The sequence below is a fragment of the Episyrphus balteatus genome, chromosome 1, assembly GCF_945859705.1.
Source record: "Episyrphus balteatus chromosome 1, idEpiBalt1.1, whole genome shotgun sequence".
Taxonomy (NCBI): domain Eukaryota; kingdom Metazoa; phylum Arthropoda; class Insecta; order Diptera; family Syrphidae; genus Episyrphus; species Episyrphus balteatus.
In genome coordinates, this window is record NC_079134.1 from 129185369 (window position 1) to 129473726 (window position 288358).

General features: G+C 29.9%; 1 protein-coding gene across 2 annotated transcripts; it reads left to right on the forward strand.

The window, feature by feature from the left end:
• Window positions 1–51283: 51283 nt before the first annotated feature.
• Window positions 51284–214588, forward strand: LOC129907248 (BMP-binding endothelial regulator protein). 2 transcript variants are annotated; one of them, XM_055983362.1, is made up of 7 exons: window positions 51284–51434; window positions 123131–123447; window positions 146430–146515; window positions 185429–185528; window positions 189090–189272; window positions 212321–212533; window positions 212613–214588. In XM_055983362.1, the coding sequence occupies exons 2-7, from the start codon at window positions 123303–123305 to the stop codon at window positions 214073–214075; spliced, it is 2190 nt and encodes a 729-aa protein (XP_055839337.1). In that variant the 5' UTR covers window positions 51284–51434; window positions 123131–123302; the 3' UTR covers window positions 214076–214588. The 2 variants fall into 2 exon arrangements, with proteins under 2 accessions (XP_055839337.1, XP_055839338.1); XM_055983363.1 differs by lacking the exon at window positions 51284–51434 and adding an exon at window positions 78408–78882.
• The last annotated feature ends 73770 nt before the right edge of the window (window positions 214589–288358 follow it).

The window sequence follows — 288358 nt, forward strand, 5'->3', positions numbered from 1 at the left end:
GTTTTAAGTTTTTGAATGCGATTTGTTGATAAATAAATTAGGTAAATAATAGTGTTCTAATAATTGTAATCATTTAACGTGAATATCAATGTGTAAATTTTCTAAATAAATTTATTAATTGTCTTGTGTTGAAGGAGGTTTCGGCATGTTTTGCGTAGGAGGTTTAGTCAAAATGTAGGAACATCCTTATTTTATTCTTAAAGTACGTTTTAGCTTTTTTTCATATTAAAACCTGTATAATTTTTCAGTGAAAATAACACAAAAATAAAAAAGTAGGTATCCTTATCCTGAGAAGACATTTGATAAGTTAGCCATGCTAGAAGCAGAGGCTACGTTTAGCTGCTGGGGTCCCGGAGCAAAACTAAATTGTGGCCCCTTTGCTCTTTATTTTTCTTTGTAAGAAAATGTAAGTTTCCTTTTATTTTTGTTTACCTTAGGTATTCAACATTTTGTACCTTGTTTCGGCCAGTTTTTATTTCAATTTAAAGTTTAATAAGTGCACTTCTGGTTCGATTTACCAATGAAGAAAGATTTAAAACTGACTTTGTGGAGCGTTTTTTTCACCGCCCCTTTTTTTACTTGAATATTTTAAAAAACGTTCAAATGACAAAGCAAATTCGTCGATAAGTAATTTTTCGAACTGACGGAACCTCCTATGGCATGATGAAACCTCCTACTTAAAAGTCGGAACCTCCTACAAGGTAGGATGTTTCGTCACTTTTTCTTTATTTACTAATTTACAATAAACTTTGATATGGGTAGTAATTTACTTACTAAAATTTGTTTTTGAATGAGCTTAAACCTTAATAAAAAGCATTTTATGTAAAAAGATGGCTATTTATAAAAGGAAGTTCTTAATTTTTAACAATATCCGTTCACGTGTCAAAACCTCCTCGCCCTACTTTACAGATGATTTTGACGTTATTCCCTAGACCAGATTTTTTTATTTTTCATTTCATTTTATACTGCGGATTCTCCTCTGCCACTTCAAAACTTACTTCATATTAGGACCGATTAGTCTCTTTCAATGAGTCTCTAACAATGCCAAAATCAGTGGTTTACAACGTATATTGAGTTGGTGTACAATTGAGAAAAAAATAAACCTTGGGTGTGGGAAACTACCTGCTTCATCCAAGACCATGACTTCAACAAGTAGATTCTTACAAAACTTTCCCAAGCAAATTCCACTATCACTCTCATTAGAGTTTCCTTCTTCGTCGCATTCAGCCCAACACGCAACAATACACAGGATGCCATTCAAATGAGAAACAGAAAATATTAGTCAAATAAGTACACAAGTCTAAGCTATACCAATAAACGTCCCCAGAGAGCGTCCTAAGATGTCCCAGTCTTTAGCCTGCACCGCTGTGCACCATCATTTATCTCAATTTAAATGACCAGACTCAACTAGTGATCATATTTCTTGAATCGACTCTGGCACCTTTATGTATAATAGTAGTTACACCGCCTCGAGGCCGATTCCCAATAGTGCGAAATAGTATAAAACGAATAGGCCAGGCCAGGCCATAGTCAGCCTCTTCAGCCGGCTGTCATTATTCACCACCATCCTCAGCATGACAAGTTAATCGGATTGTTGCTCCAGTGACGCATTACGCGATCCATTATCCTCCCATTCAGAGTGTGCAACGCGTTAGTTATAAAAGCGTCGCGTTACGTCGCATCGTTCGTCGGAAGTCGATCGACAGACATTTGTCGGCATTTATGTCTTTTCTGATAACGAAATAACCGTTTGGGATTAGGTAATTTTCCATCAAATCGCACCTACTTGGGACTACCGGAGGACATTGGCAACATTGGCCGTACAGTGGGGTGCTAACTTATAAGTGCGCATTAATAAATTAATCGTCCGCAACAAACGCAAATACTTTTTTTTTTTTGCTTTGCTTCTTACGCCATTTTGTTTATTTATTTATGGCTCATCGCGGCAAGGAACATATTCGAGGAAGGCGATCAATTATATAGAAACGAACTTAATGATAGTAATTAATTATTTTTGGTGTCAGTACCATAATTTGCCGCTAGAGGGGTGGTTCACTCACTATAGACGAAGGCTGTAGTAAATATTTCATATTGCTGGGATATAGTATGTTGACGCAAACGCCTTTGGTGTTTGACAGAGCGTCCAGTTCCAGCATCAAGCAGCACAGCCGTTAAATCCCAGGTGTACAGAGTAGCTTGGTGTGGTGGTGGTGTAACTCTAGCTACAACGCGTTAATTGCGATCTTTTGATGAATCGATGGAAAGAAAATTTGACTATTGCAAAGTTAATCGTATGGGGGCTTAAAATGGTAACAAAGACAAATGACAGGGATTAGTCAATTTGATTGGTAAATTGAATCAAATGAATGTTTTCAATATTATTTTTGGTCAAATTAATTTTTGTTGTTGTTGTTGGTTCGTTGGTTGGTTAGAGTAGATAGGCCAATACCAGTGCTATCATAGACAGCCAAATCTTGCCTCATACTCATAAGGAGCTTATACATCTGAACTGCATGTCTGCTGGCCAGGTGTATGCAAATTGAAAGAAAGGACAATGGTAATTTTTGTATGGGAGCTGGCCCTGAGACCAATAACGATGAGTCATATGTCATTGGAAAGGTATTTTTGCGTAGATCAATTGTTTATATGGCGCCAAGACTCAATTTGCTGTGGGGAAAAAGTTATAGCTATAAATGTAGAACATAGTAAAAATAGGTAATAGACGGAGAGACGACCGCCGAATTACTGAGATTATACGGATAAGGGATAAAATTGGTGTCAAATGAAAGATAAGTTGATAGAGAAAATGAAAAAAATAGGGTTACCGCTTTTAAAATGGTAACTTCTATGTGGCAACCCTATTTTAAAAGAAATAATGGTATATTACATATCTTTGTAGTATGATCAAAAACGAAAACTTAGATGGTGAAAAAATTAACAAAATAATATAAGAAATGTTGGCCTTCAAATATGGCAACCCTATTAACGTTAAAAAAAAAAAAAAAAAAAAAAAAAAAAAAACAAATCAAAAAATATTTTTTGAACAACAGATTACAATTTTGTATCCACTGAAAGGCTCAACTCTATACCAATCTTTAGCTGACAAAACGACGAGCAACCTTACGCAAATGTTAAGAAACACAGAAAAACTATTACAAAAAGTATGGAATTTGAAAGAGTTGAAGGTAAGAAGATAACGTATGATATCAAACATTTTGGCTGTAAAGTATTTCTTAGGATTTCCGTAAGGTTCCCGAGTACTTGATCGTCTTTTTGTCAGCTAAAGATTGGTATAGAGTTGAGCCTTTCAGTGGATACAAAATTGTAATCTGTTGTTCAAAAAATATTTTTTGATTTGTTTTTTTTTTTTTTTTTTTTTTTTTTTTTTTTTAACGTTAATAGGGTTGCCATATTTGAAGGCCAACATTTCTTATATTATTTTGTTAATTTTTTCACCATCTAAGTTTTCGTTTTTGATCATACTACAAAGATATGTAATATACCATTATTTCTTTTAAAATAGGGTTGCCACATAGAAGTTACCATTTTAAAAGCGGTAACCTTATTTTTTTCATTTTCTCTATCAACTTATCTTTCATTTGACACCAATTTTATCCCTTATCCGTATAATCTCAGTAATTCGGCGGTCGTCTCTCCGTCTATTACCTATTTTTACTATGTTCTACATTTATAGCTATAACTTTTTCCCCACAGCAAATTGAGTCTTGGCGCCATATAAACAATTGATCTACGCAAAAATACCTTTCCAATGACATATGACTCATCGTTATTGGTCTCAGGGCCAAAATTACCATTCTCCTTTATATGGAATTTTAATACCTTTTGGTAGAAGGCAGATTTGCAGTCAAATTATGATTTTGGCAAGTTAGGTCTCCAGTATTGATTAAGAGCCCTAGGTAAAGAAAATTTGGAACTTGGAAATTAAACTGAATTATTTGAAAAGATTTCATGAACTGATTTCAGGAGGCTTACACATATTTAAGGTAAAAGTTAATAGTATTTAATAGTTTAACTGCAAATATGTAGTCACTTATTTTTGCAGTATTTTATACAAAATTATTGCATACTGACTTAAATACATTTAAAAACTTGAGTCATATCGAAAATTAAGCATATTTTTACTGATAAAAGCAATCCACTTATGTATGTCAATTCGGTAATTACCGAAACCCATATGAGAAGCATGATACACAAATGAAATTTGGGATGGATGAAGCAGAGATTATTTATCCATTATTTTTATTAACCCTCTGTAGGCACACCTCTTTTTTGCGAATTTGATTTATACTTTTTCATGGCGCTAGAACTTTTTTCGGTCTCACTATTTTATGGAGAATCATATAGGTATGAAATTGATGTAGAATTTTTCGAGGAATTCGAATACTGTATTCACTATTCCAAAAAAATATATTTTCACCCTTATAAAGACACTTTTCTATGACCAAATTTTTGTCCTGCCAAATTTGCACCCGTGTGCCAACAGAGGGTTAAACAATGGTGTTTTCTTTAGAGAAAAGGACATCACAACAGTTGACATAAATTTTGTTTAGTTTTTAAACTTGGTGAGCAAAATGTAGGGCTGTAAAAGTAACGACAAAATGAGTACCCGCATGTACACGTACACGTTAGTTTTGATACTAGTACCCGCATCAATAATATCGTTACTCGTTACTTTCGTATGTTTCGCATTTTTCGTATATTTCGTATGTTTCGCATGCTTCGTATGTTTCGTTACTTTCGCATGCTTCGTACGTTTCGTACATTTCGTTATTTCATTTAACACACGAAGTGTGTTCTAATTTCGACAAAACTTTGGTAATTTTTTGTTTATATTCGTTCAGTAATCTTATCACAATTCTTTAGAAACCTACAATATTTCAAAAGTACATCGGGCAGATCTCGGAATATTAACACTTCAACACAACCATGTCGAACAATTTTTCTTTTTTTTTCTATTGAGAGTGATTTTCAAACCTCGTTTTCTCTGCTTTTTTTAGTTGAAAATTTTGCCCTGAAAATTAACAAATTTTTTCAAAAACCAAAACACTTTTGTACGTTCTTAAGATACATTTCAAGACCATTAACAAAAAGGTCATAAACACATTGGTTGCGACATGGGTATATTTCGGCCACATAGAGAAAATACTAAAACGTCTCTTTTGATATTTCTGTATAAATTATTATCGATAACACAACTATACCTTGGCACTACTGTTTTTAACGAGACAAAAGTAAACTGCAGATAATTATCTGGAGTTAGCATTCCGACTACGGTAACGATATCGATACAACATGCTAAATGCGACAAATTGAGTGTATCACTTCGTTTCGTATCTCATATATCGGATGATTTAGTATTATAGTGTTTCGTTACTTCAGTACCCAGTAACGAAACATGCGAGTAACGAAACTGTTTAGAAAGTAACGTTTCGTTACTCGTTACTGAAGCAAATACCCGCATTTTAGTAACGAATACATACGATTTGCTACAGCTCTAGCAAAATGGAAACGGGTCGTTATTCTGAATTCCTAAAATTCTGTATGACCAAAATTCTGTATTTGAATAAAAAATTCTGTATGAACATAATTCTGTATTCCATTATTCTGCTTTTCTATTATTCTGTATTTCAAAATTCTGTAAATCCAAAATTCTGTTATCAAAATTCTGCAAATCCATTATTTTGCTTTTTGGAATTCTGTATATTCCAAACTTATACATTTTTATCTTGCTTGTTGAACAATTTATATACAATTAACAAATTAAGTATAACAGTGTATAATAGCCGTTTGCTAGAACGAAAAAAAGTGCGCACTTTTTTTTCATTTATCAAAACAATTTTTCTTTTATCATTTACAGAATTTTGGAATACAGAATTTTGAAATCCAGAATTTTGTGTTTACAGAATTTTAGAATACAGAATTTTGAATTTACAGAATTTTGGAATACAGAATTTTGAATTTACAGAATTTTGGAATACAGAATTTCGACCCAAACCCGAGCAAAATCATCCACATTCATGTTGTGCGGCTGAAGAACAAATCTCTTTACTTTACTGTACGTTGGAAATTGGGGCATTTGTGGAATCGTGAGTATTATGGTTAAAATATTTTAGGGTTGGAATCTGGGAGTTATTGTACTGCAGCTTAGGATGAATAAATGTTTTGTAGATAGTTGCCAGATCAGGATAGACGAAAATTTCTTGCAAGGATTTCTTACAAGGATTAAATGCTTACCAGTTTTTTGTTGAGCTCTAAAAGTGTGCCAAATATTTTCAAAATTGGTTTTGGATGGGTGATAAAAAAATCAGAAAAATCAGGTTTTTCGAAACAAAGGTTCATAGTAATACAGCAGATAGCAGCTACAGAAAAAGTTTTAGTACCAAATGAAAGATCAGAATAGGTACTATTTGACTGATTTTAGTTTCTTTTTACTTGCTCTATAGATCAAAAAAGTGGTTTCGTGTAAAAAAAAAATCGAGGTTTTAATCAAAACCAACATTACGATGATGGAGAAGATCAAAAAAGTGGTTTTCGTCATGCCGTTCGTCGGTCTGTGCGACTGTGCGTCCATGCGTGTGTGCGTCTGTGCGTCTTTTTTTAATTTTTTTTAATATCGCATTTTTAACGCATATCTCCCATATAACGTTTTCGAGGTATTGCAACTTTCTCGAAAACGGCTCTAATGATTTTAATCAAATTTATTATACGTAATAGACTTATTGATTCTAACACAACTGCGTTTTTAGTTTTTCTCAAAAAATGCGGAGATCGGAAATATGGCGTTGCCATTTTGCAAAATTGACATATTTTTTAGGTTCATATATTCAATCGAAGCATAAGCTAATTTTATTCAAAATTTACAGACAACTAATTCTTTTCATTTTGAAATGTAAAATACAAATTTTTTTTTTAAGTTTTAAAAAATTGAAAAATTTAATTTTCTTAATATTCGATTTAAAAAAAAAATTTTTTCGAAACTTAACAAAATCTTAAATTTACAATAGATATTTAAGATAAAGACACTTTGAACTACAAGAGCAAGTACGTGCGACCCAGTCGTGCATTTTATTTTTAAAGCTATGCTATACCTACTCAATTGTTAACCTTCTATATTTCATGTAGGTATATATATAAAACTTACATTTCCTTAAATCTTTTAAGAAAAAGAACTGTTTAACCAAAAAATATAATATTCCTTTTTTTAAATTTATTTAAGACTTTAATATACTAGCCCAAAAAAATTAAGGGAACAAAAAAAAAAATTGTGATTTTATCATAACAAAACAAAAAGCATGTGAAAGCTACATTTTTCTAGTTTTTTTCAAAACTAATGGTAAAATAGCAAAATCGTTAGAATTGTTCAAAAACAAAAAAAATTTCCAAATTTGTTTTGTTTTTACTTTCTCTTAAAAAAGTGGGAACATTTTTTGTGATAAAATGATTATTATTTTGAGAAAGGCTATTTAACTAGGCTCAAAATTCTTTTTGTTTCAAACTTCTACTATTTTTTTTTTTTTAGATTGCAATATCAGTCATCAAACCAAAAAACCATACTTTTAATTTTGACTTTCAATATCTCAACAACGGATACAAAGGATACATTTGAAAACTTCATTTAATGTTCTACAAAGAAATTAAGTTAACTTTGTTCAAAAAATGTTTTCTTTCATTTGAGATCAATTTAGAAAAGCTATCAAAATAGGCCTTTTTAACGTTTTTTTTTTTTAGAAAATGTGCCGCTATTTTATAATACTACATTTTTGCAGCTGTAAATGACTTACTTAATCATTTTTTATGAGCAAAGTCAAATTCTTTTAAATTTATTTGAACATTTTATCAATAAATTACAGTTTAAATTTTAGATAAACCAAAGAAAAATTAAAAATTTTCAAAAAAAAAGGAAAAATATCCAAAAACGGTATAATTTTTTTTTCAAAATCTAACTTTTTTTGAAAACTAAAATACATGGAAACTAAAAATATTTGAAAAATATATAAAATAATAAATATACGTTTTGGTCTGGTGTTTTAAATTTTTTTAATTTTGTTTTTCATTGAATATGAACAGTTCTAAGCAAATCCAATAGCGAACATCTTTTTGTCATCAATTTAGCTAAATTTCTAGCTTATATTCAGTTTTGTAAAAGAAAATTCTATAAACGCTTATTCTGTCCGCCATTTTGGAACCACCATTTTGAAAAAAATAAAAGTTGGAAGATTTTTCGTATTTCTCATATACTAATATGCTTCAGTGTCCCAAATTTCATGACTTTTCGTCAAGAAATGGCCGTGTAAATGATTTTTGACGCCATTAAGCACCACTGTGCGACCGACGCACACAGGTAAATTTTCCCAAATTCATGGCCAAAACTACAAAAAAAAAATTTGCGATTTGTTGTTTTTTTTTAATGCCAAGTTGTTTACAAATAACATAAGCTTAGAACCTGATTGATCATGCGATGCAAATTGTAACTGTTTAATCAGTAGATGCTTTCAAAGTAGAACATTTTAATTAACGAGTGCAGTTGCAAGGTTGGTTTCTTATAAGAAGTAGTTTGCTTTATTTTTTATTTAATTTTTTTTGGCGATTTTTAAAATAATTAACATGGATTCTGTTGCTAGTGGTATGTTAAAAAAAGATAATGACAAAGATAATGCAAAATTTTAAGTCTAAAATAAATTTTAAAGCTTTTTAAGATAATGTGTTTGAGCAGTAAAAACAAACAATTTTTTTTTCTTTGATAATGAAAAAGTTAAGTTGATTTGCGTTTTTCTGTACTGAAAATAGTGTTGAAAAATAGTTAAATGTTTCCTTTATAGGAAACAATCCTAAAACATTGCGGTTTTTTGCGACTTTTTATAATATTGGCTTCAAAAGGTGTTGGGGACGGTGATTTTTTTTTTTTTTTTTTTTTAATTAGATTTCTCTTTTTTACACAGGATCGTAATTAACTTTCATTTTTCTTTCAAGAAATAAGCTTTCTGAATTTTTAAAAAGCTGTTCGTCACGTGACATTACAGAAAAAACTAATTTTTTTGGTACCAAAGGTTGAAATATTGAAATTTCGGAGCAAATAGAGAAAAATTTAACGGATTTTGATTTTGCATATATGAACATAGAAAAAGATGGCTGAGTGCCTCCAGAAATAACAACACCTTCTTAAAACAAAATATAAATTGGTTGCAATATGAAATATCGTTTCCATGCTGAGCCCATGGCTTTGTTCGACGGCCTCAAATGGATTTTTCAGACCTAAGCGAAAGGTCAAAGAGACGTAAAACAGAAGATTTACGTTCTAACTATAATGCCGAAGAATTAAGCTATGCTGTGCCATGCAACTGCGAGAAAAAGGGAAACTTGTTCATCAAATGTAATGAAAAATATAATATTTTCAACTCCTTCACGTGCTGAAAAATATCAAAAGCTTTGAAAAAAATTGACCAGAAAATTATTCCATATACAGCAGAAGAAGCACTTTCAATAGTTGTTGAAGGAAAATTAACTTAGTTTCATAATAACCATATGTATCCAAACTTAAGCCTCAATAAAATTTATTCATTCATTGGACAGCTCGGCGAAGAAGCCCAAGAATCACGAAACAAAGATATAAAGCGTTTCGAGAAAGTTTCCCAAGAAAATTTTCGAGGCAGCAAAATATGGAAGATGTGTTTTATAATCTCTTGGTCTCTTCTGACCCATTAATAAGTGGTTTGAGAAAACTAAATCCTAAAACAAAAAATGCGTTTCCCTCTGAAATACTTCAGTTTCTAATAGAACCAGAGATCGAGCAAGCAGACTTATAGTAACAGTTTCACAACTCACAAGTCATTGAATGATATACACACATACAAACTCACACTCATGTTTATTTATGTATATAGTTGTTATCTATGCCTGCATTATTTATTTATTTATAATAACGACTGTTCAACTGTTTTTTTTTTTTCAATCTATTGAATACATTCAATATACATTCAAATATTGTATTATTAAATGTCAAATGAAAGAAACCCTATGGCGTAAAGTAAAAAAAAAACGACTTTTTTCATTTTTTGCTTCTTTTTTGTGAATTTTCGTGTAAATTTACTTAAAAATGGTGAATTTTATGGAAATTATCTTATTTTGATATAATCATGCAATAATAAATTGAATAAACACAAAAAATAATTTTGGCCATGTTTTTGGGAAAATTTACCTGTGTGCGACGAGGAGAATGATACATAATCAAATCCTTCTTGACCAACAGATTTTCAAATCTTTAACGAGTTCATAGCATTCACTGATTGTGTCAACTTCATTTTTACTTTCAAATTTGGTAAAGATAATAGCACGGTGTTACAAAAATGAGGTTTCAAAATATACGCGGGCGGAGACCTATCAGATTTTGTAGAGCTAGTCGCACTGATTACGAAACGGTATTTGAAAATCCCCTAACACCCCCAAAATCTGGAGTTACGGGCAAAAAACGGTTTTTTGGACCTTCACCCATTGAAAAAATTCTAGCTTCGACAATTTTTTACCCATTTTCGATTTTTGTATAGTTTCTGATAGAAGATAAATATACCTTTTTAACAATGTATAAAACATGTAACTCGGTTAAACCACTTAGAATTTATAAGATGTCAAAGTTCAAAAATTCAATTTTTTTTTGTCATTTGCCCAACTTCGGCATCAATTTAAAGTATATGTTTTCAAAACAATATGCTATTTAAAAAATATATTCAAAAACTATATTTATTTGTCAATCAATCGAGGTATTTTTTATGAAAATCACTTCAAAATTGGCTTAGAAAAAAAAAATTTTTTTCGATTTCAACCCAGATACAGAAATTCGAACTTTTAGGTAGGTATAGAACAAAAATGTTGTTTCGGCACGTAGTAGGATAACTTGGGCGCCAGGATTTGATAACGGGTTTTTGTATAGGAGCTCAATACAAACATTTTTTTCTTTGAGTGTTACACCGTGTCGTTTACCAAATAGTGTAAACCATTAAAAAAAATTCGTAAAAATATGAATTTTGCCATATTTCGACAACTTTCAAAACGCATGTGCGACCGGAAGTCCTTACCCAATTTGAACAACTTTTTTTTTTCTACTAATATTAAGGTTTTCTAAAGCTATTTTATTAAAAAAAAAAGATGTTAGGGTGTTTAAATTTTTTTTGTAAAAATACCATTTTTTAAATATTTTTTCAAGCTTTAACCGATTTTGATTATTTTTTAACCCCTTCTTAGTCTTCACCATTCACAACTTTTCTTCGCTATTACGATTTGAAATTCGAAAAAAAACCCAAAAACGACCCACCTTAGTATGTATTTATTATTTCTTCTTTTTATCGAAATAAAATTTGAATTCTAGTCTCAAAGGACCGACAAAAACCTATCTCTAATCGTGTCCTAGTTTAAAAAGTCATTTAGTTGCATCCACTCTAACAAACTCAAAAGCCCCAATAAACACAAACATACCCTTAAATTTATGACACTCCAAGTCTATCAACAACTTTTTGAAAGTCAATAATTCCCCATCGTGCTCAGATAACCCCAAAACAATACCCATCATGTCGATATCGATAGTTTGCCTCCAAACCAAAATAAACAATAAAAAACAGCAATGTGGACCAATTTTCAAAACAAAATAAACAAATACTTGTAAACTGCTCCACTATGGTCATCATCATAATCATGGAAAAACAATAAAACAATGGAACTAGCCAACCGTTTATACACTCTGATCATCGGAATCCCCAACGACACTATATCCCATAAACAACAACTTGACACCACTTTGTGCGCGACGACAGATGGCCTCCAATTCGATGATATGACAGCTTATATAACCGCGTGCCGCAATTTTGACATGACAAAACCTGCAAATGGTTTCCCCATCATAATTTTCTGTGTATGATGATGCCCTCTTTGTCCGGTAGTAGTCGAGTGCTAATACCCGGCCGGCTAACCGCCAACAACGGTTCGTCGGTTTGTTTATTTATTTTGCATCTCCAATTCCAAAACACTTGCCCTTGCAATTTTCTGCTGCGCTGGCTAAAATGACGATGATGCTTCAATTTCGAATGGCTTCCAGAGATCCCCCATAAACAGGGCCAGATCAAGGTTAATTGAGGCCTATCGATACTAAAAGTCAAAGACTTTCTTTATATCTGGCTAAAAGGGGCCCTTGACACTGAAGAAGACAATAACGAAGCTCACTAAGCAAGAAAGTTAAAAAGTCCAACACTGTCCACTGGGAACAGTGTGGCACGAGGCTATTAAGGAAATATGAAGCAAGTGAGGGTGTCTCACATGGCTTCGAGAGTGTTGTATTGTGCGGTGGGTCCGCGACCAAGAAGTTGTCTTTTGTTTGTCCTCAACCAAAAAAGTGAGAGTCTTTTCTGTTTGGATTTGAACGAGCACGACTTTTATGACCCACAGAGACCGGGTGTCAACATTGGTTGACATAATGTCGCTTCATTCGAATTCGATTGAAGTGCAAATGATGTCAGAGAGAGAGCCTTCATTTATAAGGAAGTGTCGTCGATTTGTTTGTAGTTCGTTTTTATTTTGTGTGGGGAAGCTCTATAAAAACGGTTGACAACTTAGGTACTAAAAATAAGAAAACCCGGCGATATGTTGATTCGCTAGAATTGTAAACAAATCTAGTCGCGTAACGAGCGCGATAGATTTGTAGCTAGAATCACATCATTTTCGAGATAAGCCAACTGTAAATAGATCTTGAACTAGAGGCTTCTATAGCTGGTGTTTTTTGTATGCGGTTGGTCTAGGTTAGTGTGAACTTAAAAAAAAAAAAAAGTGTCATTTTGCCTTTATAATTTTTTTTTTGTATAGACTCAGAGGCGATTATGCATAAATAGAAGCCGACAAAAAATAAAATTGCTTTTTGTCATATAGCGAGGAAGCAATAGGTCGAGATAGATAGGATTTATACTTTGTAGTTGGAAATGCAGTGGAAATTGAAAGTTAATCTTTTGTAATTAGATTTTTATTAAATCATGTGGTGTGTTTATTATAAAACATTATCGCTACGAAAAACAATCTTTTATTTAGCACCTTTATGATCTTTTAGCGTCATTATCTGATTTGAAGATTGTTTGTCGTCCCTGACCTAAGCCAACATGTATACCTAAAATTGTATTATTGAAACTTGATTTAAAAACAGAATCTAGTAATACAGGGTGTCCCAAAAGTCAACGTGTCAAAACGAAAACGGTAGATAGAGTAGCCCAACAAACAATATCCCTTCTATAAAGCTTTACAGGAGCTACATTTCCACCTGTAAAGCTTTATAGAAGCAAATTTGTTAGTCGGGAGGTGGTGACAGTTATCAGAAAAATAATTTAAAAAATCGCAGAAATAAAATTTTATGGAAAAATTACCTAATAAAAAAGTCGGATTTCTTAAGAAAACAAATTTTATCTCGGTCATCGGTTATTTATGGAATATTCTCAACAATGTTATACCATTTTAAAAAGAGAATTGAGCACACCAACTTTTAAGGTAACTTGCCCAAAACATCGTAGTGCATTTTTTCTACACTACGGTTCATTGAATTAGAGTCATGTAAAATTTTTTAGTACTTAATTGGGCAAAAAAGTAATATTTACTTTAAAACTGATGCAGCTGAGTTAAAATTTTTAAATGCATTTGGTAGCAGGTTCCGTAACAAAAGAAATAAATTGCACGACTGGGGTCGCACGTACTTGCTCTTATGCTTAAAGTAACTATAATGTTAAAGCTTTTTATTCAAGAAATTTAAAATGCGATATTTTGAAGAAATTTCATAAGTAGTATAAAAAAATTAAATCTGTTTTTAGAATTAATAAAACTCCGTATTAAAATATCTTAAAAAAAAAAAACAAATATGCCATTTTATTTCTCGTATAAAAAGGTATTTTTAGAAAAAAAATTTTGAAAATTGTAGGAGCCGTTTTTTAAAAAAATAATTTTTTATATATAAAATTTTTTTAACATTTTTCAAAAAAAAAAGTTGGTATGCCATTTTGAAGAAATAATTAATTTACACATAAAAACTAAATTTCAAAATTTTTCATTGATCCGTTTTCAAAAAATTGATTTTTCAAAAAAAAATTTTGAAATATTTTTTAAAAAACCAAAAATGCGTTTTTTGAAAATTTTCTAAAATTTTAATATTATCTTTACTTACACACTTTTGTAAAAAAATTTTCATTTAAATCGGGTTAATTTTGTACGAGATATTCAGAAACGAAAAAAACCGTTCTATGACAGGTACCGTTAATAACGGTACAAAAAATATTTTTTTTATTTAAAAAGTTGGCCCTTATGTGTAGTATTACACACAAAAATTTTAATCAAAATCGTTAGAGGCGTTTTTGAAAAAAATTAACTTTTCTATTTCCGTTATATGGCAGGTACCGTTAGTTTTGGTCATAAAAAAAAATTTAAATTTCCCCTCTAGGAAATCACCAAAAACTGCTAACTACCAAGTTTGAAGAAAATCACTTCACTCGTTTAGGCTGCAGCTCCAGATAGAGACAGACGGACAGACAGACAGACAGACAGACAGACAGAATTGCCGGACCCACTTTTTTGGCATTCTCCATCATCGTAATGTCATGTAAAATTGTTATCTCGAGTTCGATTTTTTTTACGAATCCTAAACTTGCCCTATAGTACCTATATCGCAAGTAAAAAATGAGTGCGTAATACCTCAACTTAAGACTGGACGAAACCCCAGTGGGAAAAAGTGTTTCCACTAAGGCACTTCTTCTTTCAACCAATCGATAGTGGTGGATGAATTTCCTAGATGAATTTAACTGCGGTGTTTAGTGCCAGTTAGTATAAAATACTTAGTGAATATGGTACTTTGGGGAAACCGACGAAGTTATGAATACCAGAGTTATGCGCGACAGAGTTACGCGCCTCAAAGTTACGAAAAACCGAAGGTACGAATAACCGAAGTTATGAAACACCGAAGTTATGAAAAACAAAAGTTATGAACAACAAAGCTATGAAACGTGGTTTTTGGGTTGGAAACCATTGAGAGAAACGATATACGGGAGGAACGTATCAAAAAGCTAGAGCGTATAGGTTGAGTCAAGGCAAGAAAAAAATTGTATGGGACGGTGTGTCTATTTCCCTCCTTTTAGCCGGGAGGGGGAATTTCCAAAAAAAAAAATGACTTCATTTGGAAAAAAAATTATTTAAAATCAATGGTTACACCAAAAATAACGTACTGTACGTTTTTGCTTTGGTTTTTGCCTGCCTTTCCTAGAGGGACTTCAACAATTTTGATAAAAAAAAAAAGGAAAATTAGGTTGTACCTACTTTTGAATGGTACTCTTGTCACCGGTAGGTACTTGCCATAGAAATGTTTTTTGTATGTCTGACTTTTTCGTAAACCACTTGACCGATTTCAATAAACTAAAACGTTTCTAATTATACGTAATAGTGCTCTGAAAATCTAGTCTTTACAGATCTTCTTGTCTGAACAATGTATCTACACTTCATCACAATTTTGACAAATAACCGAATATATTTTGATCTTTCAATTGTTTCTATTTTATCTTTAACAACTGTTCCAAACAAGAATTTTTACTTGCGATATAGGTACTATATATCAAGTTATGCATTCTTACAACAAAAAAAAAAAACGTGTGTGTACACATGTACACGCGACTGAAGTTTTACTTCTCACTTTTTTTTTTGCAAAACTACAAATTTTATTTCTAATAACATTCATTAATTTCTAATAACATAGGGTAGAGTTGCCTATTTTCTGCCGTCTCCAGTTTCCGGCCACCTTTCGAAAAATCGTTATAACTAGTGATTTCGAAGGCGTTTATTCCAAATTTTCCCTCGTATGCTGTTCTAACAAATAAGAAAACAGCATAAGAACAAAATTTTGGAATAAACCCTATGAAATCCCTAGCTATAACGATTTTCCAAAAGGTGGCCGGAAACTGGAGACGGCCGAAAATAGGCAACTCTACCCTACCTAATAAGTTCAGGACTAATGATATTGCAATAGAAAACAATACCATTCTGATTAAAGAAAGCCGACTAGGCTCTTCAAAAATTTCACATCTTATTTCACATAATTATGTAGATTAAAAAAGAATCGATTTTTTGTTTAGTACAACAGACTTCGCGAATTATTTACGACAAGTAAAACGCAATGAGATCGATTTTAATTCGATTTTAGAAGAAGTTTGTGTATGGGCAATTCCATGGTAACTCACGTTACATTCACAAAAATTTCCAACACATAAATAATTTTTTTTTCAATTTTAATGTAAATTGATACGAAATTACTATCCATGAATGGAGCATAACTATTACTTTCATAATTCACTAAAAAAATTGTCTTTATTTTTAACATTTACTTGGGAAAAATAAAAGTTTGATGGTAACTCACGTTACAAAAATCGGACACGAATTTTAAGGGTCCGACAGTATGAAGTTTTTATGTGAAATTAAGTATCTTAATTTGTTTTCAATGAAGATTCCATACATACAAAATTACAAGCTTTTAATATGAGTGACAAAACCAAACATTTTTTCAATATTTCAAGGAAACATTTTTAAATATTTAGGTAACTCACGTTACATTATTTTGGTAACTCATGTTACCTGCGATTTGTGGTTCCAAAAGTAAAAAAAAGATGCATTTTCACTCAAGTTTTGTTTTAATCGAATAGTGTGTAACGAAGCTTGCTTAAATGTTAACTTATTTTAGCACTCACCAGGGGATATTGTCATCGTCACTATTAGACTCATCATATTTTCAGTTTGCTTGTTTTTCCGTCATTTTCATGTGAAATTCTTCTGTTGCTGGCAAGCTTATGCTATAAAAATGCTTTAAGATTATTAAACTCCCTGAATTTTTATGTTGCTATTTATAAATAGTAATTTTCTAATAAAAAAAGTAAAAATGACTGCATAATTTGTTCAAAATTCGTGTCCACTTTTTCATGGAATTACCCGTATGGCTTTTCATTCTTGCAGGGAAGCTGCCTATGTAATCAATTTATATTGAAGGTTTTGAGTGAACAACAACAACTTGTGTGTACTTTCAAATAAACTACAAGAAACAAGAATCTTATGTCAAAATTCAAATAAAAAAAAACACTACTGGAAAAGTCAAAATGACATTTTCCTATAGCGTAGATAACTCAGCAGCTACATGTGCATTATTTTTGTGTGCATTATTGTGCCTGTTCACACGTGAAGAACGTCTAGGGTTATCATACGTGAAGAATTACTTCTGCGTATTTTGTTTTTCATTGTATGTTTAAAGAAAAATATAAAAATGGTTTTGAAACCAAATTTATGTTTTTTGCATCTTTGTTTAAAATTTTGTCACAAAATGACTTTGTAAATTTGCACTTTTCTCTTTTGGCAAATAGTAGTAATGGAATGACGACACCAGAAAGAGATGCGTACCTACGGGAACGGGTAGTTGTATGAAAAAATTCCAAACCAGAAAGTCAAAGTTCACGTGTGGAAAAGTTTCTCATGTAAACGTCGGTCGTCGCCGTTCCAGCTTGGAATTTTTCCACACGTGAACGTTGACGTAAATCACCGGTTTGGAATTTTTTTTCATACAATTTCCCGTGTGGAACTGTTCCGGCTTGGAATTTTTCCCTACCGTAGTGCCACCGTATTCACTTTTTCGATTTTGGTTTACAGCTGTGGTGAGTTAAAAAATTTATTTTTCCGAAAAAATCTTAAAAAATTGGGTAATTTGCCTACGGCCTCTAATGGCCCTATTCTGGCAAACCTCACAAGTTATGAGGACCTCACAAGGTGAGCTGATTTTGATTTTGTGAGGTTTTCGCGTCACAAAAACTTTCGAATTTGTGATCTGCTCTGAAGGAGGTCACAACTCACAAGTTGGATTTTTGCTAGTAAGAAGTTTGTGAGAAATAAATTCTTACAAAATCGAGTTATGATCACCTTGTGAGGTTTTAGTGACTTGTGAGGTTTGCCAGAATAGGGGGGTAAATCACTTGATTTACCATACAAATATAAAGGCTTGGCCACACCGGAGGGTACATGCGGTAGCGGTACGGGTATTTGTATGAACAAAATTCCAAACTGACACATCAACGTTCAGATGTGGAATTTCTTTCATACAAATACCCGTACCGCTACCGCATGTACCCTTCGGTGTGGCCAAGCCTTAAAGGCTTGGCCACACTGGAGGGTATGCGGTAGCGGTACGGGTAGCGGTGAGGGTACTTGTATGAAAAAATTTCCAAACTGACACATCAACGTTCAGGTGTGGAATTTTTTTAGTACAAATATCGTTACAGCTATACCGCATACCCTCCGGTGTGGCCAAGCCTTTAAATCTCCCCAAAACAAGATTTAGGCCGTTTTTGAATTGGGTAAATACTTAACCTCTGTTAAATTTTTGACACTATTGTGGTGAATAAAAATGTTAAGTTGTTAAAAATTTAATGGGCTCTGGGACCAGGTTAAATTTTGTTGGCAGATGTTTTTTTTTTTATTGAAAAGGAGTAGTATCATGGTAGAAAGAGGCAGAGAAAAATATTAAACAATAAGCTATACAACTGAAAATTTTTTTATTCACCTCAATAGTGTCAAAAATTTAACAGAGTTTAAATATTTAACCCAATTCACACACGGCCTTATAATCGAAATCGAAAATGAGAAAATCAAACATACCCATACACACAGATTTTGATGTGCTGAACGCACTCATTTTCTTTTTTGACAACTTATGAAAAAAATGTCATAATAGGGGGGTTCACATTGACCAACTTACCGGACAGACTAGCTGCCATTTGGTCTGATCAGATAGTATTTTGATAATGGGAACACACATCCGACGGCCACCCAACTAACTATTTCGATGTTATAACGATGGTGAGAAGCTTCTCGTCATGACTAATTTCACACCTAAAAGACTCATATAACCCTGTTTATCATCAAAAAGGCCCCCTTTTTCACTCCGATTAAACTTATGAGAAGTGCAATGAAATACTCCTGTAAAGTTTCTCATCAGTAGCCGAAAGTGATCCTATAAGTGTGGGAAGAAGTACACTGTAAGACTACTGTAAAGTTTGTCATCAACAAACGCAAGTGGAGGAGAAATAAAAGGTGAGTGAGGATATAAAAGGAGTGGAAATAAAACGAGGAGAAATAAAAAGAAATTAAATTGTGTTGCATTTATGTTGATTTTTATTTAAGTATTAATTTATTTTTATAAAGTTTATCTGAGGAGCTAGGCCCAACTAGCACAACAGCTTCTATAAATTGAGATCTCTACTACTAATACTACTTTTTATACAGCTTGTATTGAGCTTGCTTCAGAATTTAATTTCTTATAGAAGTTCGAACTTGTTTAACAACTTCTAATAAGTTGTTTAAATACTGTTAAAGAAACTTAAACGAAAAAAAAAATTGTTGTCGGAAAAGCCTGCTTAATGAACTTATACAAGCTTTACAGAAATTACCAAGTTTAGTAATTGATTTTTGGTTTTGATATTGAATAATCTAGCTCGGACACTTTTTGGTTTTGACATTGAATAACTTAGCTCAGACATTTTTTTTTGACATTTCTGATATTTGAAGTGATTAAGTTTTTGATTTCATTAATGAATATACTAGGATGGCCGAAAGTAAAAAAGAATTCTTTTTTGTTTTTGTAGTTGTTTTTTTTTTTTTTTTAATTTCGATAAGACATGTATTAAAGAGTTATACAAGTTCTTCCGAAGCTATCTGTCAAATCTCACAGCTTCGGTAAAGCTTCATTTAAACTTCTTAAAGAGTTTCAAACTTGTATAACGTTCTCCTTTTTCCATGCCCAACAACCTTACTAAAGTTTAAAAGAAGCTGAAATGTAGCTTTTGTAATATCTTAACCGAAGCTGAAATTTTAGTTGGGTATTGTGTAACAAAAAATAAAGTATCTTGGCACTACTGTTTTCATCGAGATAATAGTAAAATCTGGATAATGATCTGGATTTTTCAAATATTTATACAATTAAAGTTGTTGTTGTTGTTGTTTTTAATGCGTAAATTGTCTTGATTTCAAATGTCTCGATTTCGTTTTTTTGAGCAAAACTCTATATAGAGAAACAAAAAAGCACACCAAATAGCACAAACTTAAACAAATTTTGAATTCATTTAAAAAATAAAGAAATATCTAATTGTTAAATATAATTGAGAAAATTGAACGAAATTATCATCTTTAAATTGTTTGCATTTCCGATTTACAATTGTAGAGATAAAATTTAGTAAAGCGCGATTTGTATATTGGACTTTTGGCCAGAAATTCACTTTCTACCGTGTGAACATTAATTTATTATAATGTGCGCAATAATTATGCCCATGTAGCTGCTAAGTTATTTAAGATTGGTACTTGTAATAGAGCTAGTTGGCGCTACTTGCTAATCCTTTTGACAGTTCTTGTCAAAAAGTAAATTTTCACAGTCCACCGCCGGAAAAGAAGTAAAACTTCAAAAAAAGTTGAGATAACATTTTTCCATGACATTAAGATCATAGAGAATGCCAAAAAAGTGGGTCCTGGAAGTCCGTGTGTCTGTCTGTGTGTCTGTCTGTGTGTCTGTCAGTCTGAAGCTACAGGTTTATGTAAAACTTGGTATGTAGTGCTTTTTTGGCGACTCTCCAGAGGGGTTTTTGGAACAGTACCTGTCATATATCAATTTTAGTAAAGTTGAATTTGCTCGAAAATGGCTCCAAAGATTTTGTTAAAAAAAATTCAAATGTTAGTTTTAAGAAAAGGTCTATCATTTAATGAAAAAAAAAACTTTTTTTTGGAAATCATTATTATTGGGACTATGGTAGAACCGTTTTTTTTTTTTTTTTTTAATCCGATTTACTCCGAAACTACTTATTTGATTTCAACGAAACTTTTTGGAAAAAAGCATTCATATAATTTCAATATAAGCCAAAAATAAAAATTTTTGCAAAATAAATTTTTGGATAAAAAAAAAATATTGAAATTTATTTTTTTGAAAAATCATATTTTCAAACCGGACATTGAATTTTTTTGAAATTTCGGTTTTAGACAGAGATCAGAAATAAATCTCAACATTTTGAAAGGTTCATTAATAACTTTTATTTTTCGCCATTTTCAATAAAGGTCATAAAATAACCTTTATTTTTAAAAAAGAAAAATTTCAGTCAAGGTCTGAGAGAAACCTTTATTTTGTATTTTTATATGTTTCGGTCAGAAAAAAGTTTCGCTGAGAGAAAAAAAAATAAATCTCATCTGCAAATGTATCAATTCCTAGAGACATGGGAGTGGTGCCATATGAAAACTTATATTCTCAGCTACTCGATAGTATTATAATCGGGTTTTTGGATTTTTTTTTCAAAATTCCGAGAAAATCGCCTTTGAAAGTTGGGGTACAATTTTTTTTCGAAAAATCCTCGAATCTTTGAACGCTCCTGGAAGCTAAACCGTCTGAGAGCAATTTTTGGGAGTGATGCCAAATGATTGCTTGTGTCATGGGCCTACGCTTTGCACATTGTCAGATTTTTAAGAAATCATATTCCATGTTAAACCGCCACATCATGCCTATTTTTTCAGAATCGGGCTTAACTTTTTTTGAACTTTAAGTTCTCCCGGTTTGAGAACGCGTGCATCTACAAGTATGGGAGTTGTACCCAAATGTAGGTTAAAATTAAAAAAAAAATTAAAAAATTTTTTTTTTTCAAAATTCCGAGATATAGCCGTTTGAAAATCTCAACCATTGAGAGATATTTAAAAAAATAAAAAATAAATCTCAAACCTTAACCGAAACTATTTAAAGTAATGTGGTAACTCTCAGAGAGAAACCGATTGAAAATAAAGGTTGACTGTTATTTCTGGTCTCTGGTTTTAGATGTTAATTAGTGATTTCTATATTTTACAACCTTTTTTCCTAAAAATCATTTATAAAAAATTTGTTTTTTAAAAACCGGCTCTAACAATTTTGAATTTTTTTTTCTAAAAATGCATCTTAACCCTCTGTCGGCACACGGGTGCGAATTTGACAGGACAAAAATAGAAAAATTACGATTTTTCAAAAAAGTAGTCACAAAAAAGTCTCTACAATATTCGAAGTCCTCGAAAAATTCTACATCAATTCCATATTTGATTCTCTATAAAATATTGAGACCGAAAAAAGTTCTAGCGACATGATAAAGTATAAACCAAATTCGCACCCTCTAATATCACGTCACAAAAAAGAGGTGTGCTTCAAGTTCGTGCGACTTAGTCGTGCATTTTATTTACTCTATTCCTTGATGTTTTGGAGCCAATTTAATAAAATACCTATTTTTTGAATATTTTTCCTCAAGTATAAGTTAAGTTCCTTAAGTTTAAGTTAACGAAATCAAGATAAAGGAATTAAAATCTTAAAGAACCATGTTTTTTCTTTAAAATTTACGAAGTCAATACGACTGAGTACCTACTTCATTTTTCCTGGAGAGATATTTTGAAAGCTTTGTTTTTAGACTGTCAAACCAAAAAGGTCTTCCTTTTCAATTATATGTCTTCCCATTGAGTTGCTAGCAAAATCATTTTGTTTCTCCGTGGAGATATTGAAAAATACAAAAAGATTTTTGTATTAAAAATACTCAAAAAATATGTTTCAAACAAATGATATGATATGTACATTTTTGACAAATCTAAAAGGAATTAAGACTTTATTTTTTGTTTGTTTAAAAAAAAAAAAAATAGTTTTGTCGTAGTGATGGGAACTATCGAATGATTCCAACTATCGATAGTTAGTAACTGAATGATTTGAACTATCGAGTAGTTCATTCATTTATTCATTCGAACAAAAACTATCGAATAAAACTATCGAATAAAAACTATTGAATAAACTATCGAATAAAATATCGGATAAAAACTATTCGAATGAAAAAACTATCGAATAAAAATACTATTCAAATGAAAAAACTATTCGAATGAAAATAGTAACTAAATGAATAATTTAAAACTATCGAATGAATGAATATTTTACAACTATCGATAGTTTGATAGTTTTAATTCGATAGTTTCCATCACTAGTTTGTGTTTTCATAAACACTTTCATTTACCTATATTTAGATCATTTGCTTAAGATATAGTTATGTTAATTGCATTTATAGTTTTTCATAAAGGATGAATACTATACAAACTTCTATAGTTTTCTGTTTATTTAACTTCCCATTTGACGTACACTGGATGGCTACGTTGACAGATATAAGAACCTAATACAATTTCATAGACAACCATTTCGTCTGACATATTGCCAAATAAATGTTTCCATCACCTTTAGAGACATCAAAAGGATTTTTCACGCGCACTCGATGCGCGATCTCAAGACTTCATATTATAACTCCAGTTCCAATGAGATGTAAAATGATGTGCAACAGGTTCAGATTGTTGAGCTGAATATCTTCTATTTGCATTCAGCAGCGGATATACATTTAAAAAAACACATGACGACGACGATGCTGGCTGATGATGATGATATGTACGTTTTGTAAAAAGAGTTGAAGCAGTGTAATTAATTGACGTGTAAAGTGATCAAAACTATTAACATATTCGACAGAGCGTTTCCAGTCTAATAAATTTCAACGATCTGGGTTTCAATTCTGGGGGAAGTTTTGTGAGTGTGTGAGTGTGTTTATTTATTTAGTCGAATTGTTGTTTTTTGTTTGTTGGCGCTAAAAAATTAGATGATTTTTTGAAGTGGAACTGCATCGATGATTGATGGTTAATTGGAAACGTTTACTGTGGATGACTTTTGATGCTTCCGTTAAAAGATTTCCAGTCTCCTAGCTTTAAATTATAATTTTTACAGCTCAGAATGGCCATTTTTTCAAATTAAAAAAATCTTGTCTTTACAAAATCCCACCTGATTAAAAAAAAAGAATGAAATAAATCTATTAAAGTGTCAACCCTTGCACAGGTGTTAATTTATGTTTTTTTAGCTATAAAAAACAAAGATGAAGACAAAACGCTTTTTGAAGCTTCTCAATACACCTTGGTCAGCTGAGTGCTAATACAAGGTACACGGAGAAAAATGATCGGTTAAAAACAACGTAAAACTCGTGTAAAATTAACAGACAAGATTGTTAATATAGCACCTGCAAACTAACCCCATTAAAAATTACACGAGTCGACTCGGTTATTACAAATTGTTTAATCTTACCCACTTTCTCGGTAAAATTTTAATAAAATCTCAAATTTTAACCGAGTTTCTTGATGAATATAAACAAGCTTATTGGTTAAAATAACCTTCTAATATGGTAATTTTAAACAATTTAACTTAACCGAGGTGACTAAGTTGATTTTAGCAACGAGAACTACACTGAGGGAAAAATAATAATTGAAGTTGAAACGTCTTTGTTTCAAAGATCAACTACTTTGATTTATGTGACTTTAAGATACGAACCGATCAAAAATTAACATTTTTTCCACGTTGATTTTAAAATGTTCATCTTTAACGCAAAATCATTCCGAATAATAGTTAAATCGATGTGATTTTCATTGTTTTTTTGTTGTTTTATAGTGGATTTTCCCTCAGTGTAGGTAGTTTTTAATCAAGACTAAGTTATTTTTAACACATTTTATTTAATCCACTTCTCGGTAGGTCCATTATTTTTCTGCGTGTATTTGATGGTCTTTTTGCCGGTCTTACGATCGTCATGTTTGCGACCACCACATTCATACATTCGAATGGAATTCCTAAGACAATTTGTATTCATTTGCATAATTAACCAATCAATTTGATTTTTGCAATGTGCCCACGTGGTGTCGTTGTTTATAGCCAGGTAAATTATTTGCAAGAAAAATGGTATTAACAGATTTGATGTTAATAGAAGAAATTGAATAAATGCAGATGTCTTCCGATCTGTTTGATGCATAGCAGCAGAAGGTTTTGGTGGAAGCCTTCTCCACAAAAAAAAATAATTTTTTTTATTCAATGTAAAAACTGTTGGTTTTGCACTGTGGTTCGTTTGCCCAAGGTAAGTCCAGGATAGCCAAACTTTTATTTTCGCTATCCTACGCTTAGTTTAAAAATTATAGAATCTTTAGTTTTTATTCATCTCATAAAAAAAAATAGTACGTATACACCACAGTGACCTTTTTTTATTATAATTTAGAAAAAGGAAATGCACTGGTGTGGGCATTATAATTTAAAGGTCACTGTGGTGTATGTGTACTATTTTTTTTTGTGAGGTGAATAAAAACTAATGCTTCTATATAATTTTAAAACTAAGCGTAGGATAGCGAAAATATAAGTTAAGCTGTCCTGGGCTAACCTTGGGCAAACAAACCACGGTTTTAAACTTACGATTTTGTCACAGGAAAAAAATCACAATTTTTCTCATAGAAAAAAATGTTTTATTGTTGTATCTTTTGAAAAAAAAAAAAAAAATAGTGGAATAAAGAAAAAAAAAGTTGGGCTATCCTATGCTAATGTTGGGTAATTGAACCAGGCAGGTTTGAAAAAAAAATAGCATTTGGGGGTGCCAACTTCACATAGCCCACCAACACCGTATCTACAAATGAATGGTTTTTCAAAAAAAAAGTAAGTTTTTCACTTAGTTTGACAAAATTTCTATGTGCCAACTTATTTGTATTTTTTTATTTACCGTTATAGCGAAGTACCGGTAAAAACAACAATCATTTTTATCAAAAAAACAAAACCGACTTCCATGGATCAAGACTGGGTTTTATGGTTTGTTCCATAGTTTCTCAAATTGAAAAGGGACCACAAAAAGAATTATCAAAATTGGTTCACTCAGTCCAAAGTTATGAGGTTACAAACATTAAAAAAAAAAAATTGAGTTGAATACCTACCTCCTCATTTTTGGAAGTCGGTAAAATAAAATGTCATCTGAAACTTGAAATTTTTTCAACGCCCGCAGTGGCTGCAAATCTGAACCGATTTTTAAAAGGCATAATAGTACAGGTAAAATAGTACATAAAATCAAGAAATAAAAAAAAAATTGTTCAACTCATGAAACTTGGCAAAAAGTTTGCTTTTGGGATAAGAACCAAGTACAAAAAAAGTCTATAAAAAAAAGTTGGGTGGAAGGGTGTTTTTTCGCGGACAAGAGGGAGGGGCTGAAGGTCAAAAATATATTGAAAAAAATTGTTCGTCGAATATCATCATATGACACATGTTTTCAAGGTATTTTTTAATGTTGAATCCAATGACATAAAAATAAAGTCAATACGATTGCTCTAAGAAAAGTTATTGCCGATTAAAAACAAGGGTGCTTGTTTTTTGACTTCAACAAGTAAAATATAACCGAAACCCATGTGAAAAACACGCTACACTAATAAAATTCGGGTTGAAGGTTTTAGATAAAGCAGGGACAAAGGATTCATAAAGTTCTTAAAATTATTTTTGGTGAAAGGGTGTTTTTTTGATAGGATAAGTTGTGTGTGAGGAAGGTATCATAACAGCTGACTTAAATTTTATTAATTTTTAAAACTTGGTGTAAATGTTTTGGTTAGTATAAGAATTAATAATCTAAAAAGTGTACAAAATTATCTTGAGTGAAAGGGTGTTTTTTTTTAAGAAATGATGAAATTCGGAATTAGATTCGCGTAAAACGGGTGAGAACTTATTTATAAATGTTTAATTTGTCATCAAAACCATAAATAAAATGAATCATTGGCTTTTTGGGACCAAATGTAGATTTTACTGTCTCTTCAAAAAAAAACCCTTTTCACCAAATTTTTTTTTTATGAAAACTCTTTATTCTTGCTTTCTATCCCAAAATCAATGTTCTTACCAAATTTCATTAGGGTGACCATCATTTTTGTTTTCACTCAAAAAAAACACCCTGTTAACCATGATATTTTTATAGACACATAAGATTCTTGTTTCTTATCTTAAAAGTAACATAATTGCTAAATTTCAATAGGGTACCACCAATATTAATCTAGTATTACACACTTTTTCAAATATACCCATATTTTTTTTACTTCTAAAGAAAACACCCTTTCACATAAAAAAATTTATAGACTTACATTATTCGTGATTTCCATTGGAAAGAGAACATATTTAATGAATTTCGTAAGGGTACCATTTATACCATTGATTTTATCGGACTTATCGCGGATTTTTCCCTATTTCCCAAAAAAACACCCTTTAACCTAAAATATTTGTATAGACTTTTTGAGTTCCAACTTTCTGTTATAAATGAAACATTTTTACCAATTTTCATTGGTGTAACAATTTTTTCCCAGTTTTTGTGGTACTAATTCCGAATTTCATCATTTCTTGAAAATAAACACCCTTTCACTCAAAATAATTTTTTACTTTTTATAGATTCTTAATTCTTATACCAAATAAAACTATTTCACCAAGTTTTAAAAATTAATAAAATATAAGTTAGCTGTTATGATACCTTTCTCACACACAACTTAACCTATCAAAAAACACCCTTTCACCCAAAATATTTTTAAAAACTTTATGAATCCTTTGTCCCTGTTTTATCTTAAACCTTCATCCCAAATTTTGTCAGTGTAGCATGTTTTTCACATGGGTTTCGTTTATATTTTACCTGCTGAGGTCAAAAAACAAGCACCCTGATTTTTAATCTACAATAACTTTTCTTAGAGCAATCGTATTGACTTTATTTTTATGTCATTAGATTCAGCATCAAAAAATACCTTGAAAACATGTGTCATATGATGATATTCAACAAACAATTTTTTTCAGTATATTTTTGACCTTCACCCCCTCCCTCTTGTCCGCGAAAAAACACCCTTCCACCCAACTTTTTTTTTATAGACTTTTTTTGTACTTGGTTCTTATCCCAAAAGCAAACTTTTTGCCAAGTTTCATGAGTGGAACAATTTTTTTTCTTTTAAATGCCTATTTTACCTGTACTATAAGGCGATCGTTTCACCTCCTCAAAATCTCAAAACATAATTTGTATGTTTGTTGTTATTTACAGTTATAACGGAGTTTCCGCTAAAAACTATCAGATATATTTGTGGTCTGAAATTTTGCACTTCTGTCAGAGCCATAACTATTGACCCTTTTTCCTTTTCATTTTTGTAATGAGAACAGTGAAAAGCTTTGATTGTTTTGCCCAAAATCCCTTATAATAATAAATAAAATAAAAAAAAAATAAATAAATAAAATGGAGTTTAAACATTTTGTCGAAACAAAGCGATCACCATACTTTTTTTTTGGAAATTGGTTCAGTTTTACGGCAAAGGTAGAAGTTAAAAGTTTTTTTTGGTCAAACCTTCACTAAGGGAAATAAAATAAAACTTAAAACGAAACGATTGCCAACCTTTTTTAAAACATAAAAATCGAGCTCGCAAGGATACAAACCTCAAACTAAAGTCTTAATGGAGTCGTCCAGCAATGTAAAAAATCATTTCTGCAATCTGGAAAATTGTACCATATTCCTTTGCACGCAAAGGCAAGGCATTTTTGGTTAGTGATAGCTTCTGTTGTACCCTTTTTTTTAGGAGTAAGACTTTTATAAGGAAGCATTTTTCTATAAGCCTTCAACCTACATCCTGAGGTTTGGGTAATACTTCCAAAATAAATTAAGCAGTTGGCTCCAAATTATAGAGTGAGCCTTGAAGTTTCACTTCATGCATAAACAACGTTGACATTGACTTCCGCAATTTGTTCAATATGGTGTAGGAGGTATATCAGTTTCATACACGCTCTGTACTCGTTGGTTCATATACTTATTTTCTTGTCGACAACAACCAAATACGATAACTTTACAGTTATTCAAACTAAAAAGGTCAAAATCCCGCCAAACCAAAGGCCTACATAACGACTAAAACTATGAAGGACAATATATTGCAAGATTTGTATGAAATTCAAATTGACTCATCCAACAAAAAACATATCATATTTTATCTTTTGCACAAATAAATACATAAAAAGAATCTCAAAGAAGCCAAAATGGTGGTGATTATGACTTTTTGAATTTACTTATTTAATAAGTCGCATCGTTTATTCATCCATTGGCAAGCTCTCTGGTTTGAATGTTTTCCATGGATTTCACTACGTTTGACCTGAGTTTGACCTAAATTTCCTTATTTTGACTTTTAAAAGGAATGACGCGAAGCACTATTAAGACTTGCGCTATAGAGTCTTCTATAAACACTGGATAAAGAAGCAGCTGTGAATATGAAGTTTTTTCGATTTATTTATTACACGTTTATTATGGGGGGACGCGACGACGACAGCGAAAATAAAGCGACGAAATGATGTGCGCTTCGAAGTTCACACAGTCGCGCGCCAGCACCGCCGCCGCGCCGCTGTACAGTTTAATGCGAAGGATGGCGTCGGTCGTCGCGCGATTTAGGCAGACCACCTCGTGATGTGAACTTCATGCATACAATGGCGAATAAATCATCTTCGTGATTGGCTATGACGCAAAAAACCATATTATATTCCATAAAACTATATGGCTTTGGCTTAAATGTTTGTTGCTGTTTTTTTTTTTTCTTCTGACGGATAAGCTCTGAGATTTTAGATGCGGTTTTTTGTTTGGTTTTAAGTTAAGTTTTGATGGGTTTGAATAATCTTGTTGAAAATGCAGCATTAACGTGAGAGTTAAGTTCATTAAATGTCAAAATATTATTATGACCATTTATGGGAATTCTATTAAACAAAGTGTTAAAAAGCTTTGATTAGCCTGGGAAAATATTTCTAAAGAAACTATAACTATACAAAAAGTTGATCTAATGGCATATTATTTTTCGCTTATTGTGCTTTTAAGAATAAAAAACTTAAGCATACTCATTGTCATAGAATTTATGCTCAATCGCTCGTAAATTTGTCAGAGTCTACTAAGAAAAGCATTCGTTGTGCGTTAACCGTTAACCCTCCATAAGATTCCAATACCTCGATTCTTCAAGAAAGTAACCGAAACTCATTTACTAAAGCATATTAACAAAGCTCAAGGCTGTCGAAAAAATATCTTTAAAGAAGGCGACAGTATTGTAATGGACCTTTAAATGAACTGTATTCCAGGATATACTTTTTTGCTAAGTCTACCTCCAACGACGAATTCATACCCAAATAAACGATATTGACGGTAGCAGTTATATGCTGTGGTTCTTAAGCTTTCTTTTGCGTGACATTCACATCGCTCTTCTGATCTGAACTTCTTGAATGGTATAGTTATTTATATATCTGTCTTATAGCAGTAGAAGGCTTCCACTAATTGTTCTGTTGCAAGTGGTCTATTAAACATTGCACGCAAAGATCTGAACTTCGTTGTGCTGTTGGGCATTTTGGCTAACCTCTGAAACCTCTGAACCGTGGACTTCAAAGTTACCAAATTTCTAAATGTGAATTCTGTGAATTTGGCACCCCTAAATGCTAATTTTTTTTTCAAACCTGCCTGGTTCGACTGCCCAAGGTTAGCCCAGGATAGTCCGAGATTTTAGTTCTAAAAATTATAACGGAATTATTTTTTTTTTTCACCTCAAAAATCACAAAAAATAATTTTTTTTATCCAGTGTAAAAAATTTTGGTTTTGCATGTTTGCCCAGCGTTACCTCAGGATAGCCCAACAAAAACAACAAAAACATTTTTTCATATCAGAAACCGAAAAAATTGTTAGTTTAAAACCGTGATATGTTTGCCCAAGGTTAGCCCAGGATAGCCCAACTTTTATTTTCGCTATCCTACTCTTAGTTTAAAAATTATAGAAGAATTAGTCTTTATTCACCACACCAACAAAAAAAAGTAAGCATACACCACAGTGACCTTTTTTGAACTCATAATTAAGAACAATTAAATCCACTGGTGTTTGCATTGCGCCTCAAATTTTATTTATTTGACTTAAAATTTTAACTTGATTGAATGTAGTCCATATAACATTCCTGTTAAGAAGCTTAAGTTAACATTTCACCTTAAAAACCACAACATACAAATATTTTTTCAAGTGTAAAAATCATTGATTTTTTTGGTTTACCATATTACAAGCTTCTAGAAAAGCTACATGCTTAGTAAAATATATCCAAACATTTTTCAAAAGTAACAATAAATATAAAATGGTGTGAAGTGATTTCTTTTCAGTACACGAAAAAAAAAGCTTTTTTCAAATTACCAACCTCTCTTAAAAATCGAAATATGTTTTTTTTTTTCAGGGTAAAAATTGACCTTTTTACACTTTTTCTCAATTAACCATGCTATCCTTTGAAAAAATAGTGGAATAAAGAAAAAAAAAAGTTGGGCTATCCTGGGCTAACTTTGGGCAAACGAACCACAGTGCAAAAACCAAAATTTTTTACACTGCATAAAAAAAAATTATTTTTTGTGATTTTGAAAAAAAAAAAAACAAATCCGTTATAATTTTAGTGGAATTAAAAAAAAAAAAGTTGGGCTATCCTGGGCTAACTTTGGGCAAACGAACCACAGTGCAAAAACCAAAATTTTTTACACTGCATAAAAAAAAATTATTTTTTGTGATTTTGAAAAAAAAAAAAAAAAACAAATCCGTTATAATTTTAGAACTAAGGGTGGGCTAGCGAAAAAAATCTTGGGATATCCTGGGCTAGCCTTGGACAATCGAACCAGGCATTTTTGAAAACAAAATTTGCATTTAGAACAATACCAATTAACTACCAATTGATTCTATTTTTACTTTGTTTATCCTGTAGAAGAGCATCTTCTATGCCCTTTACTTTAAAATTGATGAATTTCTGAAAGTCTTGTCCAATACTAAAGTGTTCGAAATCAATATATTTCTGATTTGATAATTTTTAAACGATTCCACTATTACCACCATACAAAGGAGTGGGACTGCATAACTGCTGAAACTTTAAAAAAGAACAAAATTTCGGGAAGTTTGCCGCCCTCTATCTTCTCAATCAGAAACTAAAAACTATCAAATCAATGACATCAAATGTTCAAATTGAGGAGGTGAACATTTTTACCGACCTCCAAAAAGGAGGCGGTGTTCAATTCGTCTGTATTTTTTTTATTATGTTTTTTTTTTTTGTGTTTGTTACCTCATAACTTTGGACCTGCTGAACCAATTTTGATAATTACACTGTGTGTTACAAAATGAAAATCATGTTAATTACTTTGGAAGTGACCTAGCAGAGGTTGTAGGTACTACTGAGTAAATCATATTTCGGCACTTGAAATTTTTTATAGACCCTCAAAATTTCAAGTTATTGCCAAAAAAACCGTTTTTAAATGTTTTCACATTTCAACGTCATTTTGCGGCCAATTTCAGATTATTAGATTATTATAGTTCTAAACAAAGGAGTACAGAGGAAAAAATGAACAGTATTTAAAATTTATGTCTGAGCATCCAAAAAGGATTTCAACAATTTTCCAACGTACTTACAATGAGTAACATTTTTTCTAAAAGTTAAGACCATTATACAAACTTTCTACAATTAGTGTAAACAGAGAAGTTAGTTTTTCATTTCTTCGATTGTCCCAAAAAATTGAAATTTCTTTCTCGAGTAAAAAAAATCATAACTTCTACAATTTCTAACTGATTATGATGAATAAAATTTATTTGATTTAGTAGAGTAACTAAAGCAAATTATTAGGGAACCCGGCCGAACAGCTCTGATTTTGACGATTTTTTTTTCAAACGTAGGTAATTAAAAATACTTTAAAGTCTATAGATTAAAAATTGCCGGTGTTGCCGTATTGTTTTTTAAAAATTAAAATTAATTTTTTTTTTAACTAAACCATTTTTTTTCTTAAATTTCATAAAACAAATGATAGCAAAAGATTCTCTAGGTAATTTAAGGAAAATATATAAAAGGCAGCAAAGGACAATCTTCCATCGTTTAAGCGATAAATGCAATTTTCTAACATTCTGACCTCAAACACAAAAAAAAATATTTTGAAAACAACGGCAACACCTACAATATTTTAAAATACATTTTTAAAAAGCCAGAAGCTCATTCATATCTCTTAAATTTAAATCCACTAAATTTAAGCAAGACTTTTTGAAAAAATGGTCCTCAAACTCAGAATTAAAAAAAAAAATGTTATTAGAAAAATTTAAAATGACTTTTTTCCAAACTTTTTCTAATAAAATATGAATTTATTTAAAAAAAATTTTTGGCCATAAATATTATCAGTTCAATTTCGAAGCAAAAAAGGTAAAATATATCACACTTTTGAAAAAAAAATGAAAAATTACTTCAATTTCAAGGTTTTTTTTTTATTAAAACTGAATGTTTGCATTGAAATAATTAATTTTCTCAAAGACTGTGGTAAATAGGAACTTTAAATTTTTGCTCTTTACCAAGTAAGGGTTATTAAATGAATAAAAAATAATTTTATGTTTAGATGTTGAACTTTAAAAAAAAATAAGTTACATTTTTTTTCAAAACTTTTATTAAAAAAAGTTCTTCGAAAATGAAATACTTCTTAATTTTTTTCATAAACCGTAATACATATTGACATTTCCTTTTATAATTTGAAATCATAATAAATGCGGCCAAAAAAATTTGAAAATAAATGCATTTTATATTACGACCAAGTTTAAAAAACGACATGTTAAAATTTTTTCAATAATTTTTTTTTCAAAAATCTGAGTTCAATTACCATTCTTTCAAAAGCCGTTCATTCAATTAACTTATTTTTAATTTTACATATATGACTAAGCTTCTAGCTTTTAAAAAATATATATTTGAATATTGTAGGTGTTGCCGTTGTGTTCAAATATTTTTGTTTGTGTTTGAAGTCAATTAATAAGAAAATTGCATCTATCGCTTGAACTATGGAAGATTGTCCCTCACTTCCATATATTTTTTTTCCTTGAATTTCCTAAACAATCTTTTGGCATCAATCAATTTATGAAATTTAAGAAAAATTTTTGAAAAAAATTTGTTTTTGTTCACAAAAATCTTCAATTAAATTTAAAAAATCAAAACGGCAACACCAGCAATTTTTAATCTATAGACTTTAAAGTATTTTTAATTATCGAAGTTTGAAAAAAAAGATCATCAAAATCTAAGCTGTTCGGCCGGGTTCCCTAATATTGCCAATTTTTGAGCTTTAGTTACTCTACTAATTCAGCATAAATAGAACAACAAAACTGTTTATAAAAACAATTTTCAAAAAAAAAAAAAAAAAAAAAAATTATGTGTGCAATTCACACGTGGTAGAAGTGAAACCTTAAAAAATCATAACTTTTTTGTCTTTTATCACCTTTAAATCCATTTTTGACAACTTATAATGAATTTTAAATCATCTGAAAGCTTATGTTTCAGTTCAAAATATTTATATGGCTTGTCTATACAACATCATACAACATCTACAAAAGGAGCTAGAATTTTTTGAACCCAATCTGTTTTCATCAAAAAAGCAACAAAATCAATCTTTTTTCTCTTCTAACACCATTAAATCCATTTTTTTAAATGACACCAATAAAGCTTATTATTTCACTTTTTTTAAGACGCTTCAATCGTATTCCTACGATGCGATGCCTGCAAAAAAAGCAAGAATTTCTTAAAGCCAACTATGTCGAAATATAAAACTTAGATTACGGTACTGTCTACATTGGTGGCTGGTCATCGGCAACAGATCTCCACAGGTGTTTTGAGGTATTTTTCAATTTTTTAAATTTAAGATTGTGTAACTTGTAGAGCACGTACCGTTATGTGTTATATATAAAATAAAAGGTTATGTTATCAGCATGCGTATTAAAGTTAAATCAAGTTTGTATGTGCACTAGATCAAAAGATATGACGTGTGTCAAAAAAGAATATCTTTTTAAAGTTATCTCAGAATTTTGATTATGAAATTTATTTAAATGTTGTACATTTATAGTTTATTTAATTACCTATTTACAGTACAAATTTCATTCATCTATCTTTTAAAACAAAAAAGTTATAACAAGTTGAAGTCGTGTCGCGTTTTCGTTTCATCTTGTTTCAAAGCACTACGATACTCAAGAAGTTTTCACTTCAAAAAACAAAATGTAGCTTACAACGGTCTCCGAATTCTAAAAAACGGGGAAAAAATGTTGTACTTTGAGATTCATTCAATCAAATCTACACCCAATTTGGTGCAAGTACTCTTCTTCTGTTTAGAACTGTAAAAAATCTGAAAAAAATCTGACTGATAAATGACTGAGCAAAAAATCGTTGAAATGTGAAACATTTAACAATGGTTTTTTGGCGATTAGCTACTTGAAATTTTGAGGGTCTATAAAAAATTTCAATTGCCGAAATATGATGTCCAAAGTAATTAACATGATTTTCATTTTGTAACACAGTGCGTGTTATTTTTGTATTGGAAAGCTGGTGGCTACAGTGTGATCCCATTTCAATTCATTTCGTTCAGTTCTGGCCATAGAAACTATTAGAAAAACCATTAAACACAGTTTTGATCCATGGAAGTCGGTTTTTTTTTTTTTTAATAAAAATGATTATTTTTTTTCGCATATACTTTTGATAAGCATTTAATAGCCTTAAATGAAAAACACTTTTTTCGGTGGATATCAGTATATAGAAAACAACACAGATTTCACAAGAAATACATATAGATATGAATAATAAAAAAATTCGAATTCAGATTCACATATAAAAATCTTTAATGTCTTTGATCATTGATTCCATTGTTTTCAAAAGTTTGCTTTTTAGTAGAAATTTGAAGTATCTACCTTAACATAACCCCTAAATCAACAAGTTTACAGAAGGTACCTATAACGCTTTTATATGAAATTCACACCAAAAAAATAAACAATACAACTATAGTTTCCCTCCATTCTACAGTAAGTGGATGTAAATATTTGCAAAATCTATTTACCCAAGTTCAACCGGTGGTTGTGATGATGTTTTGGTAAAATATTCCACTTGACGTCATAAGAATTGCTATAGCTTAGTCATGGATTCATACCACTTTACCGTTTTTCAGAAAAAAAAAAAAAACAAATAAGTACTTTAAAACACTCCAAAGTCCTTAAATATACTCCCACGGTACAATAAAACCTCTATAAGCCTAATATCAATAACTGATAAATCCTCCCTTACGTCAACCATCTGTTTCCGGTTTAGATGCTCCGTATAATATACCCACGTCTTTTCATTCACGTCACACCGAAATTCTATTGTCATCGTTATCATCGGTTCGCAGCAGACCGGAATGCAATAACCAATATAACACTTCCTATATCAACCAGCCCAGTACCTAGTACCCTTGTATTATTGTTGTCATCGCAGGAATCAACACCGCAACGAACGACTTAATATTGTTTAAAATTCCAACGAAGCCCACAAGCTTCTCCAATCATTAGCCCTAATCAAATAATTAACGAGGCGCCAAAATATCGCTGTGTCACGTTTTCGCACCATGTGTATTATTACGTCGTTTCGTGTCGTGGTGTGGGGTTTGTCCGTCGTCGTTCGGTCGGTCAGACACACTACAAAGTCAAATTCCCTCAAGCCTATACAAAATGACGCAGAGATTCCCTATTCCATTTCCCAATCCTTACCTCCTCCTTCTCCATCAAAGACTTCGAGCTCCAACTCATATATCACCCACCATATTGAATGAGTGTGAATGAGGAAGGCTTCTTCATTGCGTTACCGGGCTGGGCTGGGCTGGGGTCGTCGTTCCGTTTGCGCGGTGTGGTATATCTATTTTTATGTTCCTATCCACGAATGGTATGTTGTATAGTCGCGTATTACTCCGGCACTCAAGGCACTTTGGCAAATCGGAAATGCCGATGTGCTGAAATGGCACCCATGATAAAGACATCTGTGAATACCTCTACAATATGGATACGTGCGGTGGAGAATTAAGAAGCGGGACAAGGTGGCCGTTGACAATTGCATTGTAATTGAGTCATCATCATCGATATATATGGTGGCTGCTAGGCTGCACTACTGACATAGGAATTTGCATTTCTTTGGAATGTCGCTGAGTAGGTATATCACCGACACGACGACTGTTTTAAAGCGTTTTATTGTCGATTTAGTAAATATAACGTCATTTTCAGTATATGATATGTCGAATTCAAGGAAACGACCTTGTGCTTAAATGAGAGCAATTGATCTTTGTAAAATGAGTCAATTCGATTATTTTGTGTATGACAAAGAATAATGAAATGATTATAACGGAATGCGAATGAAGTTGTTATGTTGTATTTCTTAAAACTGGGAAGATATTTTAATTGAATTTTTAAATTTTGTAGGGAAAGCATAGCTTTCAGTCGCTTTAGATCATTATTCATCATTTGTGTTTACCAACTTACTATCTAGAGTCAAGACGACTTCGACTGTTGATTATACCTACTTCATATTAGTAAATTGGGTTGGTTTAATAGATCCTGCAGTCGTTTTTTTCCACATTGGATACCTGTCAGTTTTTAGAGTTTTCATTCAAATGGAGGCTATAATACCTAAGCATTATACAATTTTTTTTTTCCAAACATTTTTATGATTTTTTTCCTAACTAATATCTCTCTGTTAACCAAATTTAATCACTTTTCGTCAAGAAATGGTCATTCGAATGATTTTGAACCCCAAAAAAACTGAAAGGCAACACTGCTTCCGTAGGCACAGGGCATGTTTGAATGTCTTCTAACTGATCCAGTCCGTGGCTGAGTTTATTTTCAAGCTCTTAAGCTGGTAGTATAAGACATCCGGGTATACTCGTAGATATTTCGGGGACAGAAACTTGTAATGTAATGTATAAAAGTCATAGCTCATAGGCAAACAAAAGGATTTTAGTTTTCTCGGGACGGGTTTTTTTTTTATGTTAAAGATAATATTGTTCTCTGCGGTGATTTTAATTGTAACCTTTTGAAACCAAATATCCTTTCTCATAACATGCAAACTTTGAACTTGAGACCAGTTAATGCTAATGTTCCAACACATTTTTCGCTTACTGATTCAACACTATTAGACTTGTTCTTTGTCTCCAACAAAAGTGACGTAGCTTTGTATGACCAGCTTTCTGCACCTGTTTTTTCTCAACATGACCTAATTTTTTTAACTTTGAAATTCAATTTTGATTACTCTTTTAAAAAAGTCACATATCGTGATTTTAATAATATAAATATTCAGCGTTTGGAAGAGGATACTAGAGCGAAAAATTGGGATCGTATATTTTATATGTCTTCATCAAATGAACAGTTAAACTTCTTAAACGACAACATTAAAACTTTATTTGATACTCATATACCTTTAATTACCAAGCTCTTTAAACCCTGCGAAAAACCATGGTTCACCAACAATATACGAATTTTAATGCAGAAACGGGATGATGCCTATAAAGATTGGAAACGGTAGACTAAATGAGTTAAGGCGTATATATTGCTCCCTTAGAAATAGAGTTATAATGGAAATACGATCGGCCAAAAAATTAATGTACACTGACAAGCTTAGTACTTCCTTAAACGGACGTCAGTTGTGGACCAACCTTAAAAAAATTGGCATTGGAAAGTCAAAAGGCTGCACAGTTGAAGATGCGGATGGTAATGTTCTCAACAAAACTTTCGTCTCTTTACCTTCACAACACTTACCTTTAAGCATAAATCCATTTGCTAATGTTGTAGAATCAAATGAATTTGGCTTCGGTTTTCATTCAGTAGATAGTCTTGATGTTGTCGAGAGTATACTCTCTATCAAGTCAAATGCAGTTGGGTTGGATGAAATTCACCCTAAGTTTTTAAAAATAATCTTGCCAAGTGTCCTACCTTTTCTAACGTGCATTTTCAACAACATTCTTATGTCTGGTGTGTATCCGAGTCTCTGGAAGTTAGCTAAAATCATCCCTCTTCCCAAAAATGCCAAAGGTTATGAATTTAGGCCTATCGCAGTATTACCATTCCTGTCAAAGGCCTTCGAAAGAATTCTGCAAAAACAAATTAGTTCTTTTCTTACAGACAATACGTTGCTTACTCCAAAACAATCGGGTTTTCGCGAAAAGCACAGCTGTATCACGGCACTCCTAAGCGTCACAGAAGATATAAGGCAAAAGTTGGATAAGGATGAAGTCACGTTTTTGGTGCTCCTAGATTTTTCAAAGGCTTTTGACTCAGTCAATCACGTTAATTTGTGTTGGAAGCTTTTGCAAAATTTCAATTTTTCATTAAGTGCTACTAGACTCATCTATTCCTATCTGTGTGACAGAAAACAAGCTGTCCAAATTAGAGATAGATTATCTGATTTCTTGCCTAACGTTTCCGGTGTCCCTCAGGGATCAATACTTGGTCCTCTACTTTTTTCTATGTATGTGAATGAACTTCCATCCATCATTAAAAACTGCTCCATCCATATGTATGCTGATGACGTCCAAATGTATATAAGCTGTACCCTTGGGTTAATTGAACACGCAGTTCTTTGTGTTAATGAAGATATTGAGAAAATTGTAAATTGGTCCAAGTTGAATTGCCTTGTTTTAAACCCAACAAAATCTAAGAGTCTGGTAATATCAAGAAAAAATCTTGATGTTAACTATTTTCCTTCGATTGTTCTGGACACTGTGCCCATTACTTACGTAGAAACTGCAAAAAATCTCGGCGTTACATTTAATCGTTACTTAACTTGGGATAACCATATTAATTCACTCGTGGGTAAAGTGTATGGGGCTCTGCGTACTTTATGGGTAACTCAGTCGTTTACACCTGTTAAAACACGTCTTTTTCTTGTGAAGACTTTGATAATACCAATTTTAGTCTATGGGGTGCGAAATTTATTGTAATTGCAACTATGTAAGTAAACGTAAGCTGAATGTCGCGTTCAATAGTGCAGTACGTTATGTTTATGGACTTCGTAAATATGATAGGTTGGCCGGTCTCGTATCACGATTGTTGGATATGTCTTTTGAAAATTACTTAAAGTTTCGCTCTTTGATCTTGCTCTCCAATATATTGTTAACACACAAACCTCATTACTGTTTTGAAAAAATAAGATTTGCAGCCTCAAATCGATCTCATCATTTAATTCATCCTCGATATTCATTTTTAACATCGGAGCGCCAATTTTTCGTAAACTCGGTACGCCTTTGGAACTCTTTACCTCGATGTATTAAAGAAATACAAGACACAAACAGAATGCGAAAGGATTTAAGAAAATATTATTCAGCAGGAAATGTTTAGATTTAATAGTTTTTGAAGAATTATATATTAAATTATCCTTTTTGAAGTATTTTAATTTTAAATTATGCTTGCTCTAATAGTAAAATTAACTTATAACTAAATTATAAGATATTGTATCTTACTGTTATTAAGCAATAACGAAATAAATAAATAAAAATAAAAAATAAATAAAATAAACAGTTCTAGTTTGAATTCTATTGTAAGGTAACTCCAGCTCACATGGTCCTGGTTGATGTTTGGTCTTTTCCGATTTAGAATCAAAAATACATGAAATAAAAGAAATTGTAAATTGTTTTGATTTTATTATTACAAAATTAAAATATATAAAAACCAGTCATTTTGTATCTTAACACTGCCAAGTGCCTTTGAGATTTTCAAAAAGAATCTAATAGTGTCTTGAAAGTCAATGATAAAACCGCATCATGCTAAAGGAGTAGAAGATCTTCCAATATTTTGGTGAGGAGGAAAATCCAAAGACTTGAAAGTATTTGTGAATCTAGCACTCGCTGAATGAATATACATACCTACTTTATCCGTGGTCCGCTGGAATACATCCGGTGCAGTTTCTTTAAAATGCTCTTCAAAACAGTTGTTTGTAAAGGCTTTTTCGCTTGTAGTTGTTGGCACAAAAGGTCTATTCTCTGCGTTTCTGGTATTGGACGTCATTAATTCAGAATTTTTGAACACAGTGTTCACAGCTCACTTAGCACCACCTGGTAGTTATTAGGTATTTATATTGTTAAATTCTGTTCAGTAAATCCTTTCAATTAGCTACTTTCACCTCTGTCTAGGGTGGTATACCTTCTGAATGTACTTTGGAAGATGTATTACTTTTCCAATGAAATCTTCGGTTGTTTCTGAGACAGATAATTCTGAATCCAAAATAGCGGTGTCAATTTCCTAATTTAGAAAATTTCTTGTGTAATATGTGACGATATACGATATCTCTTTAGTTTCGAGCATTCAGTTTTATATATGTAAATGTAGGTATTCTTCAAGTTGGTTGTTGTCGAAATTTTGGTTTATGCACAGCATTGAAGCTTTGGTCCAAGACACTGTTTAGGATCGTTGCGTTCATACGTAGCTCCGTAGTTGTGCATGGGTACCTACTAGAAAAAATCCAGTGCAGATGGAGACGGGATTTTTGAGAAGCTTTCACTTGGTTTGAATATGATGCCTACAGAATATTGATCACTGTTGCCATTCAGCCAGTTAAAAATAGCGCTTTTATCGTTATGGATTTTTGGAAATGAAGATACCGCCAATTATTTCATAGTTTTACAGACGGTCAACTGTTTGGCTAAAGATTTGGTTGTCACGCCTTATTTCGTAAGACCTTGACCAGGATTTTATGTTTGATGGTAATTCGTTTAATCCGATCATTTTTTAACTTTTCCTATGTTTCATAGTGTTGTTTGTTTCGCTGATGGACACAATGTCCGGTTTGTTTTTCTTCACTTTATACGTAGTTTTTATAGGTACATTACTATATAGTATAGCTAGTTAGAATTTTAGTTTAGTTTTTCAAAAGAAAACATCAGTTTGATACCTTTCTAATAGGAGCGATGATTGGTACAATGGACTGTCACCTAAGAGGTTCTAAGTTCAAATCCAGCCTCCAGCTCCCAGAATTTCTTTTGTTTAGGGTACTGCTTTTTAGAGAAATTGACTCAGAATAAAATTTAAGGTCCACACAGGACCCTTCATGACATGACACGATCGTCGCTGTCGGGCCAAAAGTTCACTACCTAAATAACCTTCTCCACTTCTTGATACATATTTATTTATAGTACTTTTTGGAAACTTTCCGGCTATACCCAAAAGTATGAAGCTCTTATTGATGATTATCAATTTTAGTATCTTTATTAAAAAGATACTTGTAGCTTAGTAGACTCAGGAGCAAAAAAACCGAATCAAATAAATTCTTATTTTAAAAACAAAAATTGCAATGGATAAAATATTTTTTTCAAAGTCTCATGGTCTTATTTTAAAGCTTGAATTTTTTACTTTGGATTGTTAGGAAAAACATAAAAATTCGTAGATACGATAGTATTAGCGCTATCTTAAAATAAATTGCACTTCATTTTTTTAATGTTAAATTTTCCAGAGGAGGTACACTCTGTTTCAATTTCAGTCCTTTTTCTTTACATACTTCATTTATGTTGATTATCTCTTTATAAAGTGAACAGATTTTTAAGTTCATTTACTTAAAGCTTTTATTTCAAGCTTTTCAATGGTACCATTAACATTCATGTATGTCAATTACATCCTGATCAATTATCGTTTTTACAAAACGCAGTTTGATTCCATTTTTTTGCTCCCAAGTGTAGATGCATTCTTAATAAAAATTAATAAAACTCAAAAAATTTAAAAATATATCATACTGGTATATAACACTGGTTTACAAGGGTTTTGTTGCCGAAACAAAAATATACTTTTCTGAAGGTTTTCGGTTTGCTGAGCAAAAAACGTTTTTATGAGTTCTTCGGATATTAATCTTTTGTATAAGGAAAATTGTTTGAGCATAGTTAGTTATGGTTTCTATAAGTAAGTACTGTTTTCCATCTTTCGATACCTGTTTAAATCTTTTCAATATCTTTTGTATTGCCCGAGATATCTTAAACTGAAGTCAGCGGGTTTGGCTTCATATATCATAAAGAAGATAATGACGTTATAAAATTTATAAAAATACCAAACAACTGAGGATATCTCGGGCAGTAAAAAAGATATCGGAAAGATTTAAACAGATTTAAAAAGGTGGTAAATAGTTCTTATAAAAACCGTTACTAAATACGCTCAAACGATTTTCCGTATATAAAAGAATAAGGTCAGAAGTGCTGCATTTTTTAACGGTAATATTTCAAAAACGGGAGCTGATTAGTTTTTTTTGACTTCGGATTCGAATTCAGCACACCGAAAACCTTCAGAAAAGTATATTTTTGTTTCAGCAACAAAAAAAAAGTTTAATTTTGTTAACCAGTGTAATTAATCATACTTCTTGATCTTAGGAAAGCTTAAATATAAAATTAACTATACCTACTTGAATCTTGTATCTTATCATTTTTAAAAAAATACAAACTATTTACATAATTTTATTTGAATTCATATCTCATTATTTATCTACGAAATCAAAATCAATTTCAACATTCACTGCTTAATTATATCATCAATGACAACCCTTATCTTAAAAATATATCATGCTACTTTTCTCTCACAAAACAAAAAACAAATTAATTTTAATCAAATTTAAGAGAGAATTCCTATTTCACCAAAGTAAATTGAAATACTCAAGCAGACATAGCGCCGTCATGACTAACACTAACCATTTTCTATACAAATTAGTATATTTCGCAAAATGAGCAAACAAAAATAAACTCTTTTGTTAACAGTTCTGTATTAGTTCTGTTAATTAACATTCACCCCACTTAGTGAGCAATTTTTTTTTTATCTAATTTTTAAGAGAAAAATCTTCTCTTTGTAAGAGAGAACTTGCACTTGACCAAAACAACCACTTTTTTTTTTATACCTTTGTGTTTGTAAACACTTTGTGCACTTGCACAGTAAAACAAACAGCAAACATTTTTTATATGTAATTATAAAATTGTGCACACCTTAGATTCATTTTCATTCTCATATAAAAGTACAGAGAGAGAGAGAGAGAGTTCCCCTTCCTTCCGCCAGGTATAGCAAAATGTAAGGAAGACGAAACTTATAAACACCGACTTGGTATGTTGTCGATCGAGTCGACTTGAATTTATAATAATTTATTAATTTGCTAGTATTGGTTTCTAAAAAAAAAAAACAATCCATTGTTATTGTTTCAATTCACTGTTATATAAAAAAAAAAAAAAAAAAAAACCATCTTTATAAGTCTCTTATAAAATGCAGGTACTCGTACTAACTACGTGCAATTGAGGATTGGAATTATATATTTAGTGTGAATAAATCAAATACCGCCATATAGAACGGTGTATAGTAATTAACGTTCAATTAGAATGCAAATTACCTTTGTTATGCTATACTACTTGATTGTTGGAGAGAGATATTGGATCTGGTTTTTTAAAGATACACACATAAATCAATGGCAGCATAATTCACATTTGCATTTAATTAACAAGTTAGTCTTTTGGATGTGGCGATGGCGAGTAAATAGGTGCGGATTTTTTAAGGAAAAAGTGGTGGTGGTGGAGGGAGGATGTGTGGGATCTACCTACTTGCTTATTATATGGATGCGAGGAATTTATTAATTATACATTTTTAAGCATTTTTTTTTTTAAATGAGAATTATCTTTACTCGTGTGCACCAGCAGAGAACAAATTTTTGTGCGAATTTGTTATTGATTTGATATGATATAGAGGAAATGTGGGATGGATTGTGAATGTTTTATTAATTTAGAGGAAAAACTTGCAAATTTGGTAGAAGATTGGGAAAATATCATAAATGGATTAAGTTAACGCCCGCTATAAGAAAGCCACTTTGGTCTTTGGTGGTACTTTTAAGCTAGCCTTATTATATCCTTCAATACCTTATTGTCCCGTTAATCACCAAAGGTTCATATTTTTTGACTGTTTTGTCATTCAATAAAAGTGTTGGGCAAAAGCGCCTTACGTTACGCACAGAAGATTAGATTTAGATTAGATTAGAAAAGATTTTATTTAGTTTTCTTTTTACAATTAATAGGTATAACAAGAGTAATAAAAATCTTAATGTAATAATACAATATTTTGACATAACATGTTTTTGTTGTCTGTCAGATTGGCGTTATAAATTCAAATTTAAATATACTATAGGTAACGTAAGTTGCTAATAGTTTTCTTTAACTTATACATTTGTAGATATTTTAACTTAATATTTTTATAAATTTAAAATGAGATTTGTAATATTTATATTAACAATAGGTACAATAATAAATATGGAATGTAATATTTAAATAATTTACTTAAATTTATTATCACAAATTTTTCATCAGTTCATACTTAATATGTTTTAAAAATGTTTTTCATTGCTTTAAGCAAATTAATTTATTAACAAAGATCTATATTTTAGAGAGTACGATAAAAAGTTGTAAAGGGAAGAGAAGTTACTACCATTTAACACATTATAAAATTCTTCAATGGACAAAGATTCTTTTCCAAAACAGGCTAGTCTCGAATTTTTATAAATCGGGCATCTACCAATTAGATGATATGTGTTTTCTACTTCATCCATATTACATATTGAACAGATTCCTAGTGTATCTTTTTTAAATGCTCTAGCATTAATATTTAATAAACCACCTCTAGCTTTAAGAATTAAGCTCACCAGGTAGGGAGAGTTTTCATCTATAAAGTAAGGTGTAATATTATAGTTCAAATGAGCATAAACATCATGAAACTGAGAGCCCTTAGCATCTGCAATGTGATTTTCATGTTCTCTAGCTTCTAGTGCTATCAATAAAATACTATGAAGGTTATTGAAAGATGAGGTAGAAAGGTCTATTTCAATGTTAAGCATTTCACCTAAGTTTATCCAGTCTGAAACCCAAAACGTTTTCTGTACAATTGTTTCTTGTGCAAGGATTCGAGGTAATCTTCTACTAGGGTATTGAAGTACTTTATTGACATAGTCGAAATGCAGAGAGAGCGTTCGGAGAAATTGAGTTTTCAAGCCAGTTTCCAAGTGTAACATGTAGTTGGGGGTGTTGTTGGGTAGCTTTAACATTTGTTTCATGAAGAACCTGAACAGTTTTTCCACTTGGTCAAATTGTTTAGATCCCCAAATTTGAGCGCCGTATAGCATAATGGAACGGGCTGCGGTGTCAAAAATTTTGAGCTTATTCGAGAAACAGATATTTGGGTTATGAATATATTTTGACCAAGTTGAGATGATTGTGCTTTTGGACATTGTAAGCCTTAAGTCTAAGTGTTTATTGCAGGATAGGTTATAATTCAGAGTTACCCCTAGATACTTGTAATCATTCACGATTTCAATCCGATCCGAACCATATTTCCAGCTGAGATTGCTAGAAATTCTAGTACCTGTTCTAAACACCAATATTTTAGATTTGTTGATGTTCATTTTTAAACCCCACAACGTACAGTAACTGAATAAAGAATCAATCATATTTTGAAGTTCGATAGGGGAATCAGAGATGATAACGAGGTCATCGGCATATAATAATACTTTCACAACTATATCTTCGACACGTATACCTCCTGGTAAATGTAAATGCAAGTCATTCAAGTAGAGGCTAAATAACATTGGACTGAGTAAACATCCTTGCTTTACACCAACTTTAACTTCAAAGAAGTCAGAAAGAGAGATTCCATCCCAAACCTATCAAATTGTTTCTTTATAAAGTAATTGTAGAATAGTTATAATTTTTGTTGACAAACCTAAACAAGACAGCTTATAAAAAAGTGAATTACTTGGTATCAGATCAAACGCACATGAAAAATCAACAAAAAAAGCATATGTATTTTTCTTCCTTTTTTTTATTTAAATGGACGATGCTTGTTAAATTAAAAATGTTGTCGATTGTTGAGTAGCCAGATCTAAAGCCAGCTTGGAACTCACATAAAATATCATTCTCATCTATCCAGCCGTTTATTCTATTTAGGATAAGCCCCGTGAAAATTTTGTATAATGTATCCAAAAGGGAAAGCCCTCTATAATTTTCACAATTATTAGGATCACCTTTTTTGAATAAAGGCGTTATTATTGAACTCCGAAAAGAGATTGGAATTTCACCGGTGAGAAATATTTTGTTAAGCAAGGCAAGTGAACGCACAGAAGAAATGCCTGTTTTTATTTAGTAGATCAATAGAACTAATTTAAAAAAAAACTTAACACCAAATTTGCGGAATTCAACCATTTTTTGCACTAAAATGAATTTTCAAAGATAACCGGGCGTTTGATAAATCAATAGAGATAAATCGGTGCATTGACCTACAAAATAATGATATCCACGACTGGGTCGCACTTAATGGCTTTTATGGTAAGAGTAGCTTTTTACCGACTTCCAAAAAGGAGGAGGTATTCAATTCACCTGTATTTTTTTAATTTTGGTACCGCGTAACGTTGGACTGAGTGAACCAATTTTGATAATTCTTTTTGTATTGGAAAGCTGGTGGCTGCAATGTGGTCTTATTTTAATTTTGTTCAGTTATGGCCATAGGAACTATTAGAAAAACCATAAAACCCAGTTTTGATCCATGGAAGTCGGTTTTGTTTTTTGATAAAAAAGATTATTTGCATGTATTATTATGTAAAATTTGTTCTTATACCTGATGAGCCCACTGTCGTACCTGGGCGAAACGGAGTTCAGGTCACTTGAACTTTAAAATTGAATTATATTCAATCGCTCCACTTAAATTAAAAATAATTTTAATAATTGTTTATTATTTTTGTTATTTTTTCTTCGTTACCTAAGTACAAAATAAATGCTTTAAATTATTTTGAACGAAAATCGAAGCAAACAAATTTTTAGATACCTACATATATGTATTTTTTTTTGAAAATCGTTAATGCTATTTAGAAAAAAAATTATAGGTAACCTAAAATTTTTCTTTTGAATTTATAAAAACAAAATCTGGTCGGTATACCATTTCTAAGAAAATTTTAAAATTTCAAAAAACTTCATCGAACCCGTTTTCAAAAATTTCGTATTTCAAAAGTAGGTAGGTATGAATCCAAAAAAAATGTTTCTTTGAAAATTTTGTTAAATTTTAATACAACACTTTTTAATGAATATTTTAATTGAAATCGGGAAATCGTTAAGGAAAAATTCATAAAAAAAATAATGCGATTAAATGGGTAAAGAAATTCTGTCCTATTATCCTATCTATCTCTCTGTCTTTGTCTCCATTCCGAGATACAAAAAAAACCAATTAAGGCGATTTTGTTCCAGCTTTTCTAGTGAAAATAATGTCCTACTTTATAAATAAAATTTTTATCGTTTTCTTGTTTACTGACTCGCAACGAAAACTTTATTTAAAAACCTTTTGCTGCAAGAACGGCTTAATTATTTGTGGCATTCTCTTACTACATTATTGATTTGCAGTTCTGAGCTTGCAATTATATAGCCACTCAGAAGATTTTTCAAAAGTTTTTATAAGGTTTTTTTGTAACTTTGTGAAATTCATGCCCGCAAAATTATCAATATTCATTTTTTTCAGTTAGGAACCACTTGGTTAGATGACACTTTCAGTTTTATGACCAGAATAAATTTAGTCTCTAAGCCTTATAACAAAATTCCAAATTCGTGGAATCAATACGTTTTCAAGGTCAAATCTGTTGTCCAAACTATATGTATATTGAAGAATTTTAGAATTGAGTTCAACCAATTAGGGTACGTTATTCCAAAATAGCACATACCCAATGATAGGTCATTTACCAAATTTGATAAAAATTTTTCTTCATTGCAAACTTTTGTTTAACGAAAAGTATTCATTTTCTGTGTGACGTTTTTGGTGACTGCAAAATTTGAAAAAAATTTTAAAATTCAAAATTTTATCTTGAATTTATTTTTACGAAAATAAATACGTTTGATATTTAAACTTCATCTTTTGTCTCATTGGGTTAAAAGAGTGCTGAAGAACCTATGTTTAAATAGAAAAAAATCTATATTTAATCAGGTTTTTTTAATAGTGTCACACCCGTTACTTAACTAAATGTTTTTATTGAAACTAGATCAATTATATTTTCTCATAATTATAAAAAAAAAATACCATACATTTCACTTATTGCTCTAGTTGAATTCTATGAATATTATATAGTGTCACACCCGAAACACAACTAATTTGGATATTAAAGAAAATATAATTTCAATTTTTATACGAGTAAAATTACTGAATTACTCATAAAAACTAGTAAAAGTGTCATATTCGTAGTTATGTCAACACAAAACTGCAAATTATAATTTTTAGAATTGCAAGCTTTTACCTACTAATCGTACGATTTTGGTGACAATATTGTTTTTATGTTTTTTAAGCTATACCTAGTATCTGTACAAAATCACAATTCAATATTATTTATAAAGAAAAAATACCTATTTATAACCACAAAGCAAACAAAAAATTCTCGACATCCTCCACTTCATTATAAATTACAACAAACAAACTACCTACTTACTAACTTACTCTCTGTCACAAATTGACTTATCATTTGCATGCAACAAAAAAAAATATTAAAAAAAAGTTATTAACAAAATATTTATTCTCTTACTCATCCGAATAAGTAATCATAATTTAAAAAAGTTCTTTAACTTATAATTACACAAAAAAACACTCAATTTACTTTATCATCATAGAAAAAAAAAACAAAAATTGCGAAATTATACAACTTGGTACGTAAAGTCAGTACACTCATCACATTACATTCTAAAAAAAAAGGAAATACCAAACCAATTTCCATTCCGACAAACATCAAATCATCCCCTTTGATAGCCAGAGCTATTAATAATAATCAACAAAAATTATTCACCACACAATATAGGTCATTTATTTTCACCTCTGTTTTTTTTTTTGTTCTTAAAGAGAAAATAAATCTTAAAGAGAAATCCACTTGCTGTTAAAAATAAAAATTCGACTCACCCCTAAATCATAACAGAATCAAAAAAAAAAAAAAAAAACAAAAAAGTATCTAAAAAATCAACTTCTCTGTTATTAACAGAACTTCACGCATCCACACCACACCATAATAACCAACTGAATCACTGTTGTCATCGTCGTTTTTTGTCGTGGTCGTCACAGTCACCAATATTGTTGTGTATCTAACAACAAAACCACCCCACCACCACTCGCTGTTTAAATAGTTCAGATTCAGATACTATAGAACACTCGTGCGGATAGATACACTGTTCAATAACAGAAAAGATACTTAGTAAATCCATGGGATTTAGAGAAGAAAAGTATCTAGCACCATAGTCACACTCCGGAGCACCAGCATCGTTCGGTATGTGGTTCTCATTGTCGTATAATAATCGTCATAGGTAGTCGTTGTCGTCGTCGTCGATGTTGTCGTCAACTCTTGTCACACCAGCTCTTGCGCTCTCCACACTCAATTCAACATCAACAGAGCCAAAAGCCAGAGCTACATCCAGCCAGCTGACGACGCTGAGTGTGGTTGTCTCCTAGGCCCCATGAGTCCCCAGAGTCAGAGTCTCGTAGTCAGAGTCAGAGGCACAGAGCAGCAGCGCGATTTTACTATACTGACTGCTGCCATCACACTGGTACACGACGCGTTTGCCTCGACTGTTGTGCGCCACTGTAATGTATCTTCAGTATGCCATCAACCGCGCTGCCGATCGGTTTGAAATTGAAAATTGCGAATCAAAGTTTTTCTACCTTCTCTATAAATATTCCGACAACGAATTCAAAGTACAGAATCACTTGTGGCATCGGTAGCCAAACAACATTCACTCAGTTGTTTTTTGCTCCATCAAAGTTTTCATCGTGAAATTTTTTTTCTTCTGCTTCTTCTTTACCACTTTTTCAGCATATCCGTGGTATATCCTCTCTTTTTGTATAAAAGTCGAAATTCCAAGTCATTTTCAATACAAGAAAAAAAGTATCTCAACTGAATTATTGTTGAAAAAGTGAATGAGAATTTGGGTTATCTGGCTGCAGAAAGCTATATAACACACGTCAAGTTTGTAGAAAAAAAAAAAAAAAAGTTACACGCGTGCTGCTGCTGGCTACAACTCCTGTGTTTTGTGGTACATCGGGCGTATACGCGACATTTTTAGTTGATTTTTGTCGCAGGCTTTCATTTTTTTTTTTCCTCACAACACAATTTCCAATCAAATAAATTTTTATGAATTAAAATTTAATCAAAATCGAAAAAAATTCATTGAAAGTGTTCATCTGAGAAAAAATAACAAAAAAAAGATATTCTACCTTTTTACGATATATATAAAAAGTCATTGTAGCGCGTTTTGCCGTCGCTAGATTGCATCTCTCGTTGAATCTCGTTTATATCGGCGAGTTCGCATGCCAAACGTAATTAATTATTATTATTTTTTGTATAGTTGCTCTTGTTGTTGTTATTTTCCTCTTCTTTTCTCTCGCGCTCTCTTCATCAAATTGTTCAATTAATTTTATTAATTATTGATGCCAGTCTTCCGCTTTTGTTCCTATTAAAAAAAAAAAAAAAAAAGTTGGCAATTTTTTTTTTTTTTCGTTTTGTGAGATTTATTGTGAATTGTGAGAAATAAAATTTAAAAAAAATATATATAAAAGAAATTCAAATAAATTTGAAAATTATACAAAAAAAAAAAAAAAAATAAAGTTGAAAAAACGTTATTTCCGCGTGTTAAAAATGTGGAACAAACATAGCACCTGATAATAATGGCGATATGATCAATCATGCTAAATGTAAGTCAAAGCATTCTTTTTATTTTTATTATTTTTTTTTTTCTTTTCTTTAAATAAGTTTTAATTATTTATTTATTTTTTTGTTTGTATTTGGAATTTACAGTTAGAAATTTATTCAAAATAAGAGATATTGTTTAGGGAATCCAGAAAGAAAGGGGGAAAAATTGTTAGATATTTTGGGTATCTTGAATTTTGAAGTTAAGAATGAATAATGTCTTGAAATATTTTGATATCAAAAACCCAATAGTTTAGTTATTTTTCTCCTAGTTTTACACTGGCAACATAGACACTAAACATCGTTAAAATTAAGTTGACACATTGGTTTATTTAATATAAAAACTGTGATATTTTTTATTCGATCATCTCTTAAAAATCTTGGTTTTACTTAAAGTTATGTATAAGCATTGAAATAAATGTTTTTTTTTTTTTTTGTCAGAAAAATCATAAAAAAATTAAATTTATGTTTCAAAGCAATAAAATGTTATTGCTTTTTTAGCTTAAATGATACAAGACCTTGAAAAAAAAATTCTTCCTTAAATCATAAAAAATGTCTACATAACCGATTTTATATTCATGTTCTTTTATTTCCAATAAAAATTGCAATAAACATTAATGGAGAGTTAAATCTTACAACTTAAAAATATTCTATAAGTCAAAGTGCAAATTTTGATATTTTTGTTTTATATTTTTCTAAAAATTCTGTTTGCTATTTAAACTCCCAATGATGTTCAAAAAATTATATGATTTGGCCAGAAATTTACAGTTGAGATTTAAAGATGTTTTTCATTAATTTTTTTTAATTACAAAATTTGTATTAAAAAAAAAAAAAACAGTAAATCGGCCAAATTCAACGCATGCATATCAATTTTCAAAATAAAAGTTACACAATTTTAACTATCCTTAAAGAAAATCCAAATATTCGATTTTTGTATTTCAACTTTACTCCTGTAAAGTAGGTATAAATTAATACTGTTCATAATAAAATCAGTGCAGCTCAAAAGTTCTTTAAATTTATTCGGCAGAACGATAAAAAACTTTAAAAGTTTTTATTTAATCGATTTCGAACTTCACGGAAGTGCCTATCTATAAACTTTAAAAATTTATCTACCTAGTAATAAAAATTAAAGTATAAACAAAATCAAATGTTAAACGATTTTTTCTCCGTTAATTACACTGGTCTGCAAAATTTAACTTTTTTTTTCTCCTTCAAATAATTTTTTGATATTATGAAAGATTAGACTTTCCTGAACCTACAACTGGTTTCAGAAAAATTTTATCAGGTACCATTTTTGTAAAAATGATTTTTGAAAAATGTGAGTAGTTTCTAAAAAATCACCCTTTTAGATTCATTTGAACTGGTATAAAATAAAAACTATTTGTCGCATTGAGCTCAAATTTGGAGGATTTATTTTTCATAATATGACCTATCGATTGACACTAAATATGTTCTTTTACATTCATGTTTACTCATTTTTAAAAATACTGATTGACAAAAAAAGCAGATATTTCGAAATCCTTCACTTTTTAGTAAATCCTACATGAACAAAAGCACCTTAATTAAGGAAAATGTAAAATATCAATGCCCATTATATTTTAAAAGTCAAATATGTAAAGAAAACCAAAATAAAATCCATTAAACAAAATTTTTACGTGTTTTGTAATTTTATATATTTTTTCTATTTAGAAATATCTTATTTGTAATAAACCATTCGATAAACTGCCTTGTAAAGCTTCAGATTTGTTTCTCCTAGAAACAATAGTACACTTTTCTCATAGTTTTTGATGTGCTGAGTTAGAATCGGAAGTCAAAAAAATTCTATTACGTCAGGACTTTAAGATATTCGCATTAAAGTATCACAAAATCAAGTTTTTTTTTAGAAAATCTCAAAAAAACTACTATATCTCAAAAACCAGAGCTGACCGAAGTTTTTTGAGTTCGGATTCAAAATCAGCACACTAAAGTCCATTAGAAAAGTATACTTTTGTTCTAGGGAGAAAGATTTATTAATTTTTAGAGATCAGTTTCTTTATGGTAAGATATGGCAAACCTACTAAACTTACTTAAATTAAGATATCTCGGAGAAGAAAAGAGATATTTAGAAGATTGAAATTTAATTTGAAAGAAAACAATAAGTTCTTTCATAAACTGTATCAATTTTAATTGAAAAAGATTACATTATGCCAAAATATTTCTTTGAAAACAGCCAAAAAATGGGTTTTTGAGATTTTCTAACGGGAATATCTGAAAAACGTGACGTGTTAGGTCAATTCTGACAGATTCGGAATCAGCATACAAAAATCCTTTAGAAAAATATAGTTTTATTTAAAGGAGGATTTCCTTGCAGACCAGTGTTATTGTAGTGTTTGGTAAATGACAATTTTAATCTTAAAGTCTTCTATGAAGATGAAGCGTTTTTCAAATTGATGTTCATGAAACAATTCTATTGAATATCGTTAAAAAAATAGTTTTGGTCTTGAAAAATTAACTCGTCTTAAAAAAAAATATTTTAACTCAATAGAACTCAATAGTTCCGTTATTTTTGTAGTAGATCTCCTACAAGACTGTCACAAAAAGGTGTCTGGTGTTGAGCACTATATCTCTGGACCAAATTATTTAAAAGAAAAAAATCCAAAAGGGCAAAAGATTAGTTTTTATAAGGAAGGAAAAGTCAAAATTTTGATTTTTGACAAAATGGCGGCATCCCAAAGTAAAAAATTGCTTTTTACCAGGAAAATTTTCACTTTAAAGTGAATTAAAAAATCGAATTATTGTCAGAAAAATTATTCCTTTGGTCATTATCTGGCAAAAGTATTTAATAAGATCGTGTAAAAATTTCAAGCGGATCGATTCAGCCGTTTAGGAGAAATTTTGGTCACCGGCTTTGAAAACATCGTTTTGAGAAAAACGAAAAATTGTGGGAACTATGTGAACTAAGTTAAAACATATTCACAAATACGCTAATTGTCGTATAAATGTGCAATTTACGGACAATATTCTTAAATAGATATGCATTCAAAATTTGCAAGAAAAAATATTTGATTTTTTTCAAAATTACAACTAGATATAACCCCTTTAAGACCTTATTTCGACTTCTTATTGTGAAATCGAATTTTGAATTGAAAATAATAGTTTTGTCTTTGATCATCGATATCTAAGCATTCAATGATCACACAACAAATTAAGGCAAGTTTTTTGAACTTAATTATCTATTAGGATTGGCTAACGTTCTTTTCGAAATAAATTTTATTTTGGATTTTTCTTATGAATTTGAAAAACCAAAAAAATCAAACACTCAATCACTAATTATATAAAAATGACTTTAAGACAAAATTGTGTTTGCCTGACGGTTGACACTGTGGACTGGACACTAATTTTGCTTTAAAAATAATGAGTGTCAAAAGATTGATAGAATCAGTTACACACTTACACAAGTGTTTTCAAGCTTTAAATGATTATCATGTCAAGTGATATAAGGATTTGTTCAATTTACAATTTTTTTTATAAAAAAAAAATCCATTTATGTTATAAAAAAAATTGGGCTCCTTTATTATATTTTTGTCGATTTTACTTACAAAAAAAGCAATAATGGTTCCTAAAGGGCTGAAAAAGCATGAAGAAATTTGAATAAATATTTCATTATAATAAGTAATAATAATGTTGAGAGAGCTTATTGCAAAAATGCTCATATAAGTCAATTCTTTCAGCTTAAGAAAAGAATTCTTCTAAAAATAATTATATTTGTTACTAAGAAATAACTACACTACAAAATTTGAAATTAAATTTCCTTAACTAACTAAAACGATTGTTAAAAAAATATTAGTAAAATGATATTAATTTCATCATTTGTTTTAATAGGTATTAAATGATTAGACTAAAATACAAACCAAAAATAATAGTTCTTGCTTTTCTTATCTGTATTTAAGCCCAATTTCCGTTTCAAAGCATTATGTCAACTTTTTGGTTAATTAGCAGTGAAGTGGCTAATTAATTCAATGTAACCAAAAATTTACTTTTGATATCGTTGGAGAGTATATTCACCTTAGTGATCGACAGTATAATTTGATAAATTTCATTTATCTAGAAATGAAATTATTACACGTAGAGATAGAATATAGGTATTATATGTTTTTATGAATTAAATTACATACTACATTAACACAAACATACACATTTTTAAATTTGATTTATTAGCGATTGCTTTTATTCTTCATTCAAAAAAATACCTAAAACATAAGGTTTTTTGATTTATCGATGATTTTTACAAGAATCAAACAACTTATACTTACCTATACAAGGCTTATAATTTTAATTTTTAAGCTTTTTTTTTTTATGTCTGTTTTTCAAAATTAATTAAGTATTATTTCATCCATTAGTTTTTGTGCAACTCCTTATCGACTTTATTTCGACATTCAAAAATTTAAAAATATCAAAATTAAACAAATCAAGGGGCACGGTAGTGCCCAGCCAAGTTCTCTAGCAACTTTGGCACTACACCCTTATTTACACTAAACAACTCAGGCCATTTTCGACCCCCCTCTAACTTCCACACCAAATTTCGCTACATTTATTGAGCTTGTCAAAACCAAACTCCTCAAAAAGTTTCAGCCTTTTACGATGAGTAGTTTCTGAGATATAGGGCTTCAAAAATCGCAAAAACCGTAACTGACTGACTGACTGACTGACTGACTGACTCACTCACTCACTCACTGACAGATCATCAAAATTATGGAGAACTTCCCGTTAACGTAGAAACTTGAAATTTTACACGGTGATAGGGCTTGTGGTGTATACAAAGGGAAAAATTTGAGATTTTCAATTCAGGGGGCGTGGCATCCGCCCATTTCCGCTGAATTATCATCAAATATAGAGATTTTCAATTCTACAGCCATATCTTGCAAAAAGTGGTGAAATCACAACAAAAACATTACTGTTAAAAAAGGAGCCAAGTTCTCCTATGTTGAAATTATGCTGGCACAAAAAGTACTGAGATGTAAAAGTCTACCAAGTTCTAAAGTTTAGGTTCAAATTCTTATCAATAAAATTTTGATTGTTTTCTTGGCAAATTTTTGAAATAACTTTAAAAATCGGTAATTAAAAGAAAAATTGTCAAAATTTTATTGATACGAATTTGAACCCAAACTTTAGAACTTGGTACACTTTTACATCTCAGTACTTTTTGTGCCAGCATAATTTTAACATAGAAGAACTTGGCTCCTTTTTTAACAGTAATGTTTTTGTTGTGATCTAAGAATTACAAAAATTAGAAGAACCAAAAATTGGAAAATTAACTCTACTAAAAAAAAGCTATTTCAAGAGTTTAAAATTATAATAAATAGGATTCCAAAATTTCAAAAATCCCGAATTAAAAAATACTATTCTGCTACCTGATCAGTGTTCGGACTTTACTTCGATCGAAGTAGATTTATTTCGATTGTGGGAAAAAAATAAAATCATTGAAAAATATTTTTCAAATAATAAATTTAGAGAAATTAGAGAAAGGGATTCAACTTCAATTTTGAATTTTGGCGAGGCATTGAGAAATAAAGCTGAACTGAAATCTCAAAAGATTAATGGAGGTCAATTATTATTCGAATTCAAGATATAAAAATAAAGTGTATCAAAGTAATTTTGACTGATTTTGAAGAATTTCTGATCAAAAATTTGTTAGAATATGCTGAATTAACCGTTTTTCCCCCACAGCACCGTTGCAACCACTAGATGAGAAAGGTTTTTTTTTGGAAAAGAACATAATAAAAAAAGTTAAGAAAAATAATAATTTTGTTGAAAAATAATTTTTTTAGAATGAATTTTTAAAAATAAATGCTCTGAAAGTTTAATTTTTAAATCTACAGTAGCGAGCAAAAAAAATGCAAACAATAAAATCATTTGCATTTTTTCGCTCGTCTAAGAACGCATATTAAGGTAGACTTTTGACCAAATAATGTTTTTGGAGTAAAATATTGAACAAATTGACTCTGTTTAATACAAATAATAAAGTTTCTATATGCCAAATCTGGTGACTTAGTTCTTGTTCAAAACTCTTTAAAACTTTTTCGTTTGCATTTTTATTGCTCGCTACTGTACTTCCCAAATTTTGGATCTACCTACTTCACTTTTTTTTTTTTTTAAGTTTTTTCGAAATTTTGAAACTGAAGTCTGAACCCTGTACCTGATTCATGTGAAGATCTAAAATAAGAGTCACATGACTTTTCAAACCCAAAAGACTGTTTTCTCACAATTTTTCAGTAGAGCGTTCTTAAATAATCCCAAAAAAGTTTTCAATCAAAAAAATTACCAATTATATCCAAAACACACAAGAATTTATGTTTTTGGGAACCACTTTTAAACTTTAAAATTTTTCCAAATCAATTTCCCAATCACAATCATAATTAGAAATATAAGTTTTGGTTTTCAGTTTTCGGTCTCTTATCAGAATCAATGCCTAGAACTTTTTGATACAAATCTCTAAAAGTTCCCACAAACTGTATAAAATATGAGGAATTTTATCACTCATAAATATCAAATCAAAAAAAAAAAAAAAAAACAAAAAATTTAATCGATTGGGAAGCCCCCAAAAATGTCAACAAGTTCATTAAAACAAGTCTGTACATAAATTGTAGCCCGATTAAAAAGTCTGTAGTGTATTTTTACTTGCTGCAAAGGCTTCGAATTTAAGATACTTTCAATCTAAATGCAACATAACTTAGAATTTAAAAATTTTCAAAAAAAAAAAACTTAAACCCTCTATTTCATAAATTTATATTATAATCTTGTATCTAAGGCAAGCTCAACATCATCACATCGATGAAATTTGACCTCCATGGCAGCATTACACAAATCTATGTAAGCTGTCTTTTCAAACATTTAAATTCGATGCGTTTTTTTTTTTTTTTCCTTCTCCAAAATATCTCTACACACGAACCATGACAGCTTTAAAGATTATTATATTATTTAATGAAAGCTACAAAATTTAATGTCAATAGATATTTTTTTTTGTTGTTAATTTATAAAGAATAAAAAAAAAATAAATAAATATCTCTCAGATGCGATGTTATGTGGTTGAAATCACATTGACAATAACATGAATCGAACTTCTGCCTTCTGTAGAAAAAAAATTTTTTTTTCTGTCTCAGCAACGAACTTGAGAGGGGTCTTTTTATTTATTTATTATATATATATTTTTTTTTTATTCTCTCAGCGCTTATCATCTCATCACTTATAATTTAATTATAAATTAGTGAAGAACTACACTTTAATCAAATTGAATTTGCTAATGTTGTTGTTGTTTTTTTTTTTTTTTTTTTTTTTTTTTTTTTTACTGAAATGTGGTTTTATATATAATTTTTTTTATTTGATTTGATTTTGATTTTATTTTTATTTAATGTTGTGATAATTCAAACAAGAATTTTTGCACCCTGATGTTGATGTTATATTTTTTGTTTTTAGTTCAAAAAAAAAAAAAATATTATTTGTTTTATTTTTATTTATTTTTTTTATTCTTATAGAAATAAATTTAAACAAAAATAATAATTCTATCTATCGACTCATTCTTATTTAATTTATTTATAATTTATTGTTGTTGTTTTTTTGAGACTTTCTATATCTCTGTAGAATTGAAAAATGGAAAAAAAATATAATAATAATAAAAAAAAAAACATTCACAATGATGAGAGAAGTGTGAGAGAGTGCATAAAAGGTTATTGCACTTGTATTGTTATTGTTATATTTTAAAATAACAATATCAAGTGAATGAAATAAATAAATAGTGTGGAATTGTTGATGATGACACAGAGGATGACGGCGGGTGAGAGAATTCTCTTGAATAAAAAAAAATAACAATAATAACAAGATGAAAAATAAAATAAATACACAAACATTTAGATAGCAACATTGTATTTGGTTCCACAATGTTTGCTAAATATATGTGAATTTGTGTTAATTTTTTTTTTTTTCATTTTTTTGTTGCCTATTAATTTGCAGATGGTATTTTATTTTTATTTAAAGTTAGTTCCGAATTTGTTGATATAAAATATTTGTATTGAATTGGTAAGATATTTTGATTGTATTGGTGATTTGTTAAGAGTCTCTCATAGGTTGGGATTTTTCCATTTCTGATAATGCTGACGTATTTTGACTGTTGATATAGATTCAAAATAGTAATTTTGTTGTTTTGGCATTTGGATCAGACATTATGGCTTTTGTGAGTTTTTAAAAAGCAAATGTTTAATAGATTTTGTTGTTGTTTTTTTTTTATAATTTGAAAAGAATAAGATTTTTGAGTCATTAAAAGTTAAAAGATTTCTGGTATCAAAAAAGAATGTGCCTGCAAAATGTATCTTTTTTTCTCCTTCAAATAATTTTTTAAAATTATGAAAGATTTGACTTTCCCGAATCTAAATCTGGTTTCAGAAAAATTTTAGCACTTACCATTTTTTTTTTTAAATGATTTTTGAAAAATATGAGTAGTTTGTAGAAAATAACCTTTTTAGATTCGGTTGACCTAGTACAAAAATGAAACTAATATTCGTATTGAGCTCAAATTTGGGGACTTATTTTTCATAACATGATTTTAATTAATTAAAGTTTACACACATTTTAAGATACTAATTGACAAAAACAGTAAAAAATATTGAAATCCTGCATTTTTTAGTAAATCCCAGATGAACAAAAACACCTTAATTTAGGAAAATGTAAAATCTCAACACCCATTATAAATAAAAATGTCAAATATGTAAAGAAAACTATAATAAAATATATTATTGTAATTTTATTTACATAATATTTTTTTATTTAGAAATATCTTATCTGTGATAAACCATTCTATACACTGCCTTCTAAATCTTAAAATTCTCTATTAGGAACAAAAGTATGCTTTTCCTATGGTTTTTGATGTGCTGAGTTCGAATCCGAAGTCAAAAAGAATCTAGCACGTCAGGATTTTGAGATATACGCGTTAGAGTATCATAAAATCAAGTTTTTTGTTAAAAAATCTCAAAAGAAAACTACTATATCTCAAAAACAGGAGCTGGTCGAAATTTTCTGAATTCAGAATTCCAAATCAGCATACTAAAATCTATTAGAAAAATATACTTTTGTTCTTGGAAGAAAGAAATATGAATTTTTAATGAACAGTTTCTTTATGGTAAGATACGCCAAACCTGCTTAACTTACTTAAATTTAGATATCTCGAATAAGAAAAGAGATTTTAAGTAGATTGAAACTGAATTTGAAAGAAAAAAATAAGTTCTTTTATAAACCGTGACTTTATAAGTTTACATTACGGCAAAATATTGCTTCGAAAACAGCCAAAAAAAAAAATGGGTTTTCGACATTTTCTAACGGGAATATTTTAAAAACGTGACGTGCTAGACCAATTTTGACTTCGTATTTGGAATCAGCACACAAAATATCCTTTAGAAAAATTATAGTCATAAAAGTTTTTTGGGATTTGTTCAGTCTTTTAACCAAAGTCCGTGACCAAACTTCATTTTGAGTTCCTTTTGTCTTTTTTTTTTTTTTTTTTGATAAAATGGTTCTTTTAGGCTTTAAGGTTCTGATACATAAAAATGTTTTTTAAAGACATTTATCTTGCAAGGTTAGGTTGATTTAGAACTTTTAAAAAACAACCTTTTTCCACTCAAACCTGCCAATTACAAGTGTATGAAAAACGTTTGTGTCGTTAAGAATCTAAGATGTAAAATTCAAAATAAAATCAAATAGTCAAAGTTGTTATAAGCAATTCAACGAATATTAAAAAAAAAAATATTTGCTGCGCACATTTTGCATTATTTTTGTATTAATAACATTGTTTTTAATGCAAAATATCTTTATTTTCAATAAAAATTTTTTTTTAGTGCAAATATTTTTTCAGTTGAAATACAAAAAAAATTTTTAATGCAAATGTTTTTCAGTAGTAAAAAGTTTTTTTAATGCATTTTTTTTTTCAGTTGCAATAAATACTGATTTTTCACTGCATTTTTGAAGTGAAAACTTCTTTAGTATCGTAGTGATTTGAAACAAGATGAAACGAAAACGCGACACGATTTCAACTTGTTATAACTTTTTTGTTTTAATAGATAGATGAATGAAATTTGTACTGTAGATAGGTAATTAAATAAATTATAATAGTACAAAATTTCAATGAATTTCATATTTAAAATTCGGAGATAACGGTAAAAAGATGTTCTTTTCCGACACACGTTATATCTTTTGATCTAGTGCACATACAAATTTGATTTAACTTTAATACGCATGCTGATAACATAACCTTTTATTTTATATATCACACATAACGGTACGTGCTCTACAAGTTACACAATCTTAAATTGAAAAAAATTGAAACATACCACAAAACACCTGTGGAGATCTTTTGGCGATGACCAGCTACCAGTGTAGGAAGTACCGTAATCTCAGTCTGAAAATTCTACATGGTTGACTTTAAAAAATTCTAACTTCTCTTGTAGACATCTTTGAAATAAGATTTATGCATCATTAAACAAGGTGAAACAATAAGCTTTCACATGGAATACAATTTTTTATAGGTTGTCAAACAAAAAAATTGAATTAATAGCATGAGAACATAAAAATAAGCTTTCAAATGGTATAAAATTTATATAGGTTGTCATATAAAAAACATGGATTTGAAGGTGATAGAATAAAAATAGGTAGATTTTTTCTATTTTTTTTTTTCAAGAAAAATGATTTTTTAAGGTTTCACTTCTACCACGTGTGAATTGCACACATGATTTTTTTTTTTTTATTTGCAAGAAGTACCTATTTATAATTTCAAATAAATTTTTTTCTGAATTGATATTTTAACATCCTTAAAGGAAATATGAAAATTTGAAATAATGACCAAAGGTTCTACTTGTACTAATTGTATCCACAAATCCCTGGAATTTTTTTTTTGGTTTACATTCAGATGCAACCAAACTCCAGTTAAAAGTAATAACTTTTTGACAATAGTTAATATTTATAGTAGATTTCTTTTCTAAGCAAAAAAGGTTCACAGTACTTCTATAATGTTAATCACGTGCTTTATGGTAAGCCATGAATTTACTTTCAATATAACAATGAAAAATGACTCCAATTAATCAATGCAATCACCATTATTAAAACTCTAAAATTTGTCATCTTTATATTTCTCTCGATTTGCAAAATTTAAAGATTTATCTCATAATGTTTTGATTGAATTCTTCATCAATTCTTTTAAAATTCACAAACACAAAATCTAACTTTCACTTTAATGGGTTTTACCATTTTTTTATTTATTTATTTATATTTTTTGATAAATATCCGTGTGCCTCTTGCAATTTATCTTTACACAAGTATTTTATTTTTTTTTTACTTATTTACATTTTTTGATTAAATTATTATGTGTTTGTATACAAATAAAAAATTTATTTTGGCATCTTCAGGTTTGTACTAACAAAAACAATAACTTTAACTTGGCAACTTAAAAAAAATCAAAAAAAAAAAAAACAATTGCAAGTTTTGTGGTAGGTATAAATTCCCGATTGCATGTGAGAGATATTCATCGAAATGTTTATTTATATTTTTTTATTGATAAAGGAATAATAAATTTTCAAAAGAAAAAAAACATTATGTGGTTTTGCGTGCAAGGTTTATGTTTTTTTTCTTTTTCTTCAATTAATATGACGAGCTTTTTATACGTTTGTTATATGTTTTTAACTGCAAATGTGCATTTTTGTCGTTTGGAAAAAAAAAAAATTCAAATACCTATCAAGGATAAGGATTGCGTGTTTAGGATGTTTTGTATGTTTTTTAGTAAAAGAGTGGAATTCTTAAAGTTTTTTATGTTTAAAGCATTTATAATTTTATTTGGATTGATTGAGGATATTTATTATTTCAATAAAGATTAATTTATTATTTGAAGCTTATGACTGATTTTTTTTTTTGGGGACAGGAAATCGAAAAACACCGAGAAAAGTTTAAAAAAACGATATTTTTGAGATATTCAATTTCAAAAATTATAGCCATTACAAAAAAAGGCTTTATAACCGAACTAATATTGGAATCGGAAAACTAAAATACATAAGTAAACTATTCATCAAAAAAATTTAATCACATGCACAAAGCCTATTCTATAATGAATCACAATTTCAACCAAAAAGTATGAAAGAAATCTCGAAACAAAAGCCTTTTGTTCTTTTTAGAATTTAGTTTTAACACAGATCCAAGCAGATTTTAGTCCCGTCATCCAATTAGCACCATGATTCTTTGTTTTATATTTTCGATGCAATCGAAGGTGATAATCAGTGGAAATTCCCAAAGACAGACGGATTGTTATTGAGGAGTCAATCAGTCTGTATGTTATATCATTATGACTGAATTATTTCTATGAAATTTTGTGTTTTTTCTTACAGTTTCTATAGCCAGAACTTAACGAAATAGATATGGGACCACACTGCAGGCACCAGCTTTCCAATATCTACAAAAAGAACTATTAAAATTGGTTTACTCAGTCCAAAGTTATGAGGTAACAAACATAAAAAAAAATACAGACGAATTGAATGAGCTGGGGGTCAAAATCCCGAAAACCGAAATCCCGTAAACCCAAAATCCTGAAATCGAAAATCCCCAAAACCGAGAATCCTGAAAACCAAATCCAAAATCTCGAAAACCCAAGAATCCCGAAAATCCAAAAACCCGAAAACTCAGAATCCCGAAAACCCAAAATCATGAATGGGATCCCGAAATCCCGAAAAATTATATAAAATGAAAAATTTGCTCCAATTTTTCTTTTTACCTATATAATTTTTCGAGATTTGGATTTCGAATACAATCCTAAGTTTGAAATTAAGGTGTTAACACGTAAAAAACAATATAAGTGTCTGATTCCATTACATGATTTCAAGTTCTTATTGTGCTTTCAGCAGTATTTTGCTGTGATTGAGTTAAGTTGGAAAAATCGTTGAACTAAAATCAATAGAATTATGAGTTAAGTATTTAACTTATAACACTGGTCAACAAAATTTAACTTTTTTTTTTGCCACAAGAACCAAAATATACTTTTCTAGTAGTTTTTGGGGTGCTGAATCCAAATCTGAAGTCAGAAAAATTTGATTGGCCTTCGTTTTGAAATATTACAGTTATAAAATGCTAAAAAACGTCATTTTGGCTGTTTTCGAGGTTCTGCTTTTATGTGGGGTAATTCATAATAAACAAATTTGTAACGGTTATTATAAGAACAGATATTTTTATTTCAAAAACTGTTTAAATTTTCCCGATATCTCTTTTATTGCTCGAGATATCTTAAGTTTCAGTTAATAAGCCAAAGAGAAACTAAACTTAATCTTAAGTTTAAGTCACTGGTCACAGAATTTTTGCCACAAGAACCAAAAAATACTTTTCTGAAGGTTTTCGAGTTGGTGAACTCAAATCCGCAATCGAAAAATTTCTATTATCCTCCGTTCTTGAAATATAACCATTTTAAAAAAAAAACTTTTTTATTGCATTTTATAACGGTAATATTTCAAGAACGAAGGCTAATAGAATTTTTCTGATTGTGGATTCGAGTTCAGCAACCCAAAAACCTTCAGAAAAGTATATTTTGGTTCTTGTGGCAAAAAAAGTTTAATTTGGTTGGCCAGTGTTGTTTCTGATTCAAAGACCGCTATTTAAATTTTAAATATCTCGGGTAGTAAAAAAGATATCGGAAAGATCTAAAAATTTTTTGAAAGAATAAAATCAGTTCTTATAGGCACCGTTACAAATTTATTCATAATGAATTACCCCACATAAAAACATAACCTCGAAAACATCCAAAATGACGTTTATTGACAGTTTCTAACGGTAATATTTCAAAAACGGAGGCCAACCAAATTTTTCTGACTTCAGATTCGGATTCAGCACCCCAAAAACTACTAGAAAAGTATATTTTGGTTCTTGTGGCAAAAACTTTGTCGACCAGTGTAATTATTGTAGGTATGTTTAAATTGTTATTTAATTGGTTTTTATTTGATGTTTCAGTTAAAATTTTAGTGAAACACAATTTTGAAGAGTTTTTTTTACTTTTTCTGTTTTATTTTCGAGATTTTGGCCTTTCTGGATTTTTGGTTTTCGGGATTTTGGTTTTTCGTGATTCTAAATTTTCGGGATTCTGGGTTTCTGGATTCAAAATTTCGGGATTGTGTCCATCTCCCGAATCGAATACCTCCTACTTTTTAGAAATCAGTAAAAAGACGTTTTTATTCGAGATGGTTGTATAATAAAAATATTTTAGGAGAAAGGGGTTTTTTTGGGAAATAAGGAAAATCCACTTTAAGTCCGATAAAATCAATTATATAAAAGGTACCCTTACGAAATTTATTAAATACGTTTTAACTGCCATGAGAATTATGAATAAAATAAGTCTATAAATTTTGTTCATGTAAGAGGGTGTTTTTTTAGGTGTAGAGAAAATGTGGGTTTATTGGAAAAAATAAGTAATAATAATGATAAGTTTTGAAGATAAGAAACAAGGGTCTATAAGAATATCATGGTTAAAAGGGTGCTTTTTTGATTAAAAAAAATTACGGGTTACCCTAATGAAATTTGGTAAAATGGTTGCATTTGGGATTTAGAAAGTTTTCATTATTGCCTTTTTTTAGGTTCAATTACCTACATAATTTACTGTCTATTCAAAAAAACACCCTTCCTCCCAATTTTTTTTTTTTGATCCTTGGTTCTTATTCCAAAAACCAAACTTTTTGCCAAATTTCATGAGAGTAACAAATTTTTTGAAATGCCTATTTTACCTATATGAATATTTTTATAATAATTTAATTTTTTTTAATATACTTAAATATTTCTAATATTTTAAAAATGTATAATTTTTACAATGGAGTAAGATTTTTTTCGCTTCACTTTATATAAGGTTATTAAGAAAAATGTTCATTTTGTTTCAACCATATCAAACCGGAAGAAAAAGAAATATTGCATTTTTACATTTATATTTATTTTTCATTTAATTTTGAAGGACAAAATTTAAATAGCTTTCCAACATTGCACAATTTATTTATCCGCAATATTCAAAACAATCTCATTCACATTTTTTTTATTTTTATCTGTTTTTATTACCGAGAAGCCGTTTTTCAAAACATTGACACACAACAGTTGTCATGTCCATTTTGGGAGTTTGTGAACATAATGTTAATAAATTAACTCAACTCAAGAAAAATGAGTAATCGACAATAAAACTAATTGATGGAGTTCGAAACATTTTTCTGTTTATTATTATTTTTTTTTTTTGTTTCTTTCTTTTTCTTTATAAAAATAATATAAATAGTTGCTTGCTATTCGGATACAAGATACTTAAAAGTAAACTTACTTTAATGGTGATTGAGTTAAAGACTTGATTATATCTATATAATATTTTAGATATATATATTAGATTGTGTGTGCACTAATTTCTATAATATCCATGGTCGCGATTCTCTTTATATATCTTGGGGGATATTATTAAGGCACATTTTTATATAGAGACAATAATAAAATAACAATAATTCAATTCCAAGAATGTATAATTGGCAAAATGTCTATACAATAATTAATAAATTGAGGTCAACATTGATTCTTTTATATACTCTCAAGTTGAGTAATAGGTACACCTCTGCACTCATTTATGTACTCTTTTCATTTTTTTTTTTTTTTATAAAATGTGAGTTTTAATTTAATTTACTGTTTATATTGACTTTTTTTTTTTCTTCTGTGTTTCCTTGTAGATTGGTGGTATATTAGGTTCGTATAAATGGACTTTGAAAGAAATCAATAAAATTCGTATCAAATGAATTTTTTGATATAAATTTAAGATTGTGAATCATAATTTGGATCAAGTGTTTTACTGAGAATTTGTTGTTTTGAACTTCAATGACGGTATTAATTGAGGCGTACGCAGAGTCAGAATGATAAGGAAAATCTGATAAAATGACTTCATGCAAATCGCTAATTGAATGGTTCAATACGAACGAAGATTACTTAATTTACTTAGGTTCAAATTCTATATAACTACCACTGTACAAAGTACATACAATTCTTTATTGAGAACTTTAAAATTTGTTGTCGGTAAAAATCTGTAATCAGTACAAAACAGTTTGTACTGAATTCATCAAGTTCTTTATTGAGTACATACAAGTTTGTACTCAGTTCATTAAGTACTGTAATCAATTAATCAGTGCATACAAATCTGCATTATGTACAGTACAAACTAGGCTAAAACCATTAGAGAAATGTCTTTATTTGCTACCAAAAAATGTATTATTTGTACTGAATACTGTACAGTACACAATATATTGCCCTGTATAATAAATGTATAATTAATATAGTTGAATATAATATATTAATAGCCATTGTAGACATAACGTGGCTGCTTAATTTATCGTTGAAAATAATGTTAATGTGTTAAATGTACACGTTCCCAACCACACCACTAGTCAGTACAAAGTACAAAATATATTTCGAGGTAATTATGTTTCAAACTGAATGGTGAAGGATTTTGTTCTGAACGTAAGTTAAAATATATCACCTATAGAGTACAATGAACATTACATCCAGTACAACGGTAAATGTTGTTATAAAGGAGTTTTTCCTCAGTGTATTCAACTTATAACTATGGCTTAAGGCATTATAATTTCAATAATCGTCAAAAATCAGTAAAAACTGATTTCAGAATCCGCAATGAAAATTTATATTAGCAAGTGGAACCATGTTTATAAGCCAATTAAGAGTTGTTGATAAGCCAATCAATAACCTTAAAGCCCCAACAGAAAAGTTAAAAGTTGTTTAAATCTTTTCCAGAACAGAATTTCTTCGTGCAGTTGACACCTCCTCCAACATTATTATAAAGTTCATAATTTGTTTAATTACATTATTCTTTACAAAAATTCTATTAATTGATTACTTTATTGAAATTGACACAATAGAACACCTGAACAAGGTTTTGTTGTCGCAACTCACCAGGGCAGATTATAAAAAGTGTCATTTTTATTAATGTAAGTAATTTTTTTTTTTTTTTTCATTTCAATGGTATTGCGTGATATGAAGCTTATATGAAATCGGGACTGGATTATAGATTTCAATATGACAATAATATTCAATTGTACATATGAATCAGATTTATAATCCTAAATTGAATTCATTCATCTTTTTTTTTTTTTTGATAAATTTTAATGAATTACTTTTAAGCTTTGCACAATAATCATATTACAGAATAAGCCAAAAAAAGTGATTACTTTAAGAGAAAAAAGGGATCATTAGGGTGGAAAAATTAATCCAAATTACACAATAGTTATACAATCAAAGAGAAGATTAAAATTATTATTACATAATATTCAAAACCCTATAGACACATTCAACACGTTTTTTTTTTTGTTTTTAATAGGAGGTAATAGGGTTGGGTGATATTGATTAAATATTTTTGTTGTCAGCTTAAAGTTTAGGTAAGAAAGAATAGATTCAGGATGTAAAGATAAGGATCCGAGAGTAAATTCTAATTATCAAGTTCCTGCTTTATAAATTTCGAGTTTTCTGAAAAAAAATTTATCCAAAATTAAGACTAACTTTAAGCCTCAGTAAATTTTCTAAAATTAACTTTAAAATTAATTTCTTTGCAAAACATTATACCTATATACAAATGTTTAATGGTCATAAATATAAATTGTCACCTGAAACTCTATTTTGAATTTAAATTTCTTACTTTTATTCGAAAAAAAAATCTATAGTGACAATTTAATCAAACATTTATATTTAAATATTTAAAATTTGAAGCTTGCATTTTTTTTTGTGTTTTTTTTAATTAGTTTCCAATCAGGAAAAAGTGAAAAAAAAATCTTTGGATATACAATTTTTTTTTTTTCAATTTTCATAAAAATAACTCACATAAATAGCTACTAATTCAAAACTTATAAACTAACTTAAAAACTTACTAACCTTAATCTAAGAGCAGATTAAGACCTCAATCACTCTTACCAATTCATAGTGTACATTAGGTACTCTACTCATGATCATGCCATATTTAAATTAAATAAATCTCCTTGTTTGTTAAAAAATCCCAACAAAAATTGTCTAAATTAAATTAAGTTTTAAGAACCACATTTTTCTATGATGTCTAGAAAGAAGATTTTGTATTCATGTATTTTATCTGACTAGTTTTTACTATTTTAACTGAGATAAATACAAGTAAAATTCATTAAAAAATTACAATTTTTTTAAACAAAAAATTAAATTGGTCTTACGAAAAGAGTGTACCTATGTATTCAACGTCTCTATCACTGAAATGGTTTGCTTCAAAATTGATAAAATTAAGAGTTTTTGACAAATCCCTATAGAGTAAATTGTACTTGCAAAACTGTAACTTGATTTTTATTACTTTCTCAAAACACTACACAGCTCATTTTTCACAGAAAAGTTTGAGGAATCACTATATTAAAATTAGCAATAGCTATTTTCTAAAAATACATTTATTTTAAAACGGTTTTTTGTTTTTTCCCAAAATCAGTTGTTCTTAAAATTTATTTTTGTATTTTAAAAATAAATGGCATACCAATATTTTAGAAATTTTGATCATTAAAAATTTTACGATTACTTAAATGTTGCTTCTAAAATTTGTTTCTAGTTTATAATATTTCTTTAAAAAATATGTTATAAGATTAAATTAAAATTATTGGTTAATATACATTTTTAAATATAAAGCTTTAACATCCTACGCAACGTGTCTCCTGAGTCATGCATTTTTTTTTATAGTTCTCTTTATTGAATATTTGCAACGTTACTTTTTTTTGTTATATTATTGAAAAACAACTAAAATGTAATTATTTTTGAAATTTAAGTTCCAAAATACTTTCAACTTACCGTCAAGGTAATTATCATAAAGAACACTTATTGATAGTGACAATAAATAATCTAATTTTTTTTTAAACCAACAAAATTGAAAAAAAAATACATAGTAATACATTATTTTAAGATGCATTGATATATAAAATTGTAAAATTATTACCTAACAATCATCAAACCACCTGTTGTGAGTAACTCTTTTTCCAACTTACAAACAAACCCTTCCGGATGTTTTTTTTTATTTTCCTAACTTCTTCTCAAACTTTATGTTTGTGTCAAAAATTTAAAATTATGAATAAATAATGTATGTGTCATAATTAAAATTATGAATTTATGTAAATCTATACATAATCAGCGTTTAAAAATTCCATACAGTAGCTATCTTTAACGCATACCTACCTTATATGCAGGTATGTTAAAAAGACCTCAAAACAAAATTACATATATTTCTAACCCATGTTGATGACAACGACAAACTATGTATATAAACATATTTTTTTTTTATTTTTTCTGAATTTAAAAGGTACACAACATAAGCATAATTATTTAATTTGAATCTAAATGAGTAGTATGAGTGTTAATTTATAATAGATTCAAAAAACATTTAAATTTGTAGAAAAAAAAAAAAATAATAATAAAAAACAAATATGTATTCAAAAAAGATACACGCACAAAATGTGAAGGTAATTTTGATAGTAAAAAAAAATTAATGCTATAAAGAAAACAAAAAACTGTTGTGTTAAAGTTTAGGCTTTAAAAGACAACCCAGAATTAATTATTAAAATAATCTTTTGTTAAATTGTAGATTTTAAGTTTTTTTTTTCTATGAAAAAAAAATCTGTTTTAGGCCTTTAAAAAGTTGATGATGGGTTGTTTATTTTTATTTTTTCCAAGAAACAAGTTTAAAATACACACACAGGTTTTAATGTTGTTGAATATTAAAAAGTTTTTGGTTTGTATTTTTATAGTAACTTTCATTATACTGCTTAAATAGTAAAGCGGATTTACAAATTTTACAGCTAACCATGCCATGTGTGCAAAGGTTACTTGTTCAGCAACTTATAATTGGTAAACAATTTTAGTTAAAGGTTTAAAGAAAACTTGACAAAAAAAAACACAACAAAAAAGATTGGATATGACTTTAAACCATTGTTTAACCTTCTTTTAACCAATCGAACTCTAAAAAAAAACTATAAATTGAATAAAACCTTCTTCAGCATTTAACAAATTAAGTGTATTGCTTTTGAGAAAGTTTGAAAAACAACATAAAAGATACATAGAATATGACTTTAAACCATTGTTTAACCCTCTTCTAACCAAGCAAACTCTAAAAAAAAAAACTGTAAATTTCTTCAAGTAAATTGCATTAAAACTTCATTTCACCATTCTTTCGTGTCTCACTTATTTTTTCACTTAATCACACTTTAACACATCATGTTGGTATGTTTACTTCGCAGCAATTTTAATTTGACCCTCAATTTAATCACCCATCAAGCTTTCTCATTTTTTGTACTTCCTTGCAACTTCTTCTTAGTGGCATTAATATTTCTACACATTCATCACAAAACATCACAATGATTCATTTCTTTTAAATACTTTAGTGTACGACAAATCATCGATCTTGACAGGCTTGAAAAAAAAAATGAAGAAGAATTCTTCAGCAAATCAAACAACCCATTAAGTCTTATACTCCAAACAAAACACAATGATATCTTGGCAAAGCATATACAAGAGGTGTCACTAAGAGTTCCCTGGCAAAAACTTTGTTGCAAAATCTTTAGAAAACACATCAACAACAACAATAAAAAAAAACTTAGTCAATCCAAGAAATTAAAGAAAATTTCCTACAATTCAGTCCCTCCATCAATCCATCTGGTACCACTTAAATTTTCTTTTGTAACCTAGCGACACGACGACCGACGACAGAAGATGGAAGCTGGACGATGAACATAGCTAACATACAGAAGGACGACCCCATCACCATTTGAGACGGGCTTCGTCTTCTTCCCTATTTGACAGACAGATATGTGATGTTCGTACGCCACCGACATAAAAACATGCATCTCTTTGTGTTGCATCGTCAAGCTCATAATCAAGGAAATAGCACAGGAGCGCGCGCGCGTTCCCTATTCGTACTTAAGTTGCGTTCCTTTCTTTTTTTTTTTTTTTTTTTTTTTTTTTGTTTTCTCTCAAAGAACAAAGCCGCCCTTAAGTGTATCGCTGTTCTACAAACAATTTTCATCATCATCAACATCAACATCATCGTCGTCGTCAAGTCTTATGTACCTTTGCAACCTCTACTTTAGACTTTAGAAGGTTTTTCTGTATTTTCTTCTTTTTGTTTAATGAGCGCAAATTGCTATTCAATTACCGCCACTAAAGACGCTCTACACACACGTCACCCAAGCGTCAGATCAGAGCTATCAAAGTTGCATGCCAAACTGAAAAAATAAAAATCTCATCTTAGCAACATGATGCTGCAACATTATAGAGGAAAAAAAAAAACACCTGATCTTCCTTAATTTCTTGTGTTTGTACAGATTTGTTCAAGCGTTTTTGTTGTCAAACAAAAATGACAGAAGAGTAAGAGAATGGGTGGAGGGGGGATCGACTTCAAATTGACATCGATCTCTTGAAAGAAACAGAAGCTTAAGCCACTTAATGGTCGACCGTAACATGTTTACCCAAAAGCCAAAGAGTGTGTCCATTATGTGTGTGTAATCTTCAAAAATGTCAACAATAAAAAAACCGCAAGAAGAAAGGAAAGTCCTCTTTTCTAAAAAGATCAAGATGCCGCTATTGACATACACAGAACAGAAAAAAAAAACTTTACCCGCACGTGTCATTTGATGAGTTTTGACACACGTAAGTGTCTGTCAATTTTTCTTCTGTCAGATTTTTTTTCTTCTTTTTTTTTTATAAATCCTTTTTTTTTGTATTCTTATTATTGTCTTCTTCATTGTGTCGGTATAGTTTTTTTTTTTTGTTGCTAAAATTCACGGATCCCGCGAGTGAGGGTGTTAATTGAAATCATTGGACCGGGAGTGTGATTGATTGATGGATCGATTTGTGAAAAATAGTGCATCACCAAATATCGTGGTGGTCATGTGTATACGTACTTACATATATGTGGAAAGAGCCAGCATTTTATTGCCAATTTTTTTTTTTGTCATCATTGTTGACGATGGTGTACAGTGGGGGCTATATCTAATTTTGCAATAGCTTTTACTCAAAAACTTATTTTTCACGAAAATTACATAAATTAAGCATTTTTTTTGTGTATGTTCATCTGTTCCATCATAACTTCTTAACCACTCATCATAATTTGACTTATGAAGTATCGTTGGAAGCGTCTTGATCTTCAGTTTGTTATAAAGTGTTTGTCTTAATTGAATATGGTGTGCTTTGGAAAAAATTTAGCCCTAAATCCTGACTAAATATTGACTGTCAAATGACAGGAAAGGGTCATGATAGCTGGAAAATACCTGACGATCGAAAAATGATCAATTTGGTCGACTAGTCTTTGACCGGAGACCATCAATTTGTCTTGCGAATATTAAGGCGCAGAAATTGAGAACTGAGATTTGGTCCACCGAAAAATGTAAGCTTTTGAATCCGTTTTTGTACCATAATCGGGAAAGCAGTTTTGTCTGATTTTCAAACCAGAGGTAATCTTTATTCTTTGATAAAGATTACAAAATCTGAGATACTTGCAACACTAACTTGTGATATTTATTGGAATAATCTGTGATTTCTAGCAGAGCCTGTGATAAATAATTCAGTAATCTGTAAATAAAATGCATTATGTATGTATGCTAAGCAAACAACGATATTTAGAACAGTAAAATGTGATACTTATAGGGCTTTTCCATGATACTTGTGAAGGAAATGTGTGATACTTATTGAAGGAACTCCTAACCTATATAAGACCATTACGTGAAATACATCAGATTTGTCTGTGATACTGACGTGTACTTCAGAGCGAAACGTGATACGTGTACTTCAACGAAACGTGATACCTGTCAAAATTATCTGTGATACTTACGAAAATCGTCCATGATTAAATTAGGATAACCCATAATACAAAGGAGTGTTGTCTATGAATCTCACCACACTCTTCCGTAACTATAGCTTACGTGTCATAATAATCTGTGATACCACGGAATAATTCATAATGTATTGAAGGCAAATCTGTGATATTTATTTGTATAAAAAGCGACTTGACAGCAAAACCCATGACAGGTATCATCTGTCATCTGTGATATTTCCTAAAGTATGCTCACCAGCACAACCCATGATCAAGGACTTATCCGTTACTATACCTTGAGATTGTATGCCCGAGCAACCCGTGACACTTGCAACAGTAATCTGTGATTCATACTGAAATAATACATGATATTTAGTTGGCAACTCGTGATTACTGCCGGACTAGTCTCAAACTATTCATGGAAATCCCATGACACTATCGAGAAAAATCTGTGATACTTATCGAAGTAAATAATGACTAATCACAACAAAAACATTACTGTTAAAAAAGGAGCCAAGTTCTCCTATGTTGAAATTATGCTGGCACAAAAAGTACTGAGATGTAAAAGTGTACCAAGTTCTAAAGTTTGGGTTCAAATTCGTATCAATAAAATTTTGATTGTTCTCTTGACAATTTTTCTTTTAATTACCGATTTTTAAAGTTATTTCAAAAATTGCCAAGTAAACAATCAAAATTTTATTGATACGAATTTGAACCCAAACTTTAGAACTTGGTACACTTTTACATCTCAGTACTTTTTGTGCCAGCATAATTTCAACATAGGAGAACTTGGCTCCTTTTTTAACAGTAATGTTTTTGTTGTGATTTCACTACTTTTTGCAAGGTATGGCTGTAGAATTGAAAATCTCTATATTTGATAAAAATTCAGTGAAAATGGGCGGTTGTCACGCCCCCTGGCTGAAATTCTCAAACTTTAAATTTTTTTCTTTGTATAAACTACCATCTCTACCATTCTACCAAATTTCAAGATTCTACGATAATCAGAAGTGCTCTATTATATTTAATGAAAATTCAGCGGAAATGGGCGGTTGCCACGCTCCCTGGTTGAAATTTTCAAATTTAAAATTTTTTCCTTTGTATAAACTACCATCTCTACCATTCTACCAAATTTCAAGATTCTACGATAATCAGAAGTGCTCTATTATATTTAATGAAAATTCAGCGGAAATGGGCGGTTGCCACGCTCCCTGGTTGAAATTTTCAAATTTAAAATTTTTTCCTTTGTATAAACTACCATCTCTACCATTCTACCAAATTTCAAGATTCTACGATAATAAGAAGTGCTCTATTATATTTAATGAAAATTCAGCGGAAATGGGCGGATGCCACGCCCCCTGGCTGAAATTCTCAAATTTAAAATTTTTTCCTTTGTATAAACTACCATCTCTACCATTCTACCAAATTTCAAGATTCTACGATAGTCAGAAGTGCTCTATAATATTTGATGATAATTCAGCGGAAATGGGCGGTTGCCACGCCCCCTGAATTGAAAATCTCAAATTTTCGATTTTTCCCTTTGTATACACCACAAGCCTTATCACCGTGTAAAATTTCAAGTTTCTACGTTAACGGGAAGTTCTCCATAATTTTGATGATCTGTCAGTGAGTGAGTGAGTGAGTCAGTCAGTCAGTTACGGTTTTTGCGATTTTTGAAGCCCTATATCTCAGAAACTACTCATCGTAAAAGGCTTAAATTTTGTGAGGAGTTTTGTTTTGACAAGCTCAATAAATGTAGCGAGTTTGAAATTTCTAGCATCTTTGGTGTGGAAGTTAGAGGGGGGTCGAAAATGGCCTGAGTTGTTTCCTGTAAATAAGGGTGTAGTGCCAAAGTTGCTAGAGAACTTGGCTGGGCACTACCGTGCCCCTTGATACCTTCGTGATACTTGTGAGTTATTCATGACATATCCGTGATAAATGTCAGAGTAATCCGTGATAATTGTCACTGTAATCAGTGGTATTCTAGGGTAATAACAAATGTTTACCAGAGCAATCGGCGACATTTAACATACAAATTTGTGATACCTTTCAAAGTTGTCTATAATATTTACAATAGAAATCTGTGATATTTACAAAATTATTCCATGATATATAAATGGACAACCCGCGTTATTTACCAGACTAGTGAGTATTAAGAAAAACCCATGATACTTACAAGGGTGATCTCTGAAATTTATAGGATTAAGAAATGACTAATGTCGGTAAAGTCGTGATACTTGTTACAGTAATCTTGGATACTTCCTATAGAGTAAACCATGATGATTATTCGGACAACTCCGGGAAATCCATAATAAATACAGTGCAATCCGTGATATTTATTACAAAACGGTGTGATACATCCAAAACAGAGGAAAGCCTTGATTATTATTGGGAAAATCTGTGATACTTTGCCGACTATAGTCAATGTTATCGTTGATGTAGAATTGAAGAGTAATTCAAGATGTATTCCAGGCTACTTATTATAATAAATTTGTGATACTAACTAGAGTTGTCCATGAAACTTTGTGATATTTACAAGAGCAATGATGTATTTTGAGGCCACTTGTGATACCTTTCTTCTTCAATGAAAAATCACATCCGTATTCCTTTTCATTATAATGGAAATCACAGTAATAACAACATGATATTAAATTATTTCTCAAAGCTAGGTCTTAGTTCAAAATGGCGCCCAAGTAAGGTTTCGATAATACCTATAAATAAATGGATACAAAGACCCTTAATCATCAACTATTATATTTTTGAGTAATACCATTTTCCCCAATTTTTTCGAACTTTAACATTTTCTACAGTTTATGGTATGTATTTTTACTTGCTCTATAGGGCAAGTATTGGTTTCGTGTAGAAAAAAAAAAATCGAGGTTTTAATCAAAACCAACATTACGATGATGGAGAAGATCAAAAAAGTGGTTTTCGTCATGCCGTCCGTCAGTCTGTGCGTCTGTGCGTGTGTGCGTCTGTGCGTCCATCTGTACATCGAGCTAGGGCCTAAACGGATGGATGGATTTGCTTGAAACTTGGTACAGATGATTTTTACGTAATTCCCTAGACCCGTTTTTTTTATTTTTTTAATATCTCCATTTTAACGCATACCTCCCATATAACGTTTTCGAGGTATTGCAAATTTCTCGAAAACGGCTCTAACGATTTTGATCAAATTTGGTGTGCGGAATACTCTTATTGATTCCAACAAAACTGCGTTTTTAGTTTTTCTCAAAAAATGCGGAGAATGGAAATATGGCGTTGCCGTTTTTCGAAAATTGACATATTTTTTAAGTTCATATATTTTATCAAAGCATTAGTTATTTTATTTAAAATTTACAGAGATCATTAGGTATAAAATGATTAAAAAAAAATATTTTTAAAAACATTTTTGAAAAAAAAAATGTTCAATTTAATTTTTAAACTTTTGATTTTTTTTTTTTTTTTTATTTTTTTTTTCTACAAAATCTTAAATTTCCAATAGATATTTAAGATAAAGATACTGTGAACTACAAGAGCAAGTACGTGCGACCCAGTCGTGCATTTTATTTAAAAGTACCTCCCAAACTCTCAAAGACGATTAAAAAAATTCTCTAACACCCTGTGTTTCTACAAATTTACCTTTTCTTATTGTTGATTTCTGTGTTGTTTATTTTTTTTTTTAATTTATTCCATGTTTTTATTAAAGACTGCCCCACTGTGCGTCATCGACGACAGACATTGGCTGATCGTTAAAGTTCTATGCAACACCTGTAGTAGCCTATACCGTCGACACCACGACAAACGTTTTGTTGAAGATCTCTTGTTTTTGTGTTTTCTTCTCTTTTCATTGCTTTTGTTGTTTTTGTTGTTTGTGTTTTCGTAGATGGCGATGTCTCAAATCAGCTGATTGACACTCTTAGTGGCAGTGGTTTTTGATTTCTGATTTTTTTGTTTTTTTTTTTTTTGGTCTTGGTCTTCACTTGGTGGTTCATTGGCGCGGTTAAGCATCTTTTAGAGATTAATCATCCATTGGAATATATATTTTTATAATTAATTTTTATAATTTTATTTTTGTTTTGTGTTTTTTTTTTTTAATAATTTCTTGTCATTTGTATTTTTGTTTATAAAATTTTTGAGCGAGAAGAATCTAAAAATATCACCAAAAAAATGTCACTTAATTGGTTCTAATTTTAGAGACATAAATGCGCGCGATGTGTGTGAAAAATGTTTTCTGCATAAATGAATTTACATTTCGTGTTGCTGGCTCATGTTGTTGTTATTATTTTTTGTTGTTGTTGTTGTTTTTGTTGTTGATTTATCTGTCATCAAATGGTTTTTTGAGAATTAATTTAGATTATCACGCGTTTTGGGTGTTTTACTTTTTATTTTTTTTCGTTCTCATTTTTGTGTGATTTGCAAAGTGCAATTTATTTTGTTGCGGGTGAATAAGAAAATGTGATTTATCATTTTATTTAAGTGGTTTGTTATACGATTTTTTTTTTCTTAATTTTTTTTTTGTTTTGAAATTAATCGTTAGTGCTGGGTGATGGTGATTTTTTGTTTGCTTAAATTTAATTGGAAAAGCAAAACAATTAATAGATTTGACTAAGGTAAGTCAATATTTTTTGGTTCTTCGAACACATGTTTTTAAGAGGATTTCCCATTAAGATTGATATTTTTGCAGTTATTGTTATTGTTTATTCATGAATTATTGCGTAATTGAGGTTCGAACTTCGATTATACTTTTTTCTCGAAAAAGATTTCTAACAACTTCGTCTAAATTTTTTCTTGATAAAATGTTGTTTAAATTAAAGCATTTTTTCAATTGAATTTTGAGAAACTCTCAAAAACTTTTTCTAAGATTTTTGAAGAGAATTGATTTGTTTATACATACTCAGAATATTCTTCAAAAGATTTCAATAATTATATATTTTATAATCAAAAACATATTTTCTGGAATTGTTTATGTTTACAAAATAACAATATTAATCTGTGCGATTAAACAAATTGGTTTACCTGGAAATTTCATGAAACTTTTTAAGGAAATTTAAGCGCAACAATTCTCATAATTTCAAGGAAATTTGTTTATTGTGGATTGACTTGAACATTTTCGAATGATTCATTACACAGGTCGACAAAAATAAAAATATTTTTTGTGCTTGGGTTTAATTTGCACTTTTTGGGTTCATTGTAAACCAAAACAATAGATAATCACCCTTTCCCTCCTAAGATTTACTTTTGTAGTGCTGGGAACAAAAATACAATTTTCATACCGTGTGAGTCTAACTCGAGTTTAATGAGCTATAGTGCAAGAAACGTGCATTGTACAAAAAAAACTGTAAGGTAATAAAATGTAGATAATTGAAAGATCTACATTTTTGCTAAAGCACCTTATTCGAATTAAATTATAACAAAAAAGTTTTGATGAATACAAGGTTTTTTTGCTCTGAAAAACCCTGTTTTTTGAGTTCAAACTGTAATATTTTTTTTATCTAACTTCAACTTTGGAAACTTTTATACTTTTTTAAAAACTGCAATACCGGGATAAGTTTTAAAAATAATAAACCAGAGTTACACAATACAAATTTTTTTTCGTCTTGTTGCTCTGAAATAAAAGCAAGAAATTGAGTTTTTACGAAACTTGGAACTGTTTATTAATTTGCAGAAAAATGGCGTATGAAATAAAAAATATTTTTATTAATTAATTGTTTCTTATTGTTAAGCAATGTTTTATTGAAAGAATTGTAAAAAACAAAAATCAATTATGCCCAGAGGAAGCAAAATACTGATGCAAAGTAGGGAAATTTCAAAAGAACTGCATATTTAATCGAAAACCGTAAGGATTTGGGCTGAACAAGTTACCAAATTCTGAGATATCTTAAGTTTCGTTTGATAGATTACTTTCTAGACACCCTGTATATGCAACAAAAAAATAAAAATACTAAGCAAACAAATTAATTTTAATGTTTCAATAAATAAAAAAATTTCAATGTGAACTAGTTTGGCTACAGTTTGGATACAGTTATTTTTGTAGATTAAAAATACCATCAGAGTGAATTACTTTTACCATAAATATTGAAAATAGAAGGTATCAAATAATGCCTCAAGCTCCCATTTGACAAAAATTCGAACAAAACGAAAATTTCGATTTAATTTTTCTTTTGTCTTCTTAATTTTCTTATTTTTTTTATTTTCCTGAATATGAAAACAGCATTAAAATGAAGAAAACAAAACAAATATCAGCCAAATCGGTTAAGACGTTCTCGAGTTTTTGCCAAAGTTACATCCGACAATTTTTGTAAAAGACAGATTTTCTTGAATACTGGAAATTGCTCTGCTGACTTCAAAAGCAAATTAAAACCCAAGCACAAATTTCGTGTTGATCTGTGTTATTATTATTTTTTTAAACTGGTCATTTTAAAGGGATTTTTTCTGTGATAGATAGTTAAGAGGATCCCGACGAACTTGCCTACACGGATAAAAAAAAAAATACCAAAAAACAAGCAGATTCCACATTAAATTAAGCAGATTTCTATGCGGTTTTTTGTCAAGCAGATTTCCGTCTTAAATTAATCAAATCTTCTAAATTTCTTGAATACGCAAAATTTAAAAGAAATCCACTTTATTTAGGCGGAAGATCATTTTATTTTTATGGGGAAACATTTTAATTTAAAAAAAGCTGGCAGTTGATGAGAGACAAAAGTTTAGATTATCCCGCCGAACTTGCCTACATATAGAAAAAAGACCACCTAAAAAAAGCGGATTCCACATTAAATTAAGCGAATTTCTGCTTGGTTTTTGCCAAGCTGACTTCCGTCTTAAATTAAGCGGACAAATTTTCTAAATTTTTTGAATGCGAAAATTTGAAAGAAATGTACTTAATTTAAGCGGAAAATTATTTTATTTTTATGGGGAAACATTTTAATTAAAGAAAAATCTGGCAGCCATTGAGGATCAAACCAACCAACAACTTTTGGGTCATCAGACGAGTGTTTTACCATAAGCCTATCTCAATGTTGGAAATAAGTATGATAAATTGTTACTAAAGCTGAAGTCTTACTTTAATTTTAAAATTGATTTTTAAGATGAAAGTTACCATTAAAATGGAAAGAAGTTCAAATTAAAATTAACAGAATTTAAGCGGATTCCACTTGTTTTAAGCGGAAATGGTATTGTTTTAAGAGGCTGTGATTTAAGGTGGCCTCCATTTTATTTTAAGGTGTCCTTTTTTTTCTTCGTGGACTTCTTTCTTGATTTGGGAAAGGAGGAACATTTATTGGTCGGAACCTTATAAATAAAAGTTTTTACATCGTTAAGCTTATCCGTAAAAATGTTGAAATAATTTTTAAGCCTCGTTACGATTTAAACCTAATTGGTGATAAGAGATGGCAGCCTTGATATTTGATATTTAGTTTATTCCTATACTAGGCTTTTTTTTCTTGGATTTTGCATCCAATATTTGAACGGTTATTCTGCTATTCTGAGGGCAAGAAAGCAACTATTTCAAAATAAGCTTGATCAATTTTGCTTTTTTTTTTACTTTTTATAAAAAAAGTTCACCATAAATTAAAAATTCTAAATAATTTTTCAATTAATTTGACATTTAAAATTGAAAAAAATTTTATTCGTCATAAATCACAGTTTTTTTTTTTTAAATAAACCTCCGTTTTATCAACCACTGAATCATTTTTGCAAATAAATTTAAATTTATAGAACAATGCGTCGCAATAATTAAAAAACAAAAAAAAAAAAAAAACAATCTGAACCACAATAATTATTATAAATCACCACATTACCAGTTTACCACTTCCCCACTTTAATTATATCGAGAGCAAAAATAAATAAAAACCAAAAAAAAAAAAAAACGAAAAATAAAGTAAAATAAAACTTGAAAAAACCTCAAAATAAAAAAAAAAACAAATGATGGGTTGATATGACTATTATTCATGTTGGTGACATTTTTTGCACTGCATTTTGCACCAATCATCATCAACGTCAACATCATCATCGTTTTATTATGTGTCGCAATTTGCAAATTATTGTCATAAATTTTATCTAAAATTTGATAGCATTTTTATATGCGTTTTTTTGTTCATTATAAAAAAAAAATAAACAAAAACAAAAATACCGCCCGCCAAAAAAAAACTCTTCAAACACACATCAATCTGTGACGCAATGCACACGTAAACATAATTTAAACGCAATGACACCTATTAAAAGACGATCAAAACGATAATCTTTGAAGATCAACGCGCGGGATAAAATATTTTTTTTTTTTATTTCGTTTTTTTTTTTGATAAATCTTATCTCGTGCGGTATCTTTTATTGCAATAAAATAAAATTAAAAAAAAAAGAACTATGCCGCTTGATGTGTCAATTTGAATGTGTCATCGTGTGTCATTTTTGATTATTCGAATGTTTTGTAGAGTATAAGAGTTTGGTGGGGTAGTGTACAAAATTCTTCAGATTCAAAATATTGTGACTGCACCTTGGTTTAATTTTGTTGTCATTTTTGATTTCTTTGAATTAAATTTTACAACCTTCTAAATGTGGTTGATAGATATATGAAAAGAATATCATACAGTTTGAGAGGTAGAGTTGATTTTTTAGAGTACATTTTCACACCATCATTATTTGATTTGATGCTGAGAAAAGCTTTGGCTATTTTCCATATTGACAATAATTTTTCGATACAAATTCAAATTTTTATACAAATTTTACAGAACCCAATTGGAAAGTTCTCAGAAGTTCAATATGTTTCAATATAGTTCAGTTTAAAATCAGTATTTTCAGTACTTTAATTTGTACTTTATATAGTTAAATATGATATTAACATTCAATACAAACTTCGATTGAATCTATCCACTTAAACACATACAATCTGTCTGAATTGATGATCTTGATAGAATTTTTTTTTTTTGTTAGAGTACTTTTTAGAGTACTATTTCAATAGTTCTAAGTCTTATCCCCTACTTCTTTTGCAGTGTCATAAATAGTTTTCGTAAAGTACCATTAGTTCTTCACAATTAGTGCCGGATGTACTTCATACAAATCCCGCGAAAAAAAAGAACCAATGGAAGTTTTCAAAAACTACTAAAAAAAAGTCCCATGTGTACTTCTTTTAAATCATTATACTTGCTATTTCTGAAGGACCGTAACTAATTGGCCTAATGTATCCTTAACACACTTATAAAAAAGTACTGTAAGAACTTTGCATGAAACATTTTAGATACTTTACACGAAGAACTGAAGGTACGGTATAGGCACTAATCCTGAAACCAAAGAACGTACGTTTGTACTGTATTTGAAGTTCTATATTTCAGTGTTTTCGTCTAAAGTATTAATTGACTCTCCAAGAACCATGAACTAAACGTACTTAATTTAAAGAACCATAGTTATTGTATTTGTATCTTTAAGTACGAAGTATCCTAATCGTATATATTTTTACAGAACATGTACCATGAGTTGTGTACTTTCACAAAGTTCACTAAGTATGTTCTCCGAATTTCCATGAATAGAATCCAATACTACTATGATAATAGTCTATTCTAATTTAATTTGCGTTCGTAAACAAATTTTTTTCAGTACATACAGTACTTTTGAACTGCAAAAAGAACTTTTCCAGTGGTGCTTTTCCTGAAATACTAATACTTCATCTTTATTATCATGAGTATTTCTTTTACAATGGTTATTTTCGCATAATTTTATGAGAACTTCTCAGACTATAAGTTCTTTTTTTGTGTTACAATGAGTACATTTCCCGGTGTACTTAAGATTTCTATTTCCGTATTACAATATGCGATCTTCTACCTTATTACCAAAAAGATCGGTTGATACCATTCAAATTGAAGCATAATGTTAGACTTTGACTATGTCCAGTCCATATGTACTATTTGCAACATTATCATTCGAACTTCCTTAACAGTTCAGGTTTTTTGGACTTTGGCACCAATATTTGTGGTTTTCTATTTTTTTTTTTTTTTTTTTTTCAAATTAAATTCCATGTGATTTCCGAGTGTGTGTTTCTGATAACAATAACAACGAAAAGTATTAATTCTTTATTGTGTTGGATAAGTTCCTACGTTTTTTTTTTTTTTGTACATTTTTAATCAAAAAAAAAAAAAAAAAAACAAAATTTTATCGTTAAAGTACCTACATCCTACATCTTCCGGTGAAATTCCATTCCATCGTTTTCAAAATCAAATTGACGACATTTGTAATTTCTGCAAAAAAAAAACTCAAAAACAAACAAATGATTGTTTAAAGCATATTCACACACTATTATAGAACTTTAGAATACTTTTGAGTGTCACTGTGTTTTTTGCGCCTAACAAGTCACATCGTGTCAATGGTTGATAATAATAATAATAATTTACGTCGACTCATTGACTTTGTTTTGACGTCATTGCCAAGCGAGAGATTCTCATCGGGTTTTATCTATATCGGGTAGACTTTGAAGCAAGTAGTACGACAAATCAACTTGTTGTACCTTACATAGCTTTTGTTAGGTATAAAAGATAACTTCTTACCTATTTGTTTGAGTTTGATTAAAAAAAAAAAGTACAATATTCCGCCGAGTAATAGTTTTGCTATGGATTTATCATTTAATTCATTGAGAAATTATTACAAAAAAAAAAAGTTTTTTTTTAATATTTACTGAAAACGATGACTCGGATTTGTGTATTTTTTCAACTTCTGTCTGATACTGATTGGTGCAATCTACACACATTGTATGAGACTTGTTATTGCGTGTTAATAGTATATTTCTTTTCTTGTAAAAAAGAAAAGTGATTTCGCAATGTATTGCAAAAGTGACGCATATCAAAAGCAAAAGATTAGTAAGCAAGCACCAACCGACGATGATGGCGTCTCATTGAAGATGGCAGACGATATTGGCTTATTTGATTTTGCTTTGTTTGTAATGGCATTTATTTTTTATATATTTTGTTTATTCTTTTGCAGATAAATACAGTTTTGGAATATTAATTTTGCATGTCTAAGAAAGAATTATATTTGAGAGTTTCCATCAAAAAGTTTAAGTTTGATCTTTTACACAAAAACAAGAATGTCATTTGATTTCTTCCTTAAAAAAAAGAATTTCTAGAAAAAAATTTCGAAAATCGTTAGGTAAAAAAAATCGTTTAAAAAAAAAAAAATATTTTTTAAATAAAAATTTTCTAACATTGAAAATTTTCACCAATCCTTTTAAAAAAAAAATTATTTTTCAAAAAAAAAAAAAAAATGAAATATATTTATAAATCCAAAAATGTAGTTTTTGAAAATTTTGTAAAATTTTAATATTAATTTTACCTAAACGCTTTTGTATTAAATTTTCGTTGAAATAGGGTTAATCTTGTGCAAGATATTTAGAAACTGAAAAAATCGTTCTATGGAAGGTACAAAAAAAAATCATGTGTGCAATTCGCACGTGGTTGAAGTGAAAACTTAAAAATCATTTAAAAAAAATGGAAAAAATATAACTTTTTTTTATTCCATCACTTTTTTATATGACAATCTACAATAAATTTTATACCATCTGAAAGCTTATTGTTTCAGCTCAAAATATTTATATCGATCATGTCTAAACAACATCTACAAAAAGAGCTAGATTTTTTTTTTAACAAAATTAGTTTTCAAAAAAAAAAGCAAAACAATCAATCTCTTTTCTCTTCTAACGCCATTAAATCCATTTTTTAAAAGACAACCTATAATAAATTTTATATCATTATTATTTCACCTTTTATATGACGCTTCAATCATATTTCTATCATGCCTACAAAAAAAGTAAGAATTTTTTAATGCCAACCATGTCGAAATTTCAAACTGGTCATCGGCAACAAATTTTCACAGTTGTTTTGAGGTATTTTTCAAGTTTTTCAATTAAAGATTACACAAGTCAACAAAGTTTTTGGTGCCGAGACTAAGATATACTTTTCTAAAGGTTTTTGGTGTGCTGAACTCGAATCTGAAGTCAAAAACATCCTATCAGCTCCCGTTTTTGAAATATTACCGTTAGAAGATGCAAACATAACTACTTTTGAGGTTATGCTTTTAAGTGAAGAAATTTTTTTTAAATACAATTTATTACGGTTTCTGTAAGAACTGTTTTCCTTCTTTCAAGAATTTTTTAAATCTTTTCGACATCTTTTTTATTGTTCAAGATATCGTCAGTTTTATGGCTTATTGTAATCTATCGTAATTTCATCTCCTTTTTTGATAAATTCAGCCAAACACACTTACTTCATTTTAAGATATTTCGCGCAATAAAAAAGATATGGCAGAGATTTAAACGGGTCTTGAAAGAACGAAAATAGTTATGATTTGTATTTAAAAAAAAATTCTTCAAATTAAGGCATAGCACCAAAAGTAGTAAAAAAATGTTTTTTTTTGCATTTTCTAACAAAAATATTTCAAAAACGTGAACTGCTAGGATATTTTTGACTTTGGATTCGAGTTCAACACAGCGGAAACCTTCAGAAAAGTATATTTTGCTAAATGTTGTTAACTTCAAAATAAGTCAAAACATGATTTTTTTTAACTTTCAAACGGTAATATTTCAAAAACGGGAGCTGATAGGATATTTCTGACTTCAGATTCGAGTTCAGCACATCAAAAACCTATAGAAAAGTATATTTAAGTGCCCGCACCAAAAAAAAAATTAAATTTTGTAGACCAGTGTTATATAACTTATAGAGCACGTACCGTTATGTGTGATATATTAAATGAAAGATAATATTATCAGCATGCTTATTAAAGTTGAATAAATTTTGTATGTGCTCTAGATCAAAAGATATAACGTGTTTAAAAAAAAAGAACATCTTTTCAGCGTTATCTCAGAATTTTGAATATGAAATTAATTGAAATTTTGTACAATCATAATTTATTTAATTACCTATCTAAATTTCATTCATCTATCTATTAAAACAAAAAAGTTATGATCAATTGATTTTTCGTATCGCTTTTTCGTTTCATCTTGTTTTAAATCACTACGATACTACTTCAAAAATATTTTTTTTTAATTTCAAAAGTTGGCTATTATTAAAATCGTTAGAGCCGTTTTCGAAAAAAAAAATTAACTTTTTTACTTCCGTTATATGGCAGGTACCGTTAGTTTTGGTCATACAAACAAATTTCAATTTCCTCTCTAAGGAATGACCCGAAACTGCTAACTACCAAGTTTGAAGAAAATCACTTCACTCGTTTAGCTCGAGGTATGTATGTATGTATAATACTATTTAATGCCTAAAAAGTTGTCCCTTTTGTTAAATTTCATTTTTCTTGAAGAAAAAGTATACAAATTAGTAGACAAATTATATTGAGTTATAAAATTAACATTATTTACATTTACAAGTTTGAGACCCAAATTTTAATTGAATTGTTTGCAAATCACGGTAACATTGTATTTTATCTTGGTAACGCAGTGGTGTTTTTAAAAAATTTAAAGTTTTAAAGCTGATTTTTGGTAACACAATTAAATAAACTATTAAGAATATTTTATTGAAATTAATTTTTCTATGATTTAACTTCATAGGAGACTTGCATTGTTTATAGTTTCAAATAGGAATATCAGAGAGCTTAATTATATAGATTTACAAATAAAACTGAAATTTGCAGTAAAGTAACGCAGTTATTAAACTGTCATAAATATAGAAATATCATTAAAAAAATGGGTGCATATGTTATTTTATAATAGATTAAAGTATGTATAACCATTCTACACTGAGAACAAAAAATAGATTAAAGTTGAAATGTCTTTATTTCAAAGTTGAACTACTTTGATTTATGTGACTTTAAGATACGGAACCATCAAAAATTTACGTTTTTTCCACGTTGATTTTAAAATGTTCCTCTTCAACGTAAAATTATTCCGAATAATAGTTAAATCAATGTGGTTTTCATTGATTTTACGTTGTTTTATGGTGGCTCTTCCCTCAGTGTATGTCAACTAAAATATATGAAAATAATATATTGATATAAATTTCCATATTTTTTTTTTTCAAAATTCATTGCCCTACCTAGGCCCTATAGCCTATATAGATAGTAGATACCTATATCGCAAATAAAACTTTCAACTGGAAATAATAAAATTAAAGCCTGTTGAAATTCTAAACTGTTTGGCCTTAAAAAAATAAAAACGTTTTTCCGAAATTTATAAGAGTGCCAATTTGGGTTCTACTCTTGTTCTCTCTACTTTAAATTATTTCTTAAAAGAGAACCCCTCTATTAATGATTTTTTTTTAGAAAAAAAGTGACTGTGAACTGAGAGAATTGAAACGTAAAATTCTATGGAAATATTTAATCATCTCTCTTGAATGAAAAGAGAGTTCAACAAAGACCTAGTGACTTACGCTCTCCAACTTTTTCTGTTTTTGGAACAAACTACATAGTTTGTTAAAAATTGAAGAAACCAACAACTTTCTTCAAGAAATTATTATTTTCCAATTCATTTAAATTAAATTGCTTCAAAATATATTAAAATCTTTTTTTATACTCGATGTAATAAACCTAATAAAACTTAATAGTAACTAGCTATGAACTTCATTAAAAATCAATTGTTATGTATTTCTTTTAATTTTTGTTTTGAATTGAAATGGCTGTCCCTTTGTAGACCTTAACAATTTTTTTTTTTCAACCAACAAAGTCTATACAAAATTCCTTAAAGAAAAAGGTTCCGGTCAAATTATTTCAAAAGGAAAACAAAAATTCGTCCGGAACTTAAATCTAATGAAAAACATTATTATGTCAATAATCATCGTTAATGAAAAGTCTAAAATAGAAGGAAAAGAAAAACAAACAACTAAACAAAGATGTTAAAACGGCTGGCAGTTATAATCCTGCATAAATTAGCATTTGACCTTATTATTTTTTTTATTTTTATAATTTTCCATTAACTTTTGTGATTATTGGAATTTTTTTCACTCAATATTACAGGTCCGTAATCAGAACTTTTTGCTCAAAGGGGTTTTTGTACTAAACCAGTTCAGAAAAAAAATTTTAATGGCTCTCCTTTTTGGTAAAATTAACCCTCTGTAGGCACACCTCTTTTTTGTGACGTGATAGGCACACGGGTGCGAGTTTGGCTTCTACTTTTTCATGTCGCTAGAACTTTTTTATGGGAAACCGACGAAGTTACGAATACCAGAGTTACGGGTGACAGAGTTACGAGCGTCAAAGTTACGCGAAACCGAAGCTACGAAAAACTAGAGTTACGAATTCTAAAGTTATGTTAAGCTATGACAATTGCGAGGAACGATATGGAATTATGGAAATACAAACAAGAGATTAACATTTTTCTCATTGGTCAGAACTAAATGAGTAAAGCGAAAATGGGTGTTATTTAATCTTGTAAAATTTTGATTGGATAGGTATAGATATACATACATATATGGTTTTGTTTTTGTGAGAAGATCGCAAAAACGTTGAAATAGAAAAAAAAAAAAAAACAAAAGTATACTTATGTAAGTTTGGGGGACATAATTGAATTTAACTTCTTATTTGTCCAACTAATATTGTAAATACGTATTTTTTTTTCTATTAACTAATATAATTATTCATAGCGTATTTTGTAAAACCCACTTTGTTATTATTTATCTTAAAATAATAACCAAACCACCCCTTTTTTTTACAGACGTTATTTTGGTGTGGTGAACTGTTGTTGCAATTGTCGCCAACCCAAAAATCACATGTCATAGCTTAAGATAACTTTAGAATTCGTAACTCTAGTTTTTCGTAACTTCGGTTTCGCGTAACTTTGACCGCCGTAACTCTGTCGCGCGTAACTCTGTTATTCGTAACTCCGTTACCATTTCCTTTTTTATGTCTCATATTTTATAGAGAAAACGTATATGAAATTGATGTAGAATTTTTCGAGGAATTCGAATATTGTTTTCACAATTAAAAAAAATGTATTTACACCATTATAAAGAGACTTTTTTGTACCCACTTTTTAAAAAATTTGCACCCGTGGCCGTGTGCCGACAGAGGGTTAATAAAAAAGATAATATTAGAAAATACACTCAAGGATTTTAGTCTATGGTCAGAATTTTTTGTTTTTGATCCTTCTCGAATAAAGTACGGCCCTGAACATAAAAAAAATAGAAATTCTCAATTTACCCGCCAAAATAGAAGAAAAGAACAGTCTGGCGTCCAAACACTAATGTCCCATGAATTATGCAAATATTCTACCATAACCGTGGTGTGATATATTATTTCGCACTCATCTCAAGGCTTTTTTGGGGCCTTAAATTCAGTAAAGAAACCAATGTTACTGTCTGTTTACACTCTTGAAGACACTTCCATACATAACGTGTCAAATAACTTTGACAAGAATCATACAGAATTCTCAAAATCCACAAATGGTAAACTACATCTAACAAATATGGGGGTAAGCAACACCCCTTTTCTGTCATCAGTCTTTGAAACAATTTATAGCTTAGTTCCAAGAGAGGCAAAAATAAATTTATACGTGTCTTCGATCGACGACAAAAATTCTTAAATTAAGATTCAACATTCCATCGCCATCGGATTCAGACCGGCCACCGAACCGCACCGCGCACGATTTGGCAGAGTGCTGCTGCTGTGGTGCCTGTAGTTGTGGCACTCGACATCAGCAGCAGCTATAGTGATAGAGTTCGTTTTATGGTTATTTAATAGTCCCCTAATCTCGTGATTATGTAGAAATTAATTAAAAGAAAAAAAAAAAAAATTTATAAAAAATAAAAAAAATATACGAAATCAAGTTTGGTTAGATTTTATGGGTATTTCCGTACACACAAAACGGCCGAAGAAAACCACCTGTCACGTGGTTGTGTTTTTTTTTTTTTTTTGGTAGGTATTATTCACATTCGTGAGTGGAAATTGAATCTGCTCTCTCTCAGATGCCCGGAAGTTATATTCTCTCGTCGCAGGATGTTGTTTTCACAGTCTTTCTTTTACCTGATGTTTTTTTGTTTGTTTTTTATGAGTTTTTGGGTCCTATTCAAAAAGGCTTTTGTTTGAACCTCTTGTTTTTTTTTTTTTTGGAGTTTTACCTAAACAAAAACACTCTTTGGTGGAAGACAAAGGACCCGACCAGACGGCGTTTGAGGCTAATCACTTTATTACGAGAATGAGATGAATGGTGACGACGGACGACAACGAGTAGTGTTGGTGATACATGTTGTTATGAGAGTTGTTGTGAGATGTCAAAAAAAAAAAAACTGAGTGAAAGGTGTTGTGCCGTATGCAAACAAAACAATACGCAGCGTCACTGTCGGCATAATGTCATATCGGGCGGCGGCTATTGAAAAAGATGACATACAGTTGGCAATGATGTGGTGGCGTCAGAAGAAGCAGAATCACGCAGAAACGCGCCTACCTGTGTGGTGCCACTGGCGCTGACTTGCATTTTGTGTGTGAAAATGTGAATCTTGGTTTGAGATTATATACCTGATGCAGTTTTTATTGCCTTTTTGGGTAAAAGATTTTATTGCATATGGATGCTAAAAGGAGGTGTTGGTTTAATTTTGAAGAAGACATCAAACTGAAAGAGGATTTGCTTTTGTTTTTTGTTTTTGTGTGACAGCAAATTATCGCATGAATGGCAAATTATATTGCATGGCGCCAGTAGTTTATGAGTTACAAATAATTCACTTTATTGCAGTCTGTTGCATGAAAGAATTAAATTTTGTGAGAATATTAGAAAATTTGGTGTCATTGTGATATAAAGTCCAGGGAAATAAAATACCAATTCAAAATTGGAACGGCTTTAAGGTTGACATCCCATAAGATGGATTCTAGAAATATCCCAGTCGGGATGTACAAAAAAATAAAGCTGAAATGGATATTATTTAATCGTTTAATTTTTTTTTCACAGATGGGAAGAGGGAGCGCTGTTAGCTTAAAACCAGTTTTTTCGAGAAAATCGAACTTGAGCCAAAGCCGCCATCTTGAATTTAAGGAAAAACAAATTTTAGTGAATTACTCGGTCTATTTCGATTTTTGACAAAAATTGTTTAGTCAAAATTTGTGGATTTTTGTCAAAAGTCGAAAATGAGCGAGTTATTAACTAAAACTTGTTTTTTCTTCAATCCAAGATGGCGGCTTTGACTCAAGCTCGATTTTCGCAAAAAATTAGTTTTAAACTTCTTGTGGCCCCTTCTACCATTTTATGAAAAAAAAATTCGCGATTAAATTTTTTTTATTATTTATTCCGACTGGGACAAAGTGAAATCTCCTGGAATGCAATATCTACTTCATTTAAAATAAAGAAGTTTTTTTTGGTTCAATTTTTCACTTTGTTTCTTTAATTAAAGAATTAATTGAAAAAAATTACTTTCTGGTTTTTATATAAATGTTTTTTGATGAATAGTTTTTGAAACAAAAAATTTCAAACACAAAATTTAAAAAAAAAATTCAAAAAAAGTTCAAACAGTTTTTATTCCAAAAAATCTACCCAATTAAGTACAGATATGAAACGAGGAGATGGACGGAAATATTATGTTGTTGCATTTAACTTTTTAGCAAAATTTCTTAGTTATTGTTTGTGTGTCTCATTTTCTCCTAAAAGCATACATTAAGATAGTTTTCTGAAGAAAATTTGGAAACCGTGTAAAAACAAAACACTGTAATTTTGACGTGTCGGTGAAAAATTAGATGATTTTGTAATTTTCAGTTTTCTCAAAAAGTAAAAGAGATTTTGACTTCTAGTTTTCGGTGTTTGACTCAAAATATATAAGTGAAATAAGAATTGGAAAAAAAGTTAGTACTTAATTGGGTAGATTTTTTGGAATAAAAACTGTTTGAACTTTTTTTGAATTTTTTTTCAAAATTTTGTGTTTGAAATTTTTTGTTTAAAAAACTATTCATCAAAAAACATTTATATAAAAACCAGAAAGTAGTACAACTTTTTACCTTTAAAAAAAGGTATCGTTTAGTTTTGTAAGTGTTGCCGTTCTCTTTAAATATTTTTTTTTTTTGATTTAAGGTCGAGTTCTTAAATTAAAATTTTTTTCACATTCAAGTGCTTGGCAGACGGCTGACGAGACTTTTTTTTTGCAGTAACATGCCTGGGGATGTCCTTAAACATATTTCATAGGGCTGAATACTAAGCAATTACCTGCAAACTTTAGGTTGCTGGCTCTCGGTCTAATAGATCATTTGGATAACCATGAATTAAGCGAAGCGTTCCAAGCAAATCAAATTTTCAATATTTTGTTGCTAATTAGTCAGCATTGTCTTCCCAATTCTTAAGAAAAGAGACATACTGCGTGAACTATATAGAGTCATCAGCAGAGGCGTACGTTGAGTTGACGGGGCCTCGGGGCAAGACTAAATGTTGGGGCCCCTTTGATATAGAAAATAAGAACAAAAAAAAAAAAAAAAATATCATTTGTTGGTCGCTAAGATTTTTCAAGTAACATTTTTGGGGCCCTATGATAATATACCTATAATTTTTCTTTCAAAAAACCGTTTTTTTTTGGGCCCCTGAAGTGATTCATGTCAAATATCTTATCTTTTTAATTTGATACTTTTATAATAAGTTTTCGACTGGAGAATCGGGGCCCTGTCATGTCGGGGGCCCTGGTGCACCGCCCCGCTTGCCCCAATGGGGTGTACGCCCCTGGCTCATCAGTCTTCTTAACATCGCCTTTAATTTAATTTACGCTGTCAATTCATCAATTTTTTTTAGGTTCTTTCTTACTTCTTGCGATCAGGTTTATAAACACATTAGTCAAAAAATGAATTTGAAATAAAAAAAAAAATATTTATTGCAAATAATAAAAATTTCGCATTAAACAAAAATATGTATTTATTGCAACTGAAAAAAATTAACATTAAAACAAAAAAACAAATGTCTACTGCAACTAAAAAATATTTGCATATAAAAAAATGAATCGTTAATTTCAGAAACAGCATAAGTCCATTTTTCCCAAAAATTTTTTTTTTGAAATTTCTCATTTATAATTTATATATAGTTATTCATCTTCTGGAAAAAAAATTCAGCATGTCAGAACCCCCAAAATACGAAAATTGAAAGGAAAGTTTTCAAAATATATGGAAATTCTTCACCCGGTGACAACATTTTTGACTGTTAAATACATGACTTTTTGCCAGTTTAAAATTATTTTGGTAGGAATCTTAACACGCACACCCTTTTGTTATACATCTTTAAGGTAGGGAATTACTCTATCTATATCTATTAAATTCATTAAAATTGAACATAGGGTTCAAAAGTTATAGCCAGATTTCTAGCGGTGGCAGCTTTTTTAAATGCGTCTTTAGCTAGATTATAACTCGGCTTACTCTAAATTTGAAGTGTTGTGGAGTTTTAATATAAAAAACAGTTTTTTGTTGCTCCTGAAAAGTTAGTGCTCATGGACTTATGCTGTTTCTGAAATAAACGATTCAAATAAAAAATTTGGTGGATTGAAAAACAAAAAAAATATTCAATGCAAAATTGCGCATTAAATATTTTATTGTTATTTGCATTTAAAATTTTATTTTCAATGCAAATACTTTTCGATTGCAATGTCATTTTTTTTAATGCAAAGTATTTTTTATTTGCAATAAATATTTTTTTTTTTAATGCAAATATTTTTCTCTTCCAATACAAATTTTTTTTAATGTGTTTTTTTTTTCAATTGCATTAAATATTATTTTTTTAATGCATTTTTTTTTTATTTGCAATAAAATATTTTTTTAGATTTGTACCAAATGGAAAATAAACAAAAAAATATTTTTTTCAACTATGCTAGTAATTTATTTAGGACTCGTTAAAAAAAAAATCAAACTTCAGAGGCATGGCATAGAACAATATTCTTCATGTGATTGGCTCTCTCGTAAACGACTAAATAGATTTGAAAAAATTGGATTAAAAAAAAAAAGAATTAATTTTAAAATAGAATTGATGAATTTTCTTGTTTGTCTTTTCAAGTTATTGAAAATTTTTGTGTACAGAAAATTACTTTTTTTTAAAGTCTTCTACAATTTTCACGGGAAAAAAATTTCAAAAGATCTTTGTTGTACCTTTTGTAACCTTTTAAATAAGTATTTTCGTAAATTAAAAAAACTACTTAAAAAATGTATTTTGTGTTTCATTCCACTTTTTCTAGAATTTTCCCATATACAAATTTTGTATCCTTACATTCCTTAGTGATTCCCTTAATTCAGTTCCCTCTCTCAGCTTCACAATTTTTCCATAATCATCCTGTCAATATATATTTTTTTTTTTTTTTCTGTTTGTTACTGAAAATGCTGTTGCTCTTGAGAGTTAATAATACGATAATTGTTTTTATTTATACAAAAAAAAAAGGAAAAAAATAAAAAAAAAACTTATTCCAGTCGATAGGTTGATAGGTGCACCATAACAATAATAAACAGTGGCACTTGTAGAGTAGCAGTATGTAGCAGCTGGCTGGCTACTTGATGATAATACAAAACACTTGCTCTTGTGGCCACTGGCCAGTGACCATATGCTCCCGGACGACGACGGCAATATATAGTATATAGTTGCAGTTACAATTTGCAATACAAAATATTTATTATCCAATACCTATAGTCTTGGGTTATATAGAGTGCAACAGCAGCAGCAGCAATAGCAGTCAGGGCAGAGTGTTGTGCCCCATTTGCCTTCTGTTACACTTTACACTCATTGCACTCTCACATAATTTTTTTTGTTATGGGTGTATCTCTCTGTGGTGTTTGCAGTGCCGTGACACTTGATATCTGTCACATTATCGCAATTTGCATGTGGCGATAGATCTCACTATACTGCGGCTGCAATTAATTATGAATTCTATTTTTTTTTTTTTTTTTTTGTATACATTTTGTATATATAAAATATTTTTTTTTTTTATTTTTCGCTTCAGCTGATTAATCTGCTATTGGAGTTGTTTTCATTTTTAATACAAAAGACTTTGACCTACGAACAAAAACACGACAGTCGTCGCAACAAGCAGCGGCGCACGGTGATTAAATTAAAAAAATTTGCGCGAGAGATATGCTAAACTTACATAGATAAGCGCAGGGTGTATATTTTTTTTTTCATGTTGAAAGTCTAGTTTGTTTCTAGTTGACACTCGAGTTCTTGCATAAGTTCATGTTTTTTTTTTTTTTTTATTTTTTTTATATTTTGTATTTTTATTATATTGAAGTATTTCATGCAAGAATGTGACAGCAGTATCATGCTGTAGGTTTAAGGAATGTTTTTAAACATAAAATTTACAAGGAAATTGTAACATGCAAACTATATTAAAAAAAAAAATTGAACAATCAAAGAGATTTATTGATTTGGACATGGTTAACGGATATTGAACATAATGGAAATAAAATTTTTTCTTTGGCGGAATGTATACTACAATTTTCAAATTTGTGTTTTTTGGGTGAAATTTTGTGACTCGATCGTTCAAATGTCTGAGCCAATCGCTTTTCCTTTCTTGGAGTTTTTCACTGCTACATTAACTTCTTCGACTGTCCGATTGGATACTTCATCAAAATTAGGTTCGGCTGAAGCCTGTAGGAAAGTATAATGATGAGAAACTGCTCATTTAAAAAGCCCGCTACAAGATTACTATCGTCTTCGTGAATTATTTTGTCGTCATCCAAGAGTTTGATCTTGAGCATCGTCAATATAATTTTTCTTTCTTTGAGCTGCAATTCAACGAAAATCTTCCTTGAGAGTCTTCATAAAAAAATTAAATAGCAAATGTATTGTATTAATCGTTAACAAATTTGCAAAAAAAAAGTTACGCATACACCACAGTGACCCTTGAAAATATATTTTCTACTGCGAAGCAATAAATAAACTTCATTATTTTTTTTTTTTATTTTTATTAAATAAATATTCATTTAAACATATATATTTTCATTAAATAAGTAACTTATAGCCTAAATGGTTTGACATTATGCCGTTTACCAGATGGACGTTTATTCATATACCTACAAAAAAAAAAAAAATTCAACTAACATTTTTAAAAGTTGTAGCTTAATGAAATAACGATGAATTTTTAAAGCAGATCCCATCCACAGTCACCATTCAAAGCATTAAACTTCATTATTGAAGTGAATATTTTGGCTTTTGACGTATGGAATGATATTCTTCCATTCTTTCTTTGTCAAAAAAAAAAAAAAAATTAAATGCACGGCTTTGGTCGCACGACTTGCTCTTATGGTAAAAGTTACTCTTATATTAAAGATTTGTATTGAACAAAATTAGGGAAAATTTGATATTTTTAAGGAATTTCCTAAGTTGTGAAAAAAAAATAAAAGCTGTTCTTAAGGGAAACCGACGAAGTTACGAATACCAGAGTTACGGGCGACAGAATTACGAGCTTCAAAGTTACGCGAAACCGAAGTTACGAAAAACTAGAGTTACGAATTCTAAAGTTATGTTAAGCTATGACATGTGATTTTTGGGTTGGAAACAATTGCGAGGAACGATATGGAATTATGGAAATACAAACAAGAGATTAACATTTTTCTCATTGGTCAGAACTAAATGAGTTAAGCGAAAATGGGTGTTATTTAATCTTGTAAAATTTTGATTGGATAGGTATAGATATACATATATGGTTTTGTTTTTGTGAGAAGATCGCAAAAACGTTGAAAAGAAAATAAAACATAAGTATACTTATGTAAGTTTGGGGGACATAATTGAAATTAACTTCTTATTTGTCCAACTAATATTGCACCTACGTATTTTTTTTTTTTTCTATTGATTAATATAATTGTTCATAGCGTATTTTGTAATACCCACTTTGTATATCTATACCTATCCAATCAAAATTTTACAAGATTAAATAACACCCATTTTCGCTTAACTCATTTAGTTCTGACCAATGAGAAAAATGTTAATCTCTTGTTTGTATTTGTATTTCCTCGCAATTGTTGCCAACCCAAAAATCACATGTCATAGCTTAACATAACTTTAGAATTCGTAACTCTAGTTTTTCGTAACTTCGGTTTCGCGTAACTTTGACGGCCGTAACTCTGTCGCGCGTAACTCTGTTATTCGTAACTCCGTTACCATTTCCTACATAAGAAATTTTTCAAAAAAAAAAAATTGTTATTCCATTTTGAAGAAACAATTAATTTACACATTAATATGAAATTTCAAAATTTTTCACCAACCCCTTTAGTCTAAGAGCCCACAGCAAATTTTGGGAGTGGAGGTATAACCAAAATGTGAGTATGCAGTTTTATAGCCTTATGCATTCTAATAACGAATCCAAAAGGCTGGCAGCTTTAAATCGCGGCTTTATATGGTTTCCGAGGGGTTAAATTTCGCGAGTTTTCCAATTAATGTGAGTTGGCTAACCCTGAAGACATCAATCTTGGCGATGCGATGAATAGAACTCAAGATATGAGCTTTTTAAACGGCTATGTTTTGGAGACTTTCCTGTTTAATTTTTTGTTTGTTATTTTGAATTCAGAACTCGCCAAAAATAGAGCCCTTATGGTTAGTTTAAAAAGCTTATATCTTGAGTTCTGGAAAACTCGCGAAATTTAACCCCTCGGAAACCATATAAAGCCGCGATTTAAAGCTGCCAGACTTTTGGATTCGTTATAAGAAATCATAAGGCTATAAAACTGCATACTCATATTTTGGTTATACCTCCACTCCCAAAATTTGCTGTGGGCTCTCGGTCTACTTTCAAAAAATTGATTTTTCAAAAAAAAAATTTGAAATATTTATAAAAAATCCATAAAAATATGTTTTTTTAAAATTCTAAAATTTTAATATTACCTTTTCCATAACTACGAGATATTCAGAAACCAAAAAAAAAACCTTTTATGGCATTTACCTTTAATCACGGTACAAAAAATATTTTTCTTATTTCAAGAGTTGGCTTTTATGTGTAAAACTACACAACAAAAATTTTAATCAAAATCGTTAGAGCGGTTTTTTAAAAAATGACAAGTACCTAAAAAAAATCAATTTGTCCTCTAGGGAATCACCCAGAACTATTAACTTCCAAGTTTGAAATCACTCCACTAGTTAAGGCTCTAGGTCGAGGTACATACAGACAGACAGAATTATTGCCGGACCCATTTTTTTGGCATTCTCCATCATCATAATGTCATGTTAAATTGTTATCTCGAGTTCAATTTTTTTGAATCCTAAACTTGCCTATAGTAGGTACCTATGTATATAGCAAGTAGAAAAATATAATTCTTTAATAAAGTTTCTTCCTATAAAATATTTTTAAGAACAAATTTCCAGATTGGAAATTCTAGATTATCAAATTGTATTAAACAAAATGAAAGGTGAAGGCTGGAAAGAAAAAATAGGAATTTTCTCACAGAGAAAAAGAAGTTGATAAAGTCGTTTAGATCACAGCATTTGACGTATTTTCCCCCTTTTTTTTTAACAAATCCGTGTACTTTATTTGTCCTTAAATATTTATTTAACTTTCTTTGTGACATTTTGTAATAACACACAAAAACCTCTTATATTAACAACCTCCCACTATTAATGTCCCCTCATAATTCTTTCACAAAAATTCATAAAAATCTTAAATGAATTGCATTGCAAATTAAACAATTAACAGGTAAATACAATAAAATCTCTCTTAAAAATCCTTTTGCACATCCAAAAATAACAAAAGAACAACTACTATTGTTTATTTTAACAAATAATTATTTTCAAATTTTATTTGCCAAAAGAATAAGAATAATATTATTTTAACAATCCTAATATACTCAAAACATTCGTAGAAAACTACCACAAAAATACAAAAAAAAATTGTTGATTTTCCACTAAAAATTTAAGACCAATATAATTCGTAGTATAATTGACATGATTGTTTATTTTTCTTTTATATAGAAAACCATGCAAGTTCTCTATAAATATTATATTTTATTTGTCTATCTTTAGAAAATAAAATAAGAAGAAAAAAAAAATCCAGCAGATGAGGGAAATTTATGCAAACTAAATTGCTAGAAACTTGATTTTTATATTAAAAAAAAAAAACGAAAAAAAGAAGATTTTCCCTTAACTCGATGCCTATTCGTGTGATTTAAGCAAAGATTAGTGACACATAAATCTAAGCTCTAGTAGAAGATACTATGGCATTTTCTGTGACAAGTCATTGGAATTTAGAAATGAATAAATGTCGGTATGTAAATCGATTAAGATAACTCTTGAGATTTGCTATTTGGACATGTTTCTATAATTTACAGAGATTCTTCAGATTTACAGATAAATAGATACACATAATAATGCAGAGAGGTAGGTTATAAAGATATAAGATTGATAGATATAGATAACCACATCTTTGCGATGTATTTGTATCTTTTGCATTTGAATTTGATGCGTGGGCATTAAATGAAAATTTCTGCTGATGTTTGCTCTTGATTCGAACGAGTGTATCTCTAAGTTATATTTGATTTGACAGTTATCGGAGATTTCAATCTTGAATGAATTTACTTTTTTTTTCAATTTCATCTTATTTAGATGCACAATCTGCTGAGTCTTATTTCGCATAAACATAATAAATTATTATTATTTTTCAAGGAAATTTGTTGGATTAGATTAAACAGATTTCGATTTTTTGTGAAGTGTTAATGGACAGAAGGTGTACTATGATGCAATTTTTTGAATAAAGAAAATATAACTCGATCAATCTGAAAATAACGATGAGAGAAAAGTCGAAAGAATTGGGTCAGACTCGTTTAAATTTGAATTTAATGAAATTCATTTTTGAAGATCTGAAGACTTTTCTACAACTTTTTTTAACCAAAACTTAACATTTGAAAAAGTTCTCATAGTTCTCCTTTTAGCTTCCATATATTATTCAAATTTGTAAATCGCAAATCCTTAAAAATAACACAACTAAATAAACATACTTCTTTACCCTGAAGTATACTTATATTCAATGTTGCATGTGTGTTAACACAAATTTTATAACTTAGGTTTCTACCTCTCCAGACAAACTCCTTCACTTTTTTCTTTTACCTGCACTCAAGTTCACTCAAAAAAATCTTTTATCAGAACAAATTACTTGAGTTATAACGCGTGAACAAATCTCTTTTCTTTGGTTTCCACTTTGGTCCATTGAAAAACATCACAAAAAAAAACTCCTACAGAAGTCCCAACTTCAAAAGAGATCACTCTTCAAAGCTGAATAAAAGAACCCATACAGGCAGCCAACAACAACAATAAAATATAATGGCTCTTGAATTAGTGCCACTTTAATTAATTCAATTTGAAGACTTTATTCATGAAAGTCCTTTTATATATGCTATTTGGAATATTAATTAAGTGACCCATTGAATGAATTTGTATTATATATGGTTACATGCGCTGTGGTAGACTGACCGTGGACACAATCACACAACAGCACTTGATTTTTCCCACACACACTTGTCGTTATACAATATAACAAGAATAACTAACAACAAGAAAAAAAAAATAAAAGAATGAATCAATATGGTTATGGAGGACAAATTGAGTGGGATTTGGCCCAAAAAAAATTATCGACAGAGTCTTAAAGTTTATTTATTTTTTTTTTTGGTTTTTATTCATTATTTTCAATAACAAATTCGTGACTATTTAAGAAAAACATTAAAATTGGTATTGGATTTAGAGTATCTAAAGTGTACCTATAGTCACTTTTTTGTAGGTATAAAGTAATTACTATCAATTTAATGCTCATTAATGAAATTTTTTTCAAAAAGTTTAAGAAAGGTGTTTGGCATGGTTTGGAAATTAAAAAAAAATAGGGATTGGGGTCAAAATTCTGCCGGGGTCAAAATTCTGTTTTTCAAAATTCTGCTTTCCATAATTCTGTTTTTCAAAATTCTGCAGAAAATTAAAAAAGGGTTAGGAAAATGTTAAAAAGCGCGCGCTTTTTAACATTTTCCAAACCCTTTTTTAATTTTTTGCAAAATTCAGTAAAATCATCTTCTTGAAAAATTATCTGCTTATTTGATTACTTACTTAAATAATTTGTCATTCTTTGAATGCATATTAATTTTTGTTTTATAAATGAATAGATTTCAAAATATTAAGAAAAGGTTTTTAATACTAAACATTTCCGAAAATAATTTAAAATTTTTAAATTTAACAAATAAAGATGAATATTCAAAAATTTTAATAAGAAAAGGAACATCTTGTGTCAAACAACATCAGTTCCAATAAGTTCTTCTTCTTCCTTTTTCTCGGCGCTGTTATGATCTCGATGTTGAGGGGGTCATAACTATCCCACGTAACTGCTTCACACTAGTGATCCGCCTGTGGGGTTCGCCGGGTTGACCTCAGAAATCGGCGGCAAGCCTCCCGGTTTTGTATTGTTCCATTTCTAAGGCCAACTGAATGCTGGTGGTTTTGCATTTGCTTGTACCAGGAGTTTTTAGGCCTACCTTTCTTTCTATTTCGTGTTGGAACGTTGTATGATATTGCTTTTTTGACGGGGTTCTCAGGATCTCTCCTTTGAACATGGCAATACCAACTGAGTCGGTCGTGTTCAATTTTTTGGGAGATGGTGTTTTTAACATGAAGGCTTCCTCGGATCTTCGTACTTCTAATTCTATCAAGCTTTATTACTCCTGCTGTCATACGAAGCATCTTCATCTCAGCTGCCGTTAACTTACTCTCATACTTTTTGTACATTGTCCAACATTGTGAACCGTATGTGAGTGCTGGACGCACAACTGCGGTGTAGAGTCTTCCTTTCAGCTTAGGGGGCATTTTTCGATCACAGAAGATGGCAGAATTTTCCCGCCACTTCATCCACCCTACGCTTACGCGATGATTGATATCGTCATCACAAGTACCTTCGTTATTTATCATAGACCCCAGATATTTAAACTTTTCACACTTGGGAAGCACTACACCATTCAAATAAATGTCAGGAATAGACCTGTGTGGATCAGAAAATGGGCAGCATAGGTATTCTGTCTTTTTCGCGCTTATGCGGTACCCACTACCTTCTAGAACATCCACCCATACATCAAGTGCTCGTTGCAGGGATATCGGGTCTTCACTTATGATGGCTCCATCGTCAGCAAAGAATATCAGTTCCAATAAGTTATAGATTTTATTTGAAAGAAAGTCAGTCTATGCATTTTAAATAAATTGCACGACTGGGGTCGCACGTACTTGCTCTTATGCTTAAAGTAACTATAATGTTAAAGCTTTTTATTCAAGAAATTTAAAATTTGATATTTTGAAGAAATTTCATAAGTAGTATAAAAAAAATTAAATCTGTTTTTTATAATTAATTAAATTCCGTTTTAAATTATCTTAAAAAAAAAAAACAAATATGCCATTTTATTTCTTGTATAAAAAGGTATTTTTAGAAAAAAAAATTTCGAAAATTGTAGGAGCCGTTTTTTAAAAAAAAAATTTTTATATATAAAATTTTTTAACATTTTTCAAAAAAAAAGTTGGTATGCCATTTTGAAGAAATAATTAATTTACACATAAAAACTAAATTTCAAAATTTTTCATTGATCCGTTTTCAAAAAATTGATTTTTCAAAAAAAAAATTTGAAATATTTTTTAAAAAACCAAAAATGCGTTTTTTGAAAATTTTCTAAAATTTTAATATTATCTTTACTTACACACTTTTGTATAAAAATTTTCATTTAAATCGGGTTAATTTTGTACGAGATATTCAGAAACGAAAAAAACCGTTCTATGACAGGTACCGTTAATAACGGTACAAAAAATATTTTTTTTATTTAAAAAGTTGGCCCTTATGTGTAGTATTATACACAAAAATTTTAATCAAAATCGTTAGAGCCGTTTTTGAAAAAAATTAACTTTTCTATTTCCGTTATATGGTAGATACCGTTAGTTTTGGTCATAAAAAAAAAATTTCAATTTCCCCTCTAGGGAATCACCAAAAACTGCTAACTACCAAGTTTGAAGAAAATCACTTCACTCGTTTAGGCTGCAGCTCCAGATAGAGACAGACGGACAGACAGACAGACAGACAGACAGACAGACAGAATTGCCGGACCCACTTTTTTGGCATTCTCCATCATCGTAATGTCATGTAAAATTGTTATCTCGAGTTCGATTTTTTTTACGAATCCTAAACTTGCCCTATAGTACCTATATCGCAAGTAAAAATATTTGCGACACTTAAACAAAAAAATTTAGGAGAGTATCAATGTTGAATTACATTGATGAGATGTATTTTTCTTTAGTCAGCGCATATGCTATAAAAAAAAAACAGAATTGGCAGAATTTTTTTGTTCAAGTATAATGCTGGCAGAATTTTGAAGCCAGAATTTTGACCCGATCCCAAAAAATAGCCCATGTTCGTCCCTTAAACAATATACATTAATCCACCAAGGTGTAAAAAATCATTTTTTTAATGCATTTGCTTCTCAAGTAGCACACTGGTGTATAAATTGGTGTAAATTCATTAATTTTGGTGTAAAATTGAGGAAATTGAAAAAATATGGTGTATTTCTCAAAAATTATTGGTATAAAAATTATACCTCTGTCTTTTCTGTAAAAAATTTAAACATTTTTTTAAGATTCAGTGCCATTTATAAAAAGAAGGCATCGATTAATTATTTTACTACAATAGTATATTTATCGACCTAATTATCCCGCATTCTTGGTTTTTTTGATTCGGTATATTATATTATAAAAGAACTCTTCTATAAAAAATGTAAAAACAACAAAAAAATTATAATTTTTGAAAAACTGATGTTTAAAATCGAAAAAAAAAATCATTAATTCACTGACATTTTTGAGGCGCTCGATTTTTAGAGGGGGTAGTATCTGAAATTAGTAGACAGAATGTGTTTCGTTTTAAAATTTGGCAAACAAATTCATATTTAACCATAATTTTCTTATGGCAATATTATGAAAGTGAATAAAAATTCATTTTCATTTATTTCATAAGAAATGGTGTGAATTAGAATTCATCAAACTGTTTGGGGTAAAAAATAAACTTTGGCTCAAATTTTAAATCAGAATAATTTAAATGGTGTATTTTATGCATAGATTTATTGTGTATTTTTCAATTTCAAAGGGGTAATTTTCACCAAAAACCAGATCATTTAATATACCACTAGCGCCATTTATACACCAAAAATCGGTATATTTTTTTAACCACCCTAGTTTATTATATACGAGAAAATGGTGTATTTTTTATATTAAAAATGTATATCACGAAAGTGCAAAAAATACACCAAATATTTTGGTGTATTTTAGACTTTTGTGCTACTTGAGTTCCTTTAATAAAAATATTTATTGCAAATAAAAAAAATTTGCATTAAAAAGAAAATTTTAATTGTAACTGAAAATATTTATTGCAGTTAATTAAAAATGTTTTGCATTAAAAAAAAAGTTATTGCAAATAAAAAATTTTTTTATTGAAAATGAAAAAAAAAAAAAATCTTAAAAAAATGTATTATAACTGAAAAAAATGTAATATTTGCATTAAACAAAAATATTTCTTACAAATAGAAATATTTTGCATAAAAAAAAAAATAATACATATTACAACTGGATTGAAAATACATTTTTTATTGCTTTGCATTAAAAAAAACTATTTTGCAATAAAAAATGTCTGCATTAAAAAAATTAATGTAAAGTATGTGCATTAAATATTTTTTTTAATATTCATCGAATTTCTTAGAATTTTGGTTTTTTGACCAATTTCAACTATAATATTGAACCTAACGTAAGGTCATTAGTCAAAATTGTAAAAAAATTTGACGAACATAAAAAATTACTCAATGCACATATTTTGCATTGGTTTTTTTTTTCAATCCTCAACATTTTTTATTTGCAATAGCAATTTTTTTTTAATGCAAAATATTTTTATTTACAATAAAAATTATTTTTTTAGGGCAAATATTTTTCAGTTGCAATGAATTTTTTTAAAGCAATATAGTTTTAGCTGCAATAAATATTTTTTTTTAATGCAAATTTTTTTATTTGCAATAAATATTTTTTTTTTAATTTTTAAAATGCATTTTTTACTTACCTTTTTACAATCCTGGTATTAAAAAAAAAATAACAAATATTATTTAAGTATTGTCGGCTTCAATATGTCACAAACGGACAAACTAACCAATTTTCAATAAACTTATACAAAAAAAAAAAAAATATGCTTCTATTAGCACGTAGGCCCAAATACCCGATCACGTGTCTCACGTTCTTTCACTATTATTTTTTTTCTTTTAATCTATCATGATATAAAAATATCATCCAAAAAAAGTGTTAAATATTTTCATTTAATTATCCCCCACTGTTCAATATCTATCTCCCGCTACATATTCCATATTCGTAGTATGTAATTCCACAGCAACTTACCATCTCTAGCATCAAAACAACGCTATAAATGGGTGTTAAACATTTTTGTTTTTTACAAACTACCTATATCTGTCATTAACAATTAAATGTTGTCATTTATGGTATCACAAGCGGCTATGACTTTACAAATAAACTTTAAGGCGTGTGCGCACTTGGGAAATTATATATGTATCTAAAATAGGAACATAAAAAATTACTAATAACAATATTACAAACGTTTAGTTAATTAATATTAATTAAATTTTTCAATTTAACCAATAAAAGTCAATGCAACAACAACAAGTCTATAATAACAACAAAATAAATAATATTAATGAAACCAGAAACATGGCGGGGGATTAAAACAAAAATATTTTTAGGCGACACAAAAAAAAAACTGTTACAGTGAAATGTCACAATGTCGAAGAATTGATCCAGTTTTTTTTTTTTTTTTTTTTTAATTTGCTCAAATTAAATTATCGCGTTTTTATTTAATTGTTCAAGTTCAAGTTGAAAGAGTTTTTTTTTTTTTTTATATTATTTTTTTTTGCTTATATATTTTTATTTATCAAGACAAAAAAAAAATGATAAGAAACTTTTTTTGTTCAACAAGAAAAACAAATACAAAAAAAAAATTATAGCACTCAGACAAATGTGTCGAAATGAAACAGATCTTTTTTTTTGTTTGATTTTTTTGTATTATTTTGATTGATCGGAATTGACCCGAACATGAACAATGAATCAGTAACTAAATTTGTTCTGTGTGCATCCGCACCGCAGCACATCAAGGCAGCGAGAGACATCAAGCATAGAATTTTAGGAACCTCTGGCTGGCTACACTTAAAAAGATAAAAGTGCTGCCAATTTTTTTTTATTATTATTCTTTTTTTTTCTGGTATTGTTTTATTTTTGCTTTTTTTTTTTGTAAACTTGGCTAAGGATCAAATGGACGTCGAACTAAGTGACAAAAACTTACTGTCAAGTCAATACTTTTACACAGATGTTCGACAACGAAGAAGACGACGACGACGCTTATTTTAAAGGTATAAACAAATTGAGTGCTAAAATGTTGGTGCAGCCAAAACAGATGGTTAATTGAGGTTTTGTGTGGCATTAAAGAAACAAAAAAAAAAAAAAAAAAAAAACAATGAAGGTGGAAATTTGGTTCAAATTTATATGGTTTTTTTGTTTGTTTATTTTCAATTGAAAGGAGCCACTTACGTTTGGCAAAAAGTTCGACTCTTCTCTTCAATATGGTTACCATATGGACAATTGTTATGTTTTTTATGTATTTTCAATTAACTCGTTTTATTACTATGTCAGCGATATATATTTTTTATTAATTTCTAGAAATTAATTTTGCACCGGTCACTATGGCGTATGTGTAACATTTTTTTTTTATTTTGTTTTTTATTTTCTTCTCAAAAAAATTAAATGTTTAAAAAAATGTTTCTACTTTCAAACGTAAATAATTTGTTTATATTGTGTACTCTGCGAGTACTGCAACCAGTTTTAAGACTCTTTAAAAAATGGGCTTTAAAAGTCTTAAAACTTCGCAGGCAACTTCTCATAATTTTCTTCAAGGCGGTATCTCTTTGTATTTATATTGAACAATTAATTTGCTTTTAAGAAGCCGCTAAATTATATTTTCTGATGACTTTGCAAGCTTTCACTATCGATTAATTATAAATATTTCAAAAACTTATAAAACAATCAGCGCATTTAATGTAATTAACATATGTTCGATATATATGATTTTTTTTTTAACAAATTTATTCATTATAATTGACTTATAATTACAAGTGGTAATATATTTAATTTTTTATTAGTACATTAATAAAATTTAATATTAATTATTAAAATGTGTCAATTTTGTATTTTATTTTAGAAATAATCTGTTAAAGAACTAAAATTGACAGCTACATATGTAAAAATTGTCATTTAAGTTGTAATGTCTGCCAATAAAATTATTATCTTGTTTTTTTGAATGTTTATTACTTTTTTTTAAATTTAAATAATATTTCTTGTTAAAGTCTTGTTAAAGTAAAACTTTGACAAATCATTTATCAATCATTAAATCGGTCATAATATTCAACAAATATACATAAATTTATTATTTTTAATTATAAGTAAAACAAATTATTGGCTATTTGATCAGTTCTTTCTTATCATTCATTTGAGATTGAAGAAAATCCTCTTGTTTTCCGTTGTAACTTTGTGTTTAAGAATTAAAAAATTATATATTTTTTTTTTTATATTCTTACAACTAAAGAAATTATTATTTTTTTTTTTTAAGTTAAAGTTAAAATAAAATATATATTTTAAAATTGGTAAGTTAAAAAAAAAAGTCAATCTTTGAATCAAGGCTGTCAAAAATCATTTTATTGCAAATAAAAAATGTTTACATTAAAAAAGTATGTATTGCAACTGAAAAATATTTGCATTACAAAAAAATTTATTGCAAATAAAAAAATTTTGCGTTGAAAAAAAATGTTATTTCAACTGAAAAATAGTTGCATTAAAAATAAAATTTTTATTGCAAGTAAAAATATTATGCATAAAAAAAATTATTGCAAAAAATAATTTCTATATTGAAAAAAAAATTTTGACAATTTGGCCTTGCATTAGGTTCAATTGTATAGATGAAATTGCTAATGGCAAATATTCAAAATTGTAAGAATTTCGACAAAAATTTAAAAAAAAATTTATTTAACGCGCACATTTTTCATTGAATTTTTTTTCAATGCATACAATTTTTGTATTTGCAATAAAACTTTTTTTTAATGCAAAATATTATTATTTTAAATAAGAATTTTATTTTCAATGCAAATATTTTTCAGCTGCAATAACATTTTTTTAATGCAAAATTTTTATTTGTAGCAAATATTTTCTTTTTTATTTTTATTATAATATTTTTCAGTTGCAATCATTTTTTTTTATTGCAAATGTTTTTAGTTGTAATGAATGTTTTTTTTTTTTAATTTCAAATTCATTGTTTTTTAATTTTTTGATAAAATAGTTGTCATTTTACAACTTTTAAGTCATAAATATTTTTTTGACTGAAATTTTTACTTAATTTCACAAATGACAAACATTAATTATTGCTAAAATTTTCACTAATCATCAGTTTTCGAGTATAAATTACTCCACATTTTCCAAATTCTTCGGAAAAAAAAAACTTCACCAAAATTTGATATGTTACTAATTTTCAGACAGCAAATAAACTTTCGTTTTTGTCACATAAAATTCTTTTGTTTAAAACGATACCAAAATAATAAATTCCTTTAGAGTCGTGTCAATTCGGCTAATTCTTTTTGTTATCCGCATCCACCAGGTACCCTGTGTTTGGTCTCGAAATCAATTCAAATATAATTGCCTATCTGAGTAGAATATTTAATTTTTGTATAGCAAATTTATTTTACAATATTTATCACAGTTCAATCCTTACTTCTTTTTCTTCTTCAAGTCCCACAATGCATAAATGATTCATTCAGATTCAACTCAATTCAGATCCAATCATCACTCTTCTTTCGAATCGAGCCTCTTTTTTGAGGAATTATTCGGTTCTTTTTTTGTGGTTCTTTACCTTTACAAAAAAAAATTAAAATCACTTAGGTAGTGGGTTGGAACTAAAATATTTTGTTTTTATTTTTAAGTTTTTGTTTGACTTAAATTTAATAACAAACCGCGTGCGTTTTTGTTATAATGACTTTGTGTTTTTTGTTTTTTTTTTTTTTTTCGGCTCAATGTTGTGATCCGCATATCAAATAGAGATCAATCAAATTTTTCAAAGCCTCATAAATACGAGCGAGTATGTAATTAAATTCAAAACGAATCGAAAAGAACACAAATTCCATGAGATCCATCAAGTTGTCGATGTTTACCTACATAAAAGGTTCAAGTAACATAACATACCTATACTCTTGAAGAATTTCTATAACTTTTGTCGGTAAATTTTTAATATGTATGAGATCCCTGACCACATCAAAACATAGGTAATGGGTTAATTATCTGAATGATAAGTTACTTAAATTCTTTTTTTTTTTTCAAAAATATTTTTATCGGCATCTATGCGCCTACTTAAGTTTTTTGAGGGATATCGGACAATCAGACAAAAAAAAAAAGTCAGTAGGTACTTACATTTTATGTTTAACCAATTTTGGTAAGAAAAAAGGTGGGCCATAAATTCTTGACCACACGCGTAAGAGATAACTTTAAGATTTAAGAACTTTGAATAATGAATTAAATAGGTTGGTCGTTAGTAAGATGTTCAATCATTTATGAGCAATGTAGCTATCTGCATTTTTTAACCATTAACTTTGAAATTAAGGATTAAAATTAATCCTTAAATAGCATATTTTACTAAATCCATATTTATTTATGGGTTAAATTAAAATCACTATTTAAGAAAAAAACCACGATGCCATAAAGATAACACAGCCACACAAAAAAAATTCTATTCTGCCCCATCACGTCAGGTTTTCGAGATAACCTCAAAAAATGCCACATACCTACAACACAATTTTTTTTTGTTTGATCTGAGGGTGCGACTATGTTAACTATATGTTGCTAAAATCAGATTCGAAGTTTATTTTGCCCTATTTTTTTGTCTGTGACCTCTTTTTGAGTTTATCTAGAAAACCTGACGTGATCGAGTTAAAGGGACTTCGGATTCAGTTTCAGTGACCAAAAACACATATTATAAATATATTCGCATCATCAGGTTAGCCCGTAATTGCATGAATTTTAAAATTTTGACAAAAAAAATTACTCAAATAATTAATCTTGGCTCCAACAATACGCAAAATTTCTTATAAAAATAAGAAAATAAGCCCTTTTTATGACCTTGAATAATTCTCTTGCATATTAATATTTAACATTTTTTTTTCCATATTGAATAGCTTATATATTTACGACTCTTTTTCATATTTTTCAATTACAAATTTACGGCTTAAATAACTCTTTTTCTAATTTACAAAAGAAGTTTGGGTTCTCAAAATCAAAACGGTTTTAGACAAAAAATCGGTTTAGGTTCTATTTTTAAAAATTAATAAAGTATTTGAAAAAAAAATTGATAAATTTTTTGCAACTATGAAATTATAATTTTTTTAACATGCAAATTTCGAAAAACTTTTACAAAAAAAAAAAAAAAAATAATATGCCGGTAAAAACTAAGTTTTAATTGACATAGGTATATAATTTGTAAAAACAACTTAAAACAAATTCAAAAATTTATTTTTCAAAAAAAAAAAAAATATATATTTTTTAAATCTCAAAACAATTTTTTTTTTTTTTGAAAATTTTTCATAATTTTGACATTGAGGCTGCCACAGCCTAACAATTTTTTAGGCGAGGTTTTAAATTCGACTGTATTTTTTTTTTCTAAGCTGGTGCTTTCAATTTCAATGTGGTCTAATTTTCATTTAGTCCAATTCTGACTATGACATCCATAAAAAAGAAGTCGGTTTTGTTTTTGTTGAAAATATATTATTTTTTATTAAAAAAGTAGAAAGCAATTTGTCACAATAAGTACACATATTTTTAGTAATCAAAATCGTTAAACAAGATCCATTTTTAGAAAAAAACAACCTTTTTCATATTGATCGTAAGGCAAATACCATTAACTTTGATTATAAAAAAAAAATTCAATTTCTCCTCTTTAAAATTACCAAACTACAAAGTTTGAAGTTAATCTGACTTCGAAGAATTCCAAAGTAAACGTGTTCCTTATTCATGATATTTTATCCCTTTATTTATTGTATTTTAAACTTGCTATCTTTCACTGATTAGGGAATTTTTACCATTCACAAAATATTTCCTAACAATTTTATTCATAAACAAAAAACCAAAAAAACAAAAAACAACGTTTAAATAATTTTATTATGAACAAAAAATTAATTATGAACTTTTTAAGTGTGTTTAAATAAACAAAAAAACATTATCCGGTAGCTGATAGCAAACATGTGCCTGCCTTAAAGTTTCGCAACACAAACAAACTTTTGTATTTTTTTTTTTTTTTTACATATCAAACGTTTAAGACATAAAAGTTTACCACATGCGAAGCTATATACTTCCTTAAAACGCACACATACAAATATTTGCCCACTTTATAAATAAGATTCTTTTCTAACTAAAGTATAAATCAGTGTTTGTTTCTATACTGAATTTTCTGTTTGTTGTAAATCAAGAAAAAAATAAAAAAAAAAAAAATAATAAACTTTATCAACTTTTGCGTATTTCGCGACAGCATGGTCAAGTTTACTACGAAAAAAAAAAAACAAAAAAGGAAATACTGATATCGGAACTAAAAGTATAATATCTGACATTGAATATAGTTCTTACACAATCAGTAACTATAGAACTATATACATTTTGTATTTATATGCATAGTAAATGTATCTTTATCCATAACAAAAAAGAAAATCAAATTTTAACGCACACCGCACACACATGTTTTTTTTTTTTTTTTTTTTTTTTTTTTAGTTAGGTATGTTGAAAAAACCATACTTACCGCAGAAATTATATTGTTGTATAACTTAAAATAAAAAAAAAATTAAATCTATGTGGTTAATAAAAACATTTTTTTTTTGCTTGAAAAAAAAAATAAAATAATTAGTTCAGAATCTTGATTTATATTGTTTATAAAGTTTATTAGTGATTCTAGCTTCTAGACAGGTTGGCCTTCGTTTCAATTGATTGCTTATAGAGAGAGAGTGTAATCAATAAAATAAAAAAAAAAAAAATGAGGAGGATAGAAACACACTGTTGCTGTTGTGTGATTTATATTGTACAGTAAAAGAATTATTAACTCACTGCTTGTTTGAAAAGTAGGTACTATTTTTAACAATATAAAGGTAATACCAACATTTTAATTCTTAAAAATCCGCAGAAATCTACAAAATGGCGAAAAATAATAAGAAACTGTCTATTAAAGGTTTTGTGGAAAACTATATTTAAGATGATTTCCCTAAAATTTCAAAAAAACCTTAGTGCTTAAAGCTAAATAAACAATAACTGAAAACTAAATTGATTTAACTATGAATGATTTTTCGTTCAAGATATACATTTTAAAATCAACGTGGAAAAAAGGTTAATTTTTGGTGGTTTCGTGTCTTAAATTCAATTGATCATTCTAAATGGCTTAAATGATCTTATATAGTCCCATGATGGTCGGGAGAGGGTTAAAAACGAATTAATTCCATTAATCTTTCTGAAGAGTCCCAAAAAAAAAAAACGTTTTACCAAGTTTGAAGTCAATTTTGGAAGTTTGGTTTCAATAACCGGTAATGAATTCATTAGAATGGTACTTTCTCTGTACAATGCTATATTTATTATTCGAGATAACTCCTAAAAACTGGCCAGTTAATAATATCAATCTCTTTATCTTAGATATCTTTATTTCGAACTGATAAAATGATTTACCCAATCACGTTTCCATTGAGTCAAATAACGTTCGATTTCAAAATGCTCATATAGAAATAATCTTATGGTGCAGCAATTCCGATTTTGAGCCAATTTTTTTGCATTGATAGTTTTTTTTTTTTTGAAATCGAAGTTTGCTTTTAGTGAATGTGAACTATAAAACAAAATATTGGATTTTTCTTAAAAAGTGTTGAAAGTTACATAAAATGTATTGTCTATTAATCGACTAATTCAATAAAAGGTAAGCAATTTTACCAACCCCAAAACTAATACATATGGATGGTTTTTTGCAGGAAGTTAAAAAAGAAAACGAAAACGAAAAAGTTTTAATGTTTGAAAGAAATTTGTTCAGTTGGAACAATCTTCTGCTTTCATTTTAGGCATATCTATAAAAAAATCTTATATATGTTCCCTAACTTTCAAAATAATTCTAACCCCTTTAAAATTCAAATCAACCCCATCTGTATATTGCTCTGTGAAAACAAAAACAAAAGTAATTAATATAAATTACTAACTAATTAGCTTCATATCGGCGGCAATCTTGTTGTATCTTCCAACACCACACACAACTTTTATAACGCTCAAAACCTATTTAACTTATAATATAGCAAAAGATATCAGATAAGCAGCCCAGCCAGCTAGCAAGTTCTGCTACATTTATCTTTTTACCTACGAATACTAAGTATCTGCATTTACATGTGTAATTATTGTTAACGTACGACTGAAACATGTTGTTAAATGCTCTTGACAAAAAAAAAAAAAATAAATTAAAAAAAAAAAAAAAAAGTAATAAAAATACATAAAACCTCTAATCTGCTCATTTACTAGCAAAACGTACTCCCAACAATCGCCAATTGAAGTAGAGAATAAAACAAAATCATAAAAAAAAAACAAATTCAAATGCAAATGTTAAACTCTTAGATACTTTGCATAATGTTGTCGTAAAATAAAAAAAAATTTTTTTTTTTTTTTTTTTTCTGATTTAGTCAAGTGTTGCACTACTGTAGTGGTTCACCCCCATCATCATATAGATGTCATGCAAGAATCCACCTGACACGCTCACTTACCTTTACTTTGTGTCTTGGCCCAAACAACAAAACAACACACAAAACCCCAGCAACAAAGTTATTATAAACAAATAAAAAAAAAAAAAAAATAATAAAAAAAAAAAAAAAAATGGTGGTGCTGGTGGAGAAGGTGGCAATTGTTAAGCGCTTAACACGCGACATTTGCATGTAGAGTGCGCGCAAACAGTGTGTGCGCGCCACCCGATCGGACCAACGATTGGATTGGTAATTAAATTAATTCGACTCTTCATAATGTGCCATAGATGGTCGGCAAAGTGGTGGCTTCCCTATAAGAGCTAGAGTTAGCGACGCCAAGGCGACAGGTTATAGGTACCTTTTTGCACGCGTGTGAGTACTATACATGGGCCATGGGTCTTTATACCTATCTCTACTCAGGTATTTAAGTGTCCCCCGCATTTTGGGGGGGCGGTTAATGGCCACGAAGAAGGCGCGATGTATACACAGCCTTAAGCCAGGTGCTTTTGGTAGAGCGCGCGCCTTCCATTCGTAGAATCACAGGTAAAACGCGCTGCGCCACAGCACAGAGCGTATATAATAGGGGTTCACTTCACTTCGATATGTGCGTAATTGTTGCGCTGCGTGTTTTTGATTTTATCGAAATGCATTGCAATATAATTGGCAGCACCTGGTTATGTTTTTTTTTTGTTTCGTTTCGAGGAAACACTATCGCAGCGCACGATGATGTTGTTGTCAGCCATATTGGGTGGATATACTACGAGTGGATTTCTTTGCAACATTGTGTTTCGAATGATGTGCGGTCACCCTGAATTTATTGTTAAAATGTGTCATAACTCAGAAACATGCGATGACACATATAAAACGATTCAGGTGGCCATCTTTGATCACTATCGGGGATATATGGATATACACTAATCCAGTGGGAAAAGTGATTTAATGACTTGCAAGGGATAGTTCTGGATGAAATAAGCCTTATTCGTCTTCTGTGGAATGCTTTTCTTTCTTTGATATCAATGCAAGTAGCAAGTATTTCAATAGAAATTTTAAAGGAATGACAGTTAAATGACAGCTGGTAGAGGTGAATAAGATGTTAATGTACCTTGGAGCGTTAGAAGAATTGGGATCTAGTTGACAGCATTTAAAGGTGGATGAATCTGTTTCCAATAATTAAGATGATTAAGATGGTATTTAATTTTTGCCAGAACTGGATGTGAACTATAAAACTAAATCAATTTTTCTTCTAAGCTTCTAAAAGAAAATCTTTCTATAAACTAATGTTGGTCTCTCCAGAACTTTACCCCTAGGCTGATTTTTTTTTTTTTTAAGTTTCTCTTAGATTTACTTCTTTTGAGATTAAACAGATTCATTTTTGACTATACAATTAAGCAGGTTTATCTGAGACCTATTAGTTGCGACTAAGTTTTCACAGGTTTTGACTGAGATTAACTGCAGTTTCGACTAAAAGTTTCCAATTCTGGCTGATATTTATAGGTTTTTAACCATAATTTTCTAATTTTTTTATTTTTCAAGAATTTATTAAAACTTTGGAAAAAATGTATCATTTATTCTGGCAAAGATAAAACGACTCATATGTTCAATATTTGTCAATAATTTACCGCCACTTTTTGGATAAAATCTATCAATTTTAACTAAAATTCATCAATTTTGACAATGATTTTCCAGATTCGCTTTAAGATGTATCGCATTTTTGACTAAAATTTTCCATTACGGACTGAGGTTTATTAGTTTTGACTAAGATTTTTCAAATTAGCTTTAAAATTTATTGCTGTTTCGACTAAGACTGTTCACTTCTAGCTTATCTATCAGTTTAGACAGAAAATTTCCGTAATTTGACTGATATTTAATTCAGTTTTGGCTAAATTTAAAAAATTCTGGGCAAGACAATTATATCAAAGCTTTCCTGAGAATAATAGGTAACTGATATTTTTGTCTGCTTTGATTTTTTGGTTTGCAGAGATTTACAGTCAAATTTGAATAGATTCATTAGACGGTGCAGTATTTTTTTCAACCTCTCTTATATTTCATTTATTTTTTTTTTTTTTCTAATCAAGCCATCTGCGGAATTGAATCATTCAGTTTCAGAAGTGGAATATTTCTCAAAGCCAAGATATTTTTGAATTTTAGATAAACCAATTATCTGACTTTGTTAAGTGGGCCGAAATACTATTAAGTGCCTAAAAAGTAGTCCCTTTGGACAGTGAAGAGGGAGGGGGTGAAGGTCAAAAATATACTGAAAAAAATTGTTTGTTAAATATCATCATATGACACATGTTTTCAAGGTATTTTTTGATGCTGAATCTAATGACATAAAAACAACGTCAATACGATTGCTCTAAGAAAAAGTTATTTCCGATTAAAAACCAGGGTGCTTGTTTTTTGACCTCAACAGGTAAAATATAACTGAAACCCATGTGAAAAACATGCTACACTGACAAAATTTGGGATGAAGGTTTAAGATAAACCAGGGACAAAGGATTCATAAAGTTTTTAAAAATATTTTGGGTGAAAGGGTGTTTTTTTGATAGGTTAAGTTGTGTGTGAGAAAGGTATCATAACAGCTAACTTATATTTTATTAATTTTTAAAACTTGATGAAATAGTTTTTTTTCAAGAAATGATGAAATTCGGAATTAGTACCACAAAAACTGGGAAAAAATTGTTACACCAATGAAAATTTTTAAAAATGTTTCATTTATAACAGAAAGCAAAAACTCAAAAAGTCTATACAAATATTTTAGGTTAAAGGGTGTTTTTTTTGGGAAATAGGGAAAAATCCGCGATAAGTCCGATAAAATCAATGGTATAAATGGTACCCTTACGAAATTCATTAAGTATGTTCTCTTTCCCATGGGAACTACGAATAATCTAAGTCTATAAATTTTTTGTATGTGAAAGGGTGTTTTTTTTTAGAAGTAAAGAAAATATGGGTTTATTTGAAAAAGTGTGAAATACTAGAGTAATATTAGTGGTACCCTATTGAAATATAGCAATTATGTTACTTTTAAGATAAGAAACAAGAATCTTATGTGTCTATAAAAATATCATGGTTAACATGGTGTTTTTTTGAGTGAGAACAAAAATGATGGGTCACCCTAATGAAATTTGGTGAAAACATTGAATTTGGGATAGAAAGCAAGAATAAAGAGTTTTCATAAAAAAAATTTTGGTGAAAGGGTGTTTTTTTTTCGAAGAGACAGTAAAATCTGAAATTGGTCCCAAAAAGCCAATGATTCATTTTATTCATGGTTTTGATGACAAATTAAACATTTATAAATAAGTTCTTACACGTTTTACGCGATTCATTGGCTTTTTGGGACCAATTACACATTTTATTGTCTCTTCGAAAAAAACACCCTTCCACCCAACTTTTTTTTATAGACTTTTTTGTACTTGGTTCTAATACCAAAAGCAAACTTTTTGCCAAGTTTCATGAGTGGAACAATTTTTTTTTTATAAATGCCTATTTTACCTGTACTACAAGTATATAAAACAAAAATATTAGTTACTACCTACCAACTGTTGACTACTTATTAGGGTGTGTCACTTTTGTTAATTGGAAAAGAAGTACTCTAATTTTGCAATTTAATAGTGCTCAAAAGTTTTATAAGGGTCTTAGGTTTCTTAAATATGTAAAAAAAAATTATAATATCGTTCGTCTTTTATATGAAAAAATGATTTTTTTTCTTCGCTTATTATTTCGCAGCTTCTTTACTGAGTGTTCAATTTTAACAAAAATAAGCTTAAAAGTTTTTTCTTGGAATATTCTTTCACGAAAAAGCCTTAAAATATTTAACATATTTTTTTTGTATCCAAACGATGCAATAAAAATATATATATATATCAAAAAATCTCTAAAAATTCAAATTTCTTCCTATATTTTGAGTGACCCAAGGTATTAATAAAAATTGTAAACGCAGAATTTAATTTTGATAAGCAATGCAACTTTTAAAAGCTATTACATTTGAAAACTCCATAGTTGCACACTTTGACACATCCTTCTACTTATTCAATAGTTACAGTACTTAAGTCACAGTTTAGACTTGCAGTCAAACACTTTTCTAATTAATTAACTGCAATATTATAAGTACATGCAAATCTAAGATATACAAGCTTTCTTGCAGTCATTTTCTTGTGGGTATGTAAAATTGTATCCAAGAGAAAAATCAAAATTTCCTCATTTATTCTTAACACCAGACATATCAAATTAAAAAAAAAAAACATACGTACTTTCGGAATCAAACACAAAAAATAAAATCCATGTCTATCAACACACCTGAAAATCAAACTTTCCATAAAAACTTATACTGCCAATTGCCAAATCGCACAAATTCAAATATATACTCGCACAATCTATCTGGCTGTCTTTAATATCTGCACGTTTTTAAATCACAAGGTAATAAATCGTTTTCGACTTCTTTTTTTTATTTCTTTTTCCAACAAAACCAAAAAAAAAAAAAAATCCTAGGAAAACCTCAAAATCAAAATTTTCCGTGTTACCGCTTATATTGACCGCGTGAACACATTATGTGTATTTTTCCAGCCACAAAATAATGATGAGTATAACTCTCCTATAGAACATGTAAACAAAATCAAAAGGCGAAATATTGAAAATAAAAAAAAGATACAAAATTTAACAAATTGCGCGAAAATTACCCCACAACTCGAGATGTATCTTATCCATATCCACCATTCCTTCGCAGATAAAACATAGGTAATCGTAGGTATAGAAAATATATATCGCACAAAAAGATACTTGTTCTATTTTTCCTATACACAACTGCGCTAGAGGGAACATTCGCACGCTCCTCTTCTGTTGTTCATAAAATATTTATTCTATAGATACATCTGTTTATATATCTCAAAAAAAAAAAAAAAAAAAAAAATACGTAGACTTGTACAAGAAATAAAGTATCTATGGATCTATGTAAAGATTATAAAATGATACGCGATTGTGTATTTATTTAAGGTGCTTTGAAGAAGTGCGCACACCGTCTGGATATGTAAATATTGCAGTGTACTTTGGACTGTTTTTTTTTTAATTTTTATTTGTTTAAACAAAAAAAATTAAAAACAAAACTAGACACTTGGAAGTATTTTTTTTTTTTTAATTTTATAATAAATTGTCTGTACTCAAAAAAGAGTATATATGAACTTACCTCCAACTGTTATCAATATAATATTATTATTATTTTTTTTTTTTTCTAATAAATTTTCTAACGTGATCTATTATTAAATTTTTATATAGTATTTATCTCGTATAAATTGTCTTCGATAAAATTGTGTACAAAGTTGTTTAATTGCTAAGCGATCTTCAATATTTATCTATAATTTATTATTTTTCAATGTATCTATTATCTATTATTATAATTGGAATCTTTTGACTGACGTGCGAGTGTTATTGTTTGCATACTCACAATATGTGTCTGCAGCAATTTGCTCATCATATTTGAACATTTTTTTCTGTATTTTTTTTTTTTTTGCAAATTAAATAAAAACAAAATTTATATATATTTTTTGTAATTGTATAGAAAAATATAATTATAGGTTTCGAGTGATATTTTTTTTTTGTTTTGTTTTGTTTTATCAGTAACTTAGAAATCTAAAGCAATAATAATAATACTTTGGTGTGGTTTTTGGTTAGGTATATAAAGAAAATTGAGGCATTATAGACAGGTGCAGCTTTGTTTTGTTAACCGCACAAAATTGTGGTAAATTGTTGATGAAACTGTCATCGGTACTAACAATTTCCAATCAAAAGTATTTATCGCGCAGTGTGTTAATTTGATTCGTTTATTTTTTTGTTTAGAAAGAAAAAAATGTTGTAATTTAGAAAATACGCCTTAGATTATGACACAAAAACAATTTAATGAATCAAATTTTCTAGTTCTTATTACACATAATTGGAAAATATAATTTTCGTCAATTATGTCAACACATAAAATTTTATAGACAAAAAAAAAAGTCATAAATTTTCGACTAAAAAGTAAAGTATCTTAAGTCGACTTAAGATGTTTCGCGTTTTTTGTGTTGAACCTCAGTGCCATTTTAAAGGCCTACAGTTCTGTCTTATCCTCATCTTTCTATCTCACCCCTTTGTTTATGTATGCACAAAAACAATTTCATCTTATGTTCAAAAGACACATAATTCAAAACTTTAAGTAGACTTAAGATTATATTGGGTTAAGACTTTTTTTTATTATTGTGAAATCTTAAATTATCTTATGTTGACTTAAGATATTTTCGAGCGCGCGCAAGCAGAAACAAAACTCATCCTTAAGTTGACATAAGATAATATTTTTAAAAATTCCGAAAGAGTATGAAAAGGCAAATCATGTTATGTCAACTTAAGATTTTGGAAATTAATATAAAATACAATTTATAGAAAAGCTAATCTATCTTGAGTCATATTTTTCCTTATAACGGGAAAAATATTAAAAATATCTTTTTTGAAATAAATTTAATAAAATTTGACATCTAAATGTTTTATACAATTAAATCTACACTTGAAAGAATTTTTGGGAGGCAGCTTTGAAGTGTTTTTTTGCTTTACCTTTACCTTTTCAATCGAGAATTATGTTTTTTTTTTTGGTAAGAGATAGCAACATAAAATTAAACTTTTCTAGTCCAGTGCATTTATAATTTGACCCAGCAGTTTGTACCACCCTCAAATTTTGTTTACTCATTCGATAGAGAATTGGATGAATATCATAACCCTGATTTTTCGCACTCGTGAAATTCACCTTTTGGCCGCCATCTTGGATTTTAGTTTTTATTAAATATTTTGACTTCTGTTGTTCATCCTTGATAAAAGTTGGTAATACAACAAACGTAATTATATAATATTATTATAAAAATTAAAAAATTAAAAATTTTAAGTTTTGAGCACTTTTTATCAAAATTATCGCTATAAACACAAAAGTTGTTGATGCTTTTTTTGAAAAAAAAAAAAAAAATACTTATTTATTTTTACTTTTTTATTATTTTTTTTTTTTCAACCAAAGAATTATTAAAGAAATTTATAAGATTCATTAATTTGTGGTTGTGGTATAAATGAAAACGTAAGATGATGAAATTTAAAATACAATGAACGAAAAAAGCTAGGTATTATTTTCTAAATTGGTTGCGATAAACACCTTTTCTATTTGGTTTTGAACAGTCATAAGTGTAGTTATCAGCCATTTCAGGCTTATCCATTCTTTACCGGACACCCTGTAGAAAACTGCATTGTAAAATTTATTTTTAACTCTTTTTGATTTTTTTTTGAAAATTTCAGCCATTTACAATGACTAGTTTTTGAGATAGAGGTTTTAAAAAATTACAAAAACCGTTTTGGTATTTTCCACTCAGGGGCTTGGTAACCACTCATTTTCTCTGCTTACCATCAAATATTATAGACCACTATTGATTTTATCGTAAAATCATGAATCGTGAAGCTGGTATAGTTTATACATAAGAACGATTTTAAAATTTGAGAATCCGTTCATTTTGTACTAAGTTCTAAGAGGTATTAACTCCTGTATTGTGGGACTTTCTATTTCCTAAGTTCAGACAACCATTGATTGCAAACCGGATTTAGAGTTTGTGATTAAATCGTCAGCATAGACTAGGTTTGTCAGAGGTCAGAATGCTGTAATAAAAGGGTCCAAGTTTTGGGTCTTGAGGAACTCTAGCTTTTACGAACTTCCTTGTAGACTTATAATAATAATCTTTCAATTGAACAAAGATTTTTTTGAAGAAAAAAGAAAATATAATTTGGTCATATGCCTTACCGATATCCAGAAGCAACAATTTTTTTTATTTTTTGATCAGAGGGGAAAAGTGTGCGAGTGAAAAATATTCACGAACAATTTCTGAACAAAGATCCCAAAATTCCTTTTTTTTTTCTTCTTTATAATTTTACATTTTGAGATGTATGAACTTACAAGCTTTTGATGTTTACATCAATCATTTTCCGTTTTTTCTTCCATTTTAAACCATTTCAGTTGGAGCTGGTAGGAGAAAAAATATTTGTTGACAGCATATTTGTTAATGTGCAAATTTTTTTTTTCAACTTCTTCATGTCTTAAAATTAAAAAAAAAATAACATATCTATTTGCTAAAATAATAATGAATTTTTTTATCTTTTCAGATTTTCTCACCAACCCATGAAAGAAGTGTGAAATATTTTTTTAATAAAAATATTAAGCACTTTTATTAAAAAAAAAAAAAATTAAAAAAAAAAAAACAACCACTCAACATTCACTGAAATAATTGCCTAAAAATAAAATAAAAATTTCAAAAATTCAAAAGTTTAGAAAATCATGCTACAATTGAATAAATGTAACGCGACAAGAAGTCGGACGCTTCAAAAATTAGATGCCATCAGTTGGATTGTGATTGCAACAATATTTTTAATGGCCATCAATAGCAACATTGTGACGATAGAAGCTGCAGATACATTGTTGGGTAAGTTATTTATTATTTTTTTTTTTTAAATTGCATTTTGTTGATAAATTTAAAATTATGTATATAAACAAATTCTTAACGTTATGTTATGGAAAGTTTCAACCGACGAAAATACTCTCTATCCTTTAGATCTTGTACCTTTAAGCATAAAATTAATACATTTTTTATGATGTTGGTTAGTATTTAATTTTTTGTGTTTTTTTTTTTTTTTGTTATCAAACCACAAACTGCGTTAGTCAAAATATATGTTTTTTTTTTTAAATTTACTATCCAATAAATCTTGAATAACTTGACATAGTCAATAGTAATTATGTTGAAAATATTTTAAAATTCATGCCCATTAACCGACAGGTTTTATATATTTTTCAACAGAATTATTTTCTAAAAAATAAAACAACATAAAACATGCATGTAAATAAATTTAAAAAAAAAATAGAAATTCATGTAATATTTCAAATAGAAATTTCATATCAATTTAAAATAATCAAAATGAAAAATAAAAAAAAATAAAAAGAAAAATATCAATAAATTAAAAATTAAAATAAACAACTGCTGGTTTTCTATGAATATGATAATTTTATTTTTTTTTTTTTTCAACCAAAATTAATAGATCATGTTTGGGCATAGTTAATCAATTTATTTATTTATTTAAAATGCACACACAAATTTTTTGATGAAATATTTATTTTGTATACTGACATAATTTTAAGTTTTTTATTTAACTTTTTTTTATTCTGATGAATTTTTATATATAAATAAATAAATTAGGTATTCCGATAAAAATTACAAAAAATGTAAAATACAATTTTTATGTACTTTTTATTGCTTCATAATGCACAATGGGGACTAATGAGAGGCAATAGCTACTGTTTTATGGTGAATTTACAAATCACGAATATTTCTATTTAATGTAGCACAAAATGAGAATATTTTTTTTACTTTTTAGGAATTTTTTTAACTTGTCCAAAGTTTTTCATTGCTTAATTAAAATAAAACCCAAATTTATGAACTCACGGAATTTAATTTTGTATTATATGCCAATGCTTCAGTTTATTAGGGTTTGGCTTAAGCATACAAAATTACTTTTTCAATTAAATGTTTTTTTTTATCGTTTAGAACGGTCCATGATCTTGACGACTTTCCATGTCCCAGTCCAGTACCTACACGAACAAATCTTTGAAAAATATAATCTTTTCGTGCTGCCATATGCAAAGCTACTTCCGAAGATTTGAAATCAATGAAAATGATAGCTTACATGTTGTTGAATAAATAGTAACGCGTCAAAATTGTTTCTGAAAATAAAAACATTTCAAAAAACTGTTTTGAGGCTATTGGTTTTCTATTTTTAATTTTGTCATCAAATATTCATGTCTACACCAAAGCTAAATTTGTTAAAGTTTTTTTTTTAAATCAATTAAGCTTAATTTCTTACTCAGGGTTGTACAAATTACAATTAAAAAAAAAAAAAAACATTTGAAATAAAAAAAAAAAATTGTAACTGAAAAAAATTGCATTAAAAAAATGTATTGCAACTGAAAAACATTTTAGCATTAAAATATGGTTAGCATTAAAAAAAATGTTGGCATTGAAAGTAAAACTTTCATTGCAAATAAAAATATTTTGCTTAAAAAAAAAAATTCATTGCAAATAAAAAAAACTGCATTTTAAAAAAATGTAATTCAAAATGTGCGCATTGAAAATTTTGTCCTTACTATTCGTCTAATTCCAGACAATTTTGTCTATTTTGTCGTTCAATATAACTATATTTGAAAAATCTACCTTATGTATGACCAAATAGTAAGAAATTGTTTAAAATTCGACAAATATTAAAAAAAAATATTTCATGCTCAAATTTTGCATTGATTTTTTTGTTCAACACAGAAAACTTTTTAATTGCAAAATAACATTTTTTTCTTAGGTAATGCAAAATATTTTTATTTTATTTTTTCAATTTCAGTTATTTTCTTTAAAGCAATTTTTTTCCATTTGCAATAAATAATAGGGGAGAGGTGCCGACAGTGAGACACCCTTTTTTTAAATTGGTATATCTTAGAATGTTTTCAACATAGCTTAACGAAACTTTGAAGTCAGTTTAAGACATATTTTATCTTAATGTTGCAAAAAAAACTTGTTGTTAAAGAATGAATGAGAGCATTACATTGGACAAAAATGTAGAAAAAGTCAAAACGTATCACTGTTTGCAAGGGGTGCGATCAGTGAGACATTCTTAGGTGAAAAAAAAATTAACGAAAACGTCAAATAATTAGGTAATTGACAAGTATATAATTAATTAATTTATGTTACTTTAACCCATTTTTTCAAAAAAAAAAAATAACAAAAAGCCACAAAAAAAAAACGAAAGAAAAAACATTACGAAATCATATTGAAGAAAGAACATATAAATATAATACATATGTATGTAAAAAAAGTTCTGTCCATTAACCAGATTTTTTTGTGTTATACACTCTTTTTATAACATTCCAAAAACTACTTTCACCTGATTTTGTGTGATATTTTACGGTGTAATAAAATGGACAGCTTTAATTTGGTCGGGACAAAATTAAAAGACGCAGACGGATAAATAAACGTTTTGACCCAAACTAGCGTTACTGTGCTTATTTTCAGAAAAGAGAAAAATGGATTGTCTCACTGTTCGCACTGTTCCCCTAAATGACTTTACAACCCTTATTACATTTTTATATACCTAACTCATTAAGCTTTCAAAAAAGTTTTGTTTGGGTAGTCTTGTACCTACGAGTAATCTAGGAATTTGAAAATATAATTTTTCACATATAACTACTAAAAAAAAATCACTAAAAACTGTTACAGACCGTATTTTTTACAATCCTTTTTTATTGCTCAGCACTCGCATTATTTTTTTTATTTAATTTTTGTCAAGGTCAATAATTCTTCAAAATTAAGATTTTTGTAAAACATTTTCAGTGAGCTCTGTAGACTATTATTTTTTTCTAAAAAAATGTTTGCGGGAAATCTTTTCGATTCGAAGATTCGTTAAAAAGATATTATATTTCTAAGAAAATTTTCAATATCGTTATAAATAGGTTTTATTGTTTTGTTTATTGTTCTACTCATTTTGAGCTTTATTAATTCTTTTACAAGTATTTCTTAGAATAACTTCTTGACTTGTTAGTTGCTATAACTATTTGTTAAAACAATTATTGTTAATAGTCAATGTGTCAATTTCATTGATTTTACGTACTGGCAGAAAGTCATTATTGTGCACTTAAAAAACCAAAACAAATATTATCTTTTCTCAGAAATTTCAGCAGATAAAAACATCTCAAAGAACATTTCCCTGAAAATTTCCACAAAATTCCGAAGAAGATATCCATTCCTGATAACAGATTGTGCAGAATTCTTCACGCCCATTTCATTTTTTTCACCTGTGTAGGTAAACCTACATACACTTTACCAGCTGTTACAACATAATAATTCTCTCGAAGTGAAAAAAATATTTCGAAACCTCTAGCGCCATTCCAATCAACCACAGAAAAAAAAATTCTTTTTCTCAAAAAAAAAAAAAAAAAAAAAAAATTATAAAAAAAAAACAAAAACCATGATAATAAAAATAGACTCATCACCACATGTCGTCTTTCCCATTGATTGCTTGAAGTTGACCAAAATGTATTTTTTTTTTTCGTCGTCATCATTACCCAACCTCAACAAATTGCCGTCAATTACATTATTTAATAGCCTCGACCTTGCATTTTGACTTGAAACTCCTCGTCGTTCGTCGGATATCTGTTTTTTTTTTTTTTTTTCATTGCATCTTTCATCATCATAACACAAAATTCCTCATAAATTTCTTTCAAAAAAAAAAAAAGATACAAAATGTATGATGAGCTGAGATACCTTTGTTCGCTCACATCTTCTTCGTTAGCGCCACTATCATAAAGAATTTTTTTTCTTTCTTCTTTTTTTTTTGGAAAATATTGCTTCCCTTATCCCGTGTAGGAAAAAAAAAATGCTTCTTCCTGATTCTGACTCACCATCACTGCACTCACAAGTATATCTTTCGGTTTTCAACGGGGCCACCATAGAAGAAACGCAACCCATTGAAATAACATAAATTCGAGTAAATTTATTTACCGCCAGTAAATTTGATCTCGAACAGACAATAAAAATTAGTAAAAAGAAAATGTATCTCGAGTGGATATCCTATCCCAGCAGGTAGTTTATGGTTTTTTTTTTCTTCTCAATTTTCCCTCAATCCTATTAGGCGGTCTTCCAGGTTACATTTTCATTCTTCAACACTTCTTCGATTTTCGATTCATTTACCAGAGTCATTAAGTCAACACAAACAACTAACAAATTTTCGTGTAGGATATTCAATGCACAATAATAATAACAACAACAACAAACAGCTGCTTCTGGCTGATGAAGATGATCTCTAAAATGTGATCCTATCCCAAAAAAAAAATCCATATACACAAACAAAACATTAGTTTTTCAAGTTAAATAGATGGCGCTTGTCGGCACGAACTCCTGTCACAAAAGACAATACCAATGAGACAACAATACAAACCAATTCAATCCACCTACTGAGATACACCTTACCATTCATACAACATTTATTATCTTATAAGGCGAGCCTTTTTCTTTCTATACACGACCCATGTCAAAAGCCGCTCACTGAACTATCTTTAAACAATCTCGTATGGGCAACTCGGAAGAAAATTAGAGGAATTTCACCGTGAAATAAGTTGTATAACTATTCGGAATAAAAAAGTTTTAAATGAATGTGATATATTAACTAAAACGTATAGGTTGGGTCGAGACAAAAATAATTGTATGGGAGAGGGGTTCTGTTTTCTAAAAAAAAAAATAAAACCAAAAACAGAAAATTAGATGCAAAATTGTTTTTCCGTTTTTTGCGAAATTATAAAAAAACAAAACTACTTTCTTCTCAAAAACGCTCTATTTTTTGTTTGTCCGTGGTAGGACTTGTTGGAAAATTAATTTCCAAACTTGTTAAGGTTTTCCAAGTGCTCGAACTTTCTAGTTCTCAATATTGATGAATACGAAAAAAAAAAAAATTTTTTGAAAATTTTCAGGTTCTTTTTTTGGTCTAAAAACTTAAAAAAAATTGGAAAACTTGTTCATTCAGCTTACATTTTTTAAGTTCGATACAAACACTTCTACGCTGTGTTATCGATCTTTGTCCGGAAAGGATCTTTTTGTCTTTTACCACCAATATCTCAGGAACCGCTTATTGCATGGGATTAAGGAGTGTTTTGAAATCTTGAATAAATTTCCCACAAATATCAAGTAGATATGTATGGGTTTTTGAAAAAAAAAAAATTATTTTTTGCATAAGGTACCTAAATTGAAAAATCAAGAAAAAAATGCTCTTGGGATAGTCAATTACTTAGATGGAAATATCGATAAGACCAGTAATGCTGATTATGCATTTTAACAGTTTAATATGCTCAAACAAATCCTAATAAGTTTCGATGCAATCCATTAAAATTAATAGATTATGATTTTGACTTTAACAAAAAAACAATGCTTTTCCTCTTTTTTATGCATTTTCCTTGATAAATATGTCACAAATTCAAAAATTTTTTGTAAGTGACATAAAAAACAAAACAAAAAAAAAACAATCATGATGGTCATCAAAGTCATTTCCGCTAACATTTCTGGTATTTTGAACAAAATTAGATCTGAAGAACTATCGTAGCAATAGACCCCAACTTCTAATATTCAACATCTACAAGTTTAAAGTTTTATTCGAAAAGAAACGGTTTTTTTTTCGCCTATTGAAAAAAATCTATCTTCGTCAAATATGTACCCCATTTTCGATTTCTTAAATAAAATATAAAAAAAAAATAATTTGAAAAAAAAAAAATTTTAAAAACTAGTTTGAAAAAAGAAAAATCTGATAAAAAAGGAGTTTTCTTATTTTTCAATTTTTTCAAAACCGATTCGATAAAGAATCAATTGAGGCAGATTTCTGTATGATTCAATGTTATATTAAAATTCACAGTCTGAAAAAAATAGTATTCAATTAGTTTTGTTTTTAATGTTTTTTCGCCTATTTTTAACTTTGAAATCGATTATTTCAAAAACAATTGGTTAAAATAAAATGTAGGTATTGATTTAAAAATTAGAATTAAAAGTACAATTCTGCCTTTCGGAAATGTTATCATTTATAATTTTTTTTTTTATTTTATTTATCCAATCGCATAATAAAAAGAGATTGTATTGAACTCCTATACAAAAAAATACCGTATTTATCAAATCCTGGCGCCCAAGTTAACCTACTACGTGCCCAAAACAACATTTTTGTTCGGTCGAATTTTTATATTTGGGTATTTGATATAAATAAAAAATATAAAATATAAAATATTTTTAAAACAGCATGTTGTTTTGATGTAGAAGTTGGGTAAATGACGAAAAAAATGGAATTTTTTAACTTTGTCAGCTTATAAATTCTAGATGAATTAACCAAACCACATGTTTTATGCAATGGGCGAAGGTCCCAAAAAAACCGTTTTTTGCCCCTTAATCTAGATTTTAGGGGTGTTACGGAGTTTTTAAACATTGTTTCGTAAACAGTGCAAAGCTTTACAAAACGTGATTGGTCTAGGAAATAGACCAGACTTCAATAATGTAGATATTTTACATACTGAAACACGCTATAATAAGAGAATGTTAATAGAAATGCTACATATTTTAGATACCAACAATACTGTTAATAGAAGGTCAGATTGTGAAGGGCTAAGCAATATTTATTCTGTAGGCAAATTTGATAAGAAATTTTGAATTTCTCATCAAATAATAAAATAAAATTTCTTATTTTTTGAAATTTCGAAAGTTTAAAACATCTTTTTCAAGACTTTGAATTTTTGAATTTTGAAATATTGAAAAATAAAAAAGCATCCAAAACCAACAAAATAAATTTTAAGAAACCTTTTAAAATCTAAACAGATTTTGTATATTGTAAGTATATTAGATTTTTTCTATTTATTAGATCTTTTTGAAATTTTTTTATCCAACTATGTATTATAGTCCTGAAGAAGAACGTAGACACGTTCAAAACGTCGATAAAGATTGTAGATTCAATAAAGACCTAAAGCCGGCTTAGGATTCAATATTATAAGAAAAAGGTCACGAAGATAGAAATTATTTTTAAATTTTGTTTCAAATTTTGGTTTAAGATGTTGATTAGTTTTAATTGCTAATAAATGAAACATTTTTTACCAAAATATTATTGAAAAAAAAATTTTATTTAATAAAATCAAATCGCATACATTTTTGGACTCAAATTCATTTAAGATGTTCTTTCTATCCACCCAATACAGAGTTGGTGAAATTCACCTTGCTTAAATCATTTCACTCAGCTAAAAACAAATATTTGACAAGAATGCCCCCTTCGAGTGGGTGATTAGTGCGGGAATTTGTCTTCTGTCTTTATCTCATCGTTCTTAAAAAAAAAAAAAAAAACTGTGTGGAAAGGCATACAAACATAATATAGGCATCTAATCTATAGGGGCTTTTTATGAGTAAGTATACCTACGAAAACGACATGGAGGTAAATTTAGAAACATGAAAAATATTAAATCATATTAATTGCTTATCAGATTTTAAAAGACATTTAAGTCGATGATGGTTGTGGTCTTTTGCTGGGAAATTCCAACTCCAGGTGGAATCTCTCTGGAATCAGCTGCATTCAAATCCTTATAGAATATTATTGCCCGCGTGGATGTGATTATAAAAATGAAAAACAGCCTGCGGTGTTTGTAGTTGTTTTTTTTTGGGATGTCGTTTCTGTCGGTACCCCATGTCGACATCTTCATTTGTTGTTTGTGTTTCTTATCCATGTTTTTTGTCTAGAATATTTTATTTGTCTTAAAGAATTTTTTTTTTTTTAAACTCAGATAAAAATGATAATTACCTACAGAGTGGTTGTTTTTTCTTCTTCTTTTCTAGAAGATTGTTGATGGGTTAAAATGATGGTGGTTAAAATGATGATGGATGTGTACCTTTGATTAGGACATACACCGAAGGTCATTAATTTTTTTTTCCTTTTTTTTTAAACAAGGTTCCTAATGAGCGAATAGAGATTTCACTTAAGGCCAGACAAATTTTAAGTCCTTACAAATTTTGAATTTTTTTCTAAAAAAAAAGTAGTGTTCCCAAAAATGTTTGTCAACTTTCTTCAAAATTTTATTCCTTCATAACTTTTCATCAAGTCTCAGAATGTTTTTTTTTTAAATAATAACAACATTTATGTGCAAAGTCTTAACTTTGCTTTGCTAATTACTTAATTCAAATTCTCAAGCATAATAAGCTCTTTCTTAATCTCTGAAGGAATTTCGCAGCATTTTATGGCTTTAAACATAAAAATTCCTATGTTTTTTTTTTTTGGGAATGTTTTTGTGTTTTTTAAATTTTTTGTTTTTAATGGGAAAAGATTGTTAAAAGAAAGACTTAACATTTAGAATTCTCTTTTTTCATTATAAATTGTGTTTTTTTTATTAAGAAAACCAACATTTACATTTTAATTATTATACAAGCAAGCAAGCAAACAAAAAAAAGCTGTTAATTTTTTTAGCACAAAATAAACCTATTCTCGCAGAAATCATCTCCTCCGGTATGTTTATTTAAAAATTCTTCAAATACTTTTTCAAGGTTAACAACAGCTTGAATTGCACATTCCAAAAAGTTTCTTATTAAAAAAAAAAGTGGAATGGAATAACAAACAAAGTTTTTTTTTCTTTTTTGTATAAAAATCAATGGATGAAGATTTTTTGACAAAATAATTTATATATAATTTCTTATTTGGTTGGGAATTCCCAACCGGAATTGGAATTGCAAATTCGATGGGGGTGTTTAATTATTTTTATTTATATGCTTATATTTTATGGGACTTTCATTTTTAAGGAAAATTGAAGATTAAATAATCAAAAGCAAATTTTTGTTGAAAATTTTGATCTAAAACTTGGGAACTGTCAATATTTTTGTGATGATCAATGAGGTTTATTGCTTTAAGAGAATATTGAACTTTAGTCGATTAAAGTTATGCTAATAGTCAATTTAAATAACCACACAAATTTTTTATGCAAATATTCGAAATTAATGAATATCAATTTTTTTTTAAGAATCGGTGAATATCCGATTAATGTAAGTTTTTCGTTTGAAAAACGTGCTTAAATATTTTAGGACATTTTTTTAAAGATATCATCGTTAGGTAAAACAATTAATGGGATTGTCATGATTGTTTAGAAAAAAGATAAAAATTATATCAGATAATGGCCTCCTCCATCGTGGGCAACTCCAAACGCGAACTTATTTAAGCCAAGCTAAGTAATGTCCAAATTTCTTTATCCTTCCCTTTTTCAAAAAAAAAAAAATCAAATTAAAAAGTGCAAACAAAACTTGCGGCTGGGTCGCACAAACTTACCCTTATAATAAAGCTTTTTATAAAAAATTTAAAGAATTTATCATAATTTGATTTTTAACCCTTTCGGACCCAGCGTTACTCTCATGTAACATATTTCTAAAAATTCGTAAAAAATATTCCATTAAATATTTTTTTAGGTTTCAATGGCTTAATTGAAAGATAATAATGCCTAGTTACTGGATTATTACAAAAAGTTAGTCAAATATTATACCTTTAATTTTTGTTTATCGAAAAAGGGACTGAAATTCACATTTTTTTTTTTTTTGCAAAAAAATTTTTTTTTATATATGGTCATAATTTTGAAAAACAAATATAAAAAATGTTAATCCAGAAAGTGTTTTGTTTTTTGGCTTAGAAGAAGCAGCATACATTATTGTTCTATAAAAAATTATTTTCCCAGTTGTCCGACTTTTTTTGTTGGTCGTAGGCAGTGCATGTTACTTACATGCAACAAGAGAGTAACACATTATTTTAGCTATTTATTATTATTTAGACTTCAAGTTAGATTCTTTAAATTTAATTTTAGTAATAAATAACAAAACAAATATATGTACATTGTGGAAAAGTGCAAACAAAATATGAGGCTTTCGGAGTAATAAATAGGTGAAGTCGACTTGAAATTTATGCAATATACTGAACTTTGAGAAGCTTTTTCTCAGAAACTAAAGGAAATAAATGTCTTTCTTTTATTTTATTTGATATAAAACGAAACCCTTAATTTTTAAGACCTTAAAACATCCAACCCAAAGAGAAGTGGACTTGACCCATTATAATTCTAAACGCCTTATATATGAATAAAAATGGAAGTACCTAGGTACATTCACAATTGCGATTTTCAGCAAGACGTCAGATTCTACTTCGAAGAAGTTTAATTCTACTTCGAAGACTTTTAAGGCGTGATCATAATAATCAAGTTCTTTTATTAGAAAAGTTTTTAATTTTGAATTAGCCAAAAATCGCCAAATTGAAAACTTAAGCGGACAAATTTTGATAAATCGGAAATCAGAATTTGAAGGAGCCGAAGAAAACTTGAAGGAGCCGGTTTGGCTATAAATAGCTGGTCCTGGCAACACTGTGTAAAGAAGGAAATTTTTGGAAAAAAAGTTAAAATCTTTGGAGCAATTTTTTTCCAAATTTCGATATTAACTGTTGATTAATATTTTCTTAAAAACAAAATTTCGAAAAAATTCAATGATCTATTCTCAAAAAAATTATCTTTTCATCAGGAAAGTTGAACATGTTTAAAAAGTCCAAAAATGTGATTTGGAAAATTTTATAAAATGTTAATATTTATTTTTGAACGGCTTCTGTGGTTTGAATTTTTATTGAAATTGGCTTAGTCACTTACGATAAATTTTGGAAAACTAACTAACTTTAACAGTAACTAAAGTTTAAAAAAATTGTTTTTATTTAAAAAAAAAAGTCTTATTTGCAACAAATATTTTTATTTTTATTTTGGTTTTCTTTATGGCAGGTTCCGTCAGTTTTGGTCCAAATATGAAATTCTATTTCCTCACAAGGAAATTATCCTGTTCATTAATTAACTTTAAAATGTTCTGTCTGATTCCATCCAAAGAACTGTTTCCCATTATCCTCCCACTGATATTTTAATTACGGGTTATTTTAATGTTCATAATAATTCAACTTGTCTTCGCTTTTCTGGCCAAAATGTGATAAATCTTCACTTCACCAAAATAACTGCTGGTATGCCTCAGGGCTCCGTTTTGTCTCCAACTCTCTTCTTAATATTTTTAAATAACCTCTTGCCTGAAACTTCTAACCCATTAAATTGTTTTACTGAAATTCTTGTTCTGCAGATTCTTGTTCTTCGCATAAAGATCTTCTTGACATCATTGTTCAATGGGGAATAAGAAATAGTGTAGAATTTTGATAAATCGGAAATCAGAATTCTTCGGAAACTGAATGCTAAAGTTGATAAGAAAATTCAATAATCTTCCTAACTATCAGTAACAATAAAAAACGACTTTAATCCATTTTGAAAACATATAAGTACAAAAAAAAAAAAAAAAAAAACAGATACCATCATGATGATCGTTTGTTAAAATTCAATCAATTTCCTCCTCATTGACGAACGGAAGTCGATTCCAAATCTGGATTTGTCCGCACACACAATAATCTTTCAACCATCTGGTTGTACCACAACGGTGGACGATGATGATGATGCGAATGCAAGGATTCCACAACTATTATATAGAATGCAATATTTGTCCAAAGAAAAAAAAAAACAAAATAAAATAGACAAAGAACTTCCTAGCTCTTCAAAATATTTTTAACCATCGTCGTTCGTCTTTGCCGTGGTCGTATATAAATATCTCGAGTACACGTCTGATTCCTTTTGCACTGCATTCCCCCATCAACTGAATTAGAGCTGCTGCCTGCTAGCAAAAGGGACACCAACAACAGACCATTCCACACACTAAACCACGTTGATGTTTAATTGAACACCCGATGAATTCCCTTCGGGCGATAAACCTGCTGCATATTGGCGGATAGCTCTCTGGCTAGAGACAAGTTTGTTTTTTCTTTAATTTTGTCCACTTTTCCAGAGCTTAGTTCACTTCGTCCTTCATGAACCAAACATACATTTCCTCACCACACATTCCTTGCCGCGTGTTACATTTTACTAGATTTTTTTTTGTTTCTCCATCGTTGTTGTTGTTTAATTTTTTTTTAAGTTTGTTGTTTTATGTTTTTATATATTCTCTGAAAACATTTACTCTCGATCACATAAAAATCGTGGAACTTAGGATTTATTTTTTACCAGTGCTGTCGAAATGATACTTTTTTTTAAATAATTTTATTTCTAGTTATACAAAAATACTTCTAAGTATCTAAAACTTTCAATTTTGGATCCGTTTTCGAGTTTCCGATACTTTTTCAATATCAAAAGCCATTAGTGTGACCATTCTTTCAAACCAAAAAACATAAGTTATAAGTTTAGTACTTTTTTTTGTTTAAAATCTGAGACCCTTGATTGCATTTTTTTGTATGTCATACTTTAATTTGTATTAATAAACATAACGATAACAATACTTAAAAAAAAAAACAATATTTTTTTTCAAAACATTACCTAAACCACATCCCTGTTCAATACTACGTCTCTGAACTGTAACCAAAACACTAATTCACCCAACGCTCTGTTAAGCTGCAATTTTAACAACAAACAAGTCACAGAGAGCGGGCGACCAAGCCAGCTACACTACATACCTACCTACGTACACACACAGAGTTCAGAAAATACCAAATGCGATAAATTATTTCCGAACAGGTGTTTCGCGCGACAACATCTCGGAAAAGACCGGAAAAAAGGAGTTTTTCTTTTTCTTCAGTCTTCAATCTTTATACACATATTGTTTGGTTTTGGTCCACCATCATACATATATGCCATTGAGAGTAGGTTTCCCTCCATACTATAGGAAAAGATATCAAAGCATAGCCCAGAGAATATGGAATCCAGCGGACAGGGAACAACCATCGAGAAAAGTACCACACAGTCTCTCCTCGCTAGCAGCACTCCTCAAGAGCGCGCACATTGCACTCTTGACGCGTTTTCATAGTCTCAGTGTACTCGATATAAAAGAACAAAAAAAAAATGTGAAAAGTAAATACAATATACCTACATACACTTTATATACGTACACCAACCTTCGTACGAGTCTTTCGTATAAGATGCAACAAGTTGCTGAGATTTTCCTCTCGTTGTTGTCGAAACTTACGGCCAGGCCGTATGCCGCCATTAATACCTATACTCTACCCAGGCATTACTATAAAAAAAAATCTAAGAATGAAAACAATTTCCATAAACAAAGTCAAAACACATACAGGAAACTATGTTATGTCAAGGCAAAATGTCTTGTGTGTACTATTTTTTAACGATTCCAAATAGACATACAAAAATTTGGTGTGCTTGTCTATATGAAACTTTCAAATAAATTTTCTTTTCTTTTGTAGATTTTCGAATTTTACTTCGAATGCCAATGGACATAGGTAATATCGGGATTGGTATAAATATTACCTCCCTAATACTTACTCATGTACAGACAAATTACGTCACGTTTCCGAAAATGTTATGAGAAAGGTTACTGTGGTGTATGAGTAACATTTTTTTTTTAACGAAATAAAAATTCCCAATAAAGAGCAGCATCGATTGAAATAAGACATAAAAGGATATTGATAAGTTATGAAATGTTAAAAAAGGGTATTTGAGGGTTTGGTTTTAGTTCATAGGACCTATTACGAAAAATACCCCAAAATCATGCTTCAAAGCAATAATTTTTTTTTTTTTTTTGAATAACGGTATTTTCTTTTGTTTTGTTTAATAATGCTCATTGAATGCAATTATATCACAATCAGGAATAGCCCTAAATGATTGGTATCTTTGGATAGGTCTTAGTACCGATTCTAGCATAGCGTAGTACTTCCAAATCAAAATGCACAAACATCTGTTTAAATAACGATGAAACAAAACAAAACATAATCATCAAAAATTATGAAGAGCATAGGCATGTAAGATATTTTCCGCAATTTGGGTATCCACAAATTTTAAGTAAATACTCGGTTAAAAAAAAATAATGTTGCGTATACACCTCAGTGAACCGACAAAAATCTGATCGTGCTGGATTTCGATTTTGTGGCACACGTTAAAAATGGTGTTTGCTACGTATTAAAAAAAAAAAATCATGTGTGCAATTCACACGTGGTTGAAGTGAAACCTTAAAAATCATTTAAAAAAAATCGAAAAAATATATTATTCCATCACTTTTTTTATATGACAACCTACAATAAATTTTATACCATGTTTCAGGTCAAAATATTTATATCGACCATGTCTATACAACATCTACAAAAAGAGCTAGAATTTTTTTAACCCAATTAGTTTTCATAAAAAAAAGCAAAACAATCAATCTCTTTTCTCTTCTAACCCCATTAAATCCATTTTTAAAAAGACAACCTATAAAAAATTTTATATCATTATTATTTCACCTTTTATATGACGCTTCAATAATATTTCTACCATGCCTACAAAAAAAGTAAGAATTTTTTAAAGGCAACCATGTCGAAATTTCAAACTGAGAAAAGAACATCTTTTCACCGTTATCTCAGAATTTTGAATATGAAATTAATTAAAATTTTGCACAATCATAATTTATTTTAATTACCTATTTACTGTATAAATTTCATTCATCTATCTATTAAAACAAAAAAGTTATGATCAATTGATTTTTCGTGTCGCTTTTTCGTTTCATCTTGTTTCAAATCACTATGATACTAAAGAAGTTTTCACTTCAAAAAATGGCATACAATTCACTGTTTAGAAATTTTTTAAACATTTTCTTTCTTTTTATTAAATAGGCAGGATTTTAGTTGAATGATCTTCTCTTATAGGTCTCTTATATACTGATGAGAAATATCTATACATATTTAGATTAAGTTCGTGAATCACAATTGTCAGACTTAATTTGGCGAATTCGATCCTTGATTCGATTTCGTATATAGAATTTGTCACACATATTTTTTCAATAAACGTTGTCATAAGTGCGTTAAATTGTCTGCTCTGAACACTCAATACCCCTGTTTTGGAACATGGGAGATAGCTAACCATAAACCTTTATTTTTATACAAACCGACTTGACATAAATTTTAAACAAAATTGGTTTAACCATTAGCGATTTAGTTGACTACACTAGTTTAAAAAAAAAATAAAAAATTTTTGGACACCAAATGCCGTTATACTTTTCGTATAGATTTGAGCCCAGAAAACTCGAAAATCTTATTTAAAAAAATATTTATGGATATTTTTTCGAGATAAGATTTTTTAAAGTTTTTTTTTTGTTGTTTTTTTTTAAAGCTGAGTAAATAAGCAACAAACACTGGAACAACTTTTCTGGGTCACTCCAGATGTTTAAGTGCAATGTATTAAAACATTTTTAAAAAAATCGATTTTTAAAGGAAATTTTTGCAAAAAAAAACTTTATTACTGAAAGAAAAAATCAAAATCTTTCGAAGAAAAATGGTTCAAAAAGACCATACGAAATTTTTAAAGTCCATATTTTACCCAATTTTAGCCGTATTCGAATTTTGTCACCATTATGTTGAAAGATAAAGTATTTTCTTTTCTCCTTTACATGTTCAATATCAATAAATGCTCAAATGATAAAAACAGACCATTTAGTAAAAACATCAAAAATTTCGTTTTTTTTTTCTCTTTTTTTGAATAGTTTTTCCTAAGTTTTTACAATATTTCAATTTTTTTAAAAGGATACATAACGATAGGAAATTTAATTATCTAAAAAACATTAACTAATACAAAATTTTCAAATTCAGCTAGCTTTTCAAGTAATAGACGAAAACTCATAAAGTAACAGAAAAAGTCGAAAATATTTATCGTTACAAAAATGGTCATATCTTTTTAATTTATGCATAGATTTTGACGAAAATTATATTTTTATCTTTGCCAGAGTGAACTTTTTTTAATTCAAAATGGCGGCTCCAAATAGCGGCCAGAATAAGCCTTTAAATAGAATTTTCTTTTTCAAAATAGTTTATAAGCTAGAAACTTTGCTAAACTTATATGTCAAAAAGGTGTTGGATCTTAGATTTAGGATTTATATATTCATATATGTACAAGTACATATATCATATTCCATAAAAAAAATTAAAAATTTTGAAAACAAAGTCCAAAAATTGCCAAATTAGTAAAACACACTTTTAGACCTCTTATTACGCCATATCATGGATTTATTTTTTAATTTAGCAAAATATTTATGTTTCATAGGAAAATTGAATAATTCCAACTATGTTTTCAAGTAAATATGAAAAATTTCATTGTTCAATAAAACTGAGAATCAAGGGGCACGGTAGTGCCCAGCCAAGTTCTCTAGAAACTTTAGCACTACACCCTTATTTACAGGAAACAACTCAGGCCATTTTCGACCCCCCTCTAACTTCCACACCAAACATGCTAGAAATTTCAACTCGCTACATTTGTTGAGCTGGTCAAAACCAAACACCTCACAAAATTTCAGCCTCCTACGATGAGTAGTTTCTGAGATATAGGGCTTCAAAAATAGCAAAAACCGTAACTGACTCACTGATTCACTCACTCACTGACTCACTGACAGATCTTCAAAATTATGGAGAACTTCCCGATATCGTAGAAACTTGAAATTTTACATGGTGATAGGACTTGTGGTGTATACAAAGGAAAAAATTTGAGATTTTCAATTCAGGGGGCGTGGCATCCGCCCATTTCCGCTGAATTTTAATCAAATATTATAGAGCATTTCTGATTATCGTAGAATCTTGAAATTTGGTAGAATGGTAGAGATGGTAGTTTATACAAAGGAAAAAATTTAAAATTTGAGAATTTCAGCCAGGGGGCGTGGTAACCGCCCCCATTTTCACTGAATTTTCATCAAATATAGAGATTTTCAATTCTACAGCCATACCTTGCAAAAAGTAGTGAAATCACAACAAAAACATACTGTTAAAAAAAGAGCCAAGTTCTCCTATGTTGAAATCATGCTGGCACAAAAAGTACTGAGATGTAAAAGTGTACCAAGTTCTAAAGTTTGGGTTCAAATTCGTATCAATAAAATTTTGATTGTTTACTTGGCAATTTTTGAAATAACTTTAAAAATCGATAATTAAAAGAAAAATTGTCAAGAGAACAATCAAAATTTTATTGATACGAATTTGAACCCAAACTTTAGAACTTGGTACACTTTTAAATCTCAGTACCTACTTTTTGTGCCAGCATAATTTCAACATAGGAGAACTTTTTAACAGTATGTTTTTGTTGTGATTAATTTTTTCGGTAAACCAAAATATACTTTTCTAATAAATTTTAATATATTAAATTCAAATCCGAAGTCGAAAAAAGTCTATGACGTGACATTTCGTATAGATACAAATTCATTTTGAACTTCTTATATCTCAAAAACGTGACGCCACAGAAACCGTTATTTCACCGACCTTTAGAGTGATAGAAGTTTTTCAGCAGCTCTAGCTTATAAGTTGTTTGGATTGAGCGAGAAAATTGTTTGAGTAAACACCATTTTTGGTGTTTTGTTTTTGGGGATTCTGGGTTTTCGGGATTTTGGATTTTCGGTATTCGGGGTTTCAAAATATCACCATACGCATGTTCTTCACAATTTTTCAATAGTTATTAATTTTTTTCAACAAGTCCAAAACTTAATAGCTTTACCCTATATCCACATACCAATGACAATCTGAATGAATTCTAAAAAAAAAAAAGTAGTTATGAGTACAGAGGTCTTTCAAAATCGATCAGCTATAGCGTATAGTGCAAATATTTCTCTGCTCTATAACTATTACCAAACAAAAACAACAACAACAAACAGCATGTGGAAATCACAAAAGAGACATTTGCAATTCCAGTCAAGAATCACACAGCCTACCTATACTTCCTCAGCTCAGCCTTTTTACATTCTCGTATACCTACCTCTCAAACAATCCAAACAAAACGAAAACCTAAATTTAACTTGCAACAATCCGTGAATGAGTGCCACCAGAGAACCACAACACGTTATCTGGTCTAGAGTATCATTTAAATGGGTCTTGAAGTCTTGGGGGCCTTCTCTTTACATATATATTGTTTTTTTTTTTTTATTTAGTTGCATTCTATACTTTGTGTGACCAGAAGAGAAGTGATATTGTTGTTTGCAGTCGGCCAACAACTATAGCATACCGGTTACCGGTTATTATATTTTTTTTTTTTTAACAAGTGTGGATTGGATGTTACCCTCCAATAAAACAACTACAACAACAAAAATCGAAAAAAAAAATTATACCAAACGACAAAATTAATAAATAAATATAATCAAGGGAAAGCGTGTTTTGCATTTTTATGTATTTTATTCATGTTTTTCCTCTCTCGGCTTCGACTCGAACTCGCGGCGGCTCTTCGTCATCCAGACTTCAAAACACAGTATAGACTCTGACTGCATCTTCAAGGTGTGCTTCATCAATAGCAGCTAGCTTTTAAGTGAAGACCGTCGCTCTGTCGTCATCAAGAGTATCTAATATAGATTCACGTTGGGCGATATCAATACTGTGAGATACGAGCATATATTGATGTTTTATGATCCAACGATTTTTCAATATATCCAATTGACATCCACAGAAGAAGTAAAAAAAATGAAATGAAGAAAAAGAAGAAGTGAAAAATCAATGAGTAATAAGGTCAGCACGTATAGAGTGTGGCGCACAGTGTCGTAAATTGTCGTGATACCCTAAATGGTTTAAGGTTAAAAAAAAAAAAAAAAAATCAAACAAACAAATAAACATAAATAAATAAACACTTCAAAAGTCCGTAAAAAGTTCTGTTTATATTATTATTGAATCAAATTATACTGTAATCAAATAATGCATCTGATTTGTTACCAAATAAGGTGTCAATTGGTAACGCATATAAGGTTTTGACATAATTGAAAACAAGCGTAACGCAGTGGCATATTAATGTTGTCACTGACACTTTTTTTTGTATTTTTGGTCTTTGGTTGGTAAAATTGTTATCCTTCTTGGAGAAGCTAATTAACATAAACTAAAGAGGAAACTGACTTGAAATGGCGCCCAAGTCATTATTACATTTTATGAATGCGAGGAAATTACAATGTTCATTAGTAAAGTACGAAAGTTCTTGTACTTGACAAATTCTTTTTTTTTTAATAGTAGTAGTATTTGACTATAAAACATTCATACTGAACCATAAGAGTTGACTTAGTAAACCTAATCTATTGATAGAATTCGGTTTTCGACATGCAGCTTCAACTTTCGTCTTAACAGGTGACAAAGCTTTTGTTAACGATTATTAATTGAACAGTTATTGAATCTTATTTATGGCCGCTTTAGTACGTGTCTACACGGATAACTTTCCAAGTACCTTTTCTGTTAATCTTATAGGTTGACGGGGAATTCGAAGAGTCTGTGCAACAGTGCTTTTAACTACAATATACATTGATGAGGCGTAAGTGAGGATATCAACGAATTTAACTGGTATCGGTTGGTTTGGTGACTTCAAAATTTTACCAGACTAAATTAAACTCTGCTAATAAAACTTTAAGCCTAGTGCATACTTGGTGAAGTAAGTCGTGAAGTGAATCCATACATTTTTTTTTTTTGGTCACATGTGAACGTTCCTGTGAACTTTCGTGTTGATAAAAAAAAAAATTGGAGAGTTTTGCTTCACGGTGGGTCAAAGCTTCTAGAATCGAACAAAGATTTAATGCAACAAACGAAAATTGGCTCAATACCTCAATACCTCAATTGTTTTTAAAAAGGCAGAAGAATCTGCAAAGAAACGTGCTCGTCCAAAAAAATTGCAGTCTTATCCCCCAGAAGCACCTGCGCTATTGAAACCTCCAAGTTTTCCCGAAGCAAACATTTTTGTTGAAACTAACGTATCTGATGACGAAAATGATGAATAAACTTATTTTATAATTTTGTTTTAGTTTTTTTTTAATTAAATTTAAAAAAGTCGATGAAAATAAAAACTTAAAATTAAAAAAAAAAAGATTTTTTTTTTTTTAATCAGATTTTCTTTACAATAAGTTTAAAGTTGGATAAAAGCATGGATAAAAGTTATGTCAGATAAGAAATTAATGTATTATTAAGTATCTTGAGCCTTAAAATAAACGTTCAATCTGAAAAATACTAACATTTTTATTAGATCCCAAATAAGTGGGGGTTTTAGTGGGCGTGGCAATTATAGCATTAGATATGGCCTAGTAAGGGTCTCAGAAGCATATATACAAAATTTCAGGTTCCTAGCTCTTACGGTTGATTTAATACCACATTTTAAGGCATTCTGCCCCACTGTGCGACGTAAAGTAGTTCACATGCAAAATGTACGGGTATCTCTTTCACCCTATATATTTTTCGAAAAAAATTAATTTGAAAATTGAAAACAAAACAAAATTGTATGAATTCACTTCACGACTTGCTTCACAAGTATGTAATAGGCTTTAATCTGAAAAAGGGTGGCTTCAAAATAGGCAATAACAATCACAGTCATTTGAAAAAAAAAAAAATACAGAATACATAAAGTTAGAAACTTTTTTCCTGGCAATCTGTTTATTTATTTTTTGACGTGATAACGTCTTATAAATCGATGAACCATGGCAGCCACCACAAAAAAGTGACGCCATTTTCTCCCGTTCCACTCTCGCACTTTCGCAGTGCGGCAAAAATTTCAATTCAAAATTAAAAATAAACTATTAGAGATACAAAAATCTTCTATGAATTATTTGAAAGATAATAAACTAAAGCTTAATCCAAATAAAGGATTTTTCAAAATTCCGTCATTTAATAGGGTCAACAGGGGTAAAACGGAAAGATGAAGTTTGGGCTATAATCTAAACGCGAAATCGCAGTGAGTTGATTTTTTTTGCTATAGATAGATGAGACTAATTTAAGAATAACTGCATTTAAGAAAAAATTCTAAAAAATTTTTAAACTAAGCTATAACGTTTTGTTTGAACGTTGTACACGTGTTGGGGCTATGACAAAATGATGATTTTGGGTAGGGACATGTAGGTTTTTGCCTTATGTGCATACATGTGCAAAAAATTTGAATCGTTTAGTGAGTTTTGACTGAATAACGGTAGAAACAAGAGAGGTTGATCCGTCATATAAAAGGTGAAATAATAAGCTTTCACATTGTATACAATTTTGTATAGGTTGTCAAACTAAAAAATTGATTCCATAGCGTGAGAACATAAAAATAAATGTTTTTTTTTTTTTTGCTTTTTTTAATGATATTTGATCGAGTCAAAAAATTTTAGCCTTTTTTGTAGATGTCTCATAGACCTGATCGATATATATATGTATTTTGAGCTTAGACAATAAGCTTTCAGATGGTATAAAATTTTGTATAGGTTGTTAGGGAAAAAAATGGAGTTAATGACGTGAGAAGATAAAAATTCATGTTTTTTTTGCTTTTTTTGATGAAAATGATTGTTTTCAATAAGTTATTTTTATACTTTTTGCGCATTGCAAAAAATGTTTTTATTCTTAAGATGAAATACTTGGCTTTTAAATTGCATAATTTTTTTTGTAAGCTTTTAAAATAAAAATATTAATATAATGAGAAAATAAAATAGGTATTTTTTTTTAGCTTTTTCTTGTAAATTATGATTGTTTAAAATAAGTAAACGCTTCAATTGACTCATTTTAAACAAAAGCACACAACCTTTTTTCTGACGACGTTATCACGTAAAATCATCGTCCGTAAATCGGCCTTTTTTTATTTTCTTTTTTATCTTCTTATGTTTTTAGGTTATTTTCAAGGTAGTCAGGCCATCTTCATCCATTTTTAGCTGTAGGATTTCTTTTTGACTAAATAGATGCATCTTAAAAGCCAGACGAGAAGAGTCCCAAAAACTTAGGTATTTGGATGTCTTGGGCTGCTGATTATTCTTTTTTCTAGTGGATTTGGATGGTTTTCTATAGTATTCTCTAGACATCTTTTGAATTGGAAGAAATATTTGTCAATTGTAAAATTTTTACTTCGTTCTATAGCCTCTTGTTGCTAGGTCGTATTTTTCAAGATTTGCAAGATATTTTTGTCGATGACTACCAACTTTTGCGTGTGTATGTGCTCGAAGCCGTCAACCAAATTTTGAAGTGATGATGGGAGTTATAAGAGTCTTGTTAAGTTAGAGCTTAAGCCTCAAGCTGAGTTTCAAAAAAACTCAAAAACACCAAATTAAACTTTTTTTTGACACAAGAACCAACTAATACTTTTCTGCAGTTTTAAGGGTTCCTGGAACTTGAATCGAAAGCAAAAATTTGAAATATTACCATTTAAAAATGCAAAAAAAGGTTTTTTTATAACGGTAATATTTCAAAAACAGTGCCAGTCAATTTTTTTTACTTCGGATTCGATTCAACACTTAAAAAACCTCTCAAAAAGTTTATTTTCGTTCTTTTGGCAAAAAGAAATTTGGGTTTCAGAAAGACAATCAACCTTTTTAGACTTGAAAGGGAACAATCGATTTTCTAGTTTGACGTAATGAACCTGTATAGGAATTTTTTTTATATTTATCATTTTTATTTGCAATAGATGTTATTCATCTTTAATAGTTTCTAAGAAATAAAACCCCATAAATTTGTTATTAACATATATTTTTGTTTTGTAAATAATTTTATAATGCAAATTTATTCTTTTCCGAAAGAAAAAAAAAAAATCATTTTAATACAAAAATCAAATTAAAGGGCTTCTTTTGCTTTCATCAATTCACTCAACTTGTTTTTTTTTTACATTTTATTCATGTTAAAATGTATGACGTCAAAACAAATATATGCGTTAGAAAATTTGAAGGACAGATTTTGATTAAAAAAACTATAAAATCGATCTAGTAAATCTAACTGATTTGATTGGTAAAAAGTTTTGTCTTCACCAAATTAGAAATTTACTTAAAATTAAACCTTTTTTCTATTATTACAAAACAGAAAACTATAAATTAATTTTCTCTTTCTAAATTAATTTTTCTTTCATTATTTATATTTCCAGGGAATCTCCAATCGTGTTCCAACGAAGGCGAAGAAGTTCAAATTCAAGGAATACAAAATTCAAATTGCTTCAAATGTGCCTGCCAGGTGAGTTAAATTTTAATCAAATCAGTTTTACATCTAGTTTTATAGGCTTCCCTAAAGGAATAAAAAAACACAAATATAGTGAATTTTGAAAATTGTTTATGTTGTATTTGTTTTGTAACGTCATAGGCTTAAAGACCAAAATTTTTGGTCTGACCCTTGCAAATTCTAAGCTGTCATTTTTTTTAAATTATGATGTTTATTTTTTCATTGTCTCACTCACTGACCTTTGTTTTTAAGTTTAGAACTTTAGCTCTTTAAATATCACCTTCCTTCATTTTGTTTAACTTAAATTATGATTCAATTTGAAACTTAAAACAAAAAAAAAAAAAAAAACTAAAACAGTGGCAACCTTGCAGCCATCATATTAAAATATTTTAATTTTATTTTTTCATTTCGTGTCTCTCTTCTTTCCCGTCATTATAATCGTCATTAAAAATGAAATAGACAGCATTCCATTTGTTCGCACTGGCTACGATCTACGACTTACGCAAATAAATCTGACATATAAATAAAAAATAAAAAAAAAAAAAAATCTCTCTAACGCGTATCTAATAAAAATACGCATAGGATTAGATTTTTTTTTTTTTTATTTTTTTGTATTATAAAAATATAGGTTTATATGTGAGTGAATTTGTGTGTATATTTGTTATAGACATGTCGATAGACGTCAAGTTCAAGTTTATTGCAGATGTGGTGATGAATTTATAATTTTTTATATTTTATTATACATTTTTTTTTTATCCTATTTAGTCTTTTTAGTTTTATTTTGATCTTCTTCTTTGATTTTTTTTTTTTAATTTTGTGTTCATCACATTTCTGGGGAATACCAAAAGTTGTATAACTGGCTTTTAGCAGAACTTTCACGTCACTCATTTTTTGTTTATTTTGAATAAATTTTCTTTAAATATTTGTTAAAGCATCTATAAAAGGTATTTTTTTTTTTTTTGATGATTTGACATGAATTTTATTTTTATTTGTTACTATGCATTGAAATATTTTTTTTTTATTTACCATTTGAATGTATTGAAACCTCAAAATTTAAGAAAACAAATATTTTTAGTTATTTATCTTATTTAAATGGAATCAATTTGAATTAGATGGCGCCCAACGTGCAACTCTTTTGTTTTTTATTTTTCATTTTCAATGGTTTTTTTTATTATAGAAAATATCCATTAAGTTATGTAATCATATAGTTAAAATTTATAGAAATGGAGAATAAATACAAAAGAGTTTCACGTTGGGCGCCATTTAGTTTAAGTACCTACATGCACTTTTAAATTCTGTTTTCATGGTACAAATTGTTAGAACAATTGCTGCAAAATACAATCCTTAACCTATACGACCGCCTTCTATTTAATTTAAATTATATTTAACTGAAATGGCGCCCAACGTGAAACCTTCTTAAAAACGTTGTTTCCTTTGACAGTTTTAGTTCTTAGTACTAATTCATAACCTAATGACATTATGTTGTAAAGTTACTGACACTCATGACAGATCTTAACATAACAAGCAATATAAAATTAAAAAAAAAATTATAAGTGGCGCCCAACGTGGCGCTCTTATCAAAAACTTTAAATTATTATTATTATTATTTTTTTTTTTTTAATTTATGAATCTGAGCATTAATTTCAAAAAAAAAAATATTCAATCACACCTTAAAATTGTTTACAACATACATATATAGTAGACTTATGCAAGTGTATATTAGAAGTGCATAGACTTCCTATATTTTGCATTTCATTAATATTTTTCATAAATGAATCCTCATTAAGCTTATTAAGTACAAATTATTACTCGTACTTTTATTGATCGTTAAAAAAACGTGGCCCGATAAGACTGTATTTTATTGATTCGTCGTGCCTGTCATTCAAATCTATCGTCATCATATTATAGTCGTTGTTGTCGGTGTGTCGACGAAAATTGTGTTGCTCTCTGTTGCTGATTAGAAACAGTCAAGGTATCATTTTTTTTTTTTTGTTTCGTGTCGTACGTCACATTGTTGCATATTCTACAAATGACCTGACATAATTTCATTTGAAATAATAAAAAAAAAAAATTAAATATGTACAAAAAAAAGTAAGCTACACAAAAATTCCCTTTGTATTGATTTTTTTTTTTTATATAAATAAATAATTCAAACGATGCAACAATTTTAATTGCTTTCTTAAAATTCCGTTGCTATATACGAAAGTAGGTATATTATGAGAATGTAAAATAAAATGAGAGGGAAGCAACAAATAAACGTCACCATTTTTAATCGACAATTTATTATAGCATTTTTAATAAATAAATTAAATAATTAAATATAATTTGTTCAATTTTGTGCTAAATGATATTTTCTCGATAAATTCTTTTGTATGCACATAATTTTGTTAAGTCACTTGTTTATAGAAAAATTTATAGAAGCCAGTAGCTGAGTATGTGAAATATAGATAATATGATGACTGATTTTATAAGTAGGTAATGTGTGTGCCAGAATTGAAAATCGAATTTCAAGTGCGGAATTTATTGTCAATCACTTCACCCTCCAGTATTTAGTATTGTTGCCAATCAAATTTGATATCTTTCATTAAAAATTACACACAATTGCGGCTGGTTGAGAGACCGCACAGAAAAAAAAACAAAAACAAAGAAAACGTCACTCCTCTATCTAAATTGTTTTTTTGCAACTACGTATGCATGTGTCTACTATCTGTACCATGTGATTTGTATCTGAATGTCAATTCTGTGAGTCAGTTTTAATTTTTGAATTAGATTTCAGTTTACAGATAAGTATTAAGTTCCTTCTACACTAGCCAAAAAAGTATGCAAACTTTGAATATATTTTAAATTTAAACAAAATTTAGATAACCAGAAAGTCTTGTTGAAATAACAATTAATCTTGTAAATTTAAAAATCAATCTTGTAAATTTAACAAATAATCATGTAAATTTAACAAAGACAAAAAGACACTCTCTACAATTAAATGAGTCATTTATCTCAAGGACACCTATATATAAAACCCATCGTTATGATTTTGCCTTTAGTTACACTTTGTCTTAACTAACATCATGGCAACCCTATTAAGTGTTGAATTGTGTCAAGTTAGCTCTATGACAATGTTTATGGATTAACATTATCCTTTTGTTTGCCTATAATCTATTTTCAAACTCGATCGGATGAAAATTTAATTCTCAGCATATGGCAACCCTGACTCTTTAAAGCATTAATCCAATAGAGTTTTTTTTTCGGAAATATATTGGACAGTAAATTTGTTATTTGAATGAGAACCCTAAGGTATTTTCAGTTGTCATTCAGATGACATTTTTTTAAATTTTAAGACCCCTTGATCACTTGCGTTTTTTAAAGCTCGTTGATCCAGCAATCATATTACACATTTATCAATAAAAGATAAATTCTACACGAATTTTTTTTTTTATTTTTCAAAAGGTGTAACTATCTGTATACCTTGTGGCATACATCTAATAATGCAATAGGAAACCTTAACAATACTGCTACGTCAAGCGAAAAGGTCAGTTTAATTTCATAATTCCGAATATAAAAAAAAAAAATATAAAAATAAATAGCTAAAGCGAAAACAGAAAAAAATAAAAACCTATATCTATGGGAGAAGCCAAAGTCAAACTAAATTTGTTCAGATACACTGATACACATGTGTATTTAATTTTTTTTTTTTTTATTTTTTTTTTTTTGCATCGAGGGTCTACAATATTGATGGCAAGTGATATGCGGTAATTGCAATCGGTTGCATTGAATTAGAGAATCAGACTCAGATAGCTCAAATAGAGAGAGAAAGAGAGATAGAGAGAGAGATAGCGAACGAAAAAAACTGCAATGCTACGCTACGCTACGCTGCAGCTAAATGCAATGTGTGGAGCGGTAAGTGGCGCCAGGGCTTGTACATAGATTGGCGCCGCCAAGTTCTGTGTATACTAAGTATCTATCGGTTGTCTGAACCGCAAATGATTAGATTTTCTTAATTTTTTTTTTTTTTATTTTCAATATTATTTTTTTTTTTTATATTTTTTTTTTTTTAATTTGAAATGCCATAATGATGATTAAGGGGGAAATGTCAGCTTTGTGAGCGCATTTTAAGTGCGTGAAGTTAAAACAAACAATTTTTGCTGATATCTGACGCTAAGTTACAGACAGACGGACATTATTATTATTATTTCTGGTCTGTGAGTGATTGTTGTTTTATTTTTTTTTTTTTTTTTTATTTTATTTATTTGTTTGTTATTTTTTTTTTTTTTTTTGTTTTTTTTTTAATCATCAAGATTTTGCAAGAGAAACATAAATAAATGTATAGGTATTGTAATGGCGCCTTGTAATCGATTCGAATTAAGAAAAAGACATTGTTGCAAAAGAAAAATATAATGAAGGGATCAGTATGCAGTTGCATCATGCAACAAAAGAGATTGTAACTTAATTGTAATTTTATATGGTTTTTTTTTTTTTGCAAAATATTGTTAAGTTTTGTTAGATTTTATCTTATTTGTAGATGACTTGAGCCCATTGAAAATAACAATTTTTTATTTAATATTTTTTAGAGCATGATTTTAAAGTAAAAAAAATAGTTGTTGATAACTTTTTCCTCTAGAGGGCACCACATTTGTTTTTTATATGACATCACATAATCTATAACTAGCGCCTATGCAAGACGCTTTCAACGACACTTTTCTTGTCAAATTACGATTACTTGTCAGAAAGTTATAAAGGAACACATGAGCATGTTAACTAAACATACCGGTTAGCCACATAATCCTCCTTTTTGCTTTGCCGATGCCGTCGGGTAAGAAAATGGTTGCTGTTTGAATGTGCATTTTGCTTTCCAGCATAGGTTTTGCTCTTCAGATCCTCATAGTACCTACCGTACGTCAAGGCATTTCCTTTAAACTTTGTGAGACCTCTGGTTGCACTTCTGATCGACAGGTACTATTGAGACCCCCGGTGGCACTTTTGATCGACTGGTACTATTGAGACCCCGGTGGCACTTCTGATCGACAGGTACTATTGAGACCCCCGGTGGCACTTTTAATCGACAGGTACTATTGGACCCCCGTGGCACTTTTGATCGACAGGTACTATTGAGGCCCCTGGTGGCACTTTTGATCGACAGGTACTATTGAGACCCCTGGTGGCACTTCTGATCGACAGGTACTATTGAGACCCCCGGTGGTACTTTTGATCGACTGGTACTATTGAGACCCCTGGTGGCACTTCTGATCGACAGGTACTATTGAGACCCCTGGTGGTACTTTTGATCGACAGGTACTAGTGAGACCCCCGGTGGCACTTCTGATCGACAGGTACTATTGAGACCCCTGGTGGTACTTTTGATCGACTGGTACTATTGAGATCCCCGGTGGTACTTTTGATCGACAGGTACTAGTGAGACCCCCGGTGGCACTTTTGATCGACAGGTACTATTGAGACCCCTGGTGGTACTTTTGATCGACAGGTACTAGTGAGACCCCTGGGGAACTTTTGATCGACAGGTACTATTGAGACCCCCGGTGGCACTTCTGATCGACAGGTACTATTGAGACCCCTGGTGGTACTTTTGATCGACAGGTACTATTGAGACCCCCGGTGGCACTTTTGATCGACAGGTACTATTGAGACCCCCGGTGGCACTTCTGATCGACAGGTACTATTGAGACCCCCGCCGGTAGCACTTTTGATCGACAGGTACTATTGAGACCTCTGTTGGTACTTTTGATCGACAGGTACTATTGAGACCCCCGGTGGGACTTCTGATCTACAATTACTATTGAGACCCCCGGTGGCACTTTTGAACGACAGGTAAAAATAAAAAATGAAACAAACAATGGGTTGCAATTTTGTGAGCTAATAAAATTTCCATAAACTTTCTGACTAACCACAGTTTTTTTCGACAGACATAAGAGTTGAAATAAAACATTGCCATACAAAAAAAACTAAGAATTACGAATTTCCTTTGACCTGGAAATGTAATTACAAAACTAAAGCATAACTTTGGCTCTGTGTAAAAGTTTTAATATTACCTAAATCAAAGAATTATTTCGTTCCCTCATTAAAAAACTAATGCAGCAGAAATAAATTTGTCATCATGTCACAAGAAATATTAAACTTCAATTTAGTTAGTGTTTTAGTTTTTTTTTTTTTTTGACAACTTTCACAAATTTATTGTTTTCTTCTCAAAAAGACAAGCAAAACTTTTTAACAAAACCTTGACATTTGAATTATTTCTTTCTTTTGTAGAAAATTCAGTAAAAATTTTCCAAAAACTCTTCTGTATACTTGTCTCAGCAATCAAATTATGCAAATTTGAAAACAACTATACACATAACTGCAAAACACTGCAGAAAATAATCATCTTCCACTTCAAAGGACTCTCGTACTCTCCACTTCTCTATCTAAAGTTGAATGCCAAAACACACTTACCTACAAAAATTTTCTTCTTCTTTAACTTAAATATGTCCAATGCCGAGGACAACGACAAAAAATACACACACAAACTTACAAAAAAAAAAAAAAAACTTTTTATACACCTATCAAATAAGAATCATATCAAAAGGACACTATACCCAACCCATTTTTGTATCTATATATCGAAAGTGCATCCCCATATAACAGTTATTTTCTCGAAAAATATTTTTGTGCCAAAGTTTAAAAAAAAAATAATTCTTGCTAAATTTTGCAGTCGCATATTTTGATGCATGGCATAGTGCGCGAGAATATTCACAAAATACTATAAAAGTTTTGCCATAAGGACGACCTGGACTCCGGACAACGGCGACGAACCCACCAGAAGGACATCACAATGCAAGGCAAATCGAATTGAAAAATCAACTCACATTGGCATTGAGCCAGGTCAAATCCCCCTTTTTTTTTTGTATAGCTTTTACCCTTTGTGTGTTTAAACTTTTGCCAAATAGTCTTCTAGAGGGGATATATGGAGGGGTCTTAAAAGAAGGCGCGACGGGTTTTATAGCAAAATATCCTTTCAAGTGTTAGGATGTAACTGTTTTCTTATTGCTTGTGAACTACATACAATAGCACTTAACCTCAAAAACGAGAATTTTTAATGTCAGTCGCATTGATCCCCCCCCCCTCCGGCCGGCCTCGCCTATAGCACGGCCTTTCTTTTTGAATCAACCTTTAGCCAGAAATTGTATGGTTAAGGAACTTTTATGTCCAAAATAAACATTGAAATGGTTCCTTTAAGGATAAAACTGATAACGACGATGTCCTTCACCAACGTCGTCGGTCGAATCGTCCTTAAGTCAGTTAGTCTTCGCCATTTTTTTTTTTCCAACTCTACCTCCAAAAACCGGAAAGGACATGGCCCAGTGAGTATCAATACAAAGAAATTACAGTATCCTGCAGTCGTAAATCTTCGAGCAGGAGAACTCTTCTTCATCCTGTTTGGCTTTTAGTCGTGTTTCGTTATATTTTTCCTTTTGCCCAAAAGGAAAAGTTTTATTTCTCTATATCTTCGGCGGTGTGGGGGCAATTGGAATGGCGAAGCTGCAACGGAACTGGTGTTTGGGTAAGGGTTAGTTTTCAAATGCAGTATAGAATAGTTGGGAAATGCAACCTAGTTTCCTGTAACTATGCTAGCTGGCTGGATGATGGTGGTGTATTTTTGTATAGAGGAGTGTTATTCAGAGTAAAACTTTTTTATTGCGGCGATAGTGAAAAAGATATCCTTCATTGTGTCCTTATAGAAACAGCAGCAAAACTCCATTCCCCATATAAGAAGAAACGATGTCGAAAACGATGCGCATAAAGTTATTGACCATACCATAACGCTGGTTGTTTTTTGTTTGTGTGTGTTTTCTCTGGGAATCTAAAGGACATAAGAAAGATGAATTTATTTTATCAGGACCAACTAGCTAGCAAGAAAAATAGAAAAAAATATTCTCTTTCAACTCGATAAAGCAAAGCAAAAGTTTTTAACAAATTAATTTGTCTCTTATTATGCATTCAGCCAGGAACTGCGGTCTAACAAAGATTTATTGTTAAACGATAGAGCACGTTGTATATGCCAAAGTACCCGAGTGAATTTTTGTATCTTTAGGATTTCTAATTGTTGTTGTTTTTAATTTTCTTTTTTTTTTTTTGTTTTTTCTTGGCAGAAATATAAAATTTAACAAAGTGATTTACAATATATGGAAGATGAAGGAAAAGTTGACCAGTATTTTGTGTAGTTGAGTTAAGAACGTGCTTGCGCAGAATGATGACGTCTTTTTTTTTTTAGATAGATTGATGTTTGGCCCAGTTTTTGTATATATAGAAGTTTTCGACTTATGAAAGGAAGTAGTTGATTTTTGTTTTTAAAGAAAAAGTTCTCTTAAATGGAACAAATTTATTTTCATAGAAAAAAATAAGAAATAAGAAAGGGGGCGTTGATATGGGAGGGTTATACTATTTGGAATGGAAAAGACTATTGGACTGCCTACCAATTTAATGTTTACTTAGTTTTATTTTGATGGCACACATAACAAAAGATGTCTAAAATATTGAAAACAAAAAAATGTGAAACTATGCTGCCGATTTCAACTGATAGCTACAAACTTTGTTACATATAATAATAAACAACTTGCACTTGTCTTGCAATATCAATCATGCCTTGGTCCCTCTATAAAAAAAAGGAGACCGTTCATCAAATCCGGAATTGTTCCTTTTAGTAAAATTTTCTTAGGGCGAAATTCATGTTGAACTCATTTGGTCAAACGACAAAATTGTAAAAAAAAAAAAAATCAGTTTTCAGTTATTCTATCAGGAAGGGGCTTAGCAAAAAATCATAGCTATTTGCTGAATAGAACGATTCTTGAAAATCAACTTCAGAATAATTGTCTGACCGATGTCACCAATATTATCCTTGATTGCATTCCTCGAATTTTTTCTTTCATTTAACACCTTCTTAGAAAATCATGAATATTTTCAACCAGGCAAAATATTAGATTTTTTCCGAGGTGCACTGCACTTACCTATTCTTTAACGTCAGAAATTAAAATTTACCAAAAATTCCGATTAAGCTCGCTCGGTGAATGAAACGAGCAAAAATGGGTAGTGATTCATTAATTTTTTTTTTTTATGAGTTGCTCAAAATTTATGGTTATTCTTTATAGTAAATGAAAGAAAATTTGGACCAAGTTTTGTTACAAAAATTTCAATTTTAAAATTACCTTAGTGAAAATTCATCTATTTTTAACTTTTCGGTCATTCTATTTTATCTTTGAGGACAATTTGACGCTTGTCCAGTGTCTTAAGGGCTAATGATAAAGTTGATGTTCTAAAAGTTTCACGATAAACTAATTAAAAGTAGCTAAATTAATCACAGCAAAAGACGGTCATTATCTGGGAATTAAGTTTTATTAGTTTTTTGTGAAATTTTAAACAATATGAAATTTTTGTTTTGAAAATCGTTGGAGCCGTTTTTTTATTAAAAATAGTTTTTTTTATTGAAAATTTTTACACATTTTCAAAAAAAAATATGCTAGGTATGTCATTCTTAAGAAATTATTATTTGACATATTAAAACAAAATTTCAAAAAAAAATTTATCTGACAGTTTTGAAAAATTTTATTTTTCAAAAAGAAAAATAATTTTTAAACAATAAAAAAAAAATTCTTTTTTAATTACACGGTGTAACACTCAAAAAATACGCGGGCGGAGACCTATCAGGTTTTGTAGAGCTAGTCGCACTGAATACGAAACGGTATTTAAAAATCCCCTAACACCCCCAAAATCTGGAGTTACGGGCAAAAAACGGTTTTTTGGACCTTCGCCCATTGAAAAAAATCTAGCTTCGACAATTTTTTACCCATTTTCGATTTTTTTACAGTTTCTGATAGAAGATAAATATACCTTTTTAACAATGTATAAAACATGTAACTCGGTTAAACCACTTAGAATTTATAAGATGTCGAAGTTCAAAATTTCAATTTTTTTTTGTCATTTGCCCAACTTCGGCATCAATTTAAAGTATATGTTTTCAAAACAACATGCTATTTAAAAAATATATTCTAAAACTATATATATTTCCCAAATGATCGAGGTATTTTTTATGAAAATCACTTCAACATTGGCTTAGAAAAAAAAATTTTTCGATTTCAACCCAGATACAGAAATTGGAACTTTTAGGTATAGAACAAAAATGTTGTTTCGGCACGTAGTAGGATAAGTTGGGCGCCAGGATTTGATAAAAGGTTTTTGTAGAGGAGCTCAATACAAACATTTTTTTCTTTGGAAGGGGGGTCTATCTCCCCCCGTTTAGGTGGGAGGGGCATTTTTCTAAAAAAAAATTATCAAAATAAAAAAAAATTATTAAAAAACAACGGCAACACTTACAGTAATAAATGATACCATTTCCAAAAGGCAAAATTGTGCATTTGATTCTAATTTTTAAATCAATATAATATTACCAATAGTTTTTGAAATAATCGATTTCAAAGTTTAAAATAGGGGAAAAAATTTTTTTTAAAACTCATTTTATACTATTTTTGTCCAGACTGTGAATTTTAGTAAATAAATTACTCACACAGAAAACTGCCTCAATTGATTCCTTATCGAACCGTGAAAACTATATGTTTCTATGTCTTCTAGTTTTTGAGAAAATTGAAAAATAAAAAAAAATAAAAACAAAAAATATTTTGAAAAAAGAAAAATCTGATAAAATAATTTTTCAATTTTCCCAAAAACTAGAAGACATAGAAACATATAGTTTTCACGGTTCGATAAGGAATCAATTGAGGCAGTTTTCTGTCTAAGTAATTTATTTACTAAAATTCGCAGTCTGGACAAAAATAGTATAAAATGAGTTTTAAAAAAATTTTTTTCCCCTATTTTAAACTTTGAAATCGATTATTTCAAAAACTATTGGTAATAATATATTGATTTAAAAATTAGAATCAAATGCACAATTTTGCCTTTTGGAAATGGTATCATTTATTACTGTAAGTGTTGCCGTTGTTTTTTAATAATTTTTTTTTATTTTGATAATTTTTTTTTAGAAAAATGCCCCTCCCACCTAAACGGGGGGAGATAGACCCCCCTCCCAAAGAAAAAAATGTTTGTATTGAGCTCCTCTACAAAAACCCTTCATCAAATCCTGGCGCCCAACTTATCCTACTACGTGCCGAAACAACATTTTTGTTCTATACCTAAAAGTTCCAATTTCTGTATCTGGGTTGAAATCGAAAAATTTTTTTTTCTAAGCCAATGTTGAAGTGATTTTCATAAAAAATACCTCGATCAATTGGGAAATAGATATAGAGTCATTCCATATGAAATCAACAAATTGGAGCCAAAATGTGTGCGGCATGATTTTTAATTTTAATAAAAAAAATTGAGGACAATCTTTGAGGTACTAGAAACAATAAACCACCACTATTTATTTTTTTGACTGTTTAGTTTCTGACCAATACCCATCCGAAGTCGAAAATTCGATCAATTTCACACTGGTGCATAACGGTTGTAGCTTTTTACTTATAATAGGCATTGAAATGGTTGATACTTTTTTTGATAGGGTAGTGTATGTGTATTTCATGTAAAAATATAGAACTAATCCAGAGCAATTTGAAACAAAATGGTTGCCATCTGAAATATTCAAAATTTGTCTTCAATTTTACGATTTTCACCTGCGCCCTGCGTTAATACGGTTACAAATTCAGGATTAATTTTTTTTTTGAATTTAAGTATGAACCCTTGCAATACCACGAAATAATTATCAATGCCCTAGAATAATGTCTTCTAAGAAAAAACAAAATTTGAAAATGCATGTTTTTGAAAAATGCTCAACTTTGGCCTCAAAAAAACCGATGTGGTTCCAAAAATTAAAATTTGATATTTTCAGTAAATATAGTATAAATCTTTGTGAATCGTGGTGACTAAGTGTCATTTTGTTATTTTCAGTTTTTTAGGTAATATGATTTTTTTAAAGTAGTACTTTACAAAATAAAATAAAATAGTTAATAGTCCAGTCAAAAAAGGGTTTAACCTTGAAATGAAATTTTGTTTACTCAATATCTTCGTTTTGCCATTCTATAACTTACCTCAAAAGTCTAGAAAAAACTCATGTCCCAAGCAGCGATTTTCAAGGGCAAATCGTGAAATGGAGATTTTCAAAACTAGCGATAATAGACAATGGTTTTATATACACATATGATACATGACTCCGAGGTATTTTTTAATGGTGATTCCAAAAAATCTAAAATCAAAGCAATCTGGCGTCTTTAAAAAAAGTTATACTTCTTTTTCATCAGTCAACCCATATTATTTTTTTTAATCTGCACCTATTTTAGTTTAATCTGGAAAAGTAGGACTTGCGGACATGAGATTTTTGACATAAGTTATAGAATATCCAAACAAAGATAGAAACCAAAAAAATACCCTATTAGCACTTTTTCAAAGATAGTACAGGATGTTTTTTAGTGCATGTCCTAAAATGTTCGACTTTCTAAAAAAATAGAATTTTTTCATAGATGTATATGTTTTTTCATTGTATTGTTTTGATTCTTAATGATAATGGATATGTAAACCTTCATTCAAAATTTGGTTACCCTGCCATAGCTTTTAAACGTTTTAAGGTAGTAAGTTTGCACCTGTTATAATAATATGTGTTGACAGATGAAAAAGAGGTATAACTTTTTTGAAAGACGTCAGATTGCTTTGATTTTAGATTTTTTGGAATCACCATTAAAAAATACCTCGGAGTCATGTATCATATGTGTATATAAAACCATTGTCTATTATCGCTAGTTTTGAAAATCTCCATTTCACGATTTGCCCTTGAAAATCGCTGCTTGGGACATGAGATTTTTCTAGACTTTTGAGGTAAGTTATAGAATGGCAAAACGAAGATATTGAGTAAACAAAATTTCATTTCAAGGTTAAACCCTTTTTTGACTGGACTATTAACTATTTTATTTTATTTTGTAAAGTACTACTTTAAAAAAATCATATTACCTAAAAAACTGAAAATAACAAAATGACACTTAGTCACCACGATTCACAAAGATTTATACTATATTTACTGAAAATATCAAATTTTAATTTTTGGAACCACATCGGTTTTTTTGAGGCCAAAGTTGAGCATTTTTCAAAAACATGCATTTTCAAATTTTGTTTTTTCTTAGAAGACATTATTCTAGGGCATTGATAATTATTTCGTGGTATTGCAAGGGTTCATACTTAAATTCAAAAAAAAAATTAATCCTGAATTTGTAACCGTATTAACGCAGGGCGCAGGTGAAAATCGTAAAATTGAAGACAAATTTTGAATATTTCAGATGGCAACCATTTTGTTTCAAATTGCTCTGGATTAGTTTTATATTTTTACATGAAATACACATACACTACCCTATCAAAAAAAGTATCAACCATTTCAATGCCTATTATAAGTAAAAAGCTACAACCGTTATGCACCAGTGTGAAATTGATCGAATTTTCGACTTCGGATGGGTATTGGTCAGAAACTAAACAGTCAAAAAAATAAATAGTGGTGGTTTATTGTTTCTAGTACCTCAAAGATTGTCCTCAATTTTTTTTATTAAAATTAAAAATCATGCCGCACACCATATTTGTTGATTTCATATGGAATGACTCTATAGTTTTAGAATATATTTTTTAAATAGCATGTTGTTTTGAAAACATATACTTTAAATTGATGCCGAAGTTGGGCAAATGACAAAAAAAATTGAATTTTTGAACTTTGACATCTTATAAATTCTAAGTGGTTTAACCGAGTTACATGTTTTATACATTGTTAAAAAGGTATATTTATCTTCTATCAGAAACTGTAAAAAAATCGAAAATGGGTAAAAAATTGTCGAAGCTAGAATTTTTTCAATGGGCGAAGGTCCAAAAAACCGTTTTTTGCCCGTAACTCCAGATTTTGGGGGTGTTAGGGGATTTTCAAATACCGTTTCGTATTCAGTGCGACTAGCTCTACAAAACCTGATAGATCTCCGCCCGCGTATATTTTAAAACCTCATTTTTGTAACACCGTGTTATTAAAATTTAAACTTTACAACTACTCTGTATAATATTTTTCGTTGAAATCAATTTAGTCGTTTAGGAAAAAATCAGGAATTAAGATTCTACGGTATTAAGACTTAAAAAAACTTTAACTATTCGGCCTAATATTAGCTTTAATATTTTAATATAAGTAGCTATTTATGGTCAAATAGCCAAAACTTTAAGAAATTCTAGAATACTAAACAAAATTTAATGGACATTGAACAAAATTAAATGCAGAAAATTTTTTATTTGTAACAATTTTTACTTGCGATATAGGTACTATACAGGGTGTCCCAAAAGTTAACGTCGAAACAAAAACGGTAGATAGGGTAGGTGGTGACAGTAATCAGAAAAATAATAAAAAAAATCGCAGCCATATATTTTGTGAGTTATGGGCATTTGAAAAAAAGTCGAAAAAATGGTCAACCTATGACGGTTTTTCATGTGCCGTGACTACAAATCTTAATTCTGAAAGGGTACAAAACTTGAATAATATGGAAAAATTACCTCATAAAAAAGTCGGATTTCAAGAAAAAAAATCTCGGTTATTTATGAAATATTCCCAAGAATGTTACACCATTTTGAAAAGAGAATTGAACACAACAACTTTTAAGGCAACTTGCCGAAACATCGTAGTGCATTTTTTTTACACTACGGCTCATTGAATTAGAGTCATGTAAAATTTTTTAGTACTAAGTTGGGTAAAAAAGTAATATTTTCTTTAAAACTGATGCAGCTGAGGTAAAAATTTTTTAATGCATTTGATAGCAGGGTTATTCAAGGTTCCAACGATTTTGTTTAAAAAAATTAAATAATAGTTTTAAGCTAAGTTCTATCTTGCAATGAAAAAAAATTTTTTTGAAAATCATTATTAACGGTACCTGCCATAGAACCGTTTTTTTTTTAAATCCGATTATCTCCGAAACTGCTTATTCGATTTGAACGAAACTTTTTGTGAAGAAGCATTTATATAATTTTAATATAAACCAAAAATAAAATTTTCCAAAAGATAATTTTTGGATTTAAAAAAAAAATTGGAAATTTTTTTTTTTGAAAAATCAAATTTTTGAAAACGGGACATTGAATTTCTTTGAAATTTTGTTTTTAGATGTTGATTAGTGATTTCTACAAAATGGCATACCAATTTTATTAAAAAACTTTTTTTTCATAAAATTATTTATAAATAATTAGTTTTTTAAAAAACGGCTCTAACGATTTTTTTTCTACAAATGCATCTTAATATATCAATCAAAACTGCATACTTGTTTTGGAGGGCAATTTGATTTTAGATTTTATTTTATTTTTTTTAAAAACGAATTTTATTTTTTTTCCAAATTTCTATATAAAAAGTCTTAAAAATTTAAGCAACTTTAACCTAAAGAGCAAGTTCGTGCGACCCAGTCGTGCATTTTTTATTGTATGCAAACATTTTTTTTTTTTACAATACAAATTTTATTTTCAATGCAATAACATTTTTTTAATGCAAAATAATTTTAGTTGCAATAAATATTTTTTTTAAATTCCAAATGAATTTTTATTAAATTGATATTTTTTACAACCATGGTCCACAATTTTAATCAAAATTGTAAGAGCCATTTTTAAGAAAATCAAGCTTTTCTATTTTGGTCATATGGCATCAAGCATTGGTACCTAATTTTGGTTCTAAAAATAAAATTTCAATTTCGCCTGATGTGGGCAAAATTCAAAACTACCAAACTATGTAGGTATGTAATAAATTACATAGTACTCAAAAATGTCTATGGAAATAAAGCGGTGACTTTGTTATTTTAATCACCATCACCATCACATTTATTTTATTTTTTTAACGGAATACTGTTAACCGTCAAAATATGTTGTTCCTGCTAGAAGTTAGACTATAAATAATTTTAAGAAAAGCTTAAAAACTAAAATAAAATCTAATTTAAAGTTCAAAGAATTTTTTCTATAATTATATTACAACAACATCAATTTCCCTTCTAACATTTTTTTTTTTTTTGCTCAATGAAATAATATAGCTTCAAGGATAATAACTTTAAATGAATAATAGCTCCTGCCCCTCCTTTTTGTCGCAGAGTATAAATATTTATGTTCTCGTTATAATCATAGAATGCACTCAAAAGAATTATTTTATGAATGTCCCCAACTCGCAAAAAAGCACCAAATGCCAAAAGGAAGAGAGCGAGAGATATAAAATTGCTCTAAAATAACTTCATCCCGATTTATGATTCCTCCCCATCATCATCGTTATTATTTTTTTTTTTCCCTTGTACAGAGTTGTTGCTTGAAAGCATAAATAGTACGAATATATCCCATCTCTACCATCTGAAAAAAAAAACACAACACAAAAAACTATATCTTTTCTCTCCAGGATTCATTAGATATTGTATATCTTGTATAGTTCCATATTACACACATCCACTCCACACACACATACAAAAATATTGAAAAGAAATCAATAGAGGAGTCAATTGCAGTGCAATCATTAAAAATAATTACTAGCTTTTGAGTTATAAATGTTTTTGCGATACCCGCAACTACAACGAGTAGTGTATACTCTCTGGAGCTATGGAGCTCGCATGTGGCGCTATTTTACTTTTTTTTTGTGTTTCGCAATAAATATCTCAATCGGAATGAAGTTCCAAGTGGGTGGATGTGGAATGCGGTGCCAGCCGTACGTACGTACCACCACACCATCCAACTTCCAATCGGCAACCAGTGCCAATATAATATGTATTCGTATAATAGTCGTAATATTGGTTTCTTTTTAATTTTATTATTATTTTCTGATTCTGATTTTTATCGACACACTCTTGGATTGGATCGAACGGCCTCAGAGTTCCATGTGTGATTGGGTTTAATTGGCTTGTGCCAACGGGGGCAAAAGTTATTAATTTAATAATAATTCAAAAAAAAAAAAAAAAACATTCCAATTCTTTTGGCTTGAATATGCTAGTGCGGTGTTATCAGAGATTTTTCATCTAAGAGGCGTTCGAAGAATTTGGTTCACAATCAACAGAAATATTGAGGAAACTTTTTGGATCCAGTTTCAACACATTTACGACCTTTAATCAAGAACCTAAGTGACACTTGTTTAAAAAACTGGATTTTTCATTAGAAATTTGTAACAAATTGTACGTACAAAATTTTGTAATAAAACCAAAACCTTTTTCCTAAAAATAAAGACCTTGGGACTTTTTTTTCAAAGGTCCACAATTTTCCGATATTAAAAGTTAGAAAAGTTCCTAAAAAAAGGATCCTGGGACAGTTTTAGAAATTTAATTTTCAAAAGTCCAAAATTTTCCGATATTACAAGTTAGAAAAGTTCCTAAAAATAAGGATCTTGGGACGGTTTTACAATTTTTTTTTTAAGTTCCAAAATTTTCCAATATTAAAAGTTAGAAAAGTTATTAATAAGGATCTTTTGACGGTTTTAGAAATTTTTTTTTCAAAAGTCCAAAATTTTTCGATATTAAAAGTTAGACACCTTTAACACAAAATGCTCCATGAAGTAATAATGGTTCATAAGTCATAAAATTTCATAGATTTTCTGTCTTTTTTTGTCCATGTTTTCAAATCTCCCAACTGTTCAATATTTTTGTGTCCTTAATTCTCCTCGTCTTATTTATTTGATTTCAATTGAATCTGACACTTTTGCATGTAAGTAATTTACAACAATTTACAATCGAGCATTAAACGCTTTTGTAAGCAGCATCAGCGGCATCATAGTTTGCAGCAAATTCTTAAGATTTCAGTGCTGTTGCAAGAGAGCGCAAATATAAAATGCAAAAGAGGATAAATGTACACCGCCGCCGCCGCCGACTTACCAGTTCTATGTGGAAACATGTGTGCATCTCAAAGATACAAAACTTCAGAAAATACAAAGAGAAAATAGAAATCTTCAGAAATCACCAATATACGATAAATGATGGCACAAGCGATGTAGAGATGGAGGTAAACTGCCAAAGACAGCCATTTACAATGACTGTAATTTATTAATTAAATTGATATGGATGCCGATTAAATTTGTGTCTGTGTGTGTGTGTGTGTACCTATTCCAATGATGTAACATAAAATTTTATTACCAAACAGATACATTGGCTATTTTTCTGCGAGTTGAAAGCAAGGAGCAACTAGATTTTTTTGGCGCGCAAAATACTGACGAGGAAAATAGCAACCACATATTGAATTAAATGGTTTGGTTTGTGTGAATGGGATTTGGGATGCGGATGGGAAACTAAAGCCATCATGTCAGTCTTTTTGATTTGATTTTGAAAAAGACTCAAATTATGACAGCAAGAGTGGAGATTGACAGCCAAATTATAAACAGGAACAACTTGAGATATTTTTTGATTTAAGCACTGGAGCCGTAGTTCAGTTTACTCAAAACAAAAGAGTGTATGGTTTTTCACAGAAGTTTGCAGAGCTCTAACTCAAAACTCTAATTTTCTACCTGTGACTAAACTAAGTTACACGAAACCATTCGTCAAACTACCAGATTCTAATTTTTGATTTGTTTTCGGATTCAAATTCGATCTTGAAACGGTACATTGTCATATGGAAAGAAATGTTAAAAATACTCGAATTATTCAGACTTTGTTAATTAAGCCCTGCATCTGAATGAAAACATATTCCATAAGAGGTAAATAAAAAAAAAGGTTACTAAAACAATAAATTGTGGAAAGTTCCATTTGAAGAAAAAGAGGTTGTCTGTAAAGCCGGTTCACGGACGATGATTTTACGTGATAACGTTGTAAGAAAACAGGTTGTGTGCTTTTAAAATGAGTCAATTGAAGCGTTTATTTATTTCAAACAATCATAATTTACAAGAAAAAGCTAAAGCCAATTATTTCTTCTAAATAATAAAACCATTTTTAAATTTTTACAATGCGCAAAAAGTATTAAAACAATTTATTAAAAACAATCATTTCTTATGAAAAAAGCGAAAAAATCATTTTCATCACCCAAAAATTCATTTTTTTTCACCACCTAAAAGCTTTTTGCTTCAGCTCAAAATATATATATCGATCATGTCTATTAAGCATTTACAAAAAGAGCTAGAATTTTTTTAACTCGATCAATTTTCATCAAAAAAAGCAAAAAAAAAAAAAACATATAATTTTATGTTCTCACGCTATTGAATCAATTTTTTTGAAGACAACTTATACAATTTTATATCATGTAAAAGCTTATAATTTCACCTTTCATATGACGTTTCAATCATATTTCTGCGATGCCTAGAAAAAAAGTTAGAATTTTTTAAAGCCAACCATGTCGAAATTCCAAACTGTGATTACAGTACTTCCCACACTGATGGCTGTTCATGATCAACAGATCTCCACAGGTGTTTGGAGGTATTTCGCAATTTTTTTAATTTAACATTGTGTAGCTTGTAGTGAATGTACAGTTATGTGTGATATACCAAATGAAAAGTAACATCATCAGGATGCTAAATAAAGTTAAATCAAATTTGTATTTGCTTTAGATCAAATGATAGAACCTGTTGAATAATAAAACTTTATTTTACCATTTTGCACAGATATAGTCCTGTCTATTATCTATCTACAATATAAATTTTATTTATTTATCTGTTGAAGAAAAAAGATAAAAATAAAAAACGGTTAAAAAAGGTAAAAAAAGGTAAAAAAAAAACTTGGGACAAAAAAACTAGTTTTTCCCGTTATTCGGTCAAAAAGCATTTTGAAACACCAATTTTTTGCACATGTATGCGCACAGTCAAAGACTACATGTTCTATAAGCTTGAGATTTTTTGAAGGCTGCAAAAAATTAAAAAAAATAAAAACTCACCCAAAAATACCAAAAAAAAAAATAAGTAGGTGTTTTTCAAAAAAAAATTCCCCTACCTATAATCACTACTTCGTCAAAGGTCTACTTCATGTTTTAGTTTTAGAAAACCATTTATAGCTTGGTTTTGAAATAGTACTAAATAGTTTGTGCTTAATTTTTTAAATGATACAAAAATGGTTAAAGATCCATGTACAGATCAATGCACTTTAATAAATAAATTTTTATTTTGTTATTTATTTAGCTTTAATATTTCAAACCAATCCTAGTTTCACTTACAAAACACTAAAAACCCACAATTACCAAAGCTTTTACAAATCTCCAGTTTATTGCTCCATCGTGTAGTAATCCAAATCTCCAACAAACATCGGCCACCTGTTCACCAAAAAAAAAAAAAAAAAAAACCATGACACCCTTTTTCCTTAAAACATAAAAAAAAATAAAGTTCGTAGCCAACCAGTCTGCAGCAAAGATCATTAGCCTCCGAAAGAATTTTAATCCAAGATTGTTTCTCGTAGTGCTCCTCCTCTTCTTTTTTTGTCTGCCCATGATGTTCATGTCAGCCATTAGAGATGGCTAACTTAACACAATTTATTTATTTTTAACTTTTTTTTTTATTTTATTTCTAAATAAACTAAAAAAACACACATGCAAATAGATCTATAAGAAAAATAAATAAAAAAAAAAGAAGAAGAAGGTAAAAGGCGGATGACTGAGCACAAAAACAAGCTCCAGAAACAGCCAACATCAGCATAATAGTTATACCTTTTTGCAGACATCAAAGTCGATGAGGCTCTCTAGAAAAAAAGGTCCAAAGCTATTTTGTTGCTCTCCTCAGCTGTAAAGAGTTGTTTTTTTCTTTTTTTTTTTTTTAATTTTATTTACTGTTGGCCTAACATGAGCACGTTTTTATCTGATACTCTAACCAACACTATAACAGATGGACGGACGGCCTTTAACGACCTTGCGATCATTGATCGTGCACATAATCAGGGTTGCCAAATAGAACAATTCAAAAAATTAAAAAAATACAAAAATTCAAAAATACAGAAATTCAAAAATACAAAAAATACAAAAATACAAAAATACGAAAATACGAAAATACAAAAATACAAAAATACAAAAATACAAAAATACAAAAATACAAAAATACAAAAATAAAAAAATACAAAAATACAAAAATACAAAAATACAAAAATACAAAAATACAAAAATACAAAAATACAAAAATACAAAAATACAAAAATACAAAAATACAAAAATACAAAAATACAAAAATACAAAAATACAAAAATACAAAAATACAAAAATACAAAAATACAAAAATACAAAAATACAAAAATACAAAAATACAAAAATACAAAATTACAAAAATACAAAAATACAAAAATACAAAAATACAAAAATACAAAAATACAAAATTACAAAAATACAAAAATACAAAAATACAAAATTACAAAAATACAAAAATACAAAAATACAAAAAATACAAAAATACAAAAAATACAAAAATGCAAAAATACAATAAAATACTAATTTCTGCTGAAAATGTTAAAAACTTAACTAAAATTTTATTAATTAACAGACTTATTGGCAACCCTACCTAATAGATATAGAGATTGGTGCTGCTGGTGGTGGTTGTTGCTAAACTTGTGTCTTTTTTTCGATTTGTTTTTTTTTTTTCTAAACAACTTGTTCAGCAGAGTTGTTATTTCCACGAAGAGTGAGAGGCGTGTATAGTTGTGGCCAAGTTGTTGGTAGCATGCTGGGGGTTAATCTGAGGTGAGTTGTCCAAAAGCGCAAAGGTATCTTTATTTCTTTATTACCACAGACCGAATGTAGGCAGAAGAGTGATACATCTCACTTTTCGGCATTGCTGATTGAGTTATGGGATCAATTCGTGACATTATTGCTCAGTTTTGCTTAAAAAAATACAAAAATAATAAAATTGAAATGACAAAATATTCTTCATTTCAAAGTATGACAACCACAAGACCTCAGTTTTTTTTTCTGTTATTTACACTACATAATTGTCACTCTATTATAAAAAACAACAAATAAATTCCTAAGCTTTATATCATAGCTATTTTTAAGTCGATCATTTCATGAAGACTTGTCTGAAAACAATTTTTGACAGGATGTCAAATTAATCGTCTATTAATGATATTGCATATTTATTTCTTATTTATTCTTTAATTTTTTTTTGCCATCTGATTCAAAGCTGACAAACTTGTTTGCTATGTCACACCAATCAACTTAGTTCTATGTCATGTGCTTAATCCGATCTGAGCTCATATATAACAAACTAGTGACAAAGTGTCAACTATTCAACTTTTGCAGCCGAACGATCAACGACGACGAACGACGCTTTAATGATCACTGATCTTAATCTGTGATATTGCTTTTGGACCATCAACTCACATTTATTTAAGTCACAATAAATATTATAGTTATTGTATTTTTTTTTTTCTTTTTTTTTTTTTGCTGAAACAGTTTGTTGTATGAAATTCTTAGGTGTGATCTTGAGAAGGTATTAATACTTCCTTCTTAGTTTAGTTTTTTTTTTTTTTTTTCTTGGTCTTTTTTGTTTTGTTTAAAAAAGTAGGCGTGTCATTTTAGATAGATTCAAATGGCGCTATATGAGTTTGCAAATTTAATTATGCAACACAAATTAAATATTAATTTAAAATAGATTATGAACTGAATCGTCATAATAAGAATAGTGATTATATTTTTTGTGATATTTTTTTTTAGGAAATAGCTATAATTAATTTAAATATATTTCTGAACAAATGCAGTAATTTTAGTGCAAAAAAAACTGTCGAAATAAAATCAAAAAACAAAAATCATTGTTGCCCTTCTATATCCTTGCAGGATTCAGGGTTGTCATCTGTTAAAAAGTCAGCTTTTTGTATAAATATTCATGAAGATTCACAAAGGATGACATTTGATTGCCATAATTTAGCATGTTGATTAACAAAGTGTGACAAAAGAATGAAATTGTATATGGTTTGATTAGATAGCTTTAAAGTGAAAAACCAAATAAATTGAGTACAGGGCCTTTTTGCTTAATTTTGAGAAATTTGCTAAATTTCGCAAGAAATGACTAAAAACAGAAATTACAAATTTAAAACCAAAACCTTCAGAAAGTTATATATAAATGAATACTGTCGTCTTATTTTAAAATCAAGTTCTTTAAATATATATTTTTGAAAAATTAATTTTTAAACACAAATTTTCGAAAAAAATAATTTTTTAATAACTAACTTTAAAAAATATTGCGTTACTACTCTATTATTTTTAACTTATGTGGAATATCTTTTACACATTTACTTATGACCAGAGATCAATTACGTCCGAGGGAATAATGATAACGTGTAAAAGGGGCTTTACTTCTCTTGCAAGCCATCATGCACGGTTTCCAGAAAGGTACTTCAGATCCCTTTACCACTTTCCCAGTTTCCTGACTTCCTCTACTGTTCTGTCTTCTAGAGTGAGTCGGTTTAGCTGCATTAAATTTTTTTGAAAAGTTATGCATACTTTCAGGCAAAAATCATTAAATCAAATCATTAAAATTACAATTTTCTAACAAAAAGAATTTTCTATCCATTTATTTTATTTCAAATCAAAATTTTCTTTTTTTTTTGATAAGAATAATTTTGTATTGATAAGAATTAAATAATTTATTTCTCGTGAAGAAAAATAGAAATGAAATGTTATTGTTGCTTTTTTAATATTTCTCTTAAAAACCTTGATTTGATGCTTCTAGATTTATGTAGAATAATTTTAAAATAATCGTGTTTTAATGCCATCATCTAAATACTTAAAATAAAAAATAAACATCCTATCATTAGATTTAATTGATTAAACAATTTTTACTTCCTGAACACAATTTTTTTTTATTTCATTGAATAAAAAAAAAACTCCAAACAATTTAAAAAGAACATAAATATCTTATACTTTTTTTTTTGTTATTTTCATTCAAAAAAGTTCTTTAAACTTTATTATTTCACAGTTACAAAGCAAAACCTGACGCAAATAATAAATTGCTATTTTATTCGCTTAAACAAAATCTTAAGTAGCTATACTATGAAAACAACAAACAAATATTCCTCCTACGTCACTGTCCAGTAAATTCTTCAAAAGTCCCCAGCAGCGAAAATCAATTTTATCTACCCACCAAGTCAATAATATGCCGGCAAAAACAAAACAAAAAAAAATACTATTACCAATACCACATAACAAATTCCTTTGCATACATTTTGGCGAATTTAGTAATTTATAATTTGTTTTTTGTTTGTTATTTTTTTCCCGCCGAATATTTGTTTTATTTTTTTTTTTTTATTTAAAATAAAATTGTATTCCTTTTTGTTTTTTTGCAGTGAATTAAAATAGAATTTTCTAAGGAAATCGGTTATTTTTAATCTCAATTTGTCATTTGCAATCGAACTTACTGTGACGCGTGTCACGCAATTATCTCGAATCTAAAAAGCAAAATGTCACCTGGTTACCCATATGTTTTATCTGGTATGCGGAATGCATAAGTATCGAGCTCTCTTGCTCCTGCCACCACCACCTCCAACTCCACCTCCAGCACAAATTTTGTTTGACAGATGACAGATGACAGGTGGCAATTTGCAATTCCAAAATGCAGTCACATGCACGTTTGAGTCATTAGCACATACATCGTACCCATGATGCAATCGAACGCATTTAGATTGTTTCATTATGCAGGAGATTTTTTTTTTGCATCAAATAACAATTCGAAAATGTATAAAAAAAATAGTACGTATACGTCACAGTGTACCAAATTAAAATTTTTATTTAATTTTTTTTTTTTTTAATCTTCTTCGTGTGAAAGCTTCCCATTGACTAAAAGGTCGATAACCAGACAGTAGAGGAAATAATTTTTTGATTATTTATTCAAAATAACTGCATCAAATGCTGTTTATTACAACAACAAAATATGAAACAAGAAAAAATACAATAATAAGCGGATTGAATATGAAGAAGAACAAGTTCTTTTTTTTTGGGAGAGAATTTAATGTGACGACTTGTTTGTCCAGTTAGCAATCCGGATGCTTGAAATTCTTAACACACATTTTTCATTAGGTTTTGACTTGGTTACACTGCGGTGTTTCTAAATAAAACGAGTTTTTTTTAATCATTAAAAAAAAAATTATATAGTTAGCCCTAAGCATAAAATTGTAAGAAATCAATCTTCTTAAAAATAATCGTCAGAAGGCTTAATTTAATCAAAAAATCAAAAAAATGCAAATCAAGGTTTGGGTTAAAAAAAGAGTTAAAAGTGTATTAAATAGAAAAAAAACAGTTGGTAAGAAAAATTGCGTTTCTAGATTTTAAAATTATGTGATTTTTATAATTCTGATATTTTTTATTAAAAAAAGCTTTTATTTAATGTCTGTATCTTTTAAATCGATACAAAACCACAAATTATATAATATATTAAATGAATATCAAATTCACAAAGTAGTCCACTGTGGTGTATGTGTGACATTTTTTTTTTTTTTTTAAGAACAAAATTCCATTTCCTCTTATTGAATAATTGTCCTTAAAAAATCGAATTAAATTTCCTGTCATCCATACCAAAAAAAGCCAATCTCCTTAAAAGTATCGTCTCGACTCAACTGTTCTCACCAAACTTTGTTAAAGTTTTCAAAATAAAACAAAACAAAAAAATGTAATTGAAACTTTTTGTCCCTCAGTAGATGCTATAAATCTTAAAAACAAAAAACAAAAAAAAACTTTAGGCTATAAAAAGTGTCTCTTAAAAATACCTGTCCAATAAATTGTGTCAAACTAGGGTGATATGAATGACGACAAAAAGAGTCTATACTTCTACAGAATACTTAAACAACAACAACATAAAAAAACAGAATAGTATAGGTCCCCATATTGTTAATCAAAGAATGTGACTTATTTCCATTTGCAAAGGGCAAGTATGTCAATCAGATTATGTAAGAACATAAATTTACTTAAACTGGATTTTAATTTTGATTCGAACTTTAAGATTGAATTCAACCGTACAGGTCCTCGTATATATTACAACAACTTTGTAGTCATGACTTGAAAAAAACTTAAATGCACTATGGGGGTCGTATGAATGTGCTCAGAGAAATGAACGTTATATTATAATAATCAAATCTTTCACAATTCAGCAATTAAATTCTTGAAATTCTGTCAAAATTTAGGGATACAGCTCAAAGCCATAAATCTAGACAAAAACCCTTAAACTGAAAATCATAAAACCCCCAATTTTCACTTGCTTGAGATTTTGTCTTTTGAAATTGTATCATATTAGAATTTAACGTGTACCGAAGAGATCAAAAATACAATATTATTATACTGGAAATATGTAAACATTTCTTAAAAAATTTTAGAATCTAAAAAATATTAGATTCCAAAATCTAAAAATTCTAAAATCGGAAATTCCAAATTCCTAAATATTTGAACATGGAAAGTAAACAAAATCCAGAAATTTAAAATTCAAAAACGTCAAAATACCAACAATCCATAATTCTCTCAATCCCTAAAGATAGCCTCGATGGCGCAGTAGGCAGAGCGTAAGTCTCATAATTGAATCCCTAAAGACCGAAAGTTTTAAAGTTTTGCAAAAAATTGTAATTGTCTATTGAAAAACAAATTTTTGTTCTGAAAAATTACATGAGTGCAATTTTTCGAAATTTAAAAATAAAAAATTTTGAAGTTTTGTTCTTTCTGGGCGTTTTATTCATACTTGCCCAACATTTTTAGCGAGCTGTTAATAATAAAATCTAGGAAAGTCAAATTCCAAAAAGTCTAAAATCCTGAAAGTAAAATAAAAAATTTATAAATAATTGTTTGGCAAAAGTTGTTATTTTGAAAAAATTTATTGATCGAAAAAATTAGGTCCTTAAAATTACATAATTTTGTATTGTGCCTTTGGTGCTTTCTGAGCATTTTTCACCTTCTTATCTAGTTTTAACTTTTTTTTTTTAATAGAACCCAAAAATAAATTAATTGAAGTTGAAGTTTCGAAATCTCAAAAACCGGAGGGAATTAAAGATACAAAAATGAATAAAGCAAAATCCAAAAACTTAAATCCAACAAAATTCCCAAAACCAAAAATCCAGAAATATTTGTCTTTGAGGTTTTTTTTATATCATTTCATTTGAGTATCCTGATAAATCAAAAAAAAAAGTTCAAATTACATCCAAATATACGAGAAATGAAAATCCCTATAAAAACTAAAATTTTGAAAATCTTGAGCTCCGAAAACTCTTAATCGGAATATTTAAAAATTCCAGAAGCGTTAATCTAAAACATTTTTAGAATACAGTGATATCCAAAAAATCAAAATGCAAAGATCCATAAAACCGTAAAATAAAAATGCAGAATGTCTTCAATCGGGAAAGATCAAAAATTACAAAATTTTCTGAACAATAATTTTATTGCATTGTTTTTTTTTCCCAAAATCATGATTTCCGCTCTTAGAACTTTTTATTTTCTTAATTTTCCAGAATCTTACGTTCAATTTTCGCTAGCTCAAAAAATATGAACTTTTACACAATTTTTTGTTTGTGCTGTATTTTATTTCTCAAAAATCGTAAAAAAAAATCCTAAAAATAGCGAAACACAATACCCATAATTCCAAACCATCCTTAAATAAAAAAAAAAATTTGAAAATCTGCAAATTCACAGATTTTGGTTTTGGGATCTGTGCTTTTTTTTCAGAATTGCAAGGAAAAATCCAATCTTATTTTAAAAAATCCTTAAGACCTAAAAACATTAGATTTTCAAAAAAATTTTAAATTACCGAGAACCTAAAACACCAAAAAATTTATAATTTCAAAAACTGGCAAAAACATTTCAAAAACTCAAAACCTTTAAAAACCCAAAAACCCTTTACCTAAAGAAAATTTGGCAAAAACTTCAAATTTTTGAATATCCTAATCTGGATGTGTGATTTTGAATTCTTGGCAGTAAGAAATTAAGGATTCCTTATTATCTCTGTGTTTTTGTTCCATCAAAAATATCAACCTTCACGAAGTTATTTTGGCGAAAAAAAATTACTTTTTTTCACAAAACCAATATTGACCCCTAACACCAAGTAAAAAAAAAATAACAAAAACAAAGTCATTTCTACAAACGAATTGTTGTTGTTTGGCAAATTTACACCTTGCATTAACTTATGCCAAACACAAATATACACATACAAATACAAACATTTAAAGTACATATATACACTATTGCATTTTTTACGACCGTAAAAGTGTTTGGCTTAAAAATTTATAGCCACTTCCATAGGTTTTGACGGGTAATTACAGTTTAGATCGTGTCAGGTGCACACACAAAAGTATCTATCTAAAACAACAACAACTGAACTGTGCAACATCTATACTCACAAGTTCTCGCCGCAGCTTTTTGCATTTCTAAACTATAGATATACTCAACCATGAAGTCGCAGCAGTCTTGAGAAGCTGCTGCAATCACTACCAGCCAGCACCACCACCGGCGTCAGTTAGTTGCTGCCGCAGCCGCGACGACGAGATCAAATCCATTTGAATGCACACCTTGAGATGGAATTCCATCAATTCGTTAAGTGAACCTCTACTAGCCATGCCGATGCCAACCAACTAAAGTCGATAGATAGACAAAAATTATAGAAAAAATCCAAGCGACTATCCATAGCATAGTTAGAAAGATACAAAGATACAAAAGTACCCGCGAGTATGAGTATCTTTCGACTAACTAACGCGCGTAAGTGCTATGATAAATGATTTGACAGAAGATTGTATATATGAAATGCAATTTTCGTCGCTACAATTTTTTTCATTTTTTTTAAATTGGAAAAAAATAAACGCTTTACGATCGGCAGTTAGTTTCGCGCCCGTTCAAAGCTGTTTCGTTTAGGTTTTAGGAGTCAAAAATCAAATCAAATCGAATCGAATGGCAATAGAAAGAGAATTGGCAATGCACATCTGGTTATCTAATGTTGGTTGAAGTGCGACGCACGTGACGGCATAATGTTATAGCTCTGATTTTGAGGATCGAGTTTGTTTTTTTTTTTCAATCGCTTTTAGAGAGCTTAGAGCTACTAAGTATAAAGAGGTACCTACTCCTATAGCAAATCTATAAACACACGCTGCTGCACGCGCTCTGCCAGCTTGTGAAGTTAATTACTTGGAAAAGTGTATCTGTGTAAAGATATTTGATTGGAACAAGAAATATTTATGATTAGAATGTGTTAATGGATTGTTTATGGGGGGCTTTTATATATATTTTTTTCAAACCAAAATGTAAGTATTTCATATGAGATTTTGTTGTTGTTGTTGAGTTTTTTTTGAAATTTCAAACGATAATGAGATTTCTGTACGGAATCAGGGTGTTGGTCAAGTGAATTACGACAGTGCTGAAGCGCGATCCGATAAGTTTTCCAATTTTCATAAATTTTAACAAAAAAAAAAAACATTAAGTAATATTAACAGGTGAAAAGTGGTTTAATTTAGTTTTTGAGTTTGATATAGTTTATGGAACCTGATGCCAATGTTTTCGATCAAAATCGAAATATGATATCTTTTGGGGTTGGCCTTAAGGGGATTTGAAAAAATAATGAGAAGGAAGTTTGTAGATTTCATTTTGTGCAAACACCTTGTGTTACTTTAATAAAGTGAATTAAGAGGTGCTGATTTGTAAATTAGTGACTTGCTTTGAAATAAACAAAAATATAATTTTGTAACTTAATCAAAAAGATTGAGATTGAAAGTTTTAGATACAATTTGTGATGCAACAACAAATGATTTTCAGGAATTACGTTAATGTGTTCTCTAATCGAAGCAATATCAAAAAAAAAAAACTTTATAGAACATTGCTACATTGGAATAATTTGTTTAAGAAATACAATAATAAATCAAGGATAAAAATTCAAAATTATTGATTGCTAGAAAGAAGTATTTAGGTATTACACTTTTTTTAATTGAAATTGAAGAATAAGACTTTTTCGACTGCAAAACGATATTAGGATGGGCTTTTTATTTCTAACGAATATACTCTTTAGAGCATACTTGGTCTATAAGATATAGATATTATAAAAAGATTTTTTGTGTATAGTTCATGCAAAGTTTTTATAAAATCTAATGTTTTTCAAATAAACTTATATTTTATTTTTTTGAGATTAATGTTAAAAATAAAAAATAAAACCAAAAATATCAAAAAAAAAATTTTTATTTTAACTTTTAAATTTTAGAATTTTAGAATTTTATATTATCGATACGAACGAGCTGTTTCAAGATATCGGAGCTCTCAATTTTTTTTTTTAAGTTAAGTCTTAAAAATATATTTCTTCTGCATAAAACTCTTAAACGATAAATTTGATTGAAGGTTGTATTGTATACCTATTACATATTTGATATTCTAAAAAAATAAAATGCACGACTGGGGTCGCACGTACTTGCTCTTGCAGTTCAAAGCACTTTTATGTTAGTCTACTTGTAGATTTTAAAAGCTGGATCTAAATTTAAAAAAAAAATTGATATTGGGAAAGAGCCGACATTTAGGGCAAAATTTTGTTAGGTAAATGAAAAAAATTTTTGTTTGTTATTTGACTTTTTTGAGAAAAAATAAAAATGCAGTTTTTTGCCACTGTTTTAAATATTACGTATACAAAGTTTAATCAAAATCGTTGTAGCCGTTTTCGAGAAATTCGTAATATCGTATTTTTTTGTATGGGAGGTATACGTTCTAAACGAGATATAAAAAAAACAAAAAAAAAACCAACTTTCAGAATTCCATAAAAATCATCTGTACCAAATTTAAAGAAAATCCATCCACCCGTTTAGGCTGTAGAAATGTGTACAGATGGACGCACAGACGCACAGACGCACGGACGGAATTGCGGTACCCACTTTTTCGGAATTCTCCATCATCGTAATGTTGGTTTTGATTAAAACCTCAATTTTTTTTCGACACGATACCAATACTTGCCCTATAGAGCAAGTAAAAAAATTATGAACACTTAAGTAGTCCTTATTTTACTCTTTTGCAAAAATTGAGTTCGAACGCCCCTAAATAAAGTCCAAAAAATGATTTTTTTTTTAGTTAGATCATTCGTACGTATAATAGGTATGATAGTATTATCCATACTGTCATATTTTTTCCTTTAAAAGCAAATGATGAAATATCGAAAAATTAAGGAAAAAAAACAAAAACTTTGTAATAAAATATCGTCAGGAAGGGTTGGGAATAAAAATTTGAAAAATTAGGGCATTTTTTTCCTGATTTTGAACCAATCTAGAAGACGTTTTCAATTTTTTTTTTTCCTAATTACCATTCGTCAAGACATCAAAAAGCAATTTTAATCATTTTTATTTAGCATAATGTTCAGTAAATTAGAGATTTAGTTGGTTTAGCTTCGAGTGCCTTCAACAATTTAAGATCTCAAATGAAGAATACTTTCCTACCTTTCAAAATAATAGCGCAGTTTATTCCCCTTTTTGAGTAATACGAGTTTAAATAACCCTACAATGAAAACAAATTTCAGCTTAAAACTAAAAGATTGCTTTATTTTCACTATTATTTTTATAAAAGACTGACCTAGAGGGTAAGGGTAAGGTGCACGACTGACAGTCAGGTTCGATTCCCGGCACTAACCATTTTTTTTTTTTTATTTATTTTTTCTTGAAAATAACAAAAAATTCAAAAAATTGACTTGATGTATTATTTTGCAATGATAAATCATAAAAGGTCATAATACAGGCGTTTCATTAAAAAAAAAAAAAGTTAATTATATTTTTGACCGCACTTTGTATGGGAGGGTACCCACTGTGTAGCGGGTACATTTATATCAGTACCTATGTATATTTACGAAGCATCTTATCACTTGTGTTTGATTTCTGTGGAATAAAATGGCGACTCCTTCGAAGCAAACTGCTCACAAATCGTCTTTATATGTTCAATCAGCCTTGAAAGTCCTCAATTTAATTTCAGCCTAAATTATTTCATAACCTTAATTCTGCACAGAAGATCCCCATACATTGATTTTTTACCATTTTTTTTTCTAACCCAGTTCTCGTAATTGTTATGTTCTTGTTCACCGTAAAAAAAAATCAAATTTTTATAGATTCAAAAACAAATGCAATTGCTCCTTCTAAAACTATGAAAAAATGTCCATCCGGTTTCTTCTGAAATTCTTCAGCGCCCCGCAAAAAACCAATCTTTAACACCAATTTGCTTATCGTTTGTATATGTATCTTTATATCCGTGTATTAAAGTATCTATCCATCAAAAGCCAAAAGGAGGTAGAGTCTAACAAAATGACAGCTGAACATAAAAATCGTGGTCGATTGCAATTTGTAACGCACAGTTATCGCGTACACACAAATTGTACGCGCAACAGATACAATTTCATTCGATCATTTTCAAACTGATAGATATACGAGATTTCTTCTCCTCCTCAATGGTTTTTATCGGTCTGTTTGGCTTGTCGCTTGTGTACTATAGTCGAGGTTTTTTTTTTTAAGCTTCTTGCAACATCGTATCGTTCTCGTTCCGCAGAAAGACACAAACTATGAGATGCGTAAGCCGGGCGCTTACTATCTACAAAATTAGCAATGTGATCTAAAGATACAGAATTATACATCTGGAAACACACTTTTTAGCCAGTAGCAGAATCATCATCATCGCTGAGCTGCGCCGCTGCCAGTAGTTGTTGTATCGAAATGCATCGCAACGTGGTGATGTATTTTAATTATAAGCGACTTGCATTTCGCTTATTCGGGTTCGCATTTAAGTTGTCATTATTTTTGCTATCTCGTTGGGGGTTGGACGCAGTCTCGGCAATATCTAGATACTTTTTTTTTTTGTGGACTTTGGACTGCAGAAATACCCTCAGAGTTTCAAGCTACATAAAATATTCTATACCTATAGAAAACCCCATCTCCATCAGCAGTCTTGAAACAAAGCAAAAAAAAAACACAAAACTGGTTGCAAAACGCCCAGTCCGAGACGTGAATGCTGATGCTGATGAAGCGGGACGGACGGAATAGTATAAGCCGGGACACGAAAGAAGTGTGATTGGGAAATTAGACCAGTTCAAGGTAATTACATGTTTTTTTTTTGTTTTTTCTGTGCTATGACTACCACACTTGCGGCTCATAGTCATATCTACTACTTAGACTCTTGTATAGATGTTTTGAAACTGGCAGTCTTAGAGACCGGTACTTGGAGCCTGTCGCCGCCACGGTTTGCGTTGCACATGCGCGCTTCGATCATTCAAATGGACAATAATGAGAAGGGAGAGAGACACCGATCCCATTCAATCCGATCACCACCATCACCGACCGACAACCGATCCGGAGACGAAACTTAATTGATTGGGGCTTATTTTATATAATTTACTGTTATTACTTGGCGCCATTTGATTTAATTTTTATCTTAAAGCCCATTAAAACCTGTGCTGTTTGTAATTTTTGCACAAACCTTATGTACCAATACTTTGATACTTGCTGATTGGAAGGTATTGTTATTTATGGAAAGTGCGCTAAGGCTTTAAAGATTGATGGATGTTCTGACGGACTGTAAATAGGTAGCCATCATGCCGGCTGGGCCATTGAATTAAGTTTGAAAATAAGTTTTATGACAATAACAACAAAAACAACGATACAAAAAAACAGTGGCTTTGACCTAGTCAGCTATATTGAATGCGGGTCTAACAAAACTATCGTCATGGTAAATATTTTATTTAATTTTTTTTTTTGATAATAAATCTCCTGTCATGCGGATTAGAGATTTTCGATTGCAGTTAATGTCGACTAAAAATTCTATATTAGTGATGGGCAAAGTAGATCGAGGTTGATCTTTGAGATGATGGAAAGCTAATAAATCATCAAGTTGTTATATTATGGGGATTTGAAAGAAACTTTAAGAGTTATCTATGTCATGAACGATTGAGAATATTAAGTTAATTTAGGTTAGATTTATGTTAATACTTAAAATTTGAGTGGACAGTTAAAGAATTCAGCGAAAGTTAAATTTAACGAATAATGTTCTGTTTCTGAAATGTTTTTCTATTGATCTCAAATAAATAAAATGCACGACTGGGTAGCACGAACTTGCTCTTAGAGTTCAAGTTGCTTAAATTTTTAAGACTTTTCATACAGAAATTTGGAAAATGAAGGTACCTACTATATAGGTAAAAAAAAAATAAATTTTTTTTTTTTTTTAAATAAAATAAAATCTGAAATCAAATTGCCCTCCAAAACAAGAATGCAGTTTTGATAAATATATTAAGATGCATTTTTAGAAAAAAAAATTTTCAAAATCGTTAGAGCCTTTTTTTTTAAATAATTTTTTGGAAAAAAAGTTTTAAAAAATTGGTATGCCTCTTTGTAGAAATCACTAATCAACATCTTAAATCAAAATTTAAAAAAATTCAATGTCCCGTTTTCGAAAATTTGATTTTTCAAAAAAAAAAATTTTCAAATTTTTTTTTTTTTAAATCCAAAAATTATTTTTTTTTGAAATTTTGTTTTTGGCTTGTATTTAAATTATAAATTGTATTAAATATAAATGCTTTTTTACAAAAAGTTTCGTTGAAATCGAATAAGCAGTTTCGGAGATAATCGGATTTGAAAAAAAAAAACGGTTCTATGGCAGGTACCGTTAATTTTGTCTTAAAACTTACATTTTAATTTTTTAAACAAAATCGTTGGAGCCGTTTTTGAGCAATTTTAATTTGACTAAAATCGGTAGGTATATGGCAAGTCCCGTATTTTTATTCCAAAAAAATTAATTCCAAAAGTCCCTCTGGAGAGTCGTCAAATAATGCTACATAACAAGTTTGACATCAATCGGTTCATCCGTTTAGGCTGTATCTTCGTTTACAGACAGACAGAATGACAGGCTCAGATAGGGCGGCAAAATTGGTGGAACACATTTAAAACTGAAAAAAGGTAACAACACTTCATATTTAGAGTATGCCGAGTAATAATCTAGCTAAAGACAAATTTAAAAACCTTTAAAATATAAACCTTTTTAAAAGTCTTAGCGGGTTTTAAAGAATTTAAAGTCGCTGGACTTGTGTCGTTTCTGCTCAAAACGACTTTTTGTTGGTAAAACTTTTGTTTTCATCTAGCAATAGTATTTGAACCCTGAGTTCAATTTTAATGCATTAAATAGATATAGATAGAGTAATTCCTTACCTTTTTAAAGATGTATAACAAAAGGGTGTGCGTGTCAAGATTGCTTCCAAAATAACTTAAAACTGGTAAAAAGTCAAGTATTTAGCAGTCAAAAATGTTGTCACCGGGTGAAATATTTCCATATATTTTGAACCTTTTTCTTTCAGTTTTCGTATTTGGGGGGGTCTGACATACTTAATTTTTTTCCAGAAGATGAATAACTATACATTAATGAGAAATCTCCAAAAAAAAAAAAAATTTTGGGAAAAATGGACTTATGCTGTTTCTGAAATAAACCATTCAAATGCGTCTCCTTGAATCTTAAACAATATCAATATACTACTGCACTGTATTTTTTTTGTGCTTCATGGACTTTTAAATATGCTTAGAACATTTACTAAATGTTCATTTAGATAAACTGCGGCAGTACTTTCAACAATGTGGGTCTCGCAATTCCGTATGTGCACCCGTGCGTCTGTGCGTCCATCTGTACACATTTCCACAGCCTAAACGCGTACCTAGACGAATTTTCTTCAAATTTGGTACAGCTGACTTTTATAGAATTCTGAAAGTTGTTTTTTTTTTTATATCTCACTTTTGTAGGTACCTCCCATATTTATCAATTTTTCAAGTTATACCTCGAAAACTGATCTAACGATTTTGATTAAATATTGCAGGCGTAATATTCATAGAAATTGCAATAAAACTGCAGTCTTAGTTTTTTTTTTTTTTCAAAAAAGTCAAAAAACAAAAAAAAAATTAATTTTACAACACTTTTCCTTAAATGTCTGCTCTTTCGCAACATCAACAAAATTTCTTTGCAGCTCTTAAAACCTACAAGTAAACTAACACAGTCGTGCATTTTCTTTTTTCAATTGATATTTTATCAACCCTGATCAGAACTCTGCATAGAGATTTCTTTATAAAACTTTAGCTTTTTGGAGGACTGGTATGCGTTAGCTTAACTTAATAACTGATACTAAGGGCCAGTTGTACAAACGTGCTTCAGCCTAGGATCAGGAATCTAACCCACCGATTTTGGCGGATTAGCTGCGGGTCAACTTCGGTTCAAGCATGGATTTGGCTATTTTTACATATGTGGACCTTGCACGGGTGCTAAACGAGAACCTTACCACTGATTTCAGAAGATAAAAGTTGCTGATCCGCGGATCAAATATTTGTACAACTGGCCCTAAACGTTTGTCTTTAACTTATTCTGATGTTCCATTCTTTAATATCAAAATTCCTCTACTTACCACCAATGTGGTTTAAAATTTCGAACTTGTAGTTTATCATAAAGCAAGCTGTTGTCCCAGTTAATGTATGGTAATCGGAAAATATTCAGTAATCTAGTAATCACGGAGCCATGTAACCTATCAAATAATCCAATTAAATCAAATATGTATTGTTAAGTGCTTCTTAAGAATTCAAAATGCCTAGGGCTAAAATTGTATAGACATACATCCATTTTCAAAATCTTTAAACATTGATCTTTCAATTGCAACAATTTATAAATTTGAATTCTCATAATTTTCTACAAACGTGAAAAAATTGTCAAATATCTCAAATGGCAATCAAATCCAGAGCACAACACAAGACTTTGTCGGTTATTTCTAGCCAGAAATTCAAATTAGTACTCAAATTTCCAATCAAACAATATTCCTATACTGACATTTCTTAAAATAGACTTTTTTCTTCAAAATGCAATTTAAGACTTGATCACACTTAATATTAATATTTTTTTTTCTATTGCGCTAATATGAGTAATCAAATCTTTGATTAATGATTGATACAACTTGGAATTTAATATCACCTTCACTAATAAACCGACTTGCGGTCAATATCACTTTAGAGTGAAAAAAAAAAAAAAATAAACAAAAAGAAAAATAATAAATAAAAATGCCGATAATATATCAACAACTGTCTATAAAGTCTAATGTATGGCACAATTTTTTTTTTGTATTTTTTTCTAAACATATCTGAAGCCGCATGCCGATCTTAAAATAGATCAATATAAAAAATGATAATTAGATATTAAAAAAAAAAATCTATTTGATGATCGCGAAAAAATATTATTTCACAAAAACAAAAAGATGTCGGTAAAAAAAAAAATTGATTTACATCAAGTCAGTTTTGCAAACAAAGATTTAATTACTGACGTTCAATTCCGCACACAAGAAAAAATCTGTGTTGTATAAATTTAATATGCTTGTGGATCATTTTACACTCACATTCATTTGGTTTTGGAGTTGGAAATGTGTGTTTTGTATTGAAATGTTGATATTTTGTGTCACACGCACCTTTTTTTTTTGACATTTATGACATTTATGACATTTATGGTTAACTTCGGTTGACAGCTGTTGTGAGTTTCGATTTTTCAAAATGATTGAAATTTGTTTTGAAGTATTTATGATTTGCTGTTGTTTAAAAAGAAATCAGAGTTTGACAACTTATTAAGCATAAGCATTTATAAGGTTTCGCAATGTAAAGAAGGACTCTTAAAGAAGGAACTGTCAACATTTGATCGCTGTAGAAACTTGAAACTTTTATTGACTACCATTTTTCTCATAAAATCAAACTTATAATTTAACGTTGTCTGTCATAACTCAACTTGAACTAACTTACTTTAATTTGAAGCTCAATTAGAAAACCATTTCTAACACAATATTATGCTCTATTCAACATGGTGGATACTCAAATAATTACATCAAATTACCTCCACCTTAATTATTATGAGTCTCTGTATACAAAGTCATAACGGATAGAATACTAAACTGATCTATATTATTTAGTCAAATCCTCAGTTGTACGATGTTTGTACATTTAATTAAATATGCTTTAAATCAATATCGGTAACCGAAAACCAATAATTATTTCTGACGACAGTCAACTACTTCATAGACTTGACGGATTGCTTCGATCGAACATGACGATCAGTGAAAAAGAAAAAAAAAAAAAAAATCACTATGATCGACATTTTACCTCGGAAATAAATTGCTCAAGCCATTATAGAGTAGACCGTGTATAGTGACGAAAGAAGCCTTGATTAATCTACATACATATATGAAGCTGATTGATATACCAAAATGCAAACTAGAAATATAAAAATTAATCTAAGGCGCAATAAATCGCATTAAATTAATCTTTGAAATCACTTGCTGCTACTTTACTTTTTTGTCATCTAATGCCTGGTTACTCAAAGTTGAATTAAAAAAACTTACTTTAGATTTTCAAGAACCCATTTACTGAATTTATCGAAATTAGAAAACTTCATAGATTATTTTATCATAAATTTCTCAGAACTTCTACTTTTTTTTATTTTTTTTATTCAAAATTTTGACAGAAAATAAGTCTTTTAAAACCTCTAAAACACTAACATTCAACATTTTCTAAATTTTATTTTGATATTTTTTAAAATTCTTTATATCTCTTAAAATATTTGGCAAAACCAGGCATTAATAAATAAACAAATCAAGTAGATAATTTTCATGAATAATTAAATTAAATGAGAATTGCAATTAAGTTAATTTGAGTTTTGACAGGTGCCAAACGGTTTCATTCTGAATTAAAGAATTAACAAAGTACTTGCAATGAACATAAGTATGTTTGATGTGTGAATGATTGATAATAATTCAACTCGATGGTTTTGTCTATGAAAACACAAAACATTGGTGGGGTTTTAAGTCTTTCAGACATTGGAGATTGTTTTTCTTTACTACAAACGATGTTGTTTAATTTCCTTGCATTTAATTGCTATTTGGTGTTAAGAATTTCAATATTTTTATTGGGCGGAATATTTTATTTCATATACTTCTCACTTAATTTGTGTTTTTTTTTCTTTTCGTAACAAGTTTAAAACTTATAATTAAAATAATTTTAATTTGTATAATTTATTTATTATTTTTTTTATTCATTTTCATTACAGAATGGATTTGTTAATTGCGATAAAGAGAGCTGTCCACATATTGATGATTGCTATTTGCTGGATCCAAAAGCATCAGATACTTGTTGTAGAAAATGCAAAGGTAAGTCTAAAATTTTTACAAACATTCACAATAATTGGGTTTTCAGTTTTTTTTTTTTATAAACGCTTTAAAAATGTATACTTAACACATTGTCTCTTAGAAAAAGTATTTTAAGTTATTTTAAGATGGTCCATGTAATTATTTAACTCTTTTTTTTATAGTTTTCTTTAACAAATTTTTTAAGAGGAATAAAATTAACAAATACTTATAGCACATTATCATACTTAAGACCTTAAACAAATAGGTTAGCATTAATTTTACTTAAAATATAATATATGAATTCTTTCGGGCTTACATGGTGTATACGTAATCTTTTTTTTTTTAAAGGGTAATAAATAGACTCACAATCAAAGGGATTAAAGGAAACAAAATACTTTCGTGGACCTTTTACTTAAGACACTTATCACTGGTCACTTTTCAATAGCTTCACAAAACTGGAAAAGTTAATCGAGAATTTTAGAATTTAATCCAAGAAACATTTAGCAGAAATCAAGAATTTCTGTACAAAGTGGATAGCTAAACCAAATTATAAAAAAAGTAAAAATAAAAAATCGACATAGGAAAGATTTTTAAGTTTATTTTGTACCATAATTGTTGTACAAAATCGGTTAGGTAACCATAATTTTAAAATTCAGAAAAAAATTCCAAACAAATATTTTTTTTATCAATTTTTCGAAAACGGATCGTGGGGTTTTTTCTTTGAAACTATGTTTTTATGTCTCGATTAAAACGATAATTTGTTTTTGGAAAACCATTTGAAAATTTTCATAAAAAAAACAAGATTTTTAAAATTATTTTTTTTTTTTTTAATTGAAATTGAATTTCTTATTTTGGTTTTAAATTCGGATAATTTAAAAAAAAAATTGTAATTTCAAAAACAAGTTTTGTATTATATTTTTAATTTTTGTTGAATTTATCACCAAATTAAATAAAAAAATATTCTTTAGTGAATTTTTGCATAAAATGTTCAATATTCTAAACAATTTCCACTATTAAAGCAAGTACCTACGTCCTTTTTTGTTATTTGAGTTTAAGAAAAAATACCTAGATAATAGTGCAATTTTATTGAAATTGCCAATAATATCATCAAAATTTTGTGTGGGAGGCAGGGTTGTAAGAAATCATTTTATTTTTAATGCATTTGCTCTCCATTACAAAATTTTCAAAAAATATTTATTGCAACTAAAAATATTTTGCATAAAAAAAATTTTATTGCAACTGAAAAATATTTGCATTGAAAAAAAAAATATTTATTGCAACTAAAAAAAAGGTTATGGCAAATTAAAAAAAATTTCATTGAAAATAAAACTTTTATAGCAAAAAAAATATTTTGCATTGATTAAAAAATATTATTGCAAGTAAAAAATTTTCTGCATAGAAAAAAAAATTCAATGTGTTCATTAAATATTTTTTTTTTAAACTCGTCAAATTTCTTACATCAACTATTTCAACTACAATATTGAAGATAATATAAGGTCAAAAAATTAATTTTTACTTGCGATATAGGTACTATAGGGCAAGTTTAGGATTCGTAAAAAAAATCGAACTCGAGATAACAATTTTACATGACATTACGATGATGGAGAATGCCAAAAAAGTGGGTCCGGCAATTCTGTCTGTCTGTCTGTCTGTCTGTCTGTCTGTCTGTCTGTCTGTCTGTCTGTGTGTCTGTCTCTATCTGGAGCTGCAGCCTAAACGAGTGAAGTGATTTTCTTCAAACTTGGTAGTTAGCAGTTTTTGGTGATTCCCTAGAGGGGAAATTGAAATTTTTTTTTTATGACCAAAACTAACGGTACCTGCCATATAACGAAAATAGAAAAGGTAATTTTTTTCAAAAACGGCTCTAACGATTTTGATTAAAATTTTTGTGTGTAGTACTACACATAAGGGCCAACTTTTTAAATAAAAAAATATTTTTTGTAAGGTTATTAACGGTACCTGTCATAGAACGGTTTTTTTCGTTTCTGAATATCTCGTACAAAATTAACCCGATTTAAATGAAAATTTTTATACAAAAGTGTGTAAGTAAAGATAATATTAAAATTTTAGAAAATTTTCAAAAAACGCATTTTTGGTTTTTTAAAAAATATTTCAAAATTTTTTTTTGAAAAATCAATTTTTTGAAAACGGATCAATGAAAAATTTTGAAATTTAGTTTTTATGTGTAAATTAATTATTTCTTCAAAATGGCATACCAACTTTTTTTTTGAAAAATGTTAAAAAAATTTTATATATAAAAAATAATTTTTTTAAAAAACGGCTCCTACAATTTTCAAAATTTTTTTTCTAAAAATACCTTTTTATACGAGAAATAAAATGGCATATTTGTTTTTTTTTTTTTTAAGATATTTTAAAACGGAGTTTTATTAATTATAAAAACAGATTTAATTTTTTTATACTACTTATGAAATTTCTTCAAAATATCAAATTTTAAATTTCTTGAATAAAAAGCTTTAACATTATAGTTACTTTAAGCATAAGAGCAACTACGTGCGACCCCAGTCGTGCAATTTATTTTTATTTGCAAAAAATATTCTTTTTTATTTCAAAAAAAATTCTAATCTCCAACAGCTTCTATGAAGAAAATTTTAAAAATATTTCATTTCGTTTACATTATTACATCTAGTGCAATTAAGTAGATATTATTTGAGGAAAAAATGCAGCAGCACATATTTTAAACAAAATTTATAATATTTTGTCATAATTTTATTAGAGTCATGATTTTTTATAAAAATTAATTTTTTTCAAACAGCACAAAATTCATAGTAAAAAATCAATTTTTCATTCATGCAATTTGTTGCTATGTTGGCATGTGGATTTGTTGCTGAGTAAAGTTGATTCAATTGTTTCTCGTTTTTTTTTTTTTTATTATTTTTATTTTGTTTAATTGCCAATGTCACATTAAAAAATTTGATTTATTCAATTATTGGTAATTTCTTGGTCGTTATCAAATTAAAGTGTGACAAATGCCACAAAAGGTTATTGTCATGATTTTTTTTTTTTTTTTTTTTTCAATCTTATCAAATATTTGTATATTTGTTATGTACATATATTGCCAAATGATTCACTTAATAATGATAGAAAAAAAAATTTTGTTTTGTTTTCTGTTTTTTTTTTTTTTTTAATAGAAAATAATCAAATATAATTTGAAAGTCTTCAAAGGCCACACAAGTGTAGTTATTATTTTTTTTGTATTATTTTTGAAGAAGTTAGGAATTTTTTTTTAATCAATGAATTTTTTGTTTCTTTTATATTAATAATAAATCAGATAAACTGACAGACAAATTGTGTTTATTTTATCAGTTGTTTTTTTTTTTTTAATTGTTTTTACCAGATGCAAATAAAAGACCACTTGTGTTTGTGAGTTGCATATTTTTAATCTACAAAATTATTTATAGTTTACAATTAGTTGAAGTGTTGAAGACAATTTAGAAAGAGTTTTAAAACTGCCTTCTATGAAGGTTTTTTTTTTAAATCATTGTTTAAAAATTTTTCGAACTATAATATCATTTCAAGCTTCAAATATGTATTATTTAATTAATTTTTATATTTTTGTTCCAGGTTGTGTTTTCAAAGGAATCACTTATGCCAGTGGTGCCGAATGGACAGATCCTGAAAATCCTTGCTTAACATACAAATGCATTGCGAGTGTCATTACAGAAACAACAATGAAATGTTACACGCAGTGTGATAATAATCAAATAATGCCACCGCGTCCAGGTGAATGCTGTCCAACTTGTTGGGGTAAGTTCAAAATTTTTAATCAATTTTTTTTCTTGTCTATATTAATCAATTTTCCATAACAAGATATAAAGTCAATAAGATTGAAGTGTCTAATTTAAGTACCAAAAATAAATATTATTATTATTATTTGGTAACCCATTCACGATCCCCATAATTTGATAATCAAAATATGAAGAACAAAAAAAAAATATATATCAAAGACCAAAAACCAATAAATATTTTGACACTCAATAAAAAATCTTTTTCAATAATCCGATTTGGCGACCGTAATCGCATCGTAATTTTATTTGATGGTGTTTGTGTTCCACGCGTTTGGTCTTTCTTTGGTTGGTTTATGAGTTGAGAGAATGTGGAAGTGAATTGTCATATTTGTTTGTTGTTCGTAAAATATGTGTTGATTAGTTTTGACACCTTAAATCTCCTGCCAAGCCCATCTTTAGCATCTGGTAGACTTTGTTTTTGTATCAATTTGATTTGGGTTTGTTTATTTTTTTTTACACTCTGGATCTATAGATTAGGGATATATTACAAATAAAAACGTTATTTTGAGATTCCATTAACCAAATAATTGAACAGGAAATTTCCTTTTATACACTTTTATAAGGAATTTAATTTTACCTTTCAAGTAATGCGAAAACAGTTTTATATTTCTAATGACTAATCTGGCGAAATGGGGTGTAGAAAATCTTGCAACATCTGTTTTGATAGGTAAACATAACTTTCTTCTTTCTTTTTTTTTTTTGAATCTTTGATTTGTGTACTCATATAAATTTTTATAGTATTTCAGATTTAACTGAACTATTTTTATGATAATCGTCTTCTATAACCAAGAAGAAGCCATTATATTTCATATATATGACATACGTTATAGGAAGCTTTTAGTTTTCCTTTTGGAGTAAGACCAAGAGAAAATAGTTATAAATTGGCTCATAAAAAAAAAGCTTTTCAAAAGAAGCAAAGTCCAATAAACCCTTAAACAAGTTTATGGCCATCAACAACTTCATACAACCATAATGACTAACTATTCGTTGGAATTACTGTGATATGTTATGTTCATGGTAAGAGTCCATAAAAGATGATAGACTGAATGGGTTCTGATTTGACATATGTTTATCACAAATAGAGATTTCATATTTCTCTTCAAAGTAGGTAATAACTTATCCAAAAAAAAATACATGGTGAGCTTAATGCTTAATAGAATAATTCAATGTCATAAACTTCAAGCACTCTACTACACCAAAAGAAAATGTTTGGAAGAATATGATTTATTAAATTTTTTGTTGTTATAATATTTAAACAAAATTTTGAGTTATACACCGAAAAAAAACAGCTATCAAATTAACATTTTTCAGTGACAAAAGTCGTCCAACAATTAAAATATCAATTTTGATATTTTATCATATCATTTTGACATTTTTTAATTTCAGATGGGATAGTGAAAATTTCACTTTGACAATTAAAATATCAATGTTGACTAGATTTTAGGTTTTAGTTTATTATAATGAAACCTATTTTAGCCCAGTCATTTTAGTCATTTTTAAGTCCAATCTGCGGAAAAATTCCTACTGGGCTGAATTTTGGTATACAGCTTAATGACGGCTTTGTTATGAAGATGTGAAAAATCGACATTGATATCGTGTCCGCGTTAAGAGTTATAGGGGTCAAAAGGTCACAAAAACTGGTTTTTCACGATTTTCAGCAAAACGGTAAGTCTTATCAAAAAATTTTCAATGCAAGAATTGTAGACCAGATTATTATATATAAAAAGTGTCATAACACTTTTTTTCCTAAGACCCACCGTTTCTTAGGTATAACGATTCAAAAAGTTGAAGTTTAGTTGTAATCGTCATAATCCTATTCCTGAAAAAAAAAACTCCTAACTGAAAAGTTCCTGAAATTTCATTATTTTTTTAGCTTGAATTTCGTTCCTCAACTGTTAAGAATATGGGGAAACCAAACAAAAATGGAAATTTTCGCCATTTTTCCGATTGGGGCCCTTCTCCCGAAACCATTTCCCTGGGAATTTTTGTTTAGAATATGTCTGAAAATATACAGGGTGTGCAATAGAGAATGGACAACCCTAAAACGGTTTATAGCTACACTTATGATTGTTCTAAAAACAGATAGAAAAAAGTTCTATCGCAACCAGTTCATAAAATATGGACTTTTTTTCGTTCAGTGTATTTTAAATTTAATCATCTTATGTTTTCGTTCACTACAACCACGAATGAATGTATTTTATTTATTTCTTTTTTTTATAATTTTCTACAATAATTGGATGAGTACATAAACACATTAAAAATTTCATAGCTATTGCACATTTTCGTAAAAAAAATTTTGAAATCTGTTTTTTGATGCAAAATGTAAAAAAAGTATTTTATGAAAAATTTTAAACACCTGTGGTATAAAATAAATCTATAGAAACCTAGGTGGCCAACTTTCTTAAAAATATTCTGGTATAAGGAGAATATTTTTAAGAAAGGTGTCTATAGATTTATTTTATACCACAGGTGTTTAAAATTTTTCATAAAATACTTTTTTTACATTTTGCATCAAAAAACAGATTTCAAAATTTTTTTTACGAAAATGTGCAATAGCTATGAAATTTTTAATGTGTTTATGTACTTATCCAATTATTGTAGAAAATTATAAAAAAAAGAAATAAATAAAATACATTCATTCGTGGTTGTAGTGAACGAAAACATAAGATGATTAAATTTAAAATACACTGAACGAAAAAAAGTCCATATTTTATGAACTGGTTGCGATAGAACTTTTTTCTATCTGTTTTTAGAACAATCATAAGTGTAGCTATAAACCGTTTTAGGGTTGTCCATTCTCTATTGCACACCCTGTATATTTTCAGACATATTCTAAACAAAAATTCCCAGGGAAATGGTTTCGGGAGAAGGGCCCCAATCGGAAAAATGGCGAAAATTTCCATTTTTGTTTGGTTTCCCCATATTCTTAACAGTTGAGGAACGAAATTCAAGCTAAAAAAATAATGAAATTTCAGGAACTTTTCAGTTAGGAGTTTTTTTTTCAGGAATAGGATTATGACGATTACAACTAAACTTCAACTTTTTGAATCGTTATACCTAAGAAACGGTGGGTCTTAGGAAAAAAAGTGTTATGACACTTTTTATATATAATAATCTGGTCTACAATTCTTGCATTGAAAATTTTTTGATAAGACTTACCGTTTTGCTGAAAATCGTGAAAAACCAGTTTTTGTGACCTTTTGACCCCTATAACTCTTAACGCGGACACGATATCAATGTCGATTTTTCACATCTTCATAACAAAGCCGTCATTAAGCTGTATACCAAAATTCAGCCCAGTAGGAATTTTTCCGCAGATAAAACCTAAAATTACTGGACTATTTCTTTCCTTTTCATTTTTATTATTTTTATTATTTTAAGAATTTTCTTTCATTTTTCAAAACATTACTGAAAGGGAATATTCTTTACAAAATAATGGTGATATTATTTTTTTTATTATAGGTGATATAATTGTTTTGTTATTTTCTCCCAAACTATGTGAAGTAAAATCTTAGTGCCGATCAAATTTTCTCAGTAAATCATACATTTTACTTCGAAAAAACACAAAGCGCCTTTAAATTAGTACACATTAAAAAATTTTTATTTAATATTTTTCAATAATTTGGAATGAGAAATTGATATGAAAAAATGATAATAAAATATCAAAAAAAATTTCCAAAATGTGACATTTAAATATCATAATGATAATAAAAATGTTGTTATAACATTTTAAATATCATAAAAAACATTTTATAGAGCATTTTTGGTTGATATTTAAAAAATGTTAAATTGATATTGGTTTTTTTTTTCATACATTTCAACAAAAAAATATTTTAATTACAAAGTAGACCAAAATCTCATCATTATTATTTTTTTTTTTTTTGTAATAAAGTTTTTTTTTCAAATCTGAATCTTAAAACAAAATTTTTAGACTTTTTTTCACAAAATTGTGAACCTATTATATTTTTTTAAAAGAGTGGTTCAATTAACTCTAGATACCAAGAACAGATTGGATTTAGGAACCATTTTAATTACCCAGCTTACAATTTAGTTGTATAAGACCTTACAGATGCTAAAGTTGCTTCTATAAAGCTTTAATTAACCATAATAATTGTTAATTGAATATGGTCATTTGTTTTTCTCTGAAAAAATTTCCTTACCTTTAATTTTACAAACACTAAAAGGTTCATGCCTTTTTATTTTGGAAATTATAAATCGAGTAAATCGGTCAAAACATAAAACAGCCGTGCGTGACCCAAAAAAATCACATTTTTGAATTAGTCCCCTTTTTTACTTAAAATTATGCCAATCTTCAATGCCCTCTTCTGACAAAATTCTTAGAAGAATTTCGCTATAGAAAAATGGATACAAATAACATGAAGAAAGAGCATATACTGCAATAAATTTTTTACTGGATTTGAGGAGCACAAAATTCAACTCTTCGAAGTTTATTTATTGTGGAACTGGCATTTTATAACCTACTTTTTTAACTAGAGTCCAAATTTGATAATTTTAAAATTATTATTAAGCTTATTTCGAATGTCAAATCGAATCGAATTTCTCCCAAATGAAATAATTTGCGGAGTTCTCTTATTCAAGCTCTGGAGAAACAAAAAACATTTTTCTATCGTCATACTTCTTTTTTTGTGTCTTCTTATTTCCAACTTGTTTATGTTCCAACTTCCAACAAAAAAAGGGTTATCTTCGAAAAAACAACCCTGGTGGTAAATCGATGAACTAAAGTTAGCCGTTAACAGAAATTAACGACTTTTTAATAAAAAAAATAGAGTTTTATTAATTGTGTTATTTTGCAATAATAAGTAGCTTTTTGATTAATTTTTTTTTTGTTGGATCAGTTAAAAGAAGGTATTTTGTCATTTGGGAAAAATTATATTGCTTTTTTCATACAACTACACATTTAAAAATGCATGAGAAAATGAGCAATTTTGATTTTTTTCATGAAATGATTATTCAAAAATAGGGCCAAAAATGAAAAATCCGCTGAGACCATGTTCTAATTTTATTCATTACCTTTAAATTGACATATATATCATATGTGTTTTCCACTTCAGTTTCTCATAAACTATACAAGAAAAAGTTGTTTTCGGCTATTTTGCAAAAACTGTCAGGGCCGTCTTTAACTATCCTGAGGCCCTTGGGCACACAAGAATTTGGGGCCCTTTTGGAAAGTAAAATAAGTACAATTTTTGGATAAAAAGCAATGGTTGGTTAAAAAGGGGTGACAATATATCGTTCCATATAAAGTACCTAGTGTCTTTATTATTGGCAGGGGGTGCCAATAATACGTACATTGAGACATCAATCGTTGCCACTGCCAATAATTGTACTTTTTACACTGCCAATAATTATACCCTGTATCCGTTATAAAGTTTCGGTTTGAAAAATTGGAAAAAAAGCTCAAATTTCGGTACAAACGATTTGTACGTGATTTCCAAGAGCCGTTTTTTTATTTTATTTTAATGTCTCCTATATCTCCAATATAAAGTTTTCGAGATATTGCAATTTTCTCAAAAACGGATAACGATTTTGCTTTGAAAAAAAAAACCTTGTAATGCTGCAAATAAGGCCGAACTTTTGAAATAAGAAAAATATTTTTTTGGACCGTTATTAACGGTACCTACTTGCGACTTAATGTAAACGACACAACCAATTTTAATGCAAATTTTGATATAAAAAGGTTTATACTGGTATTAAAACTAAGAAAACTTTTAAACAAAATTATTTTTGGATATAAAAAAAATTATTTTTTTTTTTACAATTTTTACTTGCTCAAAATTTGGTACAGATGATTTTTTTGTAATTTCCAAGGTTGTTTTTTTTTTGTTTTTTAATATCTCGCTTAGAACGTATACCTCCCATACAAAGTTTTCGAGTTATTGCAGTTTTCTCGAAAACGGCTCTAACGATTTTGATTAAATTTAACATACGTAATGCTGTTCGTAGTTCTAACATAGCTGCGTTTTTAGTTTTTCTCAAAAAATGCGGATAGTGAAAATATGACATCAACTTTTTTTTAAATCTTTGATGTCGGCTCTTCCCGTACACCGTTAATGAGTTTTATACAATTTTCTAGGCTAAATTTGACATACATAATGCTTAAGTGATTTTAATACAAGTAGCTAATTTCGTTTTTTTTTTTTTTTTTTGTCAAAAAATACGTTTAACAAAAATATGGCGTAAGAAAAACTAAGAACAAAATTTCGTATATTTGCATTTCTTATGAAATTCCTTAAAAAATCAAAGGAGATGGCACATTTTTCTATGGAGCTTGGGCCCAGTGTGTTCACTAACGAAATTGGTATCAAATGAAAGGTGACGGTAAGCACATTACGTGGGTAAAATATTTTCAAATTCGTTAGTGGGGTTTTGGAGATATTTGAGTTTGAAGTTTCGGATTTCACAATCAAGATTTCAGCTAATTTTTTGAAAAATTAATCGTAGAATGCGTAATAATGGGTGTATAGAAATAATATTGGTATCAAATGAAAGGTATTTCTCTTGTCTATAAATCTGTATCAAAAGTTTTTTTCTTTATTAAAAAAAATAATACATATTAGGTATTTACTTCTCAAAAGGTGATTTTTTTAAGCGAGGCATTTGGCACATCGAAATATCAAAATATTCAGTGGTGACATGCACTTTTTTTTGCAATTTTTCGATAGCTTAATGTGTTACCTTTAATTCTATATATAAAATAGTTCTTTAAAACATACAAAAACCTTATAATAAGCAAAATACACAAAAACGCGCTGAAATATGCCTATTAAATAATAAGAATAGAAACTATAGTTCAGTCAATGTGGAAAAATCTGGAAAAAGCTATGACGTCAGCTAAGTTTGAATGCAGTATTGAAGAGGGGTTTATCCCAAGTACAAATCTCAGATTGCGTATTGTTTGGTCTTGTGGGGTGACCTCCATTTTGAAAAACGCATATGTCTCAATATCTCGAGAACGACTGGTCGGACAGAAAACTAGAAAGGACTTTTTAGATTGGAAATTAGTTAATCTTTCTTTTTCTAGTACATCAATTTTCTCTAGGAGTTATAATTTCAGAGTTTCACTACCGAAAATTGTGTGTTTTTTGATATTTTAAATATTTTAAACAACTCTTAGAGTTAAGTGCGGAATTACTGAGAATGAGATACTTTGCTGTTCTGTTACTCTGAAAGTATAACTCCTAGAGAAAAATGATGTGCTAGAAAAAGAAAGATTAACTAATTTCCAATCTAAAAAGTCCTTTCTACGCATTCTACGATTAATTGTTCGAAAAAATAGCTGAAATCTTGATTTTGAAATCCGAAACTTCAAACTCAAATATCTCCAAAATCCCACTAACGAATTTGAAAATATTTTACCCACGTAATGTGCTTACCGTCACCTTTCATTTGATACCCATTTCGTTAGTGAACACACTGGGCCCAAAAATGTGCCATCTCCTTTAACAAATTCAAAATATTTTTCTTAAAAAGCTTTGACATAAAAGCTACTACTTATGATAAAATAAGAGCAAGTACGTGCGTCTTGTATTTTATTTTTAAAGTTATTTAATGAATTTTATGTGTCAATCTTTAATTACGAGAGCAACTCGCAATTCAAATTAAAAAATATTGGGTGGTGCCAACCATTGTACCATGGCGTTTTCTATTGAACCAAAACATTGATCTACCGTCGACGAGCCGAGTTTTTTCTTAAACGTTTTCCAACGGAAAAAGGATTGATGTTTTTTTGCCGACGAATTAATTCTTTTTTCGTCTTTCGAATTTAAGAAGATAATGGAAGAGAATTCGTTGTTTTTATTAATAAATAATAAATAATCTTACCTACAGTGGAAAAAAAGATATTTTTCTTGTTTTTTGAAAACATTATTGTCTTATTTTTTGGAAAATTTAATTTGGGTTTGGTCGTTTGGATTAAAAATTTTGTCCGCATACAACGGTACATAATTTGTTATCACTTTGAAAGCATATATTTTCTGTATAGGTGTAGAAAAAACTTTATTTGATTGTTTGGTTGCCATATAAAAACTAAAATGTTTTGGTAGATGATCTGCCGGACAAAAATGTTTTGAAAATAAATGTGTGAGAGAAATTTTCGTTCCTTAGGGGCCCCCCTGAGAATGGCGGCCCTGGGCACGGGCCCCGTGTGCCCTTATGGTAAAGACGGCATTGAAAACTGTTACTGTAATATTAATATAAGGTATTAACAAAATTTAAAAAGTAAAAATGTGGCTAGACCATGTTTTAGATTAAATGTCAATCTTTCATTAGCAAATTAGTTTTTTGCAATAAGTGTTCTGTGGACCTCACAAACTGTGCAGAAAATTTCCGAATTTCTCGTTTTTCTCAAAATTTTGTCCGGAGGCCTCTTTATGACTTTGCAATTATTTTTTAGTTAATAAATAATCGTTTATTAGAATTCTACCGCGACATGAAGTGTTCTATGTACATCTATAAACCTATTTCAAATGGCAATTTGTCAAAGTGAATTCGTATTTTAAATTTTTAACGTTTTTACCGTTTCATACCATTTTTTACGTTTTTTACATTACACAATTTAAAAAATAGTTTTTACACCAAATCACCCATCACTGCTTAAAACATTTCTGAGGAATGTTTACGGTATCAAATTAGCTAGAATTTTGAAAATAATATCTTTTTTCTTTAGAAACCCACAAAATTTCGATTCAGACAAAATGTATCAAACAAAGACGTGAGCCAATTAACAAGATTCACAAAAATTTCTCTAACAAGCTTTTTTATAACCCTAATTTCCGAAATCAATTCAAAACCCTCTCAGACCAATACAAAAAAAAAGCACATCCATAAACCAAGCGACTCTCTGTCTAAAATAATCATCCACAAAAAAAAAAAAAAATTGGCCACCAAAAGTCTACCTTTTCTTTCTCTCATATTGAATTTCTTTTGTTATTTTTTTTTTTATCGATCAAGTCAAAATGTTAAAAAATGGCGCCGAAAGGTCTCTCCACTTCGCATTCGAATATACTGAGCGTGTATGGCATGTTGAAAGCATTCAACAATGTCTCAGTTATCTCTTCGTTATCCTGTAAGATCGCCACAGACATTCTGTATGTATATACCAAACAAACATGCAACATCTTCTTCCCACGAGATCGGTGAGCTGCGATGTTTCTTCAAGCTAAACCAAAAAACCCTACCTACCTGATCGCCAATATCCGTATACAACATCACTTTATTAAGTGCAAACCCTCTCCACATATAGCATTCTCAATATTCTCTCTGCTGAACATCAATCGAAAGCCAATTCTTCTGCCGCTACCACCACCACTTTGTTGCCAAGCCAGGCCCAGAATGCAGAACAGAATGCTTCTCAATCATGGTGGCCAAGTCTCAAGGAGTAGTCGGCTTTTATGTCCTTTTTTGTTTGGCATAAACGTTACGATGAATCAACAACAAATCTTCTTCTTCTTCTCTTTCGGAGTTGCTCTTTTCTCTAAGACAAAACGACGATGATGATGATGATGATGATGAAAAACAAGAAGAAGAAGAATATCGTGACCCAAAGCGGTCCGCTGATTATAATAACTTAATTCACAGACATGGCCAAAGACATATTCCAGAATTGTATTATGCCGCCCGGCATAGCATGTCCCGTTCCCTCGCAAACCCTCTGCAAAAACCACACACATCCAATCCAAAAAATGGTCCGTCGTTGGTGCTCCAATGGCGGTAGTGGTGTAAGGTCAGAGGAATGGCTCCAATGTATCTACCTGTGCCATTCGAGCCGAAATCAATCGATTAAGGGTCTGAGCCTTGGCAGCGTTTTGTTAACTCCATTCGACATGGCCATAGAGAAAGGAAAACAAAATTAAATGGTAACTTGCCGCCTCTTTGCTCCTTCTTCGTTGTCCATGGTTCTTTTTCTTCAAAGATCGATGGACAAACGGACGGACCACGAACGGACGACGCGGACGCACAGAGGCTGATCATCTGAGAGACGATCCCATTATTCTGCTGTTCGCTGCTGTTGTTATGCTGAAGGAAGAAGAACTGGCCCATTGTGTTATGGATACACAACAAGAGCTTATATACCTAACTTTGCAAAAGGGCCCGACCGCACACGTCGCGTCGGTCGGTCCGTGGTCACATTTTATCGTTTGCGATACAATTTGATGAGTCGGCCCGCTTTTGTGCCCCTTCGTTCATCGTCGTGCGTTGCCTTCGAGGTTTCCCTTCTTTACTCTTGTCCTGTCTTGGAGTAAATTTGGTCAATTTTTTAATAGCGTGTGTTCTTTTATATTTGGCAATGTTCTGGTGGTCCAGTTTGGTAAAGGATTCGGGGTAACGCCAAAACATCCTCGCATACTAATTAGAATAATTTATGGAACAAAATTGCTTAACAAGGTGGAACTTTTGGCTCGTAAATTGAGATGGCTTCCTTCGATGTTGATGATGGCCCAAACAAAAAAAAAAAAAAAAAAAAAACTAACAAAATATAAGGATCCCGTTTTGGAAAGATGACTGAGAGATGCGACGACGAGCGACGATATGATGGTGGTGGTGATTCTTCATGTGTCGTAAATTTTGTCCAAAATCCTTCCCATTAGAGTGTAAATGAAATTATTTGGACTTTTCGACAACTTCATTTGGCAGGTCAGATTGCTTTTGTTTCATATCCGATATCATATATGCCTCTGTCCGTCTACCGTCATCACCGCCATCGTCGTCATAGTCATTTATGGTTGTCATCAAATCGATTTTTTTTTTTTTTTGGGTTTCTTCTTTATTTTTAAGTGGCCTCTTTGGGTGGCTTAACGATGTGATTATGGCTGGTCATGCAAAAGGATTGGAAGAGGATTTTTTTGGGTAGGTAATAAATTTACGATATTATTGGATCAAGGATATAGCTAATGTGGTGGTGATAATTTTAACAACTTAATCGGAAATTTGATGATTTTGTTGGCCAAAATATATGAAATTTTTCTTGCTAACAAGACTTAAACTCAATTCTGTTTTTGTTTTTTGAAGAATTGAATTGGTAGGCGAAATGAAATGTGCATCAAGGTGGTCTAAAGGGTGTCGGAACTGTCTTAGTTATGACCATAAGCATATGATAAACTAAGAAGGAATTTTGATGAGAACTTAGCCTTTAAACGATTTTTGAGTAATACTGAACTATCATCAGTATAAGTTTCAATATAATATCTTTGCAAGTTTATAGGTTTGCTATGAAGAAATGCCATTGTTTATTTTGTAAACAAAAAATTGCGTTTCTAAGTCGCTTCTTTCTTTGACTTGGTGGCGATTTTATTGAACCACTGTGCATTTTAAAAAGCCACATGCTTTGATATATCAGCAAAGGTCAAAATGTGGAGAGCATTTTTTCCCAAAAATATACATAATTTTCTGTCAAATTTGAACGATAGAATAGAATAGAAAAAAAAGGACCGAACACATTTTTTTTTTTTTTTTTGGGTTTTGCCTCGAAAGACCTGTTGTTCCTGGTGTGTTACGCTAAAAACCGTCAAATCTGCAGATTATTCGTCAGATTTTGCTAATAAATTGTAAAGCGTGTATTTTAAGGAAAAAGTCACTAGAAAGCAGTAAAAGCAAAAGTTCAAATTTTCTTGAAATACATGAATCCTAAAAGTTAGAATTTTTTCCCACAAAGTAGATAAGGCAAAATTATACGGGAGTTTGGTCAAAATTGAACAGCCATGATAATGTTGTCAAATCAAAGGTGAGGACTATTGAATACAAAATTTGATTTTTTTTTTTCGAAAATCGTGTGGTTATAGAGATATTTTAACACGTGAAATTTTTTATGAATGCATTTTTCACTAGAAGAATAAGACCCATAGCCGTAGCTAGGATTTCATTTCGGGAGGGGTTAGCTCAGACCTAGCAAAATTTGTTTTTATATATTTTTACATGCGAGCGTTAGCGAGCAAAAAAAATTTGTAGAAGCCTTCCTACCGCTTATACAAAAAACTATTTCGTATAAATATATAAAAAACACTAGATATTACACTGGCCAACAATTTTCAACTTTTTAAAATTTTCCAGACAGATTTATATCAAATTTTATAGATTTCTGCTCAGTAAGCTCAAAAATAATATTGGTTTCTTTCTATCAGTTCTAGTTTTTGAAATATTTAATTTTTCATATTTGGGGAAGTATTAATACTAATTTTTAAGTTTTTCTTATTTTGAGTGTTTATTAGAATTTTCCAGAAAAAAGTATATTAAACTCAATGTATTTGGGGTCAGTAAACCTAAAAATCACATTAATTGTTTTCTAGGAGCTCTATTTTTTGAAATATTTAAGTTTTCCACATTTTGGGGGTAATTTCGTACTAATTTTAAAGTTATGCTTATTTTAATTGTTTGTTAACATTTTTCAAAATTTTTCTTATCGAATCTAATGCATTTGGGTTCACTTAGCCTAAAATTCACACTGGTTACTTTCTAGGAGCTCTGTTTTTTTTAAGTATTTAAATTTTTCACATTTTTGGGGTAATTTCATACTATTTTTTTTAGATTTTATTATTACAAGCGTTCTTAAAGTTTTGTTCGAAAAATTTATTTCTAATGTAATGTATTTCGATTATAGTTAAATAAAAATACAAAAAAAAAATTTTTTAAATAAAAAAAATTTTTATAAATTCCTATGCCTTTTCATGTATGAATTATTTAAAAACTAGAGCTGCTAGAAAAAAAATAATGTTATTCTTGGAATCAGCACCCTAATTTAGTAAGAATTGATAAACAACGGTCTGGAAAATTTTTGTGTGTTGTGTTGTGGGGAGTGTTATCAATGGTTTTAACAGCCAGCAGATAAATCATAAATGGACTTTTTTCTCTCTGATGAGATTTATGTAAATTATAAATTATTTATTATTAAATGTCAATGTAAAATAAATTATATATCAAGTCTGAATTTGAAAAATCGAGTTGTAACCTCTACTTCCAAAGTTCAGCAAAATATTTCAAAAATGCTTTTACTTTTACGCTAGTTAAGATTCAAATAGATAGGTCTAGAAAGTGCAAAAATAATCAGTATTTGTGATAATTATCTACAGAAAAAAAGCGGCCCAAACGTCCTAATATATATCGTTTAAAAATGAAAGTTTCCAATATTTAGGTTGAAGGAACAATTTTCTTGCATTGTTGTTTCTTGTTCATATTCAGCCTAGTTTGCTGTGTTACCACAAGCTTTTACAAGTCAGTAATCTGAATTTGACCAAAAAAATTATTTTGCATACAACTGTTTATGTCGTATTATTTCAAAAGTGAGCTCTTTTAGCAAAAACAAATGGTATACTTTCTTAAAAAGAAGAGACAATCAATTTATAATTATCTATTTTTTTTGTACGACTTATGGATCCCACTTATAAGAGGATTGAAAATTTCATACAAATCAGTACTTCTCAGGTACTTCTTTAAAAAAAAAATACTTTTTTCATATATTTTATTTTGTTCAAATCTTTTTGAAACTTAACCGCCACAAAATTGGAGATTTTCGATTTATCACTAAAATATAAAAGCAATCCATCAAGTTCGGCATATATATGCACAAGTATGTATTAGGGTTGTATTTGCTCAAATTCTCATCATATGATTTTCTAAAAAAAAAATTCGGGGGGGGGGGGGTTAAACCCTGTAATTAAATCTTGAAAGTTAACAAAAGTAACTTCTAAAAGGTATTGTTTTTATTCAACTTTTATTTTAATTTTAAACTAAAAATATGATATCATTTTTTTTTTTATTTAAATTTTTTTTTAATAAGATTACCTTTGAGTTTTCAAATCCAAATTATACATTTATTTATCAAACTCAATCATGTTACCATCATAAAAGACCACCATGACCAAATGACACATCATAAATGCATGCAGATGATTATGGCGGCATACTTACTCTGATGATACACCACAAAGCATACCACTTTGCTACAATAAAAATTAAATAAAAAAACAACAAAACCTTTTTATATCACAAAATATCTATATACATACGCCCCCAAAACCAATTTTATCTTTCTTCAAGAAAAAAAAATACAAATTACAAAACAATCAACCAACCGAATTAAGAAAAAATCAAAAAAAAATCCAGTTAATCCTTGGATTGTATACTCTCATATAAAACTGATGAGAACTCTCCCATCTCAACAGACATCTTATAATACATATATAAAATCCAATGCCTCACCTGGGACAATCCCAAGAGCGCAGACAAATTACCCCCTTTTAAACCAGGGCCAACTAATGGACTCATATCGTAAACTGCTCGAAATTAATGACCGCAACATCAGCATCAGCAGCAGCAGTCAGCAACATTCTTGATGTGGTCCAAAAGGTTTAAGTCGACTCACTCTGTCTCTCTGTATCCGGTGTGGTACCTTTACCTATAGCGTGTCCGTCCGGTCTGTTCTTTTGTTTACTCGCATTGTCTTAAAAGCCAAGCTGAATTAAAAAAAAAAAAAAAAAACAGGCAACAAAACAAAAAATTAATAAAAATGAAAAAAATCAATGTAAAATTAACATTTAGTGATGTTTAATTTGACTCAATCAAAAAATAAAATAAAATAAATGTCTTAATGGATGACTAAGGTCAAAACAAAAAAAAATCAACAATGGGGGGTGCTAGCATTCCATTCATTCACACACACACACAAATAAAAATCAACCATCGAATCGCCTGGGAAGACGATAAAATTTATATCGAACATTTTGTGTTGTTGTTGTTGTTTTTTTTTTTTTCTGTTTCATATAATTCCGCTGAAATTTTTATTGGCAATTTGGAAATTCATTAAATTGGAAATTGTGGATGAAGTGGACGATGATGATGATTTTACGAGGCAAGACAAAAAAAAAAAAAAAAAAAACATGGGGATTAGTGAATTTGATCAAGTGCCATCAACAGACCCCATCAGACATGCTCCTTGATGTCTACCGAGGATATCCACTGCTATACTATAGCCAAACCAGCCAGCATGACGCAGCTTTGTGTGCTTTAATGGATAATACTCTCGATGTTTGATGCTAGCTACTCGCAGGAAGGAAAGGAAGTTCATTAAACTAAATACACACACAACACTAATGTCCTTGTTTTTAGATGTTTATCACTTTTAATGCATTTCTATCTCTCTTTTTTTTTTTTCTTGTGTTTTGTTTGGTATATTATAAAAATGGAAAAAATTGGAGAACGGAATTCCTGTTGCAATAATTTTGTATGTATATCTCGAAAGACTCAATCTATACCAAACCAAATTTACTTACTATTTTATGGTAATGGAAGGTAAATGGTCCTCCACGAACGGGAGGGATATCTTGAGCGCTCCTTTTTTTTTTGTACTCAACTTTAACTTCGGATTCCAGATTGATTAATGCAAAAGTTATTTTGTTTTTATGTTATCTTTTTTATTGTTTGTATACTTTTAGTCGTTTATACAGGGTGTCCCAAAAGTAATGGATCAAACAAAACATGCTGATAGGCCATCTTTAGGACTCTCAGAATTTGGTAACTTGTTCATCCCAAATCCTTACGGTTTTCGATTTAATGCAGTTTTTGTGAAATTTCGAAAAATCCCGACTTTGCAACAGTATTTTCCTTCCTCCGCTCATAATTGATTTTTGTTTTTTACAATTTTTTCACTAAAACATTGCCTAATAATAAGAAATAATTAATTAATCAAAATATTTTTTATTTCATATGCCATTTTTCTGCAAATTAATTAACAGTTTCATGTTTTATAAAAACTCAATTTCTTTCTTTTATTTCAGAGCAACACCCTGAAAATAATTTGTATGATGTGGCACTGGTTTATTATTTTGAAAACTTGCTGTGTTATTGCAGTTTTCAAAAATGTATACAAATTTCCAAAGTTGAAATTAGAACGAAAGATATCACAATTTGAATGCAAAAAAACAGACGTTTTCAGAGCAAAATAACAAACAAAAATCGAGGCTTTTGTTCAAAAAGAAATAAACAAACAACAGTCGAGAAAACGTGTTTTTTTTTCTTTGTTATTTTTCTCTGAAAAGCCCTGTTTTTTTGCTTTTAAATTGTAATAACTTCAGTTCTAACTTCAACATTGGAAACATTTATACATTTTTGAAAACTGCAAAAACACGACAAATTTTCAAAATAATAAACCAGTGCCACACCATACAAATTTTTTTCAGGGTGTTGCTCTGAAATAAAAGAAAGAAATTGAGTTTTTATAAAACATGGAACTGTTAATTAATTTGCAGCAAAATGGCGTATGAAATGAAAAATATTTTGATTAATTAATTTTTTCTTATTATTAGGCAATGTTTTAGTGAAAGAATTGTAAAAAACAAAAATCAATTATGAGCGGAGGAAGCAAAATAATGTTGCAAAGTCGGGATCTTTCGAAATTTCACAAAAACTGCATTAAATCGAAAACCGTAATTACTTGGGATGAACAAGTTACCAAATTCTGAGAGCCCTAAAGATGGCCTATCAGCATATTTTGTTTGATCCATTACTTTTGGGACACCCTGTATAAATGCAAGCGGGAAGGAGATAATCCTCTCAAACTTGAGTAAGTTGTGTTTTTTTGAGGTTTTTCGAATCACATATATCCAGCTGGGGTGACTTTATACACACCTAGAATGTGTGTGTGTGTTAAATAATGTGTGGGCGCGAAGATGGATGTCTTGTCACCGAAGATTCGAATGATCTATGTAGCTTATGAGATATGTGAAGAAGTTTTTGTGGTGTTTTTTTTTTTTTTGAATAAAGGTCTGTGACATTTTTTAAGAGATTAGTCCTTATAATTGATTGGCAATTATGAGATTAGTCGTTTTGAGAATTCATCTCTAGAAGTCAATGTCAATGTTGGGAATGTCGGATTTTGTTTATTCTTACCATGAAAAATATTCTCCAAGATATCAGAAGACGACAAGGCACTGCACATAGGGGTATTTAATCATTTAAGGCGGACAAAACACGAAATTTTAAACTTATCCAAACGTAAAAAATTAACATCCTACTAAAAGTAGATAGCTTGGATAGCATTTTCTTATAGTTTTAAAATTAATTAGGCGCGCGAATAACTGTTTCGCCCTATTTCGGACCCGAGAAATCCATTGGCATCATTAGTTTTTCGATTTATCGGTACGACTTCGAACAAATTTTTTTTTGAAAGTTTTTTCAATTATTTTGAGAGTTTCCCACTGTTTTTAGTCATTTTTCAACCAAAAACAATATTTATATTGCTAATAATTCTGCTCAAACGTTATTTGCAACCAGTAGAAAGATATTGGGCACGTTCAAACAGCTATCGGATAGGCTATCTGGGATACCCGTATCTGGAATATCTTTTTGAACCAAGGGCTATCCAGATTGCTTACCCAAGCAGCTACTAATAAAATATGTAAATATTGAGAAGAAGAAACTGTTTCTTTTGAGCAAATTATATTTTTTTTATTGTTGAATAGTACTTTCCCAATCGCTTTGAATTTATTTCTTTCAATTTTTTTTATTTTCAATCTGAATAATCACCCGAAAAGTAATCAAAATAAAAAAAAATCCCAACGTTTATCAGCTGATCACTCGTATACCTGAGGTATACCAGAAATTCTCGGATACCTTCAGATTATTTTTTGACAGAAAATGGTTGGTTTCCTTGCTAATTTTTAACATTGTTTACAACAACAAAAAGCTATCCGATAGCTTTATGTTATCTCTTTGAACGTGCCCATTATAAACATTTTTGAACAATTTATTTGAAAGTTTAGTGATTTTTTTTCGAAAAAAATAAAAAAAAATCGAAATTTTTTACTTTGTTTATCGTTTTTTCGCTGTTTTTGTTCTCTTTTGCACAAATACATTGCATGTTTTCCATTAAAAATTAATTTAACTGTTAATTTAGTGTTGGTTAAACTTCGACAGTCTATCGATATCATCGATAACAAAAAAAATATCGAGTATATCGATACTTCACAAAACTATCGATAGTTGCAATACTTCCAAATTATTTTACCACAAGGCTACCGATGTTATCGATAGCTTTGAAATTAATTAAACACAATTTGAACTACAAGTTAAGTTTTCGTATTTATTATTATTTATTTACATAGTATTTGGTAGATATCGATAGTTTCCATTGTCGATTGTATCGATAGTTTTAAGAAAAATATTGGTAGCCTTGTGGTAAAATAATTTGGAATTATTGAAACTATCGATAGTTTTGTGAAGTATCGATATACTCGATATTTGTTTGTTATCGATGCTATCGATAGACTGTCGAAGTTTAACCAACACTAAATTCACAGTTCAATTAATTTTTAATAGAAAACATGCAATGTATTTGTTCAAAAGAGAACAAAAACAGCGAAAAACCGATAAACAATGTAAAAAATTTCGATTATTTTTAATTAAAAAAAAGATCTCTAAATTTTCAAATAAATTGTTCAAAATTGTTTATAATGTCTTTCTACTGGTAGCAAATAACGTTTGAGCAAAATAATTAGCAATATAAACATTGTTTTTGATTGAAAAATGACTAAAAACAGTGGGAAATTCTCAAAATAATTGAAAAACTTTCAAAAAAAAATTTGTTCGAAGTCGTACCGATAAATCGAAAAACTAATGACGCCAATCGATTTCTCGGGTCCGAAATAGGGCGAAACAGTCATTTACGCACCTGTCTCAAAAATTTTTTTCAAAAAACTTGCACAGTGTTATTATCACTCCAGGTGACTAACAGCAGCGGTCTAGTGTTCAAAGACTTCAGCCCAAAGAAAAAATTAATTTTTTTTATAATTTAGCGACATTGCTTAAGTAAGAACTTTTTTTTAGTGGATATAGCAAAATATTTTTATGAAAAATATTGATAAAGAGATACGAAGCTGTCTACTAGATGCTGTATCTAAATGTTATATTACTTTATAAATAAGAAAGTGATAAGTGATATAAATTAAATGTAAAATTAGTTTTTTTTTCTGTGTTGCTAAAGAGAAAAGTTATACTATTTCACATTATTTTTTGATAAAATTTAATTGAATCTGTAAAAAAAATTGGAACTTAGTGCAACTTCGACACATTTGCCCCTTTTAAACGTTTTAGGTTTCTTTTTTTAAATGCTTACTTTATTTTCATGCTTCCAAATTTTAAGTTTCTTTTAAGATTCAACTTCTTGAATTACAGAACCTGATTCTTTACATTTTTTCCTAAATTTTAAGACCTTTATCTTGGTGATACCATTAATAAAACTCCGTTTATAAGCGTTTTAACCCTCTATCGGCACACGGGTGCGAATTTGGCAGGGCAAAAATAAAAAAATTACGATTTTTCAAAAAAGTGGTCACAAAAAAGTCTCTTTATTAGGGTGAAAATATTTTTTTTCGGAATTTTGAAAACAATATTCGAATTCCTCGAAAAATTCTACATCGATTTCATATATGATTCTCTATAAAATATTGAGACCGAAAAAAGTTGTGGTGACATGAAAATCAAAAATTGGTTTTGGAAGACAAATGTTTTCATTGAAATCAACAGTTAAAATACTTAATTCAATTACTAATTACAAATTTTTACCTTGTTGATGAAGATAAACCGGAAAAATTATTTTGTCCGCGTAAAACTGGCAAATAAAAAAGGGTTTGTTCAACTCTTTCGCAGCAGGACAAGCTTCTCCTTTGACTCTTCTAACATACTAAGCTATGGTATTTTTGACTAATTCACTAGTCCACCACATTTTGCTAACTGCTGCGGCGGCGGTGTAAAACTTAATTTTTCGGATTACATGTTCCCGTTTCCACATTAATTACTCTACGAATTTCTTCGTTCGATTCGGCTAGGAATCTATTAAAATACTTCATTTTAATGTTTGTAGCTTTCTTTAGACAGAGAATATGGAACTATTAGGAACTTAGATACAGACAGTTTAACAATTCATTTATTGACAAAATCAACATTGACTTGACACTACCAAGTTGATGAAAAGAGTTAAAAAGTGGTGACATTTTTCAAACTACTCAGTAACGATCAAGAAGTTTAAATTCTTCACAGTTGAGATTTTTTTTAAAGTATTTTTTATTTGCTTACAAACTTCTACAAAAACTTTACTGATTTTTTTGGTAACGCTTTTCACGTATCACGTTTTCGTAAGTTTCTCTAATTTTCTTGTAATACCTACTATAGAAAGATTCTTGGACAATTTTCTCTGCTCTTTGAGTACAAAACTGTAATTTTTTCGATCATGTATTTTTGGAAAAACTAGCATATTACGTAGCTATGTTTCAAGAAAATTTTTATGCAAATCAAAGTATATTTTTCTAATAGTTTTTTGTGCGCTGAGCTCGAATCTAAAGTCAGAAAAATTCAATCACATTACGTTTTTTGAGATATTACCATTCCAAAACATCACAAAAATAGTGTTTTGAAAGTTCAAAATTCAATATCTCAAAAACTTTTCACGTTATAGCTATTCTAATACTAGATTCAAATTAAAAAAGCCAAAGGCCATTCGAAAAATATAATTTGGTTTCTATGGAAAAATATTTCTCGGGAATATTACTGTCATTTACGGAAAAATCGATCTTAAAAATCGTTTTTTTGTTTTTTTTTTTCAATTTTTCTCAATATTTTCTAAAACAAAAGTAGGGGAAGTACGTCCAATATGACATACCATAAGCTTTTTCGTCAATAAAATAATGCCCGTGGTGTATAACACAATCTTTGCATTTTTTATTCATTCTTTATATTATTAGGAATATTTTATAATAGTTTTTGTATTAAAAAAATAAATAAATTTAAATAAATTAAAACTTTGAAAAAAAAGTATCAAAATTCATTTTGTCCATATGGCATGGACAAAATGACATAGGTTATATGGACAAAACGACATATGGCATTTTATATGAAAAAAATACAAAAATTAGTTGGCAAGTGTAGATTTTCAAAGGAAAGCTACTTTGAATCCACCTAATCCTTTGTATAGGACTTAAAAAACTTGGTGTCCAGTATGCTTCACCTTAATGTAGCCTGCGGGACACCGAATGTTTTTGATGTTGCAAACCCGCCCATTTTGTTTTGATTAGCAGCTTCAATGGCCCCCGCATAGCCTGAACCATGATCGGCGGTCGGAAGTTCGCTTATACCCATATATTTGACATATTTAAAGTTAAAATTTAAAAAACAACAACAATTTCTATGAAGTTGAAGGTATGTCGTTTTGGCCATAGGTAGGGTATGTCATTTTGTCCATATCGTAGTTTTGATACATTTTTATACAAAACACTGTTTTCAACCCTGATTTCATAAAAAATATTAATAAGTTTTTAACTTTAAATTGTAAACTGTCGTTATACCCAATAAAATATTCAAAAAAAACTACATACAACTCCCAAAATAACAAAATTAGTCCAACCCCATAAAAAATACAATAGCTCCTATAAACACACTTTACTTTATATTTTTGGTTTGGGGCTGTCAATTGAGTTGTTATTTTGACAGAATTTCAAAAATCATTGGTTTCACCTTATAAGATAGGAGGTAGGGTTACATGTGGTACACATTTCAAGTTAAGGCTGGTATGTCATATTGGCCGTGTATGTCATTTTGGACGTATTTCCCCTATAGTTTTTCCATACAATCTTTAATATAATAGATTTTAATCTAAAATAACTGCATTCAAAAATTTTTTTGGTAACTTTTTTGATTGAAAAATAGGCTATTTTTTTCAAATTAAAAACGTCAAAAATCCAAAAATTAACTTTTTGCTCAAAAATTTTAATCAAGCTTTGTTAAAATCCAACCATTTTTGTAAAAGATAAAAAATCACAAATTGTATTTTTGCATTTTTCTCAATAATTTTGAGGTTATATAAAAAAAATGGTTTGAGTAAAAGTTGTAGACACTTTTACTAACTACAACTTTTGCATTTAACTTTTTTCGATAGGAGGTCTACTTTTGACAGAAATTGTAAAAAACCACGATTTGTATGTAATGCAACTGAATCAAAAAAAGCAATGTATATGAAACCTATAAGAGTCTCCTTAAAATTTAAAAATTTTCACTGAATTAGGTTTGGGCGCCAGTTAAAAAACTAGATTTTTGGAATGGTGAAATAATATGTTTCTATAATTTTGCATATTATGTAAATCGCCATTTGAATAAACATTTATTGGTGACAAGCAATTAACTAAAAAAAAACCTCTGAAAGTCTACTATAAATTCTTAACCCTCACTGAGTTACTGTTGGATGCTATTTATTCAGTCTATTTGGCTGAAAACCCAATCTTTTTTCTTGAAACTTAGTGAGTTGTTAAATCTCATCATAAAGTTGATTTCCAAGAATTTTCACGAAAAACTAAATAAACGTAACGAAAATATTCACAGACAAAGACGGTAACGGATAAGACACATACGGTCTTCTCTGTTACCGTCTTTAAATGTGAATAACTTGGCAACAATTGGTGGGCTTTTCGTAAAAACTTATTTGAGTCCTAACGACTCACCAAGTTTTCAGAAAACAGATTGCTTTTTCATCCAAGTAAACTGGATAACAAGCGTAAAAATGTCCCCTCCGTTACTTTGGAATGGCTGAAAACCAACTTGCTGGCATGCTAGAAGATTTAAGCAGATTTTTGGAAATATCAAATCAACCCAAAAACCTTGAAATTCTTCAAAAAATAAAAATACACACTGAATTTCTGTTGGGCGCCATTTTAGAAAATTTTCATTTTTTTATTTTAATTTTATAAATTTGGTAGATTTTTTAATTTAAAATAACCTATTAAAATCTATCTAAACTTCAGAATTTCCACCAAATGCCATCCAATTTGCTTCTGGCGTTTTTATGTTTCTTTTCATAAATCAACATTTAAAGTAAAAAATCAAAGGTGTAGTAGAGATTATAAACTTATAATGAAAAAAAAACAACTTTTATTTTATTATAGAATAATTTATTCTAACTTTTTACACTAACTTTTTTCTACACAAAAATAACATTAGAATTTCTATTTCTTTTAGGTTGCAAAATCAATGGTCAAACAGTAGCTGAGGGTCAAGAAGTCGTTGCGTCCATCGATGATCGATGTTTAGTTTGTAAATGCTCTGGCAGAAAACTAACCTGTGCCAAAAAGACTTGTCCAGTTTTGCAATGCCCCATCTGGAAACAAGTGCAACATCCTGACGAATGTTGTCCACGTTGCACAGAGAAGCGAGAATTTATGCAAGTGCAAGGTAAATAATCACATCAAAATCTTCTAACCTCAAGTCTACATTTTAACGATTTTTTTGTATTCCCTTTTCTTCTTTAAAGGAAAATGTATTTTCAATCAAAAAGTCTACACCGACAAAAAGCACTTCATACCAGATCGATGTTCAAATTGCACCTGTTCAGATGGTACATCGATATGTCGTCGCGAAACCTGCCCCATCCTGGAATGTTCTCCCGAATATCAAGAAATGGACTCTGATGGTTGTTGTCCTCGCTGTATGACTTCGGAACTTCGTTCCGAATGCAATTACAATGGAACCACTTATCAACATGATGAAACTTGGAACATGGGACCCTGTCGTTCGTGTCGGTGCAACGCTGGTACAATTCGTTGTGCCGAAATGAAATGTCCACCTATTAAATGCAAATCCAATGAACCTGTTGTCATACCACCGGGACAGTGTTGTCCGAAATGTGTCGAAACAGCTGGAACCTGTACCGTTTTTGGTGATCCGCATTTCAAGACATTCGATGGGAAGTTTTTTAGCTTTCAAGGATCGTGCAAGTATCAGCTGGCTGCTGATTGCCGAGATCACACTTTTACAATACGTCTTACCAATGATGGCCGACAGACGAAACGGTCTTCCTGGACGAAGACGATTACACTGAAAATGCGTGGTGTCCGTGTGACATTGGGACAGAAACTTCGTGTTAAAGTTAATGGTAGTCGAGTTATTCTACCCTATTCACGAGGGCCAATTGTGAGTATTGAGCGTTTGACTGAAGGAATTCTTCTCAAGACCGAACTGGGGCTTCAGTTGGAATGGGATGGTAACAATTTCCTGCAAGTACAAGTACCATCGTCTTACAAAGGTAAACTCTGTGGTCTCTGTGGCAACTTTAATGGAATCGGTCGTGACGATCTCACCTCTCGAGATGGCAACAACCATTCTGACTCGGAAGTCTGGCGTTTTGCGAATTCCTGGAAAGTCGGTGGCCCTAAAGCCTGCAGTCGCAAAAAGGAGAACATTGCTGTACCACCGATTTGCAAGCAGCGACGTAGCAGCATGAGCTGCAAACCACTTATGGGATCCGAAGTATTTGGAGACTGTGATAGTAGACTAAATCCACGAAATTACTTTGAGTCCTGCAAGATGGACACGTGCGAATGCAAGACGGGCATGTGTCAATGTGACAGCTTTGCCGCCTACGCTCACGAATGCAAACGACTTGGAGTGAAGATACCTGACTGGCGATCGGCGACAAATTGTCCTCTGGGAGTGCATCGCAAGGCCATGCATCAAACGGTGCCATTCAATGATAATATTAAAGATGGCAATCAGTTATATAGAGGCGGTGGAGGTAGAGGAGGAGGAGGAGGACGAGATAGAGGAGAAGGAGGCAGCTCGTCGTCTGGCATCATCACAAATCATTTAGCCAGACCGTCAAAGAAACGATTGCACATGCAAATGCAATCCGAAGAGCATGAGTTCTTCACGAAGCATATACCAAAAGCATTGCGTATACCGAAATCACCAGACCGAACGCCCCCGCCACTGCACTAGGGTAAGCAGTTAGGCAGGCTGGATTTAATTTAAACAAAAAAAAAAAAAAAAAATTACGGTTTATTTTTTTTTTTTTTAATTAACCGTTTTACTAACTTAACTATATTTTATTATAAATTATTTATAATTATTTTTTTTTTATTTAATTTTTTTTTTTTTAATTTAAGTGATTTTAACTTATATCGTGTAAATTTAAGTGAGACAAAACAAAACAAAAAAAAAGTGAGTGAAATGTATAAGAAAATAAAACAAACAAACTACAATATTCCTAAAAAAAAAAAGAAAAATACAAACAAACAAAAAAAATAAAGTCCTGAAGGATGGATTTTGAAGGTCAGAGAGGGTTAGTGGTTTTATGTTAGCTAAAAATTTGACAAAATCGATCTCAAAATCATGGTACAAATTTGGAATTACACAGAAAATTAGGTAATTATTATGAGTACAAAAAAAAATATTCACATCATATTGATTTATTTTTTCATCACATCTTACTGTTGGGCACCATTTTTGAAAAAAAAAAAAATTGTTCTTGGAATCATTTTAGCAGAATTTTCATAACGTAAATCACCATTTTTATAAGGGCTATTAACTCAAAAAATATTTGAAAGTCACCATAAATTGCTATTGGGCGCCATTTTAGAAAACTCATTTCTTGCAATGGTTTGTTATTTTAGCAGAGTTTTTGTCATGATGTATAACACCGTTGATAAGAGACAAGCAACTAACTCAAATAGATCAGAAAATTTATTAAAAAAAAAAAAACAATTTTTCTATTGAATAACTGTTGGGCGCCATTTAAGAAAAATATAGTTTTTTGGTATGCTATGGAATTTTAACAGATTTTTGGGACTTTTAACTCATGTTTATTTTAAATGAAAGGTGTAAAGCAATCAACTCAAAAAAGTAGGAACCTTTCTCAAAAATAAAATTTTCTACCTTGAATTTCTGTTGGGCGCCACTTAAAAATAGTTATTGATTTTAGTGAACTTTTAAAGAACCCCATGACGCTACATAAGGCCATTTAACGACTTAATATTTCTTCAGTGAACCATCTCTAGCATGTTTATACAAAATTGTAAATTTAAATTAAGTTTAACCAAATATCAAACATCTTGTTGGGCGCCATTTTAAAAAAATGTACATATATGAGAAATTATTTTATTATCGTACAAATATGTTCTCCATTGGGCAGTATTTAAAAGAAGTTAAAAGACAATAAAAACAAATTACGAGGAGGGGAAAATATATGTCTCTTGTTGGTCTCTATCCCCTTCAATTTTAAAATATTGATAAAATTCGGCATTGGGCGCCATTTAAAAAATGAAGACAAGAGGCAAAATAATTTCAATTGAAAAGCAGAACCATTGTCTACTGACTTTTCTGACCAAATTTTTAATCTTCAGGACTTTATGAACAACAAAATACAATGCTATTACCAATTTTCTTGTGAAGCTTTTCAAACAAAAAAAGAATGAAAGAAAAAACAAATAGGCAGTTTAAGAAAAAAAAATGAAAAAAAGAGTTATCCTCATTTCAAAGGATTCTCACTACAGACAAATCAAGTTCCAAGCGTAATTTTAAATCTCATCTCATAATATTTTTTTATTTTATTTTAATTTAATTATTTTTTATTTTATTTTAATTTTATTTTTTTAAGTTTTAAATAAAATGAACAAAAAAACATTTATATTTTTTATTATTTATATCTTAATGCAAAAATCCATTTTTTTTAAACATACAATTTTATATATATTTTTTATATATAATTTTATTGAAATCATTGACAGACAGACAAAAAAAAAACAAAAAGTTAATTTATCACATTTTATAAAAAATTAATGAAAAAAAAAATTTAGCCATTGTTTTATAATTATTATTTTTTTTTATACATAAAATAATATTATTAAAATTAATTTTAAGATGTAAATTTCTTTTTTATTATTTTTTAAGGCATGATTATCATTTAAGTTAACTAATAGTTAAATATTAGTTCTCGCTATGTACCTTAATTGTATTTTTAATGAATTTCTTAAATAAAAAAAAAAAAAAACAAAATAAATGAAATGAAATAATAGAAAAAATGAAAATAAAAACAATAAAATGCTATTTTTTGTTTAGCTTTATGTTTATAATTTTATTTAAAAAAAAAACAAAATTGCATAAATGTTGTGATCAGAATTTCATAGTGTTTTTGAATGGTTTAAAAGGGGATTATGATGATTGTTGGCATGAAAAAGTTTATCTCTAGAACAGAAAAGAAATTTATTTTTCTTGGACTCATTCATTAATTTCACATTATTTTTAGCTAAGCTTAAAATTTTGTTAAATATTTTATTTAATTTTCATTTGAAATTTTTATATTTAAAGCAATCAACAAAAACTAAAAAAAAAAAAAAATATTCCCCTTTACTGCCATACATAGCACTACCACATAAATGAGTTACTTAACGTTCCACAAAACTTACAATGTTTTGATAAATTACAAACAAAAAATTCAAAATAAACAGAAGAAAAAACTACTTAAAAAAAATTTAAATAAATGTAAGCACTTCATTGTATATTCATCACATTCGCCATTTTTTTTTTTAATTTTTAAATTAAATATAAATTTAAAAAATCAAAAATAACACTTAACAAGGAATTTAAAATTAAAATATAAACAAAAAAAAAAACTTACAAAGATCCATGTATTTAAATTTATTGTTTAGTTCAAATAATAGTCCAAGAGCTAGTGGCACATTTGACTAAGGTAGCTCTTGTAAGGCTGAAAATTCGTACAGTGGTAGTTTTTAGCATGCTTAGTAAGAAAATCTTGGTCTGGCAGGCCTCAGCGGTGCACATCATATATATATATGACCTTGAAAGTGTAATTTTCAACTTTTTTTGCCCAAAATTTGACTTTGAAATCGATTATTTCAAAAAGTATTGATTAAAATAACTTGATTTAAAAACTAATATAAAGTATAATATTCTGCCTTTTGAAAAATGTATCACTCATAACTGCAGGTGTTGCCGTCGTTTTTAAATAATTTTTTTTTATTTTGAGTTACTTTTTTAGAAAATTGCCCCTCCCTCCTAAACGGGGGGAGATAGACCCCCCCTTCCCGTAGTAAAAAATGCTTGTATTTAACTCCTCTACAAGAATCCGTTACTAATTTTTCCCGCTTTAGTTATCGTAATTTCCCAAAAAAATATAAAATACAAAAAAAAAAATTTGAACCACAAATGGTTTTCTAAGGCGGAGAAAATTAGTAACGGATTCTTGTAGAGGAGTTAAATACAAGCATTTTTTACTAGGGAAGGGGGGGTCTATCTCCCCCCGTTTAGGAGGGAGGGGCAATTTTCTAAAAAAGTAACTCAAAATAAAAAAAAATTATTTAAAAACGACGGCAACACCTGCAGTTATGAGTGATACATTTTTCAAAAGGCAGAATATTATACTTTATATTAGTTTTTAAATCAAGTTATTTTAATCAATACTTTTTGAAATAATCGATTTCAAAGTCAAATTTTGGGCAAAAAAAAGTTGAAAATTACACTTTCAAGGTCATATATGTATATGATGTGCACCGCTGAGGCCTGCCAGACCAAGATTTTCTTACTAAGCATGCTAAAAACTACCACTGTACGAATTTTTAGCCTTACAAGAGCTACCTTAGTCAAATGTGCCACTAGCTCTCCTACTATAAAATCCTTAATAAATTAATTAAATTTATTTCTAAGCTTATTTATTATATATACAAAAAATTAGTGTTACTAATACAGTAATATTATTAGATAATATAAATAACCTCCCACAAAACACACATAAATAGTTCCCTTTTTTTTCCTAGTTCATAAGAATATTAATTAGAAAATATAAATAAAAACATCAACTAATAATTTAAATGCAAGCAACAAAATATAAAATTAATTTAATTAATTAATGCACAAAACAGTATTTTGCTTATAAGAACATAATATTATATACGAAAAAATAAATAAATAAAATGTTACTACTTAAAAAAGTGGTTAACACATACTAACGAAATTAAATGTTTTATTAAAATATACTTAACGGATGGAAATTAAAAACAAAAAAAAAAAAAAACTTAAATGTTAAACATTTTTTCGCTAGCACCAGCTTTTACAATAATTATATTAACAAATACAAAAGTCTACAAGGAAAATTATAAATTTTTAAACAGTAGAAATATTTATTAATTGTAAAAGTAAGATTTTCAATAATCTCAAATTTTGACTAGGTTTTTTTGTATTGTTTTTTTCGCCCAAAAAAATTCACGTCAAAAAATTATGACGCAAACAAAAAACACATATTTTTCAAATTTCAAACACCAACCAAATGAGAAAAAAAAAAACAAATTTATAATTTTGTAATATTATTATGATCAAAAAAAGCACGCACATACATACACATAAACACACACACACACACACAAACATACAACACATTTATAAAATTATATATTTCATGACATTTTTTAATATAATAATGATTTATGTACCACCTTTTTTAATTTAAATTAAATTAAAAAAAAAAAAAACAAAAATACCCAGATGCAAAAATAAAAGAACGAAAAAAAAAAATTATTTAAAAAAATAAAAATAAAAAATTTTGTGATTGAAATTATTTATAAAATTAATTTTTTTTTTTAAGTTAATAATTTCATAATTTTGTATAATTGAAATTATTTATTATTATTATTATTTTTTTAACAAAATTATTGTCTTACCTATTTGTTGTATAGTTTTTTTTTTTATTTAAGACAAAAGATTTTGTTGGAGAAAATTTAAAAAATGATAAAGAAAAAAAGAAGAAAATTTAGCAAAAATACACACACAAAGTGGAAAAATGCAAAAAATCGAAATAATAAATATAAAAATTATTTAAAAAAAAATTAAAAAAAAAAAAAGTCTTTTGTGTTTTGAATGCTGTGATAGTTTGGGAAGTTGTTTTTGGAAGACGTTTTGATGAGGAATGGTAAGTATAAATGAATGAAACAAAATCAGGCATTAGTTAAGTTATGAAGAGTTAACGGAATGAAATTTCTAAAATGCAATTTTTTTGAAAAAAGGTTTTGATTTTTTTTTTTCGAAAATCTAAATGTAAAGAGAGACGAAAATCTAAAAAAAAATAAAATGCACGACTGGGGTCGCACGTACTTGCTCTTGCAGTTCAAAGCACTTTTATGTTAGTCTACTTGTAGATTTTAAAAGCTGGATCTAAAGTTTAAAAAATTGATATTGGGGAAGAGCCGACATTTAGGACAAAATTTTGTTAAATGAAAAAAAATTTTTTTTTGTTATTTTACTTTTTTGAGAAAAAATAAAAATGCAGTTTTATTGCCACTGCTTTAAATATTACGTATGCAAAGTTTAATCAAAATCGTTGGAGCCGTTTTCTAGAAATTCGTAATATCGTATTTTTTCGTATGGGAGGTATACGTTCTAAACGAGATATAAAAAAACAAAAAAAAAACAAACTTTCAGAATTCCATAAAAATCATCTGTAATAAATTTGAAGAAAATCCATCCACCCGTTTAGGCTGTGGAAATGTGTACAGATGGACGCACAGACGCTCGGACGGAATTGCGGGACCCACTTTTTCGGAATTCTCCATCATCGTGATGTTGGTTTTGATTAAAACCTCAATTTTTTTTTCGACACGAAACCAATACTTGCCCTATAGATCAAGTAAAAATTGTTATTTTTGTACCCAAATGCATAGGCATGTTCACTATGAACTCATATCCTTAATAGTAAAGGTAAAATAGGTATTAAAAAAAAAAGTTTTACACTCATGAAACTGGCCAAAATGTTTGCTTTGGGGATAAGAACCAAGGATAAAAAAAGTCTATAAAAAAAAAAATTGGATGGAAGGGTGTTTTTTCGCGGACAAGCTCAAAAATATAGTGAAAAAATTGTGCGTGGAATATTATCATATGACACATGTTTTTAAAGTATTTTTTGATGATGAATCTAATGACATAAAAATAAAGTCAATACGATTGCTCTAAGAAAAGTTATTGCTGATTAAAAACAATGGTGCTTGTTTTTTGACTTCAACATGTAAAATATAATCAAAACCCATGTGAAAAACATGCTACACTGATGAAATTCTGGATGAAGGTCTTAGATAAAACAAGGATAAAGGATTCATAAAGTTCATAAAAATATTTTTGGTGAAAGGGTGTTTTTTTTATGGGTTGATTTATGTGTGACATAAATTTTGTTAATTTTTCAAACTTGGTGAAAAAGTTTTTTTTGTTACAATAACTAAGAATCTAGAGATTCTACAAAATTATCTTGAGTGAAAGGGTGTTTTTTTTTTAAGAAATGATGAAATTTGGATTTAGTACCACAAAAATTTGGAAAAATATGTTACACCAATGAAAAATGGCACAAATGTTTCATGTATAACAAAAAACAAGAATCTAAGCAGCGTATACAATTATTTAAGATGACAGGGAAATAAGGAAAATCCGCGATAAGCCCGATAAAATCAATGGTATAAAAGGTACCCTAACGAAATTTATAAAAATGTTGTCTTTCCCATAGGAATTACGAATAAAATAAGTTTATACATTTTTTTTCATGTTAAAGGGTGTTTTTTTTTAGTTGTAGAGAAAATGTGGGTATATTGAAAAAATTAAGTAATAATAATGGTACCCTATCATGGTTGAAAGGGTGTTTTTTTAGAATTTGCTATCGAAAGCAAAAATAAAGAGTTTTCATAAAAAAATTTAGGTGAAAGGGTGTTTCTTTCGGAAAGACAGTAAAATCTTTAATTGGTCCCAAAACGCCATTTTATTATTGGTTTAAGTTCTTAGACGTTTTACACGACACTTTGGCCCGAATTTATCGGAATGTACCTTAGATAAAAAAAACCACATATTTGGTTGTAGATAACTCAGAAACCATACCTTAATTATGAATAAAGATTAAAGAAACCTTTCTTTTGATGCCTAACTCGATTGATTTGGAGGAAGTTTTCTAAAATGCATTTTATGTCATTAAAGCTAAATTTTAAACCTTTTAAGATCTCTAATTCATAGATCTTTTATTTTTTTTGCAATTTTTTAATTGATGAAAAAAAAACTACTTTCAAAACAAATGAAATTCCTAACAATCTATCTAACAGAAGTTGCATATCTGCACATCATAAAGAATTCCATTGATTGATCGAAGAAGAGGAAATACCATTTAATTTCTATACACACGTTTAAGCAACCTATTAGCACTTTGAAACCAATAATTTTCATACCACTCCGCAAGAAGTCATTTTTAAAATGAAAGAAAAAAAAATAATAAAAATGTGACAAGTTGATTGCACTGCGGCTCAAGAACAAAGCTATAAAGGTTCGGATAATTTAAAAGCAATTCGCGCTTAACAGTGAACACACAGAACAATGCCAACTGGAAGAGAGAACATAATTTTCTTCACGAACAATTGACTGAATGACTTGAGTTGAGAGCGGTGTGTTCTTAATTAATTCATTGACCCACAATCGTATATACAATGTTCAAGTCACAGTAGACATTTTGCGATTTCATTGAATGAATGTTGAAGGCTTCTCTCTAATGGCTTTAACCATGTTAACCGTGCGCGCCAATAGACAGGAATGCCAATTCACGGAATAAAGACATCTTATAAAATCAAACAACAACAACAACAAACTATCAAAAAGTACCTGCAAATATAAAACATATAAACGAGTATGTATAAAGTCGACATCATTGAATCAGTTTTTTTGAAATGCTTGTTCCGTGGCCATACTTGTTGTTGGTTTTGTTGCTGTAATGCGCTGTCCCGTGTCCCGTCACATCTCATCCCAGATAATTTTAATCATCTCTAACAGAAATGCAATTAACCGAACATAAAATTGTAGCTGCACGCTGACCATGTTATAGCGAAGCAAAAAAGTCCCCCTCTTGTCCAAACTCAAGGATGCAAAGGTGGATTTCACAACAGTGCTTCTATTGAAAAAGAAGCTTTTAATAAGGTTTTAGAAAAATGCATATAAAACTTTGGAGGAATCTGTAAAAAAACTATTTCATTCATTTCATTGGAACTTTTGGGTCACTATGGCGTATACGTAACTTTTTTTTTTAGAGAGGACCAAATTAAAACAGTCCAGGGTAGTTCCAAAACTATAACTTTTCTAATTCTGTATTTGTATTGTATAACAAATGACAGATATTAGTTTAAAAAAAAGGTTAATCTTTTCAAATCTCTAAATAAATCCTTATTAGAAAAAATCTTTTAATGAAAAGTATTAAATATTTTTGTAAAATTCGGTAAAAAAAAAAAAAAAAACAATAGGGTAATTTAAGGTGACTTGAGGCAAAATTATATATAATTATAATAAAAATTTATGAATTAATTTTTCTGACCCTGGGTCTTATATTTCCTATTAGTACAGGTAAAAAAGGCATTTATAAAAAAAAAAATTGTTCCACTCATGAAACTTGGCAAAAAGTTTGCTTTTGGGATAAAAACCAAGTACAAAAAAAGTCTATAAAAAAAAGTTGGGTATAAGGGTTTTTTTTCGCGGACAAGAGGGAGGGGGTGAAGGTCAAAAATATACTGAAAAAAATTGTTTGTTGAATATCATCATATGACACATGTTTTCAAGGTATTTTTTGATGCTGAATCTAATAACATAAAAATAAAGTCAATACGATTGCCTAAGAAAAGTTTTTTCCGATTAAAAACCAGGGTGCATGTTTTTTGACCTCAACAGGTAAAATATAACTGAAACCAATGTGAAAAACATGATACACTGACGAAATTTGGGATGAAGGTTTAAGATAAAACAGGGACAGGGTTTTTTTTTCAAGAAATGATGAAATTCGGAATTAGTACCACAAAAACTGGGAAAAAATTGTTACACCAATGAAAATTGGTAAAAATGTTTCATTTATAACAGAAAGCAAGAACTCAAAAAGTCTATACAAATATTTTAGGTTAAAGGGTGTTTTTTTTTGGGAAATAGGGAAAAATCCGCGATAAGTCCGATAAAATCAATGGTATAAATGGTACCCTTACGAAATTCATTAAATATGTTCTCTTTCCCATGCGAACTACGAATAATGTAAGTCTATAAATTTTTTTTATGTGAAAGGGTGTTTTTTTAGAAGTAAAGAAAATATGGGTTTATTTGAAAAAGTGTGAAATACTAGAGTAATATTGAAATTTAGCAATTATGTTACTTTTAAGATAAGAAACAAGAATCTTAAGTGTCTATAAAAATATCATGGTTAACAGGGTGTTTTTTTGAGTGAAAACAAAAATGATGGGTCACCCTAATGAAATATGGTAAAAACATTGATTTTGGGATAGAAAGCAAGAACAAAGAGTTTTCATAAAAAAAAATTTGGTGAAAGGGTGTTTTTTTCGAAGAGACAGTAAAATCTGTAATTGGTCCCAAAAAGCCAATGATTCGCGTAAATAGTGTAAGAACTTATTTATAAATGTTTAATTTGTCATCAAAACCAGAAATAAAATGAATCATTGGCTTTTTGGGACCAATTACAGATTTTACTGTCTCCAAAAAAAAAAACATTTTGGGAAAATTAACTATGTACAGAATTGTCTCTACTCAAAAGATTTAAATATGTCCAAGCAAATTTGTCTAGACAACGCAAAAAACAAAGCAAACAGTGTGTTCGAGTCACTACGGTGTATGCGTATTTTTTTTTTTTTTTTTCATTATAGAAGAAATTTTCAAAGTTGGAAAACAATTTTCATTTCAAGTTTTCATGGACATGCAAAAAAGTGGTTAAATTAATTTAGTTTGGGAAAACTTTATAAAAAATTTAATGATCCTTATGACGGGATATATTTTTTGGTAAACATTTTTATTCAAACTCAAATTTTTGACAAAAAAAAAAAACAGATTGCAAAGAATATTTCCAATTTTTTTTTTTTTTCAAAATTTTTTGAAATTAAGTAACAATTTTGTTTCCAAAATTCAATGTTATGCGAAAATAATTTGTCATTTTCGAGAAATATAAACCAAAAATTGTTAAAAAAAATTTTTTTTTTTAATATGAGTGTTAATTTAGTCCATTATGTCAAATGTGATTGTAATATCGAGAAGGTTCTGAGTTCTGACTGATAAAAACTTGGCGAAACACAGTGTTAGAAAAGAGAATCGAAACCTAAAAACAAAAATTAAATTGGACGCTAACACCGTCTTAGTGGGCCATGAATGGAAACTACCCACCGTGTATTCACCTGCCATCGCATCTAGGGGGAGTGGAGTCGTAGAAATCCTGAGGTCTTTAGTCTTGTAATATTATGTATGTGTGGAGAAAATTCATACCCGAGTAAAAATGGAATTCCGCCGCACCACCGCTGCACCACGTCTGCAGCACTTTTTGACCGCCGCACCTACGCTGCAGCACGTTCGCACTATGATCAAAAATTTCTAAACCGCCGCACCACCGCTGTAGCACGTCCGCACCGTTTCATTTTGAAAAAATGAGAAATATGAAAAAATTCCTGTGAATTTTCCTGTCAACGGCGGTGGTGCGGCGGTGAAATTTTTTTTTTCAATTTCTATTTTTACTCGGGTAGATTCTGATATAGTACAGGTAAAATAGTACCTATTTACATAAAATCAACAAATAAAAAAAAATTATTACACTCATGAAACTTGGCAAAAAGTTTGCTTTTAACATTAGAACCAAGAATCAAAAAAGTCTTTAATAAAAATCGAGTGGAGGGTGAAGGTCAAAAATATAGTGAAAAAAATTGTGGAATATCATCAAAATGATAAATGCTTTAATGTATTTTTTGATGCTGAATCTAATGACATAAACATAAAGTCAATATTATTTTTTTTAGAAAAGTTGTTATTGTTATTTAACATGTAAAATATTATCGAAACCCATGTGAAAAGCGTGATTAACTGATGAAATTCGGGATGAAGGTTTTAGATAAATCAGGGATCATATCTAAAGTTTTAAAAAATATTTTTGTTGTTTTTTTTAATGTTTTGAGTTATATGTGAGAAAGGTATCATAACAGCTGACAAAAATGTTGTTAATTTTTCGAACTTGGTGAAAAAGTTTTTATTATTATAAGAACAAAGAATCTACAGAGTCTATGAACTTATCTTGAGTGAAAGGGTGTTTTTTTAAGAAATGATAAAATTCTTAATTAGTACAACAAAAACTGGGACAAAAATGTTACATCAATGAAAATTGGTAGAAATGTTTCATTTATAACTGAAACCAAGAATCTAAGTCGTCTATACAAATATTTTAGGTGAAAGAGTGTTTTTTTTTTTTGGGAAATAAGGAAAATCCGTGAAAAAGCTAGATAAAATCAAGTGTATAAAACATTCGTTTACGAAATTTATTAAAAACGTTGTCCTTCTAATGGGAATTACGAATAAAATAAGTTTATATATATATGTATATATGCATATTGGAAAAAGTCAGTACCTAATATTTTGTTAATTGTGTTACTTTTGTGATTAGAAACAAGAATCAAAAGTTTCTAAAAGAATATCATGGTTAAAAGGGTGTTTTTTTTTTAGTAAAAACAAAAATGATGGGCCACACTAATGAAATTTGATAAAAACGTTGAATTTGGGATAGAAAGCAAGAATAAAGAGTTTTCAAATTTGAGTGAAAGGGTGTTTTTTCGAAGAGACAGTACAATCTGTAATTGGTCCCAAAAAGTGAATGCCAATAGCACCAAAATTTAAGTTGTCTTTTGACACTTTTTCAAAAAAAAAATTCACTTAACCCCTTCTTATTTTGTGCAAATCATACTGGACATATCTCATATTTTTAATAACATTATTTTATTTGTTAACCAAAAAAAAAGGACATATTGTGTATCTATTAAGTTTAAGAATAAATCCACCTCAAATTTTAAAGCAAAACAATACGAAAATCATTAAAAATTTTACATTTAGGATGGTTTTGGATTGGCTTCTGCTAGGAAGATGGAACGTTTAAATTTTTTGTTGGAAATAAGGAAAAAAATACTAGTTGATGTTGGGAATAGATTTTACCATTTAAGGGACTAAAAACGGTTTTTAAAAAGATTTAAAATTTGAAAGACTCTTTTTGTTCTTCGAAAACTTAAAAACCTGGATGAGCAGTGATGTTACACAGAGAAAAATAGACCACATAAAATAGAAAAAAAACAATAAGATTTCTCTATGGTATATTCATCCAAGAAGGAAAATTTATTAAAACAATCGGGTTTTCCTTATTGTTTTAAATTCTGCACTTGTAGGGTTTTGAAAAAAAACCATGACCAGGCCGGGAATCGAACTGGAGACTTCGAATCATTAGTCGCCCACCTTACCACCTGAACCAACCAAAATATTGATCGCGATTTTTGTTTTGGTGCCAAGAAGAAAAATAAAATGAAAATTTTAAGAAGATTTTCTCTATAAAAATAATAAGAAATCCTTATAAAAAAACATTATTAATCGTTGCTTTTAATAAGATTTCCTTATAAAATACCAGCTGACTCGGCGGACATTTCTCAGACCTACCCGATATGTGTACAAAATTTCATAAAAATCAGTCCAGTCGTTTCGGAGGAATTTAATAACAAACACAGCGACACGAGAATTTTATCCTTATAAAATATATGGGCAGTAAAACAATAAGGCAATCTGTTACTTTTTAGGTGGTCATATTTTTCTCTGTGTAAATTTTGCTGAGGATCAATCTACGCAACCATTTACGTTCGACCTTTTTTTGTCCACATTCGTTCATGGTTTCTATCATCATCAACAAAATAAATTTTAATAACTAAGTTTATTTTTTGATTTTGGTGAAATTCAACCTCATTGCCCCGTGCTGTCCGCATTGCCAAAGATATTTAACGTCGTTAAAACGCATATCTGCTCTTCTTTCGTTTTTTTTTTTTATTTGTAAGTAAGCTGATACGCGGATTTAATTGCCAACAATAATCATAAAAATTTTCTATCGACTTGTCGGCGCAATGTCACCAGCCTCATCGATCGAATATCAATGTCCAAGGATAGCTTTTTATGGAATAGAGTTATCGGACCAGGAGACGCAGATGTGAGAGCGGAAGACTGTTGGTTAGCCATCATCATCGTCAGTGTGCTGCTGTTGCTGCTGCTTTCATTATGTGGGCATCAAGTTCAGAGCTGAGAGATTCGAGGCGATTCGATTTATTTCCTAAAGACGTGTGTCGTCAGCATCAGGGTTAGACTTTGTAATGATCTGGTTTCGGCCGTAGGCTGGCTGCTCCAGCTTCACAGAATCACAGCGCAATCAATGTGCACACTCACAGACTCTGCGGTTCCATCTTTGGATTGGATTTCTGGGTCTTTTCTTCATTCTGGTTAAACATTCCACTATACATCTTGCATCTGGAATGATGGTGAGATGGGGCTTTGCAACAAAAAAAAACTAAAAAAAAAAACTGAGAAGAATTAATGCAGAAGTAAAGTGGATGCCATCGAAGTTGGAGTTGGTGCCTGTTGCATGCCTGAAACGATGCAGTTTTTCACTTGCATATATATAAACTGCAAAGAGAGATTCATTGAGAAAGGAGTGCTTTGTTGACGTATAGAGTGCATGGGCGCGGGTTTTTACGCGCCACAGGCTTGAGAAGTGCGCAACATAATGTGCGTATATGAAAACTTGTATACCGGCCGGCTGGCTGTGAGAGAGGCTTTTAATGAATGCGTCCAACTGTTGATCGTTGTTTGCAATTTTGTTTGCCTAAAATCATATTAAATGAGGACAGCGTCCAATGGACAGGTAAACATTAAATTCTTGTCCTCTCGTCTGATTGTGCATCATCTACTGACTATTGAGACACAACAAATCATTGAAATTCCTCATTGGCGGAGACATTAAGGCTCCATTTTTGTTTGATATCAACTCAAGATTATACTTCCAGCTTAGGACAATGAACTTTCCATTTGATTGTGATCGGGAAGCAGCCAATTTGATGGCACAATCGTAAGAAACCAAAAATCGTAAAAAACAAAAAAAACTCTCTAATTGCTAAGTTAAAAGTGAAAATTAAAAGTTTAGAGAGCAAGGGTTTTCGTTAAAAGACATCTCAATAGAAAGTGTCCTTATTTAAGGATTTTTCAAAAATCCACCAAACCTATAAATGCTGGCATAGTTGCAGACAAACAACGTCTGCCGTATAGTGTTTTTAAGAACTTCCAAGCTTTGGGAGCTTGAAATCCTAAACACTAACTAATTATTTGGGCGAGTCCCATTTGGGAACGTCACAGGTTTAGAGATCTGGCATGTTTGTTACTTCTTCGTCAATTTGAGATGTTGCCTAGTAGTTGAGACGTGTCCTCTTTTGGGAATTCGTGTGTTTGAAGACGTACCCTATTTAGGGTTTAGAATATTAAAGCACTTTCTTTTGGGGGCGTAGTCCCCTAACAAGCATTCTAGTTAGCTTGGAAAAGTTAATGGGAATCGATTTGATGTTCGTAATTTTTTTCTAGGATCTGTCGTAATGTGAGTATTTGGTCGATGACATAGTGTCAGGCCATACTGACATGAACCTTTTATGTCCTTTCTCAATTCTAATTCTAATTCATTGGGGCACAAGGGACGGACAGCAATAATAGTTAGAAATAAATTGAAGTATCATACGACTGACTGACAAGCATCGAATTTTAACGACGCACAGTGCGGTATTTTGGTCTAAAACCTGGCCAAAAATATTTGGGCACATTTTCCACATCAAATATAGGTACCAAATGACAAAAAAGTTATTCGAAAGGAAAAATTTTCATTTTCTTGGTACAGTAAAAGCCACTTACCTCCCGATTAAACCGGATAAAAAAAAATATTAAAATCACGTACAATCCTCTGCTATAACTTTTATTAAAGTTAGTAACTTATTCTTTATATTATTTTTTGACTCAAGTTGTTTCATTAAATAGTTTTTGAGATATTAAATTTTAAAAATGAAATTTAAGGCGTGTTTTTTCTACAACTCAGTAGCTACTGATCCCCCTTTATCCGCCGTTGTAGGATTGTTAATTGCTTCTTTGCAATTATTCCACTTTATCAATTCTTCATGCTGATGGCGGAGGACTTCTTAAAAGGCATGACAATCTATTGCAATTTCAGTCGTTCAAAGTTAAACTTCTTCAAAGTATTTCTTTGTGTTGGCGATGATTTTAATAATCTCATCCGTACAATGTGTACTAAGAGGTAGTGTTTCGGGTCAATTTCGACTCCCGCGGAACGTTCGGAGATCCATAGTACATTAAATTCAATCAATGAGGAAAAATCTGTAAAATGTTGAAGAGGGGTTAGTTACATATTAGTATAAATCTCACTTTGCCTATTAATTGGTCTTGTGCCATTTGCGGTGCTGTAATATTGAAAATATTACTTTTGTACTAAAGAAAAAACTATAATTATATATTCAACCAGAAAGCTCCTTGCAACAAGTCGTTCTTGATATATTGATACATAGGTGTTTTTCAAAATGGCGGATGCTCCACAACACCAATTAATACGCAAAGTGAGATTAATACCCAAAACAAACCCCTTTTCAATACTGCATCCAATCTTTGCTGGCTTCAAAACTTTGTTCATATCCTCTTGCATTTAACTTCTCATTGACTTAACTATGCAGGAATTTTTTGTTATCAAAATGGTCCATCTTTCCATGGTTTGAATGTTTAAATGTAGGACTGATCAAATTTTGACTTTCTTGTTCTTGGGCCAAAAAAGAATATTTCTAAGCGCTATTAAAGATTTAGCCACCTTGTTTATTAAAATTGTGTTGTGTTGAAAGACAAGGGGCACGTTCAGATAATATTAGGGACTAGATATTCAGGGCCGTCTTTAACTATCCTGGGGCCCTTGGGCACAGAAGAATTTGGGGCCCTTTTGGAAAATAAAATAAGTACAATGGTTGGCTTAAAGGCAATGGTTATGGTTAAAAAGGGGTGCCAATATATCGTTTCATATAAAGTAAAGGGGGTGCTTATAATACGTGCATCGAGACATCAATCATTGCTACTGCCAATAATTGTACCCTGTATCCGTTATAAGTTTCAGTTTGAAGAACTGGAAAAAAGAGCTCAAACGGATTGATAAATTTGCTAAAAACTCGGTACAGACGATTTCTACGTAATTTTCAAGAGCCGTTTTTTTTATTTGTTGCCTTTTTATTTTAATGTCTCTTTTTCAACGGATATCTCCAATATAAAGTTTTCGCGATATTGCAATTTTCTCAAAAACGGATAACGATTTTGCTTTGAAAAAAAAATATGTTTTGCTGCAAATAAGGCCGCACTTTTGAAAGAAGGAAAATATTTTTTGGACCGTTATTAACGGTACCTACTTGCCATAGAACCGATTTCTTAATGAAAACGACACAACCAATTTTAATGAAAATTTTTACATAAAAAGGTTTATACTGATATTAAAATTAAGAAAACTTAAAAAAAAATTATTTTGGATTAAACAAAAAATTATTTTTTTTTTTTTGAAAAACAATTTGTTTAAAAGTTATTTATTGAATTCTATGTGTCAATCTTTAAATACGAGAGCAATTCGCAATTCAAATTAAAACCATTGTATCATGGCGTTTTCCATTGAACCAAAAGATTGATGTACCGTCGACGAGCCGGAAATAGTTTTTTCTCAAACGTTTTCCAACGGAAAAAGTATTGATGTTTTTTGCCGACGAATTGATTCTTTTTCGTCTTTTAATACGAATCTACTCATATTTTTACCCTGATTTTAACACGCACTACAAATTTGACAGTTTTGCAAACTTCAAACGTAATTACTATTTAAGTAAAAAGATAATGGAAGAGAATTCGTTGTTTTTATTAATAATTAATAAATAATCTTACCTACAGTGGAAAAAAGGTATTTTTCTTGTTTTTTTTTGAAAATATTATTGTCTCATTTTTTTTTTGAAAATTGAATTTGGGTTGGTGGTTTGGATTTAAAATTTATGTCCGCATACAACGCCACATAGTTTGTTATCTGTTTGAAAACATATATTTTCCGTTGCCATATAAAAACTAAAATTTTTTGGTAGATGGTCTGACCGACAAAAATGTTTTGAGAATATAATATTCGCTCCTTCGGGGCCCCCCTGAGAATGGGGGCCCTGGGCACGGGCCCCGTGTGCCCTTATGGTAAAGACGGCATTGTAGATATTAGGTAACGTCATTTTCTGAACGGAAATTTGAGTAAATTGACTAAATTAGTTTGGATACGCCATTATTGTCAAATTTCGAAATTTACTTGAGAATTTTAGAGATCTCATGGGGCAGACACCAAATTTCACTTCATTTTAATAAATAAATAACATTAATTATAACCGATAATGCACTTTTTACTCGTTTTTCACACAAATAGATTTAATTTGGCTAAAATAATTTTGTATTTAAAAACAATCAGCTGTCATGTTGACAAATAAAACTTTCCTAATTTTTTAGGGAAAAATTCCTTGCCTAACTTTCCAGTCAGCTTTCCAATAAAATTACCTAAATTCGAAAGATTTTTTTTTGACAGCTGACCAATCAGAGCACGAGAAATTACATAAATATTTAGTCCCTAACGTTTCTGAACCTGCCCAAGCTCAAAATCGAGTATATTATAACTCCTTTTATATCATTCTAACAATCACTTAAAATCAGTCTTAAGGCTTGGCCACACCGGAGGGTATGCGGTAGCGGTACGGGTAGCGGTAACGATATTTGTATGAAAAAAATTCCACATCTGAACGTAGATATGTCAGTTTGGAATTTTTTTCATACAAATATCGTTACCGCTACCCGTACCGCTACCGCATACCCTCCGGTGTGGCCAAGCTTTTAATCCATTTTCTCATGTCTCCTTGGGTACAAAAAATCTGTAACAGGCATTTTATTACCCGCAGACGAACCTTAAAACACACCACCTATAATCATTTTTGCAACCTATTTTCCTCATTGTTCAATAATCCGTGCCTACCACGGAGAAGAAGACTACCAACACACACGCATGACATGCCAACCAACGACACCAACCAACGATCGTGTGTGTTTCCTTATTCCCTATTCTTCCCTCCCTCTCTTCTAGTCAGTCTTAACAAGATCTTTCAATAAAGAGGACACGCAGTCCAATAAGAACAAATATAACTATTCGTCTTTTATTTATAATTTAAATATATACATAGATACATTATACAGTCCACTTAAGTTACTAATAGATTATTGTTCACGGTCCTTCGAGCCGGATATTGAGCTATGCACCTCTTAAAAGTACATTCATTAGTATAATACAGTGCCGTTAATAACAAAAAATACTAATAAACAAATCAACCACGATCGTTATCGGTAGTTATGTTTTTGTTCAAGTGAGAGTGTGCGAAAAATGTATTGAAAACAAAATAGATACAAACTCCACGCAAGTGAAGTAAAAAAAAAAAAAAAAGATACAAACAGAAAAACAACAATAAATAAAAAAAAATAGAAATACCGCAATAAAACAAAAAAAGGAATAACAAACAAAAAAAAATTCCTCGCGTGTGCAGAAAAAAGACAAACAAGAATAATAACAAAAAACAAAAAAAAAAAAAAACATTAAAAACAAGCATACCTACATAAGAACAAAAAAATGCCAATACATACAAACTTATATAAATGTGATTGTGCTACACGTGGATCTTCAAAGGACGTCAATCGAAAGGGAAATTCAAGAAGCAGATCTTGGATAAATCAATTGAACAATTCCTTAAATCATTTGACAGACAATTAATCAAGATAGGCACCTATACAAGTAAGTAATATGTTCCAATGCAATTCACCATTTACATATTTTTATTTGTCAAAATACATACATATGTCCATAATATGTATAATATGTACTACATACTTATGTACATACCTATCATGAGCTTAATTAAAAAAAAAAAAAAAAAAAAAACACTTCCACGCGCTCCCACCATTTGACATTTATTTTTGCTTTAATTGAGGAATATTAAAAAAAAATTTTTTTAAAGATACATACATTACATACAAATGCATAACTAAAGGATGTGTCATATCAAGTCATTAATATCAATTTACATAGGTACATAACAGTCTTTGCAAATTCATGATATTAAAAATTTCAAATAGGACCATCCAACCAAATCTCTTCAGGCAAATAATAAACAAACCTATTTACAAATGGTATACCTATTGTACATGGGAGAATTATCCCAGTTACCTAGATGTTTAAAAAAAAAGAATATCCAAATTCGATTTCCAATAAAAAAAAAAAAAAAAAAAATGTATGTAGTCTACCTAATAATCTAACTAAGTTTTAGCATGCGAGCGTGTAGGCACATTGATCATTTTTAGTTTTTATTGGATATTAATTCCATGGCTTACCTACAAACAAAATTCTCACTGATATATAGACATACCTAGGTTGGTACCTACCTCTTGGTTATATCTAATACACTATACACCTACCTGTCGTCAGAAGTAAAAAATCATGACGAGTAAAAATATATCCTAGGTGCATAAAGACGTGCAAACATATGTACATCTGCATACCTTTACATAGAAAAAAATGAAATTAACGCATACCTACAATAAAAAAATAATGAAAGAAATAATTAGTAAAAGGAAACACCGCCGCGGTTCAATATAAAAAAATTCACATAACAAGAGACACGGGCTATTATGTTACACAATACAAGCATCAACCACCGAAGTATACACATATTTCCATGAAAGTGGATTTTTTTGATATTTTTTGCACTACATATACGCAAATGATCTCCATATTTACTTGAACATTCATGCCTTCAAGATCTATTCTTTTCTCTATATTTTGTATGCTTGATGTTGTGCAACTGTGGCAAAAGAAAACCCCGTTAGGTCATCTCCATAGTCCTTTTTTCTGTGTGTAGCAAGAATTTTGTTTTCGTCATACATTTAGCGATACCTACATTATTTGTGTCGCGTGTCACTGCACATTACCCTTTTTGTTGTTGTTCGTTCCGATAGAAAATTGTGTTTATGCCGCAGCCCGCAGGTAGCTTTGTGATCCTTCCATCCAGCACATGGGAAGGCGCACAGGATCGTTAGAATTTCTTTTTGAAGTCTAGATGATGTTGTTTTTTATTAGATACTTATAATCTCGCGCCGTTTTAGCTTCGGATATTTGTAGATATTGCCTTTTTTCTTTTTTTTTGGGTAGACGTCCAAGTTTTTATTCTGATTCTGGGTCCCTATGCCCAGCAAATAAAGTAATGCTAAATTTAATTATGTTTGAGCGAATGCATGAGACAGCCGAGAGGTACAAAAAGGAATGCAAATTCGTTTTGTAGTAGGTACGGAAATATCTAGGTATAATTCATTGATAAATATAACAAAAAGAATTAGGTACGCATATCAAGGTACCGAATTTATATAAAAAAAAAACATGATGAACGATTGGTGTAGGTACCTACATTATTTAAACACACATTACTTTGCACATGTACCGATATAGTGTATGTAATATACCTACTATGATGAAACTGAAATAAAAAGAAGACGCATTTCATCAAGTTAAATTTCTTTTTGGTGGAGATAAATTTCATCAAGTTAAATTTCTTTTGGTGTACGTACCTATCTACCTACGCTTCTTGTGCCCTCAATAAAAAAAAAATAAAACAAAAAAAAAAAAAAACAAAAAAACAAAAACAAAAACATGGGTGGTAAATATGCACACTCTTAATCTATTTGCATCGATTTGTTGTTGTGGTATATGTCGTGCAGCTATTAAGAAAGTAAACCCGTTAGGTCATCTTTATTACCCTTTTAATTTGTATAGGTAGCAAGAGAGTTTTGTTTTCGTTTTCGTCAGTAATTTAAGGATGCCTTGCTTGTGTCGGGGTCACTCGAGTACACATTAAATACTCTTTTTAATTTTATGGTTGTTTTTCGTTCAAATCGCGAATTGTTTTTATGGTGCAGGTACCTAGGAAGATTTGTTTTCTTTTAGTGATGAGTCTGTGTACCTACAGAAGTGCCAAGTAACAACGTATATACATCTCCACACACAAAATATGCGATGAGATGATCGCGGATACGATAAGTAAAGTACCTACTAGGTCCTTATGAATCAAAACATAGCAAATAAAAATATCCACTGCCACGAATAACAATTAGGACCATCTCTCTTTGTCTACGTAGGTAGGTAGTAGGTACCTACATTGTCCAATTGTGGCAGGTTTGGTACATATAAAAAAAAAAAAAAACAGAAAATTATAAAAAAAAAAACATATCTACATTATGTACCTATTAAGAAAAACAAGAAGATTAATTTAAATGAATTTAAATTATAATCCTCACATTAAAATACCATTTTTGACCCGCCAAACTATTTGCAAGAAAATAGAAATAGCGGTTCTACACCAATGTGTATGAATATATCTATTTATTCGAGAATTTACCTACGCGCTACGCATTTGTCTATTTGTTTTGCAAAAGTATGTATGTAGCCCAATTCGTTTTTTGTGCAAACAATTTCCTTTCCTTTGTTTTAGGGTTTGTTGTTGTGAAGAATCTATGCAGCTTTTGAAATAGAAAATTCCGTTAGGTTGTTTATTGCCCTTTTTGTAGAAAAAGAATTTTCTCGTCATTGGTTCAGTCAAGTAGGTAGGCAGGCATACATTTGGTTGCACACCACACATTTTACTATACAGTAAGATCATTACCATTTTTTGTCGGCTCAGATTGAGAATTCGTGTTTGATGGTGTAGGAAGGTATTTTTGAGCGAAATTCTTTTATGAGGGAAGGAATCATAATCTTAGACAGCCACATCACAGGCAATTAAGAATTATTTAATGACACCTATTTGTATTTTATTTTCGTTCTGATTTAGGTAGGTATCGTGGTGAGTTTGAAGTTCAGATGTGCCAAGGCTTAATTGAGTTGTGGTCATAATTCAATTACCTACTTAGGTACAAAGCCAATTGAAATACATTTTCCTATGTTATAGCGATTGATAGATAGTGGCTGTAAGCTTTTTCAGTTGTCGTATCTCCTTGGATAGGATTTGGACACAAGACAATAAAAAATATATCACTTTTCTTAACAAAAACAAAGAAAAAAAAAAAAAAACCTTTAAAGTTTTATAGTTTAAGGCTATAAAACTTTATGCAAATGTATTCATTTCGTTGTTTGAAGTAATGCATACAAAACTTGAGCGCTTGTACCTCATTCAAAAGCAAATCAAATTAAAAAAAAAAAAAAAAAACAATAAAAAAACAAAAGCAAGGAATAATATTATAAAGACAACTGCCATATTTCACTACCTAAATCGTTTCTTGACCTAACTAAAGGTTTATCACACACTTATGCACTTAAAAGGAAGTGTATATGTTAAATTTCTGGGGTTAAGAAGAAAATTGTCTCAGAAGGAAATAAAACAACAAAAACTGCAAAGAGTCCGGAACAAGTAGAAAACCATTATACAATCACAGTTTCATATCATATCAAACGTTTAAATCGATAAATAAAACCCACCTTCTGAATGCACAAATAGTTGAACTCAATTAATTTTTCATTTGAAGGAACTCATATTTTTGTTAATAAAAGACTAACAATCAAAACAAAATAATTCATTTCATAAAAGAGGATTTGCCTATATAGAACTAGGAGTGTGAAAACACACATTCTTGCAGGAAAGTTGTTGCCTGCAAAGGATGCACTTTTGATATCTCTTACTGAGTGTGCGTTCTTACAAAACGCACATTCTTGCAGACAAGTTGTTACAAACGATAACATTTTAATTCTTATAATACATTCCAATTTTGAGTGTACGTTCGCAGGATGAATCATTTGTTAATGAGACAAAATTCATCCCAGCGTACATTCTTGCCGAAAAGCAGATCGCCTACATAAGGTGTCCTTTTCTCAATTCCATTTTGAGTGTGCGTTCGCAGGATGAATCATTTGTTCAGAAGACAAAATTCATCCCGGCGTACATTCTAACATGAAACCAAGATGAAGCATTTGTTAAAGAGACTAAATTCAAACCAAAAACATCAGTTGATATCAAATGTTCAACAATACAAAACACTTCAAACACGTGTGTACATAATAAAAAAAAATCAGTATCCATTAAAACTGCACAAGAAAAGGCAGCTACATCAGATCGATCGCACTCATTAAAAAGGTTTAGGAATTGAAAAATACTAAATTTATAAGAAAAACAAAAGTTCTTCATCCACACCTATGCAAGAGACCTGTTCAATTAGTTATTTTCAAATCACACAAATTAACTTAGGAATTAAATCATTGGAAGCAGAGTCATAAAGCAAACTCAATAAACAAAATTCAACAAACTAAGCAAAATCAAATCATAAAAAATTTCAAAGAGTATCATGCAGAGCAAAAATCCTAGTACATTTACATTTTACATCTATGTATGTATTTACTAACTTAAACAGTGTTATTTATGGGTTTATTGTGCAAGAGAAATATTAAAAAAAAAAAAAAAAATTTAGGTACCTGTACATATATAAAATAAGGTACCTACACAAGGTTGGTGTTCGGGGTTTGACTTTGGTGTTTTAGGTTGACTTTGGGTTGGGTAACTTTTTGACTTTGGGTTGGACTAGAGTGTGCGTCCTTACAAAGCGCACATTCTTGCAGAAAAGGATCTACCTACAATGGGTAACCTTTTGACTTTGGGTTGGACTAGGAGTGTGCATCCACACGAGGTGCACATTCTTGCAGAAAAGGATCTACCTACAATGGGTAACCTTTTGACTTTGGGTTGGACCAGGAGTGTGCATCCACACGAGGTGCACATTCTTGCAGAAAAGGATCTACCTACAATGGGTAACCTTTTGACTTTGGGTTGGACTAGAGTGTGCGTCCTTAAAACGAGCACATTCTTGCAGAAAAGGATCTACCTACAATGGGTAACCTTTTGACATTGCAGAAAAGGACCTACCTACAATGGGTAACCTTTTGACGTTCAAGAAAAGGACCTACCTACAATGGGTAACCTTTTGACATTCAAGAAAAGGACCTACCTACAATGGGTAACCTTTTGACATTCAAGAAAAGGACCTACCTACAATGGGTAACCTTTTGACATTGCAGAAAAGGACCTACCTACAATGGGTAACCTTTTGACGTTCAAGAAAAGGACCTACCTACAATGGGTAACCTTTTGACATTCAAGAAAAGGACCTACCTACAATGGGTAACCTTTTGACATTCAAGAAAAGGACCTACCTACAATGGGTAACCTTTTGACGTTCAAGAAAAGGACCTACCTACAATGGGTAACCTTTTGACATTCAAGAAAAGGACCTACCTACAATGGGTAACCTTTTGACGTTCAAGAAAAGGACCTACCTACAATGGGTAACCTTTTGACATTCAAGAAAAGGACCTACCTACAATGGGTAACCTTTTGACATTCAAGAAAAGGACCTACCTACAATGGGTAACCTTTTGACATTCAAGAAAAGGACCTACCTACAATGGGTAACCTTTTGACATTGCAGAAAAGGACCTACCTACAATGGGTAACCTTTTGACGTTCAAGAAAAGGACCTACCTACAATGGGTAACCTTTTGACATTGCAGAAAAGGACCTACCTACAATGGGTAACCTTTTGACGTTCAAGAAAAGGACCTACCTACAATGGGTAACCTTTTGACATTCAAGAAAAGGACCTACCTACAATGGGTAACCTTTTGACGTTCAAGAAAAGGACCTACCTACAATGGGTAACCTTTTGACATTCAAGAAAAGGACCTACCTACAATGGGTAACCTTTTGACATTCAAGAAAAGGACCTACCTACAATGGGTAACCTTTTGACATTCAAGAAAAGGACCTACCTACAATGGGTAACCTTTTGACATTGCAGAAAAGGACCTACCTACAATGGGTAACCTTTTGACGTTCAAGAAAAGGACCTACCTACAATGGGTAACCTTTTGACATTCAAGAAAAGGACCTACCTACAATGGGTAACCTTTTGACATTCAAGAAAAGGACCTACCTACAATGGGTAACCTTTTGACGTTCAAGAAAAGGACCTACCTACAATGGGTAACCTTTTGACATTCAAGAAAAGGACCTACCTACAATGGGTAACCTTTTGACGTTCAAGAAAAGGACCTACCTACAATGGGTAACCTTTTGACATTCAAGAAAAGGACCTACCTACAATGGGTAACCTTTTGACATTCAAGAAAAGGACCTACCTACAATGGGTAACCTTTTGACATTCAAGAAAAGGACCTACCTACAATGGGTAACCTTTTGACATTGCAGAAAAGGACCTACCTACAATGGGTAACCTTTTGACGTTCAAGAAAAGGACCTACCTACAATGGGTAACCTTTTGACATTCAAGAAAAGGACCTACCTACAATGGGTAACCTTTTGACATTCAAGAAAAGGACCTACCTACAATGGGTAACCTTTTGACATTGCAGAAAAGGACCTACCTACAATGGGTAACCTTTTGACGTTCAAGAAAAGGACCTACCTACAATGGGTAACCTTTTGACATTGCAGAAAAGGACCTACCTACAATGGGTAACCTTTTGACGTTCAAGAAAAGGACCTACCTACAATGGGTAACCTTTTGACATTCAAGAAAAGGACCTACCTACAATGGGTAACCTTTTGACATTCAAGAAAAGGACCTACCTACAATGGGTAACCTTTTGACATTGCAGAAAAGGACCTACCTACAATGGGTAACCTTTTGACGTTCAAGAAAAGGACCTACCTACAATGGGTAACCTTTTGACATTGCAGAAAAGGACCTACCTACAATGGGTAACCTTTTAACAGTAAATTAGAAGTATGAGCCCACAAGAGGCGCACGAGATAAAACGTAATAAAAAAAAAATTTTAAACATACACATTTCAAACATACATTTATAAAATATATTCCTTCAAGTAGGAAGCATAACTAAATATTTTCTTCTTTATTTTCTTTTCTTCCGAGCATTTCCAACACAGAGAAATGGCTAAGAAAGCCATATGAGACACGACACAGCTTTCTCAATTCTCTTGATTCTGTAGAATCAAAGTGGGCAGGGACATCTGTTCATAGATCAAACCCACAACACAAGGCACACAATGCAGTATATCAGCAATATTTCGTCATACATTAGTATTTTAACGAGGATAACAACCAAAGCAGCAGCAAGAACTATAAGAACGACAGCACAGCACCAACTTGTGATTCATCAAACCATCAACAGAATACACCAACAAGTTTCAGTAGCTCTTCAATTTTAACCACAAGCATTCAGCAGTATCTACAAGCCTCACAACAATCATCACCAAAAATTTGCAAAATAAAACGGATCAAGTTTTTCCACACACAAAGTAAACAAATTTTAATCTCAAAAAGTTAAGCAGACACTGAAAACACACCAAGAAATCTCCAGATATCTATTTGCCAATAATGGCAGATATGACACAACCACATAAACAGCTTTCACAACAACAAAACTGGCCTTGGACATTGTCAAGTTTCAAAACTCTGGTTCATGAAAACCACCAACTACGATATTCTCACGACTCTCAAATTAAACTCTCCAAGGCATCTAACAGGCTTTCAGTCTGGAGATTCATTTGAACAACGATCTCCTCTGTCACTATAGTCACTTCTGTACATAATTCCCGAATCGACTTGGTTTTTTCCATTGGCATTGACAAACACTCAGGGGCGTCAATGGTTTTCCCAATGTCCTTGAGCAAATGCTATTCGGAAGGAGCCCCGAAGCAGAACTTAACTTCAAGCAAAATAACAATCAGAAGATATTAAACCGAAGGTTTAAAGTGGGCAGGATGTTCAATAATCCGTGCCTACCACGGAGAAGAAGACTACCAACACACACGCATGACATGCCAACCAACGACACCAACCAACGATCGTGTGTGTTTCCTTATTCCCTATTCTTCCCTCCCTCTCTTCTAGTCAGTCTTAACAAGATCTTTCAATAAAGAGGACACGCAGTCCAATAAGAACAAATATAACTATTCGTCTTTTATTTATAATTTAAATATATACATAGATACATTATACAGTCCACTTAAGTTACTAATAGATTATTGTTCACTCATCTTACAAAAAAACACTGAATGCAACGTTTTACCCGCGACCAAACATCCACTCAAAATTGAACGAATAGTTTCCCTGACCACATACACATGAATGGCGATCCCAAAAACTCTGGTTTGGTTCGTTTTTAACCTTTGTGGTTATCACTTGTACTCTTTCACCTGATTACAAAAACACCTATAAGAAATGTTATACCCATGATCAAAAACTCGAAAAACGGGCGTTTACGAGGTTTTGGGGTATTTTCAACAGGGTCCCACTGATCACTCTAATACAAATGACAAACGTTCTGCCCCTTCCAAGCATCCGGAGAAAAGCGTTCTGTTCCACGGCTATAGGGTTTGAAGTAACAAATACAACCATGACTTATAATTTACCGCCGCTCATACACCCGAAAGACGAATCAAAAAATGCGTTTTCACACTTTTGGGTGTTTTTCAAAAACACCCAAGACAGCTAAAAAAAAAAAATTAGTTTCTTTTGCGTTTTTACTATTTGAGATAACCTCTTGAAATGGTTTCCTATAACGCCCTTGTCCCCTTGATTACACAAAAATACCAATCACAAACGTTTTTTCCACGTCTTAGGCTAGACGCACACATGCGATTTTAGTCGCGCGATTATTCAGTCGCAAAAATGGATCACAACGATTTCAATGCCTGTGCACACACATGCTTCCCGCGATTAAAAATTTGAAAATTGTGTCTACAGTCATTGAAATTGTTGTCATCTAATTTGCGACTGAATAATCGCGCGATCAAAATCGCATATGTGCGCCTAGCCTTAATACTAGATTTACGCGATTATAGTAGTTGTCATTTCCAAATGAAACTGATGTCAATTGACAATAACTTTGTAGAGTTATTGGCAGAGATCAGAAATAAATCTCAACCTTTTGAAAGGTTCCTTAATAACTGTTATTTGTCGCCATTTTCAATAAAGGTTATAAAATAACCTTTATTTAAAAAAAAGAAAAATTTCGGTCAAGGCCTGAGAGAAACCTTTATTTTGTATTTTTTTATGTTTCGGTCAACCAGTGAGATTAATCGCTGAGAGAAAAAAATAAATCTCATCTCCAAAGGTATCAATTCCTAGAGACATGGGAGTGGTGCCATATGAAAGCTTATATTCTCAGCTACCCGATAGTGGTAAAATCGGGTTTTTGGATTTTTTTTTTTCAAAATTCCGAGAAAATCGCGTTTGAAAGTTTTGGTAAAATTTTTTTCGAAAAATCCCCGAATCTTTGAACGCTCCTGGAAGCTAAACCGCTTGAGAACAATTTTTGGGATTGATGCCAAATGAAAGCTTGTGTCATGGGCACATTGTCAGATTTTTAAAAAATCATCTTCCATGTTAAACTTTCACATCATGCCTATTTTTTCAGAATCGGGCTTAACTTTTTTTTTACCTTTAAGTTTTCCCGGTTTGACAACGCGTGCACCTACAGGGATGGGAGTTGTAGCCAAATGTAGGTTAGAGTCCCCGCCAACTTTTGGCATCAAACATTTTTTTTTCATTTTTATCAAAATTCCGAGATATAGCCGTTTGGAGTTGGGCGATCTTTGACCTAGATATTACAACATTGGTCTCCTGAAATATTCGAAATTGCATTGGTTGTGCTTGTCGTCCCAGCGACTCAAATCACAGTGGAAAACACATTTTCGTCTTTAGGTTTTACTTTAAACGAAAAGAGATATAATCTTGGGTCTAAAGAACTTTGAGAGTCTATTTAGTTCATACATTATTTAATACATAAACTTAGAAAAAACATCCTTTTCATATTTATTTTTGCAATATAAAGACATTCTTGACATATTAGACATTTTCCTTTGAATTGACTATTTTTGATTTATTTTCAGGGAAAACGGTTAAATGTTGACCTTTTCCATTTATTTTTTTTGTAAAAATTTCAACCATTGAGAGATATTTAAAAAAATAAAAAATAAATCTCAGCCGATAACCTTTATTTTTGATTTTTTAAAATAAATCTCAAACCTTAACCGAAACTATTTAAAGTAATTTGGTAACTCTCAGAGAGAAACCGACTGAAAATAAAGGTTGACTGTTATTTCTGGTCTCTGGTTATTGGATATCTAAGTAATGCTTCATTGCATTATCTAAAACAATATCTTTAAATGTTTTAATTAAATTGTGTACAAACAACCTTAAAAATTTTTTCTTTGGAGCTTGTGATAAAATATGTTTTCAAAGACTACCTATAACACTGGTTCCCTTCAGTTTGAACGCTAAAATCTCTAGTTCCGGAAATGTTAGTTAGTTCTACAAAATGGAAGATTTTTTTTTACTAAATTTCCTGAATTGATAAAAAAAAAAATTGGCTTTCAACAACAAAATAACTGGTCTTCAACTAAACTGATGTGTATAAGCAGCTAGCTAGCTGCTTTGTGAAAAAAAAGTATGGAAACAAACAAAGTTTCACATTTCATTATGCCAGTCAGCTTTTGCAACTTCATTCTGAGAATTTGTGCCTGGCCTGCACAATGTATGTAAGCAAGGTATACCGACACGGTTAAAACGAAACGGTCGATGTCAACATCGTTTCCTGCAGGACAACATAAATCCATCTCGATTACCATCAACTTTTGTCTTCGTCATAATTGTGAATCAAGAATCTCTCTCTGAAGAGTGATTCCCTATTTGGCAACGATATAGGCTTACTTTACTATCTATCTCTACTCTATCCATGTCCGCGAACAAAACTGAACATCATCTCATCGCATCCATCCATCGACCCATCAAACATCCAACAATCTTTTCATCCGCATTGTATGATTATATGGCAGCGTTCAAGCGCCACATTTGATTAAAATTGAAGGATAAATGTCAGAAATGGGAACAAAAAAGTGACTCCACACACCGCAAATGGATATAGCACGAGCGCCCAGAGACTTTTTCATATAAGAACAGACGCCAAACTACTGGAGGTAGGTATGCGCATGCGCACTATAAACTATCTGGATCCTAGTTGTCTAGTTCCAAACAAAGTTAGAACAAGTTTTTCTAGCGTATGTTTGAACGCGTTTCTTATTATTATTTCCCTGGTCATCATCGTGATGAGTCTTCAAGACAAAGTTGAAGAAACATCAAAAGAACACTTATGACACGACAAACGGAGGCAACAACAACGACACTGCGTGTGCACATTTCTAATTCCAATCGTGGTTATAAACATGAAGCCGTGGTGGTAGCCAAATTTGGTCTGCTGGCGCCCAGACAGAATGTGCGCACACAAGATGTCATGCAGCGCCAATTACGCACTATCGTCGGATGCGTGTGCCCCGGCTGGTGAGTAAAAAACCACTCATTCATAGAAAACGTCTGCCTAACGTCTCCCGTTGCATTTATAATAACTTTTTTTTTACAAAAACCGCATCATGTAGGCTATGTCGGAATTGTCGCCTACTCGACTGCCTACCTGATTAGAAGTTTCATCTCTCCCAATAAGGATTAGAAACATGATTTCTATGATTCTTTAAAGAAAATCCATGCAATTTGTGCACACACCACAAGATGTTTAATGCAAGTCTGTAGTCTGTATACATCCGATATGTGGGTATGGAGCCAAATATGGATTTAAATGAAAACATCGGCAAGAGTATATTGAGAGAGATTAACAAGATATATACTTTTGTAGTTAGAAATCATTTATTCGAAGATACTAAAAATCAGCACGATGTATTTTCTTACCTACATAAATGCATACGCCTGTTCACTGTGATCTCATTTCTGTTAACCAAAACTTGTTTCGGGACTTTGATCCGAAAATATCTGCTTCCGAATGGAAAAAAAATATTTCGATTGCAAATAATTCAACAACCCGAACTCCTACAAACTTTTGGTTTTCAGTTATGAATAGAGTCTAAAATGTCCTTTCTTTTGATGTCTCGTTCGATGGATTTGGAGAAAATTTTTGAAAATTCCGAATTTTTAGACAAGGGGTACCCCTTGCATAATTTTCAAAAATCTTAAAAAAAAAAAAAAATTGTAATTTTTTAGCTGAATGTATATGCCTGTTGACTGTGATCTTATATCTGTTAAGGAAAACTAGTTTTGGGACTTTGATCAGAAAATATCTGCTTCCGAATGAAAAATAAAAATATTTCGATTGCAAATAATTCAACAACCCGAACTCCTACAAACTTTTGGTTTTCAGTTATGAATAGAGTCTAAAATGTCCTATCTTTTGATGTCTCGTTCGATGGATTTGGAGAAAATTTTTAAAAATTCCGAATTTTTAGACAAGGGGTACCCCTTGCATAATTTTCAAAAATCTTAAAAAAAAAAAAAAATTGTAATTTTTTAGCTGAATGTATATGCCTGTTGACTGTGATCTTATATCTGTTAAGGAAAACTAGTTTTGGGACTTTGATCAGAAAATATCTGCTTCCGAATGAAAAATAAAAATATTTCCTACAAACTTTTGGTTTTCAGTTATGAATAGAGTCTAAAATGTCCTTTCTTTTGATGTCTCGTTCGATGGATTTTGAGAAAATTTTTGAAAATTCCGAATTTTTAGACAAGGGGTACCCCTTGCATAATTTTCGAAAATCTTTAAAAAAAAAATTGTAATTTTTTTAGTTGAATGTATAGGCCTGTTCACTATGATCTCATATCTGTTAACCAAAACTTGTTTCGGGACTTTGATCCGAAAATATCTGCTTCCGAATGGAAAAAAAATATTTCGATTGCAAATAATTCAACAACCCGAACTCCTACAAACTTTTATTTTTCAGTCATAAATAGAGTCTAAAATGTCCTTTCTTTTGATGTCTCGTTCGATGGATTTAGAGAAAATTTTTGAAAATTCCGAATTTTTAGACAAGGGGTACCTCTTGCATAATTTTCGAAAATCTTAAAAAAAAAAATTGTAATTTTTTTAGCTGAATGTATAGGCCTGTTCACTATGATCTCATATCTGTTAACCAAAACTTGTTTTGGGACTTTGATTCGAAAATATCTGCTTCCGAATGAAAAAAAAAATATTTCGATTGCAAATAATTCAACAACCCGAACTCCTACAAACTTTTATTTTTCAGTCATAAATAGAGTCTAAAATGTCCTTTCTTTTGATGTCTCGTTCGATGGATTTAGAGAAAATTTTTGAAAATTCCGAATTTTTAGACAAGGGGTACCTCTTGCATAATTTTCGAAAATCTTAAAAAAAAAAAAAAATTGTAATTTTTTAGCTGAATGTATAGGCCTGTTGACTGTGATCTTATATTTGTTAAGGAAAACTAGTTTTGGGACTTTGATCAGAAAATATCTGCTTCCGAATGAAAAATAAAAATATTTCGATTGCAAATAATTCAACAACCCGAACTCCTACAAACTTTTGGTTTTCAGTTATGAATAGAGTCTAAAATGTCCTTTCTTTTGATGTCTCGTTCGATGGATTTGGAGAAAATTTTTTAAAATTCCGAATTTTTAGACAAGGGGTACCCCTTGCATAATTTTCGAAAATCTTAAAAAAAAAAATTGTAATTTTTTTTAGCTGAATGTATAGGCCTGTTGACTGTGGTCTTATATCTGTTAAGGAAAACTAGTTTTGGGACTTTGATCAGAAAATATCTGCTTCCGAATGGAAAAAAAAAATATTTCGATTGCAAATAATTCAACAACCCGAACTCCTACAAACTTTTGGTTTTCAGTTATGAATAGAGTCTAAAATGTCCTTTCTTTTGATGTCTCGTTCGATGGATTTGGAGAAAATTTTTGAAAATTCCGAATTTTTAGACAAGGGGTACCCCTTGCATAATTTTCGAAAATCTTAAAAAAAAAAATTGTAATTTTTTTAGTTGAATGTATAGGCCTGTTCACTATGAACAAAAATCTTAAAAAAAAAAAAATTGTAATTTTTTAGCTGAATGTATAGGCCTGTTGACTGTGATCTTATATCTGTTAAGGAAAACTAGTTTTGGGACTTTGATCAGAAAATATCTGCTTCCGAATGAAAAATAAAAATATTTCGATTGCAAATAATTCAACAACCCGAACTCCTACAAACTTTTGGTTTTCAGTTATGAATAGAGTCTAAAATGTCCTTTCTTTTGATGTCTCGTTCGATGGATTTAGAGAAAATTTTTGAAAATTCCGAATTTTTAGACAAGGGGTACCCCTTGCATAATTTTCGAAAATCTTTAAAAAAAAAATTTTAATTTTTTAGCTGAATGTATAGGCCTCTTGACTGTGATCTTATATCTGTTAAGGAAAACTAGTTTTGGGACTTTGATCAGAAAATATCTGCTTCCGAATGAAAAATAAAAATATTTCCTACAAACTTTTGGTTTTCAGTTATGAATAGAGTCTAAAATGTCCTTTCTTTTGATGTCTCGTTCGATGGATTTGGAGAAAATTTTTTAAAATTCCGAATTTTTAGACAAGGGGTACCCCTTGCATAATTTTCGAAAATCTTAAAAAAAAAAATTGTAATTTTTTTAGTTGAATGTATAGGCCTGTTCACTATGATCTCATATCTGTTAACCAAAACTTGTTTTGGGACTTTGATTCGAAAATATCTGCTTCCGAATGAAAAAAAAAATATTTCGATTGCAAATAATTCAACAACCCGAACTCCTACAAACTTTTATTTTTCAGTTATGAATAGAGTCTAAAATGTCCTTTCTTTTGATGTCTCGTTCGATGGATTTTGAGAAAATTTTTGAAAATTCCGAATTTTTAGACAAGGGGTACCCCTTGCATAATTTTCGAAAATCTTAAAAAAAAAAAATTGTAATTTTTTTAGTTGAATGTATAGGCCTGTTCACTATGATCTCATATCTGTTAACCAAAACTTGTTTTGGGACTTTGATTCGAAAATATCTGCTTCCGAATGAAAAAAAAATATTTCGATTGCAAATAATTCAACAACCCGAACTCCTACAAACTTTTATTTTTCAGTCATAAATAGAGTCTAAAATGTCCTTTCTTTTGATGTCTCGTTCGATGGATTTAGAGAAAATTTTTGAAAATTCCGAATTTTTAGACAAGGGGTACCTCTTGCATAATTTTCGAAAATCTTAAAAAAAAAAAAAAATTGTAATTTTTTAGCTGAATGTATAGGCCTGTTGACTGTGATCTTATATTTGTTAAGGAAAACTAGTTTTGGGACTTTGATCAGAAAATATCTGCTTCCGAATGAAAAATAAAAATATTTCGATTGCAAATAATTCAACAACCCGAACTCCTACAAACTTTTGGTTTTCAGTTATGAATAGAGTCTAAAATGTCCTTTCTTTTGATGTCTCGTTCGATGGATTTGGAGAAAATTTTTTAAAATTCCGAATTTTTAGACAAGGGGTACCCCTTGCATAATTTTCGAAAATCTTAAAAAAAAAAATTGTAATTTTTTTTAGCTGAATGTATAGGCCTGTTGACTGTGGTCTTATATCTGTTAAGGAAAACTAGTTTTGGGACTTTGATCAGAAAATATCTGCTTCCGAATGGAAAAAAAAAATATTTCGATTGCAAATAATTCAACAACCCGAACTCCTACAAACTTTTGGTTTTCAGTTATGAATAGAGTCTAAAATGTCCTTTCTTTTGATGTCTCGTTCGATGGATTTAGAGAAAATTTTTGAAAATTCCGAATTTTTAGACAAGGGGTACCCCTTGCATAATTTTCGAAAATCTTTAAAAAAAGAAATTGTAATTTTTTTAGTTGAATGTATAGGCCTGTTCACTATGATCTCATATCTGTTAACCAAAACTTGTTTCGGGACTTTGATCCGAAAATATCTGCTTCCGAATGGAAAAAAAATATTTCGATTGCAAATAATTCAACAACCCGAACTCCTACAAACTTTTGGTTTTCAGTTATGCATAGAGTCTAAAATGTCCTTTCTTTTGATGTCTCGTTCGATGGATTTGGAGAAAATTTTTGAAAATTCAGAATTTTTAGACAAGGGGTACCCCTTGCATAATTTTCGAAAATCTTAAAAAAAAAAATTGTAATTTTTTTAGCTGAATGTATAGGCCTGTTCACTATGATCTCATATCTGGTAACCAAAACTTGTTTCGGGACTTTGATTCGAAAATATCTGCTTCCGAATGGAAAAAAAATATTTCGATTGCAAATAATTCAACAACCCGAACTCCTACAAACTTTTGGTTTTCAGTTATGCATAGAGTCTAAAATGTCCTTGCATAATTTTCGAAAATATTTAAAAAAAAAATTTGTAATTTTTTTAGCTGAATGTATAGGCCTGTTGATTGTGATCTTATATCTGTTAAGGAAAACTAGTTTTGGGACTTTGATCAGAAAATATCTGCTTTCGAATGAAAAATAAAAATATTTCGATTGCAAATAATTCAACAACCCGAACTCCTACAAACTTTTGGTTTTCAGTTATGCATAGAGTCTAAAATGTCCTTGCATAATTTTCGAAATTATTTAAAAAAAAAATTTGTAATTTTTTTAGCTGAATGTATAGGCCTGTTGATTGTGATCTTATATCTGTTAAGGAAAACTAGTTTTGGGACTTTGATCAGAAAATATCTGCTTCCGAATGAAAAATAAAAATATTTCGATTGCAAATAATTCAACAACCCGAACTCCTACAAACTTTTGGTTTTCAGTTATGAATAGAGTCTAAAATGTCCTTTCTTTTGATGTCTCGTTCGATGGATTTAGAGAAAATTTTTGAAAATTCCGAATTTTTAGACAAGGGGTACCCCTTGCATAATTTTCGAAAATCTTTAAAAAAAAAAATTGTAATTTTTTTAGTTGAATGTATAGGCCTGTTCACTATGATCTCATATCTGTTAACCAAAACTTGTTTCGGGACTTTGATCCGAAAATATCTGCTTCCGAATGGAAAAAAAATATTTCGATTGCAAATAATTCAACAACCCGAACTCCTACAAACTTTTGGTTTTCAATTATGCATAGAGTCTAAAATGTCCTTGCATAATTTTCGAAAATATTTTAAAAAAAAATTTGTAATTTTTTTAGCTGAATGTATAGGCCTGTTGATTGTGATCTTATATCTGTTAAGGAAAACTAGTTTTGGGACTTTGATCAGAAAATATCTGCTTTCGAATGAAAAATAAAAATATTTCGATTGCAAATAATTCAACAACCCGAACTCCTACAAACTTTTGGTTTTCAGTTATGCATAGAGTCTAAAATGTCCTTGCATAATTTTCGAAAATATTTTAAAAAAAAATTTGTAATTTTTTTAGCTGAATGTATAGGCCTGTTGATTGTGATCTTATATCTGTTAAGGAAAACTAGTTTTGGGACTTTGATCAGAAAATATCTGCTTTCGAATGAAAAATAAAAATATTTCGATTGCAAATAATTCAACAACCCGAACTCCTACAAACTTTTGGTTTTCAGTTATGCATAGAGTCTAAAATGTCCTTGCATAATTTTCGAAAATATTTTAAAAAAAAATTTGTAATTTTTTTAGCTGAATGTATAGGCCTGTTGATTGTGATCTTATATCTGTTAAGGAAAACTAGTTTTGGGACTTTGATCAGAAAATATCTGCTTCCGAATGAAAAATAAAAATATTTCGATTGCAAATAATTCAACAACCCGAACTCCTACAAACTTTTGGTTTTCAATTATGCATAGAGTCTAAAATGTCCTTGCATAATTTTCGAAAATATTTTAAAAAAAAATTTGTAATTTTTTTAGCTGAATGTATAGGCCTGTTGATTGTGATCTTATATCTGTTAAGGAAAACTAGTTTTGGGACTTTGATCAGAAAATATCTGCTTTCGAATGAAAAATAAAAATATTTCGATTGCAAATAATTCAACAACCCGAACTCCTACAAACTTTTGGTTTTCAATTATGCATAGAGTCTAAAATGTCCTTGCATAATTTTCGAAAATATTTTAAAAAAAAATTTGTAATTTTTTTAGCTGAATGTATAGGCCTGTTGATTGTGATCTTATATCTGTTAAGGAAAACTAGTTTTGGGACTTTGATCAGAAAATATCTGCTTCCGAATGAAAAATAAAAATATTTCGATTGCAAATAATTCAACAACCCGAACTCCTACAAACTTTTGGTTTTCAGTCATAAATAGAGTCTAAAATGTTCTTTCTTTTGATGTCTCGTTCGATGGATTTGGAGAAAATTTTTGAAAATTCTGAATTTTTAGACAAGGGGTACCCCTTGGATAATTTTCGAAAATCTTTAAAAAAAAAAATTGTAATTTTTTTTTACTGAATGTATAGGCCTGTTCACTATGATCTCATATCTGTTAACCAAAACTTGTTTCGGGACTTTGATCCGAAAATATCTGCTTCCGAATGGAAAAAAAATATTTCGATTGCAAATAATTCAACAACCCGAACTCCTACAAACTTTTGGTTTTCAGTTATGAATAGAGTCTAAAATGTCCTTTCTTTTGATGTCTCATTCTATGGATTTTGAGAAAATTTTTGAAAATTCCGAATTTTTAGACAAGGGGTACCCCTTGGATAATTTTCGAAAATCTTTAAAAAAAAAAATTGTAATTTTTTTTTACTGAATGTATGCCTGTTCACTATGATCTCATATCTGTTAACCAAAACTTGTTTCGGAAAACTTGTTTCGGGACTTTGATCCGAAAATATCTGCTTCCGAATGGACAAAAAATATTTCGATTGCAAATAATTCAACAACCCGAACTCCTACAAACTTTTGGTTTTCAGTTATGAATTGAGTCTAAAATGTCCTTTCTTTTGATGTCTCGTTCGATGGATTTGGAGAAAATTTTTGAAAATTCCGAATTTTTAGACAAGGGGTACCCCTTGCATAATTTTCGAAAATCTTAAAAAAAAAAAATTGTAATTTTTTTAGTTGAATGTATAGGCATGTTCACTATGATCTCATATCTGTTAACCAAAACTAGTTTTGAGACTTTGATCCGAAAATATCTGCTTCCGAATGGAAAAAAAATATTTCGATTGCAAATAATTCAACAACCCGAACTCCTACAAACTTTTGGTTTTCAGTTATGAATAGAGTCTAAAATGTCCTTTCTTTTGATGTCTCGTTCGATGGATTTGGAGAAAATTTTTGAAAATTCAGAATTTTTAGACAAGGGGTACCCCTTGCATAATTTTCGAAAATCTTAAAAAAAAAAATTGTAATTTTTTTAGCTGAATGTATAGGCCTGTTCACTATGATCTCATATCTGTTAACCAAAACTTGTTTCGGGACTTTGATTCGAAAATATCTGCTTCCGAATGGAAAAAAAATATTTCGATTGCAAATAATTCAACAACCCGAACTCCTACAAACTTTTGGTTTTCAGTTATGCATAGAGTCTAAAATGTCCTTTCTTTTGATGTCTCGTTCGATGGATTTGGAGAAAAATTTTTAAAATTCCGAATTTTTAGACAAGGGGTACCCCTTGCATAATTTTCGAAAATCTTAAAAAAAAAAATTGTAATTTTTTTAGTTGAATGTATAGGCCTGTTCACTATGATCTCATATCTGTTAACCAAAACTTGTTTCGGGACTTTGATTCGAAAATATCTGCTTCCGAATGGAAAAAAAAATATTTCGATTGCAAATAATTCAACAACCCGAACTCCTACAAACTTTTGGTTTTCAGTTATGCATAGAGTCTAAAATGTCCTTGCATAATTTTCGAAAATATTTTAAAAAAAAATTTGTAATTTTTTTAGCTGAATGTATAGGCCTGTTGATTGTGATCTTATATCTGTTAAGGAAAACTAGTTTTGGGACTTTGATCCGAAAATATCTGCTTCCGAATGAAAAATAAAAATATTTCGATTGCAAATAATTCAACAACCCGAACTCCTACAAACTTTTGGTTTTCAGTCATAAATAGAGTCTAAAATGTTCTTTCTTTTGATGTCTCGTTCGATGGATTTGGAGAAAATTTTTGAAAATTCTGAATTTTTAGACAAGGGGTACCCCTTGGATAATTTTCGAAAATCTTTAAAAAAAAAATTGTAATATTTTTAGTTGAATGTATAGGCCTGTTCACTATGATCTCATATCTGTTAACCAAAACTTATTTCGGGACTTTGATCCGAAAATATCTGCTTCCGAATGGAAAAAAAATATTTCGATTGCAAATAATTCAACAACCCGAACTCCTCCAAACTTTTAGTTTTCAGTTATGAATAGAGTCTAAAATGTCCTTTCTTTTGATGTCTCATTCTATGGATTTTGAGAAAATTTTTGAAAATTCCGAATTTTTAGACAAGGGGTACCCCTTGGATAATTTTCGAAAATCTTTAAAAAAAAAATTGTAATATTTTTAGTTGAATGTATAGGCCTGTTCACTATGATCTCATATCTGTTAACCAAAACTTATTTCGGGACTTTGATCCGAAAATATCTGCTTCCGAATGGAAAAAAAATATTTCGATTGCAAATAATTCAACAACCCGAACTCCTACAAACTTTTGGTTTTCAGTTATGAATAGAGTCTAAAATGTCCTTTCTTTTGATGTCTCATTCTATGGATTTTGAGAAAATTTTTGAAAATTCCGAATTTTTAGACAAGAGGTACCCCTTGGATAATTTTCGAAAATCTTTAAAAAAAAAAATTGTAATTTTTTTTTACTGAATGTATAGGCCTGTTCACTATGATCTCATATCTGTTAACCAAAACTTGTTTCGGGACTTTGATCCGAAAATATCTGCTTCCGAATGGAAAAAAAATATTTCGATTGCAAATAATTCAACAACCCGAACTCCTACAAACTTTTGGTTTTCAGTTATGAATAGAGTCTAAAATGTCCTTTCTTTTGATGTCTCATTCTATGAATTTTGAGAAAATTTTTGAAAATTCCGAATTTTTAGACAAGGGGTACCCCTTGGATAATTTTCGAAAATCTTTAAAAAAAAAAATTGTAATTTTTTTAGCTGAATGTATAGGCCTGTTCACTATGATCTCATATCTGTTAACCAAAACTTGTTTCGGGACTTTGATTCGAAAATATCTGCTTCCGAATGGAAAAAAAAATATTTCGATTGCAAATAATTCAACAACCCGAACTCCTACAAACTTTTGGTTTTCAGTTATGCATAGAGTCTAAAATGTCCTTGCATAATTTTCGAAAGTATTTAAAAAAAAATTTGTAATTTTTTTAGCTGAAAGTATAGGCCTGTTGATTGTGATCTTATATCTGTTAAGGAAAACTAGTTTTGGGACTTTGATCAGAAAATATCTGCTTCCGAATGAAAAATAAAAATATTTCGATTGCAAATAATTCAACAACCCGAACTCCTACAAACTTTTGGTTTTCAGTCATAAATAGAGTCTAAAATGTTCTTTCTTTTGATGTCTCGTTCGATGGATTTGGAGAAAATTTTTGAAAATTCTGAATTTTTAGACAAGGCGTACCCCTTGGATAATTTTCGAAAATCTTTAAAAAAAAAATTGTAATTTTTTTAGTTGAATGTATAGGCCTGTTCACTATGATCTCATATCTGTTAACCAAAACTTGTTTCGGGACTTTGATCCGAAAATATCTGCTTCCGAATGGAAAAAAAATATTTCGATTGCAAATAATTCAACAACCCGAACTCCTACAAACTTTTGGTTTTCAGTTATGAATAGAGTCTAAAATGTCCTTTCTTTTGATGTCTCATTCTATGGATTTTGAGAAAATTTTTGAAAATTCCGAATTTTTAGACAAGGGGTACCCCTTGGATAATATTCGAAAATCTTTAAAAAAAAAAAATTGTAATTTTTTTTTACTGAATGTATAGGCCTGTTCACTATGATCTCATATCTGTTAACCAAAACTTGTTTCGGGACTTTGATCCGAAAATATCTGCTTCCGAATGGAAAAAAAATATTTCGATTGCAAATAATTCAACAACCCGAACTCCTACAAACTTTTGGTTTTCAGTTATGCATAGAGTCTAAAATGTCCTTTCTTTTGATGTCTCGTTCGATGGATTTGGAGAAAATTTTTGAAAATTCCGAATTTTTAGACAAGGGGTACCCCTTGGATAATTTTCGAAAATCTTTAAAAAAAAAAATTGTAATTTTTTTTTACTGAATGTATAGGCCTGTTCACTATGATCTCATATCTGTTAACCAAAACTTGTTTCGGGACTTTGATCCGAAAATATCTGCTTCCGAATGGAAAAAAAATATTTCGATTGCAAATAATTCAACAACCCGAACTCCTACAAACTTTTGGTTTTCAGTTATGAATAGAGTCTAAAATGTCCTTTCTTTTGATGTCTCATTCTATGAATTTTGAGAAAATTTTTGAAAATTCCGAATTTTTAGACAAGGGGTACCCCTTGGATAATTTTCGAAAATCTTAAAAAAAAAAAATTGTAATTTTTTTTTACTGAATGTATAGGCCTGTTCACTATGATCTCATATCTGTTAACCAAAACTTGTTTCGGGACTTTGATCCGAAAATATCTGCTTCCGAATGGAAAAAAAATATTTCGATTGCAAATAATTCAACAACCCGAACTCCTACAAACTTTTGGTTTTCAGTTATGAATAGAGTCTAAAATGTCCTTTCTTTTGATGTCTCATTCTATGGATTTTGAGAAAATTTTTGAAAATTCCGAATTTTTAGACAAGGGGTACCCCTTGGATAATTTTCGAAAATCTTTAAAAAAAAAAAATTGTAATTTTTTTTTACTGAATGTATAGGCCTGTTCACTATGATCTCATATCTGTTAACCAAAACTTGTTTCGGGACTTTGATCCGAAAATATCTGCTTCCGAATGGAAAAAAAATATTTCGATTGCAAATAATTCAACAACCCGAACTCCTCCAAACTTTTAGTTTTCAGTTATGAATAGAGTCTAAAATGTCCTTTCTTTTGATGTCTCATTCTATGGATTTTGAGAAAATTTTTGAAAATTCCGAATTTTTAGACAAGGGGTACCCCTTGCATAGTTTTCGAAAATCTTTAAAAAAAAAATTGTAATATTTTTAGTTGAATGTATAGGCCTGTTCACTATGATCTCATATCTGTTAACCAAAACTTATTTCGGGACTTTGATCCGAAAATATCTGCTTCCGAATGGAAAAAAAATATTTCGATTGCAAATAATTCAACAACCCGAACTCCTACAAACTTTTGGTTTTCAGTTATGAATAGAGTCTAAAATGTCCTTTCTTTTGATGTCTCATTCTATGGATTTTGAGAAAATTTTTGAAAATTCCGAATTTTTAGACAAGGGGTACCCCTTGGATAATTTTCGAAAATCTTTAAAAAAAAAAATTGTAATTTTTTTTTACTGAATGTATAGGCCTGTTCACTATGATCTCATATCTGTTAACCAAAACTTGTTTCGGGACTTTGATCCGAAAATATCTGCTTCCGAATGGAAAAAAAATATTTCGATTGCAAATAATTCAACAACCCGAACTCCTACAAACTTTTGGTTTTCAGTTATGAATAGAGTCTAAAATGTCCTTTCTTTTGATGTCTCATTCTATGGATTTTGAGAAAATTTTTGAAAATTCCGAATTTTTAGACAAGGGGTACCCCTTGGATAATTTTCGAAAATCTTTAAAAAAAAAAATTGTATTTTTTTATTACTGAATGTATAGGCCTGTTCACTATAATCTCATATCTGTTAACCAAAACTTGTTTCGGGACTTTGATCCGAAAATATCTGCTTCCGAATGGAAAAAAAATATTTCGATTGCAAATAATTCAACAACCCGAACTCCTACAAACTTTTGGTTTTCAGTTATGAATAGAGTCTAAAATGTCCTTTCTTTTGATGTCTCATTCTATGGATTTTGAGAAAATTTTTGAAAATTCCGAATTTTTAGACAAGGGGTACCCCTTGGATAATTTTCGAAAATCTTTAAAAAAAAAAATTGTGATTTTTTTAGCTGAATGTATAGGCCTGTTCACTATGATCTCATATCTGTTAACCAAAACTTGTTTCGGGACTTTGATTCGAAAATATCTGCTTCCGAATGGAAAAAAAATATTTCGATTGCAAATAATTCAACAACCCGAACTCCTACAAACTTTTGGTTTTCAGTTATGCATAGAGTCTAAAATGTCCTTGCATAATTTTCGAAAATATTTAAAAAAAAAAATTTGTAATTTTTTTAGCTGAATGTATAGGCCTGTTGATTGTGATCTTATATCTGTTAAGGAAAACTAGTTTTGGGACTTTGATCAGAAAATATCTGCTTCCGAATGAAAAATAAAAATATTTCGATTGCAAATAATTCAACAACCCGAACTCCTACAAACTTTTGGTTTTCAGTTATGCATAGAGTCTAAAATGTCCTTGCATAATTTTCGAAAATATTTTAAAAAAAAATTTGTAATTTTTTTAGCTGAATGTATAGGCCTGTTGATTGTGATCTTATATCTGTTAAGGAAAACTAGTTTTGGGACTTTGATCAGAAAATATCTGCATCCGAATGGAAAAAAAATATTTCGATTGCAAATAATTCAACAACCCGAACTCCTACAAACTTTTGGTTTTCAGTTATGCATAGAGTCTAAAATGTCCTTTCTTTTGATGTCTCGTTCGATGGATTTGGAGAAAAATTTTTAAAATTCCGAATTTTTAGACAAGGGGTACCCCTTGCATAATTTTCGAAAATCTTAAAAAAAAAAATTGTAATTTTTTTAGCTGAATGTATAGGCCTGTTCACTATGATCTCATGGTGCCGTGAAATAACGCCGAGCGAAATAACGCCGAATTCCAAAATTCGGCGTTATTTCACTTTACAAAAGCGAAATAACGCCGAATTTCAACATTCGGCCTTATTTCGCAATGATAAAGTGAAATTACGCCGATTCGGCGTTATTTCACTTTTTCCTGCTAAGTGGAGCTTAGGAAAAATTTCTATGTAACCACCTGCAGTCAGTTTGGTATTGAAATGCCATATTTTTGGCACAGGGACATAAGGCCCACTGAATAAAAGCCACTATTTATTTGTGGGGCTTACGTCCCGCTTAAGTGAGACATAAGTTCCAAATTAAATGTCGGGCTTATGTCAAACTCAGGTTGGACAAAAGACCCACAAATAAAGGATGGGCGTTATGTCTCACTAACAAAGAATTTACAAATTATAAAATTATCTCCCAACTGGATAACTGTATTTGGGATAGTTACATAATTCGATTTTGCACTTATGTCCCACCTTATTGGAAAATAAGCCGATTCAATAGTGTATCCAATCAAGGGGATTGCAGCAGAGCAGCATGCTCCCAGCCTCCAAACCTATTTCACTGTTTATAAACCTAAGTCCTGGGTTTTATTGTTTTATTTATGTGCATACCAAACAAAACAGAGATATGTTTGTGTTATAACTTGGCAAACGCGAAGCGAAAAATAAATTCTTACATAAGAATCTATTTAATTTTTGGAACCCGAACGCGAAGCGGAAAAAAATTTTGCCCACGGGAGAATCAATTTTGAGGTGTGAAAATAAAAATTCGCGCGAATTTTTATTTTCACACCTCAAAATTGATTCTCCCGTGGGCAAAATTTTTTTCCGCTTCGCGTTCGGGTTCCAAAAATTAAATAGATTCTTATGTAAGAATTTATTTTTCGCTTTGCTTTCCACCAACTAAAACAGTTGGGATCTATTTGTTTCTTATCATTATCTTATTCAAAGTTTCTTTTGCATTTAAAGAATCTGGAACAAAACGCGAATAAAATATAACAAAAGTTATAATCGTTCATTATTGTTTTATATTTCGAAAAGTGTGGGGCTTATGTCCCACTTGAATGAAAAATATATGGAGCTTATGTCCCACTCAAGTGGGATATAATTCTTAAATTAAATGTCAACCCACTCAAGTTGAGCATAACTCCAATAAAAAAAAAAGTGGGTGCTATATCCCTTGGCCTTTTGTCCCTGCGCCATGTTTTTGTACATTCTTAAGACTAATCTGTTAATGAATAAATAAGAGGCACATAAGACAAAAAACTTTTTTGGAACCTATACCTCGATTGAATGGACATAAGTCCCGAATTGGTATTGGGGCCATTCTGCCTCAATAAATTAGGGCCTCATATGCCTTTGAAAATAAAAAAGGTTAGCAATTTAATATACTTCTATACTCACTTTTCTAGCATTCGGCCTTATTTCTCACTTGGGACTCGGCGTTATTTCACTTTGACAAAGCGCAATAAGCCCGAATGTTGAAATTCGGCGTTATTTCGCTTTTGTAAAGTGAAATAACGCCGAATTTTGGAATTCGGCGTTATTTCGCTCGGCGTTATTTCACGGCACCTGATCTCATATCTGTTAACCAAAACTTGTTTCGGGACTTTGATTCGAAAATATCTGCTTCCGAATGGAAAAAAAATATTTCGATTGCAAATAATTCAACAACCCGAACTCCTACAAACTTTTGGTTTTCAGTCATAAATAGAGTCTAAAATGTCCTTTCTTTTGATGTCTCATTCTATGGATTTTGAGAAAATTTTTGAAAATTCCGAATTTTTAGACAAGGGGTACCCCTTGGATAATTTTCGAAAATCTTAAAAAAAAAAAATTGTAATTTTTTTTTACTGAATGTATAGGCCTGTTCACTATGATCTCATATCTGTTAACCAAAACTTGTTTCGGGACTTTGATCCGAAAATATCTGCTTCCGAATGGAAAAAAAATATTTCGATTGCAAATAATTCAACAACCCGAACTCCTACAAACTTTTGGTTTTCAGTTATGAATAGAGTCTAAAATGTCCTTTCTTTTGATGTCTCATTCTATGGATTTTGAGAAAATTTTTGAAAATTCCGAATTTTTAGACAAGGGGTACCCCTTGGATAATTTTCGAAAATCTTTAAAAAAAAAATTGTAATTTTTTTTTACTGAATGTATAGGCCTGTTCACTATGATCTCATATCTGTTAACCAAAACTTGTTTCGGGACTTTGATCCGAAAATATCTGCTTCCGAATGGAAAAAAAATATTTCGATTGCAAATAATTCAACAACCCGAACTCCTACAAACTTTTGGTTTTCAGTTATGAATAGAGTCTAAAATGTCCTTTCTTTTGATGTCTCATTCTATGGATTTTGAGAAAATTTTTGAAAATTCCGAATTTTTAGACAAGGGGTACCCCTTGGATAATTTTCGAAAATCTTTAAAAAAAAAAAATTGTAATTTTTTTAGCTGAATGTATAGGCCTGTTCACTATGATCTCATATCTGTTAACCAAAACTTGTTTCGGGACTTTGATTCGAAAATATCTGCTTCCGAATGGAAAAAAAATATTTCGATTGCAAATAATTCAACAACCCGAACTCCTACAAACTTTTGGTTTTCAGTTATGAATAGAGTCTAAAATGTCCTTTCTTTTGATGTCTCGTTCGATGGATTTGGAGAAAATTTTTGAAAATTCAGAATTTTTAGACAAGGGGTACCCCTTGGATAATTTTCGAAAATCTTTAAAATAAAAAATTGTAATTTTTTTTTACTGAATGTATAGGCCTGTTCACTATGATCTCATATCTGTTAACCAAAACTTGTTTCGGGACTTTGATCCGAAAATATCTGCTTCCGAATGGAAAAAAAATATTTCGATTGCAAATAATTCAACAACCCGAACTCCTACAAACTTTTGGTTTTCAGTTATGAATAGAGTCTAAAATGTCCTTTCTTTTGATGTCTCGTTCGATGGATTTGGAGAAAATTTTTGAAAATTCAGAATTTTTAGACAAGGGGTACCCCTTGGATAATTTTCGAAAATCTTTAAAAAAAAAAATTGTATTTTTTTATTACTGAATGTATAGGCCTGTTCACTATAATCTCATATCTGTTAACCAAAACTTGTTTCGGGACTTTGATCCGAAAATATCTGCTTCCGAATGGAAAAAAAATATTTCGATTGCAAATAATTCAACAACCCGAACTCCTACAAACTTTTGGTTTTCAGTTATGAATAGAGTCTAAAATGTCCTTTCTTTTGATGTCTCATTCTATGGATTTTGAGAAAATTTTTGAAAATTCCGAATTTTTAGACAAGGGGTACCCCTTGGATAATTTTCGAAAATCTTTAAAAAAAAAAATTGTGATTTTTTTAGCTGAATGTATAGGCCTGTTCACTATGATCTCATATCTGTTAACCAAAACTTGTTTCGGGACTTTGATTCGAAAATATCTGCTTCCGAATGGAAAAAAAATATTTCGATTGCAAATAATTCAACAACCCGAACTCCTACAAACTTTTGGTTTTCAGTTATGCATAGAGTCTAAAATGTCCTTGCATAATTTTCGAAAATATTTAAAAAAAAAAATTTGTAATTTTTTTAGCTGAATGTATAGGCCTGTTGATTGTGATCTTATATCTGTTAAGGAAAACTAGTTTTGGGACTTTGATCAGAAAATATCTGCTTCCGAATGGAAAAAAAATATTTCGATTGCAAATAATTCAACAACCCGAACTCCTACAAACTTTTGGTTTTCAGTTATGAATAGAGTCTAAAATGTCCTTTCTTTTGATGTCTCGTTCGATGGATTTGGAGAAAATTTTTGAAAATTCAGAATTTTTAGACAAGGGGTACCCCTTGGATAATTTTCGAAAATCTTTAAAATAAAAAATTGTAATTTTTTTTTACTGAATGTATAGGCCTGTTCACTATGATCTCATATCTGTTAACCAAAACTTGTTTCGGGACTTTGATCCGAAAATATCTGCTTCCGAATGGAAAAAAAATATTTCGATTGCAAATAATTCAACAACCCGAACTCCTACAAACTTTTGGTTTTCAGTTATGAATAGAGTCTAAAATGTCCTTTCTTTTGATGTCTCGTTCGATGGATTTGGAGAAAATTTTTGAAAATTCAGAATTTTTAGACAAGGGGTACCCCTTGGATAATTTTCGAAAATCTTTAAAAAAAAAAATTGTATTTTTTTATTACTGAATGTATAGGCCTGTTCACTATAATCTCATATCTGTTAACCAAAACTTGTTTCGGGACTTTGATCCGAAAATATCTGCTTCCGAATGGAAAAAAAATATTTCGATTGCAAATAATTCAACAACCCGAACTCCTACAAACTTTTGGTTTTCAGTTATGAATAGAGTCTAAAATGTCCTTTCTTTTGATGTCTCATTCTATGGATTTTGAGAAAATTTTTGAAAATTCCGAATTTTTAGACAAGGGGTACCCCTTGGATAATTTTCGAAAATCTTTAAAAAAAAAAATTGTGATTTTTTTAGCTGAATGTATAGGCCTGTTCACTATGATCTCATATCTGTTAACCAAAACTTGTTTCGGGACTTTGATTCGAAAATATCTGCTTCCGAATGGAAAAAAAATATTTCGATTGCAAATAATTCAACAACCCGAACTCCTACAAACTTTTGGTTTTCAGTTATGCATAGAGTCTAAAATGTCCTTGCATAATTTTCGAAAATATTTAAAAAAAAAAATTTGTAATTTTTTTAGCTGAATGTATAGGCCTGTTGATTGTGATCTTATATCTGTTAAGGAAAACTAGTTTTGGGACTTTGATCAGAAAATATCTGCTTCCGAATGGAAAAAAAATATTTCGATTGCAAATAATTCAACAACCCGAACTCCTACAAACTTTTGGTTTTCAGTTATGAATAGAGTCTAAAATGTCCTTTCTTTTGATGTCTCATTCTATGGATTTTGAGAAAATTTTTGAAAATTCCGAATTTTTAGACAATGGGTACCCCTTGGATAATTTTCGAAAATCTTTAAAAAAAAAAAATTGTAATTTTTTTTTACTGAATGTATAGGCCTGTTCACTATGATCTCATATCTGTTAACCAAAACTTGTTTCGGGACTTTGATCCGAAAATATCTGCTTCCGAATGGAAAAAAAATATTTCGATTGCAAATAATTCAACAACCCGAACTCCTACAAACTTTTGGTTTTCAGTTATGCATAGAGTCTAAAATGTCCTTTCTTTTGATGTCTCGTTCGATGGATTTGGAGAAAATTTTTGAAAATTCAGAATTTTTAGACAAGGGGTACCCCTTGCATAATTTTCGAAAATCTTAAAAAAAAAAATTGTAATTTTTTTAGCTGAATGTATAGGCCTGTTCACTATGATCTCATATCTGTTAACCAAAACTTGTTTCGGGACTTTGATTCGAAAATATCTGCTTCCGAATGGAAAAAAAATATTTCGATTGCAAATAATTCAACAACCCGAACTCCTACAAACTTTTGGTTTTCAGTCATAAATAGAGTCTAAAATGTCCTTTCTTTTGATGTCTCATTCTATGGATTTTGAGAAAATTTTTGAAAATTCCGAATTTTTAGACAAGGGGTACCCCTTGGATAATTTTCGAAAATCTTTAAAAAAAAAATTGTAATTTTTTTTTACTGAATGTATAGGCCTGTTCACTATGATCTCATATCTGTTAACCAAAACTTGTTTCGGGACTTTGATCCGAAAATATCTGCTTCCGAATGGAAAAAAAATATTTCGATTGCAAATAATTCAACAACCCGAACTCCTACAAACTTTTGGTTTTCAGTTATGAATAGAGTCTAAAATGTCCTTTCTTTTGATGTCTCATTCTATGGATTTTGAGAAAAATTTTGAAAATTCCGAATTTTTAGACAAGGGGTACCCCTTGGATAATTTTCGAAAATCTTAAAAAAAAAAAATTGTAATTTTTTTTTACTGAATGTATAGGCCTGTTCACTATGATCTCATATCTGTTAACCAAAACTTGTTTCGGGACTTTGATCCGAAAATATCTGCTTCCGAATGGAAAAAAAATATTTCGATTGCAAATAATTCAACAACCCGAACTCCTACAAACTTTTGGTTTTCAGTTATGAATAGAGTCTAAAATGTCCTTTCTTTTGATGTCTCATTCTATGGATTTTGAGAAAATTTTTGAAAATTCCGAATTTTTAGACAAGGGGTACCCCTTGGATAATTTTCGAAAATCTTTAAAAAAAAAATTGTAATTTTTTTTTACTGAATGTATAGGCCTGTTCACTATGATCTCATATCTGTTAACCAAAACTTGTTTCGGGACTTTGATCCGAAAATATCTGCTTCCGAATGGAAAAAAAATATTTCGATTGCAAATAATTCAACAACCCGAACTCCTACAAACTTTTGGTTTTCAGTTATGAATAGAGTCTAAAATGTCCTTTCTTTTGATGTCTCATTCTATGGATTTTGAGAAAATTTTTGAAAATTCCGAATTTTTAGACAAGGGGTACCCCTTGGATAATTTTCGAAAATCTTTAAAAAAAAAAATTGTAATTTTTTTTTACTGAATGTATAGGCCTGTTCACTATGATCTCATATCTGTTAACCAAAACTTGTTTCGGGACTTTGATCCGAAAATATCTGCTTCCGAATGGAAAAAAAATATTTCGATTGCAAATAATTCAACAACCCGAACTCCTACAAACTTTTGGTTTTCAGTTATGAATAGAGTCTAAAATGTCCTTTCTTTTGATGTCTCATTCTATGGATTTTGAGAAAATTTTTGAAAATTCCGAATTTTTAGACAAGGGGTACCCCTTGGATAATTTTCGAAAATCTTTAAAAAAAAAATTGTAATTTTTTTTTACTGAATGTATAGGCCTGTTCACTATGATCTCATATCTGTTAACCAAAACTTGTTTCGGGACTTTGATCCGAAAATATCTGCTTCCGAATGGAAAAAAAATATTTCGATTGCAAATAATTCAACAACCCGAACTCCTACAAACTTTTGGTTTTCAGTTATGCATAGAGTCTAAAATGTCCTTTCTTTTGATGTCTCGTTCGATGGATTTGGAGAAAATTTTTGAAAATTCAGAATTTTTAGACAAGGGGTACCCCTTGCATAATTTTCGAAAATCTTAAAAAAAAAAATTGTAATTTTTTTAGCTGAATGTATAGGCCTGTTCACTATGATCTCATATCTGGTAACCAAAACTTGTTTCGGGACTTTGATTCGAAAATATCTGCTTCCGAATGGAAAAAAAATATTTCGATTGCAAATAATTCAACAACCCGAACTCCTACAAACTTTTGGTTTTCAGTTATGAATAGAGTCTAAAATGTCTTTGCATAATTTTCGAAAATATTTTAAAAAAAAATTTGTAATTTTTTTAGCTGAATGTATAGGCCTGTTGATTGTGATCTTATATCTGTTAAGGAAAACTAGTTTTGGGACTTTGATCAGAAAATATCTGCTTCCGAATGAAAAATAAAAATATTTCGATTGCAAATAATTCAACAACCCGAACTCCTACAAACTTTTGGTTTTCAGTTATGCATAGAGTCTAAAATGTCCTTGCATAATTTTCGAAAATATTTTAAAAAAAAATTTGTAATTTTTTTAGCTGAATGTATAGGCCTGTTGATTGTGATCTTATATCTGTTAAGGAAAACTAGTTTTGGGACTTTGATCAGAAAATATCTGCTTCCGAATGGAAAAAAAATATTTCGATTGCAAATAATTCAACAACCCGAACTCCTACAAACTTTTGGTTTTCAGTTATGAATAGAGTCTAAAATGTCCTTTCTTTTGATGTCTCATTCTATGGATTTTGAGAAAATTTTTGAAAATTCCGAATTTTTAGACAATGGGTACCCCTTGGATAATTTTCGAAAATCTTTAAAAAAAAAAAATTGTAATTTTTTTTTACTGAATGTATAGGCCTGTTCACTATGATCTCATATCTGTTAACCAAAACATTTTTTTCGGGACTTTGATCCGAAAATATCTGCTTCCGAATGGAAAAAAAATATTTCGATTGCAAATAATTCAACAACCCGAACTCCTACAAACTTTTGGTTTTCAGTTATGCATAGAGTCTAAAATGTCCTTTCTTTTGATGTCTCGTTCGATGGATTTGGAGAAAATTTTTGAAAATTCAGAATTTTTAGACAAGGGGTACCCCTTGCATAATTTTCGAAAATCTTAAAAAAAAAAATTGTAATTTTTTTAGCTGAATGTATAGGCCTGTTCACTATGATCTCATATCTGTTAACCAAAACTTGTTTCGGGACTTTGATTCGAAAATATCTGCTTCCGAATGGAAAAAAAATATTTCGATTGCAAATAATTCAACAACCCGAACTCCTACAAACTTTTGGTTTTCAGTCATAAATAGAGTCTAAAATGTCCTTTCTTTTGATGTCTCATTCTATGGATTTTGAGAAAATTTTTGAAAATTCCGAATTTTTAGACAAGGGGTAGGTACCCCTTGGATAATTTTCGAAAATCTTTAAAAAAAAAAATTGTAATTTTTTTTTACTGAATGTATAGGCCTGTTCACTATGATCTCATATCTGTTAACCAAAACTTGTTTCGGGACTTTGATCCGAAAATATCTGCTTCCGAATGGAAAAAAAATATTTCGATTGCAAATAATTCAACAACCCGAACTCCTACAAACTTTTGGTTTTCAGTTATGAATAGAGTCTAAAATGTCCTTTCTTTTGATGTCTCATTCTATGGATTTTGAGAAAAATTTTGAAAATTCCGAATTTTTAGACAAGGGGTACCCCTTGGATAATTTTCGAAAATCTTAAAAAAAAAAAATTGTAATTTTTTTTTACTGAATGTATAGGCCTGTTCACTATGATCTCATATCTGTTAACCAAAACTTGTTTCGGGACTTTGATCCGAAAATATCTGCTTCCGAATGGAAAAAAAATATTTCGATTGCAAATAATTCAACAACCCGAACTCCTACAAACTTTTGGTTTTCAGTTATGAATAGAGTCTAAAATGTCCTTTCTTTTGATGTCTCATTCTATGGATTTTGAGAAAATTTTTGAAAATTCCGAATTTTTAGACAAGGGGTACCCCTTGGATAATTTTCGAAAATCTTTAAAAAAAAAATTGTAATTTTTTTTTACTGAATGTATAGGCCTGTTCACTATGATCTCATATCTGTTAACCAAAACTTGTTTCGGGACTTTGATCCGAAAATATCTGCTTCCGAATGGAAAAAAAATATTTCGATTGCAAATAATTCAACAACCCGAACTCCTACAAACTTTTGGTTTTCAGTTATGAATAGAGTCTAAAATGTCCTTTCTTTTGATGTCTCATTCTATGGATTTTGAGAAAATTTTTGAAAATTCCGAATTTTTAGACAAGGGGTACCCCTTGGATAATTTTCGAAAATCTTTAAAAAAAAAAAATTGTAATTTTTTTAGCTGAATGTATAGGCCTGTTCACTATGATCTCATATCTGTTAACCAAAACTTGTTTCGGGACTTTGATTCGAAAATATCTGCTTCCGAATGGAAAAAAAATATTTCGATTGCAAATAATTCAACAACCCGAACTCCTACAAACTTTTGGTTTTCAGTTATGCATAGAGTCTAAAATGTCCTTGCATAATTTTCGAAAATATTTAAAAAAAAAATTTGTAATTTTTTTAGCTGAATGTATAGGCCTGTTGATTGTGATCTTATATCTGTTAAGGAAAACTAGTTTTGGGACTTTGATCAGAAAATATCTGCTTCCGAATGAAAAATAAAAATATTTCGATTGCAAATAATTCAACAACCCGAACTCCTACAAACTTTTGGTTTTCAGTCATAAATAGAGTCTAAAATGTTCTTTCTTTTGATGTCTCGTTCGATGGATTTGGAGAAAATTTTTGAAAATTCTGAATTTTTAGACAAGGGGTACCCCTTGGATAATTTTCGAAAATCTTTAAAAAAAAAATTGTAATTTTTTTAGTTGAATGTATAGGCCTGTTCACTATGATCTCATATCTGTTAACCAAAACTTGTTTCGGGACTTTGATCCGAAAATATCTGCTTCCGAATGGAAAAAAAATATTTCGATTGCAAATAATTCAACAACCCGAACTCCTACAAACTTTTGGTTTTCAGTTATGAATAGAGTCTAAAATGTCCTTTCTTTTGATGTCTCATTCTATGGATTTTGAGAAAATTTTTGAAAATTCCGAATTTTTAGACAAGGGGTACCCCTTGGATAATTTTCGAAAATCTTTAAAAAAAAAAAATTGTAATTTTTTTTTACTGAATGTATAGGCCTGTTCACTATGATCTCATATCTGTTAACCAAAACTTGTTTCGGGACTTTGATCCGAAAATATCTGCTTCCGAATGGAAAAAAAATATTTCGATTGCAAATAATTCAACAACCCGAACTCCTACAAACTTTTGGTTTTCAGTTATGCATAGAGTCTAAAATGTCCTTTCTTTTGATGTCTCATTCTATGGATTTTGAGAAAATTTTTGAAAATTCCGAATTTTTAGACAAGGGGTACCCCTTGGATAATTTTCGAAAATCTTTAAAAAAAAAATTGTAATATTTTTAGTTGAATGTATAGGCCTGTTCACTATGATCTCATATCTGTTAACCAAAACTTATTTCGGGACTTTGATCCGAAAATATCTGCTTCCGAATGGAAAAAAAATATTTCGATTGCAAATAATTCAACAACCCGAACTCCTACAAACTTTTGGTTTTCAGTTATGCATAGAGTCTAAAATGTCCTTGCATAATTTTCGAAAATATTTAAAAAAAAAATTTGTAATTTTTTTAGCTGAATGTATAGGCCTGTTGATTGTGATCTTATATCTGTTAAGGAAAACTAGTTTTGGGACTTTGATCAGAAAATATCTGCTTCCGAATGAAAAATAAAAATATTTCGATTGCAAATAATTCAACAACCCGAACTCCTACAAACTTTTGGTTTTCAGTCATAAATAGAGTCTAAAATGTCCTTTCTTTTGATGTCTCATTCTATGGATTTTGAGAAAATTTTTGAAAATTCCGAATTTTTAGACAAGGGATACCCCTTGGATAATTTTCGAAAATCTTTAAAAAAAAAATTGTAATATTTTTAGTTGAATGTATAGGCCTGTTCACTATGATCTCATATCTGTTAACCAAAACTTGTTTCGGGACTTTGATTCGAAAATATCTGCTTCCGAATGGAAAAAAAATATTTCGATTGCAAATAATTCAACAACCCGAACTCCTACAAACTTTTGGTTTTCAGTTATGCATAGAGTCTAAAATGTCCTTGCATAATTTTCGAAAATATTTAAAAAAAAAATTTGTAATTTTTTTAGCTGAATGTATAGGCCTGTTGATTGTGATCTTATATCTGTTAAGGAAAACTAGTTTTGGGACTTTGATCAGAAAATATCTGCTTCCGAATGAAAAATAAAAATATTTCGATTGCAAATAATTCAACAACCCGAACTCCTACAAACTTTTGGTTTTCAGTTATGAATAGAGTCTAAAATGTCCTTTCTTTTGATGTCTCATTCTATGGATTTTGAGAAAATTTTTGAAAATTCCGAATTTTTAGACAAGGCCCTTGGATAATTTTCGAAAATCTTTAAAAAAAAAATTGTAATTTTTTTAGCTGAATGTATAGGCCTGTTCACTATGATCTCATATCTGTTAACCAAAACTTGTTTCGGGACTTTGATTCGAAAATATCTGCTTCCGAATGGAAAAAAAATATTTCGATTGCAAATAATTCAACAACCCGAACTCCTACAAACTTTTGGTTTTCAGTCATAAATAGAGTCTAAAATGTCCTTTCTTTTGATGTCTTGTTCGATGGATTTGGAGAAAATTTTTGAAAATTCCGAATTTTTAGACAACTGGTACCCCTCACATAATTTTCGAAAATCTTAAAAAAAAAATTGTAATTTTTTTTAGCTGAATGTATAGGCCTGTTGACTGTGGTCTTATATCTGTTAAGGAAAACTAGTTTTGGGACTTTGATCAGAAAATATCTGCTTCCGAATGGAAAAAAAATATTTCGATTGCAAATAATTCAACAACCCGAACTCCTACAAACTTTTGGTTTTCAGTCATAAATAGAGTCTAAAATGTTCTTTCTTTTGATGTCTCGTTCGATGGATTTGGAGAAAATTTTTGAAAATTCTGAATTTTTAGACAAGGGGTACCCCTTGCATAATTTTCGAAAATCTTTAAAAAAAAAATTGTAATTTTTTTAGTTGAATGTATAGGCCTGTTCACTATGATCTCATATCTGTTAACCAAAACTTGTTTCGGGACTTTGATCCGAAAATATCTGCTTCCGTATGAAAATGAAAAAAAAATATTTCGATTACAAATTATTCAACAACCCGAACTCCTACAAACTTTTGGTTTTCAGTTATGAATAGAGTCTAAAATGTCCTTTCTTTTGATGTCTCGTTCGATGGATTTGGAGAAAAATTTTTAAAATTCTGAATTTTTAGACAAGGGGTACCTCTTGCATAATTTTCGAAAATCTCAAAAAAAAAAAAAAATTGTAATTTTTTTAGCTGAATGTATAGGCCTGTTGACTGTGATCTTATATCTGTTAAGGAAAACTAGTTTCGGGAATTTGATCAGAAAATATCTGCTTCCGAATGAAAAAAAAAAATATTTCGATTGCAAATAATTCAACAACCCGAACTCCTACAAACTTTTGGTTTTCAGTTATGAATAGAGTCTAAAATGTCCTTTCTTTTGATATCTCGTTCGATGGATTTGGAGAAAATTTTTGAAAATTCCGAATTTTTAGACAAGGGGTACCCCTTGGATAATTTTCGAAAATCTTAAAAAAAAAAATTGTAATTTTTTTAGTTGAATGTATAGGCCTGTTCACTATGATCTCATATCTGTTAACCAAAACTTGTTTCGGAAAACTTGTTTCGGGACTTTGATCCGAAAATATCTGCTTCCGAATGGACAAAAAATATTTCGATTGCAAATAATTCAACAACCCGAACTCCTACAAACTTTTATTTTTCAGTCATAAATAGAGTCTAAAATGTCCTTTCTTTTGATGTCTCGTTCGATGGATTTAGAGAAAATTTTTGAAAATTCCGAATTTTTAGACAAGGGGTACCCCTTGCATAATTTTCGAAAATCTTAAAAAAAAAAATTGTAATTTTTTTAGTTGAATGTATAGGCATGTTCACTATGATCTCATATCTGTTAACCAAAACTTGTTTCGGGACTTTGATCCGAAAATATCTGCTTCCGAATGGAAAAAAAATATTTCGATTGCAAATAATTCAACAACCCGAACTCCTACAAACTTTTGGTTTTCAGTCATAAATAGAGTCTAAAATGTTCTTTCTTTTGATGTCTCGTTCGATGGATTTGGAGAAAATTTTTGAAAATTCTGAATTTTTAGACAAGGGGTAATTGGATAATTTTAGAAAATCTTTAAAAAAAAATTGTAATTTTTTTAGTTGAATGTATAGGCATGTTCACTATGATCTCATATCTGTTAACCAAAACTTGTTTCGGAAAACTTGTTTCGGGACTTTGATCCGAAAATATCTGCTTCCGAATGGACAAAAAATATTTCGATTGCAAATAATTCAACAACCCGAACTCCTACAAACTTTTGGTTTTCAGTTATGAATTGAGTCTAAAATGTCCTTTCTTTTGATGTCTCGTTCGATGGATTTGGAGAAAATTTTTGAAAATTCCGAATTTTTAGACAAGGGGTACCCCTTGCATAATTTTCGAAAATCTTAAAAAAAAAAAATTGTAATTTTTTTAGTTGAATGTATAGGCATGTTCACTATGATCTCATATCTGTTAACCAAAACTTGTTTCGGGACTTTGATCCGAAAATATCTGCTTCCGAATGGAAAAAAAATATTTCGATTGCAAATAATTCAACAACCCGAACTCCTACAAACTTTTGGTTTTCAGTCATAAATAGAGTCTAAAATGTTCTTTCTTTTGATGTCTCGTTCGATGGATTTGGAGAAAATTTTTAAAAATTCCGAATTTTTAGACAAGGGGTAATTGGATAATTTTCGAAAATCTTTAAAAAAAAATTGTAATTTTTTTAGTTGAATGTATAGGCATGTTCACTATGATCTCATATCTGTTAACCAAAACTTGTTTCGGAAAACTTGTTTCGGGACTTTGATCCGAAAATATCTGCTTCCGAATGGACAAAAAATATTTCGATTGCAAATAATTCAACAACCCGAACTCCTACAAACTTTTGGTTTTCAGTCATAAATAGAGTCTAAAATGTTCTTTCTTTTGATGTCTCGTTCGATGGATTTGGAGAAAATTTTTGAAAATTCTGAATTTTTAGACAAGGGGTAATTGGATAATTTTCGAAAATCTTTAAAAAAAAATTGTAATTTTTTTAGTTGAATGTATAGGCATGTTCACTATGATCTCATATCTGTTAACCAAAACTTGTTTCGGGACTTTGATCCGAAAATATCTGCTTCCGAATGGAAAAAAAATATTTCGATTGCAAATAATTCAACAACCCGAACTCCTACAAACTTTTGGTTTTCAGTCATAAATAGAGTCTAAAATGTTCTTTCTTTTGATGTCTCGTTCGATGGATTTGGAGAAAATTTTTGAAAATTCTGAATTTTTAGACAAGGGGTAATTGGATAATTTTCGAAAATCTTTAAAAAAAAATTGTAATTTTTTTAGTTGAATGTATAGGCATGTTCACTATGATCTCATATCTGTTAACCAAAACTTGTTTCGGAAAACTTGTTTCGGGACTTTGATCCGAAAATATCTGCTTCCGAATGGACAAAAAATATTTCGATTGCAAATAATTCAACAACCCGAACTCCTACAAACTTTTGGTTTTCAGTTATGAATTGAGTCTAAAATGTCCTTTCTTTTGATGTCTCGTTCGATGGATTTGGAGAAAATTTTTGAAAATTCCGAATTTTTAGACAAGGGGTACCCCTTGCATAATTTTCGAAAATCTTAAAAAAAAAAAATTGTAATTTTTTTAGTTGAATGTATAGGCATGTTCACTATGATCTCATATCTGTTAACCAAAACTTGTTTCGGGACTTTGATCCGAAAATATCTGCTTCCGAATGGAAAAAAAATATTTCGATTGCAAATAATTCAACAACCCGAACTCCTACAAACTTTTGGTTTTCAGTCATAAATAGAGTCTAAAATGTTCTTTCTTTTGATGTCTCGTTCGATGGATTTGGAGAAAATTTTTAAAAATTCCGAATTTTTAGACAAGGGGTAATTGGATAATTTTCGAAAATCTTTAAAAAAAAATTGTAATTTTTTTAGTTGAATGTATAGGCATGTTCACTATGATCTCATATCTGTTAACCAAAACTTGTTTCGGGACTTTGATCCGAAAATATCTGCTTCCGAATGGAAAAAAAATATTTCGATTGCAAATAATTCAACAACCCGAACTCCTACAAACTTTTGGTTTTCAGTCATAAATAGAGTCTAAAATGTCCTTTCTTTTGATGTCTCGTTCGATGGATTTGGAGAAAATTTTTGAAAATTCTGAATTTTTAGACAAGGGGTACCCCTTGCATAATTTTCGAAAATCTTAAAAAAAAAAAAATTGTAATTTTTTTAGTTGAATGTATAGGCCTGTTCACTATGATCTCATATCTGTTAACCAAAACTTGTTTCCGGACTTTGATCCGAAAATATCTGCTTCCGAATGGAAAAAAAATATTTCGATTGCAAATAATTCAACAACCCGAACTCCTATAAACTTTTGGTTTTCAGTTATGAATAGAGTCTAAAATGTCCTTTCTTTTGATGTCTCGTTCGATGGATTTGGAGAAAATTTTTGAAAATTCCGAATTTTTAGACAAGGGGTACCCCTTGCATAATTTTCGAAAATCTTTAAAAAAAAAAAAATTGTAATTTTTTTAGTTGAATGTATAGGCCTGTTCACTATGATCTCATATCTGTTAACCTTGTTTCGGGACTATGATCCGAAAATATCTGCTTCCGAATGAAAAGGAAACAAAAATATTTCGATTACAAATTATTCAACAACCCGAACTCCTACAAACTTTTGGTTTTCAGTTATGAATAGAGTCTAAAATGTCCTTTCTTTTGATGTCTCGTTCGATGCATTTTGAGAAAATTTTTGAAAATTCCGAATTTTAAAACAAGGGGTACCCCTTGCATAATTTTCGAAAATCTTAAAAAAAAAAAAATTGTAATTTTTTTAGTTGAATGTATAGGCCTGTTCACTATGATCTCATATCTGTTAACCAAAACTTGTTTCGGGACTATGATCCGAAAATATCTGCTTCCGAATGAAAAGGAAACAAAAATATTTCGATTACAAATTATTCAACAACCCGAACTCCTACAAACTTTTGGTTTTCAGTTATGAATAGAGTCTAAAATGTCCTTTCTTTTGATGTCTCGTTCGATGGATTTGGAGAAAATTTTTGAAAATTCCGAATTTTAAAACAAGGGGTACCCCTTGCATAATTTTCGAAAATCTTAAAAAAAAAAAAATTGTAATTTTTTTAGTTGAATGTATAGGCCTGTTCACTATGATCTCATATCTGTTAACCAAAACTTGTTTCCGGACTTTGATCCGAAAATATCTGCTTCCGAATGGAAAAAAAATATTTCGATTGCAAATAATTCAACAACCCGAACTCCTATAAACTTTTGGTTTTCAGTTATGAATAGAGTCTAAAATGTCCTTTCTTTTGATGTCTCGTTCGATGGATTTGGAGAAAATTTTTGAAAATTCCGAATTTTTAGACAAGGGGTACCCCTTGCATAATTTTCGAAAATCTTTAAAAAAAAAAAAATTGTAATTTTTTTAGTTGAATGTATAGGCCTGTTCACTATGATCTCATATCTGTTAACCTTGTTTCGGGACTATGATCCGAAAATATCTGCTTCCGAATGAAAAGGAAACAAAAATATTTCGATTACAAATTATTCAACAACCCGAACTCCTACAAACTTTTGGTTTTCAGTTATGAATAGAGTCTAAAATGTCCTTTCTTTTGATGTCTCGTTCGATGCATTTTGAGAAAATTTTTGAAAATTCCGAATTTTTAGACAAGGGGTAATTGGATAATTTTCGAAAATCTTTAAAAAAAAATTGTAATTTTTTTAGTTGAATGTATAGGCATGTTCACTATGATCTCATATCTGTTAACCAAAACTTGTTTCGGAAAACTTGTTTCGGGACTTTGATCCGAAAATATCTGCTTCCGAATGGAAAAAAAATATTTCGATTGCAAATAATTCAACAACCCGAACTCCTACAAACTTTTGGTTTTCAGTCATAAATAGAGTCTAAAATGTCCTTTCTTTTGATGTCTCGTTCGATGGATTTGGAGAAAATTTTTGAAAATTTCGAATTTTTAGACAAGGGGTACCCCTTGCATAATTTTCGAAAATCTTAAAAAAAAAAAAATTGTAATTTTTTTAGTTGAATGTATAGGCCTGTTCACTATGATCTCATATCTGTTAACCAAAACTTGTTTCGGGACTATGATCCGAAAATATCTGCTTCCGAATGAAAAGGAAACAAAAATATTTCGATTACAAATTATTCAACAACCCGAACTATTACAAACTTTTGGTTTTCAGTTATGAATAGAGTCTAAAATGTCCTTTCTTTTGATGTCTCGTTCGATGGATTTGGAGAAAATTTTTGAAAATTCCGAATTTTTAGACAAGGGGTACCCCTTGCATAATTTTCGAAAATCTAAAAAAAAAATTGTAATTTTTTTAGCTTAATGTATAAGCTTGTTCACTGTGATCTCATATCTGTTAACCAAAACTTGTTTCGGGACTTTGATCCGAAAATATCTGCTTCCGAATGGAAAAAAAATATTTCGATTGCAAATAATTCAACAACCCGAACTCCTACAAACTTTTGGTTTTCAGTCATAAATAGAGTCTAAAATGTTCTTTCTTTTGATGTCTCGTTCGATGGATTTGGAGAAAATTTTTGAAAATTCCGAATTTTTAGACAAGGGGTACCCCTTGGATAATTTTCGAAAATCTTTAAAAAAAAAAAATTGTAATTTTTTTTTACTGAATGTATAGGCCTGTTCACTATGATCTCATATCTGTTAACCAAAACTTGTTTCGGGACTTTGATCCGAAAATATCTGCTTCCGAATGGAAAAAAAATATTTCGATTGCAAATAATTCAACAACCCGAACTCCTACAAACTTTTGGTTTTCAGTCATAAATAGAGTCTAAAATGTTCTTTCTTTTGATGTCTCGTTCGATGGATTTGGAGAAAATTTTTGAAAATTCTGAATTTTTAGACAAGGGGTAATTGGATAATTTTCGAAAATCTTTAAAAAAAAATTGTAATTTTTTTAGTTGAATGTATAGGCATGTTCACTATGATCTCATATCTGTTAACCAAAACTTGTTTCGGAAAACTTGTTTCGGGACTTTGATCCGAAAATATCTGCTTCCGAATGGACAAAAAATATTTCGATTGCAAATAATTCAACAACCCGAACTCCTACAAACTTTTGGTTTTCAGTTATGAATTGAGTCTAAAATGTCCTTTCTTTTGATGTCTCGTTCGATGGATTTGGAGAAAATTTTTGAAAATTCCGAATTTTTAGACAAGGGGTACCCCTTGCATAATTTTCGAAAATCTTAAAAAAAAAAAATTGTAATTTTTTTAGTTGAATGTATAGGCATGTTCACTATGATCTCATATCTGTTAACCAAAACTTGTTTCGGGACTTTGATCCGAAAATATCTGCTTCCGAATGGAAAAAAAATATTTCGATTGCAAATAATTCAACAACCCGAACTCCTACAAACTTTTGGTTTTCAGTCATAAATAGAGTCTAAAATGTTCTTTCTTTTGATGTCTCGTTCGATGGATTTGGAGAAAATTTTTAAAAATTCCGAATTTTTAGACAAGGGGTAATTGGATAATTTTCGAAAATCTTTAAAAAAAAAATTGTAATTTTTTTAGTTGAATGTATAGGCATGTTCACTATGATCTCATATCTGTTAACCAAAACTTGTTTCGGGACTTTGATCCGAAAATATCTGCTTCCGAATGGAAAAAAAATATTTCGATTGCAAATAATTCAACAACCCGAACTCCTACAAACTTTTGGTTTTCAGTCATAAATAGAGTCTAAAATGTCCTTTCTTTTGATGTCTCGTTCGATGGATTTGGAGAAAATTTTTGAAAATTCTGAATTTTTAGACAAGGGGTACCCCTTGCATAATTTTCGAAAATCTTAAAAAAAAAAAAATTGTAATTTTTTTAGTTGAATGTATAGGCCTGTTCACTATGATCTCATATCTGTTAACCAAAACTTGTTTCGGGACTATGATCCGAAAATATCTGCTTCCGAATGAAAAGGAAACAAAAATATTTCGATTACAAATTATTCAACAACCCGAACTCCTACAAACTTTTGGTTTTCAGTTATGAATAGAGTCTAAAATGTCCTTTCTTTTGATGTCTCGTTCGATGGATTTGGAGAAAATTTTTGAAAATTCCGAATTTTAAAACAAGGGGTACCCCTTGCATAATTTTCGAAAATCTTAAAAAAAAAAAAATTGTAATTTTTTTAGTTGAATGTATAGGCCTGTTCACTATGATCTCATATCTGTTAACCAAAACTTGTTTCCGGACTTTGATCCGAAAATATCTGCTTCCGAATGGAAAAAAAATATTTCGATTGCAAATAATTCAACAACCCGAACTCCTATAAACTTTTGGTTTTCAGTTATGAATAGAGTCTAAAATGTCCTTTCTTTTGATGTCTCGTTCGATGGATTTGGAGAAAATTTTTGAAAATTCCGAATTTTTAGACAAGGGGTACCCCTTGCATAATTTTCGAAAATCTTTAAAAAAAAAAAAATTGTAATTTTTTTAGTTGAATGTATAGGCCTGTTCACTATGATCTCATATCTGTTAACCTTGTTTCGGGACTATGATCCGAAAATATCTGCTTCCGAATGAAAAGGAAACAAAAATATTTCGATTACAAATTATTCAACAACCCGAACTCCTACAAACTTTTGGTTTTCAGTTATGAATAGAGTCTAAAATGTCCTTTCTTTTGATGTCTCGTTCGATGCATTTTGAGAAAATTTTTGAAAATTCCGAATTTTTAGACAAGGGGTAATTGGATAATTTTCGAAAATCTTTAAAAAAAAATTGTAATTTTTTTAGTTGAATGTATAGGCATGTTCACTATGATCTCATATCTGTTAACCAAAACTTGTTTCGGAAAACTTGTTTCGGGACTTTGATCCGAAAATATCTGCTTCCGAATGGAAAAAAAATATTTCGATTGCAAATAATTCAACAACCCGAACTCCTACAAACTTTTGGTTTTCAGTCATAAATAGAGTCTAAAATGTCCTTTCTTTTGATGTCTCGTTCGATGGATTTGGAGAAAATTTTTGAAAATTTCGAATTTTTAGACAAGGGGTACCCCTTGCATAATTTTCGAAAATCTTAAAAAAAAAAAAATTGTAATTTTTTTAGTTGAATGTATAGGCCTGTTCACTATGATCTCATATCTGTTAACCAAAACTTGTTTCGGGACTATGATCCGAAAATATCTGCTTCCGAATGAAAAGGAAACAAAAATATTTCGATTACAAATTATTCAACAACCCGAACTATTACAAACTTTTGGTTTTCAGTTATGAATAGAGTCTAAAATGTCCTTTCTTTTGATGTCTCGTTCGATGGATTTGGAGAAAATTTTTGAAAATTCCGAATTTTTAGACAAGGGGTACCCCTTGCATAATTTTCGAAAATCTAAAAAAAAAATTGTAATTTTTTTAGCTTAATGTATAAGCTTGTTCACTGTGATCTCATATCTGTTAACCAAAACTTGTTTCGGGACTTTGATCCGAAAATATCTGCTTCCGAATGGAAAAAAAATATTTCGATTGCAAATAATTCAACAACCCGAACTCCTACAAACTTTTGGTTTTCAGTCATAAATAGAGTCTAAAATGTTCTTTCTTTTGATGTCTCGTTCGATGGATTTGGAGAAAATTTTTGAAAATTCCGAATTTTTAGACAAGGGGTACCCCTTGCATAATTTTCGAAAATCTAAAAAAAAAATTGTAATTTTTTTAGCTTAATGTATAAGCTTGTTCACTGTGATCTCATATCTGTTAACCAAAACTTGTTTCGGGACTTTGATCCGAAAATATCTGCTTCCGAATGGAAAAAAAATATTTCGATTGCAAATAATTCAACAACCCGAACTCCTATAAACTTTTGGTTTTCAGTTATGAATAGAGTCTAAAATGTCCTTTCTTTTGATGTCTCGTTCGATGCATTTTGAGAAAATTTTTGAAAATTCCGAATTTTTAGACAAGGGGTACCCCTTGCATAATTTTCGAAAATCTTAAAAAAAAAAAAAATTGTAATTTTTTTAGTTGAATGTATAGGCCTGTTCACTATGATCTCATATCTGTTAACCAAAACTTGTTTCGGGACTATGATCCGAAAATATCTTCTTCCGAATGAAAAGGAAACAAAAATATTTCGATTACAAATTATTCAACAACCCGAACTCCTACAAACTTTTGGTTTTCAGTTATGAATAGAGTCTAAAATGTCCTTTCTTTTGATGTCTCGTTCGATGCATTTTGAGAAAATTTTTGAAAATTCCGAATTTTTAGACAAGAGGTACCCCTTGCATAATTTTCGAAAATCTTTAAAAAAAAAAAAATTGTAATTTTTTTAGCCGAATATATACCTGTTCACTGTGATCTCATATATGTTAACCAAAACTAGTTTTGGGACTTTGATCAGAAAATATCTGCTTCCGAATGGAAAATAAAAATATTTCGATTGTAAATAATTCAACAACCCGAAATCCTACAAACTTTTGGTTTTCAGTTATGAATAGAGTCTAAAATGTCCTTTCTTTTGATGTCTCATTCTATGGATTTTGAGAAAATTTTTGAAAATTCCGAATTTTTAGACAAGGGGTACCCCTTGGATAATTTTCGAAAATCTTTAAAAAAAAAATTGTAATTTTTTTTACTAAATGTATAGGCCTGTTCACTATGATCTCATATCTGTTAACCAAAACTTGTTTCGGGACTTTGATCCGAAAATATCTGCTTCCGAATGGAAAAAAAATATTTCGATTGCAAATAATTCAACAACCCGAACTCCTACAAACTTTTGGTTTTCAGCTATGCATAGAGTCTAAAATGTCCTTTCTTTTGATGTCTCGTTCGATGGATTTGGAGAAAATTTTTGAAAATTCCGAATTTTTAGACAAGGGGTACCCCTTGCATAATTTTCGAAAATCTTTAAAAAAAAAATTGTAATTTTTTTTAGCTGAATGTATAGGCCTGTTCACTATGATCTCATATCTGTTAACCAAAACTTGTTTCGGGACTTTGATCCGAAAATATCTGCTTCCGAATGGAAAAAAAATATTTCGATTGCAAATAATTCAACAACCCGAACTCCTACAAACTTTTGGTTTTCAGCTATGCATAGAGTCTAAAATGTCCTTTCTTTTGATGTCTCGTTCGATGGATTTGGAGAAAATTTTTGAAAATTCCGAATTTTTAGATAATTTTCGAAAATCTTAAAAAAAAAAATTGTAATTTTTTTTAGCTGAATGTATAGGTCTGTTCACTATGATCTCATATCTGTTAACCAAAACTTGTTTCGGGACTTTGATCCGAAAATATCTGCTTCCGAATGGAAAAAAAATATTTCGATTGCAAATAATTCAACAACCCGAACTCCTACAAACTTTTGGTTTTCAGTCATAAATAGAGTCTAAAATGTTCTTTCTTTTGATGTCTCGTTCGATGGATTTGGAGAAAATTTTTGAAAATTCTGAATTTTTAGAAAAGGGGTACCCCTTGGATAATTTTCGAAAATCTTTAAAAAAAAAATTGTAATATTTTTAGTTGAATGTATAGGCCTGTTCACTATGATCTCATATCTGTTAACCAAAACTTATTTCGGGACTTTGATCCGAAAATATCTGCTTCCGAATGGAAAAAAAATATTTCGATTGCAAATAATTCAACAACCCGAACTCCTACAAACTTTTGGTTTTCAGTCATAAATAGAGTCTAAAATGTCCTTTCTTTTGATGTCTCGTTCGATGGATTTGGAGAAAATTTTTGAAAATTCCGAATTTTTAGACAAGGGGTACCCCTTGGATAATTTTCGAAAATCTTTAAAAAAAAAAATTGTAATTTTTTTTTTAACTGTTCACTATGATCTCATATCTGTTAACCAAAACTTGTTTCGGGACTTTGATCCGAAAATATCTGCTTCGGAATGGAAAAAAAATATTTCGATTGCAAATAATTCAACAACCCGAACTCCTACAAACTTTTGGTTTTCAGCTATGCATAGAGTCTAAAATGTCCTTTCTTTTGATGTCTCGTTCGATGGATTTGGAGAAAATTTTTGAAAATTCCGAATTTTTAGACAATTTTCGAAAATCTTAAAAAAAAAATTGTAATTTTTTTTAGCTGAATGTATAGGCCTGTTCACTATGATCTCATATCTGTTAACCAAAACTTGTTTCGGGACTTTGATCCGAAAATATCTGCTTCCGAATGGAAAAAAAATATTTCGATTGCAAATAATTCAACAACCCGAACTCCTACAAACTTTTGGTTTTCAGTCATAAATAGAGTCTAAAATGTTCTTTCTTTTGATGTCTCGTTCGATGGATTTGGAGAAAATTTTTGAAAATTCTGAATTTTTAGAAAAGGGGTACCCCTTGGATAATTTTCGAAAATCTTTAAAAAAAAAATTGTAATATTTTTAGTTGAATGTATAGGCCTGTTCACTATGATCTCATATCTGTTAACCAAAACTTATTTCGGGACTTTGATCCGAAAATATCTGCTTCCGAATGGAAAAAAAATATTTCGATTGCAAATAATTCAACAACCCGAACTCCTACAAACTTTTGGTTTTCAGTCATAAATAGAGTCTAAAATGTCCTTTCTTTTGATGTCTCGTTCGATGGATTTGGAGAAAATTTTTGAAAATTCCGAATTTTTAGACAAGGGGTACCCCTTGGATAATTTTCGAAAATCTTTAAAAAAAAAATTGTAATTTTTTTTACTAAATGTATAGGCCTGTTCACTATGATCTCATATCTGTTAACCAAAACTTGTTTCGGGACTTTGATCCGAAAATATCTGCTTCCGAATGGAAAAAAAATATTTCGATTGCAAATAATTCAACAACCCGAACTCCTACAAACTTTTGGTTTTCAGCTATGCATAGAGTCTAAAATGTCCTTTCTTTTGATGTCTCGTTCGATGGATTTGGAGAAAATTTTTGAAAATTCCGAATTTTTAGACAAGGGGTACCCCTTGCATAATTTTCGAAAATCTTTAAAAAAAAAATTGTAATTTTTTTTAGCTGAATGTATAGGCCTGTTCACTATGATCTCATATCTGTTAACCAAAACTTGTTTCGGGACTTTGATCCGAAAATATCTGCTTCCGAATGGAAAAAAAATATTTCGATTGCAAATAATTCAACAACCCGAACTCCTACAAACTTTTGGTTTTCAGCTATGCATAGAGTCTAAAATATCCTTTCTTTTGATGTCTCGTTCGATGGATTTTGAGAAAATTTTTGAAAATTCCGAATTTTTAGACAAGGGGTACCCCTTGGATAATTTTCGAAAATCTTAAAAAAAAAAAAATTGTAATTTTTTTTTACTGAATGTATAGGCCTGTTCACTATGATCTCATATCTGTTAACCAAAACTTGTTTCGGGACTCTGATCCGAAAATATCTGCTTCCGAATGGAAAAAAAATATTTCGATTGCAAATAATTCAACAACCCGAACTCCTACAAACTTTTGGTTTTCAGCTATGCATAGAGTCTAAAATGTCCTTTCTTTTGATGTCTCGTTCGATGGATTTGGAGAAAATTTTTGAAAATTCCGAGTTTTTAGACAATTTTCGAAAATCTTAAAAAAAAAAATTGTAATTTTTTTTAGCTGAATGTATAGGCCTGTTCACTATGATCTCATATCTGTTAACCAAAACTTGTTTCGGGACTTTGATCCGAAAATATCTGCTTCCGAATGGAAAAAAAATATTTCGATTGCAAATAATTCAACAACCCGAACTCCTACAAACTTTTGGTTTTCAGTCATAAATAGAGTCTAAAATGTTCTTTCTTTTGATGTCTCGTTCGATGGATTTGGAGAAAATTTTTGAAAATTCTGAATTTTTAGAAAAGGGGTACCCCTTGGATAATTTTCGAAAATCTTTAAAAAAAAAATTGTAATATTTTTAGTTGAATGTATAGGCCTGTTCACTATGATCTCATATCTGTTAACCAAAACTTATTTCGGGACTTTGATCCGAAAATATCTGCTTCCGAATGGAAAAAAAATATTTCGATTGCAAATAATTCAACAACCCGAACTCCTACAAACTTTTGGTTTTCAGTCATAAATAGAGTCTAAAATGTCCTTTCTTTTGATGTCTCGTTCGATGGATTTGGAGAAAATTTTTGAAAATTCCGAATTTTTAGACAAGGGGTACCCCTTGGATAATTTTCGAAAATCTTTAAAAAAAAAAATTGTAATTTTTTTTTTAACTGAATGTATAGGCCTGTTCACTATGATCTCATATCTGTTAACCAAAACTTGTTTCGGGACTTTGATCCGAAAATATCTGCTTCCGAATGGAAAAAAAATATTTCGATTGCAAATAATTCAACAACCCGAACTCCTACAAACTTTTGGTTTTCAGTCATAAATCGAGTCTAAAATGTTCTTTCTTTTGATGTCTCGTTCGATGGATTTGGAGAAAATTTTTGAAAATTCTGAATTTTTAGACAATGGGTACCCCTTGGATAATTTTCGAAAATCTTTAAAAAAAAATTGTAATTTTTTTCGTTGAATGTATAGGCCTGTTCACTATGATCTCATATCTGTTAACCAAAACTTGTTTCGGGACTTTGATCCGAAAATATCTGCTTCCGAATGGAAAAAAAAATATTTCGATTGCAAATAATTCAACAACCCGAACTCCTACAAACTTTTGGTTTTCAGCTATGCATAGAGTCTAAAATGTCCTTTCTTTTGATGTCTCGTTCGATGGATTTGGAGAAAATTTTTGAAAATTCCGAATTTTTAGACAATTTTCGAAAATCTTAAAAAAAAAAATTGTAATTTTTTTTAGCTGAATGTATAGGCCTGTTCACTATGATCTCATATCTGTTAACCAAAACTTGTTTCGGGACTTTGATCCGAAAATATCTGCTTCCGAATGGAAAAAAAAATATTTCGATTGCAAATAATTCAACAACCCGAACTCCTACAAACTTTTGGTTTTCAGCTATGCATAGAGTCTAAAATATCCTTTCTTTTGATGTCTCGTTCGATGGATTTGGAGAAAATTTTTGAAAATTCTGAATTTTTAGACAATGGGTACCCCTTGGATAATTTTCGAAAATCTTTAAAAAAAAATTGTAATTTTTTTCGTTGAATGTATAGGCCTGTTCACTATGATCTCATATCTGTTAACCAAAACTTGTTTCGGGACTTTGATCCGAAAATATCTGCTTCCGAATGGAAAAAAAATATTTCGATTGCAAATAATTCAACAACCCGAACTCCTACAAACTTTTGGTTTTCAGTCATAAATAGAGTCTAAAATGTTCTTTCTTTTGATGTCTCGTTCGATGGATTTGTAGAAAATTTTTGAAAATTCTGAATTTTTAGACAAGGGTACCCCTTGGATAATTTTCGAAAATCTTTAAAAAAAAAATTGTAATTTTTTTAGTTGAATGTATAGGCCTGTTCACTATGATCTCATATCTGTTAACCAAAACTTGTTTCGGGACTTTGATCCGAAAATATCTGCTTCCGAATGGAAAAAAAATATTTCGATTGCAAATAATTCAACAACCCGAACTCCTACAAACTTTTGGTTTTCAGTCATAAATAGAGTCTAAAATGTCCTTTCTTTTGATGTCTCGTTCGATGGATTTGGAGAAAATTTTTGAAAATTCCGAATTTTTAGACAAGGGGTACCCCTTGCATAATTTTCGAAAATCTTTAAAAAAAAAATTGTAATTTTTTTTAGCTGAATGTATAGGCCTGTTCACTATGATCTCATATCTGTTAACCAAAACTTGTTTCGGGACTTTGATCCGAAAATATCTGCTTCCGAATGGAAAAAAAATATTTCGATTGCAAATAATTCAACAACCCGAACTCCTACAAACTTTTGGTTTTCAGCTATGCATAGAGTCTAAAATATCCTTTCTTTTGATGTCTCGTTCGATGGATTTGGAGAAAATTTTTGAAAATTCTGAATTTTTAGACAATGGGTACCCCTTGGATAATTTTCGAAAATCTTTAAAAAAAAATTGTAATTTTTTTCGTTGAATGTATAGGCCTGTTCACTATGATCTCATTTCTGTTAACCAAAACTTGTTTCGGGACTTTGATCCGAAAATATCTGCTTCCGAATGGAAAAAAAATATTTCGATTGCAAATAATTCAACAACCCGAACTCCTACAAACTTTTGGTTTTCAGTCATAAATAGAGTCTAAAATGTTCTTTCTTTTGATGTCTCGTTCGATGGATTTGTAGAAAATTTTTGAAAATTCTGAATTTTTAGACAAGGGTACCCCTTGGATAATTTTCGAAAATCTTTAAAAAAAAAATTGTAATTTTTTTTTACTGACTTTTGGTTTTCAGCTATGCATAGAGTCTAAAATGTACTTTCTTTTGATGTCTCGTTCGATGGATTTGGAGAAAATTTTTGAAAATTCCGAATTTTTAGACAAGGGGTACCCCTTGGATAATTTTCGAAAATCTTTAAAAAAAAAATTGTAATATTTTTAGTTGAATGTATAGGCCTGTTCACTATGATTTCATATCTGTTAACCAAAACTTGTTTCGGGACTTTGATCCGAAAATATCTGCTTCCGAATGGAAAAAAAATATTTCGATTGCAAATAATTCAACAACCCGAACTCCTACAAACTTTTGGTTTTCAGTCATAAATAGAGTCTAAAATGTTCTTTCTTTTGATGTCTCGTTCGATGGATTTGGAGAAAATTTTTGAAAATTCCGAATTTTTAGACAAGGGGTACCCCTTGGATAATTTTCGAAAATCTTTAAAAAAAAAATTGTAATTTTTTTAGTTGAATGTATAGGCATGTTCACTATGATCTCATATCTGTTAACCAAAACTTGTTTCGGAAAACTTGTTTCGGGACTTTGATCCGAAAATATCTGCTTCCGAATGGACAAAAAATATTTCGATTGCAAATAATTCAACAACCCGAACTCCTACAAACTTTTGGTTTTCAGTTATGAATTGAGTCTAAAATGTCCTTTCTTTTGATGTCTCGTTCGATGGATTTGGAGAAAATTTTTGAAAATTCCGAATTTTTAGACAAGGGGTACCCCTTGGATAATTTTCGAAAATCTTAAAAAAAAAAATTGTAATTTTTTTAGCTGAATGTATAGGCCTGTTCATTATGATCTCATATCTGTTAACCAAAACTTGTTTCGGGACTTTTATCCGAAAATATCTGCTTCCGAATGGAAAAAAAATATTTCGATTGCAAATAATTCAACAACCCGAACTCCTACAAACTTTTGGTTTTCAGTCATAAATAGAGTCTAAAATGTCCTTTCTTTTGATGTCTCGTTCGATGGATTTGGAGAAAATTTTTGAAAATTCTGAATTTTTAGACAAGGGGTACCCCTTGCATAATTTTCGAAAATCTTAAAAAAAAAAAATTTTAATTTTTTTTACTGAATGTATAGGCCTGTTCACTATGATCTCATATCTGTTAACCAAAACTTGTTTCGGGACTTTGATCCGAAAATATCTGCTTCCGAATGGAAACAAAATATTTCGATTGCAAATAATTCAACAACCCGAACTCCTACAAACTTTTGGTTTTCAGCTATGCATAGAGTCTAAAATATCCTTTCTTTTGATGTCTCGTTCGATGGATTTTGAGAAAATTTTTGAAAATTCCGAATTTTTAGACAAGGGGTACCCCTTGGATAATTTTCGAAAATCTTAAAAAAAAAAAAATTGTAATTTTTTTTTACTGAATGTATAGGCCTGTTCACTATGATCTCATATCTGTTAACCAAAACTTGTTTCGGGACTCTGATCCGAAAATATCTGCTTCCGAATGGAAAAAAAATATTTCGATTGCAAATAATTCAACAACCCGAACTCCTACAAACTTTTGGTTTTCAGCTATGCATAGAGTCTAAAATATCCTTTCTTTTGATGTCTCGTTCGATGGATTTGGAGAAAATTTTTGAAAATTCCGAATTTTTAGACAATTTTCGAAAATCTTAAAAAAAAAAATTGTAATTTTTTTTAGCTGAATGTATACTGTATAGGCCTGTTCACTATGATCTCATATCTGTTAACCAAAACTTGTTTCGGGACTTTGATCCGAAAATATCTGCTTCCGAATGGAAACAAAATATTTCGATTGCAAATAATTCAACAACCCGAACTCCTACAAACTTTTGGTTTTCAGTCATAAATAGAGTCTAAAATGTTCTTTCTTTTGATGTCTCGTTCGATGGATTTGGAGAAAATTTTTGAAAATTCTGAATTTTTAGAAAAGGGGTACCCCTTGGATAATTTTCGAAAATCTTTAAAAAAAAAATTGTAATATTTTTAGTTGAATGTATAGGCCTGTTCACTTTGATCTCATATCTGTTAACCAAAACTTATTTCGGGACTTTGATCCGAAAATATCTGCTTCCGAATGGAAAAAAAATATTTCGATTGCAAATAATTCAACAACCCGAACTCCTACAAACTTTTGGTTTTCAGCTATGCATAGAGTCTAAAATGTCCTTTCTTTTGATGTCTCGTTCGATGGATTTGGAGAAAATTTTTGAAAATTCCGAATTTTTAGACAAGGGGTACCCCTTGGATAATTTTCGAAAATCTTTAAAAAAAAAAATTGTAATTTTTTTTTTAACTGAATGTATAGGCCTGTTCACTATGATCTCATATCTGTTAACCAAAACTTGTTTCGGGACTTTGATCCGAAAATATCTGCTTCGGAATGGAAAAAAAATATTTCGATTGCAAATAATTCAACAACCCGAACTCCTACAAACTTTTGGTTTTCAGTCATAAATAGAGTCTAAAATGTCCTTTCTTTTGATGTCTCGTTCGATGGATTTGGAGAAAATTTTTGAAAATTTCGAATTTTTAGACAAGGGGTACCCCTTGCATAATTTTCGAAAATCTTTAAAAAAAAAATTGTAATTTTTTTTTACTGACTTTTGGTTTTCAGCTATGCATAGAGTCTAAAATGTCCTTTCTTTTGATGTCTCGTTCGATGGATTTGGAGAAAATTTTTGAAAATTCCGAATTTTTAGACAAGGGGTACCCCTTGGATAATTTTCGAAAATCTTTAAAAAAAAAAATTGTAATTTTTTTTTTAACTGAATGTATAGGCCTGTTCACTATGATCTCATATCTGTTAACCAAAACTTGTTTCGGGACTTTGATCCGAAAATATCT

Coding starts and splice junctions, on each gene's coding strand:
- LOC129907248 (XM_055983362.1), top strand. CDS start 123,303: ATGCTACAATTGAATAAATGTAACGCGACAAGAAGTCGGACGCTTCAA. Junction 123,448..146,429: donor AGCTGCAGATACATTGTTGG/GTAAGTTATTTA, acceptor TTATATTTCCAG/GGAATCTCCAATCGTGTTCC. Junction 185,529..189,089: donor TTGTTGTAGAAAATGCAAAG/GTAAGTCTAAAA, acceptor TTTTTGTTCCAG/GTTGTGTTTTCAAAGGAATC.